The following is a 213,042-nucleotide window of genomic DNA, read 5'->3' as shown; positions in this document are numbered from 1 at the left end:
TTTTGGCGGTTTGTGACCGTTAGAGAGGGCGTGGCAACATGAGTCAACAAACTTGCGCTGCATCTGTTTCTGAAATCTGCAGGCTTAATATCGAGCTTTTATAGTTCCTGAGATCTCGAAGTTCATACGGCCGGACAGACGGACATGGCCAGATCGGCTCCGCTTTTGATCCTGATCGAGAATATATATACTCTATTTAGTCGGAAACGCTTCCTTTTGCCTGTTACATACATACTTTTCAACGAATCTAGTATCGAATTGACTTTGTCCCTGAGGACAGCAGGGACATTGTGAATCACTAAAAATAACTCGTTTCGTCGCAAGTCGCTCGGGTATAATTAGGCAAGTAGGTTTAAGCCAAGCCGAGCAAAGGTGCTCTTAACATTTCTTTAAAAATAATCTCCTAATAAAGAATTATAATTTCTTAACAGTATGGCAACTAGTTCGCTTGTTGCCAGAATTGATACCTGTTATTATAAAAACTATTTGTGTTTTAAGTATAGCTCGTATACTTTTCAAAATCTGGACATGTGTACGTACAGGTAGGTGATCCTGATCCTGAATATATGTACATACATATGTATGTATATAGAGTATAGAATCGAACAGCTAATTTAAGCAGTTAGATAATGAGTAACAAATACAGCTTGCATAAAAGCATAACAAATAATAAGAAAACTCCCCAGCTCTACCATGGGTTTAAAAACAATGCTATCTGCAGTGTGACATTGACCCTGAGATATAGATATATTTTTCACGAAATTTGCTTAATCCGTAATAAAACGACACAATTATCGCACTCGAAAATACCAGCTAGCACAAACGCACCAGGAGTCCCCCACTGGGAATTCAAATAACGAACCATTAAACAATTAAAGCAGCGCCAGACATAGCTCACCGTAAACCAAAGCCGAGAACCATACGCGGACTGGTGATGACCAGCCAAGCATTTGGCCAACCAACCAAATATAAACAAGGAAAAGCCTTTTGGTAAGGGCCCAATTGGAATCCCTAGAAGGCAAGCTTTTGGTGTGGGTGCTGCATGCTCACGGGGGGGGGGCTCACATACGCCTTTTCTGAAAGGCTGCCACTGTGAATATGCTTCAATTATTATGAGCATTCCGTGTCCGCGCCACCGGCGCCCTACCACCACGCACTTCTGAAGTTTCCGACTATCACTTAACAGGCTAGTGACAAAACCCTACTGGTGGTACTGCGTACGGAGCTCATACGTAATTAATAGAAACCATGCTGAGCTTGAAACATTGGAACCGTGCTTTCATTTTATTCCCATTTGGCACAGAGATAATGTTTTCTGTTATAGTAACTAACACTAACTTCAATGCAAATGTTTGAAGAAATAAAATAATTTGTAAAATTTTTAAAGAGGCCTTTATTTGGTCAAAGAATGTCACAAATGTTAAATTGAATATAAACTTCAGAGAATCGAGTTCCATGAATATCAGTTACTCAGCGGAAGTGGAAGGACGAACGAGAAATTTCAACACCTTTCTGTCATATCGATATGAAATTAAAAATGTCTAAGTTCTTCAAATGTTTTCAAAAGTGTTGGTGTGGCAGTTTTGGGTGATGAACTTGCGACTCGGCTAGTGCTCCTATTATTGATTATTTACTTTACAGGTTTAGAAACGCTTTATGAAATTTCGTTCAAACCTTAAGACAGTGTGAAAATTTGTTGGTTGTGTTTCTTTTTGTTCTGCTTATAAAAGTACATTTAAGTTACCATGGCAATATGAACAAATATTTTTTTTCGAAATATATCTGAAAATATTTTAAATTACTGATAATAATAAACCAAGTTACATTTCTATACGAAGCAAATAGGCCCTATATTAATGAAAAACGGGCATTCGGGCAGGTAACTATTAATATTTAAATAAGGCTATACATAAATTTTCATAATAACATTTGGTTATTGAAATCTGTTATTTCGAAAAAACACCAGCTGAAAAGGTAAAACAGTGGTGACGTTAAAGACCGCTGAGGACGTTTGAATACTTTTTCATAAATTTTATAGTTTGGGTATTTCATAAAGGAGAAATATTAACGAAATCGACCTAACAATTTAAATTTGGTTATTTCATAAAGGGCAAACAATTAATTATTAACGAAATCGCCCTTACGATTTAAGTTATTATTTTATCTTGCCACCACTTTTATTCTGGCACGCAAATTGACGTACTCCCTTTGTTACGGTATAATAAAATCGCATTAAACTCAACTGAGCGAAAGAGAAAGTCTTAAAATATTATCAGCGGATTAAAATCAAATTTAACAAAGTAAAAGTGGTTGCAAGTTATGGCTAGTGCCCAGCCCAGTGTTTCGCATCCATCCGGGGGGAAAATACAGTGCAATTAAAAAACTTGGAATAACAACGTCCTAAACAGCGGAGAATTTATTTATTTATTATTAGTATTAACGCTTCTTTTACTAAAATAAATTTTTACTCATGAAGTAAACGGCTACACTAGATACTTTGGAGTTCGTAACAGGTAAAAAGAAGGTATTATGACTTTATTATCACAATTTTTAGGAATACAAGCTGAGTCCATCATGACACGTCCGACTTTCCGTATTTGCCTTCACATATATTATATTTTTTGTCGCGCCGTTGGGCTTTTACAAACAATAGCTTCTCAAAATCATGAAAATTTCAAACCCGAATTTAAGGGCCTATTTTGAAAACAAACAAAAACTTGTAAATGCAAACTACGACAAATACAAATAATACAAATAAAACCATAATTGCATGTGTTCACACGAGAATCGATAGCAGACCGGCTAACCCGCTTCCCGACTTGGCTCCTAAGGGTTGCATTGCTAAGATCGTGATCGTTGTAAAATTCCCTAAACCCAGGCAAACCAACTATTTTTACCCGCTGTGAGGCACAACTAGAAAGATCAAAGTGTTCGATCTGCCCAAACAGGGAATAACAAAGAGCAGAGGTTGTAAGCATCTTACAGTAATGCCTGTAGTACGAAACTTGTGGGGATAAGTTCCTGCATCCTGGGGTTCAGACCCTTAATTATATTGAATTCTTGACTAGTCCTAAGCCCAAGCAATTAATCCTTTCTAAATAATGTTACTTTATTGGCTGCATTTTGACTTGCCAACTGGATCCAAATTATAACTCATTGATACGTTAATTTCTATCTTTTCGTTTTAATTATTATTCCGGTTACTTGTAGAAGAATAGATACTAGATTCGTTGAAAAGTATGTAACAGGTGGATCAGAATCAATAGCCGAGTCGATCTTACCATGTCCGTTAGTAAAAACGTCGAAATTAAACAGATTAAGCTTGTCATGTCGATTTTATTATACCCGTTACTCGTAGAGTAAAAGGGTATACTAGATTCGTTGAAAAGTATGTAACAGGCAGAAGGAAGCGTTTCCGACCATATAAAGTATATATATTCTTGATCAGGATCAATAGCCGAGTCGATCTGGCCATGTCCGTCTGTCCGTCCGCCTGTCCGTCTGTCTGTCCGTCTGTCCGTCCGTATGAACGTCGAGATCTCAGGAACTACAAAAGGTAGAAAGTTGAGACTAAGCATACAGACTCCAGAGACATAGAATACTACAAGTTTATCGATTCATGTTGCCACGCCCACTCTAATATTTTTTCATTTTTGTATTAGTCTTCTAAATTTCTATCGATTTGCTTAAAAACTTTTTGCCACGCCCACTCTAACGCCCAAAAACCTCCAAAAACTGTGCTGAAGACTCTCCTTCGCATTTCCACTAGCTGAGTAACGGGTATCAGATAGTCGGGGAACTCGACTATAGCGTTCTCTCTTGTTTTTATTTTATTTTATTGTTTGTCTTGTCAATATCGATCGGAATACCAAAAACACTTCGGGCACACCCCTTTTATCTATCAATATGCCAGAAGAATTTAGAAATTTCGCGTGCACATGTTTAGTAGGGATGTCGTGATATTAAAAACATATCGTATCGATGATATTTTTTTATCCAAACAAAATGATGATAATATTTAAAATATCACAAACAAATATCGACATATTTGATATTTTTGATATTTCTTTTTGTTCAAATAAAATTTTTTTTCCCACAATAAATAAAATTAAAGTGTCTTATTAACTTTATTTTTATATCCGTTACTCGTAGAGTAAAAGGGTATTCATGGATTTTCTATTTATAATGCAGATAATACCTTGTGTTAATATAAATTTCATATTATTAGAACTAAGTGATTTTAGGAAGACTCGTTGTGTTATATGTGTGTCTGTCATTCGGCTTCTTAAGGTGCAAAGACAACTTTGAAGAGTTTCCAGTTGTATTCATAGTTCTGTCGCAAAGTTTGCACTTTGCAGTCCCGTTTTTTTATCAGTGTAATTGGATTTTATGTTCATTTTAACACGTGCACTTTTACTGGGTATCGCTTTGCAAATCAGAGTAAACGAAGGGAAAACATCAAAAAAATATTAAAGAAAAATATCGCAATATCGATATTTGTTCAAAAAAAATATCGCAATATCGATATTTGTTCAAAAAAAATATCGCAATATCGATATTTGTTCAAAAAAAATATCACGATATAAATATATTATTTTCAGGAAAAATATCGATATATTGGTATTTTGGTATATTATCAACAACCCTAATTTTTTACTCCAGCTGAGTAACGGGTATCTGATAACTGGACTATAGCGTTCTCTCTTGTTTTATTTGATCTCAATCTGTCGTGCACTCCTAATAGCTGTGTAACGGGTATCTGATATTTGAGAAAATCGACTAGAGTTTACTCTTGTTATACCCTTACAGACAGTCTATTGTATAGAATATATATAGAAGTTTGCAACGAAGTGAAGGAATCATTGGCTACTATATAAACTGAATATATTCTTGATTGGTATTAACAGCCGAGTCGATATTACCATGTCCGTCTCAATGCTATTTGCATTTAAACTTCCCAGACGTCTTCCCTCTGTAGCAGAGAGTAGTTAAGGTTAAACGGGTCAGATAGGACCACTATAACATAGCTTTATTGCTTCGCGTTGTCCGATTTTTTTTATACCCGTTACTCGTAGATTAAAAGGGTATACTATATTCGTTGAAAAGTATGTAACAGGCAGAAGGCAGCGTTTTCGACCATATAAAGTATATATATTCCTGATCAGGATCAATAGCCGTGTCGATCTGGCCATGTCCGTCTGTCCGTCCGTCTGTCTGTCCGTATGAACGTCGAGATCTCAGGAACTATAAATCTAGAAAGTGGAGATTAAGCATGAACACTCCAGAGACATAAACACAGCGTAAGTTTGTCGATTCATGTTGCCACGCCCACTGTAACGCCCACAAGCCGCCCAAAGCTGCCACGCACACAATGTTTTGATATTTTTTCATTTTTGTATTAGTCTTGGAAATTTCTATCGATTTGCCAAAAAACTTTTTGCCACGCCCACAAACCGCCAATAACTGTCAGTGTTGAAGACTCTCCTGCGCACTTCCAATAGCTGAGTAAAGGGTATCAGATAGTCGGGGAACTTGACTATAGCGTTCTCTCTTGTTTTTAGATTATAGTCTTTAACTTTTTTAACTTTTTTAACTAAAATATATTTGTAGAACTTTTTTTGGAACTTGGAAGTACAAAATTTGTATTTTGGCCAAAACTTGCAATGTCCTTTATCCATTAAAAAATCCCATAATGAAGTTATATACATATACCGACTTCGGAAAACGCATTCATAAGAAAATCAATTTACTACTTTATTTCTTATTTTTTTTTAGTATTTATTCAAATTATTTATTCTAAATTTCCTTTTGAACGTTTTAACGCAAGCGACTAATTATGGTGTGACCAACAAAAAGAGATGGGTATAAAATGAAGGACAAAATGTAATATACCACAATATTTCGGATCTGATGTTAGATACTACAGTGTGTACTCTGAAAAGCTTATTAGCCGGTTTATTGAAAAGTCCCCGGTCTACCATAGTAACAAAATATTTTTTTGGCAAAATTTTTTTTTTATTTGATATAGTTTCCCTTAAGGGTGATACACTTAGTATTGCGACCCTCAAATATATCGATACCATTATTTTAGTATGATTTCTCTTTTGCCTTAAAATATACCTCAGTTTCGTTGATCATCCCTTTATTTGACGAAATTTTCTTCCCAGCGAGCATTTTTTTGAGATCTGAGAACAGAAATTGTCGCTGGGTGCCAGATCTGGATTATACGGTGGATGCGGATGCAATTCGAATGCACACGGTGCATTGTCTTGGGGAAACAGCACTTTCTTTTTTTTCGAATGTGGCCATTTCTTGGCGATTTCGTCCCTTAAACGCTCTAATAACTTTATATAATAGAGACTATTGATGGTCCTTTTTTCAAGGTAATCAATAAAAATTATACCACACGCATTCCTAAATAGATCTGAGAACAGAAATTGGGGTTTTGCTCGCCTTGGAGCGGGTTCATTATGTGCGACCACTCGGATGACTGTCAATTGGACTTCGATGTGAAATGATGAAGCCATGTTTCATCCATTGTCACATATCGACGAGAAAACTCGAGTCTATTAAGCTTGAACATCTTCAAACACTGCTCCGAATTATCATATTTGGTCAAAAGTGAGCTCGGGCGGCACCCACTTTGCACAGAGCTTTTTCATACCCAAAAATTCATGAGTAATATGAAGTACACCTTCAGTTGATATCTTTAGAGTATCAGCTATTTCATTTAATTTCAGTTTACGGTCATTTAATATCATTTTGTGGATTTTTTTGATGTTTTCGTCATTAACAATATCTTTTGGGGGTCCACTGCCCTCAACCGTCCTCAGTACTCATTTCACCATGTCTAAACTTAGCATACAAATCATTGATGATTGATTTTCCTGGGGTAGTGTCCGAAAACTTATTATCAAACCAAGTTTTTGCATCCCTTCAAAAAGCAGTATCAACACGCGAAATTTTTGTTATCCATATTCTTCCAAATATCAAAAGAAGCTTTACTCAAAATTTTATAACAAAAACTAATGATCCCACAGCTTACAAATTTATGACCGTAAACTGCAATTGAGAGGATAGGGCTTACTAAAAAACATATGAATTTAATTTACAAATATTGTTTACTATGGTAGGCTGGGGACTTATCAATTGACCTAGAAGATATTATTATTAGATAGTCATTGTTATCTAAGTTTATATGTTATATACCCTTGCAATACAAAATACTCACGATTTTCGGATTTGTTTTTGACAACCATCGTATATAAATAAAATTTATTTCGAATGTTTTGAAATCTTGAAAATAACGAACTTCCGGAAAAAAGAAAATGTGAACAGCAAAACCTAAACGGACGTTCTGTAATAGTAACTTAATATTACATGGAGCGGTCAAACTGAAAGCTCACAGATTAGTAAGAGTTGTTCCATATTTTAAAGTTTATATTTTGATTTTTATTTTCTGGGTATTTTGGTATTTTGTTTTATCGATTAGAGTCCAGTGCACACATGTTGATGGCAACTCTCGGCAAATGAAGAAATTAAAACGGCAACTCTCAACATATATAGAAATCGGGATGGCAACCCAAAACCGTTAAAAAGTTACGTTATTTTCAAAATGCGATGTCGAAATTAAGTAACTTTAGAAATATATGAATCATTATCGGACAAATATTAAAAATAGGTCCCTTAGAAAGTTATTATAAGTTAAATAAATCCACAAAAACGTCTAGAAATGCAAAAACCAAACAAGTTTGAAGCCAACATGGTTAAAGGTTTCGATAACGTTTATTCTTTATGTACCACAATTTACTTAAATTGAACTACTCATTGAATAAGCTGTGAAAAATAATGTTAATGTATAATGTTAAAAGAAGGTTATACCCTTGCAGGGGATATAGTGATTTCATTCAGAAATTTGCAACGTAGCAGAATATAAATAATAAATACTCTGTTTTTGATCATGAAATATTCCAATATTTTATTTAACAATATTTTTTTAAATATAAATTTAATTTAGGGTATCAGGTTCCTCTTCTTTAGTAACCTTGTTGCTTAAGTCCATATTTTCCAGATCTTCTCGCTTGATCACCGCTATTTGGAACATCAGTTTGAGCCCACGTCTTGCTCATATTGAATATGCATTAAACATCTGCATGATTCCACTCATAACATACGTGACATAGAATACATTCGAATGGAATTGAATTGAATGAGTGAAACGCACGAAATGAAACGACATTGTATGAGTGAGAGGTTCTCATTCCACTCATAACTTACTACCTGCAACGAAATGAACGTAAATGAATGAAGCGTAAAATGAAATGAAGCATTTGGAAATGCCTAGAACATTCGAATGATTCGAGTTGTTGCGTGCGAATTCGGTCCATTCCTTTGCTTATTCTTGACAGCTGTACTTCAAAGACGCAATAATGGACGCATTATTTTCAAAAGAAGCCGACAAATCTGTATGTATTTGTGTAACGTTTTGTTTTAATTTACTATTTACAACTATAAAAACAAATTTCATTTCTTTTTCATTGTTTTCAGTTGTCACTCGAATCATTCGAATGAAGCATCTCAATTTACTGTGTTCTCATTCCATTCAATTCATTTCCATCTGTTTCGTTGTTGTGCGACTGAGTCGTACGTAAATTCACTCACTCACTCATACCAGTTTGACTTTGCTTTCATTCTCATTCCATTCATTTTCGGCATTGTGCATTTGAATGTGCCTTTTTCGCCACTCATGCAGATGTCTAATATGCATCGATGCCTTCCCACGTTCAATGCCTGTACAACGCTGTTAGCCGTCTCAATCTACAGATACGGGACCATGTTATATTCATACCAAAGCTTGTCTAGTTGGCCAGTGGACAGTATCCTGGACAGTTACAAAGCTGTATATCTTTGTTTTAAGATTCATTTGCGTTTTTAGAAACTGCATAATTTACTTCTTCTGCAATGGCGCCTCTGCACATAATTTACTTCTTCTGTAATGGCGCCTCTGAACCATTAACTCCGCCTATCCGCGTATATTAATTGGTTTTCTCTAAACGTTACAACTCGTCGCTCCACAACTTTCCGAGTTTCGAATTTCTGGTCTCCGAGCTTGGAGAGGTGTTTTGCTCTTAGTGCATGTGATGGCAAATAAGTCTTATCATTGCATAACGCAACAATTCTTGCTCGGCAACGCCGTTTTGCCTCGTATATATACATAACAGTCAGTTATCTTTTGATTCCACAACTTTAGTATCGAATCCAAAACTGCAACGAATGCAAAATTTTTAGGGTTGCGAACGTCTCTATGCATGGTCTTTGCCAGCACACTTAAAGCGTAAAAGTTCGCCCTTAATTGCCGCAGCGGCAGAAAGAAGTAGTGCCGTTTAGCGGTCACCAAGTAATAGAACACTGCTGAAATATTTATATGCGCACTGGCAAAAATTATTTTAATAAATATTTGGAAATAACATATATCTTTATCGAATGTTTGGCAAAGCTGAAGTACTTTTGTTGTGTTATTGATATATATATATTTCGATTTTTTTTGTTTATTTTATACAATTGATTGATTTTATTTAACTACCATTTTTTTTTAGAATAACGGCACCCTTTGCTTAAACTTCGAGTTTTTTGCACGCACAAAAGTTACATTTCATGATCAGGATTCGATCTGCCCATGTCCGTCTATCTGTATGAACGTGGTACGTATTTGCTTTGCATTTGCTTTTATTGGGCTTTATTATAAGTATTATAAGTATTCATATTTTAATAATTTTACACCCTTGTAAAAGCTTTGGTTCTATTATGGAAACTCTATACAATAAGCTTTTAGCATATAGGATAATATTACAGATTTCGCACGAACACAATGGTCTATATATGCTTAGCTATAAGCACTATTCCTGATAATAGTGCTTTTTTAAAAAACATAGTTTGTTGTTATAAAAGCGACAGAAATGATAAGTTTAAGCAAAATTAAAATTGTTACTGTTGGTGAATAAAAAAAAACAGAATACTTGATGAAACGCCAAAACAATAAGTTAGATCAGTGTGAACACCTATTCTGCGGTTATATCGATAATAAAGTCACGAATGTATGTGTGAAAAGGCTGTAACATCAGTATTAACGTCGATATATCGATGGCTAAACTGGAAAACACTACGTATCGCGGCAATAGTCAGCGACCTATTTATGGAGTTTCCAGATGGTTTTTGAACAAAAGCATTATAATGGGCTCGTTTCATAATTTATAACTATTATTGTCTTTTGCAGCGTAACGATATGTGTAGGGAACAATATAACTAAATTTAACAATATTCTTATTTTTAATGTTTTATCACAAGCCATTAAACAGGGAAAGTTATTTTAAGCTATTTATCATAGATGTTTAACAATTTAGCAGGTCTGTTTTGCAAGTCCGTCTTTCATTGAAATTTGTTTAATTTGTTATTATTAAACCAAAGGACAGAACAGCATTCAATGTGACGTGTACAAGTAAGTTTAAGAAATTTAATATTACAAAAAATTCAGTGCTTCCATATTTTTCGTGGCTGTGGAGTTGTATAAATGAATTCAGTTGTAATTATTATGTAAAAATTACAACATAATTAAATTATTCAAAAAAAAAAAAGTCCTGCTAATAGACTATTACCTAACTTAGTTGCTCTGAAATGCGAGGTGGTATGTTTCAATTGTACACCCAGGAAACAAGTTCTTGTAAAGGGTTGGCATTGATAAAGACTTTATTATTACAGCACTGCCTTATATGTTAAATCTAAGACGACTTAAGGATATATATTTTTTTAAATATCTTGGCATTGATAAAGGCTGTATTATTACAACACTACCTTAAATGTTAAATCTAAGACGACTTAAGGATATATATTTTTTTAAATATCTTTTATATCAGGGATTTATTACCGATATTAACAATGTTAGAAAATGTTTACTAAATTTTTTTATAATCTGCTGATAATCAGGAAAAATATTCAAAAAGAAATGTATATATTGAACAACTTTTTGAATATTCTGCTCGATAGAAATGTTAATCACAATTAAAGTTTACTCCAGTCATGCGTTTAAGCAGAAACATTTTTAAAAGTGGCCTGTTATGCCTCCTAAAACGAAATCGCCGGGGAGCCGTATGTATCCGATCGCATCTGATCAGCTGCTTTCAGTTCCATCTCGACGTTCAATCACACAGCCAGCAGAACAGAATATCAGGGTTTCCAAATATTGGTTCTATATGAAAAATATATAATAATTATTTTGTGCGCAATTGAACATACAAATATTTCGAACTATGTGTTTTTGTGCAATGAATACCAAATTTAACAAAACCGTGTTGCAAGTTATATATCCCCGCAATCATAGCCCCACTGTTGCTTCAATATAAAACATTTAATAAGTACACACTACATGTTAAAACACACAATTGCCTAGTTTCAAAATAGATTTCGGTTGTACAAGTGTATAAAAATAAAACAAATACGATAGATAAGTTTATATGTACTTATATATGTACAATTGGTAGGTGTTTTAAAAAGTTTTTTATCGCTTAAATATTATAAATGTTCATTTACGTACTTTGTACATACACAGATATAAAAATGTACATGTGTTTATATGCATACCATTTATTCTGGTAAATTAAGTTGTATGTACATATGATATATCTCATTTACGTTGCTCTGTTTGTAGAAGGGGAATAATGCACTTTCAGTCATGAACTGAAGTTCAAGAGCACAATAATTTATTATGTTTATGAATGGTTTTAATTGAATACAATAGTGGTCATCAAGAGGATTTATGTGAAACGCTTGTGAACGGGCTTTGCATATACATACATATGTACACATGCTCAAACTAACTTTTACGACTGTGTGCACATTGGGGTGGTCGTTTTTCTACTGGCGCATCTCGCTCCAAGGCGGCTCAAACAATGCAGATAATATGGGTTGTAGCTTCGGTTTTTAAAAAATCAATTATTCCGGTGCTACAGGATTTTGGACTTTTACTATATTCAGAGTAAGTTTTTTGTAGACAGAAAAATTTTAGAAAGAGTTTTTATGAGCTTACAAATCACTAAAAAATCAAGTTATGATCGCACCCTCAACGTGCAAAGGTTATGATATCAACTTTTGTAACGATAATTGGTTTTGCAGTTGGCTGTTATATCTCCTGAACCATATATTTTTTTCTACGGCAGGTTCATAACGATTCGACCGATTTTAATTAATTTAAAACCGAACTATATATTGTTGTATACCAAATAAGAACTCTTCGGTTGAAAACAACGAGTCTAGGATTATTTTTTCAACCAATTAACTATATAAAATAGTCGTCCGAAGTTTATCAAATTAAAACCGTAATTGTATATTGTCCAACTTTTGCTGACATTTTCAAGATTTTGAGAATTGGAGGATGTCCATTTTGGTGGCGTTAGCTGATAATTAATATTTTTTCTTGTTCCGTTTTTCCTTACGAAGGTCCATCATTGACTTCCGCTCTATGTTTTGCTTTATAAGCTTGCAGTTTGTTAAAAAAAAGTAGCTTTAATTTGGACGTTAGCTGCGAAAAGTAATCATCTTAGCTTGGATTTCGCAAATTGATACGAAAGAGCTGTATCATATGGGAAGGGCCATAAGGCCACAACAGTGATCGTAACAAGATATAAATTTAGATTGTTAAGACCGATCACAAGCTGCTGTCTCCGAAAATAAATAATACTAATTCTAATACCCGTTACTCGAAAAGTAAAAGGGTATACTAGATTCGTTGAAAACTATGTAACAGGCAGAAGGAACCGTTTCCTGCCACGCCCACACTTTTAAACATTTTTTTAATATTTTTAAATTTTTTTCATTAGTCTTGTAAATTTTTCTAGATTTGTATAAAATTTGTTTGCCACGCCCACAAACCGCCCAAAGCTGCCACGTCCACACTTTCGTAAAATGATTTGATATTTTTTCATTTTTTTTTATTAGTAATGTAAATTTGTATCGATCTGCAGAAAAACTTTTTGAACGCCCACAAACCGCCCAAAACTGCCACGCCCACACTTTTAGAACATGTTCTTATTTTTTTTCATAGTTTTATTAGTCTTGCAAATTTCTATTGATTTGCGAAAAAACTTTTTGCCACGCCAACTCTAAAGCCCATAAACCGCCAAAAACTGGAAGTGCTGAAATTTCTCCTTCGCACTTCCACTAGCTGAGTAACGGGTATCAGATAGTTGGGGAACTCGACTATAGCGTTCTCTCTTGTTTTTATTGTATATTTGATCTTTTTTTTATTATATATAAATTTGACATTATAAAAATATATTTATAAATACAAGCCTCTTTCAGCATTCATCAACGGTTTGATCAAAAATCATGCTGGCCAACTCATGCTGCGGTGGGAAAAAATACGAGACTTATGATCAATATTATAGAACTTTAACTAAAAAGACTCGACAAAACGCATCAGATACAACAGTTCACGTAGAAGTGCACTCCAACGAAATCGAGATTCCAGGTTCTTACAGATTTAATTTTTACTCAAAAAAAAAAAACAGGCGAATGAATATTCTTGGACATATGAGATGCAACTTCCGTGTAACACGATATGTGACGGTCACCGTACTTTTAATATTAGCGACTGCAGTCAGTGCATATGATCAACCAGAAATTAAAGGCTTCAGTAATTCTTCCAACGGCGTTAGTTCGGAAATGGTTTTGTTGAGTAAAAATGGTTCTTCACTATCGGAGGAGGATAAAATTATCGAAAATACGGGAATATTCCATATGAAAGTACAAAGTAAACTGGGGAAAAAAAGTTCTCCTTTAGCAAAGGTATCAGGGTACGGAGATATATCAAGAGGACAAAGTGTATCTTTGTATCGCAATACCTTAATTAATATAGAAAGTATGTTACATCGTCAGTTGCGTGAGAAAGCAAAAGTGGATAGTATAGAATCGATTAAAATGCACATACTTATGCGCTTGAATTTAAAAAAACTTCCCAATATAACAAAACCAATTTCGGTACCACAAAATATAATAGATAACTTTTATAAAAATTACAATGCATCCTCAAAAAATAATGTCTGGAATCGTATGGAAAACAATGACGAATCTCATTTATCTATAAATGACACTTATGGCGGCGACACCATGGCTGAATTTTTTGATGAAAGTTCATCCTCCCAGATGCAGGGAGATGATGCTAACACTGTTAATGAATTTCTAATAGATTTGAATAAAAATCAAGCCAAAAAATCGGATATTCCCAATAAAACCAACGATGAGGAGAACGAAAGTATTTTGTCACACATCAGCAGTATATACATCTTTCCTGAAAGTAAGTAAACAGCATTTTTAAGATAGATGCAGATAAGTAAAACATACATACGCCACCAGAATCTGCATAATTAATCTTATATTTCTAGCTTTTATGGTGCCCAATATGGTTATGTGGGAATCGCAGCTACTTTCTTTAAGAAAGGTTTTTTTTTAATTTTTTATCATATTTCCCACTTTAGTATGTTCTTTGATTTAATGTTTAAATTTAACTAATATAAGTCACGAGAGCAAAATATACTCCATTCTTTAATTAGATACTATTTAACTAATGATTAATGTGATTTATTTATCAACTTATTCTGATATCAACTTTAGTGACGAAAAATTATTTTGCGATTTACTTTTGGAAAACACTTTATAAAATTTACTCATCCTGCGCGAGCCCCATCAACCCCAGTTTTTTTATTTTACTTTAAAACGGGTTTTTCTGAACCATATATTTTTCAAACTATATGCGTATAATTTTTGCGTTACCTTTCGATTGATGTTATTACTTGACAACCAACGGACAATTGCACATTAATTTCTTCATGTATAGTTATCTTCACACACTCTCCTGGCTTTGCCACTACGTGGACTGCCATCCACAGTGATATAATTTTTGTACATATACGCTTTCCGAGAGGCAGAACTAGCTTTTCCGTTATAAAGACGAGGCTTATTAAAAGAATATTCGTACAGTAATTGTAGTCACATAAATTTCTCATCGTTACTTCTCTGCTACAATTAAAAGAGTTTGGACAAATTAATACTTTGAAAAAATAATCAATATAGTTATGTTCATAACAACCATATTATCAAAACCCACTTAGTGCTGTTAGAAAATGAAACTGCGAATTATCAATAAAAACATAATAATTTTTGTTTATATTTCCGTTCATTTAGAAATTCAACCTCATGTTCGACACAATCGCAAGGTCGATGTATTTCGATTTCAAATAGACAGTAGCTACACTGATTTGTCTTACGCTACCCTTCATCTATATTTACGTGGTTGGGATTGGATAAGTACTCATCAGCCTGGGCTTATTGAAGAAATTAAAAAGCAGCCATGTAAAGATATTGTTGTGACTATTCACCGCGCTATTAGGCTTGAAAATACAACAAGCTTTACTTCTAAAGTCAAAATGTTTGAGTTTCGGCAAAGTATTCCGTCAGGACTTGGACAATGGGTTACAGTGGACTTAAAGTCTCTGCTTGGTAATCTTGGGTCAAATATGACGCAGGAAATTCTAATAAAGGGCGCAGAAACCTGGATGAAGACATTAGTGGTGACCACTGATAACACAACGAAAAATCCATTGGTTAGAAGCCATGCCAATTATAATGAAGCACAATACTTACTCTACTTCATATATTTTAAATATTTCAGACTGTTCACATCGAAATTGGATCACAAAAAAAGCATCGGAGAAAGCGCAGCGTATATATGGACTGCACAGAAAATGATCATGACATGCGGTGTTGTCGATATCCCCTTAAAGTTAATTTCACCAGCTTTGGATGGCATTTCGTTGTAGCCCCAACGTCTTTTGACGCATACTTCTGCAGCGGTGATTGTAAAGTTGGTTACCTAGAGCAATATCCCCATACACATTTAGCAGCCTTAACGACATCGGCCACACCGTGTTGCTCGCCGACAAAAATGAGTTCCTTAAGTTTGTTATATTTTGACGATAACCATAATTTGGTTTTAAGTGTTATACCAAATATGTCTGTAGAGGGTTGCAGCTGTTCTTAGCGAATAAAATTAACTAATACATACGGTATGTAAATAAATATACGTAAAGTAATATTGATCTGTTTGAGAATGCTAGTATAAAGTATATTTCCCAGATTTTCATTAAAAAATACATTTATAAACCGTGAAAATAAATTAATAAATAGATTGCAATTAAACTGTAAAGAAAAACATTTTAAAATTAATTCGTACATTTAGCTTTTAAGAGAAATATAAAACCAAACACTACTTTTTAAACTGTGCCTTTAATTACGAATGAAAAGAAAAAGCAAGCAAACATTATTCGTTTTAAAGCTTTTATGACGCATTAAGAAATTCATCGCTAAAATAATCTAAGTACCTTAAGTTTTGACAAAATATCGAATGAATAAGAAATAACACCGATAGAGAAAAATAGTCTGAACGGCTATTTGTGGATCATTTTAGGCTGTGTGATTACCTAATTTGCATCGTTAGAATTGTTGACTGTAAATGGCTTTGTGCGTGTGCAAGTTACACTTTGAAATCGAAGTTCTGTTGTTCATTTTAAAATAAATAAGGATTTCATGGGTTCTAAGGCTAGCCTAAGCACACAAAACTAATTAAAAAGTTAAATTACATGCCACAGAAATAGAGAAATGCTAGTGATCATAGTCAAAATCATTAGTAAAAGCGAAGATGCTACTTTAGTGACGCTCTCCCTTTGTAATTTGAATAATGAGAACCTAGAACTAGATCTAAAGCCACACAGAATATGACGTTGCGCATCTTCACATTCGAATGTTTAAAAAAACAAGAGAGAATGCTATAATCGAGTTTTACGACTACCTGATACCTGTTACTCAGCTGGTTAAGGTGCGAAGGAAAAATTTTAGCACTGACCGTTTTTGGCGGTTTGTGGGCGTGGGTTTTATGGCAAATAGATAGAAAATGTATAAATATAAAATAACATTTTTTCAAAACACATTTTAAAAGTATGGGCGTGGCAACGTGGGCTTACAAATTTGGGCTGCGCCCAAATGCATGCTTAGTCAACTTTCTAGCTTTTATAGTTCCTGAGATCTCGACGTTCATACGGACATGGCCAGATCGACTCGGCTATTGATCCTGATCAAGAATATATATACTTTATATGGTCGGAAACGCTTCCTTCTGCCTGTTACATACATTTCATCATCTAGTATACCCTTTTACCCTACGAGTAACGAGTATAAATATGCTAGAATGTTAAGTTTTCAAACAAATTTTGATTAGTTCCTACGAATGGGCACTAACGTAAACGCCGTTTGGATGAGTGTGAATAAATTTATTTTTAAAAATAAAATATTTTTAATGGGAGAAAGATGAAACGAAAAATTCAGATTTAAATTATGAACTCCAGAACTTCGACAAATTTTGAATATTCATTCTTAGTTAAAAAAAAAACAAAATACTGCAATTCCAGCCTACTAAACTGATTTCTCACTTTCCATGAAAGATGAAACGAAAAATTCAGATGTAAATTATGAACTCCAGAACTTCAACAAATTTTGAATATTCATTCTTAGTTAAAAAAAAAACAAAATACTGCAATTCCAGCCTACTAAACTGATTTCTCACTTTCCATTTTTTTCCCAATGATGAAAATAGTTTTGAAAAGTGCTCCTGATAGGTAAGCATTTATAGGCGATGGTCGTGTGATATTCCGAATATAGTGTGGGCTAAGATTAAAAACACTTAAAAAATACTGCCCGCAGACAAGCAAAAACTTAACTCCACCCTATACAACCCATAAGAAGTTCCAGGTTACTTCGCCAAAAGGTCGTGAGCAATACATGGCGATCATTTCCAACCTTACTCATCACTAATTTTTTATTAATAGTTTTAAGTACAAATTAGTCTATAGTCGTTTGCGGTATACTCTTCCACTTTTATTAGGAAAATATGCTGCCGTAACTGAAAGAACTCAAAATGCAAGCCCCTCTTAATTATGGCAAACAAATTTATTTATCTCCGAAAAATTTATTATATAACCATTTAGTGATACATTACTATATATATTGATATACTTATATTTGCATAAATATTTCTCATATAAATTTAGGGGTATCGGTTCTTGAGTTGGCTTTTTAATGTGAATACTAATCAGTAAAATGAGTATGCCAATTTAAGTCGATATATGAAATGTACTTCTAAGATATTTTATTTTCTGTCGAACACAATACGGATATTTTCATATTGTTAATATTGTTTATGTTATTGGTTTTTTATTAAATTATTGATTATTATTATTAATTTTAAATTAGATTAATATATTTATAATTCATATACATACATATATGTATTATTTCTCTGAATTTATTGTTGTTTTGCTTATTATTTGTTTTTATTTCTTAATTAAAGTAATTCATCATTTGAATTTGTAAAACATTCGTTGTAAATATATTAGCTGCCAATTATAAGTTAAATGCAAGTCCTTATAAACTGTGTAAAAAAATATTTACTCCTTTTGTTTGTACGTATGTACACAATTCCTACAAATTATATTTTGTATAGTGTATGTAATTAAGCTTCTATTTAAGAAAAGATTATTTGATGCAGAACCAAACGGATAGCCGAAATAAATGTGCCACTAAAATGTTAAACTTGGTAAAAACAAAATATGAAAAATAATAAAATGTACACTCTACGTGGAATATTTAATAGTTTCTTTGCGCCATACTAATATAATGACAATTAAATTTAAATGTGATACAAAAATACTTCTCAACAAAATATGTACGTACCATTTTCAGGTAAAAAAAAATTTAAAAATTTTACTTTCAATTGAAATTGTTTTTGGCATGATATTTAATTTTTTCAGGAATTACAGTGTTACAATTCCCGAGGTCCGTAATTTAATCTGAACTCGACCGTTGGGTATCCATATCTTAAACCTTAAATTTTCCATGGATTTTCAATGATTTTTTTCGAAAAATATTATATACGTGTTTATCATTAAACAATAATTATGGTTCCAGTTTGTTATGAGCACCCTAGATGTTGTTTTATTTTTATAAAAAACCTTATGTTATGCAATGTTACACACTAATATGTCCTATGCATTATATTTTAAAATACTGATTCTTTGTCATATGAATGAGAACGCATTAAATTCCTTAAAATAGTATGCTATCTTACGAAGAATATTATTAATGGCTATGTAATACGTATATATAATTATATAATATAGTATGTATACATAAATGCTCAATATATTTTTTTAAAATCTGTTTATGAAATTAAATTTGTCTAGTTATATTTTATAAATAATGTAAGAGGTTTATTTTGTGCGATTTATAAATTATTTAGTCTCACTCGTTTGAAATTTTGACCTTATAGACTTTATTATAAAATTATATACATTTTAATATATATAAGCCAGCCTCTATTACAAATATTCGATTGATTCATTTAACCCTGGTGAACGAACAGTAGAAAATGTTAATAACACAGGCTTAACATAAATGCTAATATTAAACATCCAATTTTAAACATAACTGGAATAGGTTGGTCTTTATAACGTTCCGCGCAACTCGCATTGTATTATAAATATTAAATATGATTGACTATAAATATATAAGTCTTTTTATTCACATTAATCGTAATATTTTAAAGGTAGTTGTCACATGTGGGTCATATATCGTAGTTTTAAGTATATATAACTTTTGTAATTTTTTTACTTTATCTGTTCTATATATATATTGTGTCCGATCTTAATATTAATGCTAATTTATCAGTCGTTTTACATTTTTCAGAGAATTAGTGTCATAAAGATTACTTTTAAGATACAATATATTTTTTGTTTGTTTTATAATGAAATTTTTTTTTCTAACTTATGTTATAATCTGATTAAAAATTGCACATTAATTGGGAATAATGAAATCAAGACTTTATTATTTGTTCAACCTAAAACAATAATAAAATATTCATTAAAATTGTTGATTAAAGTGTAAAAGAAATTATACTTTAATGTTTAATTGACGGAGATCTAAATGAAAAAGTTTGTCACAAATCTGAAATGAAAATCGACTTCTTCATGTAAGGTTAAGTTCCAACGTTTAAACGTCTTTTGCCTAATAGAAACATGGTCAATAATAGGATTTATTTTTCATCCACATTATTAATAAAAATGGATTCCAATCCGATATTGGAAATGGACTAGAGCTAAAATATGTACATTTTTCTAATTGTTTAAAAAAAAATAAAAAAAAAGATATCTGAATCTTAATTTTTACTCGACGGTAGATGACAAAAGTTTCTGAAACCCAAATCTGTAGAAGTCCCTTTTTCACAACGTCAAACTATCTGACGAATATAAAAAGTAATTTTTATAAAAAACGCAACAAAATACGATACATATTGATATCTGTAAATTAATAGAGCCTTATCTTAATTAACCGCAAGAATTACTTTAAGTACACTTTAACTAATTAAACAGGATACAGCAGGAATCATTTAGATAGATGATTTATATTTCTTTGATTAGTTTATAAGCTTTTAATAGTTAAAATTTTATGCAGTGCGAAACAACCACCTCGTATATAATTTTTGGTAATTAAAAACCTTAGTAACCACATTTACATAAGAAGCCAAGAAGTCAATAATAAAGAATTTACGCTAAAGCATTCAAATATTGCTTAATGAAACTGTAATAATGTTAAAATTACATTGATCGCACCCAAAAATTTTCGTTTTTTACGATTTAAGGATGCTAGCTTTGGTGAAATAGCCCCAAAAAGTTTGAAAAACCTACGGTATATGTAGCATTAAAAAACAAGAGAGAACGCTATAGTCGAGTTCCCCGACTATCTGGTACCCGTTACTCAGCTATTCGAAGATGCGAAGCAGAGTCTTCAGCACATACAGTTTTTGGCGGTTTTGTGGGCGTTAGAGTGGGCGTGGCAAAAAGTTTTTTGGCAAATCGATAGAAATTTACAAGACTAATACAAAAATGAAAAAATATCAAAACATTTTTCATAAGTGTGGGCGTGGCAGCTTTGGGCGGTTTGTGGGCGTTAGAGAGGGCGTGGCAAAAAGTTTTTTTGCAAATCGTTAGAAATTTACAAGACTAATACAAAAATGAAAAAATATCGAAACACTTTTCAAAAGTGTGGACGTGGCAGTTTTGGGCGGTTTGTGGGCGTTAGAGTGGGCGTGGCAACATGAATCGACAAACTTGCGCTGCGTCTATGTCTCTGGAGCTTGCATGCTGAATCTCAACTTTCTAGCTATTATAGTTCCAGAGATCTCGACGTTCATACGGACGGACAGACGGACATGGCCAAATCGACTCGGCTACTGATCCTGATCAAGGATATACTTTATATGGTCGGAAACGCTTAATATCGATATTTTACCGAAGATATAAGCAAAAGAATAGTGTTTATAACTTGCACACATATACAAAAAAAATAATAATACGTATATACACACATGAAATCTCGCTTGCAATTTTCGCGCCGAATTCAACCAAATTTTCGGGATTACATCAGTGTACGTTATAAGAGGCCTCATTTTGTTACAATGTGAACTTAATGTAGCCAATATTAAGCCTCATTAAGCTTTTAAACCAGAACTAGTGCTTTCCAATTCTTTTTATTTGGTGAATTATAGATTATTGCAATCAACAAAAAATTGTGCCAGATTTATTACACATAAAACATTTTTCCGGACAAACGCCGAACAACCAATAGTAAAAATAAAATCGAGCTAATTTTTTTTAAACATATTTTGGTTTACTTTTTTAATAATCAAATACGAAAGTTTGTTTTACGATTTTTAATATAAAAAACGTATATATATTATTTACTAAATAATATTAAAATATAATAAATAACCTTGATATATATAATCGATGTTCCTTGTTTATGCTATTAAAATTATCATTAGAGATTGTAGGTCTTCCCTAGTAGATGGGTTTGGTATTATTTTGGTTAATATAATGTGGAAACTTAAAAATTATTTTAGCAACACGAATTTTTTTAAATATTCTACTTGTATAATTATTAATTTCAAATATATTTATTTATTTTATGTATGACTTCCTAAGAACACTGGGAAAAATTGTATATCCTATTCGTAAAATTAAGAGGGAACTACCTGTAGACACTTAAATAAATCTATATTTTGTTTAAATCAATAGGCAATAGAATATCGCGTCAAAGTTTCAACAGCTATTACTCAAAATTGCTTAAGAGATACCTGCCGAAAGTGATTGGCGCAGCCAGCCTTTCTTTGACTGCAAACTTTAAACGTCATTTTCGCGAAACCATGTTTTTTAAAATTGTGTAAGTGATAATAAAAAAAAAATAATAAACCGATTTTCATCATCTATGTAGCATTCATTTGAAGAGCATACAAAACAATTTTAGACCCTTTTTGACAGCAATTTTTTAATCCCTGTTTTACAGGATAATTTATGAATTTCGATAACATTTTAGTTCATTAACGACCAAAACCCTCCCGATTAAGAAAATGGTTGGTTTGTTGATTTCAGACTAAAACAAGAGAGAACGCTATAGTCAAGTTCCCCGACTATATGATACCCGTTACTCAGCTATTCGAAGTGCAAAGGAGAGTATTTAGCACATACAGTTTTTGGCGGTTTTGTGGGCGTTAGAGTGGGCGTGGCAAAAAGTTTTTTGGCAAATCGATAGAAATTTACAAGACTAATACAAAAATGAAAAAATATCAAAACATTTTTCAAAAGTGTGGACGTGGCAGTTTTGGGCGGTTTGTGGGCTTTAGAGTGGGCGTGTGCAACATGAATCGACAAAATTGCGCTGCGTTTATGTCCCTGGAGTCTGTATGCTTAATCTCAACTTTCTAGCTTTTGTAGTTCCTGAGATCTCGACGTTCATACGGACGGACAGACGGACATGGCCAGATCGACTCGGCTACTGATCCTGATCAAGAATATATATACTTTATATGGTCGGAAACGCTTCCTTCTGCCTGTTACATACTTTTCAACGAATCTAGTATACCCTTTTACTCTACGAGTAACGGGTATAATTATGGCAAGCATAACTTACACAATTTCCGATGGTAGAGGGGATAAGATATACAAGATCCTTGAAAAATTTATTGAATTACAATCTTCACTTTTGTAAACGTTTTTTTTATTACCTCAGCAGGCATCACTCTAAATATATGTTATAATTTAAATGGAACTGTCTTCATTTCCCTACAAAGCGACTGCAAAAAAGAGCTCTTTTTTCAGCCCCTTAGAGTGGTTCCCCCTTAAAGGATATATTAAATTCGTTGAAAAGTATGTAGCATACAGAAAGAAACGTTTTCGACCCTATGAAATGAACATATATATTTTTAATAAGGATCAATAGGTTCTCTGGCCATATCCGATTTATCTCGGGATTTATCGAAGATAGAAAGTTAAGATAAGCAGTGAATGTTAGTTTGAAATGCGTGCCACGTCCACTCATTGCTATAACTGTCAGGACAACACTTTGTTTAGATTTTTTTAATTTTTGGCTTGACAATTTAAATCGATATGCCTCCAGAATTGTAAATTTCAAGGAGTTCTCTAGTTTTTAACATTAAACTAGTGCCGTGTAATAACCACGTACAACCCGCTACATCTATCCTACAAAGCCACACTTAATCAAAATATCGGTTCGTTTGAGTATAGTATGTACAGCCGTGGACGTATAAATAGCACACATCAGAACAGTAACTTTAGATCGATTATTTCAGAAGTATTTGGCTTTCGATTCCAAAAATTTTGATGTGAATTGATTATTGCTCTCTTCTAGATGACGTACAACCCAAAAATTTACCATTATCATTTTTTTCTTCTGCTTTATGCTTAATTTTCGTTCGCGAGCGATTATTTAGCGTGTTCACAGAAATAGCACACTTTAAAGAACTTACAGCAAATTCCGTGTAAAAAGTGTTTTTTCTAAGTTTTTTTTCGTGATTTAAAAAATTTTGTCAACAAATTAATGTAATTTAATACAAAAGTTAAAAAAATGGGTCGAGGAAAGCATTGTTCAGTTGAAGAAAGGAGGATGATATTCAACCTAACTGAATCTGGCAATACACCTGCTGAAATTGCCGAAATAATGAAATGTTCGAGGAAAATGGTATATAATGCACTAAAGGTAGTGAAGGAAAACACAGCATATTTGACCAATCAAAAAAACGCAAACCAAAGCCACGAAAAACTGATCCGCGTACAGATATGCTCATAGTACGGAAGAGCAAGGCGGATCCTTTCAAGTCCTCCCGCGAAATTATGGAGGAAAGAAATAAAGAATGTGGCACAAATGTATCGAGGAAATTAGTGGCAAGAAGACTAAATGAAGCTTCCCTCTTTGGACGCATCAGCAGAAAAAAACCGCACCTGTCAAAACGCAACATATCGCAACGATTAAGTTTCGCACGGGCCCACCGGGATAAGGACCTGAGTTTTTGGAAAAACATCCTTTGGAGCGATGAAACAAAAATTAACAAAGTAGGACCCGATGGGAAAACATTTGGTCGTCGTCCAAAAGGCCAAGCTCTTAACCCCAGGTACACCATGAAGACTGTTAAGCACGGTGCCGGTTCCATTATGTGCTGGGGTGCATTTTCCTGGCGAGGTGTGGGTCCGCTTTACCGGATCAATGGCGTAATGGATCGCTTTATGTATGTGGACATTCTCAAAAATCAAATGGAACCATTTACGTTTGAGAACATGCCTCTGAAATGGACATTCCAGCACGACAACGACCCAAAGCACACATATCGTGTCGTTAAAAAGTGGTTGAAGGACGAATCCATCCAAGTTCTGGAATGGCCGGCTCAAAGCCCTGACATAAATCCAATAGAAAATCTATGGAATGATGTCAAGGTTATGATATCCAAAAAAAAAATTTCAAATCTTGACGATTTGTGGAAAGGTGTCCAAGAAGCCTGGAACTCCATTCCAAAGGATAGATGTCAGGATCTTGTGGAGAGTATGGGTTGAAGATGTAACGCAGTCATCAAAAATCATGGATACTCAATCAAATATTAAATTTGCTTTACATTAATTACTTTTAAACTTATTTTTTATGATTAATTGAAGATATTTTGAAATTGTGCTATTTCTGTGACCACGCATTTTTCGTTGTTTTTTAGTTTTTAAATTTCCACATCTTTTTTTTTAAACATTTATTCATTTTGATTAATTAATTTATTAGTTTATAAGCTAAGCTATGAAGAACGAAAGCTGTTTTATTTCCAAGAAATTTTTTTTAATTAAAAAAACTATTCAAAAAGATGAACTTCATTTTGTGCTATTTATACGTCCACGGCTGTATGTATATGCATTCGTTGGCCCGTTATCTGTATGAAACTTTCTTAAAAGATTTCTATCTATTGCAGCTATGACAAAGAGGGTTACAAAGAGTGAAATTCCCAAAATAAACAAGAGAGAACGCTATAGTCGAATTCCCCGACTATCTGATACCCGTTAGTCAGCTGGTGGAAGTGCGCAGGAGAGTCACTGACAGTTTTTGGCGGTTTGTGGGCGTGGAAAAAAGTTTTTTGGCAAATCGATAGAAATTTACAAGACTAATACAAAAATAAAAAAAATATCAAAACATTTTTCAAAAGTGTGGGCGTGGCAGTTAAATCGACAAACTTGCGCTGCTTCTATGTCTCTGGAGTCTGCATGCTGAATCTCAACTTTCTAGCCTTTATAGTTCCTGAGATCTCGACGTTCATACGGACGGACAAACTACTTAAAATCTAAACTTATTATAAATCAATATCTACTTTCAAAAAGGCTTCTATCTACCTGTTAAATACTTCTCAACGATCCTCGTATACCATTCACTCGACTAGTAACGGGATATATCAACAACTTTTTCATTAGCTCACTTTCAAATTTTTTTGGAGCTGCTTCAATTACACATCAATTTATTACTTACACAATTAACATCTGAAGTGTGCCGTTTCAATTTGTATACTTCAGGAAATCTTGAGAATCTTTGCGTATTAACACACAGACGGACATGCCGAGGCTAGGTCGGCCTTTGATGTTGATTGCAAATGTTTCCTTCAATACATTACAAGCTTGAACATTAAATGTTATACTTTATGTATAATGTTATTCTCTCTGTTAAAAATTAAATCCTGAAAGCCATTTAATGTAAGTGCTTAAAGGTTTGAACACGGTTTAAAAGGAGAACTACTGCGGAGCTCCTACAGATTTGTTAGAAAACAAACAAAAGCCAATACCACATTTCGTTTAAATATGCAAAAGAGAATGGCTATTGTCGAGTTCCTTGCGACACAATCGGAAAGACAAATAAACATTCAAATCAGCGTTATAAAATAAAACTTTCACAAATTCAGAGCCTTAGAAGAATCATACCTAATATTTTTTTACAGACAGACGGGCATATCCAGATTGAATCACCTAGTGATTGCGATCAACAATATATACAAATTATAGGTTCGGAAAGGCTTCCCTTAACCTCTTACGAGTTACAGAGAAAACTAATTTGAAGTTCATTTGCTTATATATTGGATAGTTAGTTTGGCCTGAAGCTAGGTTTCAGAAGGGTACTACCTTTTCGCCAAACGCTTAATTTTCAAAACACCTGGCTGAAACACTTTTGAAAAAATAAATATTGTCAATTTTAAGTTTAAATAAAAATAGAAGACGTTCATCATGTTTTAAAAAAAATGTATAATTTAAATCTGTGTTTCAGACCCCTGACATAACTAAATTTGAAATGAAGGAATCCCTATAATCCCTGAAAGTTCAACTAATGTTAATAGACTTCACGGAAGCCACGACTAGATGTATAACCGATTAACTAAAAAACAAACTAATATTAAATACTTAAAAAAAACTCAAATTATCCTAAAATTCGCATTGCATGATAAACAATAGAATTACAAACCGGACAAACAGCATCCATAGAAAGACAGATGTGATTAGCACATTCCATACAAAACATATTGTGACCACATGGAACCAAAGCAGTGGTAACATTATTTTCATTACATACAAAGCATTCACGATGAATTAAAATTTTTTCTGCGTTGGATTGCACTTGAATGGTTTTTATCTTTTGTGGGATATTACAAATAGTGGGATCTTTAATGTGGTTATGATTTTGTTGATTTGCAGAATGTTCACCCATACCTAAAAGAGAGTCGGTAGGACTAATTGAGATTGTGGGCGAGCAGTGAGCTGTGGGTATGATATTTGCTGGTTGGTTCCAAATACTGGGAGAGTCCCCTATACCCTCGTCAACGTCAATTGAATCACTAATACTTTTCCATATATTCAATATTTCTGGAGGTGTATTTGCGCTATTGTTGGTACTTTTTGTTGAAGTTGTAGAAGAAGCAGATGAACAAGATCTTGTTAAAATATTGGCATTACAGTTGGGATGAAACGATGCCGATGTAGATGTGGGAGTACAGAAAGACAATGTTTTACTAGACGTAGTGCGAAAAACAATATTAGCAACATTAGCTTTGGCCAAAGGCATAGAAACTTCATTTCCAGGAAGACGTTTGTCATATATATCTGTTGCCGTTATATTTGCTGCTATTTCCATATCAGCAAACTCAGATTTTTGAAAACAGTTACCAGTATGCTGACCTTGCACGTGCTGCACTGAATTGCTTACGTTTCCAATCGTCTTCATTGAATTATTTGCATACTCTTGAGTAGACGCATGGGCATTTTTGTATATGGACGATAAAATTTCCGAATTCAAATCATCATTTAGAATTTGCGTTAATGAAGGCAGTGACGCGTATTCATTAGCCTCAACCGAATTACTAATTTGCATAGTAATAGCATCAGCATTTCCAGATCCACTTCCAGTTCGAAGAGCAATATGAGCTTCTATTTGCTTTCGTGCAGTATCAACGTTGTCTGGCAAGCCAGTAACTTCAAAAATTGGTTCCTTTTCTCGCGATGGTGTCACAATGTAAGTTTGCGTCTCTTGTTGAATATGTTTGATTGTAGCGCCTTTTGGTCCAACAACGAGTCCCACTACCCGATAAGGTACACGTACCTGAATGGTTACCTGACCAGGCATACAAGGGGGACCTGACATGCGAGGAACTGCACCACCACTAGAGCTACTCGCACTTCCTACAATTCCGTTGTTGTGACCGTCGGTTATAGGCTTACGTGATGCGCGTATTAAGCTAAAGTGATCAGCAGCGGAAAGAATTTCTCGTTTAGCCTTGTTTACATCTTCCTTTCGACCAGTCACCACGAACACAGGTTCCTCCCCTCGAACTGGCGTCTTAATGTAAGTGTTGGTTTTGGCTCTCAAAGCTTTGATTTTGCACCCTGAAATGGAATGTGGGTAATTAAAAATGTAAATGTATTCCAAATTATTTTTTTACGGACTTTTATCACTGTGGATGGCAGTCGCATTTACTTAACATAATTTATCTGTCAAACTGATAAGTATAAGAAAGAATAGTTATAAGCACAACCGTTATTTTTATACACGTTACTCGTAGAGTAAAAGGGTATACTAGATTCGTTGAAAAGTATGTAACAGGCAGAAGGACGCGTTTCCGACCATATAAAGTATATATATTCTTGATCAGGATCAATAGCCGAGTCGATCTGACCATGTCCGTCTGTCCGTCCGTCTGTCCGTCCGTCCGTATGAACGTCGAGATCTCAGGAACTATAAAAGCTAGAAAGTTAAGACTCAGCATGCAGACTCCAGAGACATAGAAGCAGCGCAAGTTTGTCGATTCATGTTGCCACACCCACTCTAACGCCCACAAACCGCCTGAAACTGCCACACCCAAGCTTTTGAAAAATGTTTGGATATTTTTTTATTTTTGTGTTAATCTTCTTAATTTCTATCGGTTTGCCAAAAAACTTCTTGCCACGCCCACTCTAACGCCCACAAACCGCCCAAAGCTGCCACGCCCACACTTTAGAAAAATGTTTTGATATTTTTTCATTTTTGCATTAGTCTTGTAAAATTCTATCGATTTGCCAAAAAACATTTTGCCACGCCCACTTTAAGGCCCACAAACCGCAAAAACTGTCAGTGTTGAAGACTCTCCTGCGCACTTTCACCATCTGAGTAACGGGTATCAGATAGTCGGGGAACTCGACTATAGCGTTCTCTCTTGTTCTTAATATATAATCATAACCAAACCGATATAATGTTAAAGAAACTACACATACATACATACGTCAATCGTCCCATATCAGAAAAAAGCCCGCTAGCAAAAACAAATCCGTATTGAATAGTAACGAATCGCATAGAAGGAAATTCGTGCATTTGTATATATGTACATATACACGAGTCTTAACAAATCTAAAGGTAGCTCAAAAACTAAAAGGATTTGTATTGGTACCATATAGGTCACAAAACCATTCGGTAAACATAAAAACTAAAATTAAAACAAGAGAGAACGCTATAGTCTAGTTCCCCGACTATCTGATGCCCGTTACTCAGCTATTTGAAGTGCGCAGGAGTCATCAACACTGACAGTTTTTGGCGGTTTTTGGACGTTAGAGTGGACGTGGCAAAAAGTTTTTTGGCAAATCGATAAAAATTTACAAGAAACAAACAAAAATGAAAAAATTTCAAAACATTTTTCAAAAGTGTGGGCGTGGCAGTTTTGGGCGGAATGTGGGCGTGGCAACATGAATCGACAAACTTGCGCTGCGTCTATGTCTCTGTAGTCTGTATGCTTAATCTCAACTTTCTAGCATTTGTAGTTCCTAAGATCTCAGTGTTCATACGGACGGACATGGCCAGATCGACTCGGCTATTGATCCTGATCAAGAATATATATACTTTATATGGTCGGAAACGCGCCCTTCTGCCTGTTACATACTTTTCAACGAATCTAGTATACCCTATTACTCCACGAGTAACGGGTATAAAAACTAATGCAGGACTCATGATTTGACCTCATTTATGAAAGTCGTATAGCCAACTTTACATATACATATAATTCTATTACATTAAAAAAGTATAAGCACATTTATTGATCATTCAAAAATCATGTATGTGTGTTAGGTATATTTCTTTACTCTACGAGTATACTCTATAAGTATACAAATTCTTTAAAGATCTTTGAAATGTGTGGGCGTAAAATTTTTTGCGATTTGTGGGGGTTAGTGTGGGCTTGGCAATCTTCTGACAAACATACAAACGATGACATTGAGATCTCGACGCTTGATCACATTGGCCATCGATCCTGATAAGCACGGTTAAAATAACGATTCTATATTGGTTTCCCTATAAATTTCTTATTAATCTGCCCCTCAATACTTTAAATTGTACTTTGAATTCTTTAAATTCGAATCAATTTTAATCGTAGAATAAAACAAAAACGCTTGAATTTTATTTTTAGACAATACGACGTATTAAATCAAAATAGAGAATCCACATAAATGATTTGAGTACTCTATGAAATAATAACAATTTTTTTTACATTATGGAATCAAATCTCAACAGGAACAAGTGAATATGAGTTAACAAAAATTATGTATATTATTTAATTTATAAAATGCTTACCCTGTCTGCCCACTATTTCTGCTACATGTTCAGAACTGGGGACTGGAACACATTCGGTCATATTTTGCGACTTTTTGGATCGATCTTCTGAACTGGCGGTGCCGGCAGTCGGTAATAGAAGGCAGTTCGGTGCCGATGAAATTGGTAGCGTGCTGTCTACTTTAGAAAATGTGTGCATGTTGTTCATGGTCCCAATTTCAAAGTCATTTTGTGCACTTAAGGGCATTGGTAGCGGTTGAGCAGGTTGCGCATAGCAATTTTGATTGTCGTTAAATCCAACCAATGATAGTTCCAACGCCAATTGCAATGTCCTCGGATCTTCGGACAGTGGTAGCGTTGATTCATTGACTTTGGATTGTTCAGACATATCGTGATGGTGTGCTGGGTTTGTTTTCTGGATAGATCCTTTCAAATTAATGTTAGTAGGGATCTTCGATGTGACCTGAGCAGACATAGCAGTTGGACTCTTGTACCCTTTTTGAAGCGAAATTAAAACCGGTGCAACAGCACTATCTCGCAATGAGGAGAAGCTTGGTGACACGGAAGCAGATGACAAGTTGACGGATGAGATGGAACTCGATGGAGAACTTGAACTCACTCTGTTGAATCTACTTAATTCATTGGTTATGTGTGCTGTAGACATGTCAAGGTATTACCCAGCTTTAAGCTAAAAGACTCTCGTTCGGCCACATTTGGCAAGACCCAAGTTGAATGTTAGTACCAAAACATTTGAAGTTCTCCCCTTGCTGGATTTTCTGAAATATATAGAAAAGACCGAAATTGCATTTGGTATACATACGCATAGTTATGGAAGTGATAGCTGTGCATCTGTCTAATGGTACGAAAATTCTTCGTACTTAGGAATAGGAATATTATTACGTCCCAGGGGATCTTTTTTTGTTTTATTTAATTCACCTTTTCTAATGTATTAGTTTCCGGCAACTGAAATAAAGTATTTTCTTTCTTATTGAATGCCCGCGATATCTTAGCACCCAAAATACAGAATACCGCGCTCATAACCAACCCCTAACTTACAACTTTTGTGTCACTCACCCCTTGTAACTTCTTTTCTTCTCACACCCTATCTGAAACACACAACATCGAACGAGTTCATATACATATGTAGGCGCCAATCCTTAAATTTAATGTAACAGCTTATTGCCTAATTGCAGTCCACTAACAACACATGTGATGAACTCTTTACAAATTCACGATATATTTTGATACGAATAACACTGATATAAACACCTGCAGAGTGGCCAAAAATTTACGTGTGTACACTAGAAAACTTGTATCCCCAGGTACACATTCCGACAGTATTTCGACACGCCTTGTGTATGGAAAGATGGTAATATGTAGAGTTACTAAAGCTAATTAGCAAAAGGAAAGCGATTCTCCAAAAGAACTGTTCTGACGGAATATACATTGGCAGGACAGAGCAACTATTTTTTATTAAGCACACTCAATTCAATAAAATCGCATTACCGGCATTTAACGCACAATAGAGAACACAATCAAATATATGACAGCTATCGATATCTTGGAGATGAGAACCGTTATACTTAAATATTTTATAATAGATCATTCACACTGAACCACTTAAGGCGTTGATTTTGGACAGATTACTTGTACTGAAAAGTCATATGTTGTTATTTGTGAAGAACAGCATAACAGAATTTAAAGTTTAAGAGTTAACAGAATTTGTATTGCACAGTTGCGGTGCAACATTCGGCCACGTCCGAGAATTGTTTAGATGGCGCAAATTATTTATTAAAATTTTCCCTAAATTTAAACAAGAAATGTTTCAGGTAATATTTACCGTAAGCAAAACACATTGTGATTGAGATAAATTTAAATCATCAAATTTCAAATAAAAATGTTTATAATTAAAATAATATAGATTTCGGGATTTTTGACTATTGACTAAATTGTAAGCTATATAAATTGTAAATGTAAATATTTAAACCAACATTTTGACATATATAATTTAAATATTTACTTAGTTTACTCATTCGCAAAACATCAACATGCGAAATGAGCCAACTTTAGTACATTTCTCCGTCGCTTAGCACGGACTAAAGAAGAAAACTTGTTTAAGGAATCTTGGATTCAGTAGAAATAAGAGAGAATGCTAACGTCGCGTTCCTCGGCTTTTAGTTACCCGTTATTTTCAAAACAGTGGGCGAGGCAGTTTTAAGCGGATTATGGGCGTGGCAAACAAATTGTTGGCATACCGATAGAAATTTACAAAACTAATACAAAGCTAAAAAAATATTAAAGCATTTTTTAAAAATGTGGGCGTGACCGTTTCGAATGTTTTTGGGCGACAATATTGACTTCACTAGTCATCCTGATTAAGAAGCGTTATCGACCTTATTGGGAATTTAAGAAAAATTATTTAAAATAGTCTTTCGGTCCTAAGGTAAATCGAAAGCAACGGCCGTTACTCGTAGAGTATATTTCTGACCACATAAAGTATATATATTCTTGATTTTAATCAATAGCCAAGTCGATTTGGCCATGTCAGTCTGTCCGTCCGTATGAACATCGACATCTCAGGTTTTATAAAAGCTAGAAAGTTCAGATTACACATGCGGAATCCGAAAATTTTCTATCGATATGCCAAAAATGATGTGAAACGTTCTTGTTCGCACCCCCACGAGATAAGTAATAGATATCTGATATTCGAGAAATTCGACTATATCGTTCTCCCTTGTTTATGTATATTTTCACGCAAAACAAATTTGTTCATGATTTTTTATTTAGATAAACAATAAATTTATTAATTCCATTATTATGTTATGATATTCCGTACATAATCGTGCCGCCATCAACGAAGACTTTATGTAACGTTGGGATGATTTCAACAAATAACTAGTATAGGAACAATTCACAACGAAAGCCGATACAAATTTTTTGTGAATATTTAAAGGACCTTCATAACGCAATAATTTAATTCACACAACAAAAACATCAAACCTACATAGTTAGATTATCCAAATTTTAAAATGGAATTATAAAAAATCTTTGTTGTTATAATTTCTTCAGGTTTTGATGACCATAACAATAAAATAAAATACAATTTTTGGACAGTGAATTCAATTTGTGTTCTTAAGACTGTAGTTAAAGCTATGTAATATTTAAATGGTACAAGAGGAAAGTGTTACTGTGGCTATTGTTGGTGTGGCTGCGTCTGATGATGCCGCCTCTCTCGAGCCCGTTCGATGTGCCGCTTACGTTCTTCTTTCGTCCAATACCGACCTATTTTTACTTCAGATACTGTATCCTCCTCCGTTGTGGTAAACTCGTTGCAGCGCATATTTTTCCGAATCGCAACTTGCGGTCGATTACGTACTGGGCGTTTAACTATGTACCGCGTTCCATCTGGTCGTCTTTTAACCTTCCATACCATGGGAATGTCCTCACCACTTTCACCATTAAGCAATGAAGAATTTTGTTGTAAGCTTGTTGAAATATGGCATCGGTTTGCAACCTACACAAAAATTAATTACATCTTCTTTATACAATTTTGGTAACCAAATATATTTAATGAAATGCGTATTTTATCAAATGTAAAAAATTAAGTCAATTTATTTAACTTGTATGCTTAGTGTCTTTTGGAAGAACGGATAGTTTTTTCGTTGTAATTGTATTGGTATATTACATCGACGTTTTTTAAAATATTTTTTTGTTATTCATTTTAAAGCGTGATAATTGATAAATTTAGAGAAAATGTGTTTTTCTAACAAAAATTTAGATGTAACTCTTATTCAACTGTTAGAATGTGTTTGCATACCGTTATTGTTGCTGGCAGAAATTAGCCTTAAATGTGGTTCTTTGTTGAAATTTTCTAATGATACAAATTGATGTACATATATACATATGTATTCTTTTTAGGATCCATATCTTCTTCTACCATATGAACTTGTATTAAGTTTGCACTTACCTCTTGACTACTAACAAAGTGGTAACTACTTAAGTTTGGGGCGTTAAACTGTGGACAATGGCTATAGGAATCCTCAGTTTGTTTAACTCTTAGTATTTCAATGTCACTTTTAAGTGGATTGTTTTCATTTTCGAAGCCAACGTTGTGTTTCCCCTCTGAAATAGAATAATATTTATGGTTATTAAATAACATTCACGAGAGATCGTTTTTAGTTTGTAAGAAGCAGTAACAATTAAGAAGCAGAAAACAAAAATGGCATAAAAAAATAGATAAATGGAACATTAAAAATAGAAAACGCTATATGCAAAAATGCAATAGTCGAGCTCTCCGGCTATCTGATACCCGTTACCAAACTATTGGTAGTGAGAAGGAGAAATTTTCAGAGATTTCGAGATGTCGACGTTCATACGGACGGACGGACATGACCAGATCGACTCGGCTATTGAACCTAATCAAGAATATATATACTTTATATGGACGGAAATGCTTCCTTTTGCGTGTACTTTACAGGGTTCAAGATATTTTTCAACCGGTTACTAACTTACAAGTTTTTAAAAGTGATAATCGGAGCACGGCTGATATTTCAGACACTACTATCTGTGACTAAAATATAATTGTTATTTTTTCCTTAACCTAAATAACCTACCGCTGACATATGCTGTTGGCAGATTGGAAGAACAGAGACCTATACGGCCAGACTTGCCGAATGGTAATAGCAGCATACTGCTTACAGCTGTGGACTGCAAACTGTCATTGTGGCCATTAATAGCTGTACTTTCAAGCTTGCGACCAGTGGCGATACCGTCATCAGGATTTGTTGTATTTTGATGGGGAGAGACGCTATTATTTGAGCCACCAGTGTTGTAGGCACTTGAGGAGTTATCGACCTCTTCGCCAGGAGCCGAAGGGTTTCCAATAACAACATTATTTGTTCCATAAGCGCTGTATGCCACTCCACTACTGTTGGATCCGCTTGTGTTGGTTAATGTGCTCCGTAAGGTAAAAATACGACTACAAGTAGGTTGCTGTACTAATTTTAACGGCGGGGGTCGACCAACTAGAGTGTGTCTAGTTCTGGGGTATTGTGGCTTCAAGCCCAACCACTGGGCGACTCTTTGAGTTTGTTGTTGCATTGTTGTTTCTAATGTTTCGACCGTTCGCGATGCTATTGTAGACGAACAAGAATCTATCGACGTCTTGCCGTTTGAACGTTGGTACGGTGAACAATATAGTGGTTCACTTTCAGAATATTCTGGAATGGTCTCGTAAATGTGCTCGCTTTCGTCGTATTCATATTGCAGATGAACTTCATTTTGGCTTAAAGATTGATTGACGCTTTTTCGGTAATCAAAGTTTGCATTCGGGCGAAGCTTTATTTTACTACACGACTTGGTAGATTGCTCAATGATATTTTTCGGTAATGATATTTTACCATTTGAATCAGACGAGTTCTGTTCCGATGGTATATGATAGCATTTGTCAGATTGCATGGCGGATTCATGGGATAGTTCTTCCATAGACTGGACGCGTGTTAATAAAACCTTATCCAATTTATCCACTACATTTGTATAGTCATCTGGCAGAAATGTATTAGCATACTCAAAATGTATATCTTCGTCATCATCGTCTTCCTAAAAAATGTGGTCCAAAATATTGCAACCAGTTAAAGCAATTACACCTTAAAACTTTGTGCGTTGCCTAATTAAAACGGTTTCTATCGATTTAACGCTGTTACTCAATGGGTCACACAACTGTAGGCAGTTTTGTTTTGACTTGTTTTAAATAGTTATGTTTTGGGTGGGTAATATTTTTTTTTGTCTACAATTCCTGGACTTCCACTTCGTGTTTTTTTCAAACTTTTCTATATGGGATGTGGTTTATATATTTATCTTAATTGGGTTCAGCACCTATTTTTAAAATACTTTAGTAAACGTATGCGACTTTGACTGAGGTAAAGAAAAATACAATTTAAGAAAGAACATTATTCATCATTTGATGAGCGCAATCATTTTTTCCATATAAGGATGTTAATTTTTAACGGTATTAAATTCTACAGTGGTATATCCCGTTAATATAGTGAATTAAAATGAAACCGTTTTTATTAGAGAACTTGGTAAGTTCTGAAGCGTTGACTTTAATGTTTAAGAACTATTTTTGAATTTATATCTTTTTTTTTTTTGCAATTTTGACTTACAGGGTATAGAATTCGACTAACTAGTAGCGTTACTGATGTACCACTCCCGGCTATCTGGGTTTCGAACTCCTCCTGGTTTTTGACATCCAAGCCGTTAATACGAAGAATCTGGTCACCCTGTCGCAGGCGCCCATCTCGATAGGCTATACTTTCCGGTTGTACACCACTAATGAACACGTCCTCACTCTGTTCTGCGTTGTTACGCAGTATTTCACCTTTATTCGTGTCGATGCTTGATTGCTGAAGCCCGGAGGAGGTAACAATGAGACCAATTTGATTGCTTCTTGAATGCTCAACACCTTTAATAAGCGTTACTTCCTGTTGAGTATATAATAATACTATTATTTCTAAGCCCAATAACAGTTTTAGGAACTCTTATCCATTGGTTTTTTTTAGACACAAAAATATTTGTGTAGAAGTTGTACAAAAGGCGACTTCCTTTTATAAAATTTCAAATTGTTTGCTTCTTCGATTTTTATTTTAAGATATCAAATACTTAAAAAGAATAGAAGTGAGAGAAAAGTGGCAGTGCTCACACAATGTAAAAGGTTCCAACTCCAAAAATTTCTGATATAACTTAATTTACTTATATACATAGCTATTCTTTGACGACACTCATTTTAGAATCATCATTTTATCTATGTATATAAATAGCGTCTAACGAAACCTCAATTATCATAATTTGATACACCGCCTAAAATATAGTCACAAAGGTCTAAAGATTGATACGATATATATTACACAAACGCTGTTAAAACTATAATTGAAGAAGGCATTCAATAAGTATATTTAAGACATTTTCGACCATATAGAGTATATAAATATGTACGTATATTCTTGACCAGAACAGACATCCATATCTGGCTTCCCATCAGATCACTCGCTTACTTAGAAGTCGTCTTCGCACACACTGCACTGCTTCGTCAGTACGTGTACTGCCGTCTACATATATAGTAAGACAACCCAGAACAACAAATATGTGGCACTCCTGGAGTAAAATATGTTAAATACCTCAATGTCGATTTCCGGTTCCAGGCATTGTTCAAACAAGTGGTGTTCATGCTCTATGAAGTTGTCGGTAATCGTGTGAACCAAATCGCTATCCTTTAGAACGTCCGTGTCAACGATTGTTTGGGTTTGAGTTTCCTTTGATGCGGCTTGTGGACCGCCCAAACGATCATCGTGACTTCTAGCCCGTAGAGTCAAAACCAAAGGAATTTTTGTCTCGATTTCTTTCAAAGGTGTTGAAGGATGACCATTTTTATCTTGAGAGGCACTGGCAGTTCTGATCGTCGCTTCTGCTGAATTCTCAGTTAGGACAGAAAGTTCTTCGGGTTTATCCAACTTTGATATTTTGGCATTGGAGCCTTGTTTTAATTCTAAATCTAATGCATTGTTTTTCTGTCTGCATAATTCAACAACAAAGGTTTCTTTAGCTTGAAGGAACTTTTGAACCGCTTCATATCTCGACAAATGACTAACATCGTAACCATTTATCTGAAACAGAATATGTGCATTTTGTAACGCTAAAAATATAAATTTCACACTAATGGAACTATTTATGGTAAAAGCATGAACACGGTTCTTAGTTCTACTTTATATTGAACTTACTTTTAAAACAACATATTCGTACTCTACGTCGGCAATACTCATATTGCTGCCTTAATATCCAAAACTTGTAATTTAATTTCATTTAATTGTATACATATTTTTTCGATAGTGTGGCCAGACCTTTCGTTTTCATTTAGGTCATTAAATAGAAATAAGTATTGTAATCGATTCTCTTAAGCAATCGACGACTAAATAATCAATAATACGCCAGCAAGATCAATGATCATAACATTTTTCATATCACTTAAATAAGTAAATTATTTAAATAGGCAAAAATTCTGTCAAAAATTCATCAGTGGGTTTACATGGAATACATTTATTGGTCTTATTTATTTTTTCCGTGATTTTTTGTAACCGTAGGACAAACCAGTTTTCGTACCCAATCTAATGTTTGATACGCACGTGGCAATCAAATTGGGGTGGGGTTTCGTATTAATTTTTTGCCTAGTAAATCAACCATAACTATTAAAGGTAATAGACACAACCCGTAACTGTGTGAACATAATATAATAATTTAAAATCAAGACTTTCGATACTTTAAACGTGATCTATCGACGGATGCGCATTCCCAACACATATATATTGAGTTAAAACCGACAGAGCAAAATTCGTATTAATTGTTGTTTGATGTTTTAAACGGGAAATTCAAAATAATTTTGCTAATTAAAATAAAACATTTAAACTTCAGGTAGTAGATCGTAAATAATAAATTGTGCAAACAGTATCAACAACCGGGTGGATATAGCCGTTTCTAGTCTCTCAGTTTTAAAGCTAGACTCACTGTCATAAGTCGTACACCCCCAAAAAACTGAAAATAAACCTTTAAACACAAATGGTAATTAAATAATCTTGCTGTATGCAGACCTCTGCGTGTACACATTCATGTAGTCTTGTTAAAAATAAATATATAAAATATTTTTACAAAATTCGATGAAAAATATGTCAGTAAATTAAGTTGAAAAAAATGGCAAATTATATGCAAAACTGACAAAACCAATTGTGTTTAAAATTTCATTTTCAAAATTTTATAATTTTCAAACTTTAGTTATGTCGTGATATTAAAATATTATCGATTCTATCAATGATATTTTTTTTATCAAAATTGATATTGACAAATTTGATATTTTTTTTTCCACAATAAATAAAATAAAAGTGTCTTATTAACTTTATTTTTATACCCGTTACTTGTAGAGTAAAGGGGTATACTACATTCGTTGAAAAGTATGTAACAGGCAAAAGGAAGTGTTTCCGACCATATAAAGTATATATATTCTTAATCAGGATCAATAGCCGAGTCGATATGGCCATGTCCGTATGAACGTCGAGATCTCAGGAACTACAAAAGCTAGAAAGTCGAGATTAAGCAAACAGACTCCAGAGACATAGACGCAGCGCAAGTTTAGTGTTGCCACGCCCACAAACCGCCCAAAGCTGCCACGTCCACAAACCGCCCAAAGCTGCCACGCCCACACTTCTGAAAAATGTTTTGATATTTTCATTTCATTTTTGTATTAGTCTTGTAAATTTTTATCGACTTGCCAAAAACCTTTTTGCCACGCCCACTTTAACTCCCACAAACCGCCAAAAACTGTCAGTGCTGAAGACTCTCCTTCGCACTTCCACTAGATGAGTAACGGGTATCAGATTTATAATGCAGATAATAATACGTTGTGTTTATATAAATTTAAATGTTATAATGCTACCAGTACTTAGAATTAAGTGATTTTAGGAAGACTCGTTGTGTTATATGTGTGTCTGTCATTCGGTTTCTTAAGGTGCAAAGACAAGTTTGCAGAGTATCCAGTTGTTTTAATAATTCGGTCGCAGAGTTTGCACTTTGCAGTCCCGTTTTTTATATCAGTGTAATTGGATTTTATGTTCATTTTAACACGTGCACCTTTACTCGGTTTCGCTTTGGAAATCAGAGTGAACGAAGGGAAAATATAAAAAAAATATCGCAATATCGATAGTTGTGCAAAATAAAATATCGCGATAAATATATATTATTTTCAGGAAAAATATCGATATATTGATATTTTAATGTATTATCAACAACCCTACTAGACTTATCTAGTTCAGGTAGTATAAATATACATCTGTGGGAACGACCCGGAAAAAAAGTAACTCCTTTTCTACCCGGTACTCTTAGGGTAATAGAGTACACTATATTCGTTAAAAAGTATGTTACAGGCAGAAGGAAGCGTTTTCCACCATATATATTCTAGAGTTTGTAGTTTGTTGATTCATGTTTTCACGCACACTCTAACGCCTACAAACCGCCAAAAATTGCCACGCCGACACATTTGAAAATGTTTTCATATATTTTAATTTATTAATCTTGTAAATTTGAAAAAACTTCTAGCCACGTCCACAAACCGTCAAAAGCTGCCAGCCCACACATAAAAAATATTTTGATTTTTTTTTTTTTAATTTTTGTTAGTTTTGTAAGTTTTTTTCGATTTGTCAAAAATCTTTTTACCACGCCCACAATCCGCCAAAAACTTTCAGTATTGAAATTTCTCGTGCGCATTTCCACTAGTTCTCTCTTTTTAGGATCTATAACCGATTGGAATTGGGTGGAAGCGCCTCGATCCCAGATGTAACATGTGTATTTTCAAAGACAGGTGCAGCGCAAGTTTGTTTCCAAATGTTTCCACGCCCACAATCCGACCAAAGCTGCCATGCCCACACTTTTGAAATATTTTTGAATTGTTTTCTTTTGTTGTTTTTCCCAACAATAGTAAGGAAACTCGATTTTCTTGTTGTTTAATGGTATGGCAAACTATTGCCGGAAAGTGGTACAAATTTGCCTAGCCACCCGAATTTCAAAACGACACCTTCGTGTATCGAGTTACTAGATCAAATAGGAATAAGTTCCAAAGGGAATTAAACAATATCCTGTGGAATTAAAAATAATTAATAATTAGAAAACTGTCTCGGGTTACGTCGCTATGCTAAAATAGTATTAATTTAGTAGGTACTCGAGATATTTCTGTTTTTTGCTAAAAACTTTTCTTTGAGGGTCGTAACTATTAATTATTATTTAGCTAACAAGAAAAGCAACCAGAGAAGCAAGTGCTGTAGCAAGCAGAAAAGAGAATGCTTCAACTGACTTCTTACTTTACGAGTATATAAAAATTCTAGATATTTTTCAAGAATTTAACTAACTAAATCCCATTATTCTGTTTCAGGAGGATATCTAAGCCTTTGCTCATTGTCTCCATTTAATAGAAGGTTCGCATATAGTTCAATCAATAAAAACTATATATGTACATATGTACACACAAACAAGTATGTTAATAATAAGTAGAAACGCAATTTACTTCCAGATTAAAGATGACAACACATGATGGGGCTCAGTCATACTTCTCACGTCTTAATTCTATTTCCGAAAAGATTACTTTCGATCTAAATAAAGTTAAATCTGCACATAGTCAAGATGTTTGGCTTGCATTGACTTTAAACGAACAGGAAAAAATATTGAACGACCACTTAATAGATCCTAATATATTTTCTAAGTACTGCCATAAGACTGAAGAAAACTATGCGGCACAAGATCCGCAAGTACGTACTGAACTTAGTAAAAATGATTACCGTAAATTTTGTTACAGAGACATTGTTTATGTATATAACGGCCAAGACTTGCACACATATAATTATCAAAACGTAGGTTTAAAAATATTAAAGGATGAAAACACAGGAAATTTTCGAGATGAACATTCGTATCCATTTTCTTTTCGAACCAAATCACAAATTAACATTGTATTAAAAGAGTTAAAATGTCTTGTCGAAACTCCCATTGGCGTTAAAAAAGCCATTAATTTAAAAGTAAAGACAACAGATACAAAAATACCAATTCTTCAGGTTAATACTAATGATAAGATCGACATTAATCCAACGAAAAGAAAGATTTCTATTCTTGAAAAGTACCCAAAAAACGAAGGTGTATATATTGACGAATATATTGAATCTAATGAGAAAATTCAACTACTGTTTAAATGTGGATCGAAAAACAGTATACCTAATGACTTGTCTGATTATGAAAATGAATTTAAAGATGTACGTCAAGACGAAAATACAAAACTTTTATCCCCTCAACTAAAAATGCCTAAGGGTTTTGATTTTCTTAGTAATTGGTAAAAAAAATTGTCGAAGGAGGGCTGTTTTTTTATAACAAATAATTTGACAAAAAACATTAAAAAATTAAAATTGATCTTTCGTAAGTCCAAATTTTGAATTCAATATTTTTATAAACATAAATTATTAAATGTTTTTATATTTTTAAACATAGTTTAATCAAATAAAAAATATATATACATATCATGAAATTTTTTTACAATCGTTAACTTTAAAATCTAATTATGGCAACGGTAAATTGCTACTAAGTAGTACCTAGTAGATACTTGATGGCTGAAATCATCAAACGGCCGATATCTATCCATAATTATACCAGTTACTATTGGTCAGTAAAAGCTTCGCCTCTTGTGGAATACTGACCAGTCCCGTGCTTATGATATTTTTCTTTCATGTGATTATATAACAGAAAAATAAAATAAAAGGCAGTTTAACTGAAAAGTATGCCTTAGAAAATAGGCTTAATAGCTTCCGATTTTATGAATTTTATTTAGATGTATTAAAAAAAGGATGCCTTTCATCCTTTCAATAATATTCAAAAAATGAATCCCTCACATGGGCACCGTGGTTTTTAAATATATTCTAATAATCGATCACACCTTTTCCGACTATTATCGGTCCTGTCCATTTTTCATTTGCGATTTCTCAAAACCTGTTTAAGATCTAACCCAGAAAAAATATTTTCTTTTTTCTTTAATTTAAAAAAATTAAAATTGATCTTTCGTAAGTCCAAATTTTGAATTCAATATTTTTATAAACATAAATTATTAAAGGTTTTTATATTTTAAAACATAGTTTAATCCAACAAAAAATATATATATGTACATATCATTTAATTTTTTTACAATCGTTAACTTTAAAATCTAATTATGGCAACGATAAATTGCTACTAAGTCGTACCTAGTAGATACTTGATGGCTGAAATCATCAAACAACTATCCATAATTATACCAGTTACTATTAGTCTGTAAAAGCTTCGCAACTTATGGAATACTGACCAGTCCCGTGCATATGATTTTTTTCATTCATGTGATTATATGACAGAAAAATAAACTAAAAGGCTCTTTAACTGAAAAGTATGCCTTAAATAAAAGGCTTAATAGCTTCCGATTTTATGAATTTTTTTAGTTGTTTTAAAAAAAGGATGCGTTTCAGTTCCGTTGTAAAGGCACAACAGCACATCTTAATATAATTTAAATATTCAAAAAATAGATTACTTGGGCACCGTGGTTTTTCAATCTATTCTTATAATCGATCACACAATTATTTTCTATATATGTATCTCAGATAACTGTTAATTTCAAGCTTTACAATTTTTTCACCGTCCTAAATTTCTCTTTGGATTGTTTAAAATGGCCGAGAGTTATATTTTAGGTTTGGATTTATTTGAAACAGTACTAACACAACTTAGGCAGCTGTGTAAGCTGGGTATTACTAAGGATTGGTAACTATCGATTGGTTCAAGAAAATATCGGTCATCTACCTAGAAAGCCAGTCGTAGGTCCAGACAAGTGCGAGCGAGAGCGTAGTATTGATACATTTTAATTTAAACGCGTGTGTTAAAATGAATTAGCATGAGTAGTGAATGTTTTTGTGTGCGTGCTCAACCGAAAACAAGCGCTTTGTCATTAAAATAAAAAGATCTGCAACAGCTAGCCACGGACATATATACGGAGTACAATCTAATGTGTTGGTATAATCCTGCTGCTCATTTAAAATAAAACAATATTTATGTGTTGCCAAATACGGCTTTATACGAGCAAAGGCGAAAAATTCAGACATAACCTAAGTATGCATAACCTAATTGGTCGCAAAAACCCAAGCGAATAGTTTCAGGCATACGCATGTGTGTATCAGTACAGAATAAATTCTGTTCGCTTGTGTATCGTGCATTGGAAATCGTTTATATATACATATGTTCCAGTCCAGAGTTGCCACGCTTTAAACGTTTTTACATAATGACGTAAAGCATCTATGAATTGAAATGTGTTGCATTTGCCTTAAGGTTTCCAAAACTAACTGTATTAATTTAGTTTAAAGATAAATTTAAAGCGATGTACAAAATATATTTGCATTAGGCTTTACACCCCACATACTTTACCATTCCGTGTGTAAATTTCGACTAGGTGGCAATATTACTAGCAGCAATATCTGTATGCGTTTATTTAATACACTAGTAACTGCCGTCCTCATCGTCGAACGTGCGCCGAAATTAATATTCAATTACATCGAAATAGAATTAATTTTGAGTCAAATCTGTTTTCACCTTCAAGATTATTATTACTTCTAGTTTATTTTGTGAACTATGAAAAACTCTATTTAAGTGCCGAATGTGTGTATGTTTTACAACACATACACACTTTGTGGAATCGTCAAAGTGGCTTGGCATGCATACATACACAGGTATACATGTATATCTATATGTATAAATATATATACTTATATAGAGAAAATCATCTCGCTCGGTATAGGCAAAATTTCTTGCCAATATTTGGCGAACGACACGAGTGTTCAATCTTAATATAAACGCAGCTGCTGGCAATGGATATTATTTTGCAACCCTCTCTTTGGTAGGTTCTTTTTGGATCTCCATTTTGTGATTTTCTCAGGTTTTCGCTTAAATTTTCTTCTAATAAAGCACACACGCGAGTATACTAAGTAATATACTACTTATGTACAATGTCTCTTCTACATATGTACGAATGTATTAATATATATATATAGTATATATATATAAATATTATACCTGTATATATATACAGGTTGTGTAAATTACATTTGGAATTCGAAGTTTATTTAAGCCCAATTGCAAACGAGAAATTAGGAAAGGTAGACTTAAAATAGGGTGCTTGCGTCAATGATGGCTGTCTGCCCAGAGTTGTCAAATTCGTTTTACATGTATACAAATGCGTATGTGTATTTATATACTATTGGTGTCGTGTATTTAATTTTTTATATTTTGATATACAAATGTTTTCCACACGTGCATTTTTTGTTAATATGCGCCAGGGGAAACTACCGGTTTGGCAGTAGCCCTGGTAGTGCACCGATCGCCATATTCATTTTATTTTTATAATTATTTATGTATGTATGTACATACTAAGTCTACATTTGTAAATACATTTTTATATGTTTATTTATATATATATATATCTTTAGCTTATGCAAATATTATCAAAATTTTAAATTTATTTTTAACAGAATCTAACAATAGGAAAACTGTAACAGCTTACTCTCGACTGTCGTCTAGCTTTTATATATGTATATCCCGACATTTCAACGCATACGGACAGACAAACGGACATGTCAAATACGGAAATGTGTATAAAAAAACAACATTAACGTATAACAGGGTGTTGACGCTTTTGAAGAGGGAACAATTTATAAATTCCATTTTTAACCACCTTTATATAGAATGTATATCTTGTATTGAAAATAATGGATGTTGTTTCTATATTTATACAGAACACAAAAACCAGAAGGATTAAGTCTTTCCTTTTCTAATAATTTAAAAAAATCTTAAAAATTGCCATAAATGCTTATGAAAATGAAGTTAAAGATCAAGTGGATGATGGAATAATAAGGAATGCTACATTTGAAGCTGACAATCAGTTAAAACACTTAAGCACTATGCGCGAAGCCCTTTTTTCCCAAGATGGCTGGGGCTGTCAGCATGTTAACCAGGATACCAATTGGGAAGTCCCCAGTTCGCCAGAACCAGCCAATAAAGATGCTGCCGGTCCACCAATGTGGAAGCCAAGCATTAACAATGGCACTGATCTTTGGGAGTCCAATTTGAGAAACGGCGGTCAGCCGACCGCACAGCAAGTTCCAAAGCCGTCATGGGGTCATACACCATCCTCCAACCTAGGTGGAACATGGGGAGAGGACGACGATGGGGCTGATAGTAGTAGTGTATGGACTGGAGGATCTGTTAGCAACGCGGGATCTGGTGCTGCAGTGGGAGTAAACCAAGCTGGAGTTAATGTTGGCCCAGGCGGTGTCGTTTCGTCTGGCGGACCTCAGTGGGGGCAAGGTGTCGCTGGGGGCGGACTTGGATCAACTGGTAAGCACAAATTCTAATATAAATAATTAAGTAAGCGTAAAAGATCAGTTGAAGGCTTTTAGTTTTTCCACCCACATGTGACAACACAACGTGATAAATCATTATACCCGTTACTCGTAGAGTAAAAGGGTATACTAGATTCGTTGAAAAGTATGTAACAGGCAGAAGGAAGCGTTTCCGACCATATAAAGTATATATATTCTTGATCAGGATCAATAGACGAATCGATCTGGCCATGTCCGTCTGTCCGTCCGTATGAACGTCGAGATCTCAGGAACTACAAAAGCTAGAAAGTTCAGATTAAGCATACAGACTCCAGAGACATAGAAGCAGCGCAAGTTTGTCGATTCATGTTGCCACGCCCATTCTAACGCCCACAAACCGCCCAAAACTGTCACACCCACACTTTTGAAAAATGTTTTGATATTTTTTTCATTTTTGTATTAGTCTTATAAATTTCTAACGATTCGCCAAAAAACTTTTTGCCACGCCCACTCTAACGCCCACAAACCGCCCAAAGCTGCTACGCCCACACTTTTGAAAACTGTTTTGATATTTTTTCATTTTTGTATTAGTCTTATAAATTTCTATCGATTTGCCAAAAAACTTTTTGCCACGCCCACTCTAGCGCCCACAAACCGCCAAAAACTGTCAGTGCTGAAGACTCCTTCGCACTTTCACTAGCTGAGTAACGGGTATCAGATAGTCGGGGAACCCGACTATAGCGTTCTCTCTTGTTTTTTTATTAAAACGAAATATGTTTGGATTCCTGTTGTTATTTTAGGAGGTAACGGATCAAGCAATTTAACTGGAACGCCTGGTGTCGCCACTGGTAACAGCGGAAACTCCAGCAATACTGGTAACGGTTGGGGGGACCCCCGCGAAATACGCCCTTTGGCAGTCGGTGGCTCAATGGACATTCGAAATGTTGAACATCGCGGTGGTAACGGTTCTGGGGCAACATCGAGCGATCCGCGAGACATCCGCATGATCGATCCACGCGACCCCATTCGAGGAGACCCTCGTGGAATATCTGGTCGACTTAATGGGACTTCTGAAATGTGGGGTCATCATCCACAAATGTCCCATAACCAGTTGCAAGGCATTACCAAAATGGTTGGTCAAAGTGTAGCAACTGCCAGTACAAATGTTGGAACATCAGGCTCGGGCGTTGGTCCTGGTGGCCCCGGTCCTGGTCCTGTATCAGGCAATATCCCAACACAGTGGGGGCCTGCTCAACCGGTAAGCGTTGGTGTAAGTGGTCCCAAAGACATGTCGAAGCAGATAAGTGGATGGGAGGAACCATCACCACCGCCTCAGCGTCGCAGTGTTCCTAACTACGATGATGGTACATCATTATGGGGTCAACAAACTCGTGTTCCCGCTGCAAGCGGTCACTGGAAGGACATGACTGATTCAATTGGTCGTAGTAGTCATCTCATGCGTGGCCAAAACCAAACGGGTGGTATAGGAATAGCCGGCGTGGGAAATAGCAATGTTCCAGTGGGTGGCAATCCAAATAATCCCATAAGCAGTGTAGTCGGGCCCCAAGCTCGGATTCCATCTGTGGGCGGCGTTCAACACAAACCAGACGGAGGCGCTATGTGGGTGCATTCCAGCAACGTAGGCGGCAGAAATAATGTAGCTGCTGTCACTACTTGGGGAGATGACACTCATAACGTTAATGTCGGCGCCCCCAGCGGTGGAAGTGTATCCAGCAACAATTGGGTTGATGACAAGTCCAACTCAGCCCTAGCACAAAACTCTTGGAGCGACCCGGCCCCAGTTGGAGTTAATTGGGGCAATAAGCAAAGCAAACCGCCAGCTAGCAGTACTTCATCAGGTTGGAGCAGTGCAGCAGGCGTGGTGGATGGGGTTGATTTAGGATCTGAGTGGAACACGCACGGAGGGATTATTGGAAAATCTCAGCAACAACAGAAACTAGCTGGACTCAACGTGGGAATGGTGAACGTAATTAACGCGGAGATCATTAAGCAAAGCAAACAATACAGGATCCTTGTCGAGAACGGCTTTAAGAAAGAAGATGTTGAAAGGGCATTAGTAATTGCTAATATGAACATCGAAGAGGCAGCCGATATGCTCCGTGCCAACTCATCCTTCCCGGATGGTTGGCGTCGACATGACGAGTCCCTTGGCTCTTATCCCGATCACAATAGTTCAACAAGCACCGGTGGATTTGCTGGTCGTTACCCAGTCAACAGTGGACAACCTTCCATGGCCTTTCCTCATGTAAGTAGTCGTAGAAACGTATTTTTTGTTATTTAGCATGAACCAGAAGGGAACTAACCACAATGAAGTTTTTTTTACTATATATATAGTTATAATAAAAATATTTTAAAATATATACAGCTGTAGTCAAAATAATAGTATTGCCCACAGACGTTTTTAAAAAAAACAAAAACAAACATACTTTGCAAATTAAAATTTTTTTTTTTATCAACGAAACTCAGTTAATATAAGATAATATTAATACAAAAGTTTAGGGTAATTCATTGAACCTTGAACCTCTTTTTGAAAATAACTTTTTTGTTTTACCCGACCCCAAAATAATCCTCCACTTCTCCAAGGCCAATACAAGTGTTTTCTTGTGAACTTGAAACGTTTGGCCGGATGTTTTTTGTGAGTAACGCCACCGTTTTTGGGCTTCTTAAAATGGGGTTATTATCTTCGTCGTCTTCTAATTACTAATCAACTTACATTTAATTGCGTGGGTAACCACAGTGGAAGAGATCCCAATAATATTTTGCACTTTAACATAAGTTTTTCCAGCAGAAATCAATTTTTTAATCATATTTATCCTTTTGGCATTACAGTGTAGTCAGTAGCCAGGACTAAATATCAAGGAAGAATATAAAAATAAATAAATAAATAAGAATAAATACCCAAGAGTATTGTTAAAGACCAAAATCATTGTTTAAAAAAGATTAAATATGAATAATATTGCCGATTTATCTGGCACTACTACTATTTTGACTGGGTCCAACATGTGCATCCTTGCAGTTAAGAGCGAAGAAGAAAAAAAAATAAAGACGGGCACCAAACATAACTTCACATTCTTAAAGAGCACATATTTATAGTTACTCAAGTAAATTCATTAAATATGTGAAGGAATGGAGAAAATATTGAGAAATTACTTTTTGCTCGACCGGCAATGCTATTATTTTCAATATATTATATGCATAAAAATTATTAATGAACCCAATTCGGTCCCTTCCAACAGGTGGAACATTTGGCAGGAAGTTGCGGGTAGTGTGCGACTCCTGTTTTTTTTTTTTACTATGAATGTGATATTATTTCACATTAAATTGAATTTAATGTACAAACCAACCTTGCATGTCCCATGCCGGGGGAATGCTGCTCATGTTTCAACCGGCGTCTCTTAGACATCTGTTGTGTTGTTTGTTTTTCTAGAAACATTTTACTCATAAATAATATATTCCATTAAATTTTTTGATACACTCTCTACGCAGATACAAATTTATAGGTCTGATATGAAAAAACTTATAAAATACACACATATAGCTTTTATTTAGTTAATTTATTTTAATATTTGACATGAACTTTTGTTATTGTTACTTACATAGAATCGAAAGTCTCTAGTTTTTTCTGTGTCTGCCCCCCACCGTCCTCTTCTACAAACTTAAAACCGAGACTACTTTCGTCTCAGAAACTATGGGATCATTATCTTCTCAAAGCTAAAAATGTTTGTGTATATTAAAACCACTAAAAACGGTAAAATCAACCGGAATTTTTTTTTGTCGTTTTTGTCTTAATCTATCTAAGATGTAGTATCTGATGTCAAAGCACTCGGATATTTTGAACCCTCTTGTAAAAACTTTTAAGTGTACAAACCGAAGCCTGATATATTAACAGTAAAATTTCGTTGTTTTGCAGAATAACCTTATGAATAACATTGGAGGTACCGCTGTTACTGGAGGTGGTAACAACAATACGAACATGACAGCTTTACAAGTGCAAAAGTATTTAAATCAAGGTCAACATGGTGTTGCTGTTGGACCGCAAGCTGTTGGTAATTCTTCAGCCGTATCTGTCGGATTTGGTCAAAACACATCTAACGCAACAGTGGCAGCAGCAGCCTCTGTAAATATAGCAGCAAATACAAACAACCAACCGTCGGGTCAGCAAATTCGCATGCTTGGCCAGCAAATTCAATTGGCCATTCATAGTGGTTTCATCTCTAGTCAGATATTGACTCAACCGCTAACACAAACAACCCTTAATCTTTTAAACCAGCTTCTCAGCAATATTAAGGTAATTTTCCATTTTAAAAAAGCAGCCCATGTTACGGGATAATACCTAGTATTTTAGTGTGGGAATTAAAAATGATCTTATTTAGAAAGTATACTCGGAATCCGATCCTTGAAGCGATGTAATCAACCAAAATTGTTTGATCCGGGCAATGTTATTTATTAATGATATTATTAATTACACAGTGTCATTCTAGTGGTGTTTATAGCAAAGAGAATTTTATTAAAATATAATTACTTTCAAGAGCAAAAAAAGCTCATCGTCAGATAAATCAAGATTTATCGAATGAGTATACATGTTCTAAAATTTATTGATGGAAGGAAAAGATTTGTAAAATACATTGCACAAGACATCGCAAGGAATTAAATAGCCAAATCCATGGTTACCTTAAAAACAATTACACTAGTTAAAGATAAAAAAATACCAACCGTTACTGCATTTAAAATGTGTTCTTTCAGCATCTCCAGGCAGCGCAGCAATCCCTTGCCCGCGGGGGAAACGCCAATCCAATGGCAGTAAATGTGGCTATATCTAAATACAAGCAGCAAATTCAGAATTTACAGAACCAGATAAATGCACAACAGGCTATATATGTAAAACAGCAGAATATGCAACCAACTTCACAGCAACAACAGTCCCAACAACAGCAACATCCTTCTGTTCATCTAAGTAACTCAGGCAACGACTATTTAAGAGGTCACGATGCAATAAATAATTTGCAAGGCAATTTTTCTGAGCTAAATATTAATAAGGTAAGCTTTAACCAAAGCCATTAGAATAACAAGATGCGTAACGCCATACGATTTTTTTGCACACGATTTTTTCGTGGTGGCTTTTCAAGTGGCTTTTCGCTCTCTCGAAATTTTATTCAAAAGCCAGAGAGCGGAGAGCTCTAGAGCCACTAGCTCTCTTGTACGCATACAGCGACAGCTGACCACTGTATTGGTGCACACGTATGCACATGCATTGTAAAAATGACAAAATATGCCCTTCATCTTAGAAGTTCTTAGACTTTAAATCTATATTATTTTTTATAAATTGACACCACTTAAAAACTCTAGTCTTGCATTGCTTTAACATAACAATTATTCAAATTTAACACAGAAATAATAATAGCACAATCTATGTACAAAAAAATGCATAATAATTTTAAAAGATGACTTTATATTAGAATAATTGTCATTAGAGTATTCAGCGTGCGACGTGTGAAAAATAAAAAAAGACAATGATTCTTCGGTGCTTATGTCCGCACTTCGTGCTTCAAGAAATACATTTTGCAATAAACAGATTCCATATTTTTATTTATTTTATAAATATTAATTTTTTAATATGAATTATTTGTATGAAATATTTACTTTTGAAATGTAATTTCTTTTTTTGGAAATTCTTTGTTTTAAATTACAGTAGTAATAATAATTTACTTTGTATACGTTTTAATTATTTACTGTAGTTATTTAGTCAAATTACTAGTATGAAAATTAAGCATTTTCAGTATTTAAAATGCAACTAAGATTCATTTAAATTATTTTCTTATATTTCATTTTGTTGTTTTTAAAACAGCCCGCAATTATGGGTAGGCAGAAAAGCGCGCCAATTTTTTTTGTTTTTTCTTTTAATACGTTTTTTTTTCTCTTAAAACGTTTGCTTAAAGCTGACTATACGTATAGCTCCTCGATTTTTTTAAATTTCGCTATATAATTGTATTTATAATCAATTAAAGTCGTTTTGTTGCATTGGTAAAGTACGGAAATATATTACATATATTACATATTAATAATTATCAATATAAATATAAATATGTAACCGGTAGCTAATTCGAGCGGCGATTTTATCAAACGAATATTAAAAAAACTTCTTTCAAACCATAATAGTTTTGAATCGAAATTGACCAAAACATTAATCAAATTCGTTTCTTAGATCAAAATTGATTTCGGCCCGAAAATCGTCTTCTAGCAGAAGCACGCACACATACACACTATCTCCTTTAATGTTTTAACTCACACAAGTAAGAGAATTCTATTTTTAGATTTTTACGCTCTCAATTTTAGGCGAGCGAAAAGAGAGCAATTTTGGTCGTCACCAAAAAAGTGGCTGCATAGTGCAAAACTAATGTATGGCCGTTACGCATCTTGTTATTATAATGTCTTTGCTTTAACTAATCTCGGCTTTATTTTTGAAGGAGCAATTATTATCCTATGCAAAAAGGGTAATTTTCTTTAGTTTTGTTAATTATTTATTAATCTGACTTTTTTAAGTGTAGAATGTTTAAAAAACGAAAATAAGAAACGTTCAAGTATTTGGTATTATTTTTGTTTTAATGATATGCCAAGCTCTGGTTTAAATAGTAAAAGAGAAAGAGATTTCGACAGACGGACGGACAGACGGACATGGCCAGATTGACTCAACTATTGATCCTGATCAAGAATATATATACTTTACATGGTCGGAAACGCTTCCTTCTGCCTGTTACATACTTTTCAACGAATCTAATATACTCTTTTACTATACGATTAACGGGTATAACAAACCTGCACAAATTCAGTTTATTAAACTTATATGGTTGTAGGACTGTCTAAAGAAATCAATAAATTGTTTTCAGCCAAGTGGATATCAAGGAGCGTCCAATCAACAATCCCGATTAAATCAGTGGAAGCTTCCAGTATTAGATAAGGAGATCAACTCTGACAGTACAGAATTTTCTCGTGCCCCAGGTGCAACTAAACAAAACTTGACGGGCAACTCAAACAACATAAGCTCTTTGGGTCTTCAAAACGATAGGTAAGTTATTTAGTTAACCTTTATTCTCATAGATAATACGTATAAATCTACCAAACAGATCTAAAAACATTTAATGAATTGCAAAACACATAGGAATAAGACTTTGTCTTTCGATGCCGGATTCGTACAAAATAATCTTACCATAGACTTTTAAAGGCATACTGAGAAAAACTAAATATATTCTTGATATATCTGTCTGCCGTGTATTAAAAGCTAGAGACTCTACTGATGCAGACTCAGTACAAGTTTATATTGGCCAACAGTCGTATCGATATTAACATGTCCGTTTATCCCTCCGTCCGTTTTTACGAAAACAGTTTTTTTTTACTTACACAAGCTAAGTATATTCACAAGTTTTAATTTGATCAAAATCGGATTACTAGCTAACTAATAAAGAAAAATCGAAGCTTCGCTGTTTTGATTATGACTATAAACGGCAATGTATAGTCTTTTTGGATTCCTGAACCGTATTAAAGCGTACATTGCTTTGATCGTTTTGAGCTTAAATTGTCTTCAGTGTAGTGTGTTTTTCTGGATACTCACCCCACGACGCTGCATCTACAATCTGAATCATCGGCTTCTTAAGAAACTGTATTATCTACCTATTCTGCAATACACCTGAACTAATATGCGTATTTGGATTGGGGTTCTACAGACGTATCTCTTTGTTTCAGAACTTACCGAGTTTTTTTTATTTTTTTTTTTAATCAAAAAAGCAATATACCTTTTCAGTCGAGGAATATACTATAAATATATATTGGTTATATTTATATTTTCATGTGTCCGCAAATATTGTAATTTGTCGAGAGCAAACACTAGTAATTCAAAAATACGATGATATTTAACTGTTAACTTCCTACTCTCCAAACTTGGAGAGGTGTTTTGACATTTAGTGCCTGTGATGGTGATCTGTTCCGCAAATAAGCCTCATCATAGCATAACGCAACAGTTCTTGCCCAGCAACGCCTTTTGCTACCGGGTATATATGTATGAGGAAGAGGTTTTTGTCAAATCTGTTGCAACGAATGCCAAATTTCTGATCTGTGATCGTTCTTTTGCGTCACACGGATGGGTTCTGGTGCGTAAAATTCTGGTGCCTACGGCATGCGTCTTCGTGTCGTTTTCGGCGCGCTTTATACAGCTGTGTTCGTTTATATAGCAGAGCATGACAATCTAAGATATATATAGGTATTTTTACATGTCCCTTTTCGCGAGTGACTTTTTTCACTTAGTTTTGTAAAATGGAGAGAAAAAAAGTAAGGTCAAAATTTTGGATCCTCTAGAGACATAATCTTTGAGTTAAACTTGAAAATCAGCGACGTTACTATTGGTCGACTACAATAGGTGCCCCCACTTAGTCAAAGGCATATTATGGCAAGATTGGACTTCTCCAAAACCCAATTAACCTGGCCATTCTCCAAATGGCGTAATATCCTCTGGACTGATGAGTCGAAAATAATGCTATTCGGTGGAACAGGTTCCTGACTGTATGTTATTGGATTTAAAAGCTCGGAGTACCACCCAAACCACACACTCAAGACTGTTAAGCATGGTGGACCTAATACCATGAGGTATGGGCTTGTTATTCATACAATAGTATGAGATCCAAACATATGATTGATGGTATTATGGACCAAAACGTATATGTAAATATACTTACAAATGTTTTGCTGTCTTATACTGAATTGAATATGTCCTTAAAATGGACATACCAACAGGATAATGATCAATGATCCTAAACACACGATCGATTCTTAAAACCGATCGAAAACCTGTGGGCCGACATTACATTATGTGTCGAAGAACTCCCCGACTTCTAAAGCTCAGCTTTGGCAAGATTTGGGCGCAGACTAGGTGGACTATATGCCGCGCAGGAGTAAGAAACTGATAAGCAGCACTATGCAACAAAGTATTAGACCGCCATCGAAATTTTAGTCATGTTGAATTTTATTGCTATGAACATCATTTGTAAAAATCGGAATTTAGTCCTTTTATGTTGTTTTTATTCATATTTTAAACTATTAATGAAATAAAAATTAAACATTTGTTGAAGTACCTAATGACATTATAAAGTAAACATGTCCATAAAAAGTGTAAATCAAGGATTTTCTATCTTAAACTCGCAGGTCATAAGCACTGCTATTGCAATGAACAAAGCTGTATATATGTATATATATTTCAATGGTCTATTGCAACAAATGCAAAATGAGAAAAAAGCACTCAGTGAAACGCTAGCTTATCAAATGAGTGTTTAAAATATAGTTTAGTAAATCATATTAGGTTTCATTGGGGCATAGATAGTTTAATTAATTCAATAACCAGTAGCCTATAAGGCAATGAAGCCTATTGCATTTTTATTACTTATCATGGCAAACAGCTTGTAACTTTTTATATTTTAAGACAATATTCCTTTTTGGTACAATGGATTCCTTTTACATTTAGCTAAATAATAGAATGTTTTTTTTTAATGTGATCATCGGATTTTATAGTACATGGTCAACTGGACGCAATATCGGGGACGGTTGGCCTGACCCCTCATCTGATAACGAGAATAAAGACTGGTCAGTTGCTCAGCCAACTTCAGCAGCAACTGCTTACACTGACTTGGTCCAAGAGTTTGAGCCAGGCAAGCCATGGAAGGTAAAAGTGTTAATTTACATAAAATGTAAACATATCCAAGCAGAAGTTTGTTTTTAAGGGTTCACAGATCAAAAGCATAGAAGACGATCCCAGCATTACACCAGGAAGCGTTGCTAGATCACCATTATCTATTAACTCGACGCCAAAAGATGCTGACATATTCGCTACCGGTAAAAACTCACCGACTGATTTACCGCCACTAAGTTTATCGTCGTCTACATGGAGTTTTAATCCAAACCAAAATTTTCCGAGGTAAAGTACGAAATATATATCCCAAATTTCTGAATCAATTATATTTTAATACCGTCACAGTTGGTCTGACAATAGTCAACAATGCGCCGCCACTTCAGAGCTTTGGACAAGCTCCTTAAATAAATCATCGTCTCGAGGTCCCCCGCCAGGACTGACTGCCAATTCAAATAAATCTGGAAATGGAGGAAATAGTTGTACGTCAACGCCAACGACTGTTACTGGAGGTGCTAATGGATGGTTACAGGGTCGAAGTGGCGGTGTTCAAACCACAAACACGACTTGGACAGGTGGTAACTCCTCTTGGGGCTCCAGTTGGTTGCTTCTAAAAAATCTAACAGCACAGGTATGTTAAAAATGTAAATTTTTCTGACCATACAAAGTCACTAATTTTGTATATATGTAAGTTATTCTTTTTGCGGGTAGTTCAGTTTTAATTATTTCGCTCACAGAATATTCTTTTTTTTTTTTGATAAAACGTATAGAATAGATAACTGGTTAAACAAAAAACCAATGTCTCTGGATTATTAAAAGTAATTCAACAATTAAATACAAAATGTACCTTGTACTAACACTCATTAATACATATATTGAAACACACATGCAACACATGCATAGATACACCCTGCAGTTCCATCACTAACTTATCACCGGTGTATCACTGCTCAATAAAAATTTCTCGCGCTTATTCACCGCTCAATTCGTATGAAAACTAGCGATTATTTTAATATTGGCATGTCCTAGGAAATCATCGCTATATAAAACATCAAAAGCATCAAACAATTTAAGAACGCCAAAGCATCGCACAAATCACCGCTATTTAAGCTAATTTTAACGGGTAAATCATCGCTATTTTTCACAGCTTGTAGAACAAAATTTCAACTCTTTTCTATCAATTCTTCAGGGATTTGTATCAACCATGTAACATTAAATTTAATTTACCAAAGTGAAATGTTATTTAAATTATGCATAGGATTTAATGTAAGCAAGAATACATATAAAATATCTATAAACATGCTGTGTCTTCTTATTCTAAGGAGCTTGGTTTACCTGAAAAAATTAAAGAATTAAATTCATAAAAATAAATGAATGAATGAAACTGGCAATCAATATAAATCGCGTCTGCTTCTCACAAAAGTCGAATCGCAAGTAACTGCAAAAACTGGCACGTGCCTTTTAGAAAAGAAATCCGTTTATCTATGTATTTCGTTCTCTTATTGTTATTTTCCTTTTGCTCGTCACCGTCCCTACACAATTTGTCACAAATTTAATATTTCTTTTGATGGCTCTGCGGTTGCCGACTGAGAGCGTCGCCTTCGCACTCAAGAGTTGGCTCTGCTGGCGTAGCCGATGATTTTGTAATGTTTTTTTGTAGCGATGAGTTGTGGAAGTGCAGGGTACATACATACATAAATGTATAGTCATTTAAAATGACTATATTATAGTTATAAGATATAATTCATTTTTCATGTCATTACCTATGAATTTTTTTTTTTCAGATTGATGGTCCTACTTTGCGTACATTGTGTATGCAGCATGGCCCCCTTGTCAGCTTTCACCCGTATTTGAGCCAAGGAATTGCCTTATGTAAATATACAACTCGAGAGGAGGCTAGCAAAGCGCAAATGGCGTTAAACAACTGTGTCCTCGCCAACACCACAATATTTGCTGAATCTCCCAGCGAGAACGAGGTGCAAAATATAATGCAGCACTTATCACAAACTCCTTCCTCTACGAGCTCTAGTGGAACTGGTGCTGGCAACGGCGTAGGCGTCGGCACTTCAGCCAATAATGTAAACAGTGGCCCTGGAGCTTGTCTATCCTTAAACAGTAGCGGAAACGGAACGAGCAGCGCAAGTGGAGCCTGCAGCGGCAACAATGGCAATAGCAGTGGCAACAACAGTGGTGGCGGGGGGGGCAACAGCTGCAGTAATAACACGATTACCACTGCAGCAAATTCAAGTCTACTTGGTTCAAGTGGTGGCTCTGTCTCAAATTCCTCTGGCGGTACTGCTAGCTCTAGTACAGGTTCTGTAGTTAGTGGTACAACGAGTGGGAATTCCATAAACGGGGCAGGGACTGCAAACAGTTCTGTTTCAAAGAGTAGTGCAAACAATTTACCTAGTGGCCAGTCGAGCGCCTCTAACTTAACTAATAGCACCAATTCCACCTGGCGTCAAACTAGCCAAAACCAAGCTCTTCAAAATCAAAGCAGGCCATCAGGCAGAGAAGCTGACTTTGATTATATATCTCTCGTTTATTCCATTGTTGATGATTAAAAGATCAATTACCAGTTCCATTGGTCATTGGCCATTGACTATCGCATTCTGTGACTCAAGACACACACACCCAAAAGCTTCAAATGATATGATACTAAGTATGTATGGAAAGCAAGACCATGTTGTGAGGAATACAAAAGTGGATCGACTGATAGACGAATGGACTTAGAATTTTGTATGCCTGTAGATTTATTTTTCTTCATCGTTCATAGATATAAACTTGTAAATGTAAGTTTAAATTTTACCAATATAAAAAAACATCCGACATATATATATATGATGTTAAAAAATGGCATGCTTCATGGTTTGCTGCAACAAAAAGCAAACATTCTTATTAAGTAAAGTGTTTTGACTATGGCTCCCAAAGCTTGGGAAGCGGGAAAAGTTCTCTGCAGTGTATATGTGCACGTGCAAACTCATATGGTAAATTACACATTAATAAATTATGTATTGCAACACCTATACATATGTTTATGGAAAATAAAAATTTTCAGTAACGACTGAAGTCGAGTGTCGGTAGCATTAAGGGACAAAGTCTAATGTAATTATCTAATTTGCAGCCTGCATTGTCCAAGATAAAACATATAATAGATGCATTGTATATCGTTTGTGTACATAGATATATGTTAGGGCCACGTCCTATTTTGCTGCTTGTGCATATCGACCAAATGCCTACTATTCTTGAGTGTTTTTGTGTTTCCAGTAAGGAAAAAAATACCTGTGTTATATTCATTATAGGAAGTTATAATCGTATTACGGTTTTGCTTTCAATAAAGCATTCCCACCGAAAAAGTTCGGTTATACATAAAAAAATCACAATAAAACTATCTAAGAAGTTATTTGTTGCCTTTGAGTATTGAGCCATTATTGTTGTGCTTGGGAATGAATTCCATTAATAGATTAAATGTCTGTTTAGTAAAAGTAAGTGATTCAAATAGAACATTAATCTGATGTTATAAGATGAGAGGGGCTTCAATATACAAAAATAAATTCGCAATAATAACTCGTACGTTTGAAGTGTATATATACTTACATTTGCGGTCAAAATGTTGTTCAAGCAAAAATTTATTTTTTATCATTTTCTCCATTATTTAACACATACTTCTGAGAGGCTATTTCTTACAAAAAAACAAGAGAGAACGCTATATACGGCGTTACGGTGGGCGTGGCAAAAAGTTTTTCTGCAAATCGATAAAAATTTACAAGACTAATAAAAAAATTAATAAATATCAAAACATTTTTCAAAAGCTTTGGCGTGGCAGTTTTGGGCGTTAGAGGATGGGTCGTGGCAACATGGGTCAACAAGCTTCCGCTCCGTCTATGTCTCTGGAGTCTGGATGCTGAATCTTAACTTTCTAGCTTTTATAGTTCCTGAGGTCTCGACTTTCATACGGACAGACAGACGGACGGACATACGAAAACGCGATAAAATATGATTTAAAAAATGTAATGCGTGTTTGGTCCATATCAAAAGGTCATTGCTTTGGAGGACAGTCAACGATTCAGCCTTCCCGGCCTGCATCGCAATAAAGCAATAAAGTTAAAAACTTAAATGTAAGTTTGGAAACAATTGGAAGACGACTCAAAGAGAATAAGATAAGAAACCGAATAAAAGTGTGGTCAAGTGTGGTCAAGAGAAGCAAAGGAAAACTTGTATTGGTCCTTGCAGCAGTGGAGAAATATTTAGAGATCGGTTAAGGCCAACAATAGTTTTGTTTGGAGGCAGTGTTAGTCACCCCTAGTTAGTTAGTCGGTAGTTAGTCACCCCTAGACACCCTTCTGTGTTATTTCTCCAAAAAATACGTTCGGAATGGTAGAAAACGGTGGTTCATCAATTATGATTTAGGCGTGTTTTTCATAGTATGGAGTTGAGCCTGTAAATAGGTCATAACCATACGTCAAATTTACCTATAATTTTTTGAAACTACAAAGGTGCTCAAGTCATTTAATGCAAACGAAGAATATTCAAAAAAATACTAATGTAAACCTAAACTAATGGATATTATCTAATATTAATCATAAAATTTTTAAATATTTTGAGCATTTCTATTAATTTTATTACAGCTGTATGTATATTCTTATACCAAATAAAATTTGACCAATATTTATACATAATATTGGTGGTATATTCCTAAAAATCATAATTATTGTATTAGATCAAGCGATACTCGGCCGTCTGCCTGTGCGTAAAGATCTAATACCCTATAAAAAAAGAGATGTAATTAAGCAAACCAACTCAGTTGGTCAGTCCTCTGCGCATAAACAAGTATAATATATATTCGTAAAATATATAATGTACATATTATATATTATATATATATATAATATATATTTATCTGTATTAATAGGCAAGTTAATATATCCTTGACTGTCAGAGTGTGACACTTTAAAAATATATTTTTATTTTTATTCTGAAAGTAAGGGAGTTATTGATTCTCTGCATTGCAATTCCTTAAAGGTGACGAAATAGCGTGACGTTGTTGCATATTAGTAATCTCCGCTGTTTATGAACATAACTAGCAAATTATTACACGATTCATCGCCTTTTACACTATTATAATCACAAAACCCCAAATAAATAATGAGAGACATTTTCATAACGTTCATCGTGGTTTTATTAATTTTTTTCAACCCATTTTTTTCGACTTTCAGAAATTAAGAAATTTATTTTATGCATTATCCATAACTTTTAAATTTAATCATAAAAATATAAAATTCCAATTACACTTAATTTAAAATTATTTAGTTCTTTATTATCAAAAACAAAATATTAAAATCATTTACCCTTAATACTCACATTAACTTACATTAATTTAATTATAATAGGAATGTGTGACGAGAAAATAAAAATGTATTTCTACTTTCAAAAATATGCAAATATTCGCAGAGCAATATAATATATTTAGATTTTCTAAAATTTTGTTTATATTAATGACACTGGCATTTTACAGTCGGTACATTCTTTTTTCTTGTTCCCGTTCTATACATTTGTGTGGCTTCAGCCGTACCTGTGGTTTTTCAAAATAGACAACATGATTTTAGGCCAGTCGTTTCTTTTGCGCCGAAGGGGTTGCACCCGTAATGTTTATAGCAAGCGGCTTATTACTGCTTCAGTTTATTTCATACGCCTTGGGAGTTCCACCCGTAGTCAGAATTGGTAAAACATTCCGAAATTTGTCTAATCAGTCTTCTAATACTTTTTTAAGGCGCTATATTTTCAAACCAGCCTGGAAAGTATAACTCAGAAATGGCGTTTAGATACGCCATTCATAGGCTTAATATGGACAAAAGTCTTTTACCTGAAACTACCGTTGATTACTATATTGAATATGTAAACCGATTTGACTCTTTCGAGACAGTTCAAAAGGGTAAGATTGTGATTGTCATTGGGAAATACTTAGTTAAAACGTAACCTGTATTCTAGTGTGCAAACTTATACGAGTTGGTGTTCAAGCAATTTTTAGTCCAACTGACTCTGTTTTGGCGACTCATATAAATTCAATTTGTGATGCCCTGGACATTCCAAGCATAGGTCGGTCTGCCCATGACTTTTCTATTAACGTCTATCCATCGCAACAATATGTAAATTATGCCTTTAATGACGTTATACAGTATTTAAATTGGACACGCTTTGGAATCTTGCATGAAAAAGAAAATGGTAGGTCTCCAATGTTTAAATCTAATACTAATCACAGATTCCGGTCAACTGCTGCAGAAACATTTATTTACGGCTTAAAATCATAATTCATAACCAATTTCCATGTAACAGCGTGATGTAGTTATATAGTAGAGTAACAGGGTATATTAGATTCGTTGAAAAGTATGTAACAGGCAAAAGGAATCGTTTTCGACCATATAAAGTATATATCCGTCCGTCTGTCCGTCCATATGAACGTCGAGATCTCAGGAACTATAAAAGCTAGAAAGTTGAGATTCCGCATGCAGACTCCAGAGACATAGAAGCAGCGCAAGTCGATTCATGTGGCCACGCCCACTCTATCGCCCACAAACCGCCTAAAACTGCCCTCTCTTTTGATATGTTTTGATATTTTTTCATTTTTGTATTAGTCTTGTAAATTGAGAAAGCTTTAGTCGCCTTTCTTAATCATCAGATATCCGTTACTCAGCTAGCCAAAAAAAATCAAGAGAGAACGCTATAGTCGAGTCCCCCGACTATCTGATACCCGTTACTCAGCTAGTGGAAGTGCGAAGGAGAAATTTCAAAACTGACAGTTGTTGGCGGTTTGTGGGCGTGGCAAATCGATAGAAATTTACAAGTCTAATACAAAAATGAAAAAATATCAAAACAATTTTTAAAAATGTGGGTGTGGCAGCTTTGGGCGATTTGTGAGCGTTAAAGTGGGCGTGTCAAAGAGTTTTTTTGGCAAATCGATAGAAATTTACAAGACTAAAAAAAAAATTAAAATGGGCGTTAGAGTGGGCGTGGCAACATGATTCGACAAACTTGCGTTGCGTCTATGTCTCTGGAGTCTGTATGCTTATTCTGAACTTTCTAGTTTTTGTAGTTCCTGAGATCTCGACGTTCATACGGACGGACAGACAGACGGACATATCCTGATCGTCTCGGTTATTGATCCTGATCAAGAATATATATATTTTATATGGTCGGAAACGCTTATTTCTCCCTGTTACATACTTTTCAACGAATCTAGTATACCCTTTTACTCTACGAGTAACGGGTATAAAAATATATTAACATTGTTACAGGAATTATAGACTTGCATCAGCTATCCCGGTCATTTAACGGAGAAGTTCATATGCGACAAGTTTCCCGACGGTCGTATTTATACGCATTAAAAGAATTTAAAGGAAAGGAAATACATAATATTATAATTGATACAAACTCGAACGGTATTTCCATTTTGTTAAAAAATGTAAGTAACTTTTTTATTTTAGGGTACGTATGCAAAATGTCCTAATCATTAAAACAATTAGGTTATTACATTTAGTTTTGTATACCCGTTACTCGAATAGTAAAACGGTATAAGTACTAGATTCGTTGAAAAGTATGTAACATTCAGAAGAAAGCGTTTTCGACCATATAAAGTATATATATTCTTAATCAGGGTCAATAGCCGAGTCGATCTGGCAATGTCCGTCTGTCTGTCCGTATGAAGTTCGAGATCTCAGGAACTATAAAAGCTCTGGACTGTTGACCAATGTTGCCACGCCCCCTCTAACGCCCACAAACCGCCCAGAAATTCCACGCCCACAAATGTTGATATTCCTTAATTTTTGTATTAGTATTGTAAATTTCTAGCGATCTGCAGAAATACTTTTTGCCACGCTCACCCTAAAGCCCATAAAACAGCCTAAAACTGACTAGCTGAGTAACGGGTATCTGATAGTCGAAGAAATCATTTTCATATATTTATATAATATCGTCTATACTAAAGTAATATTTGTTGTGTTATTGAACTTTGCATACATTGACACTTTTTAAACTCATCTGTGATTCTCAATTTTTAAATAAAACTATAGATATTACAACAGCAAATGAATGAATACAAGTACCATTATTTGTTTACCAGCTTTGACTTGGAAACTTATGATTTGGAAGATTTTAAATATAATTTTGTGAACATAACATCATTTCGATTGGTTGACACTGGGGATGTTGGGGTAAAGCAGATTTTGAAGGATATCGCATTCTATAGTCACCATATGTTTAAAAAACCTTTTTTTAATCTTCATGTTAAAAAATCAACTATTCTTGAGGTAAGCTATTAGAAATAGAAATTTCGTACACCAATTTAAAGCGTTTCAAAAAATCTTCAGTCAGAGCCAGCCCTAATGTTCGATTCGGTGTACGTGTTCGCGATAGGATTGCAGACATTGGAGCAATCGCACTCTTTAACCTTTTCAAATATAAGCTGCGACGAGGAAATTCCGTGGAACGGGGGCCTTAGTCTTATTAACTATTTAAATGCGGTGAGTTTCATTACATTACATTACAAGAAACAATATTTCCTCAAAAACAGCGAAATTAAATTTTTCAGTTCTGGGTGAATTTTTTTACCCGTTACTGGTAGATTAAAAACGTATACTAGATTGCTTGAAAAGTATGTAACAGGCAGAAGGAAGCGTTTCCGACCATATGACGTATATATATCCTTGATCGGGATCGACTCGGCTCGATCTGTCCGTCCGTCCGTCTGTCTGTCCGTCCGTCCGTATTAGACCCTATGAAGTACATATAACATAGTATTCTTGATCGGGATCACTAGCCGTGTCGATCAGGCCATATCCGTATTCCTATCCGCGTAATCGTTAAGGTACGGGAGTTATAAAAGTGTTCACTAAGCATGCAGATTGTAGAAACGTAGACGATGTACAAGTATGTTTCAGAAGAAGCCCATCAAAAATAAACGTGATCTTATTATTATTATTATTTTTTGTATTTTACTATGTTTCCTGGAAATTGTTATTGCCATGCCAACTGTCTGAGTATCTAATAATCGACAATAGCGTTACTCTAGCTAGAAATCAATTTGTTTGAAAATGAACAGCAATTTGGCTTGAAATTTTTATTTTTATTGTAGAGTACAAGAAAGTAAATAATATGTTTTTAATTTAGTTTTTTATGGATAAGATTTATATTTATACTTATTTATATTAATTAATTACATTTATTGATTGTAATACTTCTTAAGGTTGAATGGAAAGGTTTGACAGGTCCGATTCAGTTTAAAGATGGCCACCGAGTTCAGTTCAAGTTGGACTTAATTAAATTAAAGCAACATTCCATTATTAAAGTCGGGGAATGGACCCCTCATGGGCATCTGAATATAACAGAACCATCAATGTTCTTCGATGCTGGGTCCATGAATGTGACACTTGTAGTGATAACAATTCTGGTCTGTGAGGACGACGAATTTAAAATATTTTAAATTGATTGTACAATTTACTTTCAGGAAACACCATATGTAATGATGCATTATGGCAAGAATTTTACGGGCAACGAAAGATTTTATGGCTTTTGCGTAGATATATTGGAAACCATTTCTCGGGAAGTTGGGTTTGATTATATACTGGATCTGGTACCGGATAGAAAGTATGGGGCCAAGGACCCCGAAACTGGGAATTGGAACGGAATGGTCGCTCAGCTAATGAAATATGTATATTTGTTCCTATTTGCTTTTCTCTTCAAGTGACAAATAACACTTATAAATATATTTAGAAGGCAGACCTGGCCGTTGGATCTATGACTATAACGTATGCAAGAGAAAGCGTCATTGATTTCACTAAACCATTCATGAACTTAGGGATAAGTATTTTATTTAAGGTTTGTATATAATTTATTTTAGTTAAATTTATGGTAATGATAAAAGACATTTCTTGTTTAAGGTCCCAACATCAGAGCCAACGAGATTGTTTTCTTTTATGAATCCATTAGCGATAGAGATCTGGTTATATGTCCTAATTGCTTATTTCCTTGTGTCTATTTCCATATATATTGTTGGAAAACTTTCGCCTATTGAGTGGAAGTTCATTCATCCCTGCGATGTAGACAATATTTCTATTGGCAACCAGTTCTCTCTAACTGACAGTTTTTGGTTTACCATAGAAACTCTTTTGCAGCAGTCAACTGATATTCATCCACGGGCAATGTCAACTCGAATAATAAGCAGTTCTTGGGGATTCTTTTCGCTTATTATTGTCGCATCTTACACCGCAAATCTAGCAGCTTTTTTAACAACGGAGCGTATGATTAACCCTATTGAGAACGCAGAGGATTTGGCTTCTCAAACTGAGATATCTTATGGGACTCTAGATAGCGGATCTACAATGACATTTTTTAGGGTAACTGGTATATTGACAAATCTTCATTGGTAACTAAATGCATTCATTAAGTAGGACTCAATGATAGAAACTTACAAAAAAATTTGGAGAAGCATGGATAACAAAAAACCATCGGCATTTACCACTACATATGAGGATGGTATTAAGCGAGTAAATCAAGGTAAATATGCGTTCTTGATGGAATCCACAATGCTCGATTACATCGTTCAGCGGGATTGTAATTTGACGCAAATCGGAGGACTTTTAGATACAAAAGGTATGACTGGGATATTTTGTTGTTTTTAAGTATTCGATATATTGGTAGTAACTACTTCTATAGGGTATGGTATCGCTACACCAAAAGGATCGCCTTGGCGCGATAAAATTTCATTGGCTATACTTGAGCTTCAAGAAAGGGGTGACATTCAAATGTTGTATGATAAATGGTGGAAAAATACTGAGGAAACATGTACCCGCAAAAACACAAGCAAACAATCAAAAGCAAATTCACTTGGTCTGGAGAATATAGGTACGTTTTCATAATCTAATCAATAGCCGAGTCAATCTAGCCATGCCCGTCTGTCTGTCCGTATGAACGTCGAGATCTCAGGCCCTATAATAGCTAGAAAGTTAAGCTTAAGCATGCAGACTTCAGAGACATAGACGCAGCGCAAGTTTATTGACCCATGTTGCCTCGCCCACTCTAACGCCCAAAAACCGCCCAAAGCTGCCACGCCCACATTTTTGAAAAACGTTGTTATATTTTTTAATTGTTTTATTAGTATTGTCAATTTGCAAAAAACTTTTTGCCACGCCCAGCCTAACGCCTACAAACCGGCCAAAACTGCCACGCCCACACTTTTGAAAAAGGTTTTGTTATTTTTTCACATTTTTTTTAGTCTTGTAAATATTTCTCGATTTGCCAACAATATTTTTTCCACGCCCACTCTATCTAAAAAAACTGTTAGTTGTAACGAACTGATTTTGTTTGTCTGCTCGCTACGGAATACGTGCGGCTAGCTCAGTAGAGTTTGTGCGTTCGTCCCACCAAATTTATAGAATAACGTGATCACCCGGTTACCAGTAATAACACTCGCAGTTTCGTTCTCGCGTCTTTATTTGAGCTCAGTTTACAATGTACTTCAATTGTCCGGACGCCTCTTGTCTCTCGTCGTAGCGTCGGACCTTCGCCTGGTATTGCCGCTGACGCGCGAGAAGGAAGGTCAAGGGCTTAGGGAAGCGTCACCGTTCCCAGACTAGGGTGATTGGCGGGCTCTCAAAGGCATACGCCTCGCTAGCCACAACCTCTTGTCCCTTGCTCTGTCCCGGCCGGTCCCGCCAGACGCTTGTTCAGTTCCTTCCGACGCACCGCGCTATCGCCCGGATACGCCGCAGTCCCTGTAGCAAGACGCCCAGTGAAAGACGAACGTTCCACCCTACCTTTTCTCTCCTGCCGGTGCGGTCGGACTTGGATGTCCTGCTCGGCGGCCTGGTTCCACTGTCTTACCGCTTTCGTCGTCCTGGGTGGCGCGGACCTTCGTTGTTGGGCGCTCGTCGCGTGGGCTGAGAATTGTTGTCGTACGCAGACTCACGGAAGCTCACGGCTGTGATCCCCAAGGCAAACGCCTGTGGAACAGCAACACGTCAAACCCACGTCTGGTTCGGACTGGTGGCGCCGGTACCACGCCTGCTTGGATTGCACGGACACACCAGGCTATCGCCTGGTTCAAGCACGCGATCTCCTACACAGTCCACCGGGTCTACACCACAATCCCTGCCGCTTCCTCGGGTGCCCACTTAGGTCTGGCCTCTCCTGTTGTTTGCCTCCTGGCTACTCGTGCTTCGTCGTTTGGACCTCAGCTACCTGTGTCTCAGTTCGGAGACCTTCTCGTCCCGAACGTCTTGACGTAGCGATCTTGCTCCTTGGTGACTATCACGGTCGTAGCTCCTCTGCTGACTTCGTTCTAACGTTGTTGACTCGTACACTTGTTCTCTTCGACTGTCGGTCTCGCTTCCAGCGTTCGGCCTGTTTATATAGGCCTCCTCTAACGTCTCCAGTCTCCGGATCCAAAGTCCATGATTTTACCGTTGGCCCGGTCCAAAGTTCGATTTGTCCCGTTATTTGCCTTTGAGCCTGCTGACTCTCCAAACTCTCCTTTCAGCAAGCCCGGAGTCTCCATCCTCTCTCTCTCCACTTCCCTAGTCTCCAAACTCTCTTCCTCTAGAGTCTACAAACTCTCTTTCTCCAGCCCAGAGTCTCCAAACTCTCTTTCTCCGGGCTTCGCACTACCGTTACTACGCTTTGCCTTGTTGCGTAACTGGCAACGGCAGGCCCTCCTTATGCGATCACTATTCGCATTTGTGCGGAGTTTTAACTCCTCACATAGTGTTGAAATTTCTCCTTCGCACTTCCACTAGCTGAGTAACGGGTATCAAAAAGTCGGGGAACTCTACTAAAGCCTTCCCTTGTTTTTTTTGTTATTATTTTTTTTTTCTCCTATTTCTACTATTCCAGAAAATGTTGAAATTTCTGGGTCGCACTTCCACTATCTGATAGTCGGGGAACACGACTATAGCTTCTCTCTTGTTCTTATCTGAAACCCCTATATATGCCTTTAAGTAATTCTATATTGCATAATTTATCATAATATATATAATCTGTAATAAAATTAATTACACAGGCGGCGTATTTGTGGTGCTAATAACTGGAATTATTGTGGCTGCTATTGTTGCTTTCTTCGAATTTTGGTTTAACTTTCGATACAACTATAAAGCCACACCAACTCAATCGGTCTTTGATAACAAATCCACCCAAGGTGAAATTCTCGAAAGCGAAGGGACCTGTTCACAACCTGACCGTTGCTTTTGGATCGAAATTTATGAGGAACTCCGATATGCATCATGGTGTATGAACAAGCAAAAGAGGCCTGCACTAAGTCGAACCTGTAGCGAATGTACGATTCCAAAAAGTCATCGAATTAATAAACTTTGACAGTTTAACACATCTTAGTATTGATGATTATTTTATAATGAGTTTATTATAGCTTCCCTAAACAGAAGGATTCCATTCAATTATTGACAGTAAAAAAATCTTTAGTTTCATTAAAACACAAACTTTGAACACTTTTAATGAGGAAATACCCAACTAAATTGTATTATTTTAAGCTTTTTTTTTTTTTAAATATGATGAAGGATGCAGACATGTTTTAAAAAAAATTAATATTGAAATACAACTGACATCTTTATTTAACCTTGTATAATAATAAAACTACATACATACACAATTTCTTTGTATCCATCTTACATTAACATACTTTCGTAAACTTTGGTAAAAACACAATTTTGGACATATGAAATGTTTGGAAATTATAAATATATATTATGAAAATACAGGTAATTATACCCGTTACTCGTAGAGTAAAAGGGTATACTAGATTCGTTGAAAAGTATGTAACAGGCAGAAGGAAGCGTTTCCGACCATATAAAGTATATATATTCTTGATCAGGATCAATAGCCGAGACGATCGGTCCGTCTGTCCGTCCGTATGAACGTCGAGATCTCAGGAACTACAAAAGCTAGAAAGTTTAGATTAAGCATACAGACTCCAGAGACATAGAAGCAGCGTAAGTTTGTCGATTCATGTTGCCACGCCCACTCTAACGCCCACAAACCGCCCACAAGCCGCCCAAAACTGCCACACCCACATTTTTGAAAAATGTTTTGATATTTTTTCATTTTTGTATTAGTCTCGTAAATTTCTATCGATTTGCCAAAAAACTTTTTGCCACGCCCACTCTAACGCCCACAAACCGCCCAAAGCTGCCACGCCCATACTTTTAAAAATTGTTTTGATATTTTTTCATTTTTGAATTAGTCTTGAAAATGTATATTGATTATCCAACAAAATTTTTGCCACGCCCACTCTAACGCCCACAAACCGCCAACAACTGTCAGTGTTGAAATTTCTCCTTCGCACTTCCACTAGCTGAGTAACGGGTAATGGGGATTGTTTGGGATTGTCAGAGTCTTCCGTTGTGATCAGCTCGTGGAGGTCCTGTATCAAAAATATCTTTACGTACGTCACCATTCTTAGCGTCTGTACTACTTTTCGGTACTACTTACGCACACCAAAGACTATACTATTTTATAGTGCTGCAAGGATCAACAATAACTGTGGACAATATTGTTTGAGGCCAGTCCCAATCTCCATCTAAGAAATTTAAAACTTATTAAAATAATAAACTACAAAATTAAAACTCGCGTTCCTAGAAATTCAGACACTTGGACAACATTATGAGCCTTCTATAATTATAAAATCAAATGTAAGTGAGAGAACTATGTCGTCCAGTCCTCGACTATCAGGTACCGGAAACTCTACCCTTTTAATCTTTGAGTCAGCCTGGTGTGGATAGATATTTAATTTATTTGACACGTTAAGCAACATATTGACATCTTATAGATAAATTACAGAACAATGCCTGAAGCACAATCAGGACATTGACAAAAATAGTTTTATATATATATGGTGACAATCTTATATTACATAATTTCAATGTGGATAATATATTTTATTTCCAAACACAACTACATCTCAAAATTTTTCTACTCCGTATTAGTTTTGAAAAAATATTTTTATCTCTCTAATAAAGTCAAAAGTTTGATTTTGATGTTGACATTATTGTCAACTGCCAGTTATGGCAGTCATTCCTGATACGCGCCTATCGTTGCGGAATAAAACATACAGGGAAGGAATGTATCTATAAATTTAATATCTCTCTGTCACTGGTAAAAATAATGGACCTTTTTTATATAAAGGTCTTTTGTAAATCTTTCATTGCACGGATACTTTCATGGCGTGATTCACATAGTGGAACATCAGGGACAACTGACTTTTAAAACTGAAGGTATTTTCCATATATATATGTTAATGCTTCAGACGCAGAATATTCTAATTACTCTAGATATTTCTGGCATACCACTTTGAGTAAGTACCACAAAAACACTGCAATAACCAATGAAAAACCTAGACCCTTTGCGATTGATTAAAAAGACTAGTTCTGAGTTATAAAGGGAAGATAAATAAAAATATAAAACTGGTACAGTGGTTCATTGCAAATGCCAAGATAGGGAACTTGATTTTGAGATAAAAGAAAACTTGCAAAAAATAAGTTGTCCTTTTGAGAAATAATTTCTAAATTGTAGAAAATTAATTTAAACAAATTTAGCTGAATGAATAGCCAAACAAAAGGTACCTTAAAACTGTATGAGATAACTTAAAAATTAACTTAAGAATTAAATTCTATCTCCTTGACATAAGCTTCTCTTAGCATTTTCTCGCGTAACCGGGTTACATCCTCGTCTATCCGTACAAGAGCTCGAATTTTCTAAAAAAAAAAAATGTGGAGAATGTTAAAATTTCCTTCAAACGCTATTTACTATTGAATTAAGATTACCTCACTCAATTCACCAGGAGTTCGTTTCCACAACCAGAACATATAAATTGGTATATAAAGCATGGATGACAACGCCGTAAACCAACCAAAAGCATGCGCCCACCATGGATAGCTGTAGTCCAAGTACTTAATAGGAGTCCACTGAACTATGTTAAAGAAAAACACGCCCTATAAAAAAAAAATGATTAGATATCATATGGTTATTGAATCAAAATACTAACCAAGCATATAGCGGGCGTTGTGACACACCAGCAAAACTTCCACCAAACAGTAGGATAGTATCCGATCATATCCTTAATTCCGTCATAAAATCGATCCACTCCATAGCACCAAGATATTGAAACGCACTCAAAGAATATAAGCCACAGTAAGCAAAAACCGCTAACTGCATATGAATCCAATATTTGAAAAATATACATGCCACCCTAAAAAAGAAGGACACCCAGTGAATAAAGCGTCATAGCGTTGCCAGCATTGAAACATACTTGTGTAATACAGGTTAAGCCCACTAAGTAGCTAAGTGCACATACAATAGCAATAAAGATTTCTTTCCGCTTTCGCAGCAATTGAGGCCATTCATCAATAATGGCAGTGATGAAACCCTCCATTGTACAAAACTGTGAGTCCAATCCAATGAGCAGAAGCATAAAGAAAAAGAGGCAAGACCACATTGGAGACCCTGGTAACTGTAGAACTGCCGATGGATAAACTAGAAATGCGAGACCAGGTCCTGATGCAGCTACATCAGCCACTGGTCGCTGTTGCTCGTGAGCCATGAATCCTATTACCGAAAATATTACAAATCCAGCAAACATACTAGTGCTAGAATTAACTGTGCAGACAATAAGCGCGTCCCTAAAAAAATTAATAATTTGTTATTTTATTTTTTGAATGCAATGACCTACTTGTAGACATTGTTGGTAAACTTGTTGTAACTTCCTAATGCCACCAAAGTACCAAGTCCAAGACCGTATGAAAAAAATATCTGCGTGACAGCGTCGATCCACACCTAAAACACATTTTTAAAATAATTGACTTATTTATATAACTTAGACTATATTTGTATTCCATACAACTATATATTATATATACATATATATATTTTTATACCCGTTACTCGTAGAGTAAAAGGGTATACTAGATTCGTTGAAAAGTATGTAACAGGCAGAAGGAAGCGTTTCCGACCATATAAAGTATATATATTCTTGATCAGGATCAGTAGCCGAGTCGATTTGGCCATGTCCGTCTGTCCGTCCGTCTGTCCGTCCGTATGAACGTCGAGATCTCAGGAACTAATAAAGCTAGAAAGTTTAGATTAAGCATACAGACTCCAGGGGCATAGACGCAGCGCAAGTTTGTCGATTCATGTTGCCACGCCCACTCTAACGCCCACAACTGCCACGTCCACACTTTTGAAAAATGTTTCGATATTTTTTCATTTTTGTATTAGTCTTGTAAATTTCTAACGATTTGCCAAAAAACTTTTGCCACGCAATTCTTATGAAAATAATAAAAATCTCTTATACCTCAGAATTAGTTAACTTCGAAAAGTTTGGAATTATATAAAATTTAATGCCTTCCAAAGCGCCAGGTAATGTTATTCCGCGAACCAGAAGAATCGTCAGGAGGACGTAGGGAAATAAGGCAGTAAAATATACCACTTTCCCTGTCCATTTTACTCCCTTCCAAATACAAAAGTAGCAGAGGATCCAAACAAGTAATAAAGTTCCAGCCAACTCCCAGCGAATATTTCCAATCTCCTCAATACCATGCGATATTTGAAGTGCTCGACGCCTAAAACAAAAGAATTTAATGAATGATTTAATGAACTCGCACGTAAATTATTACGTACTCCCAAAATTCTTTGACTGGATCTGTGAGTTCTAAAGATGTAATGTTCACAGCAGATACAGAGCAAACCTTTTGCGTGGAGCCGTTGATAATCTTATCCCAGCAAAGCAAATTTTTTCTTTCATATTGACTGACACAGTTCACTGTGTTCCACCAATTGTTACATGTTCTCCAAGGAACATCTGAAATACAAATATCAAATTTAAATGTATTTAAAATTAAACCAATAACAAACCTGCTCTCATCGACATGAAGAAGTAAAACACCGCCCAAGCAAGGATGACAATATAGTAAACATTCATCCAACAAGACATTACGGCAGCAGCATACCCAATTCCTTAAAAAGAGATAGTCTTAAAAAATACCAATGTTTATGTTGGCTATTGCATACCCGTAACTTGTAGCAAGTCAGGTAAATAATCAAAAGGTAAAAAAAACTATTTTCTATCGGAACATTCCTTATTTCCTTCTTTCCATTATATTTTTCCAAAAATATGTTCCTACCTTTAAATATTGGAGCGATTTTGAATACACCAAGCCCACCAATAGTCAACATTTGACCTAGGGCTAATTCCATGAAAAACATTGGAATCCCTGCTAAAAACAGTGTTATTATGTATGGTAATATAAAAGCACCGCCTCCATTTTTGTAGCACAAATAGGGAAATCGCCAAACGTTTCCCAATCCGATAGCTAGGCCTACTACTGATAGTATGAAATCCATTTTGGAAGACCATGATCCACGATCGGGGAGTTGTTCAATCTTTACCATCTGAAAAAATTATATAAAAGTCCAATTATTTAATATAGTTAACGAATAGCGTATATTGCCGTATATATATATGTATTTGGTAAACATTAAATATGACGTACTGAAAAAAAAATTGCCGAAAGCAATGTTCTGCTAATACAATTTGTTCGTTAAATTTTGTATTCAGTCAGCTACTTTTAGATTACTGATGGTTTCTCTTAAAAAGTCTTTTAAAATCCAGCTTTAAGTGTAAGGAATGCATTTTCACTTGACCTAATAAAAACATTTTATATAAAAATGTGCCTTATGAGTAAATGTTATCTTGTATAAGTTAAGTGCAAAATCATTCTTCGTCACACAAGTAGATATCAAATGGTGCGTTCTTCCTTTCTTTAACCTCGTCACGAGGTGTTTTTGTTTGCTATCAAAAGATTTTATTATTAATTTTACACTTGTTGTTGTTGTATAAGTTTACCGTCATTTTATGACCAGAAGAAGTTTACATAAACTAAGTATAAACTTATATCTTGTTCTAAGCATATAAATATATATTTAGCCAAAAGTCACTACAGTTATGGCTGATACTCATCATGTAACTTGGTTTAAAACAAGAGAGAACGCTATAGTCGAGTTCCACGACTATCAGATACTTGTTACTTAGCCAGTGGAAGTGCGTACGAGAAACTTTAAAATTTTTCTGTATTTCGATTGTGACCGTTTTATTCGGTTTGTAGTCGTTATATAAATAAATAAATAGCTTATATAAATATATAAATAGCTGTCGCACAGGACATTTGTACGCTTTTAAAGGAAAAAAAATACACACTTAAAGCATTTTAAATTTGGCGAGTAGGTTTAAATTAATACTCTTCCATAGCTCTATTATTGGTGAAACAGTTGAGTTCGGCCAACTTTTCATTTTCAAGATAATGATAAGACAAAAAATTTAAGTAATGATTGAACTTCGCGTGGAATTGCCCATATATATTCTTGACAGGATCAATAGCCGAGTCGATCTAGCCATGTCCGTCTGCCTGTCTGTCCGCTAACAGCTGAAAGAGATTAAGCATGCCCACGCCCATTCTAACCGCCCAAAACTGCCACAACCACACTTTTGAAAACAACTTTGATTTTTGTTCACATTTTTGTTAGGTTTGTTAATTTTCTCTCGACTTGCCAATATTATTTTTGCCACGCCCACCTTAACGCCCACAAACCGCCCAAAGCTGCCACGCCGATACTTTTGAAAAATGTTTTGATATTTTTTCACATTGTTTTCTGGCTTTTATAGTCCCTGAGATCCAGGCGTTCATACAGATAGACGGACGGACATGCCCAGTTTGAATCGGCTCCAGAATATATACTTGTTAGGGTCGGAAACACTCAGCAAAAATTAGCAAAAATGTTGTTTTGCATATATCCTTAGATCAGAGAATCGGATCTTAACATATGAGGTGCGTGTTTTTAAAAAGAATTTAAAATTTTTATTGTGTGTTAAGTTATGGCCACCCAAATCCTTACATTTTTTACCTTTACAGCCATATATTTTATTCTTGGTATGCAATAACTTTGGTTTTGGTGCAATCTTTTGATCGGTGTATCACTTGTTCAGATGGGACAGATTAATAATATTATAGCTTAAAAATTAAAAAGTCGAATTAAAAGAAATTGGATTAATATTAGTCTTCAGCTTTATATCATAATATAATATATTGTAATAATTATTATCATTATTCTAGAAAACAAACTGTGTTTAAAGATTATGATAAACGAGTTGCGTTATAATTTATATACTAACCTCTTGTTTATTGGACGTTTCCGTAATTGTAGGTGCGTAGGACTGACAATTGGTTGGGTGACCCAATTCTTTACTCATTTCAATAGATTCGTGCTTACGCCCATCACCTCCTCCGTCACCATCGCTTGCGGGGTTAGTGTACATTTTGACAATAAATTATAATATGTATTAAGGACGACAGACGGATAGTCTAGGACAATCAAACACTGCAGCTGAAGGCTAGGCTTTTGCTCTCGATTTCGACTAAGTTCAGAGTCACAAAAACAGCACCCTCACAGGGCAATTGCTGGTATTAAACTGAGCTAAGCTACCAAATACGATGCTCTATTCCGCAAACCGAGATTGCCCCATTATAGCGACATGATAATAAAAGCGACGCTTAAATATAAGGGGGCTGGTTAGTTGACGTTTTTACATACAATTTAATTTAATAATGATTTAAGAAGGGGGGTTCATCCATTGCCCAATTTAAGAATGGGTATGTAGGCTCAGTGGTAACTTTGTGTAAATATATGATGTGTTACAAATTTAGTTCCGGATGTTAAATTAAATAAGATTAACTCGAATTGTAGTTTCCCCCACAAAACAATGCTTACCAATTTACTGACCCATTTAAAATATATATTTAAGTCTGTTGTGTGCCCGTGTACAAGCCTCCCAAAAAATTGAGAACCTAAGAATAAACACACTATACTAGACAATTTAAAATAAAAAAGTACAAAAAAACTATCATGGGGCAAAAATTAAAAAAAATAAATTCTACATATCTTTTTATAATTTGGCAATGCGTTATTGATTTTACTCCTCTTAAGCCATAACTTTGAAAATAATTACTCGAATTTCAAAATAGTTCCTTTCCTTCATTAATGCGTAGAACAGTATTTAACAAGTAGGAAGCCCTTCCGACTCTATTAAGCATATATGTATGTATATTCTTGATCAGGATCACTAGACTAGCAATATTTTTTTAAAGTGAAGATCATGACATCTTGTGAAGTGTATATACAGTGTATATATGATAAAGAAAACTTGTTTGATGCTGATGAAGGGTTTATAATCTAAGCTTTGGACAAAAACTTAAGCGAAAATACATGGCCTACTCAGATAATAGGGGTTCAAGTAATTTGCCCAACTTCTTTTTCAGGGCTCTATACATACATACACGCCAACCTCTCGGAAAACACTTTGCTTGAAAGTCATAAAGAAGTCTTCACAAAGGGGAAAGTTAAATATTTGTCTACCAGAACGATGAATAAGCTCAGGGCCACTTCTTTTCAAATCGTTTAAAAGGTGAATGTGAAAAAGTTTTGATTCAGTTTGACGAAGGGCCGGGCCTTTTTCCCTACAAAAATGCACACTTAGGACTCTAGACATCTTTTTCATGCCTTTTTTCAAGAGGAAGTATTTTGCTATTCCATTTTGCCGGACGTAAGAGTTTGTGTCCTGTACAAATACTCTGTAAACCTTTCAGTTCAAATCAATCCCTTAAAAGCTTGTGGATGTTTTTTCGAAATGAGTATTCTAGAATATTCATTTTTCGAAACTTTCGTTACTTAGGAACGATACGTTTCGAAATCAATATCAATATAACTGCAGAAAGTGTTTCCAAAGAATATAACAAACTAATTCTCTATTTTGTTTTACTACAGTTTGTCTTTATAAATCTTCACTATTAGCTGCAGTGTTAGTATATTTTTTCTACTCATATAGTAAATGGGTATACTAGATTTGTTGAAAAGTTTATTACAGGCAGAAGGAAGCGTTTCCGACCATATAAAGTATCTATATTCTTGATCAGGATCAATAGCCGAGTTGATCTGGCCATGTCAGTCTGTCCGTCCATCTGTCCATATGAACATCAAGATCTCAGGAACTATAATAGCCAGAAAGTTGAGATGCACGCAGACTCCAGAGACATAGATGCAAATTTGTCGACTCAAATTCTATTCTACCTGCCCAAACCTTTCAGTCCCACATTTCTGAAAAATGTTTGGGTATATTTGTATTTTATTGTCTTGCGAATTTATATCGATTTTTAGAAAAACTGTTTGCCACGCCCACAAATCGTCAAAACTGCCACACCCACACTTTCGAAAAAGTTTCCATATTTTTTTACATTTTGGTTAGTCTTGTAAATTCCCCTCGATTTGTTAAAAATATTTTTGCCACGCCCACAAACCGCCAAAAACGGTTAGTGAACACTTTAGGAACACCAACCGTGTTCCGTGTGAAAGGGGCCAGTCACGTCCTGGGAACGCATGACGGGCAGAGTATAATCGCGCAAGACGTCAGGGATGGCATGTACACAAAACACAACGCGCAGAATATCTTGTGTTTGTAAAGACGTGCATGAGTCCACTGCAGCTGTGTGGGTGCGTGTGGGTATATAAGAGTGTTGTTTATATTGCTGCTGTTAAGTAAGCATTTGCTGTGGGTATTTTAGTCGAATTTGAAGCAACGCCCGAACAGGTTCCGTATCGATGTGCACAAGAACGTTAATGAGCGTGCGAACGAGACGAAAATATGTACAAATTTTCGAGGAACTGTGATCATTTGTTTATCTTTACCGAAAGCTTTTTGTTTTGTTATCCTATAATAATCACCGTAAACGAATTCCCGAATCTAAGATCAATGGTGCTCAACAAACTCGTGTACAGTGTACATACATAAATAATTAATGGTGTGGAGATTCTGAGCATTCATAGATACATGCCAACAAACATATGTACATATGTATGCATGTATGCATATATATATTTTTGAAAAGGAATCTACATATTGGAAGATCGAACAAATGCAAAGATAATCATTATTATTTATAATTACCATTAGCAACCGAAACCTAATGGCCATGCACAGGAAACATGATAATTGAACCAAACTTGTCAAAAAAGGAAACAGCTGAGTGGTGCAATGCTTTCCGACATATATGTAAAGCTAGTTATCGTACAATAAAAAAATGTCCATCGCATCGGGAGAGGTCCATTTGGATTGTTAACATTTTTTGGCATATTTATATTTACCGTACCACCACTTTAAAAAACATTAAAACTCTGGAACCTCTCTTTAAACGTTCGCCTTCTACTGCTTATGCTGATGGTAAACTTACCCAAGTTTGTAATAGGTCACTAAAGCTTTACAAAATATGGTTTTTATTGGTTTTATTGATGCCAACTCAGCCTCAAGTCAGTGGCCATGGTATATTCCGCCAAACGTCAAATTCAAAAGCAATGTTTTTATACCCTCAGCCTATCGAAAATATAAAATTTAACATTTCGCAGCTTAAAAATTTTGAAAATGAAGCTAAGAAACTTAAAACCAATCCAATACATCCAAGAATCCGAGCCAAATCAACTCCGAAAATGGGTCCTAAACTTTTATCTAAAAGCATTAGCAAACAAAGCAGAGACTCAATCTACAATGACAGTTCAAATAAATATAGTCTGATTAATGTAAGCCAGTCAAAAAACTTGTCTCAATTATTCAATAAAAAATTGGCAGTTGAGTGGATAAACACCGTACCAATTCAAAGTAGGCAAACGAGGGAAACCAGGGATATTGGCCTAGAAACCAACAGACATAGTAAACAACCAAAAAAAATAGATGAAGCAAGGCTTAAACGCCTCGTTTTGAAGGGCCTTGGGCTAAAAAAACTACCAGATATGAGAAAGGTAAGAGATAAATTACAGTCATTGCCACGTTCTATGAAATATAGTTGTGCAGTGTTATAACAAACTTTACACAGTATGGACCACCTAACGGATATTATTTAATTACAGGTCAATATAAGCCAAGTTGAATATTCCAGCAAATACATAGAATACCTAAGTCGCCTAAGAAGTAACCAGGAAAAGGGCAATAGCTTTTTTAACAAATTTATGGGAGCATCCATTATAAGAGACCTTCATTTTCTAAGCATTACTACAAACGAATTCAATGACATAAGTAACATACGATCACGTCATAAAAGGTCGCTTAAAAAAATGAACAGGCTAAGTCAAATCAAAATGCACAAAAATTATGAAGACTTACTACGTGGCGAACAGGATACAACGAATATTCTTTTACACTTTCCATTGACAAATGCAAAAGACGCCAATTTTCACAATGATAAGATTGACGAGGCCAATATTAGGCTTATGCTTCTCTATAGCTCATCGCTGGCAACAAATTCCCACCGAGGGCACGGATCTAAGAAAAAAAAGCTCAGTCATATTTCTGAAAATGATCAAATCGAAAGGCTCTGTAATTCCGGTGATGTCAACTTGAACCAATCCAAAAAAAAACGTAGTCAGCAATTAATTTTGAAAGTATATCAACTTCTTTCAGCGAATAGACGAAGAAAGATATCGTCTAGAAAAATTGAATTAGAAAATGTTGGCTATGAAGAAACCCGAACACAGTGGATAGAATTCGACGTGACCAAAGCTGTTCGTAGTTGGTTAAACCATAGTCATGAAAACTTGGGGATAGAAATTCAATGTGATAAATGTAAAAGTATAGGTGCTCGTATACTAAGTGACTTCAGCCCGTCATCATCGCCAAACTCGGCAGCTTCAAGCGATGAACACTTCAACCTCATGCCAGTTCTTAATATAATCGGACACGGAACACTAAATTCCCCAGAGCATGTCGACTCGGACGTTCACCACATCATATTGGCCAATAATAAAAGCGATCAATATGTTCATCATCGTTCAGACCATGATAGCACCTGGAGAAAGGAAAAGTGGAGCAACAATTGTTACAAATTGCACCAAAGATGTTGTAGAAATCAATTGGATGTTGCCTTTAAGAACATTAAGGGATTCGAATTCATTTTACAGCCGAAGGTATTCGATGCAGGTTACTGCCACGGACGATGTCCACCACGTCACAATCCCGCCCATCACCACGCCCTACTGCAAAGTCTAATATGGCAAGAAGATCACAACCGAGCCCCCCGTCCATGTTGCGCGCCATCAAAGCTTGAGATGCTAGAAATATTGCATGTTGACGAAGATCACAGCGACAAGCTAAAAATTTCGACGTGGAGTGATATGCAGGTTGTAGAATGTGCCTGTTCGTAAAAAAAACTTTCAAAAACTTTCCCTAACGATTTATTCTTACATATACTCTGTATTTTATTAATCTTTTTAAGTATTGTCTCTTATGGGATTAACATTTTGAAAGGATTGAGGAAAAATAAATATATTTTTCGTAATATTTTTTCGGCGGTAACTAATTGCGTTTGTTATTACTAAATACTGCAACTTTTTAATATTTTTGTGTTTTTTGAGTTCCTTGAGATAAAGTAAACATTTTTAGATAAAGAAGACAGCAGATAATAATCACCATGTGAGAAAAATATGCTAAAACAAGAAAGAACGCTATAGTCGAGTTCCCCGACTATCTGATACCCGTTACTTAGCTATTGGAAGTGCGCAGGAGTGTCTTCAACACTGACAGTTTTTGGCGGCTTGTGGGCGTTAAAGTGGGCGTGGCAAAAAGTTTTTTGGCAAGTCGATAGAAATTTACAAGACTAATACAAAAATGAAAAAATATCAAAACCTTCTTCAAAAGTGTGGGCGTGGAAGTTTTAGGCGGTTTGTGGGCGTTAGAGTGAGCGTGGCAACATGAATCTACAAACTTGCGCTGCGTCTATGTCCCTAGAGTCTGTATGCTTAATCTCATGTCTAGCTTTTGTAGTTCCTGAGATCTCGACGTTCATATGGACAGACGGACGGACAGACGGACATGGCCAGATCGACTCGGCTACTGATCCTTATCAAGAATATATATATGTACTTTATGGTCGGAAACGCTTCCTTGTGCCTGTTACATACTTTTCAACGAATCTAGTATACCCTTTTACTCTACGAGTAACGGGTATAAAAATGTTTAAGTTCGAATTTCCATAGTACAGACCGCGAGGAAGGTCTGCAACAAACCTGCACTGCGCAGGAACCACTAGAATTTGCATTATTTCTCCCCTTTCCAGCTCTGATAATTTCAGAGGGAGGGCTGGAAAATCATGGTTAGAAAAACTCATCTAATGCAAATCGGTTATTTCTGTCGGAGTTTGTGGAACGCATTGGAAACACGAATTACCCGTTACTCGTAGAGTAATTATACCCGTTACTCGTAGAGTAAAAGGGTATACTAGATTCGTTGAAAAGTATGTAACAGGCAGAAGGAAGCGTTTCCGACCATATAAAGTATATATATTTTTGATCAGGATCAATAGCCGAGACGATCTGGTCATGTCCGTCTGTCCGTCCGTATGAACGTCGAGATCTCAGGAACTACAAAAGCTAGAAAGTTGAGATTAAGCATACAGACTCCAGGGACATAGCAGCGCAAGTTTGTCGATTCGTGTTGCCACGCCCTCTCTAACGCCCACAAACCGCCTAAAACTGCCACGTCCACACTTTTGAAAAAGGTTTTGATATTTTTTCATTTTTGTATTAGTCTTGTAAATTTCTATCGATTTGCCAAAAAACTTTTTGCCACGCCCATTCCAACGCCCACAAACCGCCCAAAACTGCCACGCCCACACTCTTGTAAAATGTTTTGATATTTTTTCATTTTTGTATTAGACTTGTAAATTTCTATCGATTTGCCAAAAAACTTTTTGCCACGCCCACTCTAACGCCTACAAGCCGCCAAAAACTGTCAGTGTTAAAGACTATCCTTCGCACTTCCACTAGCTGAGTATCGGGTATCAGATAGTTGGGGAACTCGACTATAGCGTTCATTCTTGTTTTGTCTTTATTCACTTGAATATGAAAAAAATGTCCACAATTAAGATGCTTGCTAGATAGATTGCATTAAAAGGCTATATTAACTCTACTAAAATACATACAAATGTATTCTTTGGAAATACATATAAACGAAAATAAAAAGTTAAAGATTGCCAAATGCTCGTTTTATTACAATAGTTTACTTTCAGGAACAAGAGGAAGCAATATTGATGCAATATGATGCAGAAATATTAGCAATTGGATCTGTTTTATTTTGACGATTGACGATTTAATAGATAAACGAGCTACTTGCAATGCATCTTAAAAAGTTGATTTTTCATTAAAAAAATGATTTCTTATATAGTCGGATCTATATATTTAGACGCAATAAAGCTAAGTAAATGCAAAATAAAAACAACACTCATGAAAATAAATTGACAAAAAAAAAATAAATATTTAATGTTTTATCGGGTCAGTGTTAGCTTGTTTCCTAGAAATTTCGTAGCGGTTATAAATCAAATATTTTATATGAATTAAATTAGGCGTTTTTCGAAATATTTAATTCGATTTATATTCTTTACCTTTTTAATTACATTTTCGGAGATATATATGTACATATGTATAAATATATTTGCAATATTTTATTCTAAATGTCCTAATTCTAAGGAATTATATTTTATCATTATTTTGCAGATGCTTGACTAACCGTCTAGAAATATATACAGAATTAAATAGATTAGTTAATTATAGTTAAATAAAAAAAAATATAAATTAATATATAAAGTCTGACCTTGTTTCTTATATATCTTGGTAATACATCGAATGCATTCAAAACGTTTTACATAGAAGCATCCCGGATAGTTGTTTCTTTAGAAACATTTCTGTGTTAAGCTTACAGAAGCTTTGTAAAGTAAATAATCTCAAATAGAGTAAATGAGTATCCTAGATTTATTAAAAACTGCGTAACAGGTAATAGGAAGCTTTTTTGACACTATAAAATTTATATATTCTTAAGTGATTAAGTATTCTTAGTGACGCCTGCTTGTTTGTTTTAGAACGTTGTCACGATCACTCTAATGCTCACAAGCCGTCCAATACTTCCACACCTACACTTTTGAAAATTAATTTGATATTTTTTACTAGTCTAGTAAATTTTGATCGATTTGCTAAAAAACTTTTAGCCAAGCCCACTTTAATGCCCACAAGACGCCCAAAACTGTCACGCCCACACTTTTGAAACGTGTTGAAATGTCTTGTTCGTGCTTCCACTAACCGAGAAACGGGTATTTGATAGTCGAAAATTTGCCTATAACCTTCTCACTTGTTTTTAAAGTGGAAGTTTAGTAAATATCGGACAATTATTTATTCATAAAAATTTAAGCATTACAAAAAAATTCCGCAAATTCAAAAGCTAAGGCAATATTCTCTATGATTCAAAAGAAAAAGCTGAGAAACTTATAAAATTCTGACTGATTTACTTTACCATAAAAAAATGTATAATGTCGGGTGGATCGTATCGGAACTTTTAAATGTTAGGGAGATCGTCACTTGTTTAAGATCGCTTCATCTCAAACAAGCTGGCACTGCTTCAACGTCCTACAATCTCCGTACTTAGACTCAACTATCAAACTTTTTTAGTACGACGGGCAGGCTAATGATCCAGTTCGCGAACTTTTATACCTTCCAACAGTCCATTACAAGTAAAGTATATAAAAAAACTTTTGAATTTTAGAAAGGAACCATTTATGATCAGAACCAATGAAAATATACATTTTTTATACCCGTTACTCGTAGAGTAAAAGGGTATACTAGTTTCGTTGAAAAGTATGTAACAGGCAGAAGGAAGCGTTTCCGACCATATAAAGTATATATATTCTTGATCAGGATCAATAGCCGAGTCGATCTGGCCATGTCCGTCTGTCCGTCCGTCTGTCCGTATGAACGTCGAGATCTCAGGAACTACAAAAGCTAGAAAGTTGAGATTAGGCATACAGACTCCAGGGACATAGACGCAGCGCAAGTTTGTCGATTCATGTTGCCACGCCCAATCTAACGCCCACAAACCGCCTAAAACTGCCACGTCCACACTTTTGAAAAATGTTTCGATATTTTTTCATTTTTGTATTAGTCTTGTAAATTTCTAACGATTTGCCAAAAAACTTTTTGCCACGCCCTCTCTAACGCCCACAAACCGCCCAAAGCTGCCACGCCCACACTTTTGAAAAATGTTTTGATATTTTTTCATTTTTGTATTAGTGTTGTAAATTTCTATCGATTTGCCAAAAAACTTTTTGCCACGCCCACAAAACCGCCAAAAACTGTATATGCTGAAGACTCTCCTTCGCACTTCGAATAGCTGAGTAACGGGTATCAGATAGTCGGGGAACTCGACTATAGCGTTCTCTCTTGTTTTAATATTTAATTATATCCATTACTGAACGATTTCTTTCGATATGTCATAAACCTGATTATTCCTATGGCAGCTGTATGAAGTAGTGGTCCCATCCGTTCCATTCCAACTACTAACCGTTTTGATTACTTACTTATATATGCAATAGATATGAGGCAAAGTTTAATGCAGATAGCGATATTCGGGTTTGCATAGAGAGGACTAACATGAGTATATGGACTCGACTGTTGATACTGATCAAGAATCCAATCTTAACACATAAGCATAAATTTAATATGTGCAACACAGAAATTACCATTAGGCAATTTCTGATAAATTGTTGTCCCTTTGTGACACTTATAACCACTACCCCAACCTAATCCCAATTGAACCGAAACATTATTATCCTCCCGCCTAAAAGTAATAAACAAGTACTAATAATAAATAAATACATAGGTTAAAATGTAGATGCTTATTAAATAAAGTAAGCTGCAGGCTATTGACTGTAGTGCTTTATATGAATAAATAAATATGCCTATTTAATGCAAATATAATAATATACTAACAAAAATATAAATGTAACGTAGGGCTAGATGTAATTTACAATGATATAAGAATGTAAAAGAAAATAATTATAATATATATAAGGTATACATATAAGGTTAAGGTTTTTTTGTAAACTTAATCACAAAAGAAATTATAAAATATAAATATTTAAGTTTTTTATTGAGTCATTAAGAGTAGTAACGAAAAATTCATTTCTTAGCCAGTAATCTTACCGCAGCTTTCTATATGCGGTCCAGTATTACTTTTTAATCTGCCAGGCAAAGCACAGAAGAGTTGGTCCTGTAGGAAACCCTAATATAGACTAATGAATCTTTTGTTGTTGAATTCAGATATAGAGTGATTCGAACGCCACGCAGTTTAAGTGCACGGAGACTTTATAGCTCTCAGTAGATCGTTTTCCATTAAAATACTTACTAGACATAACATATAATTATATTTTGGAAGTCATATTAATTAAATAAATCTGAATAATGATACCACGGTAGTCACATTATTATTTGAGTCGGAATACACCGCACCTTACGCACGAATGTAATTTTATTAGTTTTTTATTATTTTATGCAAAGTAAGCCATGAATTAAAATCTAATAAAAATGAATAATTTTGTTAATGCCACTTTTATTACAAACAAAAAATTTAAAACAGCTGGGCAATCATAGCGCCTCTATACTCGTATAATAAGCTTGAAATTGTTTGTATAGTAAATAATTAATACACATTGGTATATAAAGTAATATTTTTTAAGCAACGTAAAAACAATATTTTTTCTATTATATATTCTAATGTTCTAGTTAAGAGAACCTATAAAATCCTTATTAAATGTAATGTGTTCTTGTGTTTTTGTATCTCACACGTGTCAATTATATATATTTTTTTATAAATTTATATATTTATATATATATATAACTCGAACTTTCCTAACTGGAACTCTGTATAAATCGCATAAATAGGCAACTGAAGGTAAAAATGCACGTGAATATTGTACAACATGAAATAATACCCGTCGATTTTTTTTGCAGATGTTGATTCGAAATAGGAAAGTTCGACCATATATTATATTATTTATATAATAAATTATGTATTGTTTATATGTACATCTTAAACTACTTTGTAAAAATAAATGGTTTATATTATAGTGTCCAGTTGCCGGGCTTGATGTAAAATCTTCTTTTGATGTCCTACTAAAGTAATCCCCATGTCGGACAGTTGTTGAGCTGTTAGCCTAGATATCTGTATACGAAAATTTAAATCTATTTACTTAATCAAAAGAATTGGTAACATTTTAATACTTTACCTGTTGAGCATTTATTAAATTAGCCTCTTTAAAATGTTGAGAGTATCTAGACATTTTAATGTGCTCTAACCAAAGATCGGTACTTATAAAAATATTTTGACCACGCTGTGCATCCAAAATATGATTACCGTCTGATTCTGGTGAGTGTCGGGTTGTCAATAATGACTGTGGCTGTCTTGCCAAATTGTCAAGAGTTGAAACTATACTGGCAAATGTAGGACGATGAGTACGTTGCTTTTGCCAGCAATCCAACATTAACTGATAAAGGGCTTCTGGGCAGTCCATTGGAGCTGGTAAACGATAGCCCTTTTCAATACTTTTTATGACGTCCTATAGAATGGATAGGTGTAATAAGTATAAATACATACAACATAGACTTTGATTTAGATCATACCTGATTTGACCAGTTCCAATATGGGCGTTCCCCATAGGACATGACCTCCCATAAAACTACTCCATACGACCAAACATCCGACGCTGAAGTAAATTTTCTAAAAGCAATAGCTTCAGGCGCAGTCCAACGTACAGGAATTTTACCGCCCTTAAAATATACAATGTAAAATGTTAATTTAAAAGTGAAGCCTTTGAAAAGATAACACAGAACGTTTTGAATGGTCTACGGTATTGAGATATGGTTAAATGAAAAGCTAGTGAGCAAAAAGGTGACAGAAAAATATGCGTTGTAATTTCTCTTTTTTTTTCTAATTTTTTTTTTGTTTTTGATAGTTATTAATTTTCTTACATAAAAATGAAAACATGTGTGTTGAGAAATCGGTTTGTTTGTTTCTTTGGTGCTACTTCAAAAATGGAATTCGTAGAAACATTTTTTACTCGCAAACTTGGTATACAGATGTTATCGCGAATCCTTTCAAACGCAACGTAAAAATCACATAATGATATAAAAAGATGGTTTAACCATTTATACAATCAGTTCTATTCGTAATAAACCCATCGTAATGGTACTGTTAACAAACAAAGTCTTGTGGTATTTCTAATGCTTCAAAAAAAATCCATTTTTAACTATCCATTTAATTATACTTACACGAGTTGTATATGCATCACTTGCATTTTCAATTTCACGCGACAATCCAAAGTCCGCGATTTTGCATATTAATTGGGCATTTACAAGAACATTACGTGCCGCCAAGTCTCTGTGTACATAATTCATTTCACTTAAATATGACATCCCGCTGGCAATACCCCGAAGCATAACTATAAGCTGTAATGTTTGAAACTTTCCATCATTCACGCGAAGAAATGTGTCTAAGCTGCCATTTTCCATGTACTCAGTAATAATCATAACTGGATTAGACCGAGTAACTACTCCCTGTAGGTAAATAACATTTGGGTGATCAAACTGCCCCATAATAGAAGCCTCTGTCAAAAAGTCACAGCGAGCTTTTTCCGATGATCCTGTCAAGAAAAAGTTTTAAATGTTAAAACAAATAATTAGTTGTTAACCCAATTGCAAACTTGCCTGGTTTCAAAGTCTTTATTGCAACATCAATGTCCTGTACAAAGTTTGGTGGTATTTTTAAGCGACCGCGGCAGACATCGCCAAATTCTCCACCACCTTAACAATTTTTTGTTCATAAGTATACTAAAATATTAGTATGAATATTGCAAAAATCTTACCGATAATAGCTTCTATTGTAATGTAGTTTGCATCGATTTCTCGAGCAAATTCCCTTATTGCTTGATTAGGATCTTCATATGTATGCGGATCTACGTAGCTTCTACTATTTCCAAATAAAGGAGTAGTCACTAAAATAGACATAGGAAAATAAGAGGCTTTACCAAATTTCCCGTTAAGCTATAAAATATTTAATATGTACATATATACATGGTTAATATTAAAGGAATATTTTTATTTGTTTGGTTTGAAAATAATCAGCCAAGATTCTCTACTATGGTAGTCTGTTTTCAAATTTAATGAAATGTTTGAAGCATAGAATAGGTAAAATTTTACACACTTTAATTTAGAGTGCATAGTTTAAACATATTTGCACGAATTGTTACAGTTCCGTAAGTGAAAAACGACGCTGAATTAAAATTGAAGTAATTGTGAAAACCATGTATGTATTGTTGAAGACGCAAGCTCGAAAACCCAAACTGCATTTCAGCTTAACATAATGTTTTAATTTAAAAGCAAACACGCCTGTAGTAATTGATTTCGAAAGCTGATATTCGACATATGTATGTATTTACTTCTAATGACTGCACCGTCCATTTTATAACTTTCAAACGGTAACTTTTAAAAAAGTTCTCCGAGTTTAAGTTCTCGGCGAAGTACATGTCTGCAAATGAGCTAATTGTCGTTGCAAAAAGGTGGATTGTTACAAATTTTTAAAATACAAAAAGCATGCAACCAAAACCACTTAATCAATCTTAGAATGTAGAGAAGATGTACAAATTCACAAAAAGTTATACCGTTTAAATGAAGTGTTTTAACAATTGGAGTAGTATCCATAGAATTAACTAAAAATAAAAATAAAAATATGTTGTATATTATTGATGTAGCATTTGTATAGTTACCAACTTAAAGATTCACAAATAAAAATGTTATACTTAGCCATCTGACTAGCGGATACTTATATACCCAATATATATTTACCGACAAGCCGATATTTCTCTTCTTTAGAAGATTTTATCTAATGCGATAGGGAAGCACCCACTGACAATTCGGACAGGTACTGGGTATCCGGACAGGAGCAGAATAGTATCCATATCTTTTCAATCGAATATTAACCAGCCCACACAATGGATACGAAAACTCGAAAGTACGGTTTGTGGGCGTAAGAGTGAGTGTGGCAAAAAGTTTTTCTGCAAATCAATAAAAATTTACTAGACTAATAAGAAAATTAAAAAGTATCACGTTTTTCAAAAGTGTGGGCGTGGCAGCTTTGGGCGGTTTGTGGGTGTGGCAGCTTTGGGCGGTTTGTGGGCCTGGCAACATCAGTCAACAAACTTGCGCTGCCGGTATGTCCCTTGAGCTTGCATGCTAAATCTCAACTTTCTAGCTTTTATTCGTAGCGTTTTACGGAAGCCAACTATTTCGTAGCCAACTTATCATAGTCACACATACAAAAGTAAATACTCTTGTGGCAGCTACTGACAGCGGATATTTACCGGTTTATGACATTTCGTTGTTTTGCAGTATCAAACATGTCGAGTGTATTTCATTATTTTCAACATGCAGAAAGTGGTTTACGCGGTTTAATAGTAATATTTAAAATTTTGACTTGAAAAAGAAGGAACGTCCTGGACAACCGAAAAATTTCAAAGATGAAGATTTGGTGAAGTGCTCGATGAAGACCCGTGCCACACACTTCTGGAGTTGTCGAAATCATTTATTATGCGTTTAGCACAATCGTTTCGCTCAAAGCCGGAAATAAATAAGCCTGGTAACGCAATATTACAGCATCTCCGTTATCCAATTTATTAAGTTCGTTGCTTACGCTAACGACTGAATAATAGAACACAATATAAAACAAGAGAGAATGCTATAGTCGAGTTCCCCGACTATCTGATACCCTTTACTCAGCTAGTGGAAGTGCGAAGGAGAGTCTTCAGCACTGACAGTTTTTGGCGGTTTGTGGGCGCAAGAGTGGGCGTGGCAAAAAGTTTTTTTGGCAAATCGTTAGAAATTTACAAGACTAATACAAAAATGAAAAAATATCAAAACCTTTTTCAAAAGTGTGGGCGTGGCCGTTTTTGGCGGTTTGTGGGCGTTAGAGTGGGCGTGGCAACATGAATCGACAAACTTGCGCTGCGTCTATGTCCCTGGAGTCTGTATTCTTTATCTCAACTTTCTACCTTTTGTAGTTCCTGAGATCTCGACGTTCATACGGACAGACAGACGGACGGACAGACGGACATGGCCAGATCGACTCGGCTACTGATCCTGATCAAGAATATATATACTTTATATGGTCGGAAACGCTTCCTTCTGCCTGTTACATACTTTTCAACAAATCTAGTATACCCTTTTACTCTACGAGTAACGGGTATAAAAATCCCCTCCGCAAACGTTTCATCACTCTTTTATATAATAAATCAAAGGTGCACATTCTCAGTTGCCTCCCTTCCAATACATAAATGCCAAATCCGTCATAACTGCAAACCCAACATAACATAATTAAACTAAACAAGAGAGAATGCTATAGTCCACGTTTTCCAACTAGCAGATACCCGCTAGTGGAAGTGAGAACGATTTGGTAAGGTTTGTTGGCAAAAAGATGTAAGGCAAATCGATAGAAATATACAAGACTAAAAATAAAATAATTTTAAAACATTTTTCAAAAGTGTGCGTGTGGCAGTTTTGGGTGATTTGTGGGCGTATGCAAATGCTGGTTATTTTATCTATTTAAGATTTGTATTTCTATAGTTTTAATTTGTATATGCACAACTAAAACATTATTTATAAAAATACTTACCTTCGTTGCTAGCGTAATCAAGTGGTAATGGCAAATGATTTGTAGATTTTTTATCAAGTTCGTCTTGATGCTTAGATCTCATGAAATATACTGTAGCTATTATAAAAATGACTAAAAATAGTACAGCCGTCACGATGGCTCCAGCAATAAATCGTATTTGCACAGAATCGTCGTATACTGTTATGATGGAATACATGATAAAATATTACTGGAGCATAAATAAAAAAATGATAATTACCTGACCCAACGGATTGAAGAGTTTGGGCGTAAATCATGTTACTATAAGAACCAAACCCATTAATCGTTTTACAGCGCACTTGAAATCCATACTCCGTATTTTCTAACAGTCCTACAATATGTACCTTCGTTTCCTTTGTATTCAGAGCTGATTTATTTATAGCATCTAATTCGACCTTTGGAAACCAACGCACTTCATAAAATTCAAGTGGAAAATCACTTTGAACAGGTTTATCCCATTCTAGATCGGCATCTGTGCTAGTTATAGCCAATATACGCAAGTTAAAAACTGTCGAGAGCAAAACCGACTCAGTTGTAAAAACGATGTCAGCATGACCGGTCTTTACTTCGTTCAAATCCAACGGTATATTTAAGAACGACGTATTTAGAAATGTTATGTCATTTACTGCCACTAGTGAAGACTCGTTGGAGTGCCTGTTAGAATCGGTAATATGGGACGCGCTATTTATTGCGTGTATCTGCAAAGTGTATGTCGTTACCGGTTCAAGATTTGTAAGTGTTATTTTTGTTTCGTTAAATGTGTCAGTTGAGGGATTGTACACCACATTTGGGCTGCAATTAACACATTTGATCTTGTACACAATATCACTTTTATATATTTTAGGTTGAGTTTCGAGTAAAAGCGATTCATTTTTGGGTGGTGCGCTCCATGATATTATGGCACTTGTTTGATCAACGAACAACAAAGTGAGATTAGTAGGCGCAGCTGGTGGACTATAGCATGGCATATGTCGACCATCATTTGGATGTCTATAGTATCCAGACACACACTTGCAGAAAGGTGAACCAGTATTTGAAGCATTTGAATTGGGAGGACACGGAGTACATTTTGTTACCTCTGGAGACTTAAATGTCCCAAATGGACATTCTGAAAAAAAAAAAAACTTTTAAAAACCTCAGCTCAGTATTTGATTTCAGTATTTGATTATGTCGTACTCTTCCTGAGAGCAGTCATGCCTTTGTTCCGCAAAGCAAGTGCAAAGATCTAGTGCTGCACAACAATTGCGCAACATAGCATACCCGCCTTTTAAATAGTCATAATGAGCAACCATCATAAGGGCCAGTAATTACAAAAAAAACAAGAGAGAACGCTATAGTCGAGTTCCCCGACTATCTGATACCCGTTACTCAGCTGGTGGAAGTGCGCAGGAGAGTCTTCAACACTGACAGTTTTTGGCGGTTTGTTGGCGTTAAAGTGGGCGTGGCAAAAAGACTAATACAAAAATGAAAAAATATCAAAACATTTTTCAAAAGTGTGGGCGTGGCAGCTTTGTGCGGTTTGTGGGCGTTTGAGTGGGCGTGGCAAAAAGTTTTTTGGCAAATCGATAGAAATTTACAAGACTAATACAAAAATGAAAAAATATCAAAACCTTTTTCAAAAGTGTGGGCGTGGCAGTTTTAGGCGGTTTGTAGGCGTTAGAGTGGGCGTGGCAACATGAATCGACAAACTTGCGCTGCGTCTATGTCTCTGGAGTCTGTATGCTTATTCTCAACTTTCTAGCTTTAATAGTTCCTGAGATCTCGACGTTCATACGGACGGACAGACGGACATGGCCAAATCGACTCGGCTATTGATCCTGATCAAGAATATATATACTTTATGTGGTCGGAAACGCTTCCTTCTGCCTGTTACATACTTTTCAACGAATCTAGTATACCCTTTTACTCTACGAGTAACGGGTATAAAAAGCCAGGGTAAATAATAAGGAGAATTTAGCATCGGAAAGTTGAAAATAATACCAACCTGTACAAGTTTTATTGATGTAATTCGGCTCATAGCCGGCCTTGCAACGACAACCACCTGTAAGAATTGTCCATTTTCCATCACCTTTGCATAGGTACGTTGGCGGCTCATACGGTTCTGCGTTTTCGACACAAGATCCATTTTGTTTCTCAATTATAGTAATTTCTCTTCCCGTAGGTGTTTCGTTGAAGTGTGCAAAGTTTTCGGTAACAGCAGGACACGTAATATAATATACTTTTACCGCCAGGACGCTAATACAGGCGCCCTGATCTCTAAAAGCAAAATATACGCCTTTTTTGTTCACGGCTATGCTCTTCACTTCAGTGTTAATATCTACATCGGAGTTCTGATTGAAGCGCCCCTCACCAGCCGCGATGCGAGCAATCAGCCTGTAACTGTCTGTTTGCCATGGAGGAGGTTCTCGAGTAGCAGCATCAAACTCGTAAAAAAGTAAGCTAAATGTTTCCTTGCATGACAAAGCGTTTCCTAAAATAAAACAAACGTCTTTATCATTTTTCTAAATTAAAATATTGCACTAAAAAAGAAACACTGCACAACGCAATACAAACCCGGTGCTGCAAAATTTGTTCACAAATACAAATTTATGTTGTTTAACTTAATTAACATAATTTATTTCGATATTATATTATTTTGTAAAAGTCTTTTCTAATACTTGTGCTAAGACAGGGAAAATGAATCGATTAACAGAAATAATAGTTAGTCATTAGCACCGCTTATACATAGCGAAATTACTAGATCAAGATGTCTGTCCGTATGAACGCCGGTATCGCAAATATGTATGTTGAATATTTTATTGAATATAATATTATATTTTTGTTAAAACCTTTCGATATTGCAAACACTTTTTAAATCTGACTACTTATAAAAAGTGTATTGATAAAAAAACAGTACTATATGTGAATTAATTATGAGGAAACGATGTTCTTCGACTAACACATACCCGTTACTCAGCTCAAGAAAGTACAATTGGCATATGTAGTATAATAGCAAATATATCCGACATCGCAAACAAGCGACACTTATCGGCGATTGTATTTATTGCTTTCCAGTAACGCATTATGGTACGCATTAAAATTATATTATCTAAATCTTCTGAAGTAACATATTTATTTAAAATAAATTTGAGTATAATTTTTTATATAATAAATAGTTTTGGCCAAAAGAAGTACCCCTTTTCTCTTAAATTCTCGGTAGGAATTGGCAGACAAATAATAAAAACCATACATTTAATCTTAGAAGGAACGTAAGCGTCCATAGAACTTATCCCAACTTTTTAGGTTGTATTATTCCTAGATCTTGGTTTTCAAACGGTCAGACAAATCGATCCTAAATAAGAATATTTATGCTTCGTAGGGTCGGAAATCCGAGAAATATATCGTATTAGTGAAGAGGTCGTACTATTTTTCCTTGTTAAAAAACCATTTTATATATTTACCTGGGAATAAAGAACAATCGCGTATTGTGAACTGAATTTCAATGTAAAGTCGGTTTGCTGATCCACGATCAATAAACGGCGACCACAACCAGTTATTGACGTTGTGATATGCCACATCGCAAACCACATAGCTTCTCCAGTTTATTCCCTTAACGAAGTCGGTAAATGACTCTTCCACCCACTAAAAGTAGTCAAAGTTAAGCAATATTTTATTAAGCAATTAAGCGATATTTCTGATCAATAAATATTTACTAAAATAAAACACTAGTATAAAACAAAATCGAATTTTGTGAGATCATATTACATTATAAGCTCTAAACTATGGCAAGTTAAAAAATGTTCATATTCGAGCAAATCACATTAAATTAGGCAAGGGGATTCGCTGGATAATATCTTACATATTTCTCGAAAAAAAAGATGCTAATTTTGTTCTTCCTAATAAAGTTAATTATTTAAAATAAGAATTAATAGCACAATTGTAGTTATTTTGTATTTTCTAATAAGTGAATTTATTAAAGGTATTTCAGCTCATTTTAAACCCTAAATTGTAGGCAGGGGACTTATTCAATCTTTTATTGGGCAAGTGGTTCCATTTTATTTTTCGCATCTGTATTATATTATAAATTAACAAGAAAGAACGCTACAGTCGAGTTCCCCGACTATCTGATACCCGTTACTCAGCTAGTGAAAATGCGAAGGAGAAATTTCAACACTGACAGTTTTTGGCGGTTTGTGGACGTTAAAGTGGGCGTGGCAAAAAGTTTTTTGGCAAATCGATAGAACTTTACAAGACTAATACAAAAATGAAAAAATATCAAAACATTTTTCAAAAGTGTGGGCGTGGCAGCTTTGGGCGGTTTGTGCGGCGGGCGGTTTGTGGGTGTTGCAACAAGGGTCAACAAACTTGAGATGCATCTATGTCTCTGGAGTCTGTATGCTGAATCTCAACTTTCTAGCTTTTATAATTCCTGAGATCTGAGATCTTTATACGGACGGACAGACGGACGTGGCCAGATCGACTATTGATCCTAATCAAGAATATGCACACTTTATATGGTCTGAAACGCTTGGTTCTGCCTGTTACTTACTTTTCAACGAACATACTTTTTACTCTACGAGTAACGGGTATACCAAACAAATAATACGTACCCCTGGTGTTTGGGCTTGAGGGCCATACGGATACCTGGTCCACTCCAATGTAGCTTCTCTAGTTGTATCCAATAGAACGACTGCAGAAATTCGTGTACAATAGATATATATAATTTGCTGTTAAGCTTAATGGTGTTGAACAGTACGTACCCTGATCTGCATGTGCCAATTTAAAGTGAATTGAAATTAAAATAAACATTATTGTGCTCAATAATGACATTCTCCAAAAAAATTGAGATCTGATTTGCTCGTTAATTGGAGCTTGAACTTTGTAAATCACAAAGTTGAGGGTGCCTATAACATCATTTTGTACGGAAGTTTGAATTCTTTCGGAATAAGAGTTGCCTTTAATACCAATATATTTGGCATCTTTCTCATTTGGGTGACACCCGGACACCATTTTCGTTTTGTTAGGATCGTTTTCCAGCAGTTTTATTTTTTAATTGGCTTGTAAGCACATTGATGCGTATTTACCAAGATTGAGAGCATTATTTGTGTTTCCGGTCCAGTTGTTAACTGAAAAATAAATTAATTTGCTTTAGTGTACATTTTGTAACCACGAATGGTAATTTTTTTGTGGTACCCGTTCCCAAACATTTTTGAGTCAGTATTCACTGTCATATGTGCATGTGTATATATACATGGAAGCGTATACTGCATTGATACCTGCATTTTCCGATTCTGCTATATACATACATATCATCACCATACATGTTATATGTACACAAATTGATAGTGTGTATGTATGCTTGTCAAGGGACGCTAGCTTTGATTTAAACATTTAATGTCACGGATAATTACTGTTATGGCTTTGAAACACAAGATATTTAAACGGTTTACATTTTTTATATGTAAATATTGTATTTCTGCCTCACTGATGCACGGTGGACTAATATTCTGTAATTCTTGTCTTTACTTTAAAGTGGCTCTTTTACGCTCAAAAAACTCATTGTCGATTTGGTATGGATACTTGGTAAGGACCAGAATGTCATTTTAAATGTCCTTTCTGTGACTTTTTTATTCTTAAAATTCACTTCTACTCCGACAGCAATTCTGTTAGAACTCTTGGTATCGATAACTTTTATAACGACATGAACACAACATGAACACAAATTTTCCATAAAAGGTGAAGTCAACATAGCATCAACGATATACGAACCAATTTGAAATAATAACAATCGGAACCAAATGGGATTGTAGCATAACTGACGTTCTTTTGTAATAATTATTAAAACTGTCTCATAATCTAATTACTTTAGAGAGAAAACAATCTATACATAATATTTGCTTTTCTGCTGAAAATGATATATTAAAATAGATGTTACCAATGTCTGGAATAACATTATTAACTTGATGACAGCATTTATCCGAATTTACATCTGATTGCACCCTTTGTATATTTACTTGATCGTCCATTCGTTTGCTTAAATAAATCCGAGAAAAGCTAACATAGCAAAAGCAGTTGACGCAGTTCGACTTACTAGTCTACTGAGTTTTTAAAATGTTTGCGCTTTTGTAAAAACTGTGATAGCGACCGCACGGAAAAAAAATCGACAAGAAGTCAAACTGCAACCAAAATGGAAGTTTAATTCTGAATAATTACCAAGATGATTACACAAATTACTCGCTGCTTAGCTATTGAAAGTGCGAACAAGATATTTTAACATATTTCTGGCATATCAATTGAATTGGAACAACAATAATACAATGAAAAAAAATGTATGAAAAATGAATGTAAGAAATTATTTAAAGTTAAAATTTTTAAAAAGCCCTTTAAACTGGGCCTGGAAACATTTGGAAACAAACTTGCGCTGCGTCAAAATATCGGAACTTCAACCACTTCTTAAGGTCGAACTAGAACCAAAATCCAAAACCATAACAAAAACCCAAGATCACTTAATATACAGACGTATCTAAGGTGCATATGCAGAAAAGACCAGTGCAAACACCAATTTTCTAGAAGAATGGGCATACTATATTTTACTGCATCCTAATAATCCCAATCTGCTAAAGTTGTGAAGACAGCTTCCACAACTCCGACTGTGTCCTGCTAATATAAATACAAATTTTGGAAACTGTGGAGAAAACACTACAGCAAACTACGTAGTAGCTAGATCATCATTAGGATCTCCATCTGGCTTCAGCTGTATATCCGATGCCAGCGCCCTAACATCAGGAATAAAAACATTGTATAATTACAAAAAAAATTATTAAAATATTTCACCTGAAAAAATTGACATATCGAAAATTCTGGATATTTTTTTTTTTAATAATTTTATTACTTCACTTTTACCAATAGCTTTTTTTGTTTGGAGCTTTAGATTTATTTTTAACAAAGTTTTTTAGATTTTAAGAGATTTCATAGAAATTTATTCTAATATTTCTAAAGATAAATTATTGAACGACTAGTTTCTACGTAGTCGACTTCTGAAAGTATAATTATAAATAAAAAATTAATTAGTTTTAATTTCTGATGAACCAAATTAAATTGTACAGAGTCTTATTTTAACAAAAAAAAACAATAAAGGATTTTTAAATCGGAACCAGTTCAGGTAATCAACATATTTTAAACGGTTAGATTTTTATAAATTTTGAACTTTTACTTCAAGACTATGTATACTTATACCTATTTTTCAAGTGGGACAGGAGCTTTAATGTATTGCCGCTCAGCTTTCGGCTGCGTTAATTTACCCTCCGTTTTAATTTCGGGGCCTAAAAGAAATATCAAAAATATATTTTAACAGAAAAAGCGATATTTACATATATATCATGTGTATATTGATATTTCGATATAATTTCACATCACTAGAAATCATGCAATGCCGAGAACTCAAAGCATTGTCAGAAGTTAATGGAACTAAACTATGTATAATATATCAAAGCAAGAGATAACGCTGTAGTTGAGTTCCCCGACTATCTGATTCCCGTTACTCAGCTAGTGGAAGTGCGAAGGAGAGACTTCAACACTAACAGTTTTAAACGGTTTTGTGGGTGAGAGTGGTTAAAAAGTTTTTGTGCAAATCGGGAGAAATTTACAAGATTAACAATAATGTGAAAAAATATCAAAACATTTTTCAAAAGTGTGGACGTGGCAGTTTCGGGCGATTTTTGGGCGTTAGGATGGGCGTGGCAGCTTTGGGCGGTTTGTGGGAGTCAGGTGGGAGTCAACATGCGGCTATCTGTCTGGAGTCTGCATGCTGAATCTTAACCTTCTGGCTTTTATAGTTCCTGAGATCTCGACGTTCATACTGACGGACAGACGGACATGGCCAGATCGACTCGGCTATTGATCCTGATCAAGAATATATACATATACTTTTTATGGTCAGAAACGCTTCCTTCTGACTGTTACATACTTTTTAACGAATCTAGTATAAAATTTTACTCTACGAGTAACGGGTATAACTATTATCATCACCTTCCAACAAATTAAGATGGGACTTTATGTCATTTAAAAGAACTAATATGCAAAATCAAAATATATTGATACTTGCTTGCATCGCGGCAGTCTGAAAAATAAATATTTTGTTTAAGAGTATCTTTGTTTAACGACAAGCACACCAGCACATTATGTTGCTTGTAAAAACGCACTTTATCAGCTTTCAACATTCAACTACGGGGTTAGACTTGAATCATTCGATGATAGCAGCGGAGAAATACTCCGCAAAGGTGGTAGTGAGTTTGTACATTTCCAATTCATCCTCAATACGTGTTCCAGCCAATGAATTTTTAAAATGTATCCCAGAAAGTTGAGATTACGCATGAAGCTTCCATAGATATAGGTTGATCCAAATGTTGCCGCGTAAATTCTAACTCACTCACTTTTAAAAAATGTTTAAATTCTAATTATCTATCGATATGCCAGACAAATTTGTAACAAAAGAAAGTATGTAACAGGCAGAAGAAAGCATTTCCGAATCATATAAAGTATACATATATATTCTTGATCCGGATCTATAGCCGAGTCGATCTGGCCATATCCGCCTGTCCGTTTGAGATATCAGGAACTTTAAAAGCTAGAAAGTTGAAATTCAGATTCCACAGACATAGACGCAGCGCAAGTTTTTTTAACCCATGCAACGCCTACCCCAACTTCCACAAAACGCCCTAAACTGCCACGCCAACACCTTTGAAAAATATATTGATATTTTTTGACATTTGTTAGTCTTGTAAGTATCTCTCGATTTGCAAAAAAAACTTTTTGCCACGCCCACAAACCGCCAAAAACTGTCAGAGTTGGAGTTAATTTTACTTGTCGTCTTGCCAATTTCTTCCTCGCACTATCACTTTCTGCGCAACGGGTAACAGGACTAACAACCATTTAAATGACACTGTGCTAAAAAAAATATGAGGAGGCAAAAAAGTCGACAGATATTGATGAAAGTATTAATTATCTAGTTCGATGATATTGTTTCTCAAAGTAAGAAAAAGTAGGAGAAAACGCTATTATCTCGTCTCGTAAAACTTAGGTAGTGGGATTGCAAACGAAAATTTTGTTGGCAAATTAATAGAAATTTATAAGAAAACAATACAAACAAGAAAGAACGCTATAGTGGAGTTCCCCGACTATCTGATACCCGTTACTCAGCTAGTAAACGTGCGAAGGAGTCTTCAGCACTGCCAGTTTTTGGCGGTTTATGGGCGTTAGAGTGGGCGTGGCAAAAAGTATTTAGGCAAACCGATAGAAATTTACAAGACTAATACAAAAATGAAAAAATATCAAAACATTTTTCAAAAGTGTGGGCGTGGCAGCTTTTGGCGGTTTGTGGGCGTTAGAGTGGGCGTGGCAAAAAGTTTTTTGGCAAATCATTAGAAATTTACAAGACTAATACAAAAATGAAAAAATATCAAAACATTTTTCAAAAGTGTGGGCGTGGCAGTTTTGGGCGGTTTGTGAGCGTTAGAGTGGGAACATGAATCGACAAACTTGCGCCGCGTCTATGTCTCTGGAGTCTGTATGCTTAATCTCAACTTTCTACCTTTTGTAGTTCATGAGATCTCGACGTTCATACGGACAGACAGACGGACAGACGGACATGGCCAGATCGACTCGGCTATTGATCCTGATCAAGAATATATATACTTTATATGGTCAAAAGTGCTTCCTTCTGCCTGTTACATACTTTTCAACGAATCTAGTATACCCTTTTACTCTACGAGTAACAGGTATAAAAATGTAAGGTAAATTTTAAGGTATGGGCATGTCGAGGCGTTCAAACGGACAGACGAGCGGAGAGACGGACATGACCAGATCGACTAGCTTATAGATCCTGATCAAGAATATATACAATTTAAAAAATTCTAAATATAAATATACTAAATAAAAATTCCAATACATTTTTTGAATCTGTGGGCGTGGCAGTTTTTTGCGGTACGTGGACGCTATAGTGGCGTGGCAAATCGTTAGAAATTTACAAGATTAATAATAAAATGAAAACATATCAAAACATTTTTTAAAAGTGTGGGCGTGGCGTGACAGCATCAGCTAACAAAACTGCGCTGCGGCTTTGTACATGCTTAATCTCTAATAGTTATAGTTTCTGAGATCTCGACGTTTATATGAACGGAAAGACGGACATGGCCAGATCCTCCACTATTGCTCCTGTTCAAAAATATATCATATGGTCGGAAACGCTTCCTTCTACCTATTACATACTTTTAAACGAATAGAGTATTCCCTTTTATTCCCTTTTAGTAACGGGTATAAAAACGTCCAGTTTATCATGTTATTGCCCATCTCCCTATTATCCAAAAAGTATGCTCACAATATGGATTATAAGTGTATATATGCAGTGGTGCCACTATGTAGACAATGGTCTAACGCCGCCGAACGGCGAAGAGGTCGAACTGCATCGTGGACTAGTGGGCTCCGTTGGATCTGGGTCGTCGCAACCTATAAAGGGATGACAAGCGCAGCCCTTGGCCACTCACTGAATAAAATCCTTAGCTTCATAATTAAATTATTTCTTCTGGGAAGTCTTTTAATTTTGGTCTTACATTTAAAAGTGGCCAACCACTAAAATTTGGGACGAGTCCTGGCCAGGGCGTAGAGCTATAAATGCTAATATCCAATTAGGTATGTCAACTAAAATGTTGTAAGCTTTACTAACGTAATAAAACGAATAGATCAGGTAAATTTGAATCAAATAACCTTAAAAACCGTCTGAGGCACTGATATATATACGCTTCTTTCAAACCCACCCAAAAAAATAATATGAGCCGTAAACAATTCAGTTTAGAGTCCAGTTCACTTTCACGCACTGCGCATGCTCAGACTTTCGGGGTGGGGCTTATGGTTTGTTGTGCACTGTCTGCATATGGCAACCCTTAGCTCGATGGTGGTGCGTTGTGGCCGTTAATTTTATGTCAGTTCCGTTCTGTTTGGTTTGGTTCCGTTCAGTTCGAATTGGGTATAATTCGCGTGCGGCTCAGTCTTCATGGAACGCGGCGGTCACATAACAAACTTTCGGAAAAACCACCCACATGTGTGTACATGTGTGTATAACCGTGCATGCGTAGAGAATTTTCTAGCCGAAGGTTTCAGTTGTGAAAACAGACAAGGCGCTGTGACGGATCCTCTAGGTTTTTATTAGTTTGATCCAGTTAAAAGCTACCTTATTTCTAAAAAAATATCCTTTTTAGACAGAGTCGCAAATACATTAAGTGGCGTCATCTGTTTCGAATTAGAACTTGGATTAGTTCCAGTCAAGAAACCGAACGAAATTATGATCAAAAATCTTTATTCTGATTTGTGTGATAACTAATGCTATTCATAAATTTGGTTTGAATTGCGCAAAGGAAGACGGATCCGCCTTTATAAAGATCTAGTTTAAAAGTTATTTAGCTTTAGGTAAGGCAACCGGTAGTAGCAGCTTAATTATAGAAATCAACATTTAATCCAATTTGTCCCTACATAAAAATTGGAAAAATATTAGAAATTGCAAGCTACCCCCCACCCTTTGCCCCCTGCGTATGTGTAAGTACGACCAAATACTTACGTGTACCTATGTTTATGTGTTTACGAAGCAACCCTTAAAGTCGCGCGACGATGGCAACGACAAAAAATATTTTGTACAAATAATAACAAATATACCACTACGAAGCCGATTCGAAAAAGCAAGGACTTTTTTGAAAATGTTAAATGTATGGTTTAGGAAAATGTGTTATTATTGTTTGTCTATTATTTAATTTTAACTATAAGCTTTTAAAAATTAGTAAAAGTGATGTAAAAAAGACATACCTCTTCGAAAGCTATAAGCTCTTAAACACTAGTGAAAGTTATATAAAATGACACCTTTTCGAAAGCTTAAAATGAATTTATTGGTTATCAATTTTTATTCGTATATAGATGCACTTGAATGGTACCGTAACTCAAGCGTCATCTTGTAAGGAATGGATTCCTTAAATGAGATAATTGACCACCAAACATTTAGCCAGGAGTTAGTTGAAGATGCATCGGAGTTCATCACTGTGGGTCAACATTCGGAGCGCCCGTCGCAGTCACGTGAGCAGCATATTTCTGAGAAGGATCTGACTATGTCTATGCAAGAGATGATTTCCTGTCCCAGAACTGACGCTTTGAGTGGAGGGGTGAAACACCGCCACGACTCTGCATCTGGGTCGGGATCGGCATCGGGATCCAATTCCGTTGTCATGGTTATAGACTCACTGGGACAAGGTAACAGGCAACCATCATATCAAATTGTGCCTCAGCAGTTGCAGCAAAGAACAATGCCATTGCCATTCGGACTACTCCAGCAGGATAGGCATAATTTGCAGCATGAACGTGATGTGAATACCAGCCCAGTGGACTTTGTATCACCCGAAATTAATTTGGATGGTCTGACTGTAGACGCCATCTCCCAGACGGTGCACTCCCAAGAAATGGCGATAAAGCAGGAGCAAAAGCTTCTTATTGTGCAATCCAAGAGTCAGGATCAAAGCCACAGGCGCATTCGAATGCTTGTAGACGTTTCGAGTGTAAATGCAGGCCTTGGTGTGGACGATATAAATGAGATTTCCTCCGATGACGTTGGCTGCGACGACGAAGGAGTTACGCTGAGCCAGCACCACCAGCATATTTTGGAACGGGAGGAACAATTTGGCATGACAAGCCACCATCCGCATCACCAACATCATACTCAGGTCCTCCATAGCTTGCATCAGAGATCAACTCATTCGGAAATGGGACTGGAGAGTGGACATGAGGAAGTTCTATCGGTTATCGTCCATTCACAAGACAGCGACAAGGAGGACGGCGAGGAAAATGGTGATGGGGATGCAGAAGGAGATGCAGAGAATGAAGACGATGATGAACGCGATTCGCGGAGTCGTGAGCAGTTGCTTAGTCACAGCTCGTATCAGACGCTGACCTCGGTAAATGATCGCTTATCTTCGCCTGGGTTTAGTCAAACCTCTTATGCTACACTCACCCCCATTCAACCTCTTCCGCCTATATCAACGATGTCCGAGAAGTTCGCGTACTCTGGCCACATCTCGGGAGGAGACAGTGGCGACACGGATGTCAATGGAGATGATGGAGGTAGGGGAGTCACTGAGGTTGGTGAGGTCATCAACCAATCCAGCGAGGCTTCAGGGACTATTTCAATATCTAGTAGCAATGCTACCTCCTCTGTGTGCTCCAACAATGATTGCAGTTCTTTTTCTGCCCTCACCATGCCCATGGGAAGTGGCCATTTGAGTCTGGGTGTTTTAAGTGGCGTCCAGTCACCATTTTCCCCATATGAAAAGCTATCTTCGTTGATTTCCTCTCCGCCTAATAACTACCTGGTCTCGTGCGATCTACATGCCTCAGTTCCCGGACGCGTTATGTCATCGCACTTGCAGATAAGTCACAACGGGAAAAAGGAGTCTGGAATGACTCACGAACACACACATGGTCCAGCTGATGTCAATGGTGGGAAGTTTTCCTATACTGGTCACATATCCGGAGGTGATAGCGGAGATACTGATGTCAACGGTGAGAAGTTCTCTTTCTCTGATCATATCTCCGGGGATAGCGGAGATGAAGATGTCAATAGGGAAAAGTTTATATATTCAGATCACATATCTGAGGGAGATAACGGCCCCGACGTCAATGGCGGAACGTAAGTATTTTTTTGAAGCTACTCTGGTCACCATATGTCTTTTGAGTTTGAGGTTACTCAGGAAGTGTATAAAAAGACTTCTTCGCGTTTTCCACCCTATTAAAAAAATATATTTTTTTTTATCAAAATCTATACCCAAGTCTATCTGGCCATGCCCGTCCGTTTGTCCGTATAAGGGCTGGAAAGTTTAGATATCCTGATATAGCCACGCCCTCTCTAACGCTTACTAAAACTAACATGCGAATAACGGGTATGTTCTTCGAAATAATTTAATTTTAAACTCAGCTTTCATAATGTTCCTTCAATATCGTGTACTCGACATTTCGGCGTGATTTAATTGCCTTAAAAGTTTCATCAAATATTTATCGTGATCTATTTATTAAATATGTCAAGTTTTAGCGCAATATCTGTTATATAGGACTTTATGCCACGTATTTGGCAATATGGACTGTGCAGTGAATGCACACCCATTTTAAGCAATTCTATTTAAAACGATATTTAATATATTTAAGGAATTGGCTCCAGATACACTCTGAGAGGGAAGTGCGACTCCATATGCCCTTGCCGGCTGATCTGGAAGCGAGGTTTCACATTTCGTCAGAGCGAAGGACTCGACTCAACGTTCCACCTGCGCGTGGATCCTTAAACCGACATCATGCTCCAAACGCTCCTATCTGCCCCGCAAATTGGAAGGCGGATGATTGGAAACACAGCAACGCTGGCATTGTTAGTTTGACCGCCGATATTCCCGTTGTTGTGTCCCTTACTCCAACACCGCCTCCGATAACAGACGACTCGGTGAGCGGAATTAAACTAAACGAGCGATTATCACCAGGGCACAGACAACAGTACTTCCTGGACAAAAGCCAAGATCCCAGTTCCGTGATAGTAGAACAGTGCAGTCCGGGCATTCATGGCACCCCGCACTCGGCGGGTGTCATTCACCAGCAGTCTCAATCAGGTCTCGGAAACGAGTTTCAAGGCAGCAGCCAGCAGGCCAAGGTTTCAGCATGTGCCTCACCAAAGGCAACAGTTTCCTCTGGAGGAGGAGGTTCCAGCCGCAATGCAAATGCCAGTGACATGGAGGAGATCAACACTAAGGATCTGGCACAGCGCATCTCAGCGGAGCTCAAGCGATACAGCATTCCACAGGCGATATTCGCACAACGGGTACTCTGCCGATCGCAAGGCACCTTGTCCGATCTTCTGCGCAACCCAAAGCCGTGGTCTAAGCTGAAGTCCGGTCGAGAGACGTTTCGCAGGATGTACAAGTGGCTCCAGGAGCCCGAGTTTCAGCGCATGTCTGCTCTGCGGATGGCCGCTGCCCAAATTCCTCAGCGAGCTCCTTTGAGCTCTGTAGTGACACTTGGGTCAGCAACAGGTTCAAGTGGCTCCACCGAAACCATGCCAACGGAAGTTGAGTCCCATGGCGGCCCTACGATGAACTCAAATGGTAAGAAAATTTGGAGTTTCAAGCAAATTGATCTTTCACTACATATTCATTTGATAAGTATATTATATAGGTATTAAATAAGTACATTAACTTAACACCTATTTTAATTAAAAAAAAATATTTTTATAGCCGTTTCTCGTACATCTACAGTACATGCCTAAGGCATTAGACCAAAATATACCTAAAAGATACTCATTGCTATTTATTTTATTTATTTAGTCAAAGGTTTTTACTAAAGATTTTTATACCCGTTACTCGTAGAGTAAAAGGGTATACTAGATTCGTTGAAAAGTATGTAACAGGCAGAAGGAAGCGTTTCCGACCATATAAAGTATATATATTCTTGATCAGGATCAATAGCCGAGTCGATCTGGCCATGTCCGTCTGTCCGTCCGTATGAACGTCGAGATCTCAGGAACTACAAAAGCTAGAAAGTTGAGATTACACATACAGACTCCAGAGACATAGACGCAGCGCAAGTTTGTTGATTCATGTTGCCACGCCCACACTTTTAAAAAATGTTTTGATATTTTTTCATATTTGTATTAGTCTTGTAAATTTCAATCGATTTGCCAAAAAACTTTTTGCCACGCCCACTCTAACGCCCACAAAACGCCCAAAACTGCCACGCCCACACTTTTGAAAAATGTTTTGATATTTTTTCATTTTTGTATTAGTCTTGTAAATTTCTATCGATTTGCCCAACATCTTTTTTCCACGCCAACTCTAACGCCCACAAACCGCCCGAAACTGCCACGCCCACACCCTTGAAAAATGTTTTGATATTTTTTCATTTTTGTATTAGACTTGTAAATTTCTATCGATTTGCCAAAAAACTTTTTGCCACGCCCACAAACCGCCAAAAATTTTCAGTGTTGAAGACTCTCCTTCGCACTTCCACTAGCTGAGTAACGGGTATCAGATAGTCGGGGAAATCGACTATAACGTTCTCTCTTGTTTTAATTTAATTACGGAAAGGGTTTATAGCTTTGTCTTGTCCATGTCCTTTCTTGTAATAATATATTGAAATCAAAACTACTTTTTGTATTGCATTAATTAATGTGTTAATCTGTTCATCTGCGTTTTGGGCTAACATCAGTTCTCACCAACGAATCGGCTGCCTCGCCCGCATCTACACCTGTCACAAGCGTTTTGGTTGGCAGCGTCGTTAGCTGTCGTCGAAAGGAAGAGCCGCAGATGGAACAAATGCCCCAGCCGAAAAAGCCGCGATTGGTCTTCACCGATCTACAGCGACGAACATTACAAGCTATTTTCAAAGTATGTATAAATATTAGCTTTTTAAACAAAGGTGTGCATTGGCTTTCTGTATGCTTAGAAAATGTTGAGTCTTTTGATTATAATTAATCCTTAAAATAATCATGATTAAATTAAATGGTTTTGGATGTGAAAATTTAATTATTACTTTACAGGAAACTAAAAGACCTTCGAAGGAGATGCAAGTGACCATTGCAAGACAGCTGGGGCTTGAGCCTACTACAGTGGGAAATTTTTTTATGAACGCCCGAAGAAGGTCGATGGATAAGTGGCGGGATGATGAATCCAAAAGCACTATGCATATGGTACATAACCGACAGCAACCACAAGACGAGCAGGAGAAAGATAATGGCCACACTCATACACAATCGCAAAATGGTCATAATCACACTCAAAATCATACCATCAATAATAGCATGTCACATGACCACTACTCAAATCTCCACACAACAGCTATGTCGCCTCTTGGAGCTTTTGATGAAGAGGCTGATATGGACTTGGAACTGGAAAGTCACGACTTTGATTTAGTGGACGCCGATGACCATGGGAATGCCAATGACCCAAACGGCGACATGTTGTGACAGCATAGCCAAAGCACACGTCGAACGATCAACAAGCCCAAAGTATTAGCTCCGAAGTCTACGACTCACTACTTCAACAGCACCCGCATTCAGTCTCGTACGCACATGGTTTCTCCAAGAGCAATGGATGCCAATATGGGTCGCATTGTGAGAAAGAAAAACGAAGGTATTAGCAACGGGAGCTATGACGATAACCGGTGTGATGTCGCGTCGGACCATTTGCTTGATGCCGAACATGTTCCAGATGAAAAGCTTATAATAAAGCAAAGCTTTCGCCAAGAAGTGCTCGATAAAGAGGCCCATATCTTCATTGATGATATAGCTATTCCAAATTGCTTGGATGATCTGAAGGTAATGATTGTCTGTTAAGGGCAGACGTACAATCTTCATACGTGCGATCTCATTGCTTACTGAAACTTTGGTTGTCCAAAAGATTTAACATGATTTTCTTTTATAGGACTAAAGTTTGTTTAAGCTCATATATTTTTAAAGCAGTAATAGTAAATATATCAAATTTCCTCAATTCTAAATTATGAATGGAGATTTTATTTGTAAAATGTTTGGCTCTGTTTAAGTGCTTTTCTGTTTATGAATTTTTTGATTTTCAAGAAGTAAGGCTAACAAGGAAAACTTCCGTAGATAAGAATATATTATTCTTTAAAAAGGAAGAACAGTTTCATTTTTTTTATGTATGCAATAAAGTACCTACATACCAATAGCCGTCTAGCTATATCGTCTGTATAAAAGTCAAGTCTCCTGGACTATAACAGCTAGTAAGAGATTAGGGAAGCAGATTCTAGTGATATCTACGCAGTGCCCATATACACAGAAAAAACCTCACCCTCACACTTTTAAAAAAATGTTTTGGTTTTTAAATAAGGTTTATTTATCTTGCCAATACCTATCGATATGCTAATAAAATTGTGGTTACTCCCACTTTAAAGCGGAAAAACGCCTGAGCTAATAATTAATAAATTAAATTTAATTAAAAATGTATGACCAATTAGGTAACCGCAACTACGCGGTGCTTACTCTCGAAAAGAGTCGTTTTCCTGCTCCTCCCTCGCACGGAGTGCCAATATCTGTTAGTCGGAATATTTGGCTATAGCTACTTTTCATTTCTTTATGAAAAGAAACTACATTTTACGTGTTAGAGCTGCAAAAGTACAAAACTATTATTTGCTGAATTAAGCTTCCTTTTTATTATACAATTTCTTGTCATTTATTTATGTTTACATCTTTAAAGTTTAACTGAGTACGCGAAATATTTATGATTGTAATTACGCCGAATTATCCTTCCGCACCAAGATCTACTTTCTCTCCAGCAAAATTTTGAAGGACCTTGAGCTAACATTATTGGTGACTATCATTGTGTAACATGATATAGATAGACATGCTTAAAAATTGTACATTTTACAGATATAATATTCCCCAATTGCAGTGTAGGTACTTCACAGAATATATCCAGACAGTCAGTTAAGCTTTGAGGGAGTAACTATGTCGTGTTTGTGCGTACCTATTTATATGTTTAAAAATAATATCCCTGTTTTTTTAACTTAATGAAAGGGAATGAATTGGCCTCAGGCAAAAAGATAAGATGTCATTGGAAAGCGAAAGGTGTATGTATGTAGATATTAGATTGAATACAATTGATGATATGTAAATTGAAGAACGCGATATAAAACAAACATCTTAATATGTAAAGAAAACTGTATCTAGTCAAATTTATAAGAAAACACATTTCACACAAATATAAGGTAGAATTATTTATTCAACTATATATTTTATTAAACTCATCCACATTATAAAAGCCTATATTGTTCCTTCGTGTTTACCTTTTTTGAAGAAATATTCGGGCCAAAAAAATGAATTTGAAATGTGAATACCTAAAATCGATATGGCTAACAATTAATACTTATTTTTTTTTAATGTAAAAAAGTGTACATAGAAAGTTATTCTAAAATCCTTCCAGTTAAGTTTGAATATAGACTTTTCATAAAAAAACGCCATAAATCACAATTCATTTTAAAACAATACCAAAAATTTTAAAAGTACTCAAATGTCATTAAAGTCACTATGTTAATATCTCTAGGACGTATTATGAATAAGAATATGCCTCTTGATGTATGCTAGTCAATTTAGTTTAAATAAAATTTAGTAAACTACCGCAATAAAGAGGTCGGTATGTCTAGGCACATTATTAATTTAGGTATATATGTAAAGATCAGGCAATGCAATATTAAATTAAAGCAAACTTAATTGAGTATTATTACTGGGAGGGTGAGGTGAAAGAGGAGCACGCGGAGCAGATGGTGAAATCACCGAATTTGCAAAATGCGATCAGCTGCTACAAAAAAACCCAACTTCTGAAAGAGTTGATAAATGACCTCGACTGAACCAGTCAACACACAGACAAAACAAGAAAGCACGCTATAGTCGATTTCCTCGGCTATCTGATACCCGTTACGTGCTAGTGGGTGTTCTAGAAATATATTTCGAAATGTTTTGGCAATAGCTATAGAAATTAGCATGGTAAATATTAAATGTGGGCGTGGCACTTTTGGGCGGTTTGTTGGCGTTACTGTGGGCGTGGCAACATCAGATAACAGACTAACGCTATTTCTATGTCTCTGGGATAATGCTTTATAATCGAGGAATTCATATGGATCGATTTCGAAGCTTCCTTTTACCTATTGCATACTTTTTAATGAATCTAATAAATCCCTTTACAGTTAAATGTGTTAAAATTAAATAAAACAAATTTTCAAAAGTGTGGGTGTGGCTGTATTGGGCGGTAGAGCGATAAAGTAGACGTGTCAATAAGCGTTTTAGCAAATTGATAAAAAATTTACAAGACCAATAGACAAGAGAGAACGCTGTAGTCGAGTTCCCCGACTATCTGATACCCGTTACTCAGCTAGTGCAAGTGCCATGGAGAAATTCTTCCACTGATAGTTGTTGGCTGTTTGTGGGCGTTAGAGAGGGCGCGGCAAAACGGTTTTTGGAAAATCGAGAGAAATTTTCAAGACTAATAAAAAAATAATAAAATACTAAAACATTTTTTAAAAGTGTGGGCGTGGCAACTTTGGGCAGTTGGCGTACGCTTGCGCTGAGTCTATGTCTCTAGAATCTTTATGCTTAATCTTAACCTTCTAGCTTTTATAGTTCCTGAGATCTCGACGGACAGACTGGCGGACAGGGCCAAATCGACTAGACTATTGATCCTGATCAAGAATATATATACTTTACATACTCTTCAACGAATCTAGTATAACCTTTAACTCTACGAGTACTCTACGTGAAACGGGTATAACTAAGTTGAGAAGATATATATTTATACCCGTTACTCGTAGAGTAAAAGGGTATACTAGATTCGTTGAAAAGTATGTAACAGGCAGAAGGAAGCGTTTCCGACCATATAAAGTATATATATTCTTGATCAGGATCAATAGCCGAGGCGATCTAGCCATGTCCGTCTGTCCGTCCGTCTGTCCGTCTGTCTGTCCGTCTGTCTGTCCGTCTGTCTGTCCGTCCGTATGAACGTCGAGATCTCAGGAACTACAAAAGGTAGAAAGTTGAGACTAAGCATACAGACTCCAGAGACATAGACGCAGCGCAAGTTTGTCGATTCATGTTGCCACGCCCACTCTAACGCCCACAAACCGCCCAGAACTGCCACGCCCACACTTTTAAAAAATGTTTTAATATTTTTTCATTTTTGTATTAGTCTTGTAAATTTCTATCGATTTGCCAAAAAACTTTTTGCCACGCCCACTCTAACGCCCACAAACCGCCAAAAACTGTCAGTGCTGAAGACTCTCCTTCGCTATTCCACTAGCTGAGTAACGGGTATCAGATAGTCGGGGAACTCGACTATAGCGTTCTCTCTTGTTTTATTTGTAAGAAGTCCAGCATTCAAATAATTGGTGTTAATAACACTTTGTAACGATTTATTGTATACAACTTTTGCGTGTGCATTCATACTCATAAAGGAACAATCTAACATGTAAGTGCGAATTTTTTAATCCTAAGATTGGAACAATACACAATCCGTTACAAGTACTTATTTGGATAAGGTACTTCAGTAGAGAAACAAGTTAGGATTCAAGCATAAGCAGTAGTTTAAATGCTAATGACTCAGATGCTCATACAGGCTTAGTAATTTAAACAAAAACTGTTAACTTCTGTGAGCATTTATAATGCAATTATCTATAATTTGAACTAATCTATCTATAATAACAAGCGATAAAATCACGGTACTGATATTGCACGATGGCTCGATCCTCCAATTTTTAGGTGCTCAAAGTCGAATTGTTTTTTTCACACAGATGACGTCACATTTTGGCCGCTATCGATCGTCAGACTAGATGCGCGCATACTTAACGATGCCAATGATAAGTTGCTCTGGTAAATGACTTTCGGAGACAGCAGAGTGCTATTTTCGGTATCTAGAGCTGGATTGTTAACGTGGCAGAACGCGGCCGATGGTAAAAGGATGTCGGAGTTTATCCCCAGGAGACCGTCGATCGACAAAGCATTCGCATTGAAGGTGGAAGCGGCTGCGCCGCCTCTGTCGGTGCTATCACTTTCTGTCGGAACGCTGCCGCAGAGATGTGTTCGCGAGCTGACCAGCTTGTTGCAAGCGGGGCATGATCGTGGGGCATTTTTCTCCCGCCGTCGTAAGATTTCGTAGGCACATCTGCAATGAGAAAGCAGGAAAAATTAAAATAAAATATTGTTTTAAAATGATTCAAAGTATGGAAAAACGACAAAACAAGTGGGATCTGTTACTGATAAACTCTGCAATATATAAAAAAAATGTATAGGTGTACAGCTGTCACCTAGTTTTCAACGAGTGTTGCAGATAAATATTTAGCAGCTAATCAAATTTTTGTATACCTTGTCGAATTTTGAAGCTTGAGGACGCCAGACAGATATGAAATATGCAATACAACAAATGTGCATCTCTTAGGTTTCTATTAAGAAATTTTATTAAGACATTTTTATTTTTTGTGGGATTGTCTTTTAAATACTTTTCACAGAACCTAGTTTTACAAAAAAATTAATTTTAACGAAAAATATCTAAAAACTTACCTTGCATGAAGAATGTGTGAACAGGGTAGAGCTTCCAAGTTTTCCGGACGAAGGCCAAACAACTCCCCACACGCTCCGCAATTTAAGCCTAGCGCAGCATCCGTTTGATTAGCTAATCTAAAATGGTTGTTGTATTGATCCTCGTCGCCTAGTGCCCGGTAGATCAATGCCAGTCGGCAACGAATTCTTCGAACCAAAAACTAAACAACCAGCACAAATACATTTCGTTATCAATGAATAACAAAGCAGGGAAGTATAATAAATTTAAATTTAAAATAAGTTATGGTTATAAGTATAGATAATCATTATCTACTGATCCGACTTCAAAAACAATTGTGATTACGCAATAAATAATTTTAGGGTAAGCTGTATTTGTTGAAAGTATGTAACATGTAGAAGGACTACAGCATGACTGTAGCATTTGAGGACCAACTGTTTGGCAACTCTATGCCATATGGCAAGAGTACAATTGTCCACAAATGTTTTTATAAATTGCACAATACGAAACAAAATTTTACAGTAAAACTTAGTTTACATCAAATAAGATAATTTTATATAATTATATAAATATATATAACTTAATAAACTGGGAAACATTGGGTAAATAGGCAGTGCTTTCGATTACCACCGAATAGTCGGTGTAAAAGGTATTTCCTGCGGCACTCTTACGTCCTTCTACGAACGAATATAAAACAAGAGAGAACGCTATAGTCGAGTTCCCCGACTATGTGATACCCGTTACTTAGCTAGAGGAATTGCGAAGGAGAGTCTTCAGCACTGACAGTTTTTGGCGGTTTGTGGGCCGCTCCACCTCGACGTTCATACGGACAGACAGACGGACAGATGGACGGACATTGCCATATCGACTCGGCTATTGATCCTGATCATGAATATATATACTTTATATGTTCGGAAACGCTTCCTTCTGCCTGTTACATACTTTTCAACGAATCTAGTATAGCCTCTTACTCTACGAGTAACGGGTATAATGATAACAGCATATACAAGTTATACAGCAAGTGGGTCTGCCAGAGCGATATATCAAAATTATTTCCGGATATCGATAGAAATTGGCCAGTAAAATAAAAAAAAAAAAAAGAGAGAACGCTATATTCAAGTTCCTCTACTATTAGATACCCGTTACTCAGCTAGTGGGAGTGACGAACACGAAAATTCAACATTATTTTCAGCACATCGACAAAAAAAGGACAAAAATAAGAAATTTAAAAAAATAGAAAACAACGAATGGGCGTGGCAGCATGAGTCTATGTTTCTGGAATCAGCATGATTAATCTCAAATTTTTAGAATTTATTGTTCCTGAGATCTATACGTTTTACAGACGGACATGGTCAGATCGACGCCACTAGTAACACTGATCAAGAATATAAATACTTTATATGGTCGAAAACGCTTTCTCACCTGTATTATACTTTTAATGAATCTATATACCCTTTTATTTTACGAGTAACGGGTATAAAAATCAATACCATTTTTGAAAATGTGGGCGTGATAGCTTTTTACAATTTGTGGGCGCTAGAGAGAACGTGGACAAACTTTATTTAACACACCTATAGAAAATGACAATACAAATAATAAAATTAAAAAAAATCGTATTAAAAATGTTGATCTTGACAGTTTTGGGCGGTTTGTGGAAGGTAGAGTGGGCGAGACAATCTTCTGAACGAACTCCTTGTCTCTAGATTCTGAATGCTTATTCCCAACTTGATTCCCAGCATGATTTTTTGATCCTGATCAAAAAAGTATACTTCATACTTATATGCTTCTAATATAACCTTTACTCTACGAGAAAAGTGTAAAATTATACATACATATTTATATATTTTACTAGGCATATCGAGCATTTGTCTTATTTGTATTACCTTGGCCCCAATTGAGCTAGCAACTTCCAAAAGTCTAGTGTTAAATTCTAGTGGTCTGCAGTTGCAGATCTTGTTCTGCAGACGGAGAGTTTCCAAACAACGAGCGGCTCCGTCCATAGCCTCCATTTGGGCCATACGATCTCCTAAGCTTGCTGACGTACCCATAGCCTGTTCATATTGCCGGAATGCACGCTGAAAAATGTTTGTATTATTGTTAACATTAAAGCAAGATAGAATTCTATAGTCGAGTTCCACGACTATCAGATACCCGTTACCCAGCTAGTGGAAGTGCGGAAAAGAAATTTGACAGTTTTGGGTGGTTTGTGGACGTTAGAAGGGGCGTGGCTAAAGTGTTCTTGGTAAACCGATAGAAATATGCAAAACAAGTAATTACAAGAAAACACATACAGTATATCTAACGCTTTATCTTACATAATAATAAACAAGATCTTTTTTTAACTTAAGCCTGTCAGCTCCCCAACTAAAGCGAATGCTTCCAGAAAGAGAGTTAAATAGGCGCAAGTCCTTAAAGATGGGTTAATTTCCCGCACAAATTCTCCTGACAGTGACTTATGGGGGCGAAAACTTGATATTGATATTAATTAACCATAATATATCATTAACAAAGAGCATCCCAGCTATCGAACGCCGATACTCCAATGAGGAGGTATGGACAAGACACACTGGCTGTTCAAGTTTATTGATATGCACAGTGGCAGTTGAGCTAGTCCTAGAACGGACAAAAGCAGAGTACACAGATAAACACAAGTACGGATCTCGGTATTTCGCTTAGCTTCCTGTGGCGATTGACATTGAAAATAAACATGCGTGTTCAATAGCACTATGATCAATCTGCAGAACGGTTTTCGAAGCAATTATTAGAAATCGGAAGTGGCAAAGTTCCAAATACAAATGGCTTGATCACTTTGCCAAACAATTTTTGTACAATTCTACAATCTAAAGGGGAATTAATAGAAAGCGTTTTTCCAAATATAATTCAAAATCACAGAAATCACGATTGGTTGACAGAACGAGCAATATTGTCACCAAAAAATGTACATGTCAATGAAATCAATTTTCACATTCAAGAAAAATTGCCAGGCGCACGGATATCATATAAATCTTTTGATAGCGCAATGAAAGAAGATGATGCAGTGAATTATCCAGTTGAATTTTTAAATTCCCTAGAACCGCCTGGTATGCCACCGCATTTTTTGAACTTAAAAATCGGCTCATCAATTATTTTACTACGGAATTTAAATGCACCAAAATTGTGCAATGGCACTGGTTGTAAAAAAATTGATGCCGAATTTAATTGAAGCCACGATATTGACTGGAAAAGCTAAAGGAGAAATGGTGCTCATACCGCGTATTCCGTTGATACCAACAGACATGCCGTTTGAATTTAAGCGACTGCAATTCCCAGTGCGTCTTTCATTTGTCATGTCCATCAATAAGGCACAAGGACAAACGCTTCAAGTATGCGGGTTGAATTTGGAAGAGCCGTGTTTTTCTCATGGGCAGCTATACGTAGCCTGTTCAAGAGTTGGCATTCCAAACTCTTTATTTGTATTCGCTCCAAATGGACAAACGAAAAATATAGTTTATCCAAATGTTTTGGATTGAAAATAACAATTTTCAAATAAAATAAATGACTTTCATATAACAAATTCTAGGAATTTTTCACTGAATTTTAAGACTGCATGCGGCGAAGCGCACAGGGCCAACTAGTTGTCATATAGATTTTGAGATCATCTGCGTACAGCAGTAAAAACGTTGAGCTAGAAAGTTGAGATTATGAATGCAGATTACAGAGAAATAGACGCAGCGCTATTTTTTTAACTAATGTTGCCATGCCCCCTCAAAAGCCCACAAAACGGCCCAAACTGCCACACACTTTTGAAAAACTCATTGATTTTCATTTTATTATTAGTTTTGTAAATTTCTATCGATTTGCAAACATCCACTCAAACGCCCAGAAATCGTCCAAAATTTTTACGCCAACACTTTTAAAAAAGGTTAAATTTGTTTCTCTTTATTTTTCCCCAATTTCTACCGATATTCCAAAAAAAGGTTGAAATTTCTCGTTCGCACTTCCACTAGCTGAGTAACGGATATCTGATATCGGGGAACTTGACTAAATTTTGTTTTTAAATTTATTAATATCTGACGACATAGCTGCCAAAGGCGAGGTTTTTTTTATTTGGTAAAAATAATAATAATAATATAATAAAGTTAATATTATTTTATTACTGCTGGGGTACATAAGCATCAGATATCTTGCATTGGCTGCAGGGAATAAGAAAATATACAAGCACCAATTTGCCAGTCTAAAAGAACTAGAACTCCTATTATCGGAGGCTACAAAATTTCTAATACAGTTTTAAAAAATGATCGATTCGAACAATATTCGAGTTACACTTTCAAAACATTCATTATAAAAAGTGTACATTCAACGCACAATACTTACATCCATGTCTAATTTCTTTCGGTAGATGTCGCCCATGACGCGAATACTTCGCGTGTAAGTCGCCTGGTCTCCAGAAATAAGTGAAAGCTTTGTGGCCTCCTGAAACGAAACAATGATACAGGATGAACACATCTGGAGTTTAGTTGATAAATAGGCTTGACTTGACAATACCTTACAATAATCTTGTGCATCTCCAAGCTCACCCTGCTTTCGGAGAGACACCGCCATTCGCAAAAGAGCTGCTCTATGGTGGCAAGAGTTTAGGTCACCGAGTTGCAGGGATCGTGATAAGTCGTAGGCTTTAGAAGCGTATGTAGCACTTTTATCGTTATCCTGAAGGCGTCCGAAAAGCTCAGAGAGCGCGACATACACTTGTAACTCTAGTGATGGATCTCCAATAGCTGTAGCAATTTTGTAGGCACCCTGCAAGCCCTCCAAAGCCCTAGAGAACCCACCCATTTCTAGGTATACTCGTGCAACCGTCAAATGAACAAGTCCACTTCTGCATTTAGTGCCGCACTCATTGTAAAGTGAGTGCCTGGCATAACTCAGCGATCGCTCCAAGCCTCCTAAACTGGCGTGTGCCCTGCTAAGGTTTAAGTACGTCTCAGCTCGCATATTTGGCGAATCCAGCTCCTCTGAAATTCTAAGACAATTTAAAATGGGAAAAACAACTGAAAACATTTCCCAAATTTGTGGGCGTTGCCCGTTTGGCCGATTTGTGGGCGTGGAAAAAATTTTATTTTTCAAATCATATAAAAGTAAAAGACTAATAAATAAATATAAACTTGCTAGCTTTTTATAGTTCCTGAGATCTCGACTTTTATATGGATGGACAGACAGTCAAGGCCAGATCCACTCGGCTATTGATAATGATAAAGAAATTATATATACTTAATATTGGCGGAAACGCTTCCTTATACCGATTTCGATCTTCAGATTCTGACACAAAGTAATATAATATGTTCAGCCATATTATTCTTGGTGGCCAAGTGTAAAATAATTTGGTTTTTTTTTGTTTAAGGATACGGAAACGGATACATAACTATTAAGATTTCAAATGTAAAAATATACATTGTAATTTAAAAGAATTTTCAAATAATGCTATAGCTGCTGTGGCTACTGTATTAGTTACAAATAAACTAAACTCATTTTCAGATTTTATTCTTTGTAAACAAAACGCGCCGCTCTATCAAGAGTGCTCAATAGCTCAAGAAATATATTAAATTATATATTTCTTGGACGGTATTTGGTATTTTTTTCGCTATCGATATGCCAAAAAATTTTATAGTTTCTTGTTTACACTTCTACTATCTTAAGGAATATAAATTCAAAGTCATGATCTCTTCGCTAAAAAAAATTACTGAAAATAAGATCTCAAAACTCACCCTAGCTGCTGATGACTAAATTCTATTGCTTCACGAAATTTTCCCCAGTCCATATGTGCCTGATATAGGTATCCCAGTAGCTGAAAACAGTCCTCTCTTTGGCACGTCCCTTTTAGTGCACTACGCCAAGTGCGTACGGCCTCCGTTTGATTGTTTTGCTCATATAGACGTCGTCCTCGCTCGATCTGGAGAAGAACATATCTAAATTGAAGATATTTATATAATTATTTCTATGTGTCATACCTTGCGTTTAGCCATGTACTGTCTTAGGCTTTGCTGGCAGGACAAAAAGCAACTGATAATAGAACCTGATCGTAATAGCGCCTGGCTAGCCCATACAGAACGGGATCCCACGTCAGGGCTAGATCCATATCCCGCCAATCTCGAAAAACTCTCATCTAATTGACACAAGTCTGTAAATATATATGTATGAAGTATGAAGCTTCAGCAGCTTATAATTAAAAAGTGTTCACTAAAGTTTTATTTTGATTATGGGCAATTATTTTGGAACAAAGTGAAACCTATTCTATCAACAGCAATGCTGGATCAGCATCCATTTGGCATGCTTGTAGTGCTTCTGGCCATTCGTTAAAAAATGAAACAAAAGAGAACGGTATAGTCGAGTTCGTTGAAATTAGCAACACAAATATAAACATTTTAAAAAAATCAAAAAGATGGTCGTTAGAGTGGTTGTGATCAAATTGATTTTTGTATACCGATATATAGTGGCCAGAGAAATATTAAACCGAAACATGATTAAAACATTCTTTAAAAGTGTGGGCGTGAGAAATTGGGAAAAACAATAATTGCATGAAAAAGGTGGGCGTTAAAGTGGGCGTGGAAAATAGTTTGGCTATATAGAATTTTACAAGACCAATAAAAAAAATACCAAAACATTTTTCAAAAGTGTGGGAGTACTTGTTTTAAATGGTTTGTTGGCGTTTAAAATTTACAAAACAGATAAAAATATAAAAAAACAAGATAGAACGCTATAGTCGGGTTCCCCGACTATCTGATACCCGTTACTCAGCTGGTGAAAGTGCGAAGAGAAATTACAACACTGACAATTTTTGGCGGTTTGTGGGCATTAGAGTGGGCGTGGCAAAAAGATTTTTGGTATATAGAGTGGCAGTTTTGGGCGGTTTGTAGGTGTTAGGGTGGGGGTGGCAAAAAGTTATTCTGCAGATCGATAAAAATTTACAATACTAATAAGAACATAAAAAAATATAAAAACATTTTTCAAAAGTGTGGGCGTGGCAGTTTTGGGCGGTTTATGGGCGTTAGAGTGGGCGTGGCAACATGAATCGACAAACTTGCGCTGCGTCTATGTCTCTGGAGTATGTATGCTTATTCTCAACTTCCCAGCTTTTAAAGACGGACAGACAGACGGACGGACAGACGGACATGATCAGATCGACTCGGCTATTGATCCTGATCAAGAATATATATAATTTATATGGGCGGACACGCTTCCTTCTGCCTGTTTCATACTTTTCAACGAATCTAGTAAGCCTTTTACTCAACAAGTAACGGGTATAAATATCAAAACATTTCGCAAAAGGGTGGGCGTGGCAGAGTTGTGCGGTCTGTGGACGTGGCAACTTTTGGAAACAAACTTACGCTCCGTCTAGTTTAAAGTCTCTAGAAGGTACACGCTTAATCTCAACATCCTAGCTTTTCTAGCTCCTGAGATCGAGGCGTTCATACGGAGAGGCGGACGGACATGGCCAGTTCGACTGGGCTATTAATCTAGATCAAGAATATATTCATACATATATACTTTATATAATTGGGAACGTTTCCTTTTGCCTGTTACATAATTGTCACAGAATCTTGTGTACCATTTTGCTCTATGATAAACAGGTGTAAAGAACTAAAACGCTTAACGTTCAAGGACAACGATAATATAATTTTATTCCATTAAAAAGCTTCAAATTTTCCGGCTTATTTAATGTATAATAAAGTAATTTATAAAAGTTAAAACCGAAGTTATATAATATAATATCAAAAAAATTGTGTATAGCAGACTAGGACACTTTATGATAAAAAAAAAACGAAAGTAGGTACATTTGCAATTCCTTATTCGCCTTGGCTGTTGATACTGATTTTTTTTATCGCGTTGCAAAATTCTAACTGAAATCAGTATTCCCTCCACGCTTGAAAGTTATGGCTGAAAATTGGTTTCAATCGCAGTGCACTTTTTTGAATACTACGACTTGTACATGATTATGGACAAAACCAATTTTTTGGTTGGTTTTTTTTTGTGTCATACAACGTATAGCGTGTGGAGTTTAAGATTAAAAAGAGATCAACACTCATACCCTAATCGAAGCACACCTAATATATTATAAATACTTATTAAATACTTTTAGAGAAGTAATATTCAAACCGCTTGAATTTTCCAATAGGTAACGAGATCCATCAGGTGATGTAAGTAAACGTGTTGCAGATAGATTCTGGCTTGGTGGGATGCTAGGGAAAACATGAAATGGTGCGAAAGCAAATATATAAACATAAGATAATAGTTTTGAAAAGGATAAATGTATTTGAATACCTAAGCAGATCCTTAGAATTAATGCTCTCCCATGACATGACAGGCTTTCTTTTTTTCAATCTTTTCGGATAGTACTGAAAGTAAAATATTACAAGATTACATTTTTATATAAGGTTACATAGGCGTACAAATACAAATAAATAATTTGTTTGCAATTTGTCATAATGGTCTGATCAAGATCAAGTTACGTTCAGTTGCATAAGACCTCTCCTCTATAAAATAAGTACATAAATAAAACAAGAAAGAACGCTATAGTCGAGTTCCCCGACTATCTGATACCCGTTAAGGAGAGTCGACACTAACAGTTTTTGGCGGTTTGTGGGCGTTAAAGTGGGCGTGGAAAAAAGTTTTTTGGCAAATCGATAGAACTTTACAAGACTAATACAAAAATGAAAAAATATCAAAACATTTTTCAAAAGTGTGGGCGTGGCAGTTTTAGGCGGTTTGTGGGCGTTATCGTGGGCGTGGCAACATGAATCGACAAACTTGCGCTGCTTCTATGTCTCTGGAGCTTGCATGCTGAATCTCAACTTTCTAGCTATTATAGTTCCAGAGATCTCGACGTTCATACGGACGGACAGACGGACGGACGGACAGACGGACATGGCCAGATCGACTCAGCTATTGATTCTGCTCAAGAATATATATACTTTATATGGTCGGAAACGCTTGCTTCTGCCTGTTACATACTATTCAACGAATCTAGTACACCCTCTTACTCTACGAGTAAGGGGTATAAATTCATGCAAGTAACTATACATAGAAGTTGAAAATGTCCAGTTTTGACGACAACCGATTTACCTTGAACCAGCAAAAAATCCTTGTTCCGCACAGGAGTTATATGAGTGACCTTGCTCCAATATTTGCTTATTTCACTGTCACAAATATTTGTGGAATGTTCTGAATTAGCTTTCCAAAAATAAGGTACATGCTCTTTTGTACTGTCTTTACTTCTAAAAGATCGTTAATGCGTTATACGAAAAACCCGAATGTAATATTACAGCTCTACCTTTCTTGAGAATATGCAAGAACAATTACTTTTTATAACTGTGCGTCCGACAATGTAATAGTCCAGTTGGAGGTTAAAGCATTTTGTTCCATTTGACGGAGGCTGCGCGGTGAAAAATGAAATTTTTGTAGATGGTTCAGTGGAACCAGTCTCAACCAGTTCACTCCACCACCGCAACAATAAAAACAAAAAAGGGAAAAATAAAAAACACTAAACTTCTCTGAATAACACACAACGAAACTAGTATTTATTTTAATTAATTTTTCGACCGTTCCCTTCTATGCCAGCTACATATGTATATGATGAAGTGATCCGATCTGGCCGACTGTGACTTTTATATTGCCTGTTATAAAAAAAACTTTTGGAGAAGATTCATACAAATAGCTTTAAGAGGGAGACGCCCTTTAGACACTTCAAAAAGTTTTTTTTTTGTTTTAATTGATAGATATTATTGCCTCAGAATTCGCGAAATTCATCTATCATTCTTTTTAAAGAGCATAAATAATGAGCTGGATAATATGGGTAAGGGTTAGAGGGGACAAGTTTGTTCATAAATAATAAACATTTTACAATGTGCGTTCCAAAGTAAACATGACTTTTTGAATCTAGCGCCCTCTAGTGGCGCCATCTATCGTTAGAATCTGCTATCCTGTATCGATTTTTCATGACATTTCATCTATAGGAAGTGAAGTATGTTTTTGTTATTGGTGCGAAAAATTTTGTTTTAAAAGTGGTAAAACTTTTAGCGAAACGTTTATGCCGATGATTGCCTATCCCGTAGCAGAGTGCACGAGTGATTTCAACGTTTTCAAAGTGGACGTGAGGACATGAATAACGATGTAATCGCGTCTGTAGAAGTCAAAAGTGAAAACAATGCTGATTTGTTTTTATGATTCCAAGGGTATTGTCCACAAAGAATTTGTTCCACCCGGCCAAAACAGTAATGCGGTGTTCTACCTTGCAGGTTTGAAGCGTTTGGTGCGCCGTATTCGACGTGTCCGAATATCGCAAAGATGGAAGTTGGCGACTGTTGCACGATAATGCTCCGTCTCATCGATCGACGCTTGTGGCCGATTATTTGACCAAAAATCACATTTTAACAATCAACCGGGCGAAAAGCTGAAACACTCAGTCGATTGGTTTTGGGCATGCACAAAGCTGTATTAAAGCAGAAGGAGACTATTTTAAATAAAATTAATGGATTTTGCCGATTAAAACCATTTGTTCTGTCATTTCCTGTCCTGTCGTGTTTACTTTGGAACGCGCCTTGTACGCTTGCTTTTTTTGTTAAGACCCCACCTTTTACCACCTCTCTAGTACTACGAGGAGGAAAGTAAGTAGTGCTGTTGCCTTAATTAAACATCTGACCAAATTTTTATCGCGGTTTTGACTGTACTACGCTGCTGTATAGAAAAATTAGGTTTGGCCAAGGGCGCTACCCTAAAGAACTCCAGTTTCTATAAAGTAGTAATTATACCCGTTACTAGTAGAGTAAAAGCGTATATAAGATTCGCTGAAAAGTATGTAACAGGCAGATATATATATATTATTGATCAGGATTTATAGACGAGTCGATCTGGCCTGCCCGTCTGTCCGTATGAACGTCGAGATCTCAGAAACTATAACAGCAAGAAATTTGAGATTAAGCATGCAGAGTCTAGAAACATATATGCAACTCAAGTTTGTTTTCTGACGCCTAGGAATCACCGAATTTTAAAAAATGTTTTTACTTTTTATCATTTTATTTTTTGTCTTGCCAATTTCTCTCGGTATGCCAAAAATTGTTTTGTCACGCCCACTCTAACGCCCACCAACCGACAAAAAACAGCCGCGCCAAACCTTAAAAAATTTTTTTTTTATTGTTTTCCTTTCCAAAAAGAATGTTGAACTTTCTCGTTCGCACTTTCACTAGTTGAGCTACGAGTTTTTGATAGTCGAGGAACTTGACTACAGCGTTCACTCTTGTTTTAATGTTGCTGTCCAAACCATCTGCATGGCGGAGGCCTCTTGTTTACTTTCCATTTATGGTTTTTGGTGGTTGTACTGAAGCTTACTGTTGTGTTTTTGATCTTTTATTCGATACTTAAATTGCAGTCGAAAGCGTATTGGTGGAGACGAAGATATAGTATTGCAGGGGTATTAAAGTATTAACTATTTACTGGGAACCTTTTGTTTGGTGCCTTTGTCGAAATACCTATAAACTTTTATTTTAAGAACCTGGCCAAACTCATTGTATTTTAAACTTATATATATGTTGATTCAATTTTTGTTTTTATTTTTATTAATATATTTTATCATCTGCTTGCCACATCTTCATTATTACCTTGGCTATTTGTTATGCTCATACATAGTTTTTTCCTTATGCACTTGCTTATTTTATTCCTTAATTTATGTATATATATATATATATATATATATATATATATATATATGCTGCGCTACTATTAAAAACTACATTATACTCTTTTCTCGGTAACATACAATTGCTTACTAGCATGGATGCAGTGTAAGAATTTTTTGTATCATAATCATTTATAAAAATCATATACGCTAATCGATCGGCATGTATGTTTTTGAATCATTATGTTTACAATTATTTTGTGCATCGTCATTGTGTTTTAAAAAATTAAACGAGAATTTAGATTAATTTTAAACGATCTAGCGTCGTCAGTTTCAACACAAAACGACAATTCAGAATATAAATACTTAATTGGGTGTTTTGTTCCGACTGCACCGCATACAATGCAGCTTACAGTGCAGCTTAACAATCTATTTGAAAATTAATCATTAAAGAACGCTTTGCTCATAATAAACTTACAGTGTGCCCTAATGGTGATGAAGATGTTTGTGTCTTGAAACGAAATCATTTCTTAAGACAGGAAAGGCGGTAGGTAGGCGCTAAGACAAAAAGGTAGTACAAATCTTCAATTCTGTTCACTGTCCAAGAAAATGCTGCCAAAAAATGTATTAAATATCTCATTCGTTTAGCCCAGTCCTTTAAATTTTCGTAAAGTTGCTCGCTTATTAAACTGTACTTATGCAATCTGTGTTAAATGAATATGTGTTATCCTTACAATTCTTTATATAATTCTGACTCTTGTCTTGTTATGTAGATAATTACGGTTCTATTGTATGAATCTATGTATGTTGTATGTAATGTTCCTTGTAAGTATGATATTAAGTAATTGATACGTAATAAGTAACAATACGGTCCGCAGTAATATGATCCTGCCAATGTAATAACACCCTGAAATTCTAAAAAAATACATTTTCGTCGCTTTAAAGGCTTTTAGTACATTGACAGAAAGTTTTGAATACAGGTCTAAGTAGAGCATATTTTTAAGGTATTCACTCATAGAATTGGACTGAATCTAGATTTCGGTTCCCACCTTTCGATCGTAATAAATTCGGTTTAGTGTTCAGGTTTGCTGTGGCAGTATAGAAATATAAATTGCCCGAAAATGTATCAAAATTTTTTGATTTTCTAGGCTATATTGCAGTAAATAAACTAGCAGCCTAAAAGAAAATAAGCAAAACATATCAAACACGACGAAGCTTACACGTAATGCACAATATAGGTGTTACTTTTAAAATTAGTCGCGACAAAAGCACAGTTTTAGAACACACCCCACCGATATAATATGAGATGTTTGATTCTGCATATTTTCAATTATAATTTGTAAATAGTGAACTCGCTGTGGCGAATTTGGTTTTAACCACATGTTTATACGATTAAATTATAGACACGCTCACATGATCACGCCCTAAATAATTAGATTGTTTACTATATTATAGACTATGTATATAAATTGTAACCTTTTTTCACATAAAGGTAGCACAAGATGCCTCAATATATATTTCATAAATTACGATTTTTTAATAATTCTTATTTTGCGATATTTTTCATTTTTAGTTATGTTATTTTAAATTTACAAAGTTTATAACGTTTCACCTAAACATTTCTTGTATATAAGTATGTGAATTCTATATGTATATACATATATATTTTATTTAAGGTTAATAATCACTTCTCGATACTGCTTTGTTCATTTACAAAATAAAATGTTATTATTGATAAGGAATCATAAAATAAAACAAAACAATAAAGAACATAAAACTTCTAGTTGAGTTCTTAAAATTTCACCTGTACCATATTCAAAATACCTACTACGATTTTAAATATACATGATTGCATACCAAACACATACATAAGTTTCATTTGATCTTATACAATTACAATACTTTTGCGTGGCATTCCGCAATCTGCAATAAAATGTCTTTAAATTACTTATGTCTTATTTACTACGTGTTATTAGTCAGCGATGCTAATTAATTTCAGTCGAAATATCCTTCGTACAGGATAACTTATTTTTCAAACAGTATTGTGATTTGTAATGGGAAATTGTAATTAAATTAAACCATTCCAAACCCATACGATTATTTTTCTTCTAGTATATTTTAACTATTTCCTTTTGACATTTCCATCGGTATGTCGGTAAGAAACAAGAAAATCGGAATGATAATTTTAAATGACGAGTTACGAAGACAGGTAAAGCTATAGCTGTAATGGATTTGCAATTGCTACATCGCTTTACCATTTTTTGTTATAAATGGGAATATATTATATTTCTGTCCCACACATACAGCTATAAGTAATTTCAGAACACCAGAAGGACACAATAAAAAAGAGGGGTCAGGGGACTGGGGACTGGCAGTGTCAAATGGCCTTTTGTATTATTCTGTTTCGTAATAGCATTCCTCTCCTCCGTCGTTTCTTAGGCATTATTAGTTATATCTAGAGCACTAAATCTATGTTTTAATGTACTTGGTATATTTAATTTCTTTACTTATAAATTCTATTTCACCTTTCTCCTTTCTTTCTGATCTATTATTTTAAATTGTGAGTCGTAGTAACTCGATCAATTGCAATTACATATCAAAATCAATATCAGTAAACATATCATTTGATTCCAATCTCTCCAATCCACTACTTTTATCACTGTTTATATAGCAATAGCCGGAGAAGAGCGACAAATAATATTGTGTGATATTGGTATTCTTAAATATAACGTTGAACATGATAACACAAAATCGAATGTTCATTAAAAATTCACCGGTTATATTTAAATATGTCGGCTTTCTGGCCAAACAACCCATTTTCAGAGGTTGCGGTGGTTTTAACCATTTCAGGCCTATACCGCAACGTGGTTTGAAACGTGCTTTGAACAAGATAATGGATGCCAAGGATCGCAAAAATGCTGATTAAAAATGATGAGTTTATCCAATATGCACCCAAATGGCAAGATTGAATAGATGACAGTGGTAAAGTTGAAAAGATCCAAGTCCATAAAGCGAAGAAGTGGCCATCCGATGTCGCTGTGCCACTATTATATGTCAGCTCTTCATTTTTTACAACCTCGTTGGGATGTTTGTTGTAATGATGGTTGTCATCTGAAAATATATTTTATATATTAAAATTAAAAATATTCGATATCTACCGATATCGATATAATCTATTCGATATCTAATAAAAATACTTGTTTTTTTTTATGTCCAACGGCCCTTGCGTGAGTTCTTTTCATGTTTTCTTTTCGGATAGTATATATAAATAATAGTTTATTTATTAACAAAATAAAATTAAAAAAAATTAAATTAAAAAATATGTATCAGGTAGGAGGAAGGTATATATTTTTTATTAGGATCAATAGCCGGGTCGCTCTGGCCATGTCTGGTTGTCCGTCCGTATGAACATAGAGATCTCGGAAACTATAAAAGCTAAAAAAGATTGTGCATTCAGATTCCTGACACATTGACGCAGCGCAAGTTTCTTGACTGACCATGACCATGACTGACCACGCCCCATCATACGCCCACAAACTGCCACGCCCACTCTTTTGAAAAATTTAAAATTGTTTTTTCATTATTTTTACCGATATTTCAGGAGAGGTTGAAATTTCTCGTTCGCACTTCCACTATAGTACAGGTATCTGATAATCAGGGAACTCGACAATAGCATTCTCTTTTGTTTGTTGTTTAGGATTCGCTCTGATCGTCAGAAAATGTCTAGTGATGATACAGCTGCCATATTGGCTATGCGATCAAAATGTAAGCCCCTGTGATATAGGTGTTAAAGCTAGCTTTATTAAATCTTCATTTATGGATTTTTTAACCATTTTGAAAACATGCATGCTTAAGCATGATCTATCGGTACAAAACGAAGAAGATAAAAGATTCCCATTTGTTTAGTCGGAGAGCCTATATAATAGTTTTTCTTCGGGATAAATTTCTTAATTATGGATGCAGTGGGCCATCAAAAAAAAGATTTTTGGACCTTAAACCTTTTGACGGAAATCAGTGAAAGTTTGAAAAATGAATGCCTACAACAGACGGTTACGCATATAGAAAACACATAGAAAACAAAAACCATTGAAAGCACGATTGTAACTTGCTTAGTTTTTAAAATAAAATAACAGTTTAAAACAAATAAAATAGAGAAAATATTGGTTCTGAATAGCACTCAGAATGAGTGATGCACTCATATAAAAGGTATTACTTATTTTAAACTTAAAACACAACTTGAAAAAAGGTAGGGAGTACTTTTTTGCCTGGTAAACTTCATAAGTTCTCAGCTTTTTTGATTTGATAAAGGCCGTTACGTACCGTTTCCGTTAATATTACTGTTAGCATTACCCTTATGGGATGGATAGCTGTGTTGCGTAGGCACATTGTTTATCCGTATCCCAGTTTGGATGTGGTGATGTCCGGGGTATGCTCCATTTATTCCACCACGACCTGGTTGCAGCATATTAATGTTGCCATGACCATGGCCTGGTGTTAATATAATCCCTCCACCACCAACAATTGCAGGTCCAACGGCATTAGTTCCTACATGATTACCGATTACGTTTGGCTGGATTGGTATCCGATTAAACTGATCAATGTTTGAATTAATAGTAGTTGGTATGCCATTTAGATTGCTGTTCCCGCTGAGTGGATTAATTGGTATTCCTGGTGACTGAGGTCCCCCTATAATTACGCCTCCATTTATACCAATGTTGGTTCCAATAGCTATGTTATTTCCCTGGCTATTAACATGACTATCATCATTATTCGCTAAATTGACATTGATGGTTCCTCCAGTGTCTGTACCAGATTTAGAATTGCTTATCGCATTGGTTTTGTTCTTGTTCTCAGGGCCACAACACACTTTAAAGACTACTTTCATGTTATTTGTAGAGCATCGACCACCAATTCTTCGATATAAATCATCCTTAGATGATGTAGCTAAATAAATAGTAAAAATAGTATTATCTTTAAATTGAGGAATCAAAAACGAACTCACAAATAAAGTAATAATCATTTCCAGGTAGGAACTCCAAGCCACCTGGCTGCGGTGTAAATGGCCGGAAAGTTATTGTAAAAAACATTAATTTCTGAGGTTTATCACATATAGCTATTACTCGCGGATCTGCATTTGTTATGCGACATGTTTCATACTCCACTTTAGACACATTGTAAATTATATATTTTTCAGTTTCGTTATCAAAAGTCCCTGGCTCATATACTGGGCATATTATATGCACCTGGTCGAACTCAAAAGCAAGATTGCCTTTGTTAACATCGATAATATGATCTGTGTTATCAATCCGAAATCTGTGGATAAAAGAGAGTAACTAAATTAAATTTGTTTTCGTGAGAAACACGGATAACGATTTCAATTAAATAAGTGCAAAACCATTAGTGTGCACGACACCGCGTACAATGATTTAATTAATAGTTCAGGAAAAATGCGAAAACTAACATTCTAAAAATGGGTACTGTTTGGGCGATAAAGAAAATCATCTTTTAATCTAATCTAGTTACTATTTAACTTTACTTTAAAGTTTCTTTATAACTTGGCTACGAATTATAATACGGTGTATAAGTATATAAGTATACTACAGTGTAACTTGTAATATCTTAGAACATTATACATCTGTAGGGCAAAATACAAAACTGCAATTGTCAATTTCAATTCAATTTAAATTATAATACCTTCTGTTTAAGTATTCAACTACATTAGCGTACTTACATGCTGTTTGATTTACATTAAATTTAAATTTAAATTATAATACCGTCTGCTTAAGTATACAACTACATTTGCGTACTTACATGCTGTTTGATGTGTTCCAATGCATGTAAAAAGTCTTGGCGCAACTGGACATGGTGGAGAGCAGAACCGTTTCCATACAAATTAAAGTGAGCAGCGTAACAAAGGATGTGGCGCCAAATGTTGGAAATGGAATCATCATTTTGCATTTCACCGGTGATGTCTGGGGCAAAGATAACAAGCAATTTCTGTTCTTAGTCCTCTTTTTACCAAGAAAATTCGATGATGTCTTTGATTCTATCCCTGCTTCTACCAGTGCAGATGATTGCTTCGCGGATGGTTGACTTTTACTTGATGAATAAAGCGGCGTAAGGTTGTTAAAAGCTTGAAACTTGCTTTTGCTTTTACACTTTCGATGCATAGCTGGTTTATTCGTCGTCTTAAGCGTCTTATGGCGAATTCTCGGAATACTCTCAATACTTCCTGGCACGTATAGCTTAATGCTTAAAGGTTTTCCAGAGTATAGCTGAACTTTATGTTTCTCCTTATGTTGCTGCTCCCAATTAGTGTTGCAGTTAGGAAAAGATACTAAGAGCGGTGGATGTGAGTCTTCATGCACTTTACTGGTAGTTGGACGCCTCTTACATGCCAACATAGTCCGACGTTGACAACTGTCATGAATCTGAGACTTTGACTGGGTCCAGGAAACAGTAAGATGTAGCTCCTTTGATCGTTCTTGCATACCGCCAGCAATGTTTTCGATGTTAGATCGTTAGTAGCTTGCTTGCTAAATGCCTCGATATAATATACCATAAACCTCCGAATTAAGAATATGTTGACTGGCTACAGCTACATCCGTGTTGTTCCACACCAATGTGTCTTGCTCCATCTGCAACCAATAAAATATATGTTTACAAAAAAGGTGTAGTAAATTTCGAATTCTGGGCAATGCTAGCTTACTTATTAATCAAACTACAGTGTAACTTGCAATCAAATTTAATCACTTTGAACGGCAGTCCAAGTAAAGACGAAGAGCACCAATACATTTTTCGAGGCCACTACTATGCGGTTGGGTTACTATACCCTCATAAGTTATTCTTGTAAATAAGTAAATGTAATGAGGTGTGTTTATAGAGCAAGGTGTGATCTTACGTCACAAAAGTTTACTATTACAACTTTTGTGTGATGGAGGCGCCTTAGTCACTTGGTTTTCACCCCTTAAAGAGGTTAGTAATTATTTTACATTGATATAAGAAATGCCTAAAAAAGTTAACAGGACGTGTAACAGAACCTTTTATAAGCCAAATTCTCCTTTACAATTTATCTCACACTTCGGTCAAGAAGTATACCAGACAGATATCACAGAGTTTTAAAAAAAATTGTTTTCCTTTGGTTGTCGTTTCGTATGAAATCTTTGTATTGGGGTCTTGATCCACAATTTCAAAACGATAAGCACGAAAAAATGCGACTAAGTATTGCAATTCCTTGCATTCGTCGGCAGTCGGGGAAAAGAGCTGTTGGTGCTGATCAAGAATATTTATATGTATGTATATTTACTATAAGATCAGACATTTGCCTCACAGCGATGGAAGCTTATAAATGAAATCACCTCTGCCACGGGGACGTACTATTATGAGATTTTTGGAAGTTCTTCGCCATAACTTTGAAAAACGCCGTATTGATTTGATTGTTTGCTCACACGAAGACTTTAAATAAATGTATAACAATTAATTCATCGTGGGATACTAAACATTAATATATGTTATGTACATATGCTATACAGAACCGGGTTGGTAATGGCTTGTCAAAATTTAAAAGTATTTATTTACATGCGTAAACATAAGACGATCAACCTGACTTATGTATAACAATATATAGCGGAACGGCACTTTTTGACAATCAATTTATAACCAAACAATCATGTTCCTTAAAAATTGTATGTTCAAGATATAAAACATCACCATAGCATTATACAATTGCACATGTATGTATACACCAAAAGACTTTTCTGTATACATACACAGTGACGACACACTCCCCGGAGAGACGGAATAAACGCTATAAATGCACAGACATTTTACGTTCGGGGAAATATTCTTATTTGATACGTTTAACAAACTGATATAAATATGTTGGTATAACGATAATTAACAAACATAAACACGAACATAAATATATGCACACACCAACGTCTTCCCTTTTTTGGAAAATCTATTTCAAAATTACATTTTCACGTGGTTAAAAATGTTTCCAAACCGGCTTTTGTCTAAAGAGAAATACTCGAAAACAGCTCATTAAAATTACAGTTTTTTTTAACTTGGACTACATACAAGAATTATTTATATAAATAATGGAGAGCTAGAGCTATTATAAAAAAAAACTTTTTTAGAGATGGAACATAAAACGATGTTTACTCTTTTTGTTCGATGTATCCAGAAATTAAAGTGCATCGATTGTTTTACAAATTAGTCGGTACTGATTAAGACCCTAAGGCCCGTATAAGCTTATGATATAGTTTGAAGTTCTAGTTTTTATTCATATAACAAAGGCCAGAATATTAACATTTTCTTATAATTAAGAAACCGAGAAATTTAAATATAACACATAATTTAAATTTCTTATACTCACAGTAACAACTGTCTGACTCCGCCTAATCTTTTATTTATGGATTTTATTTATAATTTATGGTTACATGACCATTGTGTAAGTTGATAGTTGATTTAATTATAAAGCTTAAATTATTATTATTTTTAATCATATAATGTTCTTATATGTTATTCATCAGTTTTTGTGTTTCATCAGTTTCTTAATATATATTAAGAATATATTAATATATTATTAATATATGATATATACTAATTATAATATATATTAATATATATTAAGAAATTAATGTGTTTTGGAGTTTATGTTCATGAAGCAACAACCAGCGATATATGATGAGTGTAAATACAATATAAGTTGCACCTCATTCGCTGGTGTAAACTGATGTTCGATATATTTTGATGGAATTTCGATTTCGAACCATTCTTCGGCTGTATTAGCTTCCTGAATTGTTAATTTAGAATCATCTAAAGAGGAATTTAACTATCAGGATGGCCAATATTATGAGGCGGACCTTAATTCCCGGACTTTCTCACTTGAGGCTGCGGCCACAAGTGGTTGCATTAGGATCGTCCGCGTTAACGTAAATTTTTAATGCTTACATAATTCGAGTATACCATTTATTTTTGTAATGTACATATAACATCCCGGGTCCTATTGGAAACTCGTTGTTTAGTTCTCAGGAGACGCGTCGGGGAGCCGCAAAATGGTATCCGGACCCTGAGTTTATGAAGCAGTTTAGCGGCCCGGTGATGTATCCAGACGAGGTCACATCGCTCTGGAAAGTGCCACCATGGAACAGTTCGTAACCCAATCGTAAGTTGACCCTTAAACTAATCGCTTGATTTACTCTCTCCACTAGGCAAGGTAACGCCTGTAGAGAAGTCTGTGCGTAATCTGACCTTGAACTTCGGCCCACAACATCCCGCCGCCCACGGGGTCCTTCGTCTTGTGCTGGAGCTGGATGGAGAGGTTTAAGCTGTTAATCGACCACTGGCTTTATAAAAATGAAAACCTCTGTTATTGCAGACCGTCATGCGTGCTGATCCGCATATTGGGCTGCTGCACCGTGGCACCGAAAAGCTTATAGAGTACAAGACATACACCCAGGCATTGCCGTATTTTGACCGTCTTGACTACGTCTCCATGATGTGCAACGAGCAATGCTACTCGCTGGCTGTCGAAAAGCTCCTGAATATCGATGTGCCTCTTCGTGCCAAGTATATTCGAAGTAAGAATACAAAGTAATTTGCTCTCGCTCTAGGCTGTGTGTAGTCGTCAAGTTGTCGGTAAATTCAAAGTTTCTTCGACTCGATTTACATATTTTTGTTTTCAATATATGTACTTATATTTCAAGTAAGCATCGTCACCATTTCCATAAAACTTCCGCAACAAATTAATTTTTTGTATGTTTCAATTACTAATTTACTACTTATAAAAATATTTGAAATAAATGTGATTAGATAAGAAATGACTTAAAATCTTAATTGAATAAATCACATTTTTAGATAAGTAGGCGAAAAAAAGCGGCTTGAAAATTTTTTGCCAGACAAATTAAAATATTACCTCTATGCACTTTGTTGAAAATGTTATTATTTTGCGCAGCTCTTTTTGCTGAGATTACTCGGATTCTGAATCACATTATGGCCGTCGGAACACACGCCTTAGATGTTGGTGCACTAACACCTTTTTTTTGGCTATTCGAAGAGCGAGAGAAAATGATGGAATTTTATGAGCGAGTTTCTGGTGCACGGATGCATGCTGCCTACATACGTCCTGGTGGAGTGTCATTGGTAATGCATTAGCACACATATTAAAAAATAATATAATTATTTTACGTTGTATGAAAGGATATGCCTGTTGGTTTGATGGACGATATCTATGAGTTTGCATTAAAGTTTGCCGAGCGGTTGGACGAAGTGGAGGATGTGTTGACTACAAATCGAATCTGGGTGCAGCGAACCGAGGACATTGGGATTGTAACCGCAGAAGAAGCCTTGAACTATGGCTTCAGTGGAGTCATGTTGCGTGGGTCTGGCATTAAATGGGATCTTCGAAAACAGCAGCCGTATGATGCCTATCATTTGGTAGACTTTGATGTTCCCATCGGCACCAAGGGCGACTGCTATGACCGATATCTCTGCCGGGTCGAAGAGATGCGCCAGTCGTTACGAATAATTGATCAATGCCTAAACCAAATGCCTGCTGGAGAAATAAAAACGGACGATGCCAAGGTGGCGCCTCCGTCACGGTTCGAAATGAAAACATCAATGGAGGCACTTATTCACCACTTCAAGTTATTTACCCAAGGATATCAAGTTCCACCCGGGGCAACATATACGGCAATAGAAGCTCCGAAGGGTGAGTTTGGCGTTTACCTTATATCAGATGGTTCCAGTCGTCCATACCGCTGTAAAATCAAAGCTCCTGGATTTGCTCACTTGGCAGCTTTAGAGAAGATTGGAAAGCAGCACATGCTAGCCGACGTCGTTGCAATAATTGGAACTTTGGATGTCGTATTTGGGGAGATAGACCGATAATTCTTTTAGAGAATGTACGCCCTTCCTACTCTGTACGAACCTGCTTATAAGTATAAAAATTATAAATACTTTAAAAATCAAATAAATCTTCTGTTTTTCAATTACTCGTGGGGTATGTAATCCCGGGAACTGAAAGCAATAAAAGTTTGGACTAAGAATGCATATTCTAGTAACGCCTACGAAAAAGATTTTAATATATTTTAACTCTAGGGAATTCGCTAGTGTGTAGACAGACAGTACTTCTGAATGACTGACAGATACAGCAGATTTGACTTTTTCGACCATATTCTTTTTCGCAACATATTCTTGCGCGCTTCTCTCTACATAAAATGCTATCCAATAAGGTTAAATTATTCTTAATAAAAATTATACTTTGCTAGAGATACCGATGTTTTATTGTTTGATGAGTGTGGACGTCAGTCTACGTAGTGATAAAGAGCACTAGGAGAAAAAAAAAGAAAATTCTAAATTTGTTAAAATTCAACTTTAATTCCATGTTATATTCACAAAACTCTTAAAATAATTGTATTCTTTCCAAACAACATTTAAGATAAACCCACGTTTTATATTTAACTATTATGTTGAATCTTTTGTAACATATTGCCGCTTACACTTGCCCGATAATTATAAAGATTTTGTGTTTATAGTCAGATTATTATCGACTCTAGTAAGGAAATTTGTAGTACTTCTTCGGATGCTTTAGTTACAATAGTATTATGATAGATGCAATTATTTTTAATTTTATCTAGTGAACTAGCTCTCGTTAATATTAATAAACCATAAATTTAATTAAGAGAGCGAATACTTTGTTTTATACCAATTCAAGGTCTCATTATTGAACCAAAATTCTGACAACTTTCAATACCAAATAATTAGTAGCACTAGTTTTTTACTTAGCATACCCAATCTGTACACGATATTTCTTTAGGGAAATTTATCCGGTAGGTGCGTGTGTTGCGCTTTCAATCTATGTTGTAATTGCTATGCATGTTCATCGTACTTAGTAATTTTTTATCCTACGTGATCACATGAAACTTTTGTTTTAAAAACGCGTTTAGCAGTTACTTTAATTTGTATTATAATTATAACATATTATTTCTAAAAGCTTTAACAATTTTGTAAACTTGTTAAAGATGTTTCAAATTACATTGACATGAATTAGTTTTGGTATAACCCATCAACTTAAGGAATACATATAATGAGAAGTATGACTTTACGTGGCACAAATGATCAATTTCAATTTGAAATTCTAGTTGATACAAATTAAAATAATAGCATTATAATGTTCAACTGAAAATGATTAGTGTGAGTAATTGTTTTGCATTAAATATGATGTACTTTTTTCATACTGGGATAAGATACTTGCGGCTTTACTTGTAATGATTAACTGATTATTATCAGTAGTTCTCCGCTTTTTTGTTTACTCCTTGTAAATTGGCAATGGCCTTCTATTAACAAGATCCGATTTTAATTTAAAATGAAAAAATAGGTCATTGAACAAACAATTTGGAAATAAATTAATTTTGTTTGTAATTTCAGTTAAATTAAAATTAAACTAAATTAAAACGATGTGTCAAAAAGAAATCCGTTGATGTGAATATTTTGCGAGTTCCAAAGGTAGGAAATGTAAAATAGGAGCACGGCTTTTCTAATTTCCACTTGTAAAACAAACGATGAATAAATTAAAAATTATTTTTACTAAGTAAAAGGCAAACATTCAGAAATTTAGAATGTTTTTTCATTACAAAATTATATAATACTAAAACATATTTAGCAAAATGCTAAAAAATAAACATATTTGAATGTCATTTAAGCTTAATTAGTCGCAAGATTTTGAGTTTAGTTATGTCAGACATAACAAGCTTTACATATATTGGTATTGGTTGGTCAATCGACATTTATTTTTTTTTTGCGCCTTCTTATATGATTGAATAAATCACGGCATGTTGTTTATTTAAGACTAGTTGACGATGTCGGTAAATTAATTTCGGCAGTAATTGAGTCGGACGATTTTTTCATTTTCTCGCAATAATCATTAAAAATATCTCGAAAGCGTATCCAACATTTCTCCGGAATAGTTATCGAAGTGCGAAAGTTATTTTTCACCTTTAAGTAAATTACACATAAATAATACAATAAATCACCATGCTTCATATAGAAAATATATATAAATATAAAATGATTTGGTTATACTTCGCTTATCCGCATGTAAACTCCTCGATTATTTTGTCCGATATCAAAATAAAAATTTTTATTATCGACCTTCATATGGCGCTCTTCCGGTAAATCTCCTTTGAACCTGCTAAAGAAAATAGCAATAATTAATATTTGGCAAAGGCACAACAGTTTTATTAGCTTTTCAATCGATAAACTTGGTCAGCTTCTGTCCGACCATTTTCATGGCAATGGGATGGCATATAGTTATAGGATACATATAATAAACATATGTTATCTTAACTATGCTCAAAACTAGAAGTAATGCCGCACAAACCTGGCACTTTAAAACAAGCTTTCCATATTTTTACAAAAAACAAAATGTTGAAAAGATACTGATATTTTTTATAGAATATGTTAGTCAATTCCTATACCGGTTTTTGTTTCAGAACATTTCTCTGGTGTCCATGATAGTACCTTTTAAACATGTTAGCTCTCATTCATGAACGTTATTATAATTTTAATGGTGTGTCTGATTTCAAAGGAAAGGGATTTATATTAACTATTTTAAATATACTCATTTTGCGAGTTATATAAAAAAAACAGTACATTTTTAAAAACCTTCCTTAAGGGACAATTTTTGTTATTTGATATTTAGATGTACTTTACCCTCCATCATTTGCTCCAAACTCTTCTAACAAATCTGTAAGAGCATCACGAAACTCGATCATGCCTTGGGCCGGTAACGCGATTTGAGATCTAGGCCCGCCTCTTGTTATTGTTTGCGATACCTAAAGAAAGAATCAGTTATAACAAAGCAAAAATATAACTGTCAAAATGTTACCCGTAAAAATCGGCCACGCGCATTTTCCTTTAAGTCCAAGTAATATCTTCGATAATCTTTTATCATCATTTCAGATTTAAGTTTACCATCTTCTGGTAAATTGTCGGTGTTTGGTGGACCTGTATAGGTTTAAAAATTCTTTACTAACTTATGTTTGTATCAAAGTACAGTACACTGTTCTCTGATATTTTTACCCGTTACGTTAAAACAAACATACATTTATTTTCCATAAAGGAGGTGTAATTTATCAGAGACCCGCATTAAAATAATGTTTAATGTTAAGTTCATAAATAACGCATTTAAGTAATTAAATATCAGAAACAACGATTAAATTTCTGCGGAGTTAAAACGACTTCAAAACAGATCGTAATGTTGACATGAGAGGAAAAACAATAGAGAACGCTATAGTCGAGTTCCCCGACTATCTGATACCCGTTACTCAGCTAGTGGAAGTGCGAAGGAGAGTCTTCAGCACTGACAATTTTTGGCGGTTTGTGGGCGTTAGAGTGGGCGTTGCAGAAGGTTTTTTGGCAAATCGATAGAAATTTACAAGTCTAATACAAAAATGAAAAAATATCAAAACATTTTTCAAAAGTGTGGGCGTGGCAGCATTGAGCGGTTTGTGGGCGTTAGAGTGGGCGTGGCAAACAGTTTTTTGGCAAATCGATAGAAATTTACAAGACTAATAAAATAATGAAAAAATATTACATTTTTCAAAAGTGTGGGCGTGGCAGTTTTATGCGGTTTGTGGGCGTTTGAGTGGGCGTGGCAACATGAATCAACAAACTTGCGCTGCGTCTCTGGAGTCTGTATGTTTAATCTCAACTTTCTAGCTTTTGTAGTTCCTGAGATCTCGACGTTCATACGGACGGACAGACGGACATGGCCACATCGACTCGGCTATTGATCCTGATCAAGAATATATATACTTTATATGGTCGGAAACGCTTCCTTCTGCCTGTTACATACTTTTCAACGAATCTAGTATACCCTTTTACTCTACGAGTAACGGGTATAAATATACAAAAAAGATGACGAGACAACCCAATTAATCAAATCAACGCTACGTTAAATCTGCACGTATAAATGGATCAGAGGATTTTTCATCCAAAATTCTGTCGCTGGATATTCTCAATAGCTAACAGTAATGCTAACGGCAATTTGCATAATATGTGCGATTAAAATACAATATGTACAAGTTCACAATTTAACAGCTTATCACCTCCAGTTATAGAAAGTTACAAGAAAATTGTTTAACTGATGTCAGACTTGTCGAGTCATTTTTAAAATTGAATTGAAATGTGAAATTTATTATATCCGTTACTCGTAGAATAAATAGCCGTATGAATGTCGAGATCTCAGAAACTATAGAAGCCTGAGAGTTAAAATTAAGCATAGAGTTTCCAGAGACATAGACGCGGCGCAAGTTTGTTGATTCATGTTGCCACACCGATTATAACTCCCACAAACCGCCCAAAACTGCCCACAATTTTGAAAAATGATTTAAAATATTTATTTTTTATATTAGTCTTATAAACTTTTATAGATATGCCAAAAACCTTTTGCCACGCCCACTTCAAAGTCCACAAACCGATCAAAACTTCCATGCCCACATTTTTGAAAAATGTTTTTATCCTTTTTCATATTTTTGTTAGTCATATTAATTTTCATCAACTTGCAAAAATCTTTTTGACACGCCCACAAACCGCCCAAACCTGTCACACCCACACTTTTAAAAAATATTTGTATTTTTTTATATTCTTATTAGTATTGTAAATTTCTATCGATTCTTTGAACAACGGTTTGGATTTTAATATTGGACGTGCCATAGACGAATTTGTTCTATCGATATGTCATCATTATTCGGGACAAGTGGAATGGACTTTTTTTTAATTGTACAAAATTTAGCAAACGTTTTAAATTCACATAATTTACACAGTCATTAGCAATAAATGTGACGCACATGATCAGACTTTCTTATTTGAATATCTTCAACTCCCACGCAATACCTATGCCTTTAGCTTGATTTTCTATTAATACTTTAAGAAAGGAATTAGAATAAGCTGCCCTAGGAAATACCATCAATGAAAAATAGTTTGCTACCATAAATGATCTTTACTTTATAAGTAATGTAAAAAATAAATGACAATAACAATAATTTTTTAATAAACGTCTGCCAAAGACTTTAATGAACGATAAAAAGAATACCAAACAACAGACCCTAAATGTCTCCCAATTAAAAAAAACTTCTAAAGCATTCACAATGATATATGTACATGTTAAATTCAAGTGTCTGGCGATTATAGATGGGTGTGACTATGTTTATTATCAAACCGGGTTGATCTAACCATGATCGTCCGCCCATCTGTCTGTCCTTATAACGACAAACACTCGGAAGCTGTGAAACGTTAAAACTTACATGCAAATTTAAGGAACGTCATTGTTTATAAAGAAATTAAATTGTAGCTTCCTAAAGCAGTTTATTATGCGCTTGCATATCTCCACCTCACACACCTTTTTTATAATGAGTAAAGAGTGTTCATCTACTTTAAATTAATAGTACTCCAATTAAAATATGTATAAAATAATTAAGTTTTAAATTTTTTCTTCGGTTAGTTGAGTTAAAGTTACTATAAAACTGTTATCCTAACGTATGTTTGTCCCGACCTATATGGAGACAGTACCACAAAGGTCGCAAGCATAAAAACTTCCAAAATTTGTTTTGTTTTGATAAACACTGACTAAAATCAAGAGAGAAGCTATAGTCGTGACTATCATGAACCTGATATTTAGCTATTGTAAGTCCGAAAGTAATGCAATTAAAAGTCTGCTTAAGAGATTGAACACGAAGTGATATTGTACTTCCTAGTACATTTTTAGTTAACTTTTAATGGAAAATGGTAAGCTATCAAATAAACCTTCGTGGGGGTTGTGGTGAGTAGGCTTCACTAGAATCTGCTTGTCTCGTCCCAGCTTTCTAGATTTTATAGCTCCCGAGATCTCTATGTGCATAGGCATGGACAGACTGACGGACGGTCAGACGGACATAGACAGAATTATTCGGAGTGATAAATTTATATATACATTGGCTTTCAGCATCACTAATTGCTACATTATGAATGAATATATATACGTTAACTTCTATTACTTCCTATTCTTTTTAGTCTACAAGTAACAAATTCAAGAAAAATTTAATGTAAATTAAATAGTTAAGTATTCTTAATAGAGTTAAGTTTAATAAAGTAAGCAATAACAGAACGGTAAATACCTAGAGAAGCATAGTAATCACTAAATGACGACAAATGATCACGAAATTCGGCTGCAGTTGAAAGAGCCAAATAAATTTGGCTTCGTCTACCATCGGCGCCAATCTGCAATTATTAAATCTGTTATACATAAAATTCCAACGCTCTGAAGTGTGGTCAGTCAAAATCAATATATTTTCTTTATAAAACGAAAGTTACTACAAGTTTGTTCTAGTCTGATTATTTACCTCTGCAACCTTTATAAAACGGCCTCTTCTATTTTGTTTTACATCCAAATAAAATCGTTTAGATTGTATTTGCAGCATTTTCGTAGCCAATTCCTGTTCGACGCCGCTTCCTCCTGAAATGAAATGAAAGTGATATATTCCGATATAACAAATAATATATGTTGCACTTTATACCTTTTGCAGAAGAATCGAACTCGTTCCTACTTGAGGTACCTTCCATATTTGCAACATTATATTCTGAAATATTGGAGCTGTTATATATTTATCGATAGGCGGCTCACTTACTTGATCCTGAGATGCCATCATCTCCGCTTCCCAAATCGGACATTACGAGACCACCTATGTAAAAAATCTCGAAGCTTGGAAAATAGTTACGCTTCTTTCCTCTTCCGCCGTTAAATGTGTCACTTTACCCTTGTGCCTCAACCTGCCAGCATCTAGTTAAAATTAAATCCATTCATTTTGTCCGGTGAACAACATTCTCCTGCTTTAAAACCGTTATGAAATAAATCATTTTTAGATATAATCTTATAAAATATTTCAGCAAAGGCACTATTTAGGCAACCTTTATGAATTATCAATGTATGCTTTCTTTCCTATACATGCATCAAAAAAATATTGTTTTTAAGCATAACATTTATCTGGCAATTAATTATAATCCCCTACGCCGGCAAACAATCAGATGAACTACCCTATTCTAGTAATTTAAACTTAATTTAAACAAACAAATAACCCGTTAAGTACAGAAATTAGTTGTTTACATTGTGTGTGTACGTGTTTGATATGTATCAGCTGTTCACCCATCGCATTCGTTGAATTGATTCGACTACCCAAGAAAAGTTTCAAGGTTTTTACATATGTATGTACGCAAGTACGGATAAAGCCATTTTACAGACACATGATTTGAATTTCGCAAGCTGCTTTTTGTATACATATCCATCTCAAACTTGAATATGATATTACTTGAAAACAGTTTATGCAATTAACTGGGGAAATATGCACCAAATACGAAAGGGGACAATTTTTTAAGGGAGCTTTCATGTACACATATTGGCGCAGCACATCTCGAAAAATGGATACAGCTCATGAAAGCAGGGCTAAAGCCAGTTGCGAATAAATAGAAGAGCCTTACGGTTTTCTAAGCCTGACATGCCTAACTCGTTACTATCACATGGTCTATTTTCACTCCATTCCTTAACTATAAGTAAAAAAATAATATAATACGTACAACATCGACAAACACACGCACTGCCCTTACGACTGACATCGACACTCGCCCATTTTATTTGTTCGTCGGGTGAAACTACAAATTCGTAGGATGAGAACAGATGGAGAATTGAGCCCAACAGGGCTGAAATACCTTAACGCCTTGGGAGGAAGACTGATGCAAATCCGAGTTTAAGAGTGTTTCGAGTCACAGTGAAGGCTTGCGCATGTTGTACAGCCGATGTTTATCTGCAGATTAAGTAAAATGCCCTAGTTGGATTTGATTTGACTAACCATCCAAGGAGAACGCTCGGTTTATGTACGTGTAGAATCCGGCAGAACGCGTTAGGTTATTTCTCGGAGCTCCGTTGCGAGCACGTAACGAAACACAACGTAACGCATCCAATACGTCGTCTGGCCAAAAAAGCTCAGATAAACTACACATAAGTCAGCAAAGCTCCTTTTTCCTAGTCTTTCTATTTGCGGCGTTATTGGTGTCGGTTGCTGTTTTGTGGTTCGTCGAGCATGAGCAGCAGAAAGTGGAAAATTATCATACATCTCATCCAGAGTTCTGTTTTGATTCCGACACAGCGCGATTTTAAGCACTTTGCTGCGAAACATTGTGCAACGGTGCTGTGAGGCGAATCCAAACCATTCAGCGGCAAACTACTGTACTGCGGGTGTGTGGTGTGTGTATTCATACACGACATGTGTGCACATACATATGTCTGCATGTACATTCGAAATTGAAATTATGCAAAATGTGCATCATACTGCAAATGCAAGTTAAGGAGCAGTGCTTCAATCGCGACTTCGATGGAAATGTAACTGTTACGTACTGTGTGCGCGAATTCCCCCGTATCTATCCTGTGCCTAAACCGTCGAGCGAAACGTAAGTATATGACCACTCATACTTGCACATTTTCTACATAAATACAAATACCCGCAAACTTATTTTTGTTGGTCGTCTCTCAGTTCTCTCCTCGTTTCTGCTCATTCTCCTTCATCTCCTCTCGTTGCCATCTGCCACATCTACTGTGGAAAGCGAAAACAGAAACAGCATCTCTTTTGAACCCACAGAAATACATATGTAAGGCAGGTATATATGTGTATATATATACGTATATGTGCATATATTGTTCACATAACAAAAAACGAGAAGAGTAGCGACTAGTCTTTTATTTTTTTTTTGGTATCGGGTCTGTATTTCGTATCCGTAAATCCGAATCCAAATTGTCGGGCACAGCACAGCGTAGCATATAAAGAATAGTATAAGTAAAAATAAATTGATACATACACTCGCATATGTATGTGCGCACATGTTCAATGCACTGCCAGTGCTTTTAATTCGTACATACATATGTATTTGTCTATATGCATATTTTGACTAATATTCAAAAATATTCCACTGCCCTTGTAGTCGGAACTCCGACTTGTCGGGCTCTAAATTGACTGATCCCTTCAAATTTATCTGCGTACCTGTAAAATCATACATTGCTGACCATAATGCTAGACAATTTCTTTAGTTCCTCCTTTTGTACATTTCTCGAAAAGAGAGTTTCTACTAAGAAAACTAGTTTTTTCGCTTGTAGGTAAAAGGAAGGCAAAGCAATGCATTTAAAATCTTTGTGACCGGGTTAAGGGATAAAAAAAACAAACTATTATAGGAAAAAATTGAATTATTATACCAATTTGGTTAATAACGATGAACATATTTCAAACCCGGTCATAAAGAGCTACCCTGCAGAAAGTATTCAGAGGAACAACACTCAATTTTAAAAAAACTGCTGTTATCTGCTATTTGTGAAACGCCGAATTTTATTAACCGAAATATTAGGAAAAGCATGCCGTGCTTACATGCACATCCTTGACTAACAGATACCTGGTGTTCAGCTAATTGGAGGGCTAAAAGGAAATATTAGAACTAACATTCTGAATACGAATGGGCCTAGTGAAGAAAAATGCACTATTGTATTCGGATTGTGTTTTCACCCGGCCATTGTCGTCTGAAGCGTTCCGAAAAAGTACATTTTACAGCACTTCCTGGTGCGCTTTGTCCACAGTGAAAGCAAGAAAGTGGAGAGTTAGCGTGTTAGCTGCGTTGTTGCCGGCATGAGTTCTGCTTAAAAAAAATCATATTAAGTTTGTCTTCAATATATTTCGGTTGTACGACCTTGTGATTGCGATCAATAATATATATTTTATAATATAGATTTTACTTATGAAGCAACGCCATAACAATCATCACACAAACAGCTAAATAATAAGATTTAGATAATCATAAGGTATTAATCAAAACCATAGTGAACGGAGTAGTATATTATTACTCAGTGGGAGCCCTAAAGATAAATTTAAAAATGTTGTTGTCATAAGTATAGAAGTTGGCAAGAAGAAAAAAACATTTTTATTAAATTGTGGGCTGACTGATTTTTAAGTTTTGCGACCGTAAGAGTGGGAGTTCCAAAGTGTTATTGGAAAGATAAATAATAAAATAAAAAAAATTGAAAGGGTTCCTGTTACCTCATTTATGTAAATCAATAATATAATATTATATATGTATATTTATAATAAATATAAATATAATAATAAAATAAATCCCTTCACTGCGAACTTGAGCTGACAATGATGTCATATCTTAGATCAAACGATCATTTTAAGGCCGATTAATCTTAGCAGCCACAATTTGTAAAGATATTTTCCTTATAAATTCGAGATTTAAAAGTTAAACAATTTCGGTAGGCCAGCTTGTGTCACGTATGGTATACATTATCGGCACGCGGGTAATGAATACATTGAGTAACTAAACTACATATTGCCTCCCACAAAATTATCTCTCAAACACATACGAATTCACCGCTTGAGCTTTTTTGAGAGTGCGTACTCATTTGGCTGTTGTTTTTGATTTTACTAAACTTTCTGGTACAGTAGTTTAGACTCACACATATGTAAACTCAACATCCGTGCATCCGGATTTATACATATGTACGTGCATACAAATGCAAGTACGCGCACACACTCAGAGCTTGCTACTGCCATTTTTCGCTTCGTTGCATTTTGAGGCTCTGCTAAATATTATGTGTATGCATATTTGTACTATAGGTGTCTCATAAGGAACGTTGATACACAGATATGCAATATATATTTATTATATATTTAAAAGGTAACGGGCTTTAGAAAAAAATATTTCATATTTGATAATTGCAGTAAGCAAAGGCCTAGTAAGGCCTAAACTTCGGCTAACTTCTAAGTCATTAGGTAAAAGCGAAAACCTAAAGAAACAACCTACATTTTATTGATTGGTTAAGACAAGTTTACTTGCATTGTGCAAATATCAATTTAAATTAATTTCTATATATTTTATATATGTCATTCGTGAATAAGATACCCATGAAACTCCATTTATATAATTTAGAAACCGGGCTTAGAAAGGAAAGTTTGTTTTTTATGTAGATTTTTTGTTAAATATTTCACCGTTACAAAGACCTATAATAAATTTATTTAAATGATAAAACAATAAAATTATATTCGTTAATTAGTTACAAGCATAATTCTTAAGTAATACAAGAGAGAACACTATTGACAGTTCCCCGACAGTCAGATACCCGTTAGTCAGCTATTGGAAATTTCAACATGCCGGTTTAAATTAGGAAAACTAATTAATAAAATGAAATTTTTGAATTGTTTGATTGATTATTGAATAGTTTGGGCGTGGCTAGTTTGTTCTATGAAAGCAATTACGACGATTATTTTAAACGAGTTACGGGTATTCTGTTGTTGAGGGACTGGAATATATACTAAGACCTATGAGAGGCGGACAGAAAGGTCTATAAGCATAAGCATGAAGTATCAGCATACACACATCCATTCTATTTAACATTTTTTAATCATATTATATTCCTTTATATCTAATAATTTAAATAACTGTTTGTGTTATTTATTTTTAGGCAGGCTTATAGCGCATCTGGCACATAACACGGTTCACAAATAATTTGTCCGAACCTAAGAAATTGATATTCAATGAGAATGCTTCTGGAAGTGATTGAAAGCAACCATAGTTTTCTTCCTAAATGGACGGTTATTAAATAGGATATGCAAAAGGAAAGTGGAAGTATTCCTTTCTTAAGTAGTTCCTTCACTTACACGCCTACAGTAGCTTCAGTAGTCTTACGAATAACTGTAATACAAGCAGATAGATTATTTGCTGCCACAAAATATACCATAAAGGTTCTGCAAACTTTTAACTTTGTTTGGTCTGAGCAAGCAATAGTTCGGAAGGCAGTAAAACCTATTTGCACTGTAATGGCATCAGAGGTTGATGTAAGTTCGGTACCTGAAGATGGAACCGTACTGACATTGATGCCATTAACACCATACCTAATTAATTTAGAAAATGGCAACAATGAATCAGGCAAGTATGTCTCTGGCGTACCGAATAATCGCAAACGACTGAGGCTGTCCATTCTTGAACAAAACAGCATTCAAAACAATGAAGTGGACCATCCAGATGACGAGCCCAATATGGATCAGAAATCAAATATGTCAGACATCAAGTCAAATGAATATCCTGAAATGGAGAAGCATTTGAAAGCCAACAGTAAGAGCGTCATTGAAGGGACAACATCTATAGGCAACTCAAAAAGAAAAAGTCCAGAAAAAATAGTGCCATTTGATAACGACTGCTATATGCCCCCAGAGCAGGCACTGGTTACTAGCGTGGAGTTAGTCGTTCCAGCACCTCAAACCTCTTCGACGAGCCCACCGGACAGGCAATCTGAAGAGCCCAAGCCAAGCACTCTGGGCGAATCCTCGACTACATCGTCTTCGACTATTGATAACAAATTGCAATACAGTACGGCTGGTCTGTATAACTCTACTAGTTCCACAAGTATATTAGCGAATGATAAAATCGTTGGTTGTGCAAATGACTCTTCCAATTTGAACTTAAGAATTCCTACAAAGTTAGTAGTAACGACAGCAACAGGTGATATTTTGCTGGATGATCGAAGGGCTTCTTTATGGACGCCTCACCATGACCAGTCCGGCCAACAACTCATAGAAACAGCATCGACTGACATTAAGCAAGAGCCTATTAATGTAAGCTCGGAGCTGTCATATCACCATCAGAATCGTCACTCCGAACTTTTGCTTCAAATCGAGAAAGAAAGCTCTAGTTCATTTTCACAAGCTATTCCAATTCCAATGCAGGATCACAATAATATTGCAGCATCGAGCCAATTTGGCCAAACAGAAGCGAATTCTAATATGAACAGTCAGTTGCACAATAATTTTTATGCGCAAATGATGCAGCCGCAGCCCCTTCAAAATCATCAACAAAGCATGCATGAACACAGTCCTCGCCTTCAGCAGCCTGCAAGTTATGCTGGCTATATCACTCATTATCAAAATTCTCCGATGTTTGGTGCCCATCAAAGTGAACTGCACCAACGCCATATCCAACAGCAGCAACCTCTACAGCATCTAATGGATTGCCATGGGCATTTACATCAATCTACTCCTATTTCCCAACAACATCATTTGTCACAGCAAATCCATCAGCACCAACATCAACAGACACAGCAACGATTGCCATTGCGCGAAAACTATCATGATCTTATTATGGATGATTTCCATGAAGAACCCAGCCATTCCTTCAAATTGTAAGTAGTTACACAAGTTAAAGTATTTACACAATGCCAGGCTGCATGGTATAAGTATAACAAATAAGTTGTTTACATTTTAATAATTGGAGCTTTATGAAGGAATCAATTCTGAGTTTACGAAATTAATTTTGTATATTAAAAGTAATAATATGACTAATATTTATTGTTAAGAATGAAAATTAAAAAAAAATTTACACAATGCCAGGCTGCATGGTATAAGTATAACAAATAAGTTGTTTACATTTTAATAATTGGAGCTTTATGAAGGAATCAATTCTGAGTTTACGAAATTAATTTTGTATATTAAAAGTAATAATATGACTAATATTTATTGTTAAGAATGAAAATTAAAAAAAAATTTTTTTTTTATATATTTTGTTTAAAATCAATAAATTGATGTAACCTAACAAATTTATGAATTTTTATTTTTTTTAATAATTGATTTTAATTTTGCAGAACCCTTTCTCCAAGCAACACAAAACCTGAGAATCAAGATGACGGTTATGAAACAAGTGCTGGCGACGTTTTAACACCAAATTCTCATAGTTCGTCAACACACTCCGTTACCCCTCAGCATCAAATGCAACATCCGAATATAGTGCTTATGCCGCAAAACCAGAAGAAGCCTGATGATGTGCAATTAACAACAGTTCCACTCTCTGGTGATTCTCACACCGACCACAATGCTTGCTCATCAAACGGTAGTCAAGGACATGTTCTTGCTCCCCAGTCTCATCTAGAACTGAGTGGGGGCACTCGATGCTCAAGTCATGCCTCTGTTGTCGATCCCTACAGTTTTATGGGTGATGAGTTGCACATGCATTCACCATCACATCGTCATTTGGAAGCGGTCACAACTGGGACAGGGCGGTATGGGAATTTAGTTTCAAATAATACTCCCGAATGTCTAAGCGAAGAAATATATCGACACAGTCAACAAAGTTCAACTATTTTGGAACAAACTGATAGCTCTCAGTGCGACATAAATTCCAAGCCAATGCCAAAAAAAAGAGGACGCAAAAAGAAGATAGTTGCTGATTGTACTGATACCACACAAACGACAACTCCAGCCGAGCAACAAAAGTAAGTCGATAAATTGATATAACTTTCTGAGCATATACAAAACCCGAGCCTAAGGAACAGATTCATATAGAAACAAGAGAGAACGCTATAGTCGAGTTCCCCGACTATCTGATACCCGTTACTCAAATAGTGGATGTGCGAAGGAGAGTCTTTTACACTGACAGTATTTGGCGGCTTGTGGGCGTTAGAGTGGGCGTGGCAAAAAGTTTTTTGGCAAATCGATAGAAATTTATAAGACTAAAACCAAAATGAAAAAATATCAAAACCTTTTTCGAAAGTGTGGGCATGGCAGTTTTAGGCTGTTTGTGGGCGTTAGAGTGGGCGTGGCAACATGAATCGACCAACTTCGCTGCGTCTATGTCCCTGGAGTATGTATGTTTAATCTCAACTTTCTAGCTTTTGTAGTTCCTGAGATCTTGACGTTCATACGGACAGACGGACGGACATGGCCAGATCGACTCGGCTACTGATCCTGATCAAGAATATATATTCTGCCTGTTACATACTTTTCAACGAATCTAGTATACCCTTTTACTCTACGAGTAACGGGTATAAAAAGAGAGAATGAATGAATAGTCGAGTTTCCCGTCTATCATATACCCGTTACTTAGCTGGTGGAAGTGCGAGCAAAAAATTTTAAACGTTTTCCAAATATCGGTAGAAAATAGAAAAAAAATAATATATGAACAAAATTTCAAATTTTCCAAAAGATTGGGCTATTAGTTGGCGTTACAGTGGGCGTGGCAAAAAGTTTTTTGGCAAATCAATAGGAATTTACAAGACGAATAAAAAAATTTTAAAAAATAAAAACATTTTTAAATTTTTGGGCAAACAAACTTGCGGTGCGTCAATGTCTCTTGAACCTGCATTCTAGGTTTTATAGTTCCTGAGATCGAGGCGTTCAGCCGGACAGACGGGCGGACAAACGGATATGGCCAGTATTCTTAATCAATTCTGCCCTTCAGTCTGGCCAAGAGAGAGAAAGTTTGTCCATTTGAACGCTTATAAACCGCCCTAATTAACTCGCCTAATAGGTAACAGGTAGAGGAAAGCATTTCGGAACCTATAATCTATATACAAAATCAGGATCAATATAGCTTTTGAACTTTTATTCAGTTTATGAAATACTAAAAACTGTCCAACTCCTCCCTCCATGTTTTTAAAACACTTGGATTTAAAGACCATGGCCATGAGATCTTTCAGAAAAATATATGTTTGTATGTGTTATCTGCATTATCTTCACATATATTGAATATATTGAGTGCTAAACATTGCATATGCGTAAAAACATTGGCCGTGCGAATTAATAGTGGTCAGGGCTCGTATATAAAATAATCTCTAGCAGCCTCTTATCCATACATATGACCAGTGATCCTGGTGGTCAATCTGACTTGCAGGGGAGCTTAAGAGCTATATAATATATATATTTATATATACATATATAATTATCTATATAAATAAATAAATATAGTAACATATCCTACACCCACAACAGTAACATATTCTACACCCACAACTCTGAATTCGTTAATCTATATGTATAAAAATTGAGAACAAGTTTGAGAAGCAATTATTAGACATCGGAAGTGGTAAAGTTCCAAATACAAATGGCTTGATCACTTTGCCAAACAATTTTTGTACAATTCAACAATCTAAAGGCGAATTAATAGAAAGCGTTTTTCCAAATATAATTCAAAATCACAGAAATCACGATTGGTTGACAGAACGAGCAATATTGTCACCAAAAAATGTACATGTCAATGAAATCAATTTTCACATTCAAGAAAAATTGCCAGGCGCACTGACATATAAATCTTTTGATAGCGCAATGAAAGAAGATGATGCAGTGAACTATCCAGTTGAATTTTTAAATTTTGTAGAACCGCCTGGTATGCCACCGCATTTGTGGAACTTAAAAATCGGCTCATCAATTATTTTACTACGGAATTTAAATGCACCAAAATTGTGCAATGGCAAAAGATTGGTTGTAAAAAAATTGATGCCGAATTTAATTGAAGCCACGATATTGGCTGGAAAAGCGAAAGGAGAAATGGTGCTCATACCGCGTATTCCGTTGATACCAACAGACATGCCGTTTGAATTTAAGCAACTGCTATTCCCAGTGCGTCTATCATTTGCCATGTCCATCTATAAGGCACAAGGACAAACGCTTCAAGTATGCGGATTGAATTTGGAAGAGCCGTATTTTTCTCATGGGCAGCTATACGTAGCCTGTTCAAGAGTTGGCATTCCAAACTCTATTTGTATTCGCTCCAAATGGACCAACGAAAAATATAGTTTATCCAAATGTTTTGGATTGAAAATAACAATTTTCAAATAAAATAAATGACTTTCATATAACAAATTCTAGGAATTTTTCATTGAATTTTAAGACTGCATGCGGCGAAGCGCATAGTGCCAACTAGTATATATATATATATATATATATATATATATATATATATATATGATAATTCAATCTGGCACACCTTTTAGCAAAATAACGAGTATCTAATAGTACAGGATCTCGACTTAAGCGTTTCTATGGTTTTTTGTAATTATATAAAAGGGATCAAAAAAAAACAAAGCATTGATGTGATTATATTATATTATATTATAATATATAAATATATTATTTTGTAGGGTATCTGGTGGCAGAGCAGGCTGCGAAGATGGTTCTGGCGATCAAGCCGTAAAAACCAAGGAACGCAAAAAACATGACAGATTTAATGGAATGTCCGAGGAAGAAGTGATTAAACGGACGATTCCAGATCATCTATGTGATAACCTTGATATCGTTATAGTGAGTTGTAAATTTCGGGTTTAAAAATGGCAAAAACTTAAAACTTTTATTTAAAGAACAATGTTAATGCTTTTTCCCTTTTACGCTTTACAGGTCGGAATAAATCCGGGGTTATTTGCAGCATACAAAGGACACCACTACGCAGGTCCAGGCAATCACTTCTGGAAGTGTCTCTACTTATCGGGCCTTACTCAGGAGCAGATGAGTGCTGATGAAGATCACCAGCTGATAAAGCAAGGAATAGGATTTACTAATATGGTTGCTCGAGCCACGAAAGGATCTGCTGACCTTACAAGGAAGGAAATAAAAGAGGGAAGCAGAATTTTGTTGGAAAAACTTCAAAAGTTTCGACCAAAAGTAGCCGTTTTTAATGGCAAACTCATATTTGAAGTGTTTTCGGGAAAAAAGGAATTTCACTTTGGCCGCCAACCTGATCGCGTCGATGGCACTGATACAGTAAGTATTTTGGTCGATAAGTGTTATTTGCACGGGCTAAAATCGGAATAGCGAGACCCCTGCAAAGAATCTAAAATATGTTGGAATATTACTTTAATTCCTTCACCTCGAACTAGCCGAAATTTGTAATTGTAATACTTTTCTTTGAATCATTTTTGTTTACATTTTTTTTCACCATATAACTTATTTTTTTTTTAGGAAATTTTGTGTAATTTGCGGTTTTTGTTATTATTACTTATTACTATGCTAATTATTGTAGTAGCAGCTTTCATTGTTTCGTCTTGTGTTACTCGTAGAGTAAAAGGCAGACTAAATTCGTTTATTTATATTTTAGTTTAGTAAGCAATTTTGTTGTCGGTGGTATAGCTAACAATAAAAAAAATAATTGAAAGAAAATATATTTTTTAAAGGTTGTTTTAAGTTTTTTTTTAACTATTAAGTAATCTGAATTCAATGAGATTTGGGAATATTATAACAACACCATTACATATGATTTGTAGCTGTTTTCTTATCATCAAAAAATACGCAAAATTCTAAAAATTTTACTATGGTATACAAATCATTGGCATAGGAAATTGCTTTGCCCGTTTTGCCCGGCACACGTACGGCGGAAACGTTCTGGGTTTTTGGCGTTTTCGCCGTTCAGATGATGTCCAGTCGTCAAAGACATAGACCACGCTTTTTAACTATTTATAGAAAGTATTGATGAAAATGAAGAATTTTATTTTATTAATAAATCTTTATGTATGTTTTATATTGATGTTTGTTGTTTAAATATCTTTTGTTATTTTTCTGTTGTTTGTTTTACTTTTGTTCTAAAAGCTTTTTATATCAGTTACTCGTAGAGTAAAAGGGTATACTAGATTCGTTAAAAAGTATGTATCAGGCAGAAGAAGCGTGTCTGACCATATGAAGTATATATATTCTTGATCAGGATCTATAGCCGAGTCGATCCGGCCATGTCCGTCCGTCTGTCTGTTCGTCCGTATGAACGTCGAGATCTTGGAAACCATATAAGCTAGAAAGTTGGAATTAAGCATGCAGAGTCCAGAGACATAGACGCAGCGCAAGTTCGTTGACCCATGTTGACACGCCACTCTAACGCCCACAAACCGCCAAAAACTGTCAGTGCTGAAATTTCTCCTTCGCATTTCCACTATCTTTGTAACGAGAGAGAACGCTATAGTCAAGTTCCCCGACTATCAGATGTCGGGGAACTCGACTATAGCGTTTTCTCTTGTTTCTGTTTGGAGTGTGAGTAGTCTTGACCAAAAAAATTTTTTTTAACGGTAGAAACTTGCAAGAAAAGTAAAGAAATCAAATATGGAACGTGCCGGTTTTGGGCGATTTGTGGGCGTTGTGGAGGGAGATGGTTGTGAATTAAACTGAAACTTTGTTAATTTTTTTAACTTTACAGGACCGGAAACGCTTCTTTCTAACTGTTTTAAACAATCTAGTATCGAATCTAGTATACCAAAAGTTACGGATATAATAATTTAAAAGAAATCATTTGTTGTCTTTGATTTTAATGTATTATTATTCGGTAAACAAAAGCGTTGTTGGAATGCAATTTGCAAGGTTATCTCGTATCCGAAGCTAGCGTACTTTTTGTTTTTGTGAAAATAAATTTACTGCAAAGGTATTTAAGCTTTACGTTGCCGAGGAAATCTTCCTTTCTTGTTTAATAATTTTCTAAAAAGTTTTCCAGACACTATTAATTTTGTATATTTCAGTTCATTTGGGTGATGCCATCATCATCAGCGCGTTGCGCGCAGTTGCCGCGCGCCGCTGACAAAGTACCGTTTTATGCGGCTTTGAAAAAGTTTCGGGACTTTTTAAACGGACAGATACCCCATATAGATGAATCAGAGTGCGTGTTTACGGATCAAAGGATCCGTCAGTGTAGCGAACAGCATCAGGTCGAAGTCAATGGTAAAATCAAACAAACACATCAAACTTCTCTAGGCGATCATCCATCCAGTTTAACATTAGTAAGTAACTGTAGTGGTCCAATCGCAGGGGATGCGAAGAGTGGAATTGTCGCCGAGGAGTCAGATCAGGTTCAATCTGAAAAAATTATGCCCCAAATGGCTCCCACTATCTCATCTTCAAGTAATGCAACTGATGGGGAATCGTTTTCCTATACGGAAAATAGACCCTTACTCCCAATGTCTAATCACAATCCTTCAATTAATGAAAGCAATTACTTATCAGTGTTCGGTTCTCAGCAGTCCTTGCCGCAGCAACCACTAGAGAAGAAAAAACGAGGCCGTCCAAAGAAGATAAAGGGGCAAGATGTTATTGATCATTCCGTGGGTGGAAAAGTTGCTATGGCCGGACAGCATATACCCCATCCCGATTTTAATAATATTCTTAACCTTTCATTGATATCTGGAGGCGGCAGCATTGCAACGCCAAAAAAAAAGAGAGGCAGACCAAAAAAACTTAAGCCCGCAATTGACAACATATTACCAGTTAAGCAACTGCAACACGGAAACACTAATTTAAGCACGACCGCAGGAATGTCGGCAAGTTCAATGCATCCACTCTCCATGGAGCATATTGCAGCGTCTCCGCAAAGCAGTCATCAAATGCCGCCAAGTTTGTACAATACCCCCCCACCGTCGCACCTATTGTACACGGCATCGGCATCACCTATGGCCTCTCCTGCCCTTAACTGCAATTACACTCAAGTGCATGGACATGGAACTCCACCGGTAGGGCAAGTGGCTTCAGTTGCTCAGGGCACGTCGCCCGTCATCGATACGCAAAACGACCATCTTCCTCCACAGAAGCAATCCCAGCATGGAAACCTGGACGGTGGATTAGATATGCGTGATCATCCGCATTTGGGCGAAACCCCTCCGCCGAGTTCGCCAAATCTGTGTTCAGCTGTCGATTTCGATACGCCAGACGAACAATCAGACTCCCAAGTGGGTTCACGGGAGCAAAATAAAGCCGTTGAATTGGATCATCAGCACCCTCAAATAATGGAAAAGGTCCAGTATGATAGCCCCACACCTGATACCGAGGCGAACACAGCTCATCCTCACGAACATTACCAGCAGTGGCTTTCGCCGCATCCCCACCAAAGTAATCAACCAGCACAAAAACTGACACACCGACAACATCATCCCCATATGCAGCATTTCCATCAGGAGCAGACGGAGAACTGGCAGCGTTACGATGAACAGAATTCAAATCCTTATATGGTAATCTCCGCTCACCACCACCATTTGAGTCCACGACTGGGAAATCAAACCCATCAGAATTCCTCTCCATCAGGACACATCGGTTCAGATGTTGCTCATAAAAGCTTATGTGGACTCGAATCGCTGGTTGATCAAATACCAGCAATAAGAGAGCAAGATTGCAGCAATATACCACCAGCGACAGTAGCGGCAGCAGCGGCTGCTGTTGAAAGTCGTCTCTTGAGTTTGCAGCACCAAAATCCACATCAGCAACATCAGCTGGAACCACATCAACCACATCAACCACAACACCAACAAAATCAACAGCAGCAACTAAAGCAATGCAATCAAGAGGACTCCGCACAGGAAGAATCTTGTAGAGCTACAAGAGAGAATAGCAATGTGAGCAATAACAATTTCTCGGTAAGCAGTCTAGTCGCTTCTGTTTCGTCTGCAAGAACTGACAACGCAGCAGTATATGGCAACGGAGAAACAAAGGGCATCGATGAAAGTAGCCATAATAACAACAACTTTGGCAACAATATTGACTATCCCATTCATAATCAATCGGGCTATCATCATCATGCACCTCAACTCATTGGTAGCGCCCTAGGCACAAATATTAATAATTCTGAGCCTAATATTCATACGATTTCCCATCCTCATCCATCTCACTCACATCCGCATCCGATGTATGTGGACCAAGCGCACCACATGGCACATATCTCATCCGTAAATGTAAATTCTATGTACGGCCCTGCGTATGGATCCCACCCACAGCATAATACAGGAGAATATGCGGGAACACACAGTCACTATAGTTTGGGCGGTAGCGTTCAGACTACTGGACCAACAAGTACTGCAACTTTACATGTTCCGAGTCCGAATTATCCATTTGGACACCACCCATATGGTCATACGCCACACCAAGCAAACTACCCAGGCTATACTCATCCACATACTCACCATCACCATAGTCATCCCACACATCATTTGACCGTGTTTGATCACTTAAAGCCGTCCGACATAAGTGGATACGGCGGTTTTTGATTCAAAAAACAGGAAGAGGAATCACTGCAACCGATTTAATCGCAACGACCCGAATACAGCGACTTGATGTGAATGTAAATCTTTTACGATTTTGCGTCCCGCCGCGTCTTAGCAATATTTATCAATCTCTGGCTTTGCCGATTTTACTTTAAGGAATTTTTAGATAAGATAACCAAAGACTCCGCCTAATCTAATTATTTTAGCTTTACTTTCTAAAATTACAAAATACTACATATGATAATGTTTACTTAAATGAAATACGTAACTTACAGAAAAATACGATCCCGAAACAATTGTTTGTACTTAAGATAAATCATTTAAGCATACTTTATTTGGCACACACACAAATATGTCGAAACTTACTAGTATATAATAAAGTTTTAAAACCATATTCAAAACAGTCATGCTTGAATCTGTAACCCACTAGCACTATATGTTACAGTTGTCAACCCAATCCATGTAGTAATATTCAAACAGCTGTTTTAATAATATAATATTATATGCATTTTTATTATTTTCATTTATGATGTATTTTTTACGGAGATATTTGCAAAAGAATGGAGCGTTCATTACGGACGTATATAGTATATCCACAAAAATGGCGTATAGCTACAATGTAATTTCGTGTATTTTATATAAAGTAATAAACATCTCCTTAAAAAAACGTCATTAATTTGGAACACTCTTGAAAGCTTAAATGTTGCACGATCCCACAGTTGTAAAATTGTAAAATTCGTTAGCCTCCAACTCGCGTTTAAAAATGCCTAAATTAGCACATTTTTTGTGAACACATTTCGAGTTCTTGCATTGTAATCAAGTAAAGTTTTTGCGTACCATAAATTTTCTCTTCTTTAAGTGACAATGGTTGTGTTCGTGCTACGTTTTCTGAATTTGAGGATTTTATTTATCTAGCTCCAAATTTCCACATAACTTTAAATGCGTCTACGATAGCCTGGGAATGTGTGTGTAATTTTTCTATATATGGTTAATTTCCATTTGAAAATGAATGTTTTTGCAATGAAATATACAATTATTTTGAATTAACCAGATAACAAAGTAAGTCTTTAGACATAAGTCGTGTCGGTCGTAATTAAAAAACACGCATCGAGATAGATTTTAAGCATAGGTTATTGTAGATATTTAATGTATATAAATACATTATAATATTTGTGTAGATTTAGTTTTGCTCTATTAGCATACTACATCTTCAAAAGTAAATGCATTCTTGTGAATATTGGGAATTTTAATAAAACATAACTTTTTAAGTTTATAGAACAAATTATTTAATTATAAGCTAAATTACCTAATTATTGGTTTTGTACATATTTATCTAAACAAATTAAAACAGTTTAAAAGGTATAATCAATAAACGGAAATATTTCACAAATTTAAATTTACCAAAATTTTATACAAATTTAAATGGTTTGTTATTAAACTTTTGTTATTGTACCAATTAACATTTTGTTTTATTTATGTGCCCCAAACTTATTTACCCGTAATACTATTGTAAACTTCGGTTTTTATAGAAAGTTTAAAAATAAATAGTAATAAAAAACATTAAAATAATACAAGATTTTTGTTTTCATAAATTTAACATTTTCGACTTACATATCACTAATCTTGTTTTAGCGTTTTTGTAAAGTATGTGCTCTATAAGGTCAATATACATATAACCATGCAGTTTAAAAGGTTTTCGTTTTTCGATAATGAAAAAAACAAAAGTTGATCACGCATAGTCTGCCTGGCGCCTCTTGCTTAAGTTATTTGTAAATGTGTACTGTGGTTTTGTGATACTTATAACCTGGTTTTAGCTGGTAGGTTTCGCCTTTATCACTTTGTAGACGGAAAATTGTATATTCTTGATCAGTATATATATAGAATAGTATATAAATCTGAACGGGATGGATCAGAACTAATGGAAAGAATTGGATCTTTGTCGTTTTTGATCATAAGTTGATATAATTGGTGTACACGTTATTTGACAATAAAATCGGGCAACTGTATCTTTTAGCTGCCATAGGTAAAGTCGGAAGATTAATTGAAAATAATAGAAAATATATCATAGTTTTAGATCATAAAGTGTTTTTATTCTTTGTATATAACATTTTGTCTGGGCAAAATTGATATTTCGCTTGCCGACGCTGATTTGTAGTCACAACAATATATACCCTATACCTTATAGCTCTTTCAGAATCTCCTTTCAGTAGACCGCTTTTAAAACGCATGCAATTGTAACAACTGTGCCAACGAATTTGTATTCTCTTTGAAGCTCTTTACCCCTTCTATTTAACTATACCAATATGGTTTAACTCATCAGTATACCATAGAATTCTAGACCAAACTTAACAAGCTAATAAAATACCAGAGAAAATATTGTTATGTTACCCTTGCTTAAGTCAGAGAAATAGTATACCCTAATTAATATAACTTAGCAATAAAGCTTTTTTTTTGATGCAAGGTTGTCTTACATTTCTTGTTTTACTCGTTACTCGCACAGAATAAAAGGGTGTAAGAGATTCGCTAAAATGTATTTATCATGTAGAAGGAACCGTTCCCAATCCTATAAAGTATGTAACGTTGTGAATGGCAGTCCGCGCATTAAGAGCTTTTATATATATTTATTTGTAAATCCGAATCAATAGTGTAGCCAATCTGGCCATTTTCGTCTGTGTGTTCCCTCAGCTTATAAGCTATAGCGTTAACTCTTTTTGTATTTATACCCGTTACTCGTAGAGTAAATGGGTATACTAGATTCGTTGAAAAGTATGTAACAGGCAGAAGGTAGCGTTTCCGACTGTATAAAGTATATATATTATTGATAAGGATTAATAGCCGAGCCGATCTGGCCAAGTCCGTCTGTCCGTCCGTCTGTCTGTCCGTATGAACGTCGTAATCTCAGTAACTATAAAAGCTAGAAAGTTAATACTAAGCATGCAGACTCGAGAGACATGGACGCAGCGCAAATTTGTTGGGCCATGTTGACCAGTGTGTTATTATGCTTTCAATGATACAAAAATATATACGTATGTTTGGAAGCAATACTGAAGACTGACGAATTTTGTATATTTCGTGTAAACAAATATTTCATATAGTATAGTGTGGACGGTCAGAGTCTAAATCCCCATAATAAACTTTAAAAAATTGTGCGTGGCCAATTGTATTATTTATACCCATAACGTAACAGACAGAAGGAAGCGTTTCGACCATATAAAGTATATATATTTTTAATCACTCACGGCCACTCTAACGCCCACACATCGGCAAAAACGGTCAGTGTTGAAATTTCTCTTCGCACTTCCACTAGCTGAGTAACGGGTATCAAATAGTCGGTGAACTCGACTCCCTCGTTCTCTCTCGTTTTTAATTTGTATTTGGTAAGTCGAATTCGATGTGTGATGCCGTTTCTCAGATTTTCGAATATTTATATTGACTACACGTCCAAAACCTTCACTTTTTGCGTTAGTTATAATATTGGCTATGGCCTGATACGATGTTACCGTCGTATTTTCAAAAAACAGCAAGGAAGTTCAAGAAGTGGTTTTACGCTTGTTATACGAAACTTTAAAATATTTTACTAAAAATAAAAGGCACGGTAAAATAAAAACCGAGTACTTAAATATTTACAAGAGACATATTGAAAATCGGTATCTCCTTAGGTGTGGCATCTGTTTATAAAAAAAAGTTTTATAGAGATACACGATTAGTCCATATAGGCGCCGTAGGTTTGCCTGAAGACAAACTTAAGGTAAGAAGTTTTTTTTAACCGATTAAATGATGTCCTAGTGATCTCCATATTGTTGATTCTAAACAGGTAATCCTTGTAAGGATTATTAAATTCCTTAAATTCAGAAAATTTAAGATTAGGGTCCAGAAGAACACGAAGATTATCACCCACTTAGAGTGTAAGTCGCGTGTTTTGGGTGTACACGACAAAAGGTCATAACTTTACACTTCAACTCATTTATGTTTAGTTCGTTATCGCGGCACCATGTCTGAAAGCTATCTAGATCGGATTGTAGGTTCGAATGGCAAGAAATATATATCTATACTGCAGGCATAATTTAATATCTTCTGCACGCAAATGTTTTATTACTAAGGTCGTTAAAAAATAAAGTAAAAAGGAGCGGACCAAGGTGACTACCTTGTGAGACGCCGGATGTGCCACGGAGAATACAAGAAAGCTAATTTTTAAAGACAACCCAATTTACAAGATCAACAGGGAATCCTAATAAATCATGTTTCCTAATTGCAAATGCTTTACTAAAGTCAGTGTAGACGACATCTATCTGTTTGAAGAGTTATTTTTTGAAGCCCTGTATTACGAAGAAAGTTAGCTCCAAAAGGTTAGTGGTTGTTAATCTGCGTTTCATAAAGCTGACATGGTGATATATTGACCTACAAAGTGCTGCAAATGAGGAGTGATAAAATTTTCAAAATGCTTAGGGATGGCCACTTATGTTAAGCGTTCCTCTGATGAAATCGCGAAAAAAATACTATTATTTCTGGTTCATATTTTTATTTATAATTTGTATTTTAGTTTATAATTTATAATTTTATAATATATGCACATCTGCCAATTATTAAATATATAGGAACTTTATATTTTTTGTTATACTTCCTACATCTGTAAGTTTTACCCAGTATTTGTAGTAACTCTGATTAATTCATAAGTTGACAATAAAATTACTTATACGCTTTTGTTTACTTATATAGGATATAAGAAACATTTGTTGTTGTATGGTGAAAGCAAATTCCGAACACACAAAATATATGTAACTGTTAAAAAAAAAAAACAATATGGCTGGGATGTCTTTGTCAAAAATAATTTTCATAGAAACAAAGTAGAAAAAGAGTTTGAAGGTTTTTTTTTAGGAATTTTTGTGATATGTTATATATTTATACATACATAGATCTGTATGTATGGTGGCTATCAATTGAGCAATGAATATTCTGATATCTTCTTAAAATCTCATATTATTTTGTGTGTCGCTTATGGGAATCATATAATTTTGAAATAGATTTTTTAAAAAAACTCAAGTTTATTATTTTAAATGTATAGCTTTATAATATATATTATAATTAATATATAAGTATATATATATATAAATATAATATATATATTACATATATAAATAAATATATATATATTATATATATATATAAATAAATATATATATATATACATATAATAAAAATTAGTAGAAACTTCTTTGTATATAATTATATATATAAGTATATTCAAATAAGTATAAATATATAATATATATTATATAAATATATAAATAATATAGAATATTGAGTGTTAGTGTGGTATTCTGTCAAATCTATTCAAATCTTCTTGGCAATTATGAAGGCTTAAGTACGTATGTATGAAAATAATTCTTTTACAAACTGATTATTGGATTTCAAACATACACATATTTGCAATAGTCTAACCTTAGAATGGCCAAATGTCTAGTTTCTACATAAATTGCCTGTCATAAATTTAAGGCGAGACGAACTAAAAATAATGTCATATATAGTATTTCTGAACTTACAAGTAAATATATTTGTATTTCTTTTTATTAAATTCTATAGGAACTTCTTAGTAGATTTTCTTATGTTTCACAACATATGTATGTTTTATTTAATTGCCGTTAACAATAAACTAATACATAAACGAGTACCAATAAACGTGCATGATGCAAAATAAAATCAAATAAATATAAGACTGTATTTCAATTTTTTTTTCTTTTGGAAAATAATCAGTCAAATACTATTTTATTTAAAAATTTTGCATCATTTTTAGTTACATTGACAAGGAACATTTAAAATTAAACAAGTAAGTAAAAGTACCATACAAGCTGAGATTTTGCTTTAAATTCTAAGTTTTGTATTGGAAGAGTAGATAAAAACGTTATACAATTGTGAAATAGTAACTCCGGTCTCTCCAAGAAGTTTACGTTTGTTGTTTTTTTCTTAAAACTTAAGGTATAAACAAATATATGTTTGGAAATAAAAATTGATTTATTAATTTTGTAACTGTGAATGAATTGCTTAATACGTCATAATAATTATTTAACAACTGTGATATAGATTGAAAAAAATCATATTTTAACTAAAGCCCCTTTCCTTATCTCTCTGTTCTTCCTTTGTCATATGGGACACATTTTCTTTTCGTACGAAAATTAGAATTTGCAAAATTTGAGTATAATATATGGTTTCAATGCAACAAGTATGCATTGCTGAATAAATTATTGGCACGATTTTCTCAGCATAATAATGACGTAAATAATTTTCTTTTTGTTGAATCATTTACAGTTTTTCTAAATAAAATAGGAACCACGTATGTATATATTTCAGCTTTTATATTCGGCATACTGAAGCAGATCTTAGTATTCATTGGCTACATTCTAATATAAAAAACAAAGGCATAAAGCAATTAAATGCTAGGAACTCAGTTTACATTTCACTAATTCTAATTCATTATGTATGCATCTATATAATATCATATTTTTGTTTTGGAGCTACTTGTTATTATAACTTATCAAGATTACGCCCTCCATCTTGAATTGTTAAGGATTGCCTCAATTGTGTATACCTTAAGTTTATTACTAATTTATATTTCGAATAGTTAGGAACACTTCCGTATAATTAAGAGATTCTTACTAATGTTGAAATAGGTTTTCGCAAGAATTCCATACATATCATACATATATTCATTATTATGATGGAATGTCAATGTTTTTATAAATTTTTTTAAAATAGGAACTTTTTAGTTTGCGTAGTATGGTTTGTTTTTGTTTGTATTTTTGTAGTGTACGTATCTTTCGTGTCCATTATGCAATTATTTTTCCTTTTGTAGTCTGCAAGTAAAAATATATTTAACGGGCTAATAAAAATTTAAGTATATCAACTTACCTACATTTTAACCAGTATCCACGGTATAAAGGCCATATAAACACTCAGATTTACTTTCCACCTATAACTAATAAAATAAGAATTACTGATTTAGTTATCAGCCATTGAATGTATCATTAGATGATTGCGTTACACTACTCCAACTGAAACCTTTTATTCAAAATTAAATTTACAAACCAACGTATTATAAAAACAACAAATAAATAACAATAAAAACGCAAGTCAGTAATAAAAGAATTTGAATAAAATGAAATGTTTATTTTTGTACATTTTTCATTATATTAATGTGATTCGATTATTGTGTTTATTGGCTTATACACTTATAATATAATGATATTTAAGCACTAATGAAGTGTCAATATCGGTATTTGAAGCACCAAAAACTTAATTTGCAGTATTTTGGAAAACATGCCTATTATTTTGCTACGGGCGCATTAAAAACGCATCGGAACTGGAGAAGAAGACAACACGCAAAGGGGATTAATGGAGAAGTAGTATGTAGTGTTTTCTCGACACTTAAAGTGCCAATGAAAATAGTTTTGCTACAAGACATTTTCCTTACTTAAAAAAACCCTTATACTAAGAGTAATAAGTTCTTTAATTCTACTTTCGTGGTTTTTCACACGCAGGCATACATACATTATTTGCTTACACATATCCGTTTTTAATATAAACTATTTTGTAAAATTTTATTTGCGAGGCGTTAAAAATATATTTCTACTGGTATTTGATTTTAAGCATAATGAAAACTATCAATTTCGGTGTGGGCAGCAAGCAAAATAAAACATTTTTAATTACAAATAAACAGACAAAGCTAACGTATTAAAAAAATAATAAACAAGCTTAATCTGATCAACAGATAAGATCAAATAGATGTTTTTTGTATCTTCCCGAAACTCTTACCGGTGATATGGTTTCGGTTAAATAGCTGCTGCATAAGTTCCTGATTACTAGCGATTTTACGCGCATCTTCAGGGACGGCTTCATTAGGCATATTATGCTGGATATGGCTCTTGGAATCCCCATCATTAGTGTCATAGGTAAGCATACAGTTCCCTTCGGCAATAGCATCTGGATCTTGTCTAGGTGTATGAATAGCGTGGCTTGTCGCGTTTGACACAACATGTTGTAACAAAAATGCCTTTGATAAATTATAAAATCGTTTTTCCCTGTCAGAATCGTTGTCATCGCTTCCACTGCCATTGCTCTGCGCATAGAGCTCGGTGGTTTGTTCGAGCAGCTTCTTCATTTTGCAAATATGCTCGACACTAAAAGCATGCTTATGGATGTTGACTTGAGTGACTTGGCATAGCTGACAGTCCCGCAGATTTGTTTCGTGGTCCGTTTCCACGGCTACGCCGTTGGATCTTAGGTCGCTAACAACCTCCTTTCCGCTAGAGCCATCGTAGCTATTATCGTCAGATATGTGTGCATAATGTCGCTGATTTCGGGATTTTTTGTCTTTGGCCCGTGAATTTTGAAACCAGACCTTAAAGTATAAATTAAGTGTATCGTTGTAATTGAATGTATGTCTGGGCATTTTAATAAAGCTTAAGAGCTGTTTTAGGTGTTGAATTATTTACCTTTAAAGCAATCTGGAAAGCACGACTTAAAAGAATCAGGTGTAACCCAAAAACGGTTTAATTTGATTGCCTATCATTTATAGGAAAGTGTTGCATTTTCACTAAAAAATGAAATAAAAATTTTAAAAAATTAATAACGGAAATTATAAATAATCTGAGTATGGTAAATATTTACAACATAAAAATCAAGAAAGCAATAAGCTTTCTCAAACCATGGTTTATATACCCTGCAGTATTATTAAGGGAGAACACTATAGTCAAGTATCTGGACTCTGCTAAAATAAAATAAATTAAATATATTTTTTTTAAATTGTGGGCGTGAAAAACGGTCTGAAACAAACTCAAACTGATGTAGCCACTACAATCTGCATTCTTAATCTGAATTTTCTAGCTTTTACAGCTCCCGTAATCACGGCCTAACTACGGATTGCCTGACAGGCAGACATGCGGACGGACTTGGCCAAATTAACTTGTTTTGTTATTTTTATAACTATTACTCTTAGAGTATAGGGTATACTAGATTCGTTGTAAAGTATGTAACAGGAAGAAGGTAGCGTTTCCGACCATATAAAGTATATATATTCTTCATAAGGATTAATAGCCGAGTAGATCTAATATGTAGCAATGTCCGTCTGTCCGTCCGTTGAGATTACGCAAGCAGACTCCAGAGACATAGAAGCAGGGCCAGTTTGTTGACCCATGTTGCCACGACCACTGTAATGCCCACAATCAGTATCAGATAGTCGGGGAACTCGACTATAGCATTCTCTCTTGTTTTTATAATAAAGTTTTCTTACTCGGTAGACATAAGTTATTTTTTTTTAATTTACAATTATTGACAGGGTATGGGTATATAAGCTTTGGGGGTTCGTCACGCTTTTTTTTCTTGCAAAAATACAGAACAAATCATATTTTAAAAGAAAAACACATACATTCCATTTAAAGAAAATTTTTTTTGGCATTAATTTGAATGATCTTTTTAAAAGACCAAATCTAATGTAACCAAATATATGTTTTCTGTACATTACTCATGTAGTATGGTACTCACTTGAACTACGCGTTTCTTTAAGTTAACTTTCTTAGATATCTCTTCAAGCATTTTTCGGCTTGGATTTGATTCGGATTGATAACATTCATACAAAAAGTTCAATTGCTCCGGAAGTATGGTGGTTCGTAAGCGCTTATTTTGCTTCGATGAAACGTTAACCGGAGACACAGAGGACCGTTGCTCCATTTCATTGGAATTTGGAATTGGTTCATCTTTTTTGCATCCTTTTTCATCATCATTAAAAGTTAAAGTCTGAGAGTTGTTCTCTATCATTGTGGCATCCAGAAAGTCCTCAAGATTATGTAAGTACTGCGACTTTTCCTTTTCATCTTTTTGTTTGGATCTTGTGCATAAATACTTGTTATCATTATCAATTTCAATTAAAGAAGATTCCTGTGGAAACTCTTCTTTTGTTTCACCCGAAGGGCTACCATTCGTCTCGGTTGAATCGCTTTGACCCGCGTTAATGCTAATATTGTTGTTATTAATATTTTCCACTTTGTTTTTGTTCATAGATAAGTCGTTTTCTTCGCTTGGCCTGTCTATGCGTAATTGCTCCTCTTGTTGTAGTTTTGTTGCCTGCTCCAATGATGTTTCTCCAATATTAGGGGCTTCATCCGATGCGGGTTTTGGCATTCGCGACGATGGTTTGTAGCCTGGGAGATCAGGGATTATTTGGGGCGAGGCAACTAACTGAAAAAACTTTTTCGACTCATTAAGTTGGTAGTACTGGAGTAGAAACTCGATGGTTGGCTTTTTACTGGAGCTAAATATATGCTGTTGGCTGGATTTTGACTCTTCATGTGTGCGATAGTACGATAGCAAAAAGTCATAGTTACTGACTTTCTTTAATTCGCTCTGTTGATAGAAGTTAGTTAAGAAATCAAGTTCAAACTCGGTCTCGTTCCCTTGCTCTAATTTCTTATGTTGTTGTTGCATGAGGAACTGCTGTTTTAGTTCAGGGCTCGTTTCATTCTGCATAAAATACTTGTACAGAAATTCGTGCTTTTTATGAGAAACCTCAATCTCCGACAAAGACTGCATTTCATCTGCATTGGAAGAGCAGTCCGAGTATTTCCGCTTCTTTGTTGGCGGTGGTTGATGGTGTGGCTGCTGCTGTTGAGCCGCCGCTTGTTGTAGACTTTGCAAAATGCTGCCGAACGGTCCGAAATGGGCATCAGGGTTAGTGTTTTGACCAGCATCTGAAAAAATGTTTCCTTGATTCATCAGGTGTAATAGTTGATGCTCTCGCAATTTCTCCAAGTGATTAAACTTTAGATCGCATTTGTCGCAATCAAACTTGGGAGGGCGTTGAGGGTGATCTAAACTGTTACTGCGTTCTCGTTGTGGTGGCGTGGGGGTCGTGGATGGGCTAAAATCAGTAAGGGAAGAAGACTTTGCAAACAAATGCTGTGGCGAGGGCAATGCGCCAAATGAATGCTGTGCGTGCTGTCCCGGCAAAGGAGCTGCCGAGCCCGGCGTTGACAGAGTTTGCGAAACAACAGCGGAGCCTGGTGGACCAATGCCAACATGGTGTATATCCATGGAAGAATTAGAATCCTCTGAGCTTAAATTCTGCGCGATTTGAGCAGCAGCTATTTGTGCCTTGGCAGACTTTTTATTATTTTCCTCTTTGAAGCAGTGATTTTTCTGATGACGTATTAGCTCGTAGTACCTTTGAAATACCAAGTTACACTTTTTGCACGCATAGTTTATGTTCTGTTTCTTGGTCTCCTCATTTTCAAACAGGGTATTGTTCGGCTGGTTTTCATAAATCTTACGTTGTTTTTGTCTGGCGTTTTGAAACCAAACCACTATAACACGTGGAGACAGTAACAAAAGCTTACTTAAATATTCGAGATCGCTGTCCTTTGGATATGAGTTGTTCTCAAAGAACTCCTGCAAAACCTTTATTTGGTAGTCTGTAAAACGTGTTCGATTAGCCCGCTTGCCACCTGATGTCGATGATGAAGAGCTCGATGAGTTCGAAGAGTTGCTTTCAAACTGAGTACTAACACTGCCTGAGGTAGCCATTGGAGCTGCGTTCTTTTCAAAGGGTTTGCCAACAATCTGCAAATTTTTTGGTGGTCCCATGTTACTACCCATGTTCTCCAATTGCTGGTTAATTAAATCATTCATGCTGCCATAAATATTTCCGGCAGCTCCACTACTCGGAGAAGGGGGGCGTGACATTACATCGGAGCTTCCACTTTCTGATTTAGTTTCAAATATATTTATTTGCTGTTGACTCTGACAATGGGATGCAAGAGCAGAGCCCGCTAGCAAAGATTGGTCCTGGAATGTATCCGCGTTTTGATTTGTCAAGCACTGTTCTGGGGTATCCGTAAGTTCCTGTTGGTGTTTTAAAAAGTTAAAATTAGGGTGCTGCTTTGTTTGGTATGCAGAATCATTTGCACCGATCATATCATCCTGCGGCTCTGATTTTATTTGCCCGTCAACAGAACATGGCAAGACATGGTCCTTGCCCCCGGGCTGTCCAAAAAATATATTGTTGCCTAAATAGTCGGATATATTGCCGCTGGAGTTGGTCGATTCTGGACGGGATACGGGCGTTGAAACTGGAACGGTCGCAGATAATGTAACAGGTCCTGTTGCGATAACTTTTCCCGCCGGAAGTACTTTTGTAGTTGGGCTTTCCTTAGAGATTAAATTGGTATTACCAGATGGTGCTAATAAAATAGTTGATGCAGTCATTGGCGCTGTTACTGCGACGCTACTAGTATCATTTAAAGGTGTAACTTTGGCTTGACCTGTACGTTCGTACTCTTCTATATTCAGAGTTGTCGATGGTGGATTATTAAAATTATAAGGAGAGTCCTTATTGCGTTGTCTTTCCTTAAATAGTGTGTTTCGGAACCAGTGTTTAACCACCTGCAAAAACAAATTTTGTTCATCTCTTCTTTCACTCAATCCTTAGCAGCCTTACCTTCATTGGTAAATTTGCTTTCTGAGACATCTCCATAATGCTCTCTTCGCTTGGCGAATTATTTATATCGAAATGGGCCCGCAATATTTTTAGCTGATCATCTGTAATACGCGTTCGAGCTCGTTTTTGATTGCTGGCCAGCTGTAAAAAAAATTATTATTAAAAATAAGATAAAATAAGGCTTATAGCCGTTAAAAACTTTGTAGTGTACAAAAGGAACCGTTTCTGACCATATTTTTGATCACGATAACCAGCCGAGTTATATAATATCATAATATATATTTCGATTTGTACGTCCGTCAGTTTATATAAGCGTCAAGATTTCGGAAACTATTACATATAAAAGCAATAAAGTTCAAAATAAGCAATGCCATGCGCACCAGCCGCCCTAAACTGTATTGTTTTTACCATTTTAATCGGCCACCAGCACTCTAACGCAGAGTTTTGAAAAATGTTTCAATTTCCTTTAGATTTTTTATATATTTACCAATGTTTTTCCTTACGAAATTTTGAGATTTAAAACTAGTATTTGTTATACCTAGCAAAAAAAAAAATTAATAAAAATAATAAAAAAAATAATTATAATACATATGTGGCAGACAAACCAACTAAAAAACAAGAGAGAACGCTATAGTCGAGTTCCCCGACTATCTGATACCCGTTACTCAGCTAGTGGAAGTGCGAAGGAGAAATTTCAGCACTGACAGTTGTTGGCGGTTTGTGGGCGTTAGAGTGGCCGTGGCAAAAAGTTTTTTGGCAAATCAGTAGAAATTTTCAAGACTAATTAATAAATGAAAAAATATCAAAACATTTTTTAAAAATGTGGGCGTGGCAGCTTTGTGCGGTTTGTGGGCGTTAAAGTGGGCGTGCCAAAAAGTTTTTTGGCAAATCGATAGAAATTTACAAGACTAATACAAAAATGAAAAAATATCAACACATTTTTAAAAAATGTGGGCGTGACAGTTTTGGGCGGTTTGTGGGCGTTAGAGTGGGCGTGGCAACATGAATCGACAAACTTGCACTGCTTCTATGTCTCTGGAGTCTGTATGCTTAATCTGAACTTTCTAGCTTTTGTAGTTCCTGAGATCTCGACGTTCATACGGACAGACGGACGGACAGACGGACATGGCCAGATCGATTCGGCTATTGATCCTGATTAAGAATATATATACTTTATATGGTCGGAAACGCTTCCTTCTGCCTGTTACATACTTTTCAACGAATCTAGTATACCCTTTTACTCTACGAGTAACGGGTATAATAAACTGACAAAAATGTTAATTTCAAAAGGTCTTGATCGTGTATGTATCGTTATATTTAAAGTAAGAAATTTATTGAAAGTTAATACTTTAATAACATACAAACATAATATATGTCTATAGATCTATCCGTATTTATCTAGAGTTATATTTTTTTCAGTATTAAACAAGAGAGAACGCTATAGTTGACTCTATAGTTACTCTGCTAGTGGGAGTGCGAACAAAAAAGTTCAATATTCTTTTTGACACATCTATAAAAATGGGTAAGAAAAAAAATTAAATGGAAATTAATTAATGAGTTTGTGCGCGTTAAAAAGGGCGGGGACGACAAGTTTTTGGTAAATCTATAGAAAATGAAAACAAATAGTAAAATAAAAAAACGCAACACATTTTTCGTGCGTGACAGTATTGGGCGGTTTTTTGGTGTTAGAGTCGGTGTGGCAAGAAACAAACTGTGTATGTCTCTTAAATTTACAGCTTTTATAATTTCTGAGACCTTGACTTTCATACGGATGAATAAACGAATGGTCAGACGGACAAGGCCGATTCGGCTATTAATCATGATCAGTAGTGTATATACATTATAGGGTCGTAATCTCTTCCGGTTTATATTTATACCCGTTACTCGTAGAGTAAAAGGGTATACTAGATTCGTTGAAAAGTATGTAACAGGAAGAAGGAAGCGTTTCCGACCATATAAAGTATATATATTCTTGATCAGGATCAGTAGCCGAGTCGATTTGGCCATGTCCGTCTGTCCGTCCGTCTGTCCGTCTGTCCGTCCGTCTGTCCGTCTGTCCGTCCGTATGAACGTCGAGATCTCAGGAACTACAAAAGCTAGAAAGTTGAGATTAAGCATACAGACTCCAGGGGCATAGAGGCAGCGCAAGTTTGTCGATTCATGTTGCCACGCCCACTCTAACGCCCACAAACCGCCCAAAACTGCCACGTCCACACTTATGAAAAATGTTTTGATATTTTTTCATTTTTGTATTAGTCTTGTAAATTTCTATCGATTTGCCAAAAAACTTTTTGCCACGCCCACTCTAACGCCCACAAAACCGCCAAAAACTGTATGTGCTGAAGACTCTCCTTCGCACTTCGAATAGCTGAGTAACGGGTATCAGATAGTCGGCGAACTCGACTATAGCGTTCTCTCTTGTTTTAGTCTAAGAGGGAGACCGCTTTGAGAAAGTTTCTTCGTTATCGGGGGATATGAAGATATGCAATTAGACAAGCGACGTTTTCCAGTCGTCACCAAGCGGCGGTTACATTAATTGCTCATGGCTCTTAGATGCCATTAACCGTAAATGCCTTAAAAACATAATAAGAAACTGATTCCAAGGAAACCTTTTTACTGCAAGACTGAAGACTGTTGTGTTCTGGAAATTTACCACCCAAATGAATAAAACCAAGAAAGGAAATTATACCTTACAGTAATTCTATATTAAAAACCAAAGGAAAAACGGTATAGTCGAGATTCCCGACTATCTGATACACGTTACTCAGCTAGTGGAAGTGCGAAGGAGAAATTTCAACACTGACCGTTTTTGGGCGTGGCCAAAAGTTTTTCTGCATATCGATAAAAATTTACAAGACTAACAAAAATGTGAGAAAATATTAAAACATTTTTCAAAAGTGTGTGCGTGGCAGTTTTGGACGGTTTGTGGACCAATAGCTGAGTCGATCTGGCCCTGTCCGTCTGTCCTTCCGTATGAACGTCGAGATCTCAGGAACTACAAAAGTTAGAAAGTTGAGATTAAGCATACAGACTCCAGAGACATACCCGCAGCGCAAGTTTGTTGATTCATTTTGCCACGCCCACTATAACGCCCACAAGCTCCCCACACTTTTGAAATATGCTTTAATTATACCCGTTACTCGTAGAGTAAAAGGGTATACTAGATTCGTTGAAAAGTATGTAACAGGCAGAAGGAAGCACTTCCGACCATATAAGGTATATATATTCTTGATCAGGATCAATAGCCGAGTCGATCTGGCCATGTCCGTCTGTCCGTCCGTCTGTCTGTCCGTTTGAACGTCGAGATCTCAGGAACTACAAAGGGTAGAAAGTTGAAATTAAGCATACAGACTCCAGAGACATAGACGCAGCGCAATTTTGTCGATTCATGTTGCCACGCCCACTCTAACGCCCACAAACCGCCCAAAACTGCCACGCCCACACTTTTGAAAAATGTTTTGATATTTTTGCGGTTTTGTATTAGTCATGTAAATTTCTAACGATTTGCCAAAAAACTTTTTGCCACGCCAACTCTAACGCCCACAAACCGCCTAAAGCTGCCACGCAAACAATTTTTGAAAAATGTTTTGATATTTTTTCTTTTCTGTATTAGTCTTGAAAATTTCCTAATTTGCCTAAAAACTTTTTGCCACGCCCACTCTAGCGCCCATAAACCGCCAAAAACTGTCAGTGCTGAAGACTTTTTCGCACGTTTACTAGCTGAGTAACGGGTATCAGATAGTCGGGGAACTCGACTATAGCGTTCTTTCTTGTTTTATTTAAACTATATAAACAATATAATTGCCTGAGTATAGAACCTGTGGAGTGTCGAATGATGATTTAAGAATAATAATCTTAATATAGTACCTGAGAGTTAGCATTCACAGTGAGCTGAGTTTGAGCTGGGACAGTGATAGCTTTAACCGAGTCTACTGGTAAAGAGGTGACACCACTGGTCAGCATGTGAGTATCACCTAGTACTAAAGCAGATGTTGCGGTTGAGGTTTTAATGCTGTTATTTTGCGCTGATGATGGAGATACTGCATTACCGGCGGCATTGGCTCCGAATACTAGGGGGGGTGCTAAGTTCATGAAGTTAAGGGACATCAAGTGGTGAAATTGCATTATATTAAGCATGTCAACTGGGTTAATTGAAAGTCCTGATGCGGCAGCTACGGCTCCAAATTGCTGTTGCATATGCTGAAGATTTTGTAGACCCTTAAACAATTACTTTTATTAGCGGTGTGACCTTTATGGATTCAAATCACTTTGGAAAATGAAACTACCTGCAAGTGATGGGAAACCTCTCCAGCGGACATCGACAGAACTTCGGGATGAAGGGCTCCGGCATCTGAGTTACTCTGTTGTTGCTTGAGTAAAGCCGCGAAAGTAGCGAGGTATTGTTGATGTGATTGGGAATCGAGAGATATTGGAGTAGGTGACAATTGTCTAGTTTCTTTGTTTAGCTGCGACTCCAATTGAAGCGGTGAGACATCACTCACTGAAACTTCTAAAACAAATTCATTTTTTTTTATCTGAATTCTTATTTTGTTAGTAATGAATTGGTTTTACCTCTTTCTACTGCATGGGATTCCGATGGAAAAAGCTTGTTGGACTCCTCAGTATTTAATACCGGCGTCTGCGGACTGTTTGTCCTAGTTAAAGGGGTTACCTCCTCAGCGTGTGCTTGCTCCATGTGTTTCTGAAGCGCCTGTGTACTGCGAAAGTTGCGTTGGCAAAGAGAGCACTTTGTAGCATCCCGCATCGTATGGTAGAGCATATGCGTGGTAAGTTTTTCTTGGGTTTTAAATGCCAAGGAGCACTGTTTGCAACGATATTTGTAGACATGGCGCTCCGAGATAACCAGGCTCATGTGTGAGTCTTGAAAGTGGCTGACCATAGCTGGAATGGTCCTGAAGCTCATGAAGCAAGGACGGCTGATGTGGCTGGTTGCCAGACACAAATACTCCCCGTTTTGCAAAGGAAAATGCTGATTCTGTTGCGCATGCTGAAGAAGCTGTTCCTCGTGCTTGAAGCTTGCCTCACACTGATGGCAGGAGAGCCCTTGCAAACCCACTGATAGGCTTGGCTTAGCTGAGATCGATTTGATTGGACTAACATTGCAGGTGTTTTCAATAGGTGTTGGTGCTCTCTCTAGCGTATTTGTTTTTGAATATGGAGCTTTAGCTGAGGGGCATGCTATATCTGTGCTCTCATTATCTTTTTTCCAAGCTTTCTGATCCACCAGAAGTAAGAGCCGAGAAAGGCCATCTCTGGTAACGCTATGAACGCTTGTTAAATGGGCCTCCAAATACTGTTTTTCCCGGAAATGGTTTTCGAGGCACAGTGGACACTGTACCCCAACCTGAGCTTCTGAAACTTTAGGCGACTCTGGAGCTGCAGATTCCGTCACTTGAGAAGCCAAGTCTTTACTTTCCTCCATTGATGTCATACGATTAACCTCCTGTTCGACGGGCTCTTGCTTAACGGCCAGAGGACCGTCACTGACATTCGTATCTAAGTCCTTATCTTCTTCGACGGTAGGTGGATTTATAGCAGCGCATCTTTGATGCACTGCAGCTAGAGCAGCTGCTGCCACAGCTGTTTGGAAAGCCTGAAGAGCAGCCGTGTTGGTTGGTATACTTATAAATTCATCACTTTCAGCACATGAGTGTTCAGTCTCAATATGAGACGCAATGTCGCTTTTAGATTGAACGAAGTATTCGCAGAGATTACATTTGAATACTGTTGTAGGGACGCCGGCACCAAGGTTATTTACGCTTGGAGAAATAATTTGACTCAAATTCTTGTCGCAAGATGTTGCGCAACTTGAGGGAGATGTTGGTGAAAACATACTGACATCCGGAATCGCAGGGACTCCAGCAGCAGATGATGCCTCAGCATAGCTGGTATCCGACGTGGCGTCATTGGTTGTGGCTCTAGCCAAATTAAGGCCAGATGCAAAAGAAATATCTGGAAAAAAACACCGTAATAAGATAAGGTAGGAAAAGAAAATGAATCGATGAAATGAATCTTAATAGATACGGTAGAGTAGTTGCTCTTACAGTAAGGGAGTATAGCAATTTCGTTAAAAACCCCACGTCCGATTATAGTGACACCTACGCATAAGTTTATTTTATCAAAAACAAAGCTAGATTCGGCAAGCCGATTATGTACTCTTAAAATAAATATATATTAAAAACGAGAAAGAATGCTATAGTCGAGTGCCCCGACTATCAGATACCCGTTAGTCAGGCAGTGGAAGTGCGAACGAGAAATTGTAAATTTTTCTGGAATATCGGTAGAAATTGTGGAGAAAAAAACAAAATTAAATGCAAAAAGATTTTTGGCAAATTGAGAGAAATTTACAAGACTAATAATGAAAAATAATAAAAGCATTTTTATACCCGTTACTCGTAGAGTAAAAGGGTATACTAGATTCGTTGAAAAGTATGTAACAGGCAGAAGGAAGCGTTTCCGACCATATAAAGTATATATATTCTTGATCAGGATCAATAGCCGAGTCGATCTGGCCATGTCCGTCTGTCCGTCTGTCCGTCCGTCTGTCCGTCCGTCCGTCTGTCCGTCTGTCTGTCCGTATGAACGTCGAGATCTCAGGAACTACAAAAGGTAGAATGTTGAGATTAAGCATACTGACTCCAGAGACATAGACGCAGCGCAAGTTTGTCGATTCATGTTGCCACGCCCACTCTAACGCCCACAAACCGCCCAAAACTGCTACGCCCACACTTTTGAAAAATGTTTTGATATTTTTTCATTTTTGTATTAGTTATGTGAATTTCTATCGATTTGCCAAATAACTTTTTGCGACGCCCACTCTAGCGCCCACAAACCGCCAAAAACGGTCAGTGCTCAAGACTCCTTCGCACTTTCACTAGATGAGTAACGGGTATCAGATAGTCGGGAAACTCGACTATAGCGTTCTCTCTTGTTTAAAATTGTGTGCGTTGCAGCTTTGGGCGGTTTGTGGGTTTTAGAGTGGGCGTGGCCAAAACGATAAAAAATTTACAAGACTAATAAAACAAATAAAAAAATATCAAAACATACTTCAAAAGTGTGGGCGTGGCAGTTTCGGGCGGTTTGTGGGCGTTAGGGTGGACGTGACAAAATGTGTCTACCAAACAAAACTGTCACGCCCATATTTCTCCTTCGCACTTCCACTAGCTGAGTAATAGGTATCAGATAGTCGGGGAACTCGACAATAGCGTTCTCTATTATTTTTTGTTTGTTTCAACCGGTGTCTCACAGAAATGTTAAAATGTCTTGTTCGCACTCCCACTAGTTGAATAATAGTTTATAAACTTGAAGTTACCATGGCACTTTTATTCGAGAAAACTTTAAGAGCTGTTCTTATGTATAAATGGCTATGTTAGACGTGTCACGATGTACTAGTAAAGATAATAAGGTAATACTAATTAGTTAACCTCAATGTATTGGTCAAAGAGACCACTAATAATGGTGCAGAGCTAACTAATCAACAGAGAAATGAATAGATTTAAGCGAGTGTTCAAGATCAAGCGACAAATGGAAACAAAGGGAAGATATTGACCGGCAATCGCCGGGGAACAGCTTTTCGGATCCGCAGGCAAAAGACTCTTTAGCTGAAGCGAGCTAGCACTGACGGCAGACTTCGTTTGGACCTTATTGTCTACACTCACCAGTATTTCGTTTTGCATATAGACCCGAGACACCCTGCATCAGTGTAGAGCAACGTGTGCAATTATCAACATCTAAAAAGGAGTGGGCGCTGGAGAGCTTATGGTAAGGGGCAAGGGAAGTACGAATCTGGCCTGGCTTCATATTGATGCGGTGCGGAGTACTGCTATGTGTTCTGCCATATTCGTGTGTGCGCAAGAAGTGGCGGCGGAGCGGCGACTGTTTGTTGTGTCTCTGCGAGGTTCGGCCTCACAGTTCGGGGTTTGGGGTTCGGCGTTCCGTTGGTGATCTGTGGTTAGGTGCTATGCCTGCGGTTCGGCCCTGCACGACGCCGCGCATCTGATATGGGAATCTCACACTGCGGAGTGGAGTAAATTTGTTTGGCCTTTTGGATTGTGGGCTTCGAACACCCATGCCCAAGAAAAGAAAGACTAGCCTGAGTCTGGGCTGCAGACTGAGCTTGAGCCTGGGCCTGGGCCTGGTCCTGGGCCTGAGCCTGGGCCTGAGACTGAGGCTGAGACTGGTGTGGAGCAAAGTGTGCACGTCACTAATTGCAAATTCGATGGATACACATAATCGTTTTTGCATTCTTAAGTAATTTGTAATAATTTCCTTAAGGGTCAGCGTCAGCGTATAAATCTCAGAACGCATATAAGTCGCTAAAGACGAGAGGGGGCGAAGGCGAGAGGAAAGACAGAGAAGAATTTACGTAAACGCGACGATGATTCGGAGCCCAAAACGTGAGGACGAGGCCAGGGCGAAGTCGCATGCGAAGACGATAATAATCGAAGAGCGGGAAGAAGAAATTGAACTGAAATCAGCGCTTAATGATGAGTTACGAACGAACGAACCATATTATACAATGCAATATGGTTATGGTCTGTGGAAGGGGAGACTTTGGAGAATCATAAGGAGCGTTTGTATTTATGCTCAACAGCATTTGATATATGCTTGATGGACAAGCGTACATACCTAATATACCTACACAAGACTGTGTATTATACAAAAATGTCTATATATTTTGTTTATAAGCAACTTTGTGCAAATTCTCAGTTGCACTCCCACTAGGTAATATGGATCTCAGTCTGAAGTTTGCAACGCAGCGAAGGAGACATTTGTCAGCATAAAAACGAGAGAGAACGCTATAATCGCGTTCCACAACTATCTGACACTCGTTACTCAGCTAGTGGGAGTGCGAAGGAAAAATTTCAGCCCTTCCAGTTTTTGGTGGTTTGTAGGCGTTAGAGTGGGCGTGACAAAAAGATTTTTGGAAAATCGAGAAAGAATTTACAAGACTAACAAAAATGTGAAAAAATATAACAAGATTTTTGAAAAGTGTGGGTGTGGAAGTTTTGGGCGGTTTGTGGGCGTTAGAGTGGGCGTGGCAAAATTTTTTTTTATCATTTTGTTTTATTTTTTTATCAACACATTTTTTAAATGTGTACCCATGGCCAGATCGACTCGGCTATTGATCCTGATCAAGAATATATGTACATATATACATATGTACATATGTACTTCATATGGTCGGAAACGCTTCCTTTTGCCTGTAACATACTTTTCAACGAGTATAGTATACCCTTTTACTTTACGAGTGACGGGTATAAATAGGAATCGGAAAAAACGAAATAAAAAATTTCGTTGTCATAAAGTGTTTTATTTCAATAAATTAACTATAACTAAAAAAATATATTTTAAAATTCTTATTAAGAACCAATGAAGGTTAAAGTCCGAGTGAAAATATTAAAAGGGAATAATAGTTTCTTCTTTTTGATCATACCCCAGTTTTTAGATCCGTTTCCCGTAGAGTAAATGTGAATAACAGGTAGAAAGAAGCGTGGTCGACCCTAAAAAGTATAATTATTCTTAATTAGGATCAGTAGCCTAGTGGATCTGGCCTTTATTTGTCTTTCAAACATCTAACGGTATGCCAACAACTTTTTTGCCCACTCTAACGCCCAGAATAGTTTCACGCCTACAATTTAAGAAAAATGTTTGGAAATTTTTAAATTTGATTCTATGTCTTTGAAGTTTCTATCGATATGCTAAAATTGTTGCCAGGATTGTTGCCTATAAGTCGCCCATTACCCCCACGCCACACTTTTGTTGATTTTTATTTTTTTTTGCGTTCGGAGTGCTAGTTGAGTAATAAGTGATAGTTATAAATGCAAGGGTATATAACATTCGGCTTGCCAAAGCTTCCTTTCATGTTTTTTTAAAGCTAAATTACACTTACATTGTCAATTCCTACCGAAATGTCTTCCAATTTTAATTTTTTAGTAAGAAATAATAATGTGTTCCAACATACCTTCGTTGTCCATGATCCATTCCGTCACTTTGAAAACTTCGTTTAGTGCGGGTATTTCTTGGTTTTCACTGCGACGCTGCAAGCAAATAAATTGCTCGACTTGCATGTGTCTCATTCCCTTCACATGCTGGACCATTTCATGCAGATTCGTGGCTGTAACGTTGCACAACTGACAGAGGAGCAGTTTCTTAGACGACTGCAATTGCTGATCTTCATCCGGACAGGAGCAATGAGGATCATCTTCCGCCGAGCCCGACGACTTATTGTGCATTTCACTTTGCTGAACAATGTACAGTAAATGCTGGAATATCATTCGCATTGTGTCGTGACGCATCTGCTGTGTGTGCAGGCCCAGCTTCTGAATAGAATTTGTATGGAAGTCGCAGCAGTTGCACTTAAGTTGTACTACATTTGCGGCAAGCTGTTGTTGATACTGCATTTTATACTCATTTCGGGGACCGCCCTCTCTGATGTGGTTTATAAAGTTAAGCTTCTGCAAGTGCTTGTCCGTCTTGCTGTGTAGTTGAAAATTTGCCTTGAGATTCGTTTTGTAGTTGCACAGCCGGCATATATAGTTGTTATTGTGAATAACCATTATTTCGGAGGATGCACTGGAGGATTGCCGCGATCGATCTACCAGCAAATGCTGGTTCATATCGTCTAGGTTGTTCGTACTGAAGCAATCGCAGATTAGGCAGCTGTAGAAGGCCGTTGGCCACTTATCTGTTTTTGTCAGAGGATGAGGATCCCCTGATAAATCGCCGGGCACTTCGTTGGAGTGGCTCAGTCCCATTCCCATTGCCATTCCTAACCCCAAGCAAGCTCCTGTTCCATGACTGAGCTTCATTGACTTGGGAGAAAAGGAAAACTGATCCGTAGTGCTCACGGGTGAAGATGAGGGTGATAGTTTGGTATTAGCTGTCTGCTGATGTTGTTGTTGTTGCTGTTGGTGAAGGAGCTGAATCATAAGGGCTTGGTTGTACGCTAGATCAGCCAACGCAACCTCGGGCATAAAACTTCCGGAGCTGTGACCAGCAATATTCCCAGTGACGCTTTGTTGTTGTTGCTGTAAGAAATTAAATGCCTGGATGTGCTTGATGTTATTCTGCAGCACTGCCATGTTGTGGGTGTGCTTCTCGCTGGTCATGTGGATGCGCAGGTTGCGGGCCACGGAAGTTTCATAGCTACAGATGTCGCATCGAAATGAGGGCTTTGGCTTTGTGCCGGCGCTGTTTGTACTGATTCCGGTATTAGCATTGGAACTATTTGCTCCAGTGGCGGCAGGCGTTGCGTTTCCGCTCAGGGATGCATTGCCGCCGACAATGTTGGATGTGCCGCTGCTTGCGCCAGAACAGCTGTTGGATGGACCTGCAGCAGTTACTTGGGGCGAGAGCAGCAGTTTGCCAGTCGCCGCTGCAGCAGCCGCAGCTGCAACCATATTTTGAGAGCTGTTTAGTTCCTGCATGTTGTTCAGATGTTTGTCCGATTGCATATGAATGGAAAGATTACCCTTGGTGGTCGTGGAGTAGTTACAGATTTCACAGCGATACGGCTTATAACCGCAAGAGTAGGATTCTCCCCGTGCCAGCCGAGGATGCTGTTGTCCTATGCCAGAAGAAAATGGTTTAATTAAATTTATAACTGGCTTAAAATCCTTTTAAAAATTGTTTCCAAGCTTTGTTCATAATGTTAAATACTCATCCGTAATGGAATGTTTTCGGCATAAAAACCACTGTCAAAACCAAAAACAAAAAAGAAGCTAGCTATGAAAAACAGAATTGTCGTTAACCCTGCAGTTGAAATTATGTTCGTTTTCATAAATTATTGGATCCTTTAATATTAAGTAAAAACAAATTTGATTATTAATATTATTATTTATTTCCTGTATAATAGTCCAATCTGATCCGTCCCTCTTATATATATGCAACAAAAAGGAGACATTTAATAAAGTTTGCAGCAAATAGCTTCAATATTAAGATAATAGTATACGTAGAAACAATCGCACGAATGGATGGTGGATCCAACAAAGGCTGACTTGCCCCGCTTGCATGTGTATACAAACTATAACATATTGTGATCAATAAACTCGAGCAATGGGAAAAAATAAAATATTCTGTTTTCCTACGATGTAATTCCTACAATGGCCCTATATTATATGTAGTAAAATTAGGAAATATTTAGACATATTTAAGTAAGGTTAACGGCCTTAGTACCTGCAAGGCAATAACCACAGGCACTCTCCCCATCAGGATGTTTCTCCCTCATGTGGATCTCCAATGTTTCCTGATATTTATAGTGCCAATTGCACTGGGGACATTTAAGAGTCTTGCAGGAGTTGCGAGTAGACATTTGCACGCCGCTGTTTAATCGAGCTGAGTTAAGAAGCATTTCACAGCTGTAGAAATTGAAAATAATCAGAGTAATATAATAATCATTAAACAACGAAACATACTATGTAAAAGAGGGTTAAAAATCTGTAAACGATTTAATTTAATTAGATTAGATTTGACGTAATTAGATTACTATTCTTTTATTTCCTTCTCAATATTCTTTCCGGCTGATATTTAATTTGAACAGTAACTGACCTTCTAATGCAGGGAAGGCACCTTAAAACATTTATTAGTAGTAGTATCATCGCTTCCTAGCAAAGTGACAGAGCTGTTTGCCTCGACCCAGGCGACCCCATTAAATTGTAACAATTGGGGACCGGACGGCTAGGCGGTCAGAAACATTTATTAAGTGAAATCAGCGCAATTGGTTTAATTTTTGTTGGTTCAGCCGCCATCATAAATTTACGCCACTGCAATATTTAACTGGCCCCTCCCTGCAGATCATATCATCATGACAAAGATTCCCAACAAGCTGTTAATTGAAATATACAGGCATATTATATATATTTATGGGAACGGAGACTAAAAGTGGTGTCCCTTATTAACAAGAACAGATTCCACGAACAAATGGTCGCAATTAAATAAACGCAATAATAAATGTACTCCATTTAACAATTTATGATGGTATATTCATATCAACTTTTTCGCTTTCTGTTCGCATCTGTAAATATAAACGTTACCCTTTTAATTACAATATTTAATAGAGGTAGCAACCTAAATGTTCGCCGTAAAATAAATATTAAAATGTAAGAATGGAAAATAACTAGTACACCTGTTGGTTTGCTGTAACATAATTGCATTTGTCGGAGTTATGGCTTTCCAGTTACTTTGCCATCATACACAAATTCGACACTCTCAAAACTTCCCCACAAATTCACCAGGAAATATTTTTAGTGGTATTTTAGGTATGTTTTGTCAAAGCCGGTTGGGATTTGGAAGTAGACATATTTATTCAAGTGTGAAGCAATTAGTGGGATCTAACCAACCGGAGGGCTTTTTATCATCAACCCAATCGTCATTACAGCGGGCAAGTAATCAACCTATGACGTTCCCGCTGTTGGCCTAATGACTTATTGTTCAACAGTGGCAAAAAGTTTCCGGCTACAGTAACAAGTCCAAATATTCTTAATAATTGCGCATATTACGGCATTATGAAGGAACTCAATACTTGCACCCTCGTGGTATATGCGTGGTATATGCGGTCCTCAAAGGCAACCCTTCACCAATCAGCCATCAAATGCCTGCAGCAAGGCCCATGACTTCCCCCCATCCACAAAAACCTATCCATCCCCCGGAATCGGACAGAGACCCGAACTGCTACTGCATAATCTATTCCTTACCGCGCACAGTCTACTCCTTGGGGACGACCATTGATGTGCTCGGAACAGGCGCCGATTGTAAAGCTGGATGTGGCGCTCGACGCATTTCCAGCGCTGGCCACCGAGGAGGTGCTGGGTGATATGGCCAGGGTAACACTGTTGCTGCAAGGTGAACGATGTGGGGTTTGCTGTGGCTGAGACTGAATCTGCAGTTGGGGCAGAGATTGGGAAAACTGGTGATGTGAAGAAGACGGTGACTTTGACCGCTGCTGGATGTCGAGAAGCTCGCAGGTTTTGCAGTCCATACTTTTGAGGTCGGGATGATCGGGACATGGGCTTGGAAATAAGGAACTCTGGTGCTGATGATGCTGCAGCTGCTGTTGAAGGAACTCTGTGATCAGCTTAACCCGGTTCTCATTCGATTCGTTGGCGACAAGCGCTGCTAAAGATGCATGGAAGGAACTGACTTCAGGAGTGTATACACCACCTGTTGTCATGTGCTGCAGTTGCAAAAAACCTGAGCAGGGAACATCCGAATCATTTATTTGAGGTGATGTGGACATAGAGCCAATCTTCATTTCCACCTCTGACGAAGACGACGAGGGTGGCTCTGTTTCTTGGTTGCAATGTGTTGACTTATGGTTACTTATATTATCAGTACTGGGTGATAAGATTTCCCCGGATGCGTATGTCGATGTAGGTGAACTGGTTGAGGAAACTTTTGATAGGTAATTAGTCTTTGCTGTTGCTGAGTTTAAGGAACCAAATTTCACAGTTAATTTCCCCGCTACTTTAGGCGATGATAATGGGAGATATGCACTAGGTGCCGCCATTTTATTACTACTAGTGTACTGATCCGTTTCAGACTCTTGCTCCCGGTCCTGGTTAAGGAGCGGATTCTGCTCAGTCTCTTGCTTATTTTCGGGCTCGAGTTCAGAGTCATTGCTGATAACTGGCTGCGGAGACAGAGGCAGTGTGGGGTTACTGCCCTCAGTTGCTGTTTGAAGCTTTTCGGTATCATTGCTGTCAGTAGAGGCGTCTTTACCCAAGGGCTGTAGAAATGATATCTGCGGCTTTTCATCCATATTTCTCTGAATAATGGCACTGGAGTACTCGCGATTAAGTAGCTGCTGGTCCAGCTCTTCCAAATTGAGTCGGTGTTCAGTTTTTGCATGCAAGCTAAAGGACTTAACGTTGCCAAATGACAACTTGCATATAAAACACATTAAAATTGGTTTCTGGATTTTAAATGCTCTGATTTGATCTTGGCAAGTTGAGTTAGCATCTTGCGCAGACACCACACGAAAGGAATGGATTTTCGGACTCGATTTGTAGGAAGCGCCTGCTGAGGGTTCAGCTTCCTCCTGCCTTTTGTTCTCACTTTGCTCTAAATGATACTCATGCGGGTGTTCTATTTCTTTCTCTTCCTGCCCACGATCTTTAGCCTTCGTCAGGTTCTTTAGTGAATCCGATGTTGAAGCATAACAAATTTGGCCAGACCCTGATTGACGTCCATTGGCATTATCTGTGGCGATGATGTATGCGCTGCCATCAAGATTGTAAACTATTTTCCCGTCAAAAGTTTCCACATCAGAACTGGACATTGGAGAGCCGTCGTCATTACCATTATTGGACCTGAAAAATAGTTACAAATATACATTTGTAGTAAGACAATATAATATTTATTTATATAATATAAAATTTGTTGACTAAGAGCAAGGAAATGAAAGCTGTATTTAATTACTATGCTTTATAAAAATCAGTTCGAAAAAAATACAGTAGAATGCGATCCTAAGTCTAAAACTAATCATATATGCTAATTATCTCATTAATAACTTCACTAAGCGATATAAAACGCTATAACTACTTTGTCGGGCGTAAAGTATGCAAACGGGTAACAGGATTCGTTTAGAATATACACCTTGATTAGGATCCGTATAAACGTCAAGGTCACGGGAACTAAGAAGCATGTATGTATATTCTAGTGGCTCCTACGGTATTCAAGTTTGTTTGAGAACGCTGTCAATCTTTTTGATTTGCCAATTTTTATCGATGTTGTTTTTAAAAGCTTATTACGGTTTCTTTACTTAATAAGTTTTGTTAGATATTGTCTATATAAAGTTGACGATGACACCTCCTACTTAAAAATTTAAGATTTGCAATTTTGTTAATAACATATTTATACCCGTTACTCGTAAATTAAAGGTGTATACTAGTTTTGTTTAAAAGTATGTAACAAGTAGAAGTAAGCGTTTCCGACCATATAAAGTATAAATAATTATCTGGCCACGTCCGTCTTACCGTCCGTCTGTGCGTCTGCCTGTCCGTATTAAAGTCGAGATCTCAGGACCTATAAAAGCTAGAAAGATTAAGCATGCAGACTCCAGAGACTCATTTGTTGACTCATGTTGCCACGCCCACTCTAACGCCCACAAACCGCCAGAAACTGTCAGTGTTGAAATTTCTCCTTCGAACTCGACTTTTTTTGTTTATTAGTCTTGTAAATTTTCATCAATTTGCCAAAATAACTTTTTTCAATGCCTACTCTTAGAGTTTTTTGCCCACAAAAAAGTTTTGATATTTTTTCTCATTTTTGTTAGTCTTGTAAATTTCTCTCGATTTGCCAAAAACTGTTAGTGTTGAAATTTCTTCTTCGCACTTCCACTAGCATAGTAACGGGTATCAGAATGTCTGGGCACTCGACTATAGCATTCTCTTTTGTTTTTATATAAATTCTCAATTTCAGATTTAATTAATCAGTTATGATTAAAATATTTTTTTAAAATCATGGCTTGGTGATAACCGGCATCTGATAATCGAGGTAAAGGCTGCTTTTTAATATCCGTCACCCTGCGAGAGAAGGAGATGATATCCCGTCACAGCTTTTACGCATACTTTAAATTATGGTCTCGTTTGTACTGGTGTAGGCACAAATAGAAAAGTTCACTGCCTTGTGGCTGTGGACAAAACAAAGGAAGTCAAGGTTTCGCTGCTGTCATCCCCACCACCGATCCGCATCCGTCCCCTCTCAGATTCGTTCGGACTATTCGCGCGTGCCTTTTTGTTGTATGTCTTTATTTCTCTGGAGTCGTTGTTATCTGTTCTTCATATTCCTCAACTGGTTTCACATAGTCGGTTTTGCGGGCTTAGTTTGCTCATGCTTATGTAGCCAATACACCCACATACAAATTCCGTGATATATCAACCACCACCATCAAGTGGCATACAGCCTGGTTTTGTTTCGTTTTGAATTTGCTCGCAAGTTCGAATGCAGCTTTCATTTTAACTGTGGTTTTGGCTGTGCTTCCAGTTGAGGTTGCAGTTGAGTCCGTATGCAAAGAACTCTTGACGTACTTTGAACCCAGGACGGCAGCCTGAGCAGTGCGTTTCCTCATCGTACATTTAGCGTACAGTATCGTTTTTATCATATCTTCATAAAGACGGCCAATTCCGTGGTGGTAAGGATGACCTGCCAAATATTCTTATTTTTCTTGTTATTTTTGCCATGGCCTGGTTTTTTAGAAGACTCCGTCGATAAGTTTATACTATAATATTTAAGGGCTGCTAAAATCAAAATTGAATATTAAGAAAGAACGCTATAGTCGAGTTTCCCGACTATTTGATACCCGTTAATCAGCTAGTGGAAGTGCAAAGGAGAAATTTGAAAGAAAATTTATAAGACCAACAAAAATGCCAATGTTAATAAAATTACCCCAAAAAACCTCTTAGCGAAGTAAAAAGTTTTTTGCAGAAAAATGATCTTACACTCAACTAAATACATTAGCTAATATTTACTTAACCGACATACTCCAACATAATGTATATTTGTCAAGATAGTCCTTATCTCTAGTAGAACGCCGATCTACCATCTTTTGGCAAAGATTTACAAGGGCACATATGTACAACTCCAAAAATATATGATACCATTTGCGGACGATATTAGCCACGCTTCAGTGGCTAAAGTCGTTTACTGTGGAGCATACGGCAGATCAAGAAATATTCAGCTAAAGCTGCTTAACAATAAACAAGAGAGAACGCTATAGTCGAGTTCCCCGACTATCTGATACCCGTTACTCAGCTAGTGGAAGTGCAAAGGAGAAATTTCAACACTGACAGTTGTTGGCGGTTTGTGGGCGTTAGAGCGAGCCTGGCAAAAACTTTTTTGGCAAATCAATAGAAACTTTCAAGACTAATTAAAAAATGAAAAATTATCAAAACATTTTACAAAAGTGTGGGCGTGGCAGTTTTGGGCGGTATTTGGGCGTTAAAGTGGGCGTGGCAAAAAGTTTTTTGGCAAATCAATAGAAATTTTCAAGACTAATTAAAAAATGAAAAAATATCAAAACATTTTTCAAAAGTGTGGGCGTGGCAGCATTGGGCGGTTTGTGGGCGTTAAAGTGGGCGTGGCAAAAAGTTTTTTGGCAAATCGTTAGAAATTTACAAGACTAATACAAAAATGAAAAAATATCGAAACATTTTTCAAAAGTGTGGACGTGGCAGTTTTGGGCGGTTTGTGGGCGTTAGAGTGGGCGTGGCAACATGAATCGACAAACTTGCGCTGCTTCTATGCCTCTGGAGTCTGTATTCTTAATCTGAACTTTCCAGCTTTGGTAGTTCCTGAGATCTCTACGTTTATACGGACGGACAGACGGACATGGCCAGATCGTCTCTGCTATTGATTCTGATCAAGAAAATAATTAACTTTATATGGTCGGAAACGCTTCCTTCTGCCTGTTACATACTTTTCAACGAATCTAGTATACCCTTTTACTCTACGAGTAACGGGTATAAAAAGTGACTCCAAAAGTTTCATTCAGAATGACAGACATACAGAAAGACGGCCAAATAAACAAACAAATAAAGAGACCAACGCTTTAATTTCGAAAAGGCGTTTAAAATCTTGTTTCAAGAATATCTTTTTAAACGGAATATTATATTATTATGCTTATTTTGAGTCCGAGGTGACTTTGACTTTGAGGTGTTAAAAAGTAGTAATGTGGCACCAGCCTCAACAGGTCCGATTTTCGAAATCCTTATATTCTTTCTCCGAACCAATGTGGAATCTTTTTAACAAAGCAGTAATTATAGACAAGAAGAAGAGAGAACACTATAGTCGAGTTCCCCGACTATCTCATACCCGTTACTCAGCTATTTGAAGTGCGAAGGAGAGTCTTTAACACTGACAGTTTTTGGCGGTTTGTGGGCGTTAGAGTGGGCGTGGCATAAACGTTTTTGGCAAATCGATAAAAATTTACAAGACTAATACAAAAATGAATGTCTCTGGAGCTTGCATGCTGAATCTCAACTTTCTAGCTTTTACAGTTCCCGAGATCTCGACGTTCATACGGACGGACAGACGGACCTATGGACGGACATGGCCAGATCGACTCGGCTATTGATCGTGATCAAGAATATATATACTTTATATGGTCGGAAACGATTATATTTTTAACGATTCTAGTATACCCTTTTACTCTACGAGTAACGGGTATTAAAATAGTTTCAAATTGTAAAATCAAATCTTATTTTAAAAGTCAGTGGATTTTTTAATATTTGCGATAATACTTGAGAACATCAAGATCAATAAATGGGAATATCTTTCGTTGTGTTTAATCATAAGTGTTCTAATTCGGTATACCTCAGTTTTTTGACCAGTTCTTGACATGGTTTCGTTCTTTTTGATCATATAGTTGGACACTAACTAATATATAATTACTGAAAGGGTATACAAGCTTAGGCTTGCCTTAATGGGTTTACCGCCATTTCTCTTTATTTCATGCCATTCGGACTTACAATCCAATCTAGAAAGCTTTAAAATATGGTGTCATGATAACATACTTAAATCAAATGTTAATTAATGACTTTTTGTCTTAGTGGGTGCTCTTTGGGCTGAAAAAACACGGGTTGACGATCTTGGTGTTCTTTTGGACCTAAAACGTACATTTTCAGATCATATTTCGTCAACTGTCGATAAAGTCAGAGGTGTGTTTGGTTACATGCTTACATGTCTAAAATCTTATGCGAAATGAATAAGATTCTTGAGTATAGATCACAGATTAAATTAGGTGCTAACTATATTGTCACCTTTGTCCATTATACTAATACTACTCATATTCCTTAGCCAACCATAAAACGATGCTTGGAACAGTCTTTATTTGTTATCTCATTCGTGGAAAAGTTGATGTATCCTTTTTTGTGAGTCGAGCCTCGGTCGGTTTGGCGAGAGTTTTGTTATTTATCGTTTGGTATTAGAATTCAAATTATTACTCGTAAAGTACTAGATTCGTTTAGCGGTATGCAACAGGTAAAAAAGGGTTTCTGACCCTATATACTTGATATGTAGTTAATCTGGCCGTCCATCTGTCCGTCCGTATAAACGTCAATATCTCAGGAACTATAAATTGGCATACAGATCCTAGAGAAGTGGACGCAGCTTTAATGTTTTTTTGTTTTATTATTTGTCTAGTCTATGCCTATCGGTATACCAAAAAAATTTGTCCAACCCCTTCTAACGACCAGTCACGGAAAAACCCGGAACACTTTTACAATTTTTATACCCGTTACTCGTAGAGTACTAGATTCGTTGAAACAGGCAGAAGGAAGCGTTTGCGACCATATAAAGTATATATATTCTTGATCAGGATCAATAACCGTGTCGATCTGGCGAAGTCATCCTGTCTGTCCGTCCGTATTAACGTCAAGTTCTCAGGAGCTTTAAAAGCTAAAAAGTTGAGAATCAACATGCAGACTCCAGAGACATAGACGCAGCGCAAGTTAGACCCATGTCCACACTAACGCCCAAAAACCGCCCACAAAGCGCCCAAAACTGCCACACCCACACTTTTGAAAAATGTTTTGATATTTTTTTATTAGTATTGTAAATAGTCGGGGATTTCGACTATAGCATTCTCTGTTGTTTATACCCGTTACTCGTAGAGTAAAAGGGTATACTAGATTCGTTGAAAAGTATGTAACAGGCAGAAGGAAGCGTTTCCGACCATATAAAGTATATATATTCTTGATCAGGATCAGTAGCCGAGTCTATCTGGCCATGTCCGTCTGTCCGTCCGTCTGTCTGTCCGTCTGTCCGTATGAATGTCGAGATCTCAGGAACTACAAAAGGTAGAAAGTTGAGATTAAGAATGCAGACTCAAGGGACATAGACGCAGCGCAAGTTTGTCGATTCAAGTTGCCACGCCCACTCTAACGCCCACAAAACGCCCACACTTTTGAAAAAGGTTTTGATATTTTTTCATTTTTGTATTAGTCTTGTAAATTTCTATCGATTTGCCAAAAAACTTTTTGCCACGCCCACTCTAACACCCACAGACCGCCAAAAACTGCCACGCCCACACTTTTGAAAAAGGTTTTAATATTTTTTCATTTTTGTATTAGTCTTGTACATTTCTATCGATTTGCCAAACAACTTTTTTCCACGCCCACTCTAACGCCCACAAACCGCCCAAAACTGCCACGCCCACACTTTTGAAAAATGTTTCGATATTTTTTCATTTTTGTATTAGTCTTGTAAATTTCTAACGATTTGCCAAAAAACTTTTTGCCACGCCCACTCTTGCGCCCACAAACCGACAAAAACTGTCAGTGCTGAAGACTCTCCTTCGCACTTCCACTAGCTGAGTAACGGGTATCAGATAGTCGGGGAACTCGACTATAGCATTCTCTCTTGTTTTATTTTGACATCCGTTCAATTTTTAAAAACCCCAGATAAGGTTGTGACTTCTTTTGGTGAATTATGTTTTGAAGCGCTATGGTCCTAATAATATATAAACATCTACGATATTTTACCTATAAACGAATTTGCATGCGATTTCTTGGCTAAATGATTTCGAAGGTATCAACAATTGTGGTAGCAATCGTACACTCAAACACAAATGACATGTGTTAGTGCAGTGTGCTCATGTGCCATTACACGCACACACGGTATTTAAGTTGTCATCGGAGCCAGAGTTACCATTAAATAGGTATAATGCAGTTGAGAAAACGCATTTCAGATAATTGTCCAGTCGAAATGGGCTTGGTAATTACCTGGCTCGTTAGGGCTCTATTTTTTTCTTTTGTTGTCATCGCAGTAATTTGTATATATTCTGAGCGACCGCACGGAATGCCTAATATGTTATAACGTGGGCTTGAGTTTTATACATACACAATTTAAATGCGTATGTGTTCTGTTTTAAATACTGATAATTTAAATATATTTCAAAGATTTTTTTGACTTATAATGAGATATAAAGTTATCACCTCTCGTACTTTGTAATGTATCCAAATTTCAATTTATACCATCGCGGTAAGCAACTGAGCGGTCGAGACTCCAGCGAAGGCGTTAAACCTTATGGTGCTCTTGAGCAATGCAAGCCCAAGGATTCGATAAGGATGGTGGTAAGAGAAGGTACAATCACCAAGTACAATACACAATCGGCATGTCTGTGATTGTTTTCAGTTCTTTTTTTTTTTACTAAGAAATCGTCTTTTGTTCTCAGAGATTCAGCATAAAAAGTTGCGAATATAAAACAAAAGTGTCACTTGCCGTGGGTCTGGAGGTACCAGACGACGATGTCCGAGGCTGAGCTTGCATTGTTATTTTCCTTTGTCGCTGGCTTTGTTTGTGTTGATTCGTTTTTAGAAGTATTTATTTATGTATGTATGTGTGAATGTATATGTGCCCATTTGATTCTTCCAGAGTCTCACAATCATTCATTTCGGTAAGATCAATGAATCGATACGATATACCTGGGGAGGCAAAGGACAGCGACATAAAGGAAATCAGAAGGCGAAAGCTAAGCGGTATGAGTTCCTGGGATCGAGACGAGATCACAAAGTTTCACTTGATGAACTGTTTTCAAAATTTACGAAAGGAGTACAGAAAAAAGCCAATAAATTACTTTTAGCGTTCATTAAAATTGTCGCCGATTGTTTTCGCTGCATGAATATGTTAATTGCAGGCTGGCCTTCAATAGGTAACTATTGCATGCGAAGTTCGAGTAATACTTTTGTCATACACGTCTCCAGGACAAAAAAATGCGAAACATTAAATACTATTAAATTTAAAATAAATTTCAAATATTTTATCTTTGATTTACTTTTTGTATTGAAAACCGTTGCCTTTGATGTATTTACATTGTTGGACGTATTTATAATATAGTAATAGTAAATACCAAAAGAAGGTATGTGAAAATGTACTCAACTAGAAAGAACTAGTCATAAGTCGGGTTGGTAAAGTGGCAGTTAACAATTTAAATCCCTGAATTCATAAATAGCAATGACCAGCACACAGGATGAAGACGAGGATTTCTATGGGAATTGGAATTTTGACTCAAAGAACTTCACTGGCATCAGAAAAGAAGTAATACAGCAATAATGAAAACACACACGCATGTATACAATATCAAAAGGGGACAAAAACAAAGATGAAGAAAAATGTATTGTGTTTTATTAAAGGAATTGTTTTCTGTGCCTTATTTTTCTCAGAACAAAGTGATGTATGAGCTCCATAGGCTGAACACAATACGGATCTTGTGAGTAGACCTTGGTACTGAAGTCGAAATTGGATTGGGGATTGTGATTCTAGCTGGTTTGAAACCAACAGAAAGGGCGGGACGGTCGCGCTGTTAAGCCGTTAAATCGGGACGACAGTGAACACTTTGTAACTATGCAACCGTACAACCTCACCGTGAGTTGCAGACCAGCGGGTTAATTGTTGAACCTAACCAAATTGGTCTACAGAATTATTATGATGACAATTGTATTATTTAATATTAGGTAGAACTTACCAATTTATTGAGTCGATTTCATGTCACCCCTTAACAGACTAGGAGTTTTCTGAAAAGAAGAAACTAGTATTTTATGTTATGAATTAACTAATGAATATATATGGGTAAAGCAAGGCTCTCCATACTCCTTATTATACCTTATTATACCTATATACTAAATCGCAAAACTCTATCTTATAGTAATAGTATAGTAACCAACTTTTTTAGCGAACAAAATGAAATCCAATGTCCAAAAAATTCATTGACATATGCTAAGTTATGTAAAAGTGGAAACAGCGACTTTGGTAGCACTTGCTCACATACCAAAAAGGTGTTGAAGTATTTTAAATTCAATGAGCATCACCTAGTTTTCGTTAAGTTGGGAAATTACGGGATGGGTAAAAGCAGAGCACGTACTTTGGCAATGACACCCATCGTGACAAAGGGATACTTCTGATATTGAAGCAGCTTTACCGCTTTAAAGTTGTGCCCACAAACACCAGACACGTACGCATGAAAGATAATTAAAAACAAGAGAGAACGCTATAGTCGAGTTCCCCGACTATCTGATACCCGTTAGTCAGCTAGTGAAAGTGCGAAGGAGGCTCTTTAACACTGACAGTTTTTGGCGGTTTGTGGGCGCTAGAGAGGGCGTGCAAAAAGTTTTTTTGCAGATCGATAGAAATTTTAATGTAAATTGTAATGTAACAAAATGTACAAAAGAGTGGGCGTGGCAGCTTTGGGCGATTTGTGGGCGTTAGACTGGGCGTGACAAACAATTTTTTTGCAAATCAAGAAAAATTTACAAGACAATAAAAAAAAAATTTGTAAAATTAAACATTTTTTAAGTGTGGGCGTGACCGTTTTGGGCGGTTTGTGGGCGTTAGAGTGGGCGTGGAAACATGAATGCGTCTGCGTCAATGTCTCTGGAGTCTGTATGCCTAATCTCAACTTTCTAGCTTTTGTAGTTCCTGAGATCTCAGCGTTCATACGGACGGACAGACGGACATGGCCAGATCGACTCGACTATTGATCCTGATCAAGAATATATGTATATACTTTATATGCTCGGAAACGCTTCCTTCTGCCTGTTACATACTTTTTAACGAATCTAGTATGCCCTTTGACTCTACGAGTAATGGGTATAAATAATTAAATACAAATATTTTGCATATTTTTCTCTGCCTCAACTTCGACGATTTTTTAAATATAAGCAAGATTTAAACCAGTTGAAGATTATTATATAGCAATGAAAGCGTTATAAGCGCAGCGGAAGTTGTCGAGACATTACTTCACTCATAATTAAAAATGATTATTTCTGAAAGGGCTGGGCTATATAAATAAAGGTGAAGGTCTTTATATTTTCTTAGGCCATGACTAAGTATGATGTACATTTCGTAATACTATTTACTGTGTGGGCGCAAAGATGAACAGTACATAGAGTTTTTTAATAAATTTTTAGTTTAGATATAAGCATTATTATTAAGAAATTTACAACTTTACATCTCATCACTTTTCCCAAATCCATGCACAAACTAAAAAGATCGTTTTCGTTTTACATACATATGTACCTACCTCCTAAATTTGATCCAAAATACATTTTACGCACAAACATATATTTTATCAAGCGCCATTCTTTCTCATATTACTTTAAGCTTGAAGGCGAAGAAGATGATAATAATGATTCGCCAATTTAATAATTATTTCTCTAATAATTATAGGGTAACTGTAATTATGGCACATTAAAATAGGAATTCGTTGAAAATTTTAATTTCAACAAAATAGCGTTTGCCTGCCGAAAGTTGAATCTTCCTTCTCTCTGTTCGTTTTTTTCAGCTGTCGTTAGCACCGCTCTTTCGTCGGTGGCGAGGTTTTTAATTAGTAATAATTTCCTTAAAAATGTAAGACTTTAACATGTCCACGTATTGACAAAACGAGCCAGAAGGGTGTGCGAAGGTGAAAATTATATATACACAAAGAAATACAAATTTGATGTAGTTGATGATGAGTGAAACCAAGAAATTATATAGTTTATGAGAAAAAGCGGTGAAAGAGTGAATGTAAAAATTTAAAAAAAAAGTGCTAAAAACACCCACAATGAAGATAAATAAATTCTTGTTAATATACGCTTCAAATGACAATGAACGGCACGCTTCGTGAAAGAGCAAATAAATATTTTGATAAAGATATTGTATTTTCGAAGTTAAATATAAAATTATTTATTGTTACAAAAGTTGATATCAAAACTTTTGTGTGTTGTGTAGAGTAAATTTAATAGCGTTTCCGATAGAGTATTTATTCTTATTCAGGATCACTAGTCGAGTCGATCAGGTCATGTCCGTCTGTCCGTACGAACGCCTCGATCTCAGGAACTATGAAAGCTAGAAAGTTCAGATTAAGTGTGCAGCATGCATTAAGCTTCCAGATACATACCTAGAAGCAGTGGAAATTTTTTCACTCTAACGCCCACAAGCCCACAAGTTGTTGTTTTAATGTTTAAATTTTTGTTGTGTTTTTTGGCCAATTTCTATAGGTATACCAAAAATATTTCGGCCACGCCATTTCTAACGCCCACAAGCCTTAAAAAATTGCAACGCGATCTTCTTTCTTGATTTATTTTCCTTTTATTTATTTGTTTTGCCAATTACTATCAATACGGCACAAAACTATAGAAATTTCTTGTTTGTGTTTTCACTAGCTGAGTATCTGATAGTATATACACGTAGTAGTACAGCGTTTTATCTTGTTTGAATATATAATATCGGTTTAAAAATGTTTTGAAAAATGCGTTGCAATTATTTCCTTTTTAATATTGGTTGACCCATAGTGCCGCGGAGCTACATTAATTCCAACGCACACATGTGTTTTTCATACTGCAAGTGATACTCTTAGAAAAGTAACATATACCCAGAACACGACAATATAAACAGCAACAACAAGACGAGAACGGACGAATCCTTTATTGACCGTAAAGATAAAAGCACTCAATGAAACGGAAAGTAGGTGCTAAAACACGCACATGCTGACGGAAACACAAGACCAGCGCAAGCCAAACAAAAAAACAAACCAAGAAGCAATGGACAAGTATAGCAAAATTCGGATATGTATCTTGACCCACTCACAACGGTCGACTGGCACTTGCCCCTCACGTGAGTTAGTGTGGTTATGCCTCACCGTTGGGAGTTTTGAGCGCAGTTTGGGAGTTTGAATGACTTAATTGGGTGTTTTAAATATAAAAAGAGTAATATTATATTAGTAATAATATTGGTACTCGAAAATGCTCATACATGTGGATAATTTGTCTAAAATCATTTTAAAAGTTAAAAAACTTTAAGGATATTTTTCGAAATTCTTATAAATGTAAACAAACATATTTTCTTGGTCGGATTCAACAGCCTAATCGATTTGTCTTTCTGCACATATGTATGTCATTAAATCTGCCAGTTTTAAAGCTGTCAGTGTTTATACCCGTTACTCGTAGAGTAAAAGGGTATACTAGATTCGTTGAAAAGTATGTAACAGAGAGAAGGAAGCATTTCCGACCATATAAAGTATATATATTCTTGATCAGGATTAATAGCCGAGTCGATCTGACCATGTCCGTCTGTCCGTCCGTCTGTCCGTCAGTATGAACGTCGAGATCTCAGGAACTATAAAAACTAGAAAGTTGATTCAGCATGCAAACTCCAGAGACATAGAAGCAGCACAAGTTTGTCGATTTATGTTGCCACGCCCACTCTAACGCCCACAAACCGCCCAAAACTGCCACGCCCACACTTTTGAAATATAATTTGATATTTTTTCATTTTTGTATTAGTCTTGTAAATTTCTATCGATTTGCCAAAAAACTTTTTGCCACGCCCACTCTAACGCCCACAAACGGCCCAAAGCTGCGACGCCCACACTTTTGAAAGTAAGTTTTGATATTTTTACATTTTTGTGTTAGTCTTGTAAATTTCTATCGATTTGCCAAAAACCTTTTTGTCAAGCCCACAAACCCGCTAAAACTGTCAGTGTTAAAGGCTCTCCATCGCACTTTAAATAGCTGAGTAACGGGTATGAGATAGTCGGGGAACTCGACTATAGCGTTCTCTCTTGTTTTCGTATTGTAAATGTGTACCAATTCGGACAATGGAATTGTTCGAATCTATTAAAATGCTGTACGGTAGAAAAATAGATTAGTAAGAGAGACTGAAAGCTTAATTATACCCGTTACTCGTACAGTAAAAGGGTATACTAGATTCGTTATATATTCTTGATCAGGATCAGTAGCCGAGTCGATTTGGCCATGTCCGTCTGTCCGTCCGTCTGTCCGTATGAACGTCGAGATCTCAGGAACTACAAAAGCTAGAAAGTTTAGACTAAGCATACAGACTCCAGGGGCATAGACGCAGCGCAAGTTTGTCGATTCATGTTGCCACGCCCACTCTAACGCCCACAAACCGCCCAAAACTGCCACGTCCACACTTTTGAAAAATGTTTCGATATTTTTTCATTTTTGTATTAGTCTTGTAAATTTCTAACGATTTGCCAAAAAACTTTTTGCCACGCCCTCTCTAACGCCCACAAACCGCCAAAAGCTGCCACGCCCACACTTATGAAAAATGTTTTAATATTTTTTCATTTTTGTATTAGTCTTGTAAATTTCTATCGATTTGCCGAAAAACTTTTTGCCACGCCCACTCTAACGCCCACAAAACCGCCAAAAACTGTATGTGCTGAAGACTCGCCTTCGCACTTCGAATAGCTGAGTAACGGGTATCAGATAGTCGGGGAACTCGACTGTAGCGTTCTCTCTTGTTTTATATATGTATTTCAAATGTTGCAAATTTTTATGAGATCAGTAATATTAAGCTCAACACAGATATCTCGACGTTTATCCGTATATAAATAGCATGTTTAGATCGTCTTAGTGTGTAATGCTGATCAAATAAACATTTGTATCCTTTATAGTGTCGGAAACTACTTTTAAATTAGTCTAGAATACTTAGTTTAGATTAGTGGGTATACAAATACGACTTACAGTCATAATAAAATACACCTATTGAGCAATAGCTTATAAATCATAAGAAGTGAATGACGATATAGAGGCAACACATTCTTGGGGGATTTCATACTTATTAACGTCATTAATTTTAAAAGTGTTATGTAAGAAGTAATTTCTGCGACTTTCCAAAAGAGTAAGCCGTTTATGAATCGTGGTATTATTTAAACCTATTTTTTGTTAGCAATTTATTGACCTTCTGAAGTCTTAACCAGTGTTTTCTGTTTTACACTGCACAACATATTTTTTTATGTTGGTAAATTGTGGTTATTGGAAATAGTGTCGATATAAGCCAAGTTGTGCTACAAATCTTTTAGTAGATATTAAGTGACTTTTGAGTAATGAGCAATGAAATGAAATTAAATGAAAATGGCGATTTCCAATATTTTTTCGTATTCGAGCTATAATCTGCTAAAGAATATGTAATTTGTCTAAAATAATGTGGGTAGTACATAGACTAATAATTACTAAAAAAAAAATTACATAGCAATATGCGTTACTTATTCATATGCATTTTGTATACAGATACAGTATTTATACAAAATAAAATTTTTGTGTAACGCAGTTAAATGAATGCATGTATTTCTGAAAAAAGCTCGTTGATTCTTCAGTGTTTCAATCTCTTCCATTTCTTTCCAACTCCATATATGGCTCGACCAATTAAAATACCCGGAGCGCTGCTGCTGCGTGTATGTGTAATCGTAATTAATACAGTCACCGAGGGGAGAGCAAGAAGGAAAGATGTGACTTGAGGGTGGGGATGTGGGGGGTTGCGGGAGCACTCAGCGCACATTAAAACGACCAATCAGAAGATGCTATGCGGTAGTCGAATACCGCAGTGGTGTGCGAAGTGCTCAGCTCTTACGCCACACACACAGGCACATGCTCTCCGTCTCTGTTCGAGCGCGATTTATATGGCACTTTCTGTGTGAGCAAAAAGTTCTACGTGAGTGGGGCGAGGGGGAGTATACTAGCACATGTGTGTATGTGGCACATGCATTATGTTTGCATATGAGAACGCAGTACAAAGATTTAGCCAACAGGCTCACATTTGTATGTACATGCATACATATGTGTACACGTACATATCAGTACACATGCGCTTGGAGCATATTTAATGGCCGACAATTACATATAATATGCAGATTTGTATCGCAAGGTCTTCGTCGGTCGTCTGGTGGTGAAGCTAATTCTAAGTTTGAGTCGTAATCAGAGTTAGAGTCTGCATCGGTTCACATCTTACGCCACGCCTATTTAGCTCGTACGCTTGTTTTGTTTTTAACCGAACTTTCACACTCCCATCCACATTCATTGACGCGCAGTGTGCGCGGGATAGGTTTAGGGTTACCAACGAGAGAACTAAAATAATTGAGAGCGGAGGATAGCAAGCCCTTAACCCACGAGAGAAAGGAAAGTCAAGCAAACGTTACAGAACACGCTTCAGCTTCAGTTCTCCACCCCTACCAATCCTATTTCATTTATCTAAACAACCAAAAACAATGAGAACTAAATCATTGCCACCGCACTTTGTCTCGCTTGCACTCGCATGCATGCATACTGTATGCGCCCGCATATACATAGGTGTGCCAGCGCTCACTCGAAAGAAAGAGATGCGAGACAAAGCTGCGGAGCGAAATTTTCGGTCGCTGGGTTGACGGTAAGGGGGATTGGAGCTGAGTCGGTGCTCGAGTTTGCGTGAGTGAGGGGTGGGAGAAGACTGAAAAAGCGAGAGAAATACTCTTAATTTAATTAATATTGAGAACATAAAGGAATGAGCAGAAGATAGAGAGAGTGCAACTTCGTTATTACCAAGGCGGATGAATCTGCCTCTCTCTCAGTCACCCTCAGTCTTTAATCCTCCCTTCTCGGCTCATAGCCCTGACCAAAATCACTTTTGCCATTTGAGAAACTTGCGCCACCGCAACAACAGCAACGGCATCAACAATAAAACAGGTTTCCAACGCTCGGCTCTGGTTTCGGCATATGGTTCGGGTTCGTTGTCGGCTTTGTTGCTAATTTCATCTATTTTCATCCTTGTTGTTGTTTGGGCCTCATTTCGCGTACCCCTTTCGTCTGCCAGTATGCGTGTATGTCTCTGCGCGGTAATTGTAATTGTATGCGCACTCACGAAGCGGGCCTTGGTAGAAATTGAGACAGATGTGGGGGCAGAGGCTGTGGTGCCTGTAGGAGACGGAGACACCGTGGCGACCGGTCGTTCGGCTAGGTCCCAGGAGAAGATTCGCTACGCCCACAATCTAGCACCTCTCCCTCTCGTATCAGCGAACGGTGCGCGAGTACAAATATAATGTATATGTAAATAAATAATTTATACATAATGCGCTGCTTGCGCTTGGCTTCGCTACTGACTGTATCTCGGCGTCTCGTCAGCCCCAGAATATGATGATGGTGTCTCCTTTCTGCATATTCTCGGCCCTCTTCAAAAAGGGCCTTCGTAGTCGTTGCCGTCGTCGTACCTTATGGCAACGTTGGAAAGCAAAGTACTTCGAGCTGCGGGTGTGGGTGTGAGTGTGGTTCTAGCGACAGAGACGGGAGGATGAGGCGCTGATGGGTAAATGGAGTACAAGACGGAGATGGAAATATGAAGCACACAAATACCCGAACGCGGTATTTCAGGGAGCAATGGGACATACATACATTTCGGCCTCTTTCTGTTGTTGTGTTCCTCTCCCTTCTTTCTTTCCCTTCCCTATACTGTTTTTTTTTCATATTTCGCTGCTCTGAGCAATTTTTTATTACAATTATTTATGCGATTTTCAAATAATTTTTTTTTTTTAGACAACACCCCTTTCCTCTAAGACTGTTTATTTGTTCAAGCGGTAATGACGTCCTCTGACTCTACGCTGTGTTTTGAGCTTTTAAATTGATTAAGTGAGGCCTAGAAGTTAATTTTGTAATATTATTATTATTAATATAAAAAAAGAAGAAAACCTCTCCCCCGCACCCATATATTGGTAACCAAACGGGACCAAGCCATCAAAAGTGTCCCAAACCATCACCAGGTTATTTACCCATTCAACACATCTACACTTATATGCAAAGAGCAGACATATATTCGACGTATTCATCCCCACTTCACAACTACACAAGGTATACTTACACCTACACTCAGACACGGGCACGGCTTGTAAATATTACATGAATGTTCATACATACATATGTACACCTACATATACACACGTATACACGTCGTATACTTCTCATTTTTCAGAAGGAAAAACTCTCGTTTGTTGTTTATTGTGATTCCACAGTCTTTTTTATTTTAATATCGTTGTTCGTCATTATCGATTTTTGCGTCTCTCCTTTGAAATTTGCCTCTATCCTTCGCAGCGCAAAGAAGTGGCCCGGGGTGCAGGCCGATCTAAGGTCCTGATTGAGGGTTGATGGTTTTTTAGATACCCACAAAATAACCAAATGTAAGTGTATTTACATTAAGGCGAGGCACAGACTCGGCAATATAAGCAGCAATTAGTAGGAGGCATAAATAATTATGAACTAATCCGCAAGGAGCGCATACTCTATACTCTTTTATATACCTATTTACTTTCCTTTAATTGGTTCCCATACGAGCCCAAGTATTTCACACATAACCATCAATATAAATATATATGTATATATAAGTGCTCTTGTGCATGCACTGGGTAACGAACAAGAAGAAAGTAAATAACTACCAAGAGAATATCCAGAGCGTGTGAGAGAGACGGTTGGAGTGTGAAAGCGTGTGTGCTTAATTGGTTGTCCTAGTAATTAAAATTTGGCCAAAGCGAAGCGTTCTCCTTTCTTTCCATTGACAGAGTGGTGTGGCGTGGACGGTGGAGGAGTTCTGCTTGCGGCAACGAATCGCGTATGCCGATTCCAAGCCAGTGACAACGCCAATGGGGTGTGATTCTAACGGCGTCAATTAACGCTGTTCTCTAAACCAACCACCCAGCCACCCACACATGACGAACAACACAAATAGCGAAGCAAATACAACCACAGAGGATTGGGGCGGCAGGTGCAGAAGTGCGGCAAAGAGTCGGCAAAGAGAAGAGAAAATGCGAGGAGGAGTAAGTAGCGAAACGAAACAGAAGGAAAAGGAGGGGGAGCCGCGGACTTTAACTAGCGACAACCGACCAATCAAGTCGCGCTTTGGCAGTTGTCGCACTCAGTTGCTTTACTCTTCTTTTGATTCCATTTCCGCTGTTTCTGCCATGTTTCCACTGTTTCTGCCCTGGCATCATCAGAGATTTAACAGCTAAAGAGCGAGGGCAATAAGCTCTCTAAGCTTCGCTCTCGTCATCATCGCTTTTGTCTGTTTTGTGCTTAATTACTGGACTGATTTTAGTTCTCTGCTCGGCTTTGTTCTTTTTTTCTGTTCGGCTCAACTTTTTTCGGTGAAGTTCGACTCGTTCGTTGAACCAACTCGAGTTCCCAAACACAAGCGACTAGTAATCCCATTCCACCTATCTGTGGCAGCTTCATCGTCATTGGCTAATTAGAAGTCTTCTAATAATTAAACGGTTCCAAAGGGTGACTTGCCATAATGAACCAATAACTTTTATTTGGTGCGCTTAGCCGAGGCTCAGTCTCCGCAAAAAATAATATTTGTAAATGCTTTGTTTTGTCTGTCGTTTTTAATGTAAGCTTCTATATACAGAATATTAAAAACTAATTTCTTTCAAACAAAATGTCCGACATTTTTCGTCTCCTAAACTAGTGAAACGTTCCCAGGTAGTATGAACATACATACGATGAAACGAAACGGACGATACATAATAAAGCTGCCATAGACATAATTTAAAATTTAATGGAAAAATAAAAGTACCTTCGTTTCTCGGCACTAATTTATTTCAGTTTTATTTTGATGAAAATCGAAACACAATATCATATATCTTAGCTGCCATTGGAACAGGTGCGACATAAATACAAAATTGAGGAAAGAAATAAAGTCATAGTTTCGTTGTTTTGACTAAGAAATGTACAAGGTATATGACAATATAAATATAATTTCGATTTTATCTTCATGAAAATCGTATATCATCTAATCATATACTAACATAGGAACAATCGGAAAATGAAATTGAAATTTGTATACAATTTCACCCACACAACTAGACAAAATAACCTTGGATATATTGTACTCACCTGAAGTCCTTATGAAAAGTTGAATCCATAAGCCATTAGAATGCTGGTTCCTCAAATGAGGGCATTCGATTTTCGTCGATTTCTGCTTGATCTTTTTGTGTTTGCACATATGCGTGTGTTTAGACTTGGAGTATGTTGCGATATTAGCTAGTTCAATTTTGAATTACTTCAAGTTAGCGGCAATAGTTTGTACTATGTTATGTTTTATCTTTAGGCTTATATATTATAGGAACTTTTGAATCGAGTGCTTGTAGACGTGGGCGAGTTAATTAGCCGTGTGGCACCTAAAAAGTAATTTTTTAACCATTTCATTATTATATTTTCCTGTATTATAAGTACTGTTATACACACGAATTGTGCAAATGCGTTTAAATAGTTTTTGTTTCAATATGAAGTGAACCTTTAAACTTATTCTAAGACATTGGTATCAACATATTTTACTGATTCTCAAATATGTAACTTTTAAATTGATAACGTTGCTTAGGATCTGCGGTTTTGATTTTGCATTTGTGTGAAGCTATTATATAGAGACAGGTGGTAAATATGTAGGATGTTAGGGAGTAGACAACAGGAAACCGTAAGGTTCAAAAAGAACCCAATTAAGTAAAAACCCCGATGTGCGAGTGTATGTATATACATGTATGCGGGTGTAATTGCCGTGACCAGTGGCAGGTGACAGTCGAAAGGTGATCGACCTACTGCAGCCAGTTGGCAACACAAAAGTGGTTTCGCCAAGGACTCGATCGTAAATAGGTCCGATCTTGATCACTTTCGATATTTTGTCCCGGTATTGTGTATGCTTGTTATTACGGATCAAATATGTAGGTACATATCTGATGTAGGTGCAAGATCAAAGGATTCGCAATGGCTTGAAAGGATCTTCACACATACACTTCTAATTATACAGAAACGGGAGCTGATATCTAAGTTAAAACCCTTCTTTTTTGGTACACTTGTATTCATATCTGCAACATTTGCAAGTGTATTTCAGGAAAAGAAAACCCGGCGAATTAGTCGATTTGAGTCTATAGGTAGGTTGTGAGAGTGTGAGTGTACGAGAGTGTGTGGTTCGGTGAGTGTGTTCGCGCGCGTTACGCCCACTGATTTAATTTGCCAACTTCTTCGGTTTTTGCATTTTTAATATCAACACTTTTACTCCAAGTTGGCTGCTTATACATATAGCAAACGAGACTGTTGTCTCTTTTTTATACACAAATTTTCACACACGCACAGTCACATTCACTGACACAGTCACAAGAGGGAACTTCTGCTCCCTTTCCCTCCCATCCCTTGCAATCCGCCCACCCCAGTGTAGACAGCCCGACGAAGAGGGGAGAGCTATCATGACAGAGACAGAAATAGAGACAGACCGTTTTTGCATACACTTTTCTCGTGGACCACGTGCTCATTAAATCGCTGAAGGCAATTCATAGAGAACATCGAACAACCGACTAGCACGGCACAGCACCCTTTTCCTGTGCCTGTGGTGCGCTCTTTTCAGCTTCTTTTCTTCCTGGGACTTCCTTTCGCGCACCCTAGATGTGCTCGGCTCAAAGCAGCTCGGCATTACTCGGCTGGGATCGTTCGGCACATAATGCAATTAAAAATAGAAAACTATTCCCGGAAGAAATCCGTTTTCGTCAGCATTGATACATCAAGTAGTTTAGGATTCGCCATCTCTTTTTTCTAGAATTGAAAGGGAATTCTGCTCTTGTCCGCGAATTGAAGTTGTTGTTGCTAGGCACCCATATCCGCGAGTACATACGGATAAGGGTGAGTGTATTGTTTTGTGCACAGAACTGCACCGTTAGCATGCACCCAATATATGTATGTTCAATTTGATTTAGCCATGTCGCACCAGCGAACTACATTTTTACGAAAACGTGCCGCAGAATTGGTTCCTCTTTGTTATTAGTTATTCGAATCGAATGTATCCATTTGCAGGTGGTGGCAGGAAGTGAGGCTGATCTCACACTGTAATTGATTGAAACTGGTCGAAAGGTTCACTGTGTTCTTTTGCATTCTGCCATTATACGTTTCACATTTTGTTGTGATACACTGTTCGGCACAACGCAATTCAAGGAGTGTAAATGGTGAGCGGTGGAAATTTTTAGTAGACGCGCAATAAGAACGGAGTGCGTCGGTAACGAACTTTATATAGATATCACTATCCGCAGGATTAGGATTGGGCCAGAAGTGAGTTTACACAGGTAACACATTTTAAATCACAGTTGGTTTCACTCTTTGGTTGTTGTTTTCTCGCACTTTTTACGTTTTGGCGCACTTTAACAGCGAATAGTCACAGTCACATTTCGACTTACAGTCACGCCAACGGCAAATATATCATAATGGAGATCTACAACGAAACCGCATCTTTTAGAGCCCAAAACTCACCATCCGTCCCGCATCTGACTCATTCAACGTTTTTTTTCGACTGAGCTGAGAGGCAGGCTTACTTGTTTACTTGCTGCTCAATGCGCTCCGGCGCTCCCGAGCTCTGCTCTCCGAAGCCGGACCGAGCCGAACAAATTCGAGTCATGCGTACAAAGCAAGATTCAAGAGAGACTGGGAGACTCTGGGAGATTTCCGTAATGGGGTAATTATTGCCACGCAGAGTGGTAATTACGATAGAGCGAGACGGGAGATGATGTGATAAAACGGTGTACCAATGTGCTTTATGCTTTCACAGCGAACCTCTCTTTTCCTTATTTTATTTCTGCCTGTTGGTGTGCATGTGTGTGTGCCTTTGTCTTGTGTGGGTGCAGCTTAAGCAATCATCTTTCATTATTTTTGTATTATTGCCGACGGATGTTAAAAGTTCCAACACTGCAAGTTCCACATCCCATTGTCTGCAGAATGATCAGAAATATTATAGTAATTAAACTGGTATAAAACGATCACAATGCCTTTTTTGAACCGAAATATCTACACACATGTTTCGTGTTGCTCAACCTTTAAGAGTAGATACTTTGTCTTATATTTAATATATGAATATTTAAACAGATTTTTAATTTTTGTATACCAGTTATTTGTGAAGTAAATCGGTATACCAGATATGTACATAAGTGACCCTACATGATTATGATTATGTTTATTTAGGATCACTAGCAGAGTCGATCAGGCATGTCCGTTCGATCGTCTGTTTGTTCGTCCGTATGACCCTCGAAATCTCAGTAACTAGAAAGGAGTAAAGCACTCTGACTCAAGAAAGTATGCACGAACTTAATGAGGAATGCTTAAGGAATTTAATTTTCCAGTTCGATATTTGAGTTGAGTTCTATAGAGCATTTATCTGGGCGAAAGACAAATTTAAATATTTAAACCGAATATAAAGTAAATATTATTTTAAATATCTGCTTACATTTGTTTTATTCGTAAAAGTCTATATACACATACCCATTTGCCAAATGTCCGCTCGTTTCTATACCACTACATCATAATATCATGTAGCTGCCAGAGCAGTAGTCAAATAATCTAACATCGTTTACCTTAAAATATTGTGACTGAGTATAGAGATTTTTGAAAATTTAAAAAAATTGACTTTAATTTCCTAAAATCGCTCGACAATGTCATATAGCTGCGATAACACGATAGAAGAAATCCACATTTCTTTGTTTTTGAAGAAGTCTTACCATTTCTTTACAGGTCTTTATAATCTGTGGGCCTTAGAGTGGGCATGGTCAAGTATATAAAAGAAAGGCCGATAACGAAATAAAAACAAGAAATAGAAATGGAGAAGAAAAATTCAACATTTTCTGGAATGTCGGTAGAAACTACGAAAAAAAATAATAAAATCAAAACAATTTAAAAACTTTTCAAAACTGTGGGCATTTCAGTTTTGGACGGCATCGGGACGTTGGAATCTGCTATTCTCTCTCAACTTTATACGAGTAGTATCTGAGATCGAGGTGTTCATACGGAGAACGGGCGGACAGATCGACTCGGCTAGGCATCCTAATCAAGGATATTATATGGTCGACAATGATGCCTTCTACCTGTTACATACTTTTTTAACGAATCTAGTTTACCCTTCTAAAAAGAGAGAACGCTTCTTCTACTTTTAGATACCCGTTAGGCAACAAGTGCGAGTGCGATCGAGAAATTTTAACATTTGTTTGGCATACCGATACAAATTGGAAAACAAATTGTAAAATGAAAAAAAATCTAAAACTTTTCAAAAGTGTGCGCGTGGAATTTTAAAGCAGTTAGCGTTAGAGTGGGCGTGGCTACATCCGACTTGCAGTACGTCTGTGTCCTAATAATGCTTAAAAAATACTTCATAGGGTCGGAAGCGCTTTTTTCTACCTGATACATACTTTTCAAGGGATATAGTTTACCCTTTTACTCTACGAGTTTTATGCCCTATAATGTTAACATTCATGAAAAGTAAAGGACGTAAAACGTTTTGTTCAATTTGTACATCAAATGACAGTGCCCATGGATGATGTTATTAAATTGGTTATATGTTTCAAGTTTCTTTATTGAAACGCCACAGTAGGTCTAATCATTTAAAAAAAAGTGGTGCAACTGTCCCTGTGGAAAAGGCTTAGATCCACCTTAAAACTTTACATTAAAAACAAGAGAGAACACTGTAGTCAAGTTCCCCGACTATCTGATACCCGTTACATTTCCACACTGACAGTTAGAGTGGGCGGTGCAAAAAGATTTTTGGCATATCGAGAGAAATTTACAGGACTAACAAAAATGTGAAAAAATATCAACAACATTTTCAAAAGTGTGGGCGTGCAGTTTTGGGCGGATTGTGGGCGTTAGGGTCGGCAAGTTTTTCTGCAGATCGATAGAAATTTACAAAACTAATAAGAAAACAAGAGAGAACGCTATAGTCGAGTTCCCCGACTATCTGATACCCGTTACTCAGCTAGTGGAAGTGCGAAGGAGAGTCTTTAACACTGACAGTTTTTGGCGGCTTTTGGGCGTTAGAGTGGGCGTGGCAAAATGTTTTTTGGCAAATCGATAGAAATTTACAAGTCTAATAGAAAAATGAAAAAATATCAAAACATTTTTGAAAAGTGTGGGCGTGGCAGTTTTGGGCGGTTTGTGGGCGCTAGAGTGGGCGTGGCAAAAAGTTATTTGGCAAATCGATAGAAATTCACAAGACTAATACAAAAATGAAAAAATATCAAAACATTTTTCAAAAGTGTGGGCGTAGCAGTTTTGGGCGGTTTGTGGGCGTTAGAGTGGGCGTGGCAACATGAATCGACAAACTTGCGCTGCGTCTATGCCCCTGGAGTCTGTATGCTTAGTCTAAACTTTCTAGCTTTTGTAGTTCCTGAGATCTCGACGTTCATACGGACAGACGGACGGACAGACGGACATGGCCAAATCGACTCGGCTACTGATCCTGATCACGAATATATATACTATATATGGTTGGAAACGCTTCCTTCTGCCTGTTACATACTTTTCAACGAATCTAGTATACCCTTTTACTCTACGAGTAACGGGTATAATAAAAAAAATATGAAAACATTTTACAAAAGGGTGAGCGTGGCAGTTTTAGGCGGTTTGTGGGCGTTGTCAACATGAATCGACAAACTTGCGCTGCGTCTATGTCCCTGGAGCCTGTATGCTTAATCTCAACTTTCTAGTTTTTGTAGTTCCTGAGATCTCGACGTTCATACGGACAGACGGACAGACAGACGGACGGACAGACGGACGGACAGACGGACATGGCCAGATCGACTCGGCTACTGATCCTGATCAAGAATATATATACTTTATATGGTCGGAAACGCTTCCTTCTGCCTGTTACATACTTTTCAACGAATCTAGTATACCCTTTTACTCTACGAGTAACGGGTATAACAAGATAGAACGATATAGTCGAGTTCCCCGTTACTCAGCTGTTGGAAGTGCGAAGGAAAGACTTCAACACCGACAGATTTGGCCGGTTTGTGGGCGTTAGAGTGGGCGTGGCAAAAAGTTTGTTGGCATATCGATATATATTTACAAGACTAACAAAAATGTGAAAAAATATCAAAACATCTTTCAAAAGTGTGGGCGTGGCAATTTTGGGCGGTTTGTGGGCGTTATGGTGGGCGTGGCAAAAATTGTTTTGGCGATCTGAGATCTCGTCGTTCATACGGACGGACATGGCCAGCTCGGCTCGGCTATTGATTCTATATATATACTTTATATGATCGGAAACCCTTCCTTCTGCGTGTTACAGTGTTACATACTTTTTAACGAATCTACGAGTAACGGGCATAATAAAGTTGACGTATGGATTGAGAGTTTTTGTTTCCAGCCAAACACACAAAACTAAAATGGTACTTTTATTTCTCTGTCTCTTTTTGCATATGGAAATTGCAAAACTACACTTTTCCAAATAGTTTTGGTTAAAGAACGTCAGCTGTTATACATGCATTTAAATGTAACGAAATTTTACTGTTCATTCGGACATGACAATTTCTACTTTACTAATGATTGCTTATATGTACATATACATATACATTTGGACGGTTATAACAACTTAATAATAATTTAACGTAAATATTAGTTAGTAATTGTCAACCAAAACATTGTATATATAAATTATTTAAGATGAATAAATCGAATGTTCGTGTACGTGCTTGTGATACCAGTCAAGGAATCTCTTACTCAATTGCATTTATGTATTCTTGCATACCTAGATACATACATATATACAAAAAATACAAAAAATTGTTGGGCGCTGGATAACGAGTTTCGAAAATAATAATAATATAATAGATAGTATGAATATACAGCACGTATGTGGATACATATGTACATGTAAAAGTACACTCAATGTCGCACACTCAGGATTTTGCATTTGCAAGATACAGCAGAAAAATACATATTTACGCAGTAGTCCGTTGCAAAATTCGCGTCTGCGTTTACACTTTTAACTAGAAATGAATATAACACGCATGTCAGAGGGAAAAGGAATAGATAAAACCCTTTGTGACACTCACTCTCTTTCCTTTTTAGCGCGTTTACTCTCGTTTTTATATACCCGCTAATGCACGGCAAAGTATTAGAATATGCATATGGATATACCCATATATATAAAAATATCTGGATATTTTGTCTATACCAAATTTTTGGCTGTACGCTTTGGGTTTGAGGGATTGGTAAAAGAAAGCTTTGCATACTACTACTACATCTTTGCTCCGGATGTGGCGGCTACCAGCTTATTTTCTTCTAGTTATTTTCTTTGCATATTGAAATTTTTAGAAAATCCAGTATTTTGCATCCATCTACATAATTAATATTTCATGTATCTATCACCAACCCAGAGCTACCAGACGAATTACTCAGTTGTCCATGTAATTAGTATATGTATGTATGTCTTTCATCACTGTGGATGGCAGTGCACGTAGTGACGAAGCGCTCCAATGGAGTGCGTAGGCATATGTAAACTTTTAGGGTCGGAAACGCTACCTTCTACCTGTTAAATTTTATTTTATCTAATATTCCCTTTAATTTTACGAGCAACGTATATATCAACTTACACCGAATCTAAAAAGTACATCGGTTTTAAAATCAATCAGTATCTCCAAACATAAATTTGACATACAGAAACTCGATATCGTTTATTACTTAAGTCATTTACAACAAATTCTAATGAGCCAGGGCCTCGGCTTTTAACAATTATTACGTAAAGCGACCTATTCTCCAAAGGATGATCAACTGAATCGGAAGAAGCTTAAGGAAATATGAGGAGCTGGAAAGCTTTAAATCGATGAGTGCACCGAAAATCGGAATGTATTGTTTGGATCCAAAAATAAACCAAATTTTTCTTGTTTATCTTATTTCTATGTACAATTACCGCGTTAAGTACACATTCTCTTATAAACATACAAACTCAGATATGCAGTATGCAAACGCTTTTGTGTTTGGATATTTTAAGTAAATACAGGTGAGCAAACAAGTTTTTAACGAGGTCTCCGTGTTGACTCTCAGATAAACTTTTGTTTCCGTGGTCACTGGGTTTGAAAATCACGGGTTCTTGTATTTAAAGTCGAACAGATCAATATTTAAATTATTCATAGGTATGCCTATGCATGTGCATTCGTATTTGCTGTATTAATCCCATAAACCATGTAACAAAGTAATAGTCATGTCGATCCTTCCTTGTCGGCTTGAACCCTAATTTTTACATGAGAGGTTAAGTATAATTTAAAACATGCAGTCTGAATCTCAGAGTCTCCCTATAGTCTGAATCTCCACTTTTTCGCGTTTATAGTTCCCGAGATCTACTTTATAGCGTTATTAACCCCTTCAACATGGTACACCCATGCCAACGAATATAGTATGACCTCTTTCTATACGGAAACGGGGTGAAAAAAATTATTGCTTAAGCTGTAAATAAATATAATACCAATATATAATATTTCTGCAGAGATAATAATTCAAGATAGTAACATGTTGAAGAATTAAGAGAGAGAACGCTATAGTCGAGTTCCCCGACTATCTGATA

General features: G+C 36.1%; 16 protein-coding genes and 2 long non-coding RNA genes across 62 annotated transcripts; 9 read left to right on the top strand and 9 right to left on the bottom strand.

Moving 5' to 3' along the window:
• The first annotated feature begins 10,226 nt into the window (after positions 1 to 10,226).
• Positions 10,227 to 16,324, top strand: LOC122622932 (growth/differentiation factor 8). Of its 4 annotated transcripts, XM_043801732.1 has the most exons (5): positions 10,227 to 10,403; positions 10,465 to 10,495; positions 13,351 to 14,344; positions 15,232 to 15,650; positions 15,719 to 16,324. In XM_043801732.1, the coding sequence occupies exons 3-5, from the start codon at positions 13,378 to 13,380 to the stop codon at positions 16,085 to 16,087; spliced, it is 1,755 nt and encodes a 584-aa protein (XP_043657667.1). In that variant the 5' UTR covers positions 10,227 to 10,403; positions 10,465 to 10,495; positions 13,351 to 13,377; the 3' UTR covers positions 16,088 to 16,324. The 4 variants fall into 4 exon arrangements, with proteins under 4 accessions (XP_043657667.1, XP_043657666.1, XP_043657668.1 ...); XM_043801731.1 differs by lacking the exons at positions 10,227 to 10,403; positions 10,465 to 10,495 and adding an exon at positions 11,184 to 11,530; XM_043801730.1 differs by lacking the exons at positions 10,227 to 10,403; positions 10,465 to 10,495 and adding an exon at positions 11,767 to 12,028.
• Positions 10,719 to 32,121, bottom strand: LOC122622931 (RNA-binding protein MEX3B). Of its 6 annotated transcripts, none has more exons than XM_043801729.1 (4): positions 31,660 to 32,061; positions 30,607 to 31,361; positions 27,228 to 28,397; positions 10,719 to 11,242 (listed from the first exon to the last, which is right to left on the bottom strand). In XM_043801729.1, the coding sequence occupies exons 2-4, from the start codon at positions 31,247 to 31,249 to the stop codon at positions 11,193 to 11,195; spliced, it is 1,863 nt and encodes a 620-aa protein (XP_043657664.1). In that variant the 5' UTR covers positions 31,250 to 31,361; positions 31,660 to 32,061; the 3' UTR covers positions 10,719 to 11,192. The 6 variants fall into 6 exon arrangements, with proteins under 6 accessions (XP_043657664.1, XP_043657663.1, XP_043657660.1 ...); XM_043801728.1 differs by lacking the exon at positions 10,719 to 11,242 and having other exon boundaries at positions 25,715 to 28,397; positions 30,607 to 31,214; positions 31,263 to 31,361; XM_043801725.1 differs by lacking the exons at positions 10,719 to 11,242; positions 31,660 to 32,061 and adding an exon at positions 32,092 to 32,121 and having other exon boundaries at positions 25,715 to 28,397.
• LOC122622934 lies at positions 27,972 to 42,613 on the top strand. 4 transcript variants are annotated; one of them, XM_043801736.1, is made up of 3 exons: positions 27,972 to 28,026; positions 41,549 to 41,591; positions 41,687 to 42,613. In XM_043801736.1, the coding sequence occupies exon 3, from the start codon at positions 41,694 to 41,696 to the stop codon at positions 42,495 to 42,497; it is 804 nt and encodes a 267-aa protein (XP_043657671.1). In that variant the 5' UTR covers positions 27,972 to 28,026; positions 41,549 to 41,591; positions 41,687 to 41,693; the 3' UTR covers positions 42,498 to 42,613. The 4 variants fall into 4 exon arrangements, with proteins under 4 accessions (XP_043657671.1, XP_043657670.1, XP_043657669.1 ...); XM_043801735.1 differs by lacking the exon at positions 27,972 to 28,026 and adding an exon at positions 38,927 to 39,045 and having other exon boundaries at positions 41,668 to 42,613; XM_043801734.1 differs by lacking the exon at positions 27,972 to 28,026 and adding an exon at positions 38,928 to 39,045 and having other exon boundaries at positions 41,687 to 42,612.
• On the bottom strand, positions 33,350 to 38,495 carry LOC122622930 (slo-interacting protein 1). 4 transcript variants are annotated; one of them, XM_043801721.1, is made up of 6 exons: positions 38,358 to 38,495; positions 37,758 to 38,243; positions 36,747 to 37,064; positions 35,199 to 36,183; positions 34,553 to 34,707; positions 33,350 to 34,099 (listed from the first exon to the last, which is right to left on the bottom strand). In XM_043801721.1, exons 1-6 carry the CDS (start codon positions 38,397 to 38,399, stop codon positions 33,779 to 33,781), a joined length of 2,307 nt encoding a protein of 768 aa, XP_043657656.1. In that variant the 5' UTR covers positions 38,400 to 38,495; the 3' UTR covers positions 33,350 to 33,778. The 4 variants fall into 4 exon arrangements, with proteins under 4 accessions (XP_043657656.1, XP_043657654.1, XP_043657655.1 ...); XM_043801719.1 differs by having other exon boundaries at positions 37,758 to 38,272; positions 38,358 to 38,449; XM_043801720.1 differs by having other exon boundaries at positions 35,256 to 36,183; positions 37,758 to 38,272; positions 38,358 to 38,449.
• A 1,375-nt stretch (positions 42,614 to 43,988) lies between the features above and the next one.
• On the top strand, positions 43,989 to 59,284 carry LOC122622929 (protein Gawky). The gene is made up of 10 exons (XM_043801718.1): positions 43,989 to 44,280; positions 45,957 to 46,557; positions 47,342 to 48,807; positions 50,473 to 50,850; positions 51,306 to 51,599; positions 53,447 to 53,625; positions 56,115 to 56,265; positions 56,324 to 56,517; positions 56,578 to 56,860; positions 58,014 to 59,284. Exons 2-10 carry the CDS (start codon positions 46,122 to 46,124, stop codon positions 58,791 to 58,793), a joined length of 4,161 nt encoding a protein of 1,386 aa, XP_043657653.1. The 5' UTR covers positions 43,989 to 44,280; positions 45,957 to 46,121; the 3' UTR covers positions 58,794 to 59,284.
• Positions 59,285 to 61,844: 2,560 nt separating this feature from the next.
• LOC122622838 (glutamate receptor ionotropic, kainate 2) lies at positions 61,845 to 69,588 on the top strand. Of its 2 annotated transcripts, none has more exons than XM_043801401.1 (13): positions 61,845 to 61,950; positions 62,000 to 62,161; positions 62,218 to 62,451; positions 63,522 to 63,688; positions 64,296 to 64,532; positions 64,593 to 64,745; positions 65,468 to 65,671; positions 65,729 to 65,932; positions 65,995 to 66,099; positions 66,162 to 66,617; positions 66,672 to 66,873; positions 66,937 to 67,125; positions 69,278 to 69,588. In XM_043801401.1, exons 1-13 carry the CDS (start codon positions 61,875 to 61,877, stop codon positions 69,586 to 69,588), a joined length of 2,700 nt encoding a protein of 899 aa, XP_043657336.1. In that variant the 5' UTR covers positions 61,845 to 61,874. The 2 variants fall into 2 exon arrangements, with proteins under 2 accessions (XP_043657336.1, XP_043657335.1); XM_043801400.1 differs by having other exon boundaries at positions 61,875 to 61,950; positions 65,998 to 66,099.
• Positions 69,589 to 71,017: 1,429 nt separating this feature from the next.
• On the bottom strand, positions 71,018 to 76,792 carry LOC122622860 (sodium- and chloride-dependent GABA transporter 1). Its single transcript, XM_043801462.1, has 10 exons — positions 76,451 to 76,792; positions 74,406 to 74,673; positions 74,137 to 74,238; positions 73,903 to 74,083; positions 73,577 to 73,844; positions 72,956 to 73,059; positions 72,536 to 72,905; positions 72,272 to 72,475; positions 72,051 to 72,218; positions 71,018 to 71,981 (listed from the first exon to the last, which is right to left on the bottom strand). The coding sequence occupies exons 1-10, from the start codon at positions 76,592 to 76,594 to the stop codon at positions 71,883 to 71,885; spliced, it is 1,908 nt and encodes a 635-aa protein (XP_043657397.1). The 5' UTR covers positions 76,595 to 76,792; the 3' UTR covers positions 71,018 to 71,882.
• Positions 76,793 to 78,696: 1,904 nt separating this feature from the next.
• LOC122622845 (transforming growth factor beta-1 proprotein) lies at positions 78,697 to 81,670 on the top strand. The gene is made up of 2 exons (XM_043801417.1): positions 78,697 to 80,121; positions 80,230 to 81,670. The coding sequence occupies exons 1-2, from the start codon at positions 79,315 to 79,317 to the stop codon at positions 81,517 to 81,519; spliced, it is 2,097 nt and encodes a 698-aa protein (XP_043657352.1). The 5' UTR covers positions 78,697 to 79,314; the 3' UTR covers positions 81,520 to 81,670.
• A 5,056-nt stretch (positions 81,671 to 86,726) lies between these two features.
• LOC122622850 (ephrin type-B receptor 1-B) lies at positions 86,727 to 97,538 on the bottom strand. 8 transcript variants are annotated; one of them, XM_043801434.1, is made up of 14 exons: positions 97,132 to 97,536; positions 96,616 to 96,981; positions 96,466 to 96,545; positions 95,317 to 95,497; positions 93,861 to 94,346; positions 92,097 to 92,984; positions 91,859 to 92,035; positions 89,853 to 89,900; positions 89,058 to 89,186; positions 88,900 to 88,995; positions 88,465 to 88,835; positions 87,817 to 87,963; positions 87,423 to 87,752; positions 86,727 to 87,358 (listed from the first exon to the last, which is right to left on the bottom strand). In XM_043801434.1, exons 2-14 carry the CDS (start codon positions 96,863 to 96,865, stop codon positions 87,254 to 87,256), a joined length of 3,288 nt encoding a protein of 1,095 aa, XP_043657369.1. In that variant the 5' UTR covers positions 96,866 to 96,981; positions 97,132 to 97,536; the 3' UTR covers positions 86,727 to 87,253. The 8 variants fall into 8 exon arrangements, with proteins under 8 accessions (XP_043657369.1, XP_043657371.1, XP_043657373.1 ...); XM_043801436.1 differs by having other exon boundaries at positions 97,162 to 97,536; XM_043801438.1 differs by having other exon boundaries at positions 97,267 to 97,536.
• A 1,469-nt stretch (positions 97,539 to 99,007) lies between these two features.
• Positions 99,008 to 102,638, bottom strand: LOC122622895. The gene is made up of 3 exons (XR_006326358.1): positions 102,463 to 102,638; positions 102,231 to 102,407; positions 99,008 to 99,177 (listed from the first exon to the last, which is right to left on the bottom strand). It is a non-coding gene; the product is annotated as an uncharacterized LOC122622895 (long non-coding RNA).
• Positions 102,639 to 102,985: 347 nt separating this feature from the next.
• Positions 102,986 to 111,411, top strand: LOC122622841 (homeobox protein onecut). Of its 2 annotated transcripts, none has more exons than XR_006326341.1 (6): positions 102,986 to 103,315; positions 103,814 to 105,572; positions 106,085 to 107,025; positions 108,125 to 108,303; positions 108,456 to 109,232; positions 110,448 to 111,411. XR_006326341.1 is itself a non-coding variant. In XM_043801405.1 (6 exons), the coding sequence occupies exons 3-6, from the start codon at positions 103,858 to 103,860 to the stop codon at positions 108,879 to 108,881; spliced, it is 3,261 nt and encodes a 1,086-aa protein (XP_043657340.1). In that variant the 5' UTR covers positions 103,023 to 103,047; positions 103,108 to 103,315; positions 103,814 to 103,857; the 3' UTR covers positions 108,882 to 111,411. The 2 variants fall into 2 exon arrangements, 1 of the variants encoding a protein (XP_043657340.1); XM_043801405.1 differs by having other exon boundaries at positions 103,023 to 103,047; positions 103,108 to 103,315; positions 108,456 to 111,411.
• Positions 111,412 to 112,850: 1,439 nt separating this feature from the next.
• LOC122622871 (43 kDa receptor-associated protein of the synapse) lies at positions 112,851 to 123,380 on the bottom strand. 3 transcript variants are annotated; one of them, XM_043801494.1, is made up of 11 exons: positions 123,278 to 123,380; positions 123,070 to 123,221; positions 122,269 to 122,342; positions 122,104 to 122,186; positions 119,958 to 120,127; positions 119,715 to 119,899; positions 118,498 to 118,972; positions 118,327 to 118,425; positions 115,857 to 116,048; positions 113,976 to 114,175; positions 112,851 to 113,580 (listed from the first exon to the last, which is right to left on the bottom strand). In XM_043801494.1, the coding sequence occupies exons 3-11, from the start codon at positions 122,304 to 122,306 to the stop codon at positions 113,202 to 113,204; spliced, it is 1,821 nt and encodes a 606-aa protein (XP_043657429.1). In that variant the 5' UTR covers positions 122,307 to 122,342; positions 123,070 to 123,221; positions 123,278 to 123,380; the 3' UTR covers positions 112,851 to 113,201. The 3 variants fall into 3 exon arrangements, with proteins under 3 accessions (XP_043657429.1, XP_043657430.1, XP_043657431.1); XM_043801495.1 differs by having other exon boundaries at positions 123,070 to 123,218; positions 123,278 to 123,348; XM_043801496.1 differs by lacking the exons at positions 119,958 to 120,127; positions 122,104 to 122,186; positions 122,269 to 122,342; positions 123,070 to 123,221; positions 123,278 to 123,380 and having other exon boundaries at positions 118,498 to 118,964; positions 119,715 to 119,840.
• A 478-nt stretch (positions 123,381 to 123,858) lies between these two features.
• On the top strand, positions 123,859 to 124,478 carry LOC122622899. The gene is made up of 3 exons (XR_006326359.1): positions 123,859 to 123,967; positions 124,024 to 124,178; positions 124,242 to 124,478. It is a non-coding gene; the product is annotated as an uncharacterized LOC122622899 (long non-coding RNA).
• Positions 124,479 to 127,268: 2,790 nt separating this feature from the next.
• On the bottom strand, positions 127,269 to 133,751 carry LOC122622861. 4 transcript variants are annotated; one of them, XM_043801466.1, is made up of 6 exons: positions 133,593 to 133,750; positions 132,012 to 132,255; positions 131,429 to 131,954; positions 130,620 to 130,930; positions 129,938 to 130,561; positions 127,269 to 128,728 (listed from the first exon to the last, which is right to left on the bottom strand). In XM_043801466.1, the coding sequence occupies exons 2-6, from the start codon at positions 132,106 to 132,108 to the stop codon at positions 128,388 to 128,390; spliced, it is 1,899 nt and encodes a 632-aa protein (XP_043657401.1). In that variant the 5' UTR covers positions 132,109 to 132,255; positions 133,593 to 133,750; the 3' UTR covers positions 127,269 to 128,387. The 4 variants fall into 4 exon arrangements, with proteins under 4 accessions (XP_043657401.1, XP_043657399.1, XP_043657398.1 ...); XM_043801464.1 differs by having other exon boundaries at positions 131,429 to 132,255; positions 133,553 to 133,751; XM_043801463.1 differs by having other exon boundaries at positions 131,429 to 132,255.
• Positions 133,752 to 134,382: 631 nt separating this feature from the next.
• On the top strand, positions 134,383 to 136,596 carry LOC122622859 (NADH-ubiquinone oxidoreductase 49 kDa subunit). Its single transcript, XM_043801460.1, has 6 exons — positions 134,383 to 134,553; positions 134,647 to 134,771; positions 134,833 to 134,942; positions 135,000 to 135,201; positions 135,576 to 135,763; positions 135,821 to 136,596. Exons 1-6 carry the CDS (start codon positions 134,462 to 134,464, stop codon positions 136,508 to 136,510), a joined length of 1,407 nt encoding a protein of 468 aa, XP_043657395.1. The 5' UTR covers positions 134,383 to 134,461; the 3' UTR covers positions 136,511 to 136,596.
• A 1,592-nt stretch (positions 136,597 to 138,188) lies between these two features.
• Positions 138,189 to 144,635, bottom strand: LOC122622919 (transcriptional activator protein Pur-alpha). Of its 8 annotated transcripts, none has more exons than XM_043801667.1 (10): positions 144,362 to 144,501; positions 144,230 to 144,304; positions 143,287 to 143,488; positions 143,176 to 143,238; positions 143,002 to 143,114; positions 142,777 to 142,879; positions 139,509 to 139,627; positions 139,334 to 139,455; positions 138,704 to 138,812; positions 138,189 to 138,616 (listed from the first exon to the last, which is right to left on the bottom strand). In XM_043801667.1, exons 3-10 carry the CDS (start codon positions 143,327 to 143,329, stop codon positions 138,461 to 138,463), a joined length of 828 nt encoding a protein of 275 aa, XP_043657602.1. In that variant the 5' UTR covers positions 143,330 to 143,488; positions 144,230 to 144,304; positions 144,362 to 144,501; the 3' UTR covers positions 138,189 to 138,460. The 8 variants fall into 8 exon arrangements, with proteins under 8 accessions (XP_043657602.1, XP_043657608.1, XP_043657609.1 ...); XM_043801673.1 differs by having other exon boundaries at positions 138,704 to 138,809; XM_043801674.1 differs by having other exon boundaries at positions 143,176 to 143,214.
• A 42-nt stretch (positions 144,636 to 144,677) lies between these two features.
• On the top strand, positions 144,678 to 159,743 carry LOC122622917. Of its 5 annotated transcripts, none has more exons than XM_043801662.1 (7): positions 144,679 to 145,099; positions 148,152 to 148,619; positions 148,683 to 149,864; positions 150,324 to 150,950; positions 153,594 to 153,753; positions 153,847 to 154,209; positions 155,943 to 159,743. In XM_043801662.1, exons 2-7 carry the CDS (start codon positions 148,297 to 148,299, stop codon positions 158,448 to 158,450), a joined length of 5,163 nt encoding a protein of 1,720 aa, XP_043657597.1. In that variant the 5' UTR covers positions 144,679 to 145,099; positions 148,152 to 148,296; the 3' UTR covers positions 158,451 to 159,743. The 5 variants fall into 5 exon arrangements, with proteins under 5 accessions (XP_043657600.1, XP_043657597.1, XP_043657598.1 ...); XM_043801663.1 differs by having other exon boundaries at positions 148,152 to 149,864; positions 150,324 to 150,737; positions 150,801 to 150,950; XM_043801665.1 differs by lacking the exon at positions 155,943 to 159,743 and adding an exon at positions 154,408 to 154,564 and having other exon boundaries at positions 144,678 to 145,099; positions 148,152 to 149,864.
• A 4,631-nt stretch (positions 159,744 to 164,374) lies between these two features.
• Positions 164,375 to 206,998, bottom strand: LOC122622864 (zinc finger protein 2). Of its 6 annotated transcripts, none has more exons than XR_006326347.1 (14): positions 206,973 to 206,998; positions 204,579 to 204,862; positions 194,411 to 194,459; positions 184,644 to 186,257; positions 183,127 to 183,308; positions 180,914 to 182,518; positions 175,501 to 176,901; positions 175,215 to 175,438; positions 174,796 to 175,146; positions 170,929 to 171,069; positions 167,982 to 170,873; positions 166,254 to 166,839; positions 165,351 to 165,417; positions 164,375 to 165,295 (listed from the first exon to the last, which is right to left on the bottom strand). XR_006326347.1 is itself a non-coding variant. In XM_043801477.1 (14 exons), the coding sequence occupies exons 4-13, from the start codon at positions 186,224 to 186,226 to the stop codon at positions 165,401 to 165,403; spliced, it is 8,982 nt and encodes a 2,993-aa protein (XP_043657412.1). In that variant the 5' UTR covers positions 186,227 to 186,257; positions 194,411 to 194,459; positions 204,579 to 204,862; positions 206,973 to 206,998; the 3' UTR covers positions 164,375 to 165,295; positions 165,355 to 165,400. The 6 variants fall into 6 exon arrangements, 4 of the variants coding, with proteins under 4 accessions (XP_043657412.1, XP_043657413.1, XP_043657411.1 ...); XM_043801477.1 differs by having other exon boundaries at positions 165,355 to 165,417; XM_043801478.1 differs by lacking the exons at positions 164,375 to 165,295; positions 165,351 to 165,417 and having other exon boundaries at positions 165,649 to 166,839; positions 174,796 to 174,908; positions 174,978 to 175,146.
• Between the last annotated feature and the right edge of the window lie 6,044 nt (positions 206,999 to 213,042).

Source organism: Drosophila teissieri, chromosome 4 (assembly GCF_016746235.2).
Source record: "Drosophila teissieri strain GT53w chromosome 4, Prin_Dtei_1.1, whole genome shotgun sequence".
In the NCBI taxonomy this organism is placed as follows: Eukaryota; Metazoa; Arthropoda; class Insecta; order Diptera; family Drosophilidae; genus Drosophila; species Drosophila teissieri.
Note: the sequence above shows the minus strand (reverse complement) of the source record. Positions and strands in the feature narration are given on the sequence as shown.

Excerpts from the sequence above, each read along its gene's own strand:
- LOC122622860 (XM_043801462.1), bottom strand. The coding sequence starts at position 76,594 with ATGTACACTAACCCCGCAAGCGATGGTGACGGAGGAGGTGATGGGCGT. Across the intron at positions 74,674-76,450 it reads AAACGTCCAATAAACAAGAG|ATGGTAAAGATTGAACAACT; the intron begins GTTAGTATATAA and ends TAATTTTTTCAG. Across the intron at positions 73,060-73,576 it reads CGAAGTTAACTAATTCTGAG|GTGTGGATCGACGCTGTCAC; the intron begins GTATAAGAGATT and ends AATGTGTTTTAG.
- LOC122622838 (XM_043801401.1), top strand. The coding sequence starts at position 61,875 with ATGTTTATAGCAAGCGGCTTATTACTGCTTCAGTTTATTTCATACGCC. Across the intron at positions 62,452-63,521 it reads CTTGCATGAAAAAGAAAATG|GAATTATAGACTTGCATCAG; the intron begins GTAGGTCTCCAA and ends ACATTGTTACAG. Across the intron at positions 65,933-65,994 it reads TCGCTCAGCTAATGAAATAT|AAGGCAGACCTGGCCGTTGG; the intron begins GTATATTTGTTC and ends AAATATATTTAG.
- LOC122622931 (XM_043801725.1), bottom strand. The coding sequence starts at position 31,249 with ATGTCTACAGCACACATAACCAATGAATTAAGTAGATTCAACAGAGTG. Across the intron at positions 28,398-30,606 it reads AGAAATAGTGGGCAGACAGG|GGTGCAAAATCAAAGCTTTG; the intron begins GTAAGCATTTTA and ends ATTCCATTTCAG.
- LOC122622864 (XM_043801476.1), bottom strand. The coding sequence starts at position 186,226 with ATGTCCAGTTCTGATGTGGAAACTTTTGACGGGAAAATAGTTTACAAT. Across the intron at positions 183,309-184,643 it reads CAAGGAGTAGACTGTGCGCG|CTGTGAAATGCTTCTTAACT; the intron begins GTAAGGAATAGA and ends CAATTTCTACAG. Across the intron at positions 170,874-170,928 it reads AAGCAAATTTACCAATGAAG|GTGGTTAAACACTGGTTCCG; the intron begins GTAAGGCTGCTA and ends TTGTTTTTGCAG.
- LOC122622859 (XM_043801460.1), top strand. The coding sequence starts at position 134,462 with ATGGCCAATATTATGAGGCGGACCTTAATTCCCGGACTTTCTCACTTG. Across the intron at positions 134,943-134,999 it reads TGCTGGAGCTGGATGGAGAG|ACCGTCATGCGTGCTGATCC; the intron begins GTTTAAGCTGTT and ends CTGTTATTGCAG. Across the intron at positions 135,764-135,820 it reads GTCCTGGTGGAGTGTCATTG|GATATGCCTGTTGGTTTGAT; the intron begins GTAATGCATTAG and ends GTTGTATGAAAG.
- LOC122622932 (XM_043801732.1), top strand. The coding sequence starts at position 13,378 with ATGCTGGCCAACTCATGCTGCGGTGGGAAAAAATACGAGACTTATGAT. Across the intron at positions 14,345-15,231 it reads TATATACATCTTTCCTGAAA|AAATTCAACCTCATGTTCGA; the intron begins GTAAGTAAACAG and ends CCGTTCATTTAG. Across the intron at positions 15,651-15,718 it reads ACACAACGAAAAATCCATTG|ACTGTTCACATCGAAATTGG; the intron begins GTTAGAAGCCAT and ends TAAATATTTCAG.
- LOC122622850 (XM_043801434.1), bottom strand. The coding sequence starts at position 96,865 with ATGGTGTCCGGGTGTCACCCAAATGAGAAAGATGCCAAATATATTGGT. Across the intron at positions 89,187-89,852 it reads TAAAACACTTCATTTAAACG|TGACTACTCCTTTATTTGGA; the intron begins GTATAACTTTTT and ends TGTCTATTTTAG. Across the intron at positions 87,964-88,464 it reads GTGATGCATATACAACTCGT|GGCGGTAAAATTCCTGTACG; the intron begins GTAAGTATAATT and ends GTATATTTTAAG.
- LOC122622930 (XM_043801719.1), bottom strand. The coding sequence starts at position 38,439 with ATGAAATTAAATTACAAGTTTTGGATATTAAGGCAGCAATATGAGTAT. Across the intron at positions 37,065-37,757 it reads AACCGGAAATCGACATTGAG|GAAGTAACGCTTATTAAAGG; the intron begins GTATTTAACATA and ends TATACTCAACAG. Across the intron at positions 36,184-36,746 it reads TTAGTCGAATTCTATACCCT|GAAGACGATGATGACGAAGA; the intron begins GTAAGTCAAAAT and ends CACATTTTTTAG.
- LOC122622929 (XM_043801718.1), top strand. The coding sequence starts at position 46,122 with ATGCGCGAAGCCCTTTTTTCCCAAGATGGCTGGGGCTGTCAGCATGTT. Across the intron at positions 56,266-56,323 it reads AGCCAGGCAAGCCATGGAAG|GGTTCACAGATCAAAAGCAT; the intron begins GTAAAAGTGTTA and ends TTTGTTTTTAAG. Across the intron at positions 56,861-58,013 it reads TAAAAAATCTAACAGCACAG|ATTGATGGTCCTACTTTGCG; the intron begins GTATGTTAAAAA and ends TTTTTTTTTCAG.
- LOC122622845 (XM_043801417.1), top strand. The coding sequence starts at position 79,315 with ATGATAATTGAACCAAACTTGTCAAAAAAGGAAACAGCTGAGTGGTGC. Across the intron at positions 80,122-80,229 it reads AACTACCAGATATGAGAAAG|GTCAATATAAGCCAAGTTGA; the intron begins GTAAGAGATAAA and ends ATTTAATTACAG.
- LOC122622861 (XM_043801464.1), bottom strand. The coding sequence starts at position 132,108 with ATGCAAGAACGATCAAAGGAGCTACATCTTACTGTTTCCTGGACCCAG. Across the intron at positions 130,931-131,428 it reads TGGAACACATCAAACAGCAT|ATTTCGGATTGATAACACAG; the intron begins GTAAGTACGCAA and ends TTTTATCCACAG. Across the intron at positions 128,729-129,937 it reads CAGTAATATTAACGGAAACG|ATGACAACCATCATTACAAC; the intron begins GTACGTAACGGC and ends ATATATTTTCAG.
- LOC122622934 (XM_043801736.1), top strand. The coding sequence starts at position 41,694 with ATGACAACACATGATGGGGCTCAGTCATACTTCTCACGTCTTAATTCT.
- LOC122622917 (XM_043801661.1), top strand. The coding sequence starts at position 148,297 with ATGCAAAAGGAAAGTGGAAGTATTCCTTTCTTAAGTAGTTCCTTCACT. Across the intron at positions 149,865-150,323 it reads CCCAGCCATTCCTTCAAATT|AACCCTTTCTCCAAGCAACA; the intron begins GTAAGTAGTTAC and ends TTAATTTTGCAG. Across the intron at positions 153,754-153,846 it reads ATAACCTTGATATCGTTATA|GTCGGAATAAATCCGGGGTT; the intron begins GTGAGTTGTAAA and ends TACGCTTTACAG.
- LOC122622919 (XM_043801669.1), bottom strand. The coding sequence starts at position 143,329 with ATGTCCGATTTGGGAAGCGGAGATGATGGCATCTCAGGATCAA. Across the intron at positions 139,628-142,776 it reads TGATTACTATGCTTCTCTAG|GTCCACCAAACACCGACAAT; the intron begins GTATTTACCGTT and ends AAACCTATACAG. Across the intron at positions 138,617-138,703 it reads TTTACATGCGGATAAGCGAA|GTGAAAAATAACTTTCGCAC; the intron begins GTATAACCAAAT and ends ATTTACTTAAAG.
- LOC122622871 (XM_043801494.1), bottom strand. The coding sequence starts at position 122,306 with ATGTCATGGGAGAGCATTAATTCTAAGGATCTGCTTAG. Across the intron at positions 122,187-122,268 it reads AATTCTAAGGATCTGCTTAG|CATCCCACCAAGCCAGAATC; the intron begins GTATTCAAATAC and ends TGTTTTCCCTAG. Across the intron at positions 113,581-113,975 it reads TCACACATTCTTCATGCAAG|ATGTGCCTACGAAATCTTAC; the intron begins GTAAGTTTTTAG and ends TTCTCATTGCAG.
- LOC122622841 (XM_043801405.1), top strand. The coding sequence starts at position 103,858 with ATGGATTCCTTAAATGAGATAATTGACCACCAAACATTTAGCCAGGAG. Across the intron at positions 105,573-106,084 it reads CCCGACGTCAATGGCGGAAC|GAATTGGCTCCAGATACACT; the intron begins GTAAGTATTTTT and ends AATATATTTAAG. Across the intron at positions 107,026-108,124 it reads CCCTACGATGAACTCAAATG|TTCTCACCAACGAATCGGCT; the intron begins GTAAGAAAATTT and ends GGCTAACATCAG.